This window comes from Lissotriton vulgaris, chromosome 10 (assembly GCF_964263255.1).
Source record: "Lissotriton vulgaris chromosome 10, aLisVul1.2, whole genome shotgun sequence".
Lineage (NCBI taxonomy): Eukaryota > Metazoa > Chordata > Amphibia > Caudata > Salamandridae > Lissotriton > Lissotriton vulgaris.
The window spans coordinates 757,300,257-757,588,614 of NC_141698.1; the positions used below are offsets into that span (position 1 = coordinate 757,300,257).

At 45.2% G+C, this 288,358-nt stretch overlaps 1 protein-coding gene across 1 annotated transcript; it reads left to right on the top strand.

Moving 5' to 3' along the window:
- The first annotated feature begins 2,395 nt into the window (after positions 1 to 2,395).
- Positions 2,396 to 215,247, top strand: PRTFDC1 (phosphoribosyl transferase domain containing 1). The gene is made up of 9 exons (XM_086941661.1): positions 2,396 to 2,588; positions 90,173 to 90,279; positions 124,836 to 125,019; positions 171,201 to 171,266; positions 173,606 to 173,623; positions 179,910 to 179,992; positions 180,107 to 180,153; positions 211,958 to 212,034; positions 214,288 to 215,247. The coding sequence occupies exons 1-9, from the start codon at positions 2,538 to 2,540 to the stop codon at positions 214,333 to 214,335; spliced, it is 681 nt and encodes a 226-aa protein (XP_086797787.1). The 5' UTR covers positions 2,396 to 2,537; the 3' UTR covers positions 214,336 to 215,247.
- Positions 215,248 to 288,358: the final 73,111 nt, after the last annotated feature.

Below are 288,358 nucleotides of genomic sequence, written 5' to 3' on the forward strand. Positions count from 1 at the left end.
GGAACTGTCGGAGTGCGGAAATGGGATAATAATGAGAGGCACTCGGATAGTAATGCCCCGGACACTGAGAAACAGAACAGTAGAACTGGCGCATGAATCGCACAGAGGAATTGTGGCAACAAAAAAAATGCTACGGGAAAAGGTGTGGTTTCCAGGACTAGACAACATGGTAGAAGAAATGGTGACGCGCTGTCACATTTGTCAAATAACAGGGCCCTCATCAAAGCCGGAACCGCTGCAAATGTCCCAACTACCAACGGAGGTGTGGACAAAGCTTGCTGCAGACTTTTATGGCCAATTAGAAACAGGAAGTTACCTACTGGTGATCATAGATGAATACTCAAGGTTCCCAATAGTGAGACCGGTAGCGTCCACATCAGCCAACGCAACGCTGCCAGTGCTAGATGATGTATTCGCAGGATGGGGCTCACCACAGACACTGAAAACAGACAATGGCCCGCCCTTCTCAGGTGAGGAGTTCAAAAAATTCATGGCATACCTGGGAATCAACCACAGAAGAATAACACCGCTGTGGCCACAGTCAAACGGCATGGCAGAACGGTTCATGGAAACCATCAAGAAGGCGATACAGAGGGCAAAACTGACGCAGATATCAACTGGGCAGGCCTTATGTCAGGTACTAAGAGATTATCGAAACACCCCTCATAACTCCACGGGAAAGTGCCCTGCAGAATTGGTACTAGGACGTTCAAGCAGAACGAGGCTGCCACAAATAAAGGAGGTGGAGAAGACAGAACAAAAGGATATCGCCGCAAGGGACAAAGATCAGAAAGCTAAGATGAAGGCCTATGCTGACCAGAGAAGACATGCAACAAACACAAAACTAAAAGAAGTAGACAGCGTGCTAGTAAAACAGAGACAAGTGAAGAAATCGGACAGCGTTTTTTCAAGAGAACCCTTGACGGTGACGGAATTAAAAGGGCCAATGATCACCGCCTCAGCCGGTCAATATCACATCAATAGGAATAGCTCGCATTTCAAGGAGCTGAAAACAAAAGAAGAGATGCCAAAGCACGAACTGGAGGAGGACAGACCACAAGTGGAATCACCAGCGGACCTACAAGAGCAGCGACCAAGAAGAGAATGCAAAAAGACAAAAAAGATTAATAGAGGAGATGTAAGGGGACAGAGGCTGTGGACACTCTCTATCTGCATATCTCTATCTCTCTCTCTCTCTCTCCCTCCCTCTCACACCATCATCAAACAGCAAGCCTAATGGAAAATAATGTTTTGTTCACAACACGGGGGGAGATGTCGTGCCCTGGACAATGGCACTAGGACCCTGGGGCATAGGGTCAAGGGACAAGGGGACACCACATCCGGTCAGGGGAGGGGACCTGAGGGATTCTGGGATCGGACCTCGAGGAGAGAGGTCGGGGAAACCTCGTGCCCTGTACAAAGTAATAAAGACATACTTGATTGCCCAGCTGTGTCCCGTGTGTTCCCTGGGATCGGGGACACGACTTTCACTTAAGCCAGAATGTTTTTTTCCTTATTCAGTACATACTTTAAACATTACATGCAAGAAGAAAACACTTTAGAACGTGTTCTACAGCATCCTTATTGACCCCCGACTGATAACTAAAGTAAACAATGACAGAAACGCTATGCTAAACATTAATACAGACGATTTTATATAAAGTTCTACTTAAGAATCATGCCCAGGCCTTTGAAAAAATATGAAAAGGTGATATAATGGCCGGTATTTGTCTCTCTGAAAGGTAGGAACCCTAGTGCCAAAACAGCCGTCGTGATGTGCATGTACTGTGCACCGTCAGCTCTTGAGCAAGGTACCCCCCAAAAACGTTTGCAGTTTGCGAGCCAGGGTGCTGCTGTGCGAGGCTTCATGCCAGGTTACCTCCGCACTCAGTGTACCGTGGCAGACTGGCCCAGTGAAATTAGACACCACACTCCCTAGGTGACGTGGGAGGCTGGGGTCTTTCCGCACCAAAACTGTACCACTTTGATGACGCACGAAGGTGATGAAAGAGATTAAACTGTAGCTGAGATGAAAAATCCGTAAAATGCTACCTATATCAAGTAGGGTTGGCAAGTACATATGTTGTACAAAATATATATATATATATGGAACTTCCTTAAAACTGTGAAAGTATTATGGAAAAAACACAAATGTTTGCAGATTAACAATTCCCTACTTTGTTTTTGATGACTAATGCGTTTTCTTAGAAGTGTAAGAGAAAAAAATATGTTTTTTTGTTTTTTACACATAGCCCTATAAACGTTCCGCACATGCAAACCAAGAACTTTTTTTTTTTAATTTCCCTTTTTTATTCATGGAGGATTTTAAGTGGGTGGTAAAAAGATACACAAAGAATGCCCTTCAGGCTGCCTGCAGCAAACGTTGCAGCGTGATAGGCTTGGGTTGGGAGCCGAGGAGGAGGAGTAGAGAGGCACGGAGCTCTTCTTTCGACTCGGCGAGCGCTCTGAGAACAGGACCCTCATTCTCTCTGGTCACCAGGGACGAGCCTCCTTTCTGCTTCCACCAGCGACCAGCGATGGGAGGGGCCGGCGCGGTAGAGCCCTGCGTCGAGAACAAACTTGTTGTGGTAAAAATTCAATTATACCTTTTCGCACTTCCCGCGCAGGCCATGTTTACAGTCAGCAGGCATCACCGAAATCGTTCTATAACTTGTCGGGGCGTCTTTGGTTTCATGTTTCCTGCGCCCATCCCTCCCTCGTAACTTTCCGGGAAACACTTCCGCCCGTTGCAGTTACGTAAGATGTGGGCAAAAGTATAAACTTGTCCTTGCAGCAGTACGTTCCATGCATTTGAGAAGCGCATACATTCCTTGTTCGTATTTTGTGCTGGGCAGGGACAGCATGTGGTGTTTTTATGTCGGCGGGTGTTGGATTCAGCCTGATGGCAACAGAGGATGTTGTGCCTGCAGCGGCCACGTTGTCTGGCTCACTGCCCTTCAAAGCCCTTTGACACGCTTCCATGCACTCGAGCTGCAGAATACACGTGCATTTATGATCTAAACACATCATGTTATCTAAATTCACCATGAAAACGTCTCTTTAAGAAACAAACAGATTTGATGGTGAAAATTAAGAGGGACTCTTGTCAAAGACTGATAACCAGTACAACTGGGTAGGGGATTTATGTGTTATGTTATGTGAATACTCTCTTCACAAGTCCTATCAATGGAAGGAATTAATTTGTTTGCACGAAAGAGTGAAAAAAAGGGAAGAGGGAAAGTTAGCGAAAACACATATGTTTTGACATTTTCAAAATTAAAAAAATGCAAAAACAGTTGATGGACAGAATGCAGAACAATGTCATATATTCACCCCAGTACTGAGATCTGGGCCTAAATCCATCGTTTTTTTGAACTCCACACCACCCCAGTTCAGACATGGCCATATGCAAATCAGCCTTGACCCTGTGCCTCATGGGGACATTTCAAAATTAGCATGTTTTCAGGGCTATTTCAGTGCTGTGTATATGCATGCTTAACACTGAGTTATAAGCTTCCAAATCAGAGATAAATTAAATATGTACGTATGCATACTTATGTTGTGCAAGAATTTCTTTTTAATTTTTACAAAGGACCATTGCGCTGTTCAAAGTTATTGTATTGTATTAGTTATATAGTGCTTACTACCCTCTATATGGGAAGCTGAAGCTCTGGCCTGCCTGGGTAGCGCACTGTGTGTCTGAAAGAAATGTTAAAAAATCCTATGTGAGAGGTGTTATTTTTCCTTGTCGTGCATGATTGTTAGAAATCGGGTCTCTAGTTGGCAGAGGTATGCACCCTGTCCAAGTAGGGGCCACAGTCCCAGTCAGGGTAAGTCGCAACACAATCTCAAATTATCCCATTCGCACCCCCTGGTATCTTGGCACAGAGCAGGCATGCTTAACTTAGGAGGCAATGTGTATGTGCAATAACTCATACCACACAGTAAATAGCCCACAAAAGATTCCACAACAGTTTAGTAAAATAGATAATAGTTATTTTAGTAAAACATGGCCAAAATGATCAAAACCCATTGAGTAGAAGTCGAGTTATTGAATATAGAAGAAATAAATGCACTAAAGTGCTTAGAAGCAGGTAGCGCTAAAAAAAGGTTACTTCAGTTCGCAAGGGGTCGGTGCAAATTCAAAGCTCCGGATGACCGTGATGGTGTGCAGGCTGGTTACAGGGACCCACTTGGCCTGCTGAGCATAGTACCTTGGATCCTGTAGTGCAGTCTGCACGGCAAGGCTTTGCATTGTCCAGCATTGGTTCCGAGAGGTTGTGCGGCGAGGCTTTGAGAGGCTTCTCGTTGTCAGGCATCGGTTCTGAGAGCTGTTAGCTGTGCGGCGAAACTTTGCGGGGCTCTGCGCTGCTTGGCGTTGGATTTGGCAGAAACTCAACAACATAACCCAATTATGATGCCCAGAAATTGGAGTAGGTACCTCTGGCAAAGGTAGCACTCACAGAAGGAAGAGTCCAGCAGCACCAACAGAACTGCAGGAAGTCTTTTATGTCCCAGAGACTTCGGAAACAGGAGGCAAGCTAACAAGCCCTTAGATATCACTTTGAAGGGAAGGCAGAGTCCAGCTCATCTTCCAGCAGAGTCAGAGAGCAGCATGCCACAGGACAACACGCAGAAATTAAGTCCTTCCAGGAAATCAATCCAGTTGAATCCTTCTGACAAAGATTTGGTGTGGGTACATAAGTGTGAGTTGGGAGGGTCATAGACACAGTACTTGTACTCAAATCTTGCTTTGATGTGGGGGAAACTTCAAAGAGTGGTTTTGAAGTGCACATGTACCACTTTCAAAACAGTGCTGTCTGCCAGGTTATCTATGGGGATCGCCAGCCATTTGTGTGGTGTGGTGAGGTGATTATTCTTTGAAGTCCCTGTGTGAGCCCCCTCCCTGTCTGCTCAGAACGGCTGTCGTAATGCAGATTGATGCCAATGGTAGCAGCCACCCCTGGTCTCCCTGTGGTTATGGCTGTCTGGGAGGAATGCACAAATGGGACCTGTCAACCTGTCCAGATGTGTTTTCGAGACAGGCTGCTGCATAGAGAGCAAAGTTAAGAACAAAAAATGCCCACTCGCTAAATGTCGAATTTCTGCACTAGTAGTGTTAAATCCAACCTTTTAGCAAAGCACATTTATCACTACTATTCCACTCATACCAAACATGAAAAACCTACTCCCCTGGGATCATGAATTATCACTTAGAAGCATGTAAGGGAATTACCAATGCGTAGTCTATGAGGGGAGTAGGCCACACAGTAGTGAAAAACAAAATAGGCTGCTTTTCACTCCCAGGGCAAGTAAAACATGAAAGTGCAGGTCCTACCTTTTACTTACATAGCGCCCTGCCCTTTGGGTTACCAAGGGCCTTCCTTAGGGGTTACCTCTTTGTGATACAAGCATTTACAATGCAATGGTCTCGTCTTTGTTAAAGTTAGAGCTATTGGCATTGCAAATGTTATTGTTTTGATTTTTTTTTTTTTAAACCAATAAATATATGGTATTGTCATTTACAATGGCACTAGGTAAGCATTAGAGAGTAGTAGAGAGCATTAGCAGTTATTAATAGTTAGTAGAGAGTGACTAGTTGATTAATAGAGAGTGTACTTGTATAGAGTAAGAGTGGGTTGTAGGCAATAGTAGATAGTGAGTAGTGTAGATTAGTGGTGAGTAGTATAGAGTGAGTAGTAGATAGTGTGTAGAGAGCGTGTAGGATTTAGTGAGTAGTAGAGACCGAGTAGTAGTGAGTAATGAAAAGTACTAGATAGAAATAGATGGAGTGTAGTGAGTTATGGAGTAGTATATCTATTTAGTAGAGTGAGTAGCGAATGACTTTTAAAATAGAGTATATATTAGAGAGCAGTAGTTAGTTAGTACTTTTTAGTATTAGAGTGTAGTAGAGTAGTAGAGAGTGAGTATACAATTGTGGATAGTGTAATTTATTGAGTTGTGAGGAGGGTGACTTGTATGCAGTACAGAGTAGAGGGTGTATTAGAGTGTGATTAGTTGAGTTAGTAGTAGAGTGTGAATTGAGAGTATGAGAGAGCAACGGCCTCGCCTTTGCAAAAGTTAGAGCTATTGGCATTGTAAATGACAACATTTTTAGGTTTCGCCTATTACCATTCGCTTGCGAATGTAATAGGCGAGAATTCAAGTGCTCCATCGACTCGTCAAACCACTGCGATTTTTTCACAGTGCATGTGAGTCACGTGACCACAAAAGCGGGTCACATGACCACACAAGCACGCGCATCTCCCTAATCCGCCTGCCACACTTCTCCTCCCCTCGCTCGCATTCCCGCCCCCTCACCAGGCTCTCCCGCCCCCATCCGGCTTCCCTCCGCGCATCTCCCTAATCCGCCTGCCACGCGTTTATCTTTAACAATGGCTGAGGCTCCTTTCATTTCTCTGGCTCGGCTTGTTTTTGTTTAAAAGGCACGCTTCCTATCACGGGTGCGCCACACAAAAAAACGTCTACAGTTAACAGTTACCAAATAGTTTTCTCTAGTTGCATAATGTGGTGCATGAAACTTTGGACTTTTACGTGTGAGCCATTCTGCCAGACAATGGGCGTACAAGTGGTTCATTATAAGAGCAACTGAAACTACCAGGAATCAATTAAAAAACACACAGACACAAAAGAGGTGTCACCAGAAACTAGTTCAGTCGTGTATGTGGACTATCAACACGGGTGAGCCTTGGACAGCCTAATGCATAAGATAAACTGATAAAGAACAACAGTGTTAGTCGTGAGCCCATGCCTTATTCCAAAAGTGCCGTGTGTGTAGCAGTTTCTGTCAGTTAGTTTATTGCCCGCTCGCTACCCGCCCTGCCCACACCTCCCGGATAGTGGCTGTTTACAGGGAGGAGGCGGGCCAGGCAGCAGCCCCATGGTTTGTTTACATGCTCAGCAGTGAGCACGGACGCTACAGCTGGAAGCCAACGCGACCGCAGGGCAGCCAAAGCGTCATGGAGCAACGCTCGCAAGCGGCCCTGTGCAAAACATGGACTCGTGCTAACTTCTGTGCAGCCCCTGAACACATCTGAGCTGGGGGGAGGGTCGTGTTCACAAGGTCAAAGCAAACACACATTCCAGTGGCAGAGATCTCACGGTCCACGGGTGCACAGGCGTGAGATGCAATGCTTTCAGAGCAACATGTTAGGAGACACAGGGGGGGAAAGACATTTGAGGTTTGGGGGACACTGCTCTATGTTTTTTTTTCTTCAATTTGGCGGTAGAGACTAAGTAAGAATTGATATTAAAAAACAGCATTTTGGGGTTAAAACGTGGAGAGTTGGAGTGCGTGCCAAAAGTTAGTGAAATAACCAGAAAATTATTCACTGCTTTGAGATTCATCGAGCGTAGGTTGGTTCATTGAAAATAGCCAAAGGTTAATAGAATTCCCCAAAGCGTGGTACTCGCGCCCAGTTGCAGTCGGGGCAGTTATTTTGGTACCCCAGTAACAATGAGGAAGATGATAGGGAGTCTGGGATTCAATTTCCATGCGTGATTCTACTGAAAATATGAGGCTCTGCTGTCAGAATCTTCCTAGAAAACATTTTGTACAATGCATTGTAACTTATACATGCATTTTCGATCATTTTGGGAACACATTAAATGTGACATCTTTACAACCCTTATTGTATTTCTGGCGCCCGGTGGCGTTTTCTGAATAAGAAACCACTGCCTCCCTTTTCTGATAAATATAATAACTCTCTTAATGCATGTCAGCGTATGCGTCATCTTGCAATTTTTTAGAGGAGTAGCCTCAAGTATATTCTTATATATTTCTTCGGGATTTACTTGTTTTCATGTTTCCCTCTGGTGAAAATGTCATTATCTAATGGACTTCGGAATAACCTTGAGAGCCCACTAATACGAGTACTGTACGTGAACAGGACGTGCGCTGAGCACTTCCACATGTGTCCTGTCATGTAGTTTTATTTATGTGCACCAGCACCACCCCCTGAAATCAACACGCCGCCACGTGCAAACAGCGCGCACTGTTTTGTGTCCAGTAAAAACGTATTTTCTTTTTATTCCTTCAAACGCAGGAAGTCAAATTGTCAGAGATGGTAATAACATTTCACTTCTAGCTGAAGAATCAGGAGCAGGGGAGAAAGAGCCTGTGAGGGATGCTGGAGAAGAAAAACAAGCACTGGCGTTGCCAATAGGTTTCGCATTTGGAAAGTTGGAGCTATTGGTTTTGTAAATGACATTTTATATTTATATATTGTTATTGACAATGCCAATAACGATATATAAATATAATAAATATAAAATGTCATTTACAAAACCAATAGCTCCAACTTTCCAAATGCAAAACCTATTGGCAACGCCAGTGCTTGTTATTTATGTATTGGTTTTGAAAACAGATAAATTGCATTGTCATTTACAATGCCAATAGCTTAATCTCTCGCAAATGCCACACACAAACGCACAGACTCACACAGAGCCCCACACACATACACACCTACAGAGCCACACACAGAGCCACACTCACACAGAGAGCCACACCCACACACACACACACACACACAGAGCCACACACAGCCACACAGACACACTCACACGCAGCCACACTCGCACGCAACCACACACACACACACACACACACACACAGCCACACACACACACCCACGCACACACACAGAGCCACACACACACACACACACAGAGCCTAATTCCAAGAGCCAAGCAGTCTACATCCATCCAGTCAACTAGTGGCTGACTCAATCTATGCATCCACCCACAGGCCAGCTCCATGGATCCACCTGTTGACTATATGCACCAACTGACTCTTTCACCCATCCATTGGCCAGCTCCATCTTCTATCCATTCACCCATCCACTTACCACATCCAGACAAACACCCACCTACTGAATTGTCCATCCAACATGCAAATCCACCCATCCACCCATCCAACACCTAACTCAATTCAACCATAACATTCCTTCCAGCCACCCAGTGACTCGTGCATTTCACTAACTCCATTAATGTAACCACCATTCAACTCCAACCACCCACTAACTCATGCATCCCCTGAACTCCTTCCACCCACTGACTCCATCCACCCAACCACCACTCAACTCCTTCCACCCACTGACTCCACCATCCACCCAACCACCTCTCAACTCCTTCCACCCACTGACTCCATCCACTCAACCACCACTCAACTGCGTACACCCACTGACTCCATCCACCCAACTACCACTCAACTGCGTGCAACCATGACTCATACATCCACCCACCCACTGATTCATACATCCACTGACTGTTAATTTCTCGATCACAAGCATTGCCTGCGGCAAACACAAACGCATGATGTCTCCTATATCTTGCAGATTTCACAATATCTACGCATCGCGTCTTTACATGTTCACAAGTGGCTTGGTTTGGCTATCTGGGGCTCTTTAGTCATCCGGTTCACTAATGGGGGCCACTTTGATTTTAGTGCCCGGGTCTATTTTTTCTCCTACTTTCACACTGCCCACACCCCCTTCACAACCCCCCTCCACGTCCCTTGCCCTCACGACTGAACTCTCCCCATCTAACAGTTTGAGCCCCTCAGTCACTTTGGGACACTCGCCGAGTCTCTGCCCCTCACTTTCCAAGCCCCCCGCCGCCTTCCTCGTACACACTCTCACATCACCGTCCTCAGCTGCCCACAGGTACCCGCCGGCCCTCCCTCCCTGAAGCGCCGCCAGAGCCCGGCTTACCGTGTGCTGCTTCCCCTTCACGCCCTGCACCTTGGAGGAGCCGGGCCCCAGCTCCTTGAAGCCCAGCGAGGAGGTGATGGCCGGAAAGGAGATGTCCTTGAAGAGCTGCCCCGCCTGTAGGCACTCGGCACGCAGCGCCTCGAAGTCCTGCCGCAAGTACTTGATGGTGCCCAGGCCATTGGCCAGAGCCTGCTCCTTGGCCAGCGCGGCCGCCACCCTGGTCATGGTGTGATCTTAGGCGGACAGAGGGGCTGCCAGGGAGGGCAATGCAGACAGCAGGCTGAGGGAGGATGCAGGAGCGGCTGGGACGGTAGAGGAAGCAGGAACCCGGCCCGCCAGCAGTATCAATAGCAGATGGGTGTTGCTCCGCTTACAGGCACAGGGCCAACCTCGAACACAATCCACCCCTGTCCTTCGCAATACAAGATCTTTACCAGCACCACCCCACCCCCGCCTCTGCCCTGAGATTGATACGCATCACTATTAAGACATGACAAGCGCTCTCCATTTTAACGAACTGTGGTTACAATGAAACTGAAGACGACTAAACAAGAAAAATGTTTATTTCTAAAAACTAATCTGGCCCTGCCACACATTTCCTCTCAGCCTTTACAATCAGTTTGCATCAGCAAGGGAACATCAGTGCGCCTTCTGGAGCAGCAGGTTGCAACTTGCAAGAGTGCCTCGAACTATGAAACGCTGACTGGCTTGGCTCGGTGAGCGGTGCGCACTGAAGAAAACTGCTGCCTGCAGGCCGCCTGGAATCGACACGAACTTACATTCCTCCTGCAGAAGGCAAGACCTGCCCTGGGAAGAGCCTGGCAGCATAGCGATCATTCCTGCCCCACAGCGGTGCCCTCCTGTGAAAGAGCTGCGGGTTCCCGCACCCTCCCGGACACGCATTTCTCCGATTCTCCGCTCTCGCCAGGTTGTAGCAAATGAGAACAGATAAAAACACCTAGCCTCTGGGCCCAGCCAGACATTCAGTGCTACAGAAAGGGGGTGGATTGGAAAAGTAAATTAGGAGGAAAAAACACAGTGGTGTAAGGGCTGATTGTGAATGACCGACCTCCAAAGAGTAACTTAGTCAGCCTTGGCTGGATTCACTTTCTGCTATGCGCACAAACAAATACTCTTTGCCGTTTTATACAGCGGGGACTTGGCCCCGGGGCTTTACAGCGCTTTACAGGTGAACCATTGTTAATGAAACCGTTCTGCATGAAGCCTTTACCCTGACCCACCGAACAACACTGACAGCTTGAGAGCATTCGTACATAGTATTTCTAAAGCAGCTATGACTCCGGTTATTAATAAAAATGTTTTCTTTTGCCTGTGTGTATAGCTTTGCTGAGGTGGTGCTAGCACGGACAGCCAGGTGCTGAAAGCAGTCTTCCCCAAACACAAGCGGCCTGGCCTTACCTCTTCGGGCAGACACAGAGCTTAGAGAGCACGTTTTCAGCAGTTCCCACCTTCCTTCCGTAGACAAGGGCGCCGCTCCCCCCTCTGTTCGACGTGCAGAGCACACATAAGCATCTGGACTCGGGTAGTGAAAAGCGCTCGCCATTTGTCACTAAGCCCCGTCCTTTTCAGACTGGGGGCGTGTTTTTCTTTCTCCCCTCTACTCCATTGGCTGGAATGTAAACAACGGGCGTGTTTTTGAGTTGTTGTTTATTATTCCAGCCAATGGAGAAGAGGGTAGAACAAACCTAAAAAACATTCCCCCAATCCGAAAAAGACGGGGCTTAGAGCGAGAGAATGACATAACTGAGACCTCTTCTCCAATGGCTGGCGGCCGTTTAGGAGGGATGTATGACGTTACAACGCATACCATTACAACTACCTACCATTACAACGCGACCATTACAACGCATACCATTACAACGCATAGCGCTTAGAGGTGCTGGATAGTGGTAAGTATAATTTACTATTCTAACTCCAGTCCCCGTGGACCCTAGGGAAGGTGTTGGATAGTAAATTATACTTATTCCCTATCCTAGAGCGCCCCCCAGCGCAATGCGTTGTAATGGTATGCGTTGTAAAAGTCGTGTTGTAATGGTAGTGCGGAGTAAAAGATGCGTTGTAACGGGTGTATACCGTTTAGGAGGCCAGACTATGGAGAAGACGGGCAGGGTTTACCCTCGCTACTCAGTCATTAATCTCGCCAACGAGACTGCGCATGTGCACAGCCTACGCTTGCCGAGACCAAAAATAGGGAGTTTAAGGATTGGCAAGTAGTTTTATGGTTTAAATCTTTTGATTGATTTAAAAAACAGAGAACAAAACAGAGCACATGGCCCCCGGCTCTCAGGATCAGTTAGATACAGACAACAAGTGACACGTTGGGCAATACTACTTCAGTAAATGCTTGGAGCGGGCCTAAGAGTAAACAGATCATAGTGCGGAGAGAAACAATATAATGACAACGAAACGAAAAAAAAACCCCCAACTAAACCCACCCACCCCACCTCCCCTCTACCACCAGGGTAAATACAGTTGGAAGGGAACTCAGAAAGTGCAAGACATGATGTGATTCATCGCAGTGTATGGGTCTTGCGTTTAGGATTCTCCTGTGGGATTGACGTGTCCACCAGACGCAGTAATCTTAGGTATCTAGGACAGGTCAGTTCCCTGAATTCTGTTATAAGCAGCGTTAGGAAAGGGCGCCATAATTCCGGGAACTCAGATCCCCATTGCCAGTATCACCCACAACCTCTGTAGTCATCCAGAATGCGGCGGAGGCTGGGGAGATCACCAGTGCGCAAGTATGTTCTGGGTAGCTGCCCCCAAGGCGATTGCGGACAGTCAACCTAGTCAAGACTTAGCCGGGTACATCAGTGGATTGGGTATGCCTAAAAGGACATAGGCTGGGAAGCCTGGAAGTTGCGTGTCTAGGTGAAAGTCAATTTCGTCTAACACTTGGCACCAGTACGGTTGGATATGTTTACAGCTCCACAAGAGATGTTCCGGCGTGCCCACATCCCCACAACCTCTCCAGCACAAAGCACTCTGATGGGGATCGAACTGATGGAGAAGCTCAGACGTGTAGTACCAATAAGTCACCACCTTAGTCAATGTCTCGGTGAGGCCTATGTGGTGTGCTGAATGTCGAGCCCTGTGATAGATACGGTCCCATTCTTTGTGAGTTAAGGTGTGGCCTACATCCCTTTCCCATCGTTCCTGCCCTGCATTGTGTGTGTAGACTGTGGTGAGCAGTAAGTGCTTGTAAAGATCCAAGATTAGTTTCTTGTCGTACGATCTGGTAACAAGCCATTTTTCATATGGAGTCAAGAACCTCTGAGCGCCAGGTTTGATTTGTGGTTGGAGGGCCCAATGTCTAAGCTGTAGGTAAGACAGCCGCTCTGTTTCCGGGATTCCGTAATCTGACCGAAGTCGTGGGAATGGAATGATTCCATCCAGGTCAAACAGGTGACCCAGCGCTCTACAAGGGGTGGAGCGCCAGTGTGTGAAGGCCTTGGGGGTTGTACTGGGGTGGAAGTCTGGGTTGTTATAGAGTGGTGTGAGTGGGGAGGGGAATGTCGTAAGTTCATGTGCCGTGGCAGTGCGATCCCAAGCCTCTACAGTGGTACTCCTGATGTAGGAGGCATAGAGGTTGGGTGGCCTATATGTTTGGTGGAGGAAGGGAAGACCCTGCAGGGGCACACCAGCCACCATCTGATCCTGGAATAACCAATGTTTCTCGGACTCAAGGCGACTCCACTTCACCAAGTAACGAAGTTGAGCAGCATAGAAGTATAGTTGTAAATCGGGGACCCCCCTCCCTTCCCCCCACTCAGGCGGCAAAATCGCGATGGCATGCTTGAATTGGGGTTTGCGGCCCTGCCAAATAAAACGGGCTAGATCTGATTGGGTGTGTTGGATTCAAACCGCCGGGGGACGCAAGGGGAGGGTATGGAAAAGGTATAGTCATCTTGATCGCAGCTATCCGACCTGTGAAAAGTTAGCCTGGCATATGATGTCCACTAGTTCGAGTGGGCACCTTGCACCAGTCTAATCGACCCTTATTGATGGTGGTTGTAAAGTCAACCTTATAGAAAGCTATCCTAGTGGTAGCATGAACCAGCAGTCTTCAGGCTAAGACTTCAGTAGGCGAGTTAAGCAAGTTGTTTTACCACTTATAATCCATTGGTTACCAAATGAAAGGACACCACACAAGGTATATATCAAATATATATGTATTTAATCTAAACACAACCCCTCTGCACTCTTTATGAGGTCAGAGGTCAAAATACAATACAAGTCACAAAGTTAATATACAATAAGTTGCACAGTATACGTTATGCCCTAGGGGCCTCACAAACCATATACTAAGAAAGTGGTATAAGTACCACAAGAGAATTAGAATCAGGCCTAGGGCCTGTGGAATCGCTGGGGCTACACTAATCGACCAAAGTTTAGGAAGTAGGAGACCCACAGGAGCCGCGTGCAGTGTCTAAACACAGGAGCGGGTTAGCATTGACTTTACATAAAGTTCGTAAAAGTTACAAATATGCAATTTAAGGACACTTCCGGATGGACTAGGATGGAATCCTTTTAAACTAGGACACTTCGAGAGTCTAGACTCATGGGAGCACCGGAGTACTCGTGTTACCTCATCCAGGGAAGCCGGGTGCTTAGGTGTCTTTTCATGTCAGGTTTTGTCGTCGTTTTCTATGGAGAGCTGCAAAGAAGTGCTGCAGTCGACCAGAGGAAAAGTGTCCGGATGGATCCAAGGGTGGATCGAAGATCTGAAGAACCTGGAAGCAGAAGGGACAGAGTCTAGGTCACTAGCCAGTGACCAGGAAGGTACCAGGAAGGAACCAGGTGATTTCAGGTGAAGTAGTCGAATTTGTCTCTTCAGCCACGAGGTCCAGGAGGCATCGACGATGACCAAGAGCTGGATTCGAGCTGTCCCACAATGGATCTAGATGACTGCGGTGTCGGTATCCGGATTGGACCCAACAAGCCTTGGCAACCGCAACCCACGCAGGATGTCGAGATTGGCTCTGTTGCAGACCAGCAAGGTGTGGGGCGCTTCTCCTTTTCAGGGAAGCTGGAGCAAGCCTGGAGTAACCAGGAAAGCAATTTAGATTCAAGATGGCGTCTTCAGGGGGCTCACTAGCCAACGGGCAAGTAACCGGGAAGTCGCGTCGAGCTCAAATGCAAAGGCGGGGACCACGGGACACTCGCGGAGTGTGGGGGCCTGGGCTTCGGTGCAAATAGTGCTCGGGGCTGGGGCTTCTGGTACCCCAATGCACAACTTACTGAGGCGTCAGGAAAGGAGTGCAGTTAGCAAAATGCAGGATGTTCAGGGTGTCCGGTCCCACGACTCTCGTGTCCGCCACGGGTCTCAGCTTTGCTGTGGATGTGGGTCTGAGTCAGAGAAGTCTGGAAGTCCAGTTCCTGTGTCGCAGATTCTTCGGGATCCGGTGGGAGCCTTGAAAATACAGACCGGCAAAGTTGCTGTTGGTGCCTGTTTGAACAAGGTGGTCACTCCTTGACCACAAGGGAGATATCTTCCGTCTTCCAGTCAGAATGGAACATCGAAGGAGAATGGAACATCGAAGGTCCAAGATATGTCTTTCAAAGATTCGTCCAGGGTAATCTAAAGTCCTAGGGACACAGCTCCTATACTTATACTAAGGATGGGGGCTGGACTACCTGGCTAGGTCCCTCCTATGGGTGGACCTGGGCAGGGAGTGCACCCCCTTCCCTTTGTCCAGTTTTGCGCCAGAGCTGGGGCTGAATGCCCCAGCAACTGGTTTGAACCGGGCTATGCATGGAGCACCTTGTGTTACTGACATAAAACCAATGAAATTCCACGTTATAGTTAGTTGGACTCACTATAACTTGCGCGCCTGCAATGCACTGCTGATGACGTCACATATTACATCACTCATGACATGGTCAGTGACATATATATATATATCAGGAACACTCCAAACTTCAGCATACAGGAAAGGCACTGACTGAATTTTGGATTCCAAATAAGTTTTATTCACTTATTGACTGTTTGACGCGTTTCGGCGGTAAGCACCCGCCTTGTTTATATATATATATATATATATATACTATATCTAAGGCTGTTTGAACAGACCTGTGGTGTCAGTTTGGGAGGCAAACCAGGGGTGGCACAATACATGCTGTAGCCCCTGGCAGGCCTAAGGTGCACCTATGCCCTGGGTACCTATGGTACACTATACAAGGGCTCACAAGGGTGACCCAGCAACCAATCTGGTATGTACCTAAAGTACATGGTATCAATTTAGAGTGAGAACAGCTGGGCTGTGGGTCTGATTAGCAGGCCCACAGCCACACTAAAGTCGAAAAACCAGAGAATCACAGCAAAAAGTGGGAGTGACCATAGGAAGCAGACCCTACTCTCCTACACGACCAAGCCAAGATAGAGTGTGATGTTTCCAGCAATCTAGTTCCGTACGGATGTGGGTACGAAGTCGGTCGTAGTTGGCTGCAATAGATGCAGGGATCGTGGCACCTAATTTGTACTCCTAAATATGGTATGGTAGAGGAGGACTATTGCATTGGATGTTCTTCCCGAATGTGGGCCAGCGTGTGTGGAGTGAGGGAGATGTCGAGGTCGGTGGACTTGTCCATATTAAACTTAAACCCCGAAGCCTGTGCGAAGCTATGCAATTCAATGAAGAGCGACCTCAACGTTTGAATGGGATCAGAGAGGGAAAGGAGAATATCGTCCGCATAGAGGCTGACTGTATGAGTGTCTCCACCGAACTAGATCCCAGAAATGAGGGGGTGTTGCCGTATGCGTTGTAATGTAATGTAACGTAAATTGCTTTTATATAGCGCATAAATCACCCGCAGGTTTCACAGCGCTTGCAATGACACCAACACCAGACAGAATAAAGCCAGACAGAAATAAAGGGCAAAGAAGTGGGACAGGGCTAGAACAGCCAGGTCTTCAGATTTTTTTCGGAATCTGAGGTAATTGGATTGGACGCTAATTGATAGGGGCAAAGAATTCCAAAGGTAAGGAGCTGATTTACTAAAAGACCTGTCACCGTTTCTGACCGTACATACTTTAGGGACCTTTAGGAGCTGCATGCCAGCTGACCTGAGAGCTCTCGTAGGTAGGTAGGGTTTAAGTTTACATTCTAAGTAAGCTGGTCCTTGTCCATGAACTGTCTTATGGACTAGGCAGCACACTTTAAATTGGATCCGTTTCTTGATGGGGAGCCAATGCAGGGTTTTGAGAGAGGGAGCAGATGGGGTACGAGGGGGAAGGTCTAATACCATTCTGGCTGCGGTGTTCTGCAGTACCTGCAGCTTAGACAAAAGATTTTCATTAATTGAAGTGAGGAGGGCATTCCCGTAGTCAATACGACTTATTATGAGGCCTTGGACTAGAGGCATGCGTGAAGAGAGAGGAAGCCAATTGAAGATTTTCCTCAGACTGCGCATCAAGCCATAGCAAGTCTGAGATGTTTTACTGATATGTTCTGACATGGACAGTCTGTTATCGATTGTCACCCCAAGGTTCCTGACCGTGGACCTGGGGAGTGGACAGGGTCCAAGGGTGGTGGGCCACCAGTCCCTGGTCCAGAATTTGTCTGCTGCTCCAAAGAGGAGAATTTCTGTTTTGCTGGCATTAAGTTTTAAAAAGTTGTTGGTCATCCAATTGTCTATCTCAATCTTGATTTAGTTTCAGTGGGGTCTGGGCCAATAGTAATCAACAGCTGAGTATCATCCGCATATGATACTGTGTCAAAGCCATGAGATTTAATAACTTGGGGGAAGGGCTTTTCTATTAGCCCGAAATGCATTGGGGAAGGAGTGATATTGGATTATGTTAAAGTTGAATACACAACTGGAAACCTATGCTTAAAGAAAAAATTTAATGAAAAATAAAATATTCTTTGGAACCCCACAATGAGGAAGAATTAATTTTGATGAACACTTAGAAAGACTTTCATGTCATAAGCAAAATGCTGTGCAACAGGGTGTCTCCTTCCAATGGGAGGAGCTGTGTATTAGTTTTGAGTTCACGCTGGTAGGTACAGACAGCGCCAGACCCTGTTTGCACGCCACAAAAGTTAATTGTTGAATACAAGGATTGAATAATCGCTGTGCAAGCCCTCCGTTCATAGTTTTATCAAACCTTTTTCTGTCCAAGGACTTGGCACGCCATTTGGTTTAAACATGAATTACGAAAACATCACTAGCATGACGGACTTAAAAGCAGACACCTTCGCCTTCACGGCTGGAGATGCAGATAAAATTTATAGCATGATCCAAGAGCAGGTTATAGCAGCTGCCAGCACCCGCAGCCCGGAAAGCAATCTGAAACAATTACTCTACCTGTTAAAAAAGGAATGCAACCAGAAATTACATGCATCCACGTTGGTGCGGTACCATCGCGCCCAGCGGATCCCGAGGGGCCTTCGGGTTCCCTTAAAACCCCTTTTGTGTAAAAACAATGCGAAGTTTGTTGAGAGATGGTTCGCTATCCTCAACAAATGCTCGCTGGATTTAATACTTTTGATAGTGGAGGAACTGTCCAAATCGCTTGAAGAATTAACCAAAGATATACAAACCATTAGGGCGGAATTGGACGAAGCCATGGATCCCACTGAATTGGCAACATTGTTGGAAGACGTTAACACTCAACTAGAGAAACATACACGTGAGACCCAAGAACGGAAACTACGTAAGTACAAGAGGGACACCATTGATTATAAGCTCGGCGAGGTGTACACTTGGGCAGAAGTGTACGCCCGCCGACGCCCCAATCGAGCTTATAATCCTTATTCGGAGAATGAGACATCCTCCTCAGATGGGGACAATAGAACGAGAACAACGAAGGCTACAACTGAGGCAACACCCACTGAGCAACCGGGCACTTCAACATCCACGGTTCATTTTTTAGAGGAGGGCCAAAATCAAACCACAGATCCAGGAGGGGAAAAACCCGCAGAGGTGGCAAAAGAACAGCCAAAAGTCAAGAAACCTTATCGTCGGAGATAAATGCTAATAACAATTTGGTGATAAACATCTCTTCCACACAGCTGTCACAGGAGGAACTACGAGTATTACAAAAAGGACAAACTTTTGTACCCACAACCAAAACCAACACGTTAGAGCTTGAGGTAAGCACGTTCAAATTGGTTAGAAACATCAGACTCCGACACTATTTCGAAAACATAGTTAACATAACAGACAAAGAGGATGATATGTTAAGAGGGCTTCGACCACGCAGTACATTCATGGCTCCAGTGAGTCACAAAATCATTGATGTATTCGAAAGCATGGTGAAAAAAGATCTGTCGAGATTGCCTTTTCAAACCAAAGCAAAACGTGAAAATTTGACAACTGCAGAAAGAAACACACTTCGAAAGATTGCCAACAATCCTGACATAGCATGTCAGACAGCAGATAAAGGTGGCGCGTTAGTCATCATGGATGCTAAATTCTATCAGGATGAAGTACTAGCTCACACGAGTGACAGTAATACTTATGCACCTTTGAGGGCTGATCCAACCAACGAGTTCTTGATGACATTACTGGATATCATCACTAAAGCTTTTGAGAAGGGTACCATTAATGATCGGACACGACGATACTTAACACCGGAGAATCCGAAACCTCCCACGCTATACATGTTGCCTAAGATGCACAAACATCCAACTAGACCACCATTTAGACCAATAGTGTCCACCAAGGGATCCATACATGAACACATCGGCAAATTCTTGGATAGATACTTGCAACCTTTTGTAGTAAACACCAGGTCTCATATCAGGGACACAACAGATTTTCTAGTGAAATTGGAAGAAGTGATCAATATGTCTCAAGATGAAGACTTGCTTATGTGTACAGTGGACGTATGTTCGCTCTACACATCTATACCTCATGAAATGGGTATAACCGCAATTGAACAGGAATTGGCTAATTCTGATCTGTATTCAGACATGAAAACACTGATTATGGAACTAATGATTTTTACACTCTTTCACAGTTATTTCACAGTGTTTGACCAATGGTTTCATCAACTAAATGGGACCGCCATGGGGAATTGTGCCGCGCCGTCCTACGCGAACATTGTGATGAAAGTATTTGAAGAAGAGCATATCCTCAAACATGACACTTGGTTAAGACATGGTAAAATCTTTTTGAGATTTATTGACGATATTTTCATTCTTTGGAGAGGTACAGAGTTGGAATTGACTGAATTTCTAAATACATGGAATGGTATCAATCAGCGTTTACAATTCACTTGGAACATGGACAGAAAATGTATACACTTTCTGGACGTGGAGATACAATGTGACAACAGAAAGTGGAACACCACAATTTTTCGTAAGCCTACTGACAGGAATTCACTTTTGCATCACCAGAGTTTTCATAGACCAGGGCTGAAACGTAACTTACCCTTATCCCAACTGATGCGAGTGAAAAGAATAGTATCTTCAGAAAACACGTGTCAACAAGAAATCACCAACATGGTGGAAAGATTCAAATCTCGAGGGTACCCACAACAAACTCTTGACATAGCAGTCAACCGAGTAGGAGACATGCAAAGACAGGAATTACTACAACCCACAGTTAAAACAGCAAACACCAGGATGGTAGTGGTTTCTAAATACAGCATCCTAAGTAACTGTTACAAGAACATCATACGTAAACATTGGGCGTTACTGAACTTTGAACCAGACTTCAGGGGCATTTTCGATCAACCACCCATGTTTGCATATACTAGGGGACGCAATTTGAAGGAAATTCTGAAAAAATCCACCAACGAAAGTGAATCTACCGCATACAGAGGCCTACGTCCATGTTACAATTGCAGCAATTGTAATAACTGCATTACAGGGAACACCATCAATCACCCAATGAAGGGCCACCCTGTGAAATTGAGAGTGAATGCCACCTGTAATTCAGCCAATTTAATCTACATGCTCAAGTGCCCATGTGGCAAATGTTATATTGGACACACGGAGAGGAAGATTAGAACCCGTTGTCAGATCCCCAACCGGCCCAAACACTGCAGGGACGTAGCATGCACCAGTCCCCTTCTCCTGCCCACTGGACACCCACAGGAACCACACTGTGGGTGCACCTATGGACTAGAAAAGAGGGTGGCTATATGAAGAAGACACCAAGTCTGCCACCCTTGACAGCACCAGGACACTGCTCCCACGATCTTTACGCTTCTGCACCTGCAGCACAAGTAGGGAAAAACAACACGTTGTACATACACTGGGCACTACTAATATCAACCCCCAATGACCATGCCTTGTCCACCAGTAGCCCCTCTCACCTTTGTATTATGCAGGCTTGGCCTCGCAAAGATGCTGTGTAACGTGAAAAAACAAACGTTGTAAGGTTCGGACTGCTGTATAGACTATAGCAGTATCAATGTGGGAGCATGGGGCATGACACTGGCGTAGTAAAAGTTAAACCGGGGAAAAAGGTCAGGGAAGGCAATCAGCCACTACCAAAAAAAACCCCGTTAGAGGACTTCCTGAATCCGAAGGGGCAGAAACAAGGGAACCCTCCGTGCGCTTTCCAAACAGCGCTTGTGTAGAACTGAACCGCCGCGGAGTGACCCGAAACGTCACTTCCGCAAACAAGGAGGCGGATAGCGCTGAGATGGGGACGCGCTAAAGAGTAGCGGCGGTTCTCAGCACTACCGCGAAACGCTGGCAGGCTCGCTAGAGCGACCGGGAGCCCCCGGTTCACTCAATCAAAAAAAAAACGGAAAGCAAAACTAAACCCCCCAGTGACGTGAAGAGAAAAGAAAAGGAAAAAGGGAGGGATACCAGGATACCTCTAAATACCTAACAGAGGAGAGAAAAGACGGGGAAGGGACGGGAACGAGGTAAAAAACAGGAATGACCCTCCTCACGAGCCCGTGAGAGGGTATAGCTCAGCAAACAAGGGAAAGGACCACAGAGAGGAAAAATCAGCTCTGCAGCCTCCAGCATCCAACAACCAGGAAGGGAATCCAAACACTGGCAATATCGAGCAATGAGCTAAAGGTAGGACTGACTATTTGTCTCCCTACTCCTGGTCACATGATAGCAAGGCATGGCCATTGAAACAGGACTGGCTCGATTCCTAACAGTACCCCCCCCCCGACAATCCTCCCCACCGGTCTGGGCTTAGAGGGGTGCGATCTATGGAATACTCGAACCAACCGCGGGGCGTGAACCTCCCCAGCAGGCTCCCAGGACCTGTCATCTTTAGTGTACCCCTTCCAGTCCACTAGATAGTACAAACGTCCCCTGACGCGCTTCGAATCAAGGATAGCCTGGACCTCATATTCCTCCTGTCCATCAATCATGACCGCAGGGGGGGGTGGTAGCACCTGATCAGTTGGCACATAGGGTTTGAGCAGTGAAGTGTGGAAAACAGGGTGCACCCTGTACTCCTGTGGTAACTCAAGCTTCATAGCCACCGGATTGATAACCTGGAGGATGGGATAAGGCCCCACAAACCTGGGCTGCAGTTTACGTGGTCCCTGTAACCTCAAGTTGCGGGAAGACAGCCACACTAGATCCCCTATCTTGTAGGTAGGCGCAGGGACTCGGTGCTTATCTGCTTGTGTCTTCATAGCCTCCTTTGCCTCCAAGAGACTATTTCGCGCCAAAGACCAGACTTCCCCCAATTGCCTGCATATACCGTCAATGGCTGGCACGCGACCCGTGGGTTGTATCGCCATAGCCCTTGGATGGTACCCCAGGGAACAGAAAAAAGGGGACATGCCCAAGGCGGAGTGCACACTGTTGTTATAGGCAAACTCTGCGATGGGCAATGCAGTGACCCAATCGCACGACAAGGACGTTATCAGACACCGTAAGTATTGCTCCATCGTCTGATTAGTGCGCTCAGTCTGACCGTCAGACTGGGGGTGGTATGCTGAAGAGAGACAGACCTTGGTCTTAAGCACCTGACATAACTCAGTCCAGAAGTGTGAAACGAACTGGGCCCCTCTATCAGATACAATCACCTCCGGTAGCCCATGCAAACGCACAATGGAGGACATAAACACCACTGCCATCTCCTTTGCGGTAGGAATCTTGGGAAACGGGATAAAGTGGGCCATCTTGGTAAATAAGTCTACCACCACCAATACAGTAGTAAGACCTGTGACCGTTGGTAGATCGGTTACGAAATCCATGCTCAAGGAATGCCATGGACCAGGTGGTACTGCCAAAGGCTGTAAAAGCCCCGAGGGTTTGCAATGCGAGGGCTTGCTCGTTACACACACTGGACACGCCCTTACATAACCCTGAACATCTCTTGACATGGACTCCCACCAAAACCACCTCATGCACAGGTCCTTCGTCTTTCGTATACCCGGGTGAGCTGCCAAGGTTGAAGAATGACACCACTCCAACACCTCATTCCTCAGTTCAGGGGGAATAAACAACTTGCCCTCCTTGTACAACAGACCATCCTTCATCTCCATTTGCGGCAAGGATAACCAAGGGGCCAGATCCAAGTGACTTAACTGGTCTTTCACTAGAGCAGGAAATTCTTCCAGTGTCAATGCCCCTACGATTCTCTCCGGCTCTATCATGGATCTACTGGCACTCAAAGATTCTTCTTCCTTCTTATCCACATGTATTCTAGAGAGCGCATCAGATTTCACTTGTTGGGCTGCAGGTCGATATGTTATAACGAAATCGAATTCATTAAAAAACAAAACCCATCTCATCTGACGCGGTGTTAATGCCCTTGCGGAACGAAAGAATTCTAAATTCTTATGATCGGTGTAGATGGTGATTACATGGCGAGCACCCCATAAGTAATGGCGCCATTCTTCAAACGCTAGTTTGACCGCCAGCAGTTCTCTCTCTGCCACCGTATAATTGCGTTCAGCTGGCAATAGAGTCTTGGAAAAGAACGCAATGGGATGCATATGGCCAGTGGCTTTGTCTCTCTGCGACAAAACACCTCCTACCGCGCACAAGGACGCATCTGTTTCAACAAAATACGGCAGGGCAGGATCAGGATGCACCAATACAGGGGCAGACACAAACTGTTTCAACAACATCCGAAAAGCCTCCTGAGTTTCACCAGTCCAAACAAAAGGAACGCCCTTTCTCAAGAGGCGAGTTATTGGGGCCACTATATCGGAGAAATGGAGAATGAATCGCCGATAAAAGTTAGCGAATCCTAGAAGCATCTGTATTTGTTTTACATTCGTCGGCACTGGCCAGGACACTATAGCCTGAATCTTCTTTGGATCCATACGAATGCCTGACGCAGAAATAACAAATCCCAAGAACTCCACTTCCGAAGCCCCAAACTGACATTTCTCTAACTTGGCGTACAAATGATGTTCCTGTAATGTCCTTAACACCTGTCTCACATGCTCTGTGTGATCAAGACCTTTTTCCGAATAAATGAGAATGTCATCCAAATACACTATAACGGTTTGGTCCAGATATTTACCAAGTACTTCATTTATGAAGAACTGAAACGCCGCGGGCGCGTTGCATAGACCAAACGGCATCACAGTGTATTCGAACAATCCGTACTTCGTCTTAAAAGCCGTCTTCCACTCATCCCCTGGCCGGACTCTGATAAGATGATATGCGCCCCGCAAGTCCAGTTTAGTGAATACTGTAGCCTTGCGGAGTTGGTCCAGCAACACGGAGATGAGCGGAAGAGGGTAACGATTTTTAACCGTTGCGGAATTCAAGGTGCGGTAGTCCACACAGGCCCTCAAGGACCCCTCTTTTTTGGGTATAAAAAAGATGGCCGATGACACGGGCGAAGAGGAAGGGCGTATGTACCCCAATGACAACATCTCATCTATATAGGTCTTCAGATGAGCCTCTTCTGGTTCAGATAATGCATAAACCCGACTACATGGCAATGGGGCACCCGGTATGAGGTCGATCTTACAATCGTATGATCTGTGGGGTGGGAGTCCTTGGGCACACTCTTTGTCAAACACCTCCTCATAGGCCTCATACTGTGGAGGGATTCTACACGTCTCGGTAGCCGCACAGGACAAAGGGTTAATCTGCTCCGCCGCCACTACATAGCAATTCTTTAAGCAGTGTACCGAGTCTAGGGTGACCAATCTTTGTACCCAGTCAATCCTGGGGTTGTGCGTTTGTAACCACGGGACCCCCAGAACCAAGCCAAACGAGGGGGCATCAATCAAATCGAAAACCACGGATTCCACATGCCCATTGTCACACACTAAACCTAAGGGCTCGGTCTGTCTGGTGATACACCCCGAAGTCAACTCGGTTCCATCAATGGCCCTTACTGGTTCCGGTTGTTCCTTTAGCTGACAAGGAACCTTCAATTTATCCGCCATTGATATATCCATGAAATTCCCGGTGGCCCCGGAATCAAGCAACACAGACACCGGAACACGGCTCTGCGCGGATATCAATAGCTGCGCGTTAATCACAAAATGCCTAGGGGCCTGATCAATCGCCCCCACCACTTCATATTGTAATGTCTTTTCCTTCTCCATTATCCTTTCTATTTGTATACATGCCACCTTTTTCCCAAACCCTGCTCCAGAAGGTTTCACGGGGCAATCACGTGCAAAATGCCCCCCTTGTCCGCAGTATAAGCACAAATTTTTCTCTCTCCTTCTCTTCTTTTCCTCTGATGTCAAAGGGCCTCGTACTCCACCTATCTCCATAGGCTCGGGTGTAGCTTTACTCTCACCTCCCGCCTTTACCTCTGGTCTCACATAACCACCTCTTGAGTACTGAAATCTGCTACGCTCACCTCGCCGTTCTGTCACCCTATGGTTAAGTTTCACTACCAAGTCTATGAATGCCGCACAGTCTTCTGGAGGATCCACCACTTGAGACACTATGTCCTTCAATTCTTCATTTAACCCTTGATAGAAAAGGGACGTCCTCTTTTCAGTCGGCCAATGCGTCTCGGAGACCAAGCGATTGAAGTTGGCGATATAAGACAACAAGTCCTGCCTGCCCTGCCGCAGTTTCAACAGCTCGGCGTCACTGGCCTGCATGAACGCATGTTTGGCAAATAGACTATGCATTAATACTTTAAACGCCTGGTAGTTGTACAACACCCGGTCGTTATTTTCCACTAACGGAATTGCCCATTGGGCCGCGTTACCAGCCAGATATGACAATATGAAAGCGATTTTAGCGGAGTCGTCAGGAAAGGCATTAGTTCTGCACATAAAGTGCAGTTGACACTGGTTCATGAAGGTGCCAAATTTGTCACTGTCTCCTGTGAATCTCTCAGGGGGGGCCAAGGGCACTGCCACAGGAGTGGAGACTGTTACCGCTATTGGTGAACCGCCGCTAGCTGTACTAGATCCCGCTCCTCCAGTATACTGGAAGGTAGCTGGCTGAATCACTGGTGTAGTGCCCCTCTGCTGTGACTGTTCTCGGGCTCTTACTGCTACTAACTCCTGCTTCAGCCCTACATTCTCCTGCTGCAACTCTTGCACCTGTGCCTGCAGGGTATGAACAGCTCCCATAATGTCCTGCATTGAGGGGCCCCCCGTACCTCCCCCCAGGGGATTCCCATCCTCATCCATGCTAGTCCGGGCAGTGTTATATTAACGTGGGCTCGATATTCTGTCAGATCCCCAACCGGCCCAAACACTGCAGGGACGTAGCATGCACCAGTCCCCTTCTCCTGCCCACTGGACACCCACAGGAACCACACTGTGGGTGCACCTATGGACTAGAAAAGAGGGTGGCTATATGAAGAAGACACCAAGTCTGCCACCCTTGACAGCACCAGGACACTGCTCCCACGATCTTTACGCTTCTGCACCTGCAGCACAAGTAGGGAAAAACAACACGTTGTACATACACTGGGCACTACTAATATCAACCCCCAATGACCATGCCTTGTCCACCAGTAGCCCCTCTCACCTTTGTATTATGCAGGCTTGGCCTCGCAAAGATGCTGTGTAACGTGAAAAAACAAACGTAAGGTTCGGACTGCTGTATAGACTATAGCAGTATCAATGTGGGAGCATGGGGCATGACACTGGCGTAGTAAAAGTTAAACCGGGGAAAAAGGTCAGGGAAGGCAATCAGCCACTACCAAAAAAAAACCCGTTAGAGGACTTCCTGAATCCGAAGGGGCAGAAACAAGGGAACCCTCCGTGCGCTTTCCAAACAGCGCTTGTGTAAAACTGAACCGCCGCGGAGTGACCCGAAACATCACTTCCGCAAACAAGGAGGCGGATAGCGCTGAGATGGGGACGCGCTAAAGAGTAGCGGCGGTTCTCAGCACTACCGCGAAACGCTGGCAGGCTCGCTAGAGCGACCGGGAGCCCCCGGTTCACTCAATCAAAAAAAAACGGAAAGCAAAACTAAACCCCCCAGTGACGTGAAGAGAAAAGAAAAGGAAAAAGGGAGGGATACCAGGATACCTCTAAATACCTAACAGAGGAGAGAAAAGACGGGGAAGGGACGGGAACGAGGTAAAAAACAGTAATGACCCTCCTCACGAGCCCGTGAGAGGGTATAGCTCAGCAAACAAGGGAAAGGACCACAGAGAGGAAAAAATCAGCTCTGCAGCCTCCAGCATCCAACAACCAGGAAGGGAATCCAAACACTGGCAATATCGAGCAATGAGCTAAAGGTAGGACTGACTATTTGTCTCCCTACCCCTGGTCACATGATAGCAAGGCATGGCCATTGAAACAGGACTGGCTCGATTCCTAACACCCGTTTACTTGAGCATAAAAGTAACATCAGAACTGGAAATTTGAAATCAACTGTGGCCGCACATTTTGTTGAACAAAAACACTCTATAGCTCAACTGAAATTTGTCATACTTGAACAGATTACCCCTACTCATAACAACAAGCAGACATTACTCAAAAGAGAGAACTTTTGGATTCGCTACATGGCATCGATGCAGCCACACGGTCTTAATGATCGAATGGAATTTTTGTGTTATTTGTAATCTATAACGTTTGATGTATCATATGTTTTTTGAATGTGCCTGAACCTGAATTGCAAATTCACTGATTTTCATATGTTCACATACTCAATATTGCACCCTTGTAACATGGCCGCCGCGTTTTTTGTCTAGATTCAGTTCACTCGCGTCACATAGTCCGTTTTCCCTTTCTATACTAACTCACAGGCCGGTAAAAACAACACTGAGTGAGAACACCTTCGGGGTTCCCGACTTCAATGCCGAAGCACGCCTCTAACCATAGCACTCAGTAAGTACTCGTTGCACGAGACCGCGTTAGTTTACACCCACGAGTTTAATATATTAAAGGTTGCCGTCTTTAACGCGCGCTGTTCCGTTACAGAAACAGCGTCACAGCTTAGATCTACGGACCGTGAGTATTCCGCTCACGTTAATGCATCCGTGATTATGTGTACCTTTTCTAAACACACTCTGTGGTGATTTGGTTATTGGGTTGTTTTAGCACGCATGGTCGTGATTCATTCTATCGATTTTTTTAACGGTTTTTCCGGTCACTCGGGATCAGACTCTTGGACACCTAGACATACGCATGGTTCCGCAATTTTCACTTAAACACTCGGGCACTTTCTGACTAACTTGACAGTATTGCTGCATGAACAGTGATGTTTGACAACGTATGTACAGCAAACAATACACATAGTGACACATTGTTATGTTCCTTTTTTCGTAGAGTTATCCCCTGAGGAAGGGCTTTTCTATTAGCCCGAAATGCATTGGGGAAGGAGTGATATTGGATTATGTTAAAGTTGAATACACAACTGGAAACCTATGCTTAAAGAAAAAATTTAATGAAAAATAAAATATTCTTTGGAACCCCACAATGAGGAAGAATTAATTTTGATGAACACTTAGAAAGACTTTCATGTCATAAGCAAAATGCTGTGCAACAGGGTGTCTCCTTCCAATGGGAGGAGCTGTGTATTAGATTTAATAACTTTCGCCAGGGGAGATACATATAAATTAAAAAGCGTTGGGCTTAGTAGTGAGCCCTGGGGGACCCCTTTGTCGTTGTCCTGGTAGCCTGAGTAATCCCTTCCGACCTGCACTTTCGAACGCCTGTTAGATAGGTAGCTTCTTATCTAGAGTAGTGCTAGGCCCTCGACACCAATCTCCACCAACCTCGCAAGGAGAATTTGGTGAGGGATGGTGTCGAAGGCAGCGGACAGATCGAGCAGGACCAGTATGGCTGATTGTCCTTTATCCAGCGTCATTCTGACATTGTCTACGATTTCCAGAAGAGCTGTCTCAGTGCTATGATAAGCCCTGAAGCCGGATTGGGAAGGATCCAAAAGTTTATTCTCCTCTAAAAAAGAGACAAGCTGCTTATTAATCAGGGATTCTAAAACTTTACCAAACAAAGGAAGGAGAGAAATGGGCCGATAGTTTACAAGGTGTTCAGGATCGGCTGAAGGTTTTTTGAGGATAGGTCTAATGAAGGCCTCCTTCCAGTGCGTGGTGACCAGGGCACGAGATAGTGACAAATTGAGAGTTTCTGTGAGGCTTATGATTAGGGCAGGAGCTATTTTTGCCAGGATCTGTGCCGATTTTGCTGGACTGTTCCCATGAGGCACAGGGTCAGACTGATTTGCATATAGCCATGTCTGAACTGGGGTGGCAGAGTGGGCTAAAGAAAGGTGATGGATTAAACCCAGATCTTTTGACTGGGTGTGAATGTTTGATTGATTCAAATGCTCCGTCCATCACCATCCCCTTTTGTACCACTTTTGGCCACCATAAGTGTGGCAGGGTATGCTCAGACGTGAGTCCCTTGCTCACTTTGCCACTGGATTCAAGCAAGCTGGGCTGAAGACGGCTGGGATGCCAGAAACCGGTCCTCGGTAGCTTGTTTCCGGTCCAGGGAAGACATGGCTCGGCAGTTCGGGCTGGACTGTTCCCATGAGGCACAGGGTCAGACTGATTTGCATATAGCCATGTCTGAACTGGGGTGGCAGAGTGGGCTAAAGAAAGGTGATGGATAAACCCAGATCTTTTGACAGGGTGTGAGTGTTTGATTGATTCTGATGCTCCGTCCATCACCACCCCCTTTTGTACCACTTTTGGCCACCATAAGTGTGGCAGGGTATGCTCAGACGTGAGTCCCATGCTCACTATGCCACTGGATTCAACCATACGGGCTGAAGACGGCTGGAATGCCAGAAACCGGTCCTCGGAAGCTTGTTTTCGGTCCAGGGAAGACATGGCTTGGCAGTTCGGGCTGGACTGTAGGGTCAGACTGATTTGCATATAGCCATGTCTGAACTGGGGTGGCAGAGAGGGCTAAAGAAAGGTGAAATCTCTAAAAACTAAGCTGGGAGGATTCATATTGGTAAGTACCTCATTAGCAGTGAGAGCCTGCGGCTTTAGAGGGATTGGTTGAGGAAAATCTTTATGTATTGCAGCTATTTTATCATGAAAATATGTAGAAACCGCGTTCGTCCAGTCTTGAGATTGAATAGGGGATGGCTGACGGGCAGTGGGATTAGTGAATTCTTTCACAATTCTATATAGCTCTTTATGCGAGTTCGCTGCCTGAGTTATTCTCGGCTCAAGATGGATTTTTTTGGCGTTCGCGATTTCGTTCATATATTCTCTATGCATCTTTATGTACTGTTTCCTATCAGAGGGAACTTTAGTGTGCCTCCATTTCCTTTCTACTGCCCTAACCTCCTGTTTGGTTTTTTGCAGATGGGGAGAGAACCATGGGGAGATTTTGGGCATGGATTTTGAGGCCTTTACTGGCGCAATTATATCCAGTGTCGCCGTGATGGCATGTTCCAATTCAATGGCTGCAGTATTAGGATCGATATTTACAAAAAGGGGTGGTGAGGGACAGAGTCTCTGAATTAAGCAGAAAGCTCTCACCCAGTCAAGAGATCAGGGCTAGATCCAACACCGTTTTTTAGCTCACTGCACCATCCCAGTTTCAGAACCTGGCTGTATGCAAATTAGTCTGTTCCTGTCCCAGTGCATGATGGGAACAGGGCAAACCAAACTACAAAAGCCAATTCTTACACTGGGAAGGAAACAAACTCCCGGGGACCGGTTTCTGGCATTACAGCCGTCTTCGGCCCGGTTTGCTTGAATCCTGATGGTGCAATGAGCAAGGGTCTCACATCTGAGAATACCCTTCCACGCTTAGGGTGGACAAAAATATTTACAAAAAGGGGTGGTGAGGGACAGAGTCTCTGAATTAAGCAGAAAGCTCTCACCCAGTCAAGAGATCAGGGCTAGATCCAACACCGTTTTTTAGCTCACTGCACCGTCCCAGTTTCAGAACCTGGCTGTATGCAAATTAGTCTGTTCCTGTCCCAGTGCATGATGGGAACAGGGCAAACCAAACTACAAAAGCCAATTCTTACACTGGGAAGGAAACAAGCTCCCGGGGACCGGTTTCTGGCATTACAGCCGTCTTCGGCCCGGTTTGCTTGAATCCTGATGGTGCAATGAGCAAGGGTCTCACATCTGAGAATACCCTTCCACGCTTGGGGTGGACAAAAATATTTACAAAAAGGGGTGGTGAGGGACAGAGTCTCTGAATTAAGCAGAAAGCTCTCACCCAGTCAAGAGATCAGGGCTAGATCCAACACCGTTTTTTAGCTCACTGCACCATCCCAGTTTCAGAACCTGGCTGTATGCAAATTAGTCTGTTCCTGTCCCAGTGCATGATGGGAACAGGGCAAACCAAACTACAAAAGCCAATTCTTACACTGGGAAGGAAACAAGCTCCCGGGGACCGGTTTCTGGCATTACAGCCGTCTTCGGCCCGGTTTGCTTGAATCCTGATGGTGCAATGAGCAAGGGTCTCACATCTGAGAATACCCTTCCACGCTTAGGATCGATGACGTCTGTGATCAGTGGGGGAGAGAAGTGAGTTGAGAACGAATCTAGATTTATCTTACTCCAAGATCTACATATAAGCAGCAAGTGGGCGGGACCGTGGCAGAGTGGTACAGTGTATGGAGCGCTAACCTTCAGGGAGGAGCAAGTGAGGGATTCCTAGTTTTGGCTGGTGCCAGCGGCTCCAAATAGAGTGCAAAGAGGAGGGGGGAAAGAGGACACCCCTGCCTCGTACCCCCTACTTATGGGGAAGCGGGACGACGTATGGCTGTTTACACAGACTGTGGCGTGCGGCGAGCAATAGCAATTCAATATGCGAGTGCGCATTTTGTCCCCGAAGCTGAACCTCGACAGGACCTGCTTAAGATAGGGCCAGTGCACCCTAACAAAAGCTTTTTCTGCATCAATGACCAGTAGCATGTATTCCCCTGCGGTGCGAGAGGTATTTTCAATAAGGTGCAGAACTCTCTTAGTATTATTGCTGGTCTGTCTTTGTGGTATGAACCCTGCTTGGTCTGGTTCAACTAGTTGGGGCAAAAACGGCGCTAGACGGGTCGCTAAAATGCTTGTGTAAAGCTTTATGTCAATATTCAAAAGAGAGATAGGCCTGTAGGCGCTGCAGAGGGTCTTGTCCTTATCAGGCTTGGGGATGACCACTATAGACGCCTCTAGCATTTCCCTAGGGATCGCTCCAGTGTGCGCAAAGGCTTTAAAGATGTCTTGCAGCAGGGGGGCAATTCGGCCACAAAAGATCTTATAGAACGCCGCAGAGTAGCCGTCTGGCCCCGGTGATTTCCAGAACCGGAGGCGTGCGATAGCGGCGATAACTTCCTCCGTTCGTATATCAATGTCTAGGTTGTCAGCTTGCGCTGGGGAGAGCGCTGGCAACGTCGTGGCGTCAAGGTAGTCAGTGCCATGTAGGGCATCAAGGGAATCACTCGAGTATAAGGTTGCATAGAAATCCCGAAAGGCCTCGGCTATGTCAGCATCCTCCGAGGTGAGCCCACCCCCGAATCTCGATTAGCCTGTACTCCCTGTTGCTTTCTTGCCTTCCTTTGTTTATGGGCCAGGAGGCGGCCGCATTTATTACCGCTGGTGTAATAAGGGTGGCGGAGAGCGGAGAACTCTGCCTTGTCCTCATCTAGTGCTGCGAGCTGTTTCCGTTCCACACAGAGTTAGCGCCAAGCCCTATTCGCCCCGTGCGCTGATGCATCTGTTTTAACTCTGCTACCCGTTTAGATAGTTCGGCTCGCTTTCGGCTGCCCTCAATATTCTCGGCCACGGATATGGCGATGAACTCCCCCCACAGGACGGCTTTAAGGGCAGACCATTGCGTCGCCAGGGATGTGTCAGGGTTAGCGTTTGTGGTCAGAAGGTTCTTGATAGCAGTACTAATTTGGGTAACTGTGGAATTCCGGTGCAATAGCGTGTCCCACAGGTGCCAGTGTCTCAGCGGTGGGCGAGTATGAGGCAAGTGAAAGGTGGCCATGACGGGAGAGTGGTCGGAAAGGAATGCGCTAAGGATCTCAGTGTCCGTTGCCATAGTTTGCAAAAGGGGGGAGCTACTCGAGCCTGGCATATGTTTTGTGTGCCCCTGAGTAATATGTGTAACCTCAGTTACGAGGGTGAAAGTGTCACCACATTTCTGTGAGGCCTAGCTCTCGCACACGATTTAGTTCAACCTGGGAAAGAGCTCCAACTTGTGAGGTGCGTTGACAGAAGCAGTCAGCGATGTTATCGAAGACTAAGTTTAAATCTCCCCCTAGTAGCAGACGCCGCTCAGAATTGGCTGTCGCCTCTGTGAGTGCCTTGTGGAAAAATTTCACCTGGCCCTCGTTAGGAGCATACACCGAGCCCACTATAAGGGACACCCTGCTACTAGAAACTCCTAACTAAGCAGGCGGCCCCTAATCTCAGCTACTCTTTGGAGAACCTTGCCCCTGTAGGAGCAGGATACTAGGATGGCGACTCCGGCTGATTTGGAAGAATTAGAGGAATAAAGTTGTGTGGGGAATGCGCTATATTTCATTCTGTGGTGGTCTCTGGGGATGAGATGGGTCTCTTGCAAGAGGCAAATATCAGCAGCTGACTGCTCTAGGTAGTGGAGAACCGCTCTACGTTTGATTGGATTATTAAGACCACGAACATTAAGAGTAAGTACCATAAGATGGCCGTTTGGCCATCGTGCGCTCTATAAATAATTTCATTCATTCATTCATTCATTCAAGTGGTTCCTGCGACATGTTACATAAGGGTGAAATAGGCAAAATCGGACCCTAGGTGAGTGTCTTGTGCGTCCAAGGCCTAGAGGGGAGAGGCAGAGGACATAAATGGTGAAATCTAGCACCCCGCAAGAGGGGGGAGGGGAGAAGGACGAGGGGGGCAACACCCAAGCGAAAAAAGGGGAAGAAAGGGGCAAACCCCAAAACCCCACACAGAAAAGTATCCAGCCCACCCTAACCCAAACGGAATGTAATCAACAACAGTCCCTGAGTAAAGTCCGTCGTCCCAAAACGACAGGAGTGACAACCACAAGGGGTCCATAGTTGGTCAATGAGGAGAGACTACCCCTCCCCAACACCCTCCCGAACCCGGCAAGGACGCAGCAGATGGGTCCCTAAATGGAAGCAGACACCAGGTCTTCATTTGGCCTCCGAGCCATCCCCGGCGAGGACCTCAGTGGCTCTGGCCAGCGCATCTAGCTGGCTCTGAGCGATTTCAGAAGCTAGTGGTCTCCGGGGGCGCCTCCTTGTCTGCCGCTGCCAGCATGATGGAGTGATAGCTGGCCCCCCACTCGGGCCCTCGGCGTCGTCCTCCTCTGTCGGAGGCGGCAGGCGTCCATCAGTGAGCGCATCTGGTGTAGTTTGTTGTTAAATCGGAAAATGAGGCGGAATGGATGGTCGGTCACTGGGCGGAACTGCCTAAGCCTTTGTAGGGTGATCAGTGCCAGATCCTGATATAGTACCGGGGAGTGGCCCTGGAATGAGATCGGGTGTAGGGATCTTGCCTTAGATAATATAGCTTCCTTAGTCTTGAAGTCCTGCACGCACACCTAGATATCTGCCGGTGGAGCCTGAGGGCCTCAGGGCGGTCCCACCCTGTGCGCTCTGTCTAGAACGTCTGCCGCGTGGGAGTCGCCAAGGACATGCTTAAAGAGGCCGGTGGAGAAGGCGAACAAGTCCTTTGTATCGTCAGAATTCCTCACTCCTCGGATACGGATGTTGTGTCTACGGGATACGTTCTCAATGTCCTCCATATGGAGCTGCATATCCATGTTCTGGTCCTGCAACCTGATGACCTCCTGCTGCAGCGTCGTCAATTCCGTAGATGTTGCATCAATACTCTCCTCGAGTGTGGCTACTCGCTCACCAATATTGACAACGTCCTGGCGCACCTCTTTCATTTCTGTGGCAAATTCGGCTTTTACCGATTGGATATCCTCCCTCAATGTGAGAAAGAGCGACTCCAGAAAGGTTTTCGTGATGGGCTCATCCCCAGAGGCCGTAGGCTGTTTTGGCATTGCGGGTTCCGGCGCTGCAGCTGCCATGTTCGGTGTGGATTGTGCGCGGCCAAAGATGTCCTTCAAGGGTTTCGCCTTGGCGTTCTGAGCTTTGGACATGCTTCCCAACTCCTACCAGCGACTGGCACAGCAGGGCCAGAGTCCCGAGGAGCCCAGGTCCGTCCGTAGGGGCCAGTCGTCAACAGGGGGTGCAGAGCAAGCGGTGGAGGGGCCAACAGGTATAAGGTCCAGAGAATGCTACTAAACGTTGGGCAGATGACCTTTGTTTCGAAGTCAATCCTTCTGCTCGCCACAAGCCGGGGATCTGCGCAACCCAGCCCGATGGCATAGGGAGCCGGGCCGCCAGCAGCACTCGATCTGCACTCAGTGGGGTGGGTGACCATCCCCTCGATCTTTAGAGCATACAGATACGTTTTTAAGGTAGTGCCATGGTCCAAGGGGGCAAAGGAATCTTCAGGTCAGTCTCAGTCTGCTCTGGTCGTACCTGTTTCTCCCCTGCGCCAGGTGCTAGGTTGTAGTAGGCGCCACCAAAACCAAACCGGGGATCTGCGCGGCCTGTCTCGATGACTCTGGAGAGCGGGCCGCAAGCAGCACTCAACCTGTGTTTGGTGGGGGGTGCAGTGGAGCCAGCCTGTCCGTATTGTGGGGTAGTCGCCTATGGCCCAAACAAGGATCTTCGCTATCAAGGTCCAGGGGGCACCCCAGTCCCTCCAACACCAGGGGTCGTCCCACCAGCAACCGCTGCAGTGCACAATAAAGGGTAGGCAGCAACGCGTTCAACTCCTCGCCGGAGCGGATGTCGGGCCCCTGGTTCCCAGTCCACTGTGGTGGAGGGCCCCTGCGATACAAACCGGCGGCACAGGGGGCCGAGCCTCAGGCAACTCTCAAGCCGCGTTCAGCGTGGGGCGTATCCAGGCCTCCGCCTCGCTCTCCTGGCCTTCAAAGATATGGGGGCCCCAATGCAGTGTAGGGCCCAAAGACCCTCAGCGATCCACCGCACAGCAGCGGGCAGCTGACCACGAGCGAGCACCGTCCAGCGCGGGCGGCAGCAGCACCAATGGCCTCCATTCGCCTCCTCCGGCCCCAGGCACCAGTCGCGATTTCCTCCCCGAGTGCCTCTCAGGTCGCAAAGCCGGTGGGCAGGATTGGGGTGGATAAGCTCCCCTGTGTACAGCTGGGCTCCCCACAGTCACCGCTCAGCGGGGGGTGCCAGTCCGCGTTGCTGCTAAGTCCGCACCACAGGCCTCAGCACTCGGGTAGTCCGCCGCCGTCTCCGGCACCCCTCCGTCCAGCTCGCCACCACTTGAGGCTGGTGATCGTCTTGGCCCTGCGCGCCCGCTAGGCCCAGGGTTCTTCACTGTGGCGTCGGGGCAGACGATGGTCGCAGCCACTCACCGGGTCATGGGCCAGATCGCAGGGGTCCCTGCTCCCGCCGACCCGAGAGATAGGGGGCCAGCAAGGAAGCCAGATAGAAGAGAAGCTGGCCTCGACGTTCCTATCCGGAGCGGCGCGTTGTTGGGCCGTGCTCGTGAGAGCGGGCGGGTCTGTCTTTCTGACCGCCGCCATCCCGGTTAAGAGCCAAGGTGCAGGCTCAAACTGGACCGGTAGACGTCCCTCAGTCTTGCAGGTCTGGTCCCACGCTGATCGGGCCCTCACGGAGCCGTGCTGTGGCATTTCGGGAGGATGACGGGCAGGAGTCTGAAAGTAAGCGTCCTACCACGCCGCCATCTTGACCACGCCCTGGCAAGTAGTTTTAAATGCCAAGTCGATGTGGCAGTAAACTGCACACACAGGCACTGCAGTGGCAGGAATGAGACATGGTTAGAGGGCTACTTATGTGGGTGGCACAAGCAGTGCTACAGACCCACTAGTAGCATTTAATTTACAAGCCCAGGGCACACGTAGTGCGCTATACTAGGGTCTTATAAGTAAATTAAATATGCCAATTGGGTATGAGCCAATGTTGATATCAACAAAAAGTGTACAGAGTTCCCCACATTGGGTAGATTAAAGTAACTCACAGAATCCTCTCTCTCTTGGAGTGTATGTGGCAGGGAATGTAATGATCCCTTAGCGGAATTAAGGATGCCTCACACAATTCAAAGGTTGGACGGCTGTTGCCATCCCACCCGATGATCGTACCGTGTCATCATTGGCTTCCTGCTCCTGCGGCAGGCTGGCGATGCAATGCCTGTCGGGTAGCACTAGGTGCTACGCTTTGGCGGAGTTCTTTTATTCCTTAGCCAATGGGTGCATGTGTGTGAGGGGCCTAAGAGAAAAGTGCAGTAGTGAGCGTGAGTGAAGTTAAAAGAGGTCAGTGGAGTCCATTAAGAAAACTTTAATAACATGGCTCACTGCCTAATTAAAATTTGTGAAGTGAGGGGTACTGAGGCGTAACAGTTAGGGTGATCTGGCCTCATTCAACCCTCAATCAAGGTGTGGTCGACATGTTTCATGCCTCTCGGGCAATTCATCAGGACCAAAGTGCTCATCAACTTGCTACAGATTCCCCCCAATTTAGAAGGAATCAAGTATACGACCTGTAATGTGTCGTTTGATCAAACCCTTCGTGGATTCCCACCCTAGGACTGGAAAAGGAAGGAAAGAAGGGCACAGTCAATAATATGTCTGTTCTGAGTATACATTTGCAGGTAATAATAACATGCTTACAGAGATGTGGCTATGATGATCACAACTCCGGTTAAGGGATAACGCTCGTGTCAGAGAGGATTCTTAAACTAGGTGAAAAAAGAAGGAAATTTTGTACTGCAACTACCATATGCGGTCAATAATGGGGATGCATTATTTCTGTATATACATGTGGTAAGCCACACCATGCTAGCTCATACGTGTGTGTCATGCAGTAAAAAGATGGTGTGCGCATTCACACACAATCAACATTGACGAAATTGCCATTTAGACAAACTTAATTACTTAAGAGCTGTGTATATCAAAGCTTGCACCCGTACTGCTTGGATTATCCTAATGTGAAGTATTTCGAACCGGATCAACCCGGGTAAGTGTCATCAAGAAGTTCTTACCCGTAGTCCCTGATCGGTAGTTCCACAGACTGTCCTCGTGGGGCCAGAGCTATGTGAAAGTCACCTAAAAGGAATCGGTAACACCGCCGGTTATGGTAGTGGTTAGAGGTACAGTTTGCGAGTGTTTAGGTACCAGCCGGTATAATACCATGGCGAATGTGGGCCGATGCCATTGGACAGATTCGCATCGGTACAGCGCACCTTACCTTGCTCGCTTCTGGCTTAGGGCACGTAAGCACCTACCCAGCCCACATCGGTAAACTTGCAGGACAGCCGGTCGATCCATTGTGAGACCCAGCAGCTTAAGTTACCGAATTACGCGGGCGCCGTGGTGGGCGTGTGCGGCGAGCGTTGCTATTTATTTATTTATTTATTTATTTATGGATTTTGTAAAGCGCACGGCTACCCCCAATGGGGGTGTCCCGGCGCTAAAAACTGATTGGCAGAAAAGAGAGGAAATAGACTACACAGATACAAAAAGCCAGGTCTTCAGGCGTCTGCGGAAAATCATTTCAGATGGGGCAAATCTAAGATCAATAGGTAGACTGTTCCAGTATTTGGCTGCAAGGACGGCAAAAGCTCTGCCACCCATTCTAGTGCGACGGAATCTAGGCACACACATGAGGCGCAAATTGTTGGAGCGGAGATCCCTGACCGAGTAGGACAACCTCAGTCTTTTTCTTAAATAGTCTGGGCCAGTTCCATTCAATGCTCGAAAGGCGAGCATGAGCGTTTTGAACTTAATTCGGTTAACTATAGGCAACCAATGAAGCTCTTTGCGAAACGCTGAGATCGAATGTCTGTAGGGAATGTTACCAATCAATCTTGCGGCCGCGTTCTGCACCACCTGGAGACGTTCAATTTGGTACAGAGGGGCCCCTACATATAGACTGTTCGCGTAATCCAGGTGGGAAGTAATTAAGGCCTGGGTGACAGTTCTGCGTGCCTCCATAGGTAAAAAAGGAAAAATCTTCCTCATCATTTTTAATTTACCAAAGCAAATCGACGTGACCTTATTGATTTGGGGGCTGCAAGATAGCGTATCATCGAATATGAACCCTAGGTTGCGGGCAGAGTGAACCGGGGTCGGAGGAGGGTTGAGAATCGTAGGCCACCATAAAGAAGGTGGAGTGGTCATTTTTTGGTTAAAAAACAAAACCTCCGTTTTGTCGGTGTTTAGTTGCAGATGGTTAGTGGACATCCAGGAGCAGATTTCGCCAAGACAGTGGCGAAAACTGGAGAGGCTGGAGTCAGAGTGATCGCTGAAAGAGAATATAAGCTGAGTATCATCAGCATACGAGATCACTCTGACTCCGCAAGCCTCTACTACCTTGGCCAACGGGGCTAGGTAAACATTGAAGAACAGGGGGCTTAACGCTGAGCCCTGTGGGACTCCGCGAACCAGAGGTTTGCATTCTGATTCAAAAGGTCTGAGAAGAACCCTCTGTGATCGTCCTTGGAGGAAGGAACCCAGCCATGATAAGGCAACGCCGCTCACTCCAATCTGCTTCATACGGTCAAGGAGGATTTTATGGGACACCGTATCGAAAGCGGCGGACAGGTCGAGGAGGACCAACATGGCCTCCTCGCCCTTGTCCACACACTCTGCTAGGCAACGTGATGCGGCATGGTGTAGAAAGGAATGATTACCACGAGTCAGTGGGTGTGTATGAGCAGGCGCCATCTTTGAACGGGGTTAAAGGAGAATACTTCAGTGTTTTTCGGTGAATGTTAACTCGGACAGGTTGGGGAAGTCCGAAGTTTGTTTATCTGGCTAGCATAGTCCAGGGCACAGCATCATTCAGGCCGAGTTCATCAGCATGCAGGCGATGTACCCATCTTTGTTCCATTCTGAAGAGGGCCTGTTGATTAATGGAGGGGTGGCATTCGAGGATAGTCCATAGCATATTCTCTGCCAAGTGATTTTGTTCTCTACAGTGATCATATAGTCTTGTGTGGGTCTTTTTACAGCGGATGTTGCTGTTGTGCTCCATGATGCGTTGTTTCACTGGCCGCATCGTCATCCCAATGTAGATCATCCTGCAGGGGCATATTAGTACATTAATGCACCTAGAGCTATTGCAGTTAGTGTGTTTGTTGATGTTCCAGGTAAAGTCCCTTGGCAGTTCTATAGTTTTACCTTGGATAGTTTGAGGGCAGACCACACAGGATCCACAGCGGTAATGTCCCGTAACTGGTGGTAGGTCCCATAAGGTATTGACTGGGCGGGTACTTGATTTTTTGGGGCGGGTGTGGATTAAAGTATCTTTAAGATTCGCTGTCCTCTTGAATGCAAACCGAGGGCGAGGCAGTTCCATGCCCGCTGTGTTGAGAATACCCCAATGTGAACTCACAGTCTTCTTTATGAATGTAGAATTCCTAGTATAGGACGTCACACACGTGATCGTGTCGTCTTTTTCTTTGGTGTGGACTTCAAGTAACGAGTCCCTGTTGTTGTTAAGGGCTCTTTTTAGTGATGTCTTTAGGAGACGTGTTGGGTATCCCCTGTCCTGGAGCTTGTGTTGCAGGATACTCGCTTCTTGTTTGTAGTCTTGTACTGAACTACAGTTTCTACGAAGCCGGAGAAATTGCCCAAATGGCAAGTTCACCCTAACTGTTACGCCTCAGTACCCCTCACTTCACAAATTTTAATTCGGCAGTGAGCCATGTTATTAAAGTTTTCTTAATGGACTCCACTGACCTCTTTTAACTTCACTCACGCTCACTACTGCACTTTTCTCTTAGGCCCCTCACACACATGCACCCATTGGCTAAGGAATAAAAGAACTCCGCCAAAGCGTAGCACCTAGTGCCTTCTCCTACCTGGCTGCCAAGACCTGGAACTCCCTCCCGACCGACCTGCGCCTGACCCAAGACCACTTCTCCTTCAGGAAGAAGCTGAAGACCTGGCTGTTCGAGCAGTAGCGGCACCCCCCCCCCCCCCCCCCCAGTGCCTTGAGACCCTACGGGTATGTAGCGCGCTTTACAAGTGTCATTGATTGATTGATTGATTGATTGATTACCCGACAGGCATTGCATCGCCAGCCTGCCGCAGGAGCAGGAAGCCAATGATGACACGGTACGATCATCGGGTGGGATGGCAACAGCCGTCCAACCTTTGAATTGTGTGAGGCATCCTTAATTCCGCTAAGGGATCATTACATTCCCTGCCACGTACACTCCAAGAGAGAGAGGATTCTGTGAGTTACTTTAATCTACCCAATGTGGGGAACTCTGTACACTTTTTGTTGATATCTACGTTACAGGACATGTACATTGGACCCCGATAAATATTGTCCGTTTTCTGTTCCCCCTTTTTTGTTACAATTCCTAGCGTGCACCCTGCACGGGAACTTTTGAGGTTACCAATGGTGAAGAATCTTCCACCATTTTGGTCCACCCTGAGTCAGTGACTACTGACTAGTAATTACTACCATACTCGTACTGCTCTGGCTGGCATAGTCCTTTGCGCCACATTCTCCCGTAGACCGCACATCCAGCTGCCAACATGGAGGATGTTCCTGGTCTCAGCTTCGATGAGAACACCATAGCCGAGGCATTAAGAACAACACCATCAATATTGACTAACCCTCCTGTCTCCACATCGGGTACATCTTCCGATGAATGGACAATCCTGACGGAGATGAAAAAAGAACTTATAAGGATTACGATCCACGGGATCATGATGACGGAATACCTGAGGAGCAACATAGCCCCACAAGGCCTTATTGTCAACATAATCCCTAGACTCTTCCTGGAAGACAAACGATTTAAAGTTGATTGGTGCCAGGTATCCTGGAAATGTACTAAAGATCTACTATTTTTGATCTCACAAACAGCGAAGCGCCTCTCTGACGCTTTGTTAGAAAAGATCTCAGCCCTAGAGGCTACAATGAAGAGCGCCATTTCTAAAAATAACAAAACGGCCTTCACCACAAAGTTAGCCGAGATCAATCAAGAGATGTCTGACCACCATGAGTTCTTACTAAAACAGAAGACAACAAAACTTGAAAAAGACATCACCAAGTTTGAGAAAGAGAAAGTCTACCCCTATCTCAAGGACGGCTTCAAAGGGAAAAAGAATAACTATTCTTCTGATGATAATTCAGATAGTAACAACAGGCGGGGTTCGACAAGCAGTGACTCCAGTGGTGGCTATCCCGCCAGGAATTCACGATCCCCACCACGCACTTGGCAACAAGGTTACCAACAAGGCCCAGTATTCCATGGCCCACCTCATATGACACCACTGTGGCAGTATCCATTTTTTCCACAAGGCCCCCCGCAATTTTACCCCCTCAATCCGCCACCTTTTCAAGGCAGAGGTTGGGGCAGAGGAAGAGGGCGAAAGCGAGGCGGGCAGAAAGGAGTACAATGGCAAGATCAGCCGCCAACGTCAACAACAATGGAGACCAGGAGCACAACATCCAGGGGGAGACGAGTCTGATCGTCAACCTGTCCAAGAAAACCCTCTCACCGACGGAGAAGAGTATTTTGGAAAAAGGTCTCGGGTTTGCCCCCACCCCGACCCCCGATAGTTTCCAAGAAATGATTGAGATGAAACAATTCTTCAGGAAAATACGTCTCCGAGCATTCTTCGATAATCAACCTGAGCCTACCAGTCCAGACACTGGTTTGAGAAAACCTTCTACTTTCACCCCAACGTATGGGATGGTTCCACCTGAAGTCTTAACTTTCGAGCGAGCAGTCTTGACGAGCCTGCGGAATAAACCAAACATCAAACCCTTCCACAACCTAACAGCTGCAGAAAAACAAGCGTCCATTGATCTGGGAAGGGATGATTCGATTGTCATCAAACAGGCAGACAAAGGGGGAGCCACGGTTATACAAGATTATGAGGACTACGACCGTGAATGCAGACGACAATTGTCGAATACCACACACTACAGACCACTCGTGGAGGATCCCACGAAACGGCTGACTACAACCATCACCAGCCTCATAATTGAAGCCGAGACTAACGAGTGGATCAGTAAGAAGGAAGCTGAGTTTCTGACCACAACGGACCCTATCATACCTTATTTCTACACCCTCCCCAAGATTCATAAGGGGACCACTCCAGCCCCGGGGAGACCTATTGTCTCTGGCATTGGGTCACTATTGGAGCCTCTGTCCCAATTTTGTGACGCCTTCTTCCAACCCTTGGTGAAGCAGATTCCCTCGTATTTACAAGACACCAGAGACGTCCTCCGTCTTATTAATGACATTGATGGGAGAGAAGACGTCGATCTACTCCTAACCCTAGACGTAGAGGCGTTGTATACCAACATTCCGCAACAAGCCACATTAGAAGCTGTGGACTCACTGATGCGACAGGAAGAATGGACCTCTCCAACCCGATAGCCTTCATCATGGAGCTAGCTCACACAGCCCTGACTGAAAACTTCTTTAGATACGAACTGCAACTGTATCACCAGGTCCGCGGAACCTCGATGGGTTCGACATTCGCACCGAGCCTGGCCTGTATTTATATGGCCACCTTTGAAAGGAATCATATCTATCTTCCGGAACAAAATCCCTTTCGAGACAACCTAACACTCTGGCGTCGATACATCGACGATATTCTGGTTTTCTGGAAAGGTGATCGCACTAGCTGCGAGGCCTTCTGCACGTGGATCAACCAGCAGGATCCATTCTTAAAGTTCACAGGTACAATCTCCGAAACCTCAATACCCTTCTTAGATCTGACTATTCAGCTAGATCCCTCAACGATCACCACAACCCTGTTCAAGAAGGAGACCGACAGGAACAGTCTACTCATGTATAATAGTCACCACACGAGATCCCTAAGGGAGAACTTGCCATTTGGGCAATTTCTCCGGCTTCGTAGAAACTGTAGTTCAGTACAAGACTACAAACAAGAAGCGAGTATCCTGCAACACAAGCTCCAGGACAGGGGATACCCAACACGTCTCCTAAAGACATCACTAAAAAGAGCCCTTAACAACAACAGGGACTCGTTACTTGAAGTCCACACCAAAGAAAAAGACGACACGATCACGTGTGTGACGTCCTATACTAGGAATTCTACATTCATAAAGAAGACTGTGAGTTCACATTGGGGTATTCTCAACACAGCGGGCATGGAACGGCCTCGCCCTCGGTTTGCATTCAAGAGGACAGCGAATCTTAAAGATACTTTAATCCACACCCGCCCCAAAAAATCAAGTACCCGTCCAGTCAATACCTTATGGGACCTACCACCAGTTACGGGACATTACCGCTGTGGATCCTGTGTGGTCTGCCCTCAACCTATCCAAGGTAAAACTATAGAACTGCCAAGGGACTTTACCTGGAACATCAACAAACACACTAACTGCAATAGCTCTAGGTGCATTTATGTACTAATATGCCCCTGCAGGATGATCTACATTGGGATGACGATGCGGCCAGTGAAACAACGCATCATGGAGCACAACAGCAACATCCGCTGTAAAAAGACCCACACAAGACTATATGATCACTGTAGAGAACAAAATCACTTGGCAGAGAATATGCTATGGACTATCCTCGAATGCCACCCCTCCATTAATCAACAGGCCCTCTTCAGAATGGAACAAAGATGGGTACATCGCCTGCATGCTGATGAACTCGGCCTGAATGATGCTGTGCCCTGGACTATGCTAGCCAGATAAACAAACTTCGGACTTCCCCAACCTGTCCGAGTTAACATTCACCGAAAACACTAAAGTATTCTCCTTTAACCCCGTTCAAAGATGGCGCCTGCTCATACACACCCACTGACTCGTGGTAATCATTCCTTTCTACACCATGCCGCATCACGTTGCCTAGCAACGCTCGCCGCACACGCCCACCACGGCGCCCGCGTAATTCGGTAACTTAAGCTGCTGGGTCGCACAATGGATCGACCGGCTGTCCTGCAAGTTTACCGATGTGGGCTGGGTAGGTGCTTACGTGCCCTAAGCCAGAAGCGAGCAAGGTAAGGTGCGCTGTACCGATGCGAATCTGTCCAATGGCATCGGCCCACGATCGCCATGGTATTATACCGGCTGGTACCTAAACACTCGCAAACTGTACCTCTAACCACTACCATAACCGGCGGTGTTACCGATTCCTTTTAGGTGACTTTCACATAGCTCTGGCCCCACGAGGACAGTCTGTGGAACTACCGATCAGGGACTACGGGTAAGAACTTCTTGATGACACTTACCCGGGTTGATCCGGTTCGAAATACTTCACATTAGGATAATCCAAGCAGTACGGGTGCAAGCTTTGATATACACAGCTCTTAAGTAATTACGTTTGTCTAAATGGCAATTTCGTCAATGTTGATTGTGTGTGAATGCGCACACCATCTTTTTACTGCTTGACACACACGTATGAGCTAGCATGGTGTGGCTTACCACATGTATATATAGAAATAATGCATCCCCATTATTGACCGCATATGGTAGTTGCAGTACAAAATTTCCTTCTTTTTTCACCTAGTTTAAGAATCCTCTCTGACACGAGCGTTATCCCTTAACCGGAGTTGTGATCATCATAGCCACATCTCTGTAAGCATGTTATTATTACCTGCAAATGTATACTCAGAACAGACATATTATTGACTGTGCCCTTCTTTCCTTCCTTTTCCACTCCTAGGGTGGGAATCCACGAAGGGTTTGATCAAACGACACATTACAGGTCGTATACTTGATTCCTTCTAAATTGGGGGGAATCTGTAGCAAGTTGATGAGCACTTTGGTCCTGATGAATTGCCCGAGAGGCATGAAACATGTCGACCACACCTTGATTGAGGGTTGAATGAGGCCAGATCACCCTAACTGTTACGCCTCAGTACCCCTCACTTCACAAATTTTAATTAGGCAGTGAGCCATGTTATTAAAGTTTTCTTAATGGACTCCACTGACCTCTTTTAACTTCACTCACGCTCACTACTGCACTTTTCTCTTAGGCCCCTCACACACATGCACCCATTGGCTAAGGAATAAAAGAACTCCGCCAAAGCGTAGCACCTAGTGCTACCCGACAGGCATTGCATCGCCAGCCTGCCGCAGGAGCAGGAAGCCAATGATGACACGGTACGATCATCGGGTGGGATGGCAACAGCCGTCCAACCTTTGACTTGTGTGAGGCATCCTTAATTCCGCTAAGGGATCATTACATTCCCTGCCACGTACACTCCAAGAGAGAGAGGATTCTGTGAGTTACTTTAATCTACCCAATGTGGGGAACTCTGTACACTTTTTGTTGATATCTACGTTACAGGACATGTACATTGGACCCCGATAAATATTGTCCGTTTTCTGTTCCCCCTTTTTTGTTACAATATGAGCCAATGTTACCATGTTTTAGGGTGAGAGCACATGCATCTTCTACCCTTAAAAATGTGTCTCCAAATGCCTGCAGCACTTCTGATGTGCTTATATAAGGTTAATAATCATGAAAAAGTAAGGTGTAGAGCCCATGGCAAAATGTGAATATGGCATAGCTAGTAAGTAGTCCTTGAACATTAATGTGAGTACAATATTACGACATAATATTCATCCATTGTGAACTCTCTATGCACATATTTATCCACTACGGTGACCCAGTAAGCAATGACCATGAACTAACCATACACCCATCATATGTTCATTGTACTCCCATCACGATCTTAATGAGCACCCGGCCTGCGGGTAGGGTGCTGTTGACAAGCACTTTCTATGCATTTAGCACTTGTGCTAAAGGATATACTTACAAAAAACTCATAAGCCATTGTCCCTGAGTTGAACTACACTATTATTTCTCCCCTTAACACAGTCACTGCTATTTTACCTCTAGTAAGCATTTACAAACCTGCACAAGTGTATACTTATTGTCCACCATGTAAAATCTCTTATCCCCACAATATACTTACTTTGCCCCTTCACCCACATCTGCCATACTTCGTTAAGTTTAAAGAGGCTCTCCAAAAGACTCACAAGGCAACTGTGAACATTTGTCTCCCCAGATTCTGTTAATCGTTCCCCTAAGTCTTTATTAAAAAAAGTGGGTGAGGAAATACATTTTAGCATCTTAGACATATCGCTCTAGCCAGTGCAATTGCTCAGGCGTTCAATAACTCGGTGTGGTGTCTCTGGTTTCATGTTTAGGGCGCCCTTCCCTCCCTCGTAACTTTTCGGGAAACACTTCCGCCGCGTTGCAGTTACGCCAGGTAAAGTGTGTGCAAAAGTATAAACTTGTCCTTGCAGCAGAACGTTCCATGCATTTGAGAAGAGCATTCCTTTTCGTATTTTGTGCTGGGGAGGGGAAGCATGTTGTGTGTATGTTAAAGCGCCTTTTTTAGGTCCAGCCTAGGCAGCACGCATTTGCTGCTCTAGGACATGACCTTTAGAAATCGGTCTGCTCCTTCTCAAGCACACTCGTGCTTGTGCTGGCATCCACCTTGCGGGAGCGAGCAGCGGTGTGCATGCTAATTGAAAACATAAGGCACTCGCGCCGCCACTGCTCGCTACCGCAAGGTGGATGCCAGTACAAGCGTGCTTGAAAAGGAGCTCAGCGTTTCTCTCGCTGTGGTGAGCACTAAGGATCTGTAAGCAAACACTTACTTTAAATGTGTTGTAGAAAAGGCCATGGTCTCAATGTCAAATTGCATATAGCCACGCTGTCGCTTTTCAAACAGAATCAAACTGATTATTTCTCATTTATTACACAGTAATGTATCGATATGTTCAGCCATGATACTGGGCTCACTCACCAACCTTTTAATTACATCTTCTGGCCTAAATTCTACAACACGAATCACCATTCCAGAGTTTCAGGAAATAAAACACATGTGCTGTGACCCTTAAATATGGCTGCTTATCCAGGACAGGTCACGTGGGCCCGTGTCCGCCTCTGCTCCCCGTTATCTATGGCTCTTCAGCCGTCAGCGCTGCTGGTGTGAAGCTTGGAGGAGCTTCGGTAATCGCTGCTTTGCGCCACCACAAAGGAAACTGCGCATGCTGTCAGTCTATACGACTTTCAAAACCCATGCTTATCAAAGGAATCATAAAAACCGCAACTTCTTTCTTACTTCAAGCTGAAGCATAAAATTCCCCAATCCAATCCTATGCTGTCGCTGCTTTTTGCGCATGCAAGATAATTAGTGATGAAGTTTTCCACAGCACGCAGTCATTTTAAAGCACTATTTTGGAACCATCTGAGAGAGTGTAGTTGGTGGGGCATCCAAATAACGGAACTGTGAAAAAGGGCTTCAAAAGTGTATACTTTCTTAACATTTTCTTTGTCTGTTCCAAATGCTCTTTCTCATCTAGTCGTGAAAATCTTACTGTTTATCGAAACGCACGAGCAGGCCTTCCTGCGGCTTCAGCTACGGCGGCATGCAAGCAACACCATACATACCAACGGGAGAGCTGGTTCTGTTCCAACTGCCGCTGCTAACGCAATGTGACATCAGCAGAGGATCCGGGGAGAGCCGGAATATGCAAAGAGGAGGAGTTATACATACAAATCTACATTGTCATCCAGGCTAGAATAGCAGACACCTACAAACCCAAGGAAAACGTTCATTTAACATAAACAAGCATTGGCATAGCCAATAGGTCTCGCCTTTTGGACCTTGTAAGTGTTTAGCCATGCAACAGTTAATGCTGTTGCACCAACGATATTGTGCTAGAAAAATAAACACTTCTAAGGTCCCAAAGGCGAGACCTATTGGCTATACCAATGCTTGTTTTCCACGGAGGTAGATGTCAGTCTTGGCTTTACAGGCCTTGCTTCTACAAGTCTACTTTGTTAGAGTCTAGTGTGATTTTTTAATTTTTTTTTTGTTCTTCAGAAACAAGCTTGTGACTATCACTGCATGACTTGCTCACTGACCCTAGTCTGAGAGCTAGAGAACCTGTGGGTTAACTAGGAAACCAGAATGAACTGCCCGAAGGCTAGAAATGTAAACAAATATTCATACAAGTTATCAAAGTTACAACACTTTTATCAACAAATCAAAGAGGTGCTAAGATACACAATTGATTAATCCAAACATACTCCTATTGTACACAATCAATGTCTTGAAATATGTCACTCAAGTGTTAATCCACACTTAAACATGGACAGTGTTGTTAATAGTAGATCGTTCTGACGTAGTTATAAACATGACCCAATGCATTTCAGGTGCATCCACCCTTCGTCAGGGGTAACTATAAATGAAAAAAAATCATAATCAACGTTTACTTCATAGTGTTACTGCTTTTACAATATACCAATGTCAGTTTTCAGGAACTGAACCAAACAATCGCCCAAAAGTATTAACCTAGCCAATTGCCACCAAACATTGTCCATTGTAACAACACAATATGGTGCTCCCGTGCAGGCAAGCCAGCATCTGCTGCTGTTTGAAGAAAAAAAGTAGAATGTGACCACAGAACTCTGTGATTTTTAGACAAAAGGCATGCATCTAACATAACAGAAGTCCATGTGACTACATTACCCAGTATGCATGGTGTTTTAAATGAAGTGCACATTGTACTTACACCACACACTTTTATTTAACGAGGAAACAGAAGAATGTGACCAGCCCTGTCTCAAATGCGTAAACCAAACATTGTCAGTAACTAACTTTAAATAATAAAACCCAAGATTGAATAAGCTGCCCCCCCCCCCCATGCTGCCCACTAAAACCACTCCACCAACATGTGCTGTGCAAAAAACAATACCTACTACTGTCATTCAAAACCCATTGAGGTAAAAAGCAACTCTCGTGGAGATCATATCACGAGCTGACCAGCGAAATGAGAGAACCATAAACCTAATAACCAATGCAGTATTACCAGATTGTCCGAAGCTGAAAGCCTATAAAATGAACATGTGCAAAGTGAATACATATTACCCAAATGCAATGTGGCCTGAAATTGAGGGCTGCTGCAACAGTATAAGCAATATGCTTGAATTTACGTCTGTGCTCAAATAAATGAGCCCACACCCATTTGAAATACGTCACTGTGATAAACATAAAATACAGACCCTGTATCCCCTAAGAAGCAAGGGCATTTCCATTCAATGTATGCAAAAGTAACATTGCAAATAGCAAGTTAAACATGAAGCAAATTAAATATCCGCTGTTAACATTAACCTTAAAACTCGCTTGGTAAGAAACCCGGTACAGTTGGTGGGCGGAGGTAGCCGCTTGAGCCGAGAGCTCCGACAATCCGCTGCACAATCTGCCTATAATAGCAGGTATGATGGGAGCCCCTCAAAAGGTTAAATGTGGCCAAGGAACAGAGGGGAAGAAAGACATCACTATGAAAGGGTAGTTCCAACACTGGCCATAATCTTCAAATACTAGTATGCATCCTTATTAATCTGAACTAGGCGACAGATATATACCAATCATATTTTATTTTGTAACTTATTTTATTTTCAATTTATCCACCATTTTATATTATTCCTTATTTTTTAAGATGTAAAAAACATTTCATCACAAATTCAATTTGTATATGCATTTTCAAAATTCATAACAAATACAAAAGAATATCATAGGATAATAAATATATACAAAGGAATAACACAATATACTTCAAGGAAACACCACCTGATATCATGCACACAAACTCAAAATACTACCACATTCACACCCATACTTCATTCAAACCACACCATCACAGGAAAAAGGAAGAACTGAGTCTAAGTTGGCAAGATCTTTACGCCAATTTGTGGGTCTCAAAACCAGTATGAGACCCCTGCACCAGGTCGACGCGCGTTTCGGCGGCTCTAGGCCACCTTCCTCAGGACCTCTTTCGTACAGTCTAATCCAAGATATCAGGGGACCTAAAAATATATATATAAAAAATATATACTGTCACCATATGATCTCTCATGAAAGTGAGAGAAAAAGTCTAAGTTTACACAGTAAGAAAACATTACTTAGATTAACACAGTAGCTCTTAACATGGCCACAGGTTGCAGGGAGAGAGCATGAGACTAAATTATCAAGCATACATGAGAAATTTAATGACTTATCGTGAAGACACCCAATATTCTACTAATCGGAGAGACAATATTTATAATAGTTCCCCCTTTCTACGGAGATTGCTACAGTACGTATATATATATATTTTTTTAAATGAAGGGAAATCCATTTCTGTGAAATTCCAACAAAGGGCATGAAACATAACATGTTATGAAAGAAAATGGGTCTACTTACGGTTAAAAACAAATTATTGTTCCTATTCCATGAATCATATTCTCATGTGAGACAACCAACTTGAATGATCAATCGTAAGAATTGTATACGAGACACCTAAGGAACAGAGAGAGATGTCCTACTCTAAGTAATCATAAAATAACATGGATTCATCCGAAGCCAACCTCTCTTTTACCAGCCTGTTCTTACCAGATCTGAAAGCAGCGAGGGGCCAGGTCTTAACGTCAAATCGATTCTTTATGATAACATATGTCTGATCTTCAAAAAGGCAATCCAGCTAAAACAAAAGTACGCCAATATTAGGATTATGTGACTTCATCACAAAGGCTTCACTATCCTGTATAGCTCAATGACATATAATTGGGAACACACCTTTTAGGCAAGCAGTGAATTCCATACTCCATTTCAGATTCGAGATAATGTTCAAAAATGTATTAGGTTGATAGAGATAAAGATGGCTTGCTCTGCCCGTCAGAAATCTAAAACGTGAAGACAAAATATATGTCATGAAGGACGAGAAAACGTGAAGTCAGGAGCGAGGATCGCACTAATCATTTTAGAAACATGTATAAATCCGGCTGAAAAATATAGTTCTAACTATCCGGTCTTATGCCGCGCAAAAGTGCTGCTTACCCAAATATCGTACGTATTTCAGTTTCGAGATAATATTCCAAAATGTATTAGGTTGATAGGGATAAAGATGGCTTGCTCTGCCCGTCAGGAATCTAAAACGTGAAGACAAAATAAATGTCATGAAGGGCGAGAAAACGTGAAAACAGGAGCGAGGATCGCACTAGTCATTTAGGTGCATGTCTAAATCCGGCAGGAAAGTGTAGTTCTAACTATCCGGTCTTATGCCGCGCAAGAGTACTGCTTACCAAAATATCGTACTTCGTGCAGATCAACAGTCTCCTCCGCCTGATATCCTCGTTACAAACGGCACTCTAGGTTGGGTCTCAGTTTTTTAAACCCTAGACGAAAGTGTGTATTAACGCGATACTACCTAGTTACCTAACGCAATCTTGAGCGTAAGAAAAAACTAAAAATAAATGAGGGACTACAGTTCGCCTCCATGTCGTCGCGAAAGTATCGGCAAATACGATATAATGTGCATCCATTAAGGGCAATGTCGATTATCATTAAAGAAAACAGCAAGATGATACATGAATGTCATAAATCACCTACTGACCGCTTCTAAGAAACCACAACGACCATGAATTGATAAAAAAAGAGTCTCAATATGCCATTGTTTATATAAGGCTGTATAATACGGGACTTACAGATCTAATGTGCACCCTAGAGAACGAAGTTTATTTTGAATACATTCGTATAATAATTAGTGTCCAGAAGAGCTACAAAACAGATGAGCCACTCTAACTATAAGAGTTGCAAAATAAGAATAAGGGGGAGATCAAGCTGTCAATCATATTAACATAGCTCAAAGAGAGCCAAAATGACTCATATAAGTACGAATTACAGATATTGGCTATGTATAAAGAGATGACCTCTACTTTGTAACGTACCAGGATATCTCCTCATTAAGGCCACGTTTAACACAATCAAGATGGTAAATCCAGAAGGTTTCACGTTTCTTCCGGATACTTTCAGTTGATTGGCCTGTTCTTGGTAGCACCTTTTCCAGAATAGACCACTTAATTTCTTGCTCATTGTGGTTCCTATCCAGACAATGTTGAACCAAGGGAGCCATCAGTTTCTAAGTTCTGATGACAGACTTGTGTTCACTGAATCGGAAACGAAATTCGCAGCCTGTTTCTCCCACATAGGCCAAACCACAACTGCAGAACAAAATGCAAATGATATTACTACTACGACAATTTGTCAAATGATGCAGTTTGATTACCTTATCATTACATTTGATGACCTCAGATATGATAGCTGAATCACAGGCGTGGCAAGAGCCACATCTGTGATTACCTTAGACAGCTGGTAAGCCCGTAATGGAACGCAAGCCATCTGATGGAGAACTTTTTACCTGCCGGGTATGTACCAGCATATCCCCGAGGTTCCTATTCCTTTTATAGGCTAGCAGGGGTAATGGCAAAGGGGGAGCATTTTCGTCAGAGTTCAGGATTCTCCAGTTTTTATTAATAATATTCCTAATTTTGAAATTCAAAGTAGAGTGATTGATCACACATGTTATCCGATTCTGGTTTGAACGTTTCGACCCCTGGAGTAGCGCAGTTCTGTCATAATATTTTGCTCTCTTATAGGCATGCCGTACGAGGCGATGGGGATAACCCCTCTTGAGAAGCCTATCTTTAAGTGCATCTCCATGTTTATGGAAGGCACTCATATCCGTGCAATTGCGACGGATTCGCACAAATTCCCCAAAGGGGATGGACTCCCTTTGGCAGTTGGGGTGGTAACTATCAAACTTAAGGATAGTATTCTTAGCTGTGCTCTTCCTAAAGAGACTCACTTCCAAATGACCGTCAATACCTTCAATGCTGATATCCAGAAAATCCACTTTATAGTTGTTAAAATTCACTGTGAACCTTAGGTTGGTATCACTGGCATTCAGCCAAAGAACAAAAGCCTGCAACAATTCAACTGGACCACTCCAAATAAAAAAAATGTCGTCTATGAAACGCTTCCAAACAGAGACATTTTCAAAGAATGGGGCCAGTTCATTATAGATATTCTTTAGCTCCCACTCTCCCATAAAGATTTGCCACACTGGGGGCACAAGAGGCCCCCATTGAAGTACCATTGATTTGTTTGAAGAGGCGGCCATCACATTCAAAGAAGTTGTTCAAAAGAACAACCTACAAGCATTGTAAAATAAAAACATCAGGGCGATCCTCTGGGTATCTCTGTAAAAGGGCTGAGACCGCCTGTAACGCTCGACACTGAGGGATATTGGTGTATAGCGCCTCAATGTCGAGCGTCACAAGGATGTCTGTATTTGGATTGAATGGCAAACCCTCTATCTTGTTGATTATATCACCGGTGTCAAGGATATAAGAAGCATACTTTTGTGTAAGAGGACACAAGAATTTATCAACGTATTTTGATAAGGGCTCCGTACAGGACTCAATGGTGATGTTATGGGTCGCATAGGTGGGTTTGTTTCCGACTTGTGTGTCTTTGGTAGCCCATAAAGAGCGGAAATTGTTGGGAAAGATTTATTTAAAAAAACATATTCATCTTCACAGATGAGCCCATCTGTGAACGCCTCTTGGGTTATTTCTTGAATATGCTTATGCAATCTTTCCAATTCTTTCCGTTGTGCTGATCTATAATGGTCTGTCACTGACAGCATCTCAGACATCTTTTCATCATAGGTGGTCCTGTCAAATAAAACAATCCCCCCAGCTAAGAATACTATCCTTAAGTTTGATAGTTACCACCCCAACTGCCAAAGGGAGTCCATCCCCTTTGGGGAATTTTTGCGAATCCGTCGTAGTTGCGCGGATATGAGTGCCTTCCATAAACATGGAGATGCACTTAAAGATAGGCTTCTCAAGAGGGGTTATCCCCATCACCTCGTACGGCATGCCTATAAGAGAGCAAAATATTATGACAGAACTGCGCTTCTCCAGGGGTCAAAACGTTCAAACCAGAATCGGATAACATGTGTGATCAATCACTCTACTTTGAATTTCAAAATTAGGAATATTATTAATAAAAACTGGAGAATCCTGAACTCTGACGAAAATGCTCCCCCTTTGCCATTACCCCTGCTAGCCCATAGAAGGAATAGGAACCTCAGGGATATGCTGGTACATACCCGGCAGGGAAAAAGTTCTCAATCAGATGGCTTGCGTTTCATTACGGGCTTACCAGCTGTCTTAGGTAATCTCAGATGTGGCTCTTGCCACGCCTGTGATTCAGCTATCATATCTGAGGTCATCAAATGTAATGATAAGGTAATCAAACTGCGTCATTTGACAAATTGTCGTAGTAGTAATATCATTTACATTTTGTTCTGCAGTTGTGGTTTGGCCTATGTGGGAGAAACAGGCCGCGAATTTCGTTTCCGATTCAGTGAACACAAGTCTGCCATCAGAACTAAGAAACTGATGGCACCCTTGGTTCAACATTGTCTGGATAGGAACCACAATGAGCAAGAAATTAAGTGGTCTATTCTGGAAAAGGTGCTACCAAGAACAATCAACTGAAAGTATCCGGAAGAAACGTGAAACCTTCTGGATTTACCATCTTGATTGTGTTAAACGTGGCCTTAAGGAGGAGATATCCTGGTACGTTACAAAGTAGAGGTCATCTCTTTATGCATAGCCAATATCTGTAATTTGAACTTATATGAGTCATTTTGGCTCTTTGAGCTATGTTAATATGATTGACAGCTTGATATCCCCCTTATTCTTATTTTGCACCTCTTATAGTTAGAGTGGCTCATCTGTTTTGTAGCTCTTCTGGACACTAATTATTATACGAATGTATTCAAAATAAACTTCGTTCTCTAGGGTGCGCATTAGATCTGTAAGTCCCGTATTATACAGCCTTATATAAACAATGGCATATTGAGACTCTTTTTTATCAATTCATGGTTGTTGTGGTTTCTTAGAAGCAGTCAGTAGGTGATTTATGACATTCATGTATCATCTTGCTGTTTTCTTTAATGATAATCGACATTGCCCTTAATGGATGCACATTATATCGTATCTGCCGATACTTTCGCGACGACATGGAGGCGAACTGTAGTCCCTCATTTATTTTTAGTTTTTTCTTATGCTCAAGATCGCTTAGGTAACTAGGTAGTATCGCGTTAATACACACTTTCGTCTAGGGTTTAAAAACCTGAGACCCAACCTTGAGTGCCGTTTGTAACGAGGATATCAGGCAGAGGAGAGTGTTGATCTGCACGACGTACGATATTTTGGTAAGCAGTACTCTTGCGCGGCATAAGACCGGATAGTTAGAACTATATTTTCCTGCCGGATTTAGACATGCTCCTAAATGACTAGTGCGATCCTCGCTCCTGGTTTCACGTTTTCTCGCCCTCATGACATATATTTTGTCTTCACGTTTTAGATTCCTGACGGGCAGAGCAAGCCATCTTTATCCCTATCAACCTAATACATTTTGGAATATTATCTCGAAACTGAAATACGTACGATATTTGGGTAAGCAGCACTTTTGCGCGGCATAAGACCGGATAGTTAGAACTATATTTTCCTGCCGGATTTAGACATGTTTCTTAAATGATTAGTGCGATCCTCGCTCCTGACTTCACGTTTTCTCGTCCTTCACGACATATATTTTGTCTTCACGTTTTAGATTTCTGACGGGTAGAGCAAGCCATCTTTATCTCTATCAACCTAATACATTTTGAACATTATCTCGAATCTGAAATGGAGCATGGAATTCACTGCTTGCCTAAAAGGTGTGTTCCCAATTATATGTCATTAAGCTATACAGGATAGTGAAGCTTTTGTGATGAACTCACATAATCCTAAATATTGGCGTACTTTTGTTTTAGCTGGATTGCCTTGTTGAAGATCAGACATATGTTATCATAAAGAATCGATTTGACGTTAAGACCTGGCCCCTCGCTGCTTTCAGATCTGGTAAGAACAGGCTGTAAAAAGAGAGGTTGGCTTCGGATGAATCAATGTTATTTTATGATTACTTAGAGTAGGACATCTCTCTCTGTTCCTTAGGTGTCTCGTATACAATTCTTACGATTGATCATTCAAGTTGGTTGTCTCACATGAGAATATGATTCATGGAATAGGAACAATAATTTGTTTTTAACCGTAAGTAGACCCATGTCCTTTCATAACATGTTATGTTTCATGCCCTTTGTTGGAATTTCACAGAAATGGATTTCCCTTCCTTTTTAAAAAAAAAAAAGATACGTACTGTAGCAATCTCCGTAGAAAGGGGGAACTATTATAAATATTGTCTCTCTGATTAGTAGAATATGGGGTGTCTTTACGATAAGTCATTAAATTTCTCATGTATGCTTGATAATTTTGTCTCATGCACTCTCCCTGCAACCTGCGGTCATGTGAAGAGCTACTGTGTTAATCTAAGTAATGTTTTCTTACTGTGTAAACTTAGACTTTTTTTATCTCGCTTTCATGAGAGATTATATGGTGACAGTATATATTTTTTAGGTTTCGCCTATTACCATTCGCTTGCGAATGGAATGGCGAAAATTCATGGGCTCGATCGAATAGTCAAACCACTGCGGTTTCTTTACAGTGCATGTGAGGTCACGTGACCACAAAAGCGGGTCACGTGACCACACACGCACGAGCATCTCCCTAATCCGCCTGCCCCCACCAGGCTCTCCCGCCCCCATCCGGCTTCCCTCCGCGCATCTGCCTATCACACTTCTCCCCTCGCACGCATTCCCGCCCCCCCACCAGGCTCTCCCGCCCCCATCCGGCCCATCTGCCACCAGGCTCTCCCGCCCCCATCCGGCCCATCTGCCTATCACACTTCTCCCCTCGCACGCATTCCCGCCCCCCCACCAGGCTCTCCCGCCCCCATCCGGCCATTTCCTTTTTCGAGCCGAGCATGGCGGAATAGTCTTGCTTTCCCGGTTTTTCATTTTATTTCTGGCATTTGAAACAGACGGAGCTACTTCGGCCCTCAAAAAGTAATTTACCTTCCAAACGTAATCAAGCTCTGTCTGGTCTTTACCAGCACTCAAGTTATTTCAGACTTTTGTATTTTAGTAATTTTTTTCTTTGATCTCCGCCGCACGTTCACACAGGCTCCTCTCTGCCCACGCATCTCTCCTCTTCAGTAAAATTGTATATCCTGGAGTGGGGTCACAGTTCAATGTAGTGAGAAGAATTATATCAATTATTCTTGCTTTTAGTTACCGTTTAGGTATAATGTGAACCATGAAATTACTCAGTAGTACTTGAAAGACTGTTTTCAAATGATCAAACATGGATGAATATTTAAGCCCAATATGATATAAATTCAGTAATGTGCAGTGGACCAGATCGCTTCACTCGGTGTAGGGAGCTTCTAATAATTGTTTATAATGTAACTCATGTTTAAAACCCCACAGACTAAACCGGTAGGTAAGCCAGAATACAAGTAGCCACTGCAGAGACTCCTAAGAGACGTCTTTTATACATGGCTTTTGCTGTCTTGTGACCATTCACCACATGATCTTTTTTTTTTTTGAAGTTCTGTTTATTGATTCATTTTTTTCTTTTCATTCCTCGGATGTTGCAGTCTTAGTGGGATGATTACACCAGTTCAGCAACAATCTTGTATGTGTGTAGACCTTCGGCAGATTTTTTCAGCATTATGCCTCGACATATGCATCTCTCTAGTTTCCAGTGCCAGGCGGAACAGCACACTCGGGGTTTGGGTGCTTCTTTAATTGAGCTGAACAGTATGAAGGGCTTCCATTTGCTACCACTGTTGCCACACGCATTGAACTCGCCAGGCAGCCCACCCCCTCCCTCTCCAGCGTGCGCCGCGCTCTCCCTTGGTTGCCACACGCATTCAACTCACCACCCCCCTTCCTCTCCATATGGGTGTTAGCGTTTTTCTTTGATCTCCGCCGCACGTTCACACAGGCTCCTCTCTGCCCACGCATCTCTCCTCTTCAGTAAAAATGTATATCCTGGAGTGGGGTCACAGTTCAATGTAGTGAGAAGAATTATATCAATTATTCTTGCTTTTAGTTACCGTTTAGGTATAATGTGAACCATGAAATTACTCAGTAGTACTTGAAAGACTGTTTTCAAATGATCAAACATGGATGAATATTTAAGCCCAATATGATATAAATTCAGTAATGTGCAGTGGACCAGATCGCTTCACTCGGTGTAGGGAGCTTCTAATAATTGTTTATAATGTAACTCATGTTTAAAACCCCACAGACTAAACCGGTAGGTAAGCCAGAATACAAGTAGCCACTGCATAGACTCCTAAGAGACGTCTTTTATACATGGCTTTTGCTGTCTTGTGACCATTCACCACATGATCTTTTTTTTTTTTAAAGTTCTGTTTATTGATTAATTTTTTTCTTTTCATTCCTCGGATGTTGCAGTCTTAGTGGGATGATTACACCAGTTCAGCAACAATCTTGTATGTGTGTAGACCTTCGGCAGGTTTTTTCAGCATTATGCCTCGACATATGCATCTCTCTAGTTTCCAGTGCCAGGCGGAACAGCACACTCGGGGTTTGGGTGCTTCTTTAATTGAGCTGAACAGTATGAAGGGCTTCCATTTGCTACCACTGTTGCCACACGCATTGAACTCGCCAGGCAGCCCACCCCCTCCCTCTCCAGCGTGCGCCGCGCTCTCCCTTGGTTGCCACACGCATTCAACTCACCACCCCCCTTCCTCTCCATATGGGTGTTAGCGTTTTTCTTTGATCTCCGCCGCACGTTCACACAGGCTCCTCTCTGCCCACGCATCTCTCCTCTTCAGTAAACAAGCACTGGCGTTGCCAATAGGTCTCGCAGTAGGAAAGTTGGAGCTATTGGTTTTGTAAATGACATTTTAGATTTATATATCGTTATTGGCATTGTCAATAACAATCTATAAATATAAAATGTCATTTACAAAACCAATAGCTCCAACTTTCCAAATGCGAAACCTATTGGCAACGCCAGTGCTTGTTATATATATTTTTAGGTCCCCTGATATCTTGGATTAGACTGTACGAAAGAGGTCCTGAGGAAGGTGGCCTAGAGCCGCCGAAACGCGCGTCGACCTGGTGCAGGGGTCTCATACTGGTTTTGAGACCCACAAATTGGCGTGAAGATCTTGCCAACTTAGACTCAGTTCTTCCTTTTTCCTGTGATGGTGTGGTTTGAATGAAGTATGGATGTGAATGTGGTAGTCTTTTCAGTTTGTGTGCATGATATCAGGTGGTGTTTCCTTGAAGTATATTGTGTTATTCCTTTGTATATATTTATTATCCTATGATATTCTTTTGTATTTGTTATGAATTTTGAAAATGCATATAAAAATTGAATTTGTGATGAAATGATTTTTACATCTTAAAAAATAAGGACTAATATAAAATGATGGATACATTGAAAATAAAATAAGTTACAAAATAAAATATGATTGGTATTTATCTGTCGCCTACTTCAGATTAATAATAAGGATGCATACTAGTATTTGAAGATTATGGCCAGTGTTCAATCTGCCTATAATCCTACAGCTGCACTATCTCTACACCTCTAACAGATGTCTGGTGAACTTCTGGGGTCCTGAGCCCCCTCACACCTGGAAACATACGTGGCCAGCCTGCTTCGGCATTGTTGGTGTCCAGGCTATACCGCACAGCGCTCTCCGCTAGGGACGGTGCATACACCAAACCAAGACTGGAATGGCAGCGGGACCTACAGGTAGAATTGTCTGATGACAAACAGCTGTAATGCTGCTCAAGTACCAAACGAATATCACTCAACGGACGTCATAGACTAGTCCACTTTAAGTTCCTAAACAGGGTGTACTACACACCGGAACGCTTACATCGAAATGGGCTCCGCGAGAGCCCGTAATGCGAAAGGTGCGTGACATTGGTCGCCGACTTTTCTCACGTGGCGTGGGATTGCCCGGGGATCACCGCCTTCTGGGGAGAAGTATTTGGTGAAGTTAACCGCATTACAGATATGGCGCTAACTCCAGACCCGCTTCTAGCTATTCAGGGCTATTCCAAACCTCTCCCTAAGGCACACAGACGTCTGGGGGACATAGCTTTCCTCTTAGCTAAGAGATGTGTTGCCCTCTGTTGGTTATTTAACCGACACCTACAATGACACCATGGTCTAGAGACATGTTTTATTGCTGCACACAGAGACTTACAGCGAGTTATTACCATCCTGTAACAGACCCAAAAACTTCTGGTCCCTGTATGTGTCCCGGAGGCCCACACAGACGACCCCTGACCGTGTTGACACTACTCCCGAGTGACAAGTGCTCCTGACGACTCGGGGTCTGACGCATAGACAGATCACCATTTTTTTTTCACCCTAATCATGATCGTCGCCCCCTTCCACACCTCCACCCATGAGGGGTGACGAAGATGACATAGGGATGAATCGCCTGAGTGCCTGCGGTGCTAGTTACTTTCAAGCTTTGATTTCGCAATGTTTATTCGCGAGGTGTAACTACGAAACGACTGTATGTAGATGATGTGTCTGGGGTCATGCTAATATCTTTGCACTGCTGTATTGTTTGGTTTTTGCACTTTTGCTGTGAAAATACCCGTTAGGAGTATTACTACCCTGCCCCCTAGGCATACCTGTCGATCTGGCCATTATCGTAATGGCTACGCGCTTGTGCATACAATTACTGACTACGTCGGCTGGTGTTCTGTACACACGTGGTTTCCTTTTCCTGGTGTCACTCTTCATAACTTATGTGCACAGCCAAAATTGGTTTACTGCGTTTCTCACCTAATTTTCCATTTGTTGTCAAGGTATTACTAAACACACGCTCCTACCCTTTGTGTTGTCATGCCCTTTAATTTTGCATGGACAGCCGATTTAGGTCCTTACTATCTTTTGGGTAATCTATACAACTCACTTTGAGTGGCATCTCTGTGGTCCTACAGTACAGATCTCATTGCTAGCACTTGATGGTCAAAATGTCATATATGTATCTAATCTTCTGGTTTTGTTTTGTTCCCCTTCCCCTTTTCTAACCTCTTTCTTAATTATGTATTTTGGCAATATAACCTCACAGTGTGGGCATTCTGTATATATATAATTGCTCGCCAATATTTTGTTGTCCTGAGGATGAACCTAGAATTAGAATAGGGTTTGAAACGTCGTCGACTTTTATACACTAAATGCCTATTTATCCTGTGATACTATTATTTGCAGAAGTGTATATTATCGATTGTCTGTGTATAATTTATGATATCCAGACTGCCTTAACTTGTGTTAGTTGGGCACCGGCTGGTGTCCCACTTGTATCACACCTAACTTTTATGCACTTTATATATTGAAAATTAAACTGTCCGGCTGGACATTGGATAAAGAACTATTGAGCCTATATTTATTGGAATTCACTGTTCTGTGGTCTAGGGACATTGTCCTTGTTAACCGGGTACAGTTACAGCGGGTTTTGATCATTTTATGTAAACCTGTAAACAACATTATACATTTACTATGAATGTGAATGGATGTTAAAACAGCTACTAGATAACACTGGATACCTGCTATAAACTTTTAAGAAACGCTTGTTAAAAAAAAAAAACATTTATGTGAAAAAGCCCTCAAACGAAAAACAAATGGAAATGCACCTAATTTAAGCGATTGATGGCAAAATGGACTTGTTGAACTTGAGTAGTGTATTACAATGTGTGTCTTGCAAATAATAAAAGCCATATGACCTGTTTTAAATTGAACAGTGATAGATGCCTGATACCACATTGAAAATGGGTACCATGTACCCTTCCATTATCATGTCCCCTCTGAATGAGCAATGGAATTCAAAACATAGCACTAGCTACTGATTGATGACCATGTCTGTCAATACGTACTGCCTGATAACAGTGCAAATGGTGCCGTGTATTGAGTCAAGAACATTATGTGAAACTGTAATGAGAGAGACTTTAGGAAACATATCATTTCTATCCTGACATTGAGCCTGTGAGGCAAAAGGCTGCCAAGATATTTAATCCAAAATATTTTCCTCTGGGAGATGGTTCTTTGTATGTATGTGCCTACGGTAACCTTAATATTTTCAAAAATTGTAAAACATATTTGTGGTATGGTGGGATTTTATTCCAACTAGTGTACTACCAGACTGGAGTTCCTGTTTTTGTGTGTAATCATGCTCTTATGTTCGGTAAACATATTTGACTTTCCTCTCCGTCTTTGCCACATATACCAAACCACATCCGCATTTGATTACGTATATCACATTGTGCGTGTTGCAATCTGACGAGTGCAGGAGAGTGAAAAGCTCGTGCTGTGAGTACAATGAGCACTTCGTTTAAAACAAGGTGCATGCTGGGTATTGTAGTCACATGGATATCTGTTATGTAAGACGCATGATTTTTGTCTACAACTCACAGGGTTCTTTGGTCACGTCCTCCTTTCGGTTTTTCAAACAGCAACAGATAATGGCTTGCATGCACGGAAGCACCATATGGTGTCCTTGCAATTGACAATGTCTGGTGACAACTTCCTTGATATTGACATCGGTATATTGCAAAAGCAGTAACACTATAATGCAAGTGTTGATTATGATGTTTTTCCCCTCATTTTTTGTTACCCTTGACACAGGCTGCATGCATCTGAAATGCATTGGGTCATGTGCATAACTACGCCAGACTGATCTACTATTTACAACATTGTCTATGTTTATGTGTGGATTAACACTTGAGTGACATATTATTTCAAGATGTTCATTGTGTACAATATGTGTATGTTTGGATTAATCATTTGTACATGTTAGCACCTCTTTGATTTGTTGATAAACGTTTTGTAACTTGGATAACTTGTATGAATATTTGTTTACATTTCTAGCCTTCGGTTAGATCGTTGTGTGTTCTGGTTTCCTAGTTAATCTACCGGTTCTTTAGCTCTCAGACTAGTATGCGTGAGCACAGGCAGGAGTTGCTCCAGGACTGCACACTTACATCGTTTAACTATTGGATGAATTGATTTACATTGGTAAATAGGTTTGAAGAGTGCACTACTAAGGGGCATGGCAAGCAACATGGCTGACAGGAGGTGGGCTCCTGGCCAGCCCGATTTTGAATACTGCATAATCCTAATAATTGCCTCCGTGAACTGCATATGAAGCGGTAATGGAAACCCAGTCGTCGGATTGAATCCTGGGTCTCAAGCGGCTGTGAACGCTGACTAGGAGGGCGGATGCCAAGGCCTTATTGGGCACTGAGTATTGCTGGGCTGAGAGTTTCAGGCGCATCCTCCAGCGGCAGCGGTGGATGACGGGCAATCGGCTTAGAGGGTTGCTGGGCACAGGGGGGAGAGCACACTGATCCAGATCGACCTGCCAGGGGTGCGATCCCTGGAAAGCAGCGGAGTGGTGGCTGGTGGCGTTGCAATGGGCCGGAATCGGCCAGAGGGCTGTTGAAGTGGCCTGACTGCATCAGTGGCTGTAAGAGGCTTGCACAACACTGGGGAGACCCATTATCGCCCTTAAGCAGGGAGTGGTTCAGGAAGTCGCTTGACGTAAGGAGGAGGCGGACTGGTCTGAATTGACCTGTCTTGCAAAGCCCTGCCCAGATCAAAGCAGCACCATTGCGGTGAAAGTGAGGAGACTGGGATCGGCCCGAAAGATGCTGGAGAAACAAGGCCGCTGCCTGGGTGATGGCAAGAGGCACAAGATACCCCAGAGAGGTGGAAGTTCATGCTGTGGGCAGAAGTGGGTTCGGAGAAGTGTGCTTAGCAGCTGGTACGAGGGAATGCCTGCAGAGAGAAGAAGGTCAAGTGAAGAATCTGTGCTAGTGGGCCCACAGCGAAGGGTCCTGGGCCCTCTGTTAGATGAGCAGTTGAGGGCAATGTGGGTGAAGTGCTTCTGTAGCGAGCACACCCAGGACGGCTCCGGGGACCCTTTGAGGCCACGTTGCACCCGCACAGCACGGAGCAGGGACTTGGCTCTGAAAGGTAGTATTCGCCCTGTGTAGGTTTGATTGAGTGACTCTGGCACCTGAGGAGCTCCCGGCACTGACAATATGCTTGCGGGGGCATCCCTGGTGCGAGCGCTTGGATGGAGGTGGTGAGCCTAGGGAGTGAGCAGTCTAGGGATGCCCGAATGACGCAGCTCACACCATGAGCGAGTGAGAATGGGAACTGTGGGGAGTGCAGTTGGAATTAGGAGTGATCGCAATACACGTTTCAAGTCCACAGTGCAGTGCTGCGCGATGTTGCCACTCAAGGAACTGGAGGGCCAAGAACGTACCGGCTGACTCGAGGTGAGCAGACCAGCGGAGTTCCCTGGTCTTGTGTGCGGCGATACATAACATTGTGGTGGACAGCCCATCTGGGAGCGGAAAGCCTTATATTAGTGGATAGGCGAGGCATTAGGGTGCTCCAGACCCCCCGGTTAGTGGAGATAGCAGCAGTCTAGTAGATAACCGAAGGACACTGGTGTGGGGCCCGAGGCGTGTTGGACAGGCGCACTAAGCCTAAGGCTGGCGAAACTCATATGGTAGGAAAGAGCCTGGGAAATACCATCACACAATACACAACCCCTCATCAACAGACGCAACGGATACCACAACAGAGCGGCCCTGGCGATACGGACAATGTGCCTGATGGGGACTTTGAGCTGAACTGCTCGCGGAAATAATGGGTTTCAGAACAGCCCTGGAACACAAGATAGAGACTTTATCCTTTGACATTAATCTCCTGTGTGCAGACCTGAGAAAAGGTGCAGACAAAGTCTCCACCACTGAGAGCAACATTGTGGAACTATAAGGGGATGTCCCAACTCTGAAGCACCTGTTTTTGACAGTGACGAGGGAACTGTAGTGCCGCCCCGAAGATGCAGAGGGTCAGGCTCATCGCAGTAATATCCTGGTCTTGGGGTTCCCTGAAAAAGTGGAGGGAGCTGCAACCGAAAACTTCCTGGAGGACTGGGTGGGCAACAAACTGAAGTCGAGAGGCCTGTCAGGGTTTTATTGTGTTTGAAGGGGCGCATAGAGCGCTGGTCCTTCCCCTGCTGATGGGGGCCCCACCTAGGGTTTTCATTGCAAAAATCCCTGGGTTCCATCCTGAGAGCCGCCAGGGAGCAGATGGTGCCTTGTTTTGGAAATTGTCAAATAGCCATATATCCGAGCTGTACACGAAAGGTGTAGGAACAACGCAAATCGTTTCTGAGTGTGAAACAAAAGCTGAGAGACTTACAAGTTCAATGCATGTTACTTTATCCTGCAAGACTGAAAGTCATATATCAAAGTAAATTACACTTCTTTGACTACCCAGAAGATGTTTCGGCGGGTTTGGAACTATGGGGTAAAATCCCAGCACTTGGACAGGGGAGTGGTGGTTGGCGCCATTATGAGACCCAACCTCGTGGAGTTGTGTATCAAAGCAATACTGGGACCGATTACCCTACTGTGTTGCTCCTGGAGATCCCAAGAATAACTGTGATGAAAGAACAATGCAACTGCTCAGATTGGGGGCACCCGACCAGGAAGCAGGCAATGGGAGTCAGCTGCACACGGAGGGAGCGGCGATGCGGGTTCCGGCCGGCTCTCAGTCATCATACAGGACACGCAGACAGTGGAGGAGAAGGAGTCCAACGAAGCCTAGACTCCGTCAACAAAGTGGTAAACTTAAGATTGAGGGATGGAAGAGTCCGGGGGCTTGATGCAACCAGGTGGGCCCGACGTCCTGTGATGTAACATGGTCTGAGGTACGGTGATTTTAAACATTTTTGATAAGCACTCAGTAATATTGGTATGCAATGGGAGGGATTTTGGGGCTGGTCGGGGACGGTGGGGGCAGAGTTGTAGCAGCCAGTCCCAGTTGGACAGGCAGGCATGCAGTGCAAGTCCTGGCACATGCAAAGGGTAGGTATCATTAGACACTTAGTTGAGCTCTGTTTGTTCGTGGGTGGGCAGTGTGAGTTTAGTTGGAAATGTTTATCTACGTTGATGGTTGGTCAGCAGGTGTGGGGAGGGTTGACATTCAAGAACATGGGTGGGCGCAAATATAACCCCACAGCTGAGATGGGGGGAGATTAGAAAATTCTAACATGGAATTTCACTGGTTTAGGCACCTACATCAGGACATCTAGAGTACTCTCCTTCCTGGAGAAGCATAAAATCAGTATGGCGTGCCAAAAGGAAACGCACCTAGATGATGCAGGAGCAGCATCACTGACCAAAAAAAAAAGAGTGGGGCAGGTATTTCACTTCTCATATTCGACAAACAGCAGGGGGAACACTGATTTGTATGGCCCCAGGCCTCCCATTCTCCCTAACAAATATGGAGGCAGATGTGGGTGGGCGATACGTCTCTTAATGCAAGGGGTGCTCGATGGGGAAAAACGTTATTAATTAATACTAATGCCGCTAACACAGACGATCCTGCCTTCTTTATCAATATGGAGGACTTGGTGATGCAGGATGTGGGATCTCCCCTCATATGGCTAGGATAAATCAATTGTGTTCTAGATGGCCACCTAGACAGATCACCACCTATGGTGGGCACAAAACCTCACATGACGGTGGCATTGGGTGGGGTTATGCGGAACCTGGGATTGATGGACATGTGGTGCTCAAGACACCCCTCTAAATCTTACACGTCACTCCTTGACACACTACACTCACAGTAGACTAGATTGAATATTAGTTGCTGGGTTTCAGAGAGTGGAGGATATAGGGGTGACACACTTGATGCGATTTCTTCCGGACCACTCGCTGGAAAGCTGCCTGATCCACTGGTGCAGCTCGGTGGACGGTGTGGATGCCTGGAGGATGCTGGTAGATCTCCTAACATACCAAGTCGGAAGGGAAACAATCTCACAGGCACTGACGGACTACATTTAAGATAACTGGGACTCTACAGCCCCTAGGGCCACGGTGTGGGAGGCCTTGAAAGCTGTGTTGAGAGGGACATCATGGAGCTGACTTGTGGGGTGCGACAACAACTACAGGCGGAGTTAGTAAGACAAGTATTCGCGCTGGCCGGCCTAGAGGGCAGTGGACCCATCCCCGCCCACAGCGAATAGAAGGGAACAGGATGTGCATAGGCGCATTAGTGACATTTAAGACGGTTTGGATTGGTATCTCTTGACGCAATACCGACAAAGATTACGTAGAGAGGGGACAAAGCGGGTAGGGTACTGACTTGGATTATTCGTAGGAAACACCCGCCTCTGCTCATGACGCACTTTGTGGCACGAGATGGCAACAGTGTCTCTACCAGAGCGGGTATAGTGGGAGCGTTCAGGGAGCACCTGCAGAGGGTGTACACTGCTTATGCAAATGTAAACCCAGACGGGTATGAATCGTTCTTAAGGAAGCAGAGATGACTAGGTTGAACCGGGTGGCGGTCAAGGAGCTGGATACCCCCAAAGAGCCAAAGGGATTGCGAACGGCATTGGGTATGCTGCCTCGAGCTAAGGCCCTAGTGGGTGATGTTTCCCCCATATAATTTTATCAACCCTTCCTGGCTGAAACCATACAATGCCTGCACAACATGCTGTTGGAGAACCAAGAGAAAGGGGTGCTCCTGCAGACCATGAGGGAGGGGATGTTACTTTTTTTTGTTGTTTTCTTTTTTAACCAGGAGGTGATGGCACTGCTCCTGCGGAGTATAGGACTATTACCATGATAAACACGGATGTAAAAATACTCTGCAAAGTACTGGCTAATAGACCGGCCCCACACTTGCCCTTATCGGTGCATGAGGATCAGTGCGGGTTTATTACGGGCAGTAACACGGTTATGAACCACAGGCGGTTGGTACATGGAGGTAGAAGGTTGGGATGAGGAGATGGCACGGGCCTCCACAGACTTGAAAAAAGTCTTTGGCACAGTGGATTGGGGATATCTTTTGGAGGTCTTTAGGGTTGATGGGTTTGGACGCCAGGTTCTTGGCTGTGTTGAACTACTCTACACGAGCCCGAAAGCTAGAATGAGGGTGGGCCGCTACCTGTCCGAAGCGTGGCTGTTGGGACACGTTAGGGCTCCTATTTGCTCTTGAGCTACTGTCGATCTGGGTACGCAGAGAGTTATGAAACTGGGGTTTATGCCTGGGGGATGTGCACCATGTTGTTTCACTCTAGGCAGATGATGCTCTCTTTTACCTCTCCTCCCCTTGTGTCCCTTTGCCGATCCTTCTGCACCTGTTGACCATGTTTGGAGGTATGTAAGACTATTGTGTCAATCGGGCCAAGTCCCTGCTCTTCCCTCTTGCGTCTTTGGTGGGGACACCGGCAGAAGCTGTGCCGGAAAATGGCCTGCATTGGGATTAACAACTTTTTGGTTACTTGGGAATTAGGTTAGCTCACCCTAAGACACAGCAGTTATGGCCTAATATGGGTGGGTTCTTGGATTTACTCAGCCTTGATAACTTTTTGGAACGCACTTCCCCTATCACTGATGGGTTGACTGGCCATCTCAAAGATACTTTTACTGCCTAGATGTCTATATGTGCTGCAAAACACATTATCTCCCCTCCGGGCATGGGTGTTCCATCAATTGAAATCGATTCTTGCCTGTTTACTGTGGGCGGACGGACACATTAGGGGGGCCCTGGTTATTCTCTAGAGGGTCCTTATGAAGAGGGAGGACTGGAGGTCCCTAGATTGGATCTGTATTATTATCCAGCGCGATTGCAGTATGCATCACGCTGGGTGGGCGAAGGAGATAACTGGAAAAAAAAGATGCTCACAGGAATGATGGAGGCGGACCATCTCCCCTTGGTGTTAATGGAGGGTGCGGGGCTTCGATGTCAGTGCCGAATGTAGTGCAACAGACAGCAAGAACATGGCTACGGTTCGTTACAGTGGTGCTTAAACATGCCCCATTTCATCGAGAACTGCTGATGTGGTTATTGATGCCAATTATGCACATGACTGCCAACATGTCCTTCCAGGCTTGGAGGGGAGGAAAGAGGGGAGGGGGCGGCTGTGCTCGGACCCGAGATTTGCATCCTGGAGAAAACTTCATCATATTTGATGAAGCTCATACAGAATTTCAACAAGGCCCGGGGATCTTCTTGGAACATTCAGGGCTAGCAGAAATGGCCCGGCAGACTTGGCACTCGTACCCCAAAGCGCCGAGCATGACACATACGCTGGAGATCCTTCTGTCCTGTGGGTCCTGCAGGCATTTGATCTCGCTACTTTATAGAACGATGAGGACGGATACGGCGGTTAAACGGCTGCAGACCCGTGCAGCTTGGGACAGGGATCTAGAAACTACTTTGGGAGGGAGGGGTGGGGGAGGGCGAGCAGACCACGAGACCAGATAGAGTGTGAAAAAGGCCGTTTTATTGAAACAGGTGCACATTTACACAATTTAAACAACAGGAGAGAAAGGGTCGAACGAACACTCTCATACCCCTTATAGAAACATATATCAATCAACAAAAGAGTGTCATTCAATAGCATTTAATGGTCGATTAGCAGAAACATGTTGACCATATTTTACCATTATTCTTTCTTGCACTACTAATAGGACTAACTGGTTCAAACTTACACAACCACTTAGCAGTCCTGAAAAAACTCTTTTTCACACTGGTTTTAACAGAGTTAGAGCTACCCTCTCATTAAAATAGTTTTGAGGAGTAGTCAATCCTCTTTTTAATGCACTTTTCACTTTCTCTGTAACTAACGGGGACCCAATGAAGACAACTGGCTACCAGCTTTCAGCTGGGGCCTGAGGGTTCTTTTTAGTTCTCTCTGAGCACGTGCACTCTATTTTCGTACTGTATTAACAGTTTCCTCTGATGCTTGAAATTCTATAATTTCTCTAAAAAAAATGTATTGTAGCATCTTATTCCTGCATTGAATGACACTCTTTTGTTGATTGATATATGCACATTTACACAACGCATAACCTCGGCAAATGCCTAACAATCTAAACCTTTTACCAAATGATTGTATTGTTTTTCAACCCCCCAAAAACCCGCCCCGCCCCTCACTCTTAATCAAACCCGCCCCCACCCGTACATACCCCATCACATATTAAAACATACAACAACCCCATTAAAACATTATAACTTCAACAGTCCCCAAAACCATATTTCCAAAACCCAATTACAACCCAAGCCTTAGGTTTAACCGCATTCCTCCAAATCCTCCTAGGAATCAGTTCTGTCCAAAGGACGTGACACCCAGCCCATTGTTGATGGAGCAGAGAAAGATCTTTCTTCATGCCTCTAATAAGCACGACCCCCTTAACCCCACACAAATCATTCTCCCCAAGATGAATAACCAGAACATCTGGACAAACCCCTCCCACTAACCAAGAATCAAGAGCAGGGATGAGATCCTTCCATAACATACCCCCCCTACCCTTCCAAACAACATTGAATAAACGTTTATTAAAACCAAGCTTAGTGCCAAAATAACTCAAACGAGCTTGAAGTTGAGCTCTTTTAACGAAGGAGTGCCCCACAATCCAGATAGTCAAGAATTCAGAACGAGGACCAGCCACGGAACCTGAAAGAAAAAGAAGCATCAGATAGGCAAAAACGAAGCAGACGCATGCGCATCGCCATCCTCCCGTCTAACATAGCGCTGAAAGCAGTTTGAAGTCCAGCGCCCTAGACGCATAATGTCCTCTTTCGACCAACCCCTATTAAAAGCTTCTGTAGCAGCTCCTATTCTAAAAGAATGCGTGCCATATAATGACTCATCAAGGCCAAGCTGATGCAGCGCTTTCCTCAGCACCATGCGCAATTGATAGTTAGTAACCACAGAACCATCCAGGTGTTGAAAAACATTATGTTCCAAAACCCCACCCGAAAATTCCCACCAGCGTCGCGCCCAACTCAAAGGGCAAGTCTCCGGAGGGGAAACAGCTTCCAACCAAATGCCTTTCCCAGAGCTCATCTGATCTGTCTTTGAATGAGATAGCCAAATATGTACACCTCTAACTGACAAATGAACATCCCCCCCACACAACACCTTTCCTAAACTTATTGCCCAACAACTCTGACACCCTAAAAGCCCCGAAAAACATCCAAACCATCAAAGTAGCAAAAAGACAAGCTTCTGATCCATCCCTGCAAACCCCCGGCAAAACTGCCACAATATTTGCCAACTTCTGCCACGACAAAGGAGACCTCACCGCCTGGAAAATCCCCCGCTCCCGGGCCCAACCCTCCAACATTCTCCTGCCCAATTCCCCAGCAGACGGAGAGTAACCCCAGAACAACTTTACCATAAAAGAAACACCCGCTAACTTCCCAGCAATAGTCACTCTAGATAAACCCTTATCCATTAGACACAGAATAAACTGAACCACATCCTCAGACCTCTGCCAATGTATCTCTCTCCTACTGGCTCCAGAAGACAAAAACTCTTTCCAAGCTAACTCATAAGCTGTTCTAGTAGAGGGAGCTAACGAACCTACCACCAGCTGAAAGACCCTGTGTTGCCTACCGTCCACAGGTGCTCTGGCATGGGAGTCGCCGTCTCGTCTGCCTCCAAAGCTAGCCCACGGAATCTCTCCCACTGTGAACGGGACAAAGCATCCGCAATGTCATTGTCCACACCAGGAATGTGCAGGGCTCTAAAGCAAATATCAAACTTGAGGCAACCCAACACAAAGACCCTGAGCAATTTCAGGACTTGCACGTCCCTAGCAGATTGTCTATTGATTACCTGCACCACAGCCAAATTATCAATCCTGAAAAGAACCTTCTTGTGAGCCAAATCCTGGCCCCACAAAGTAACTGCCACAACAACTGGAAACAATTCCAAAAATGCAATGCTCCTGCCACCCTTCTTCCAACTCTCAGGCCACTGTTGCGCACACCACTTTCCTTGCCAGTACACACCAAAACCATCGCTGCCAGCTGCATCAGAAAAAATCTGAACATCCCAAGTCCAATCAACCTCTCTGCACAAAGGAACGCCATTAAAAGAATGCAAAAAGATGACCCACATCCGCAAATCCTCCTTGACCCCCGCTGACAAGCGAACCCGATGATGTGGCAAGTAACGACCAGACAGAGCCCTGCCCAATCGCCTACAGAAAGTTCTGCCCGCCCTGACCACCCTGCATGCAAAGTTAAGGTGACCCAGCAAAACTTGAACCTCCCGCACCAAAACATTTTGTTTAGATAACATCATTTCCACCAATTCCAACATTTTCATTTTCTTATCAAGTGGCAAACGAGCTTGCATGGACTGTGAGTCAATCTCTATTCCTAAAAAAGACATGGTCGCGCAAGGACCCATGGTCTTCTCAGGAGCCAAAGTCACACCCAAATGATCCATTAGTTTTTGAAACGCAACCAAAGCCTTCTGGCAGTCCGAAGAATTTGCAGCACCCACAAAAAAGAAATCATCCAAATAGTGTGTGACCAACGTATGACCAGTTTTTTGTGTGAAAAACCATTGTAAAAACGTACTGAAGGTTTCAAACAATGCACATGACATGGAGCAGCCCATTGGCAATGCTTTGTCCACGTACCACCTCCCAAGGAAATGAATGCCCAGAAGATTCCAATCTTCAGGATGGACTGGAAGCAGTCTAAATGCCGATTTGATATCGCATTTTGCCATCAAAGCGGAAGGGCCCGCTGTTACCACCAATGACATGGCCACATCAACAGAAGAATAGGAAACAGAAGCAGCTTCATCGTCAATCAAAAGGACCTGCCATTCTGCCCTCACACACCTCTTTATTTAATTTCTCCTGGACCACAGCCTTATGTTCACCTGCCGATTTAAGATTTTTAGACCAACGCCGTAAACGGGGCCCTTCATAACCCAGATGAAAACCTTCCTGAAAACCGTACAACAAGAAATCTCTCAACTCAGCAGACCCATAACCATGCAAAGCGTCAGCCAAATGAAGTAAATTAACCGGTGTATGAGCCCTTGGGCCCAACACCCGACAAAGATTTCCCTCCCCTGGGAGCTTGAGATGGCTGTGTTGTGGTGTGAAGTCCCGAACTCTGCTGGGACCCCTGTTGCCCACCCGTAGGCCTAGGCCCCCAGCATCTTGACAAAGGGTGATTTTTTCTCCCGCATTGGGAACATTCATGTCGGAACTTACAAAACTCTCTATTGCATGCCCCTTTATTGAAATCCCAGCAGGTACCGAAACTAGACTGCGCTGATGCAGTAGGCCCCACCCCTCCACGGGTGGGCCGCGCTTGAAAGGGGCGATAAACCAAAGGAAAACCACTAGCTGTAAATATTGTTTTACCACTAGCCGGAGCACCCATAGTGTGTTGCCAAAGATCCGTGTCCAATTCCCCCCATTTTGCTTCAGGGTCCCAAGCCATGCGCGCCCCAAAACTCCTCATCATATTGCGCCCATGCAAAATCATTCCTTGTGATCTGTGCTTTCCTAATCACATCCATGTACTTAAACAATGAGACACAGCGCTCAGGGAACTTCTCACAATAAACGCTGGCATAAATCAAAAAGGCTGCTGTCCAATTTTCAATGTTCGACGGGACCTTGGGGCGCTTGGCCAGTTCATTTTCCTCCTCTTTGGAACCTTCTTTAGCACGGACCTCCCTATGTAATAGCTTTAAAAGCTCAACATACTCCCCTTTCCAAATCCTCTCCTTAGTGCTCAGCATTAAATGGGCCCCTAAAGGCTTAGTGACGCCCATATAGGGCAATTTCTTGATTTTTAGCTCTTTACTATGTAAAGCCTCTGACTCTGTCTCCACCCCAACTGTAGCAGACCCACTGTCCCCCTTGGCATCTGCCACACTATCAACCTCAGTAGTGCCCACGCCCTGGTCCTTCCCATAGCGACCCTTGTACAACTTACCATCAGCCCCCCCAGATACTACATCCTCCCCAATCCCAACAGACACCATTTTAGGCCTCGCCCGAGGATCAGCATTCTCACCTGGACGTAACAAAGGAGGCTGACTTGGCTCTGCTCTCCATGCCACCTCTGACACGTCCTCCACCCGCCGAGGAGCCCTCACTCTCGTGGTCTTGACAACGCCGCTCGAGGTTGCACCACCGGTGCCTGTAAAGAACTCCCCCCCCCCCCCCCCCCCCCCCCCCAGACACCACGTCACGTACTTCACCCTCCTCAGGGCTTTCCTCATCATAGTCAAGAATTAACGACTCATTTAACTGGGGAGGGGCAGGCAACACCACATCCTTTTGTACCTTTCCACAGGTATGTGAACGATCACGGGCCTTACCAACCCTTAACTGCGAGCGTGGCGGAGAAGCCGACTGAACTCGCCGGTACACACCATCACTTTTACCACTCAAAAAACCTTTTTCCACCAGCAAAACCACTTGTTGAAATTGAAGAGCCTGCGGAACAAGAGAGGTCGCGCCGAACCTGCTCTTTACAACTGTGCTGTAATCCCTCGATGGGGCCAGGGAGGTCGCGCTTGACCTGCTCACACTGACCGTGTTGAATTCCCTCGTTGGGGCCACCGAGGTCGCACCGAACCTGCTTCCACTGGCCACGATGGGATCCCTCGATGGTACGGGACGTGCCGCGCAAGGCTCCACCCTCTCTTCACCTTGGCGTAAAGGGGCTGCATTCCGCCCTACCAAGCCCGCTGCTCCAGACCGCTCCCTAACCTGCAAAGAAAAAGGCCGGACTGATATGCCGGGTCCCTTACTACAAAACTGACCAGAACCTGGAAACCCTTCTACCGCTACCCTACCCACATTCTGAACACTCCCTTGAAATTCAACCGAACAAACCGGATCCCTCCCCGCAGAAACGTTTCTCAATTGCGGGGGACGAGGGGAAGGCCCATACGCATCCTTGTCACTACTCCAGTCCAACATCGCCTGAACCATCGCAGACGCCGGACCCTGTACCTGAGAACCCAGACCCACACCCTCCTGATGCACCCTTTCCAAAGCACCTGACGCCCTACTCCGACCACCAACCTATAAACCTGGAAAATTCAACACACCAGACATTGCAACCTTTTCCCCCTGACCCTCACCTCTTCGAAACTTGTTGGCATCACTCAGTCCTTCAGCCCAAGAGGAAAAGATATCCAAACCCCCCCAAGAAAGAACCCTGGCCTCCGAAGGAGACCCACACAAATGCCCCACCACAGCAGAAGAACCCCCCCTCCCTTGTCCCCTGTCCCCGAAAAAGAAGGAAAATGGGAAACATCCAAAGACTCATCCTCTCGACCTGAATGTAAAAGAGAAGAACCTTCATGACCCCCCATCTGTGCCCACTCGCCCTCCCTCACAGAACCGCTGCACACAGAAATAATCTCACCCCGAACAGATACTTGAGGAGAAAACAATAATGGGCTAACAGGACCCACAGCCGAACCAAGTTCCCCAACCCCTTTTGCCTCAAAAACATCCTCCACAAAATGGCCGCCCCGGCCCGGCATGAAAACAGATGCCTCATGCTCCAAAAAGGCCTCCGCCCCTCCCCCGCCCATGACGTCACTAACCGTCACCGCGGAGGCCGAGGCCGAACGCCGCTTCCCCCCACGCTGCCGAGAGGTACGACGACCCCGCTGTAAAGGAGCAGAAACGGCTCTCTCACGCAAAGCTGTAACCGGTACATTAACCGGCGCAGCCTCCACTGCACCCGCACCCCCTGACCCGCCCGTAGCAAGTGCCCGGGTACATACATGTTCAGAAAGCCCCGAACCACTCCCCCGCCGTGACTTCCCACCCGAGACCGGTTTCCTAGTGCGAGAGCGGCCCCGTTCATTTACCGCTTCCTGTCGACGGTGAGACACACGCCGCCACCACAGCCGACACTCCTGCTGATGCCAAACGTTGAGGGCGCAAAGGCCCAACCTGCTCCCTCTCATCTATGACCAAATCTAAACGGCCCGCTTCACTAAGAAGACGAATCGCCTCCAGAACACGATAATCTTCCTCTGCCATATTAACACTAACAAACCACAATGAATCCTACCACAAAATACAAAAATGCCTGACCAAAGCTACCTGACAAAAGCTACCAGAAAAAACTCCCGGCCACCAGGTCACCTAAGCCTAAAATGGTGGCCGGAGGGAGGAGCCCAACCCATTTATAGCTTGGGCTCCGAACCCAACTAAAAATAGCCCAAAAACAGCCCAAAACACCAGGCTGCTCTAAAAGGAGCCACCCGCCCCTCCCAAACAGCCCGGGGGGGGGAACCTCCCAGGGGTCGGCCGCCCCCCCCCAACCCCCACTTGGGGTAAGAGGTGTGGACACAAGCATGTGCGCTTGCTAAACTAGCTTCCAGCAATGCCCGAATGAAGTTAGTGCATTATAATTTCCTGCACAGAAGGTATCTCACCGTAATGGATCTTAAATGTGTAACGCCGACCAGGATGGACAGATGTGCGAGATGTGGCATGGGTGATGTAGAGTTTCTCCACCTGGCTTGGGAATGTCTGACTGTTAAAAGCTTGTGGACGCAATTGGTGAAAGAACTGACGCAGGTTACACATCCCGAAATAGACCAAACACCACGCAGCTGTTTACTAGGTAACATTAGCTGTTTACTAGGTAACATTAAAAGACGAAAGGGCTTTAAGATGGCATACTAATTTGCTCCATTAACTGCAGTGCTTGCCAGGCGTAGGGTAGCGATCACATGGATTGGGCAGCGAGCCCCGGAGACATAACTGTGGCACAAGGACGTAGCGGAATGGTCTTTGACGGAGGAGATCTCTATAAAGCTTTGATGTGCAGACTTGAACTTAGACTATGCAGGAACATGTGTGATAGATTGCTAGACCCTTACAACACCTCAGACACTGAAAAGTTTAGCGATGACTCAGAAGATTCGAATGACATTACCCCCTAAAGAGTTGCATTCCCTAGCACGAATGCTGACAATGGCCAGTCACATTGTGGGAATGGGGGTTTTTGAGATGTCGAAGGACATTTTGTGTTGGGAGTTAATTGTATGTTTTACTACTGTGTGCTGCTTTGCTTACTCAGTGGATTGTGCTGTTCACCTTACCTATGCATTACCTGCTGAGTTAGATTTCATAACATTGAAAATACAGTTTAAAAAAACAAACATAAGTGCACTACAAACTCATATCTAGGTTTTTTCACTGACCCTACCATAGCAATATCTTAATTAGAATCTCTTTTCTGTAAATGAGGTAAATGCCAAAAGTGCTTGCTAGCCTGACTTCCGCACTGCCGACATTTCCACATAAGTATTATTTTGATTTCCTTGAGCACGTTAAACTGCATGACATGAGAGGTTTACATATATGCAAACAATCTTTCAACCTGCACCGAAAGCTCTAATTTTACTGTCAAACAAATAATTTAGTGAAAACAGACCTTCAACTCAGCAACTGCTATTACATGTTTTTGTATTTTGGACTGGCAAGATTTATCTGTAGAAAAGGGCCTGAATGTTCTCCCTCTTCTGCATAATGACACAAATAGTTATATCTCTTCAGTGGATTTTTACTGCTATTTGATGTCTATGCATTTTGGAGTGGCGAGATTTGCCTGTAGTAAAGGGCCTGAATGTTGCCCCCTCTTCTCCATAACTACATGGATGGTCATATCGCCGCAGTGGTTTTTACTAAACATCAAAGTTGAGTCCAAATCCATTATTTTAATTTATTGAATCATGAGGCTAAGTGGTGCATTGGAGTGATTACTATAATAACTGAATTGTTTTGTCCGTTGCGCTGAAATTACACAGGCGTGCCGCGCTGGTTAAAAAAAAAACTGTTGCTGGAGAGCGTGTCGTGCCTTCAACAGCAGGCAAGAGAAAGTCATTTAAGGAAATAGTGCTCAAAGTCGTTACTTAAAACATACAGAGTAACAACACTTGTAACAGGGGCAGTCTTCAAGGTAGGTTACAACAGGAGAATAGGAGTTACTAAGGAGGGACGACTAAGCCTATTTCCAAATCAAAACTCACCATTTACAAAGGACAGTAACGAGCCAATTGAACAGATAGGTAGAAAATGGGCAGAGCTTAAAGTCCATACCAGAATTCAGCATGTCTCAAAGAGACAGCGCAAGTGCTGCCTAGGCTAGACCTAAAAAGGGATATGACAGTTTAGTACTTTTATTCTATCTTTAGCCATGTGCACAGCAGCTGTGGTGCTGTACAACATGGCTAAAAGACAGCATTAAAGCCAATAGCTCTTGCGTAAGTGAAACCTATTGGCTTTATGAATGCATGTTTTGCATCCTGGTATCACTCTATCTTGTAACAGGAAACCAAGACTTTCATGTGGTGGCTCTCTAGAACGTTTTAGGTCTGGGGTTAGCCAAGACCTTTTGATTTTAATAAAATAATAGGTATAATGGTATAATGTACTTAATGGGGCTTTCAGCATCCTCTCTGATCCTATCTGTTGGTCTGTTGTTGTGTCATTCACATTTTTCTTCCACCTACTACAGCATATAGCATGGGACAGCCTACTTCAGCCACTGCCTAACTTCACTTTGAGTAACTGCATTTTACTCTCTCACAAGCTGCACATTCGCACACAAGGCAGTTCCCTTCAGTGCCATTGTTTTTTTTTACTTTATAATTATTTCTTCAGTGTTGTCTCCTGCCTGTTTATAGAGCCTGATGTGATAGCATGGCCTTATGAAAGTGAGCACAGGGCACATTCCTTCTTTCAGATGCCATCTCCTGCTAATGCCGTTGTAGATTCCTTTCGGTGTGGCCTTTTTAGGTAGAGCCTAGAGCAGCGCATGCCCTGCTTGCTCGACTTTTAGTCAGGGGCTTTTCAAAGTGCTACCCACAAGCTTTTCCTGGCCTAAACCTTGTGTGCATTTGCGTAGAACGCATGCAGCCGCCATCTGCCTTTCTTATCTCATTAAGCCTTTGCCCGCACTCCTCCCTTCTCGTCAGCTTTATTCAGGCTCCTCTGCTTGCACTACCCCCACCCTTCTCCCCCCGCCCTTCTTGCCACCTCTGCTTGTTTTTCTTTCAGCGCAGGTTTGTATAAATGATCTCCCCTGTCGGTTTGGTCTCCCCCTGCTCAGAGGGGAACTTACAAATACAGCTATAAGCTAACTAGATGCTCTCCCCCGTCAGTTTGGTCTTCCCCTACGGGGCTTATGTGAAGGGGGAACACCAGCATCAGGCCCGGACTGGCCATAGCGGGCACCGGGCAATCCCCCTGTGTGCCGCAATGGTGGGGGCCGATTTTTTTTCAGGGCCGTTTTTGCAGCATAGCTGCAAAATCGGCCCTGCAACAAAATCGGGCGAAAACCGGCCTTAGCAAAGCGCTCAGCGGCACCTCCAACCCCCCAGTGGGGAGGGGGGGCCGGCCGAGCACTTTGCCAGGGCCGGTTTTGGTTCCCAGTCCGGCCCTGACCAGCATACACTTGTTTGAAATCCCAGTGACCTTTTTATGACGGTGCAGTATAATTGACCTCTGTATCCACCATGTACAAAAATTGTCCATTCAGAAATATGTTTAATTTGTGTATTCTTCCTCCAAACCTGGCACTCCTTTGCTCTAATTCATCATAACTTTCTGTCTCTTTCAGTCTCCATTTTCTCAGGTGCAAATGTCCCCTCCCTGCTCTTTCACGTATTTCCACAGTGATCTCCCTCATCACTTTGGTGCGCTTTCATTCAGTCCTATGCTCAGTGTCTTTTTGTCTGCTCAGTTTCAGTGCACGTACTTTCTCGCCAAGCCAATCCAGATGCTGCTTCGGTATCATTACTAAGTGCTACTTCATGGATCCCATCTGCTCTTAACTTGAAGACGTTGTTAAGTGCCAGGAACTAGTATGGTAATGTGTGCTATGTGAAACAATACTTTTGCTTTCAGCCAATGTTATTTTTAAATCTCGGACGACCGTCAACCCCCCCCACCCAGTCCATCCAAAAATTGTTCTATGCAAACCTTAATGGTTACAAAATGGGCACTAACTGTAAACCAGCATTGCCATAGCCAATACGTCTCGCTTTTGGGACCTTATAAGTATTTAGTTATGCAGCACAATATCCTTGGTGCAACAACATCAACTGTTGCATGGCTAAACACTTATAAGGTCCAAAAGATGAGACCTGTTGGCTATGCCAATGCTTGTTTATTTATCTGGCTGCTGCTGTTTTACACCAGCTCACATAAACTCTGAATATAAGCTAATGATTGATCTATGTTGCCAACCCTGTCTTTCATTTCCTTTTTTCTTTATTTCTCTTGCCTTTCTTTCTTCTTTCCTTTCCTCTTTTCCTTTTGTCCTTCATTTTTTTCTCTTTTGCTTACATTTTTTCATACTTTTCTTTTTCTTGCTTTTCTGTCCTTCCTTTCATCTTTCCTTCCTCCTTCCTTCAGTACTTCATTTTTTATTCCTTTATTCTTTACTTCTCTTTCCTCCTTTCCTTCTTTCTTTCAGTTGCCTCTTTCTTGCTTGCTTGTCTTCTTGGTTACTTGCCTTCTTCCTTTTTAGGTCTCGCGCCTGCGTTGCAATGCACAGCATTGCTTGCGCAGCGAGAGACCTCTTGTACGGGGTTTGAAAATGGACCTAGGAATCGCACAAGCTCGTGCGCGGGCTTTTCCTTTTGGCCCATGCTATTGGCCTGTGCGTACGTATTTTTTTTAAAGACAGCACTCAGTTGGCCAAAGGCGGGCGCATTGCTCCGCCCATGGCCTATTGGTGTCTATTACGCGCACCGGCCGTCATGTGGTTTCAATTATTGTGCCCAGACACAGGCGCGATAATTGAAACCACATGCCTCGCTGTGGCACGCACGCACCTCTTTTTTTTGGATCCATTTCACAGGGAAGTAACTAAATGATATTTGCTTTAGAGCCTTACTCGTTCAACCTACAGAGGAGATTTATGCCCGTCTAGATGTGCACAATTTAATATTGTTTCTCCGAAATGTTTTCCGCCGTCACGTGCCTCGAGTGACGAGTGAAGCCCAGCACCGTGCCCGGACCATGAATGCTGACGCGCACGAAGTGCACATAGTGCTGCATCCTTCAAAGGTCCTTAAATAGCCAATAAGAAAAAGTCGCCAGGTTAAAAGTTGTCATGTTTTATTTCTTAACCACATCGCTGCTGGTCTTATTCCTCTCCTGTGCTGGGCCATAATGAAAATGGGTGTGGTCATGATGAGCTCAGCTCGTCATGAGCACCTGAGTGGTATTTGCCATGACGAGCTGAGCTCGTCATGAGCACCGAGGGGTTAAACGAATCACATCTTAGAAGAAAAGTATGACCAGAAAAAGTTAAGCAATTCCGTCAAAGTTGAAGAAAATTACGAGTCTTGTATGAACGAGTTTTACCAAATATTGCTGAATTATTTACAATCCGTTACAGTGGTACTCTGGGCTTTGCGTTCGTAATACCACGGTTACAGTTAGCTAAATCACTGTGCTTGCGAGGCATCACACCATAGGAATGGCAATGGCCACAGACTTTAGGGATCGCTAAGTAATCACTTATCTAACCGTGTGTCTGCTCATGACGTAAAAAGCAGAATACACCAGGGAGATTATACAAGAGGTATTAAACTTGCACTTCTCAACTATGTTGCTCCCTTTCCAGCCAGAAGCAGAAATAATAAGATCCATATGCTTTGATTGCAGGGCCGGGGGGGAGGGAAGCACGGAGAGACAGATGGATTGATACACCCTATTCTCCACTTCTGCCGGATCTATTTTTTTTGTACAAAAAGGATTTCAGTATCGCTCTGCTGACGACGGTTAACCTGCATGTACACAGCAGTATAATAACTTAAGGCACTTTGCGTTTAAGACACGTCACATGGTCTGTCTGTGGTTAACCTTGCATTGGGAGTACTGTGAGATTTGTGGCATTTCATTGCGATATCATCCCCACGCCACGCCAGAACTGACGGGTGCCAGCTCAGGGATACGTTTGGTGAGCAGCATGTGTTATGTCACAGGTCAGAAATCAGGGCCTGGGGTTGGATCACCAAGTAAAAGTCGTGTCAAGATAGGAGAGGCGTGGAACATCCCTCGAACATTCTCTCTCACAAGGGATGCTGTAATCTTATCTACCAACGTCCAGTGAAGAGGAAGTGTTCGGGATGTCACAGCTCTTTCCAGAACCCTGAGATTAGATAGGGGCAGTTCACACATTTGTAGCCGGACCACTTCTGTCAGAGGGAAAGGGGTCCGTGCCCTGTGTATTGTTTTTCAATTAGCATGAATGCACACACTCAGTCCTGTCGGTTATAATTCCCGGGCCAGGCCTGACAGGGCCCGATAGAGCGAACGGGCGCTGATAGATGCATCCCATGCCTGGGCAGGACGTTTGAACAAACCTTGCACGAATGCAGACGAGTTCACATGTTGACGAGGCCCGCCATGCACACCTCATTACGTTTACTCAAAGAGTGCGATGGAATATGTGCTGTGGCTTTGTTTGAGATCAAGTATTGGCCCCGGTTGGAATGCCTGTGCGCGCCGATGTCTCTGCGAGACCCGCTAATGAATGATGTCGAAGATAATTATCAGTCCCATGGGTCCGAGGCACTGCAGGCAGAAAGGTGGCTTTGTGTACTGCAGTCCAAAATCTCAGGACACCTCGAGGACTTCCGGTGCCCTCTGCTTCACCCATTCTGTACTGGTTCTGCTGAATCTTGCCCTCCCTTACCATCCCACTGATGTTTAGCTGATTACAGCTTTTTAAAATTACATAGGTGTGCAGAGAACCCTAATCGCACAGCTCTTCACTGAAGATTTTCAACTTCCATGATTTTGGATTTTACCTGTGCAGCGGAAGTCAAGCTGTATAGCTTCTGGCTCATTAAAAAGATATCACACTGGAAATAACCACAAAATCGAGGAGCTTGTCTTCTTGGATGCCCTGAAGAAGCCCAGTTATGGGCGAAACGCGTTGACTGTATTTTATTTCTCCAAAGAATATGAAATGAAGGATCAAAAATTCAAAGATAATCTGTCGCTTCATCTGTTTATGCTTGGCAATTTTGCCATTATTTCACTATAAGTTGATCTGGTTACCTCTCAGAGCTTTGTGATGTATACTTTCTGCTTGGGGCTGCTAAATAATTGCACTAGAACCCATGAAAACCTTTCTACCTCTGTGCTTAGAGGACCTTCTCTGAAATCCCAGCCTTGTACGACATGTATTTGTTTATTAGTCACATGCTCAACTTCAGGTCATTGACTTTGCATTTAGTCCTTATAGCATTGTGTTTTATCTCGGGATGGGGGAAAAACTATGGAATGATTGCTTGTTTTTATTTGCTCCGCAGTATGCCCTGTGAAAATGACTGCTTCCTTTTTTTTGAGGTGCAGAAGCACTTAAAGTCCCTGGAACAGGGGCAGCTCCTCTGGTGTGGCGGAGGAGGTCACCCCACTGCTTTTAAGCACTGCAAAGTGAAGGAAACATAAAATAATATTAACTTTGAGTTATCATTTTATATTTACTGTTGCTTTGCGGACCAGCGGGGCTGTTCTGCTCTCGGCGCAGGAAAGGAAGGAGTGGTTTGCCCACTCCTTAGTGTGAAATGACTGTTTGGCCGGCCACTTGGGCCGCCCAAACCAGTCATGCACACTTTCCCTCTTCTCCATGCATGCTGCATTACAGCCTGCGTGAAGAACAAGACCAGCCCCCTATTCCTTGGTTGAGCGTCGAACCAGGGCACTTAAAAACCAATCACAACGCTGCATTGCAGCGTTGTGACTGGTCAGTGGGAGCCTGGGTGCTTACCAAGCACAACGCTGCATTGCAGTGTTGTGATTGGTCAGGGGAGCCTTTTCTGTGCTTTCTGTGCCTCGGTCTGACTTGGAGAGCAGGAGCAGAGATGCGGGACCGATGCAGCAAGGTTTTTCTTTCATTATAATTTTTTTATCGTTCCCCTCAAAAACCCTCCTGCCGCACAAGTATATCTGAAGTTTAAGAAGCAGTCATACGTCTTCTCATGGTATACGATTATTTTTTCATTGTTGTGTTAACCTGGTGAAATAGTGGGTGAATGCACCTGCTATAGAGATGACTTTAACTCCATGATTGATGGGTGCCCCTGCTTTGTTATTTATGCGGTCGCAACTGAGGTCTTTGTTTTCAACCATCAGGTCACAGGTTCAACTGTCGGCAATTCTGCTTCTGCTTTTCATCCTTCTGAAGTCATTTCAATTGAGCCCCATTGACTTGGGAGATTATAACCGCTTTTATTTACATCACGTTACTGCTAGTAAGATTGTTGACGTGTTTGAGCCCTGGCCGGGCTGACTCGGCTTTTCATCATACGGAAGTTGGTGAAATGAGTACTGTATCACTTTTATTACAACACCTTAATACAGAATGGTTTTAGTGTTGTGTAAAAAGGACACGATCCTTTGGAAAACAAGCATTTGCAATGCAATAGATCTCGCATTACTGAGCTAGTGACGTTGCTTTATTACTTGCAACACCAATAGCTCGAAACCTTCAGTAATGCGAGTTATATTGCATTGCAAATGCTTGGTTTCTTTCCAGTCTTCTTTATTCTTGCCTTCTTTCTCAAAGGGACAGCGAATGTCAGACCAATTGGCTTTTTAAGCCTCTGTTATTTGCCAAGACATTTAGATTTTTCTAAAACCATGCGTATAGCATACTTACAGGGGTTTTCAGGCAGACATCATCCATTAGTCTGTTGATCCTTCATTCACTTTTTAGGTCTCGGCTGGCGAAAGCAGAGCGCATGCGCTGCTCTCGGATTTTTGAGAGCTTCTTGGAGTCAATACAGATTCCGAAGTTGTGTTTCTACACCACCTGCAGTTTTCATTCGTGCTCGTTGTTTGCCGTCACGAGTTATGCAAAAGCGGGTGCAATGATTGCACCGGAGGTATTTTAATCCCTCCTGGTTGCCACCCTGTCCACTTTTGGCCCCGCCCCTTGTACTGGATCTTTTACTGGCGCCTTAACACGGTGAGTTTTATAATCACCACCACGTCCACCAACACCACCACCACCACGGCCACCACCACGTTCACCACTACCACCATGTCCACCACCACCATGTCCGCCATCACCATGTCCTCCACCACGTCCACGACGACCACCACCACCACGTCCACCACCATTGTGTCCACCACGACCACCACATCCACCAACACCACCATGTCCACCACCACGTCCACCACCTCCACGTCCACCACCATGTCCACCACCACATCCACCACGTCTACCACCACATTCACCACTTCCTCACCACGTCCACCATCACCATGTCCACCACCACCACGCCCACCACCACCACGTCCACCACTACCACCACATCCATCACCACGTCCACCACCACCGTGTCCACCACCAAGTCTACCACCACCACATTCACCACATCCACCACCAACACGTCCACCACTACTATGTCCACCACCATGTCCCCCACCACCATGTCCCCCACCACCATGTCCACTACCACCATGTCCACCACCACCACGTCCACCACCACCACGTCTATCACCACGTCCACCACTTCCCCCACGTCCACCACCACACCAAGTCCCCCACCACCACCACGTACACCAACACCATGTCCACCAGGTCCACCACCACCAGGTCCACCACCACCATGTCCAACACCACCACGTCCACCACCACCACCACATCCACCATCACCACCAGGTCCACCACCACCATCATGTCCACCACGTCTACCACCACCCCACCTACCACCACCCCATCTACCACCACCCAGTCTACCACCACCACGTCCACCACCACCACGTCCACCACCAACACGTCCACCACCAACACGTCCACCACCAACACGTCCACCACCAACACGTCCACCACCAACACGTCCACCACCAATATGTCCACCACCACTTCCACCACCAACCACATCCACCACCACGTCCGCCACCACCACGTCTGACACCACCACGTCCACCACCCCACCATGTCCACCACCATAGCCACCACTACCACCACCACCATAGCCACCACCACCATGTCCACCAGCATGTCCACCACCATAGCCACCACCACCACATCCACCAGCACGTCCACCACCACGTCCACCACCATGTTCACGACTAGTTTTTAATACATTTTGAATAAAGGAAGATATTTAAAGAAAAATGTTATGGACATGGACCTGAAAATGTATGTGTCTGTTTTGTCTTCTTGTTAAGTGGTGCACCTTTGCTACTGGCACTGCAGGCCAGGAGTTTCCCCTCCTTCAAAGTTTGAGGGACAAAAAGGCAAAATCAATTACCCAATGCCTTGTGGACTCCTGTAAGCTTGCATTGAAGCTCAACAGCTGTGCAAGTCTCCCTCACATACTGAAAAGATCATCAACGGTACAAGCTGTGAGCAATGACAGCCTTCCTTATAAACACAAAACCGATTTAGCATGTCCATTAGCATTGCATTCTGCCCTCAGACAAACAGAACCAGTACTAGCTGCAGAAAAACAAACGTTCCTCACCAACAAAAACATATAGGACCATGTTTCCATAGGAAAAGCTTTTTTTTGTTTTCCTAATAACTCTAGCTCAGTTTGCGGAATTTTCAGAAAACTTCCCCAAACAACCAGATTCCACCTCAGCTGCTTCCTGGAAGGTTTCGGCGAATCTGCCAGCGGGTGCCCAGAAAAAAGGAAGGTTGTCAAAATACTTTTTTCCCATTAATTTTTTCCTAGTAACTTTAGACACATCTACAGCCCAAACCTCTGAATGGATTTACACCAAATTTGGCAGAAAGCTAGATCTAGGTCCAGAAAGAGTGGATTATGTTATTGGATGTAAATCAGTTCATTATTTTTGGAGCAGTTAATGCTCAAAAACTGTGTACATCTCATGCCATGGAGGATCCACCAACCAGATAATCTCTTAGAGAGATCTGAATGGCTGCTACCACATCAACAACTATGTCCCATCTGCATGTTACTAAAGCACACGCTTGTTTTGTGCCACATTGTATTTTCACGTATAGTTAGCACATAATCTTGTATTTTGTCTTTTTCCTCGGATTTGGTCTGCACAGCCTAGGCAAGGTCAAACAACACCGCTCTTTGTTATTCGCTGCTGTTTTCGAAAACACATGTTTTGTCATCTAACCCGGGATATGTTGTTCTAAACAAGCAGGGAGTGGAGACTGGCAGACAGCGCAAAGGTCCTGAGACAAGAGAGCTGTGTCAGCTGGAATGTAGAACAACTATCAATGAATGTTAAGGTATAGGGTCCTCTGCTCAGCCCCGAGATCTATAATCCTAAATAATTTAGCTTTTGTAGTGAGGGTGGGTTTAGGCAAATCTGTCAGATAATATGACAGGGCTTTTTATTGTCAGTGGTCTCATAGCCATTTTAATGACATTACTGACATGTATTTGTTTACTATTTGTGGCGCCACTTTTGCACATAAGAGCATTATAGTTTAAATGAATATTTTAAACTTTCTTTGTGTCTCTTCTATTTTTGGGGACAAATATCAGTGAGAGAACAAAGGGGGTTTACTTGCTACCGTGATCCTGATAGGTTCGGGAGGGTTGTGTTCTGGGGTGCAAAATCACTTGTCTCTCTGGAAAGGTAAGAAGGGCAAGTGAGGCACTATGAGCTCCTCGGATTTGGGTCCTTAGATGCTGATGAGGTATGGTGACTCAGTTCCTACATGCCGACGTTCTGTGTTCCCAGGCATAGTTCTGTTCCTGAACAGAATCCCTGCAACACAGCACTCAAAACAAGGCCAAATACAGCACAAGCAAAACAGATCAAGCACCTCCTAAATGCCTCAATCTTGATCTCTGGTTTTTACCATTCTCACTTGTGGAGCCCTCTCCAGAACCGTGTGTCTGCTACTGAAGTGGATAAACCTCAAAACTTAGTCGAGGAGGGATTAGGCATGCCTGGAGAACGTTCGTTCAGTGTCTGTTGAATAGGCCCTGTGTCCTGGGAGAATGTTTTGTGGACAGTACTTTCCGTTTAGGCCGCTAAAACTTGTTTAGAACTGCACACCTTTAGGGTATTCTGCTTTTCTAAATCTTGCATGCCCTGGTTGGCAGACAAACCCAAAATGAATCCGACTCTTCACGGCACAGTGAAAGCAGGGCATTGAAATTAATAATATCAGAGGCGTACCAAATCTTGCACTGAAATAGGGCCTTACCCATGAAACATTACACACCAAGGCAAAAGTAGAAAACAATAAATTCTTTAAATTTTTCATTGTATTGCCCCGTCAAAACTCCCTCCTTGTTGTTGCTGGCCTTTCTTTATCCCCCTATCTGATGTATAATTCATTGTAATGACCTCACGAGGCAGGAAGGGTGCAACAAGCAGTCTGGCCTTTAGCTGCTGGCCCACAGTGAAAGGAGTGGGACGCCATAAACCAGAACATCCAGGAGCTTAAAAGTGGCCAACCGCTCAGCGCCTCTCCCACTAAGGGAGAAGGAAGCCAATAGATGCCCATGTCACCCCAACACTAAGAGACCATGGGATCTTTGATCAACTGAAGGTGGAGATCGCAGGCTTAGTCGTACAACTGGGACGTACGACCTGGCTGACACTGCTTTAAAGACGAGAATATGTTGTTAGCAGCTGGACCATAGGGAGCGATCGCCACTCATGGGTGGATCCCCAAGGGGTGCTGATGGGTCTGGTAGAAGGGTTTCCTGCACTTGTGGGCCATGGCTCAATCTTTCTATGTGTATCTCACACTGATGACTCTGGTGGTAGGCTTATCAAGTAGAAGGGAGGCAGGCCCTGCCCACAGGAAGGGTTGCCATCTGGCTGTGTTTTTTGATGGCATGACCAGTATTTTAATGTCCTGGTCGGTACAAAAATTGGGAAAATCACATAAAGCCAGTGTTTTTTCCCCCTTATCAGTAAATACTTAAAACAGTAAACATAAGAAAGCACTTTAAAACGTGTCTTGGAGCTGCCTTAATGATCCCGGACTAATAATTAAAGTACACAAAGAAATAAAAAAAAAGTTTAAAAGTTAAAACAAACGACTTTATATAAAGGTCTATTTAAGTATCCCATCTGGGTCTTCTCGGGATCCTAAAATGTAAACAAATGGCCTTTATTCCACAGGCCTCAAAATCAGCTGGCTCCAGTTTATCAAGCAACCTGGCAGACAAATGTGCCCTAAAGCCAAAATCTAACCAGCACCCCAGAAATACAGCTGACCACTAATCCGCATCCTCTGCCCGAGCAGCAAAGATAGAGGAGGAGTCAAGGAGCGGATTTGAGGTTAATGCCTGGCAAGGGAGTTCATTGGTGGAAATGAATTATTGTTTTGCTTTCTTTAACTCCTGGTTTCATGGCAGTTGTAGTTTGAGTTAATGTTTCATATTATTTGCTACTATGTAAAGAATAGTCCTCCTGTCTAAATGTAGAATCACTGTTGTGTAATCTGAAACTGTATTTTTAGCAACCGTTCCATGACCTAAATTCAAGGTAATTAGTAGATGGTCTTTTTTTCAGATTCCTGATGACTGGCCTGGCTACAAGCTGGATTTGTTTGTATTACCACAACACTACTGTGAAGATTTAAAATGTGTATATATCCCGCATGGTGTTATAATGGATCGGTAAGTGGGCTTTTTTCATAACTGCTAATTTGCTACTTCACCTTTATTTTCTTTAAAAAACGAATTGCTAAAGACACACAAAATGCCCTGTTATGCTTCTGTGAATAGGGAGTTGTTGACCTATTATTTGCAATACCTTGCTCCTTCAGGAAGTGCAGGCTCTTTTTATTTTAATGCTCGTTTCCCCATCGATATATTCCAGGTCTCTGTTACCGCCATTGACCCTTGCCGTTGTACATCGATAACCGTTGGGTCATTTATCTTTAGGTTTAAAGTATTTTATTCAGCGTGACACACCAAAACAAGTACACAGCAGCATAGGATCGGCAGATGAAAGGGTGCATAAGTCTGGCATGACACAACTTTTTAATACAAACGCCACCCCCACCCCAACATGTAAGTGCCCAACCCCCCCCCCCCACCCCACCCCCACCCACCCACTGTCCAGTGCGCTATTGACAAACAGCCTATACCCCAAGGCCGTAGTTGATTAGAAAGGAGGGCTTCACCCCACTCGCTGATCTGGCGCCACCGGGCTCGTCAGCCGCAGGAGGCAGAGGTATCTCGGACAAGTGAGTTCCCTGAACTCTGTGAGCAGCAGAGAGTGAAATGTTTGCCACAGTTCATTAAATTGCGCTATATCCCCAGCCACCACCAAAGACATTTTCTCCATACCCAGCACATGCCACAGTCTATGGAGCCAGCCCGTGACCGTGGGCGTTGTGTCTGTGCGCCAGTATATCAAGATGTTCTGAACTGCAGAGCCAAGGGCGATGGCGATCTGTCTGCCTCTTCTAGCCCTGAGGGGATACATTAAATCGTTTGGGAGTCCTAGCAGGGTATACGCCGGGAAGCGCGGGAGCTCAATGCCAAAATGAGAGTCAATTTCATCCAGCACTTCCTTCCAGTAACCAGTTAAGAGTGGACACTCCCATAGGATATGTGTCAGCGTACCCCGATGTCCGCACCCCCGCCAGCATGTGTCTGTCTTACTATGGTCGAACTCATGGATCCGCTCAGGCGTGTAGTACCAGTAAGTGGACACTTTGGTGAATGTATCAGTGAGACCCATATGATATGCGGAGTGGCGCGCCCTATGAGAGATGTGGTCCCATTCCTTAGGGCTCAACGTCCTCCCAAGTTCCCGTTCCCATCTAGCCCTCCCGGGGTTTTGAAAGTGTGTTGAGGGCAGTTGTAAGAACTTATACAAGTCTGAGATTAGTTTTGAGTCTGACGTACGGGACAACAACCATCTCTCGCACGGCGAAAGCATCCTATCCGCCATGTCCCTCACCTTTGGCTGAAGAGCCCAATGCCGGGCCTACATATAATGGTGTCTCTCAGTTTCGGGGAGTGAGAACTCCTGTCGAAATTTTGTGAACGGGATGACCCCCTCAGGGCCATACAGGTGACATAGTGCTCTGCACCCAGCCTGCCGCCAATGTGTAAAGGTTCCTTTCTCCATTCCGGGAGTGAAAGCGGGGTTATCCACCAGCGGCGAGAGCGGCGAAGGGAATGTAGTGAGGTCATACCGAAGGTAAGTTGCGTCCCAAATCCGCAAAGGCACCCTAGTGATGAAAGAGGCGTAGAGGTTCTTAGGCCGATGGGTCCGGTGTAGGAACAGTATCTCCTGCAGAGGCCGCCCCGCCACCGCCTGGTCCTGGAAAAGCCAGTGCTTATCCGACTCCCATCTGCACCACTCGACCAAATACCTCAATTGCGTCGCCTGAAAGTATTTACGGAAGTCGGGAATGCCTAGACCCCCAGCGTCAGGTGACAAAAGGGAGAGGGCACTGCGCAACCTAGGCTTTTTCCCCTGCCAAATGAAACGGGCCACATCTGATTGTAGCTGTTGTATCCATCCTTTTGGTGGTTGAAGCGGCAGGGCCCTGAATAAGTAGAGCACCTGCGGCAAGACCGTCATCTTCACAGCAGCAATTCTACCCAACCAGGAGAGGATGCCGCGATTCCAACGGCCTAGTTCGTCCCTGATTTTAACTCCCAGGGCTAGGTAGTTAGCCGAGACCATGGCCGGCAACGTAGGAGCTATCTGAATCCCCAAATACGGTATCGCCTCTGAGGACCAAAGTAACAGGAACCTGTTCTGCAGATACGCCCTAGTGGCAGGTGCCAGGGAGATATCCAAAGCCACTGACTTCCCCATATTCACCTTAAAGCCCGAGGCCGAGCGCTGCCAGTTCTTCCATACAGGCCGGCAGTGCTATCCGGGGTGCAGCCAACGTGAAGATGACATCGTCAGCGTAGAGACTAATTGTGTGGACAAATCCACCCATCCGTATCCCTTCCACTGCTGGACGCGTCCGTACCCTTTGGGCGAACGGTTCCATGTACAGAGCAAAGAGCAAGGGTGAGAGCGGACAGCCTTGCCTAGTGCCTCTCTCAATGGTGAAGGCTGCAGAGGTGTGGCCGTTTACCCGGACCACTCCGAAGGTTCTCTGTAGCAATTGAGAATCATAGATCGAAACTTCTCCCCAATACCCGCCTTCACCAGTACCTGCTCTAAGAAAGGCCAATGTACGCGGTCAAACGCCTTCTCTGCGTCAACCGTGAGCATCATCCTTTCACCCGGGATCCGGGAAGCCTTTTCCAGCAGATGGACCACCCGCTTTGTATTATCCATTGTCTGCCGCTCTGGGACAAAACCCGCCTGATCTGGGTCGATAAGGCCGGGCAAATGGGGTGCCAAACGACTGGCCAGTATCCCAGTGTAAAGTTTCAAATCTACATTCAAGAGGGATATCGGTCTGTAGGACCCACAGTATTTAGGATCTTTCCCTGGTTTGGGGATGACCGTAATAGAGGCCCTCAGGAGGTCAGGCGGGATGGCGCCAGGTTCCGCAAAAGAGTTGAAAAGGCGAGCAAGGACCGGGGCCAACGACTTGCAGAACGTCTTATAGAAGAGGGCAGAATAGCCATCCGGGCCTGGTGCTTTGCCGTGTTTGAGTCTGGCAATGGCCGACACCACTTCCTCTATGCTAATATCCCTGTGCAGGTGGTCCGCCTGCAAAGGGTCCAAGGCAGGCAGGGTGACCGAGTCTAAATAGGAGGTCATAGCCGGCACATCCGATATGTCGCCGGCGTGAAGGTTTTCATAGAACCCTCGGAACACGGCCGAGATACGGGCGTCGTCCGTCACTGCAATGCCTGTGGGGTCAGAGAGTTCTTTCACTAACTGACTCTGCCTAGCAAGCCGGAGTCTATTGGCCAAAAGTTTGCCACAACGATCCCCCCAGTATAAAAGGCATGGCGCAGCTGCATATTCCGCTCGGTCCACATCCAAGGCGGCAAGAAGTTTCCTTGCTTCTTTAAGCTGCCGCCAAATTCTTGGCGCCCCTGTCCTGCGGTGAATCAACTCCAGCTCCCGGACTCTGTCAGTAAGCTCATCCCTCTTTATCCTGCGTTCCTTGTTTTCGGCCGCGGAAATCGACAGGAACTCCCCCCTGAGGACTGCCTTCAAAGCTGCCCACTGCGTGGCCCGGGTGATATCTGTGTTGTCGTTGTGAGACAAATATTCACGGAGCACCTGCTCAATACGGTCCGTCACCGTTTTCCTATGTAGCAGAGTATCCCTGAGGTGCCAAGTCCTCGCCGGAGAGGCAGAGGAGGGCAGGCAAAAGGAGGCCTCAACCGGGGCGTGATCCGACAGGGAAATTACCCCCATGTCCACGGCGGTCGCCAGAGTCTGCACTGGTGAGGTGACCAAAAGACGATCAAGCCTCGCGTATGTCTTATGCGCGTGGGAAAAGTACGAGTAGTCCCTGTCTGCGGGATGCATGTGACGCCAGAGGTCCAGGAGGTCCACCTCCGCAAGCCTGGCCCTACAACCAGCTGAGAATTCCCCGACTTGCGGGGAGCGCTGCGCCGATCTGTCTACGGCAGAATCAAAAACCATATTAAGGTCTCCCCCGAGTATAATATGCCTGTCCGGCGAGGCAGTGATCTCTTCTACCGCAGATTGTAAGAACCGCTCCTGTTTGTCGTTGGGACTATAAAGGGAACCTATCGTGAATGTAAGTCCCCCCACCTTGAACCTGTGCGCCAGCAGCCTCCCTTTTATTTCTGCGAATTTGTGAATGTGTTCCCCTCTAAAGTGTCGAGCCACGTGAATCGCCACCCCGGCTGTCTTGGTGGTACTGGAGGAAAAAAACTGCGTCGGGAATTTATGAGAGCGTAACCTATGTGTGTCCTGCGGTAATAAGTGTGTTTCTTGAAGGAGGCATATGTCCGCTCGGGCATTTTCTAACAGGGAGAGCACTGCCCGTCGCTTAATGGGATTGTTCAGGCCCCGAACATTCATGGTCACGACTTTAAAAGTGTGAGGAGGCATAATGGAAAGTGTATGTAAAGGCGTTGGCGTCCTGCGTGGGGGTCATAGCAGGTGGGTGCGCCCCGCCGAACTCAAGCAACAAAGCAATCAACCAAAAACAGTAAGCAAAGCTGCTCCCCTTTACGCCAAGCAACCTAGCACCAGCCATGAGCCCTAACTTTACCGTGCCTCCCCCCTATACCAGCCAGCTTCCCTCTCCACCCCCACACTCGCCTCCCTTCCTCCACTGATCAGAACTAGGTGGAGAAAAACTGACAAAGCAACAAGTCCCATCGCAGCGCACTGGACAACCCCTTCCCCCACTCCCAACTCCCACAACCCTCCCGTTCCCCAACACCCCAACAAAACCCCCTGTACCCCCAAAGCTCCGTCCCTGTCCACCCAAAAATGGAGTCAAAGGAACCATTGTCCAAGCCCGGCCCAGACGGGCAAGTCTATGGTAAGTCTCAAAAGTGGACGTCCAGCCACCACGCAACCCCCGCTCCCCCCCCCCCTCCGACCCCCCCCAAACCTGCAGCTCAGAAAATGCGATGTCGATCTCTCCCCGGAGGACTTCCTTAGGCGGTCAAAGCAACCTCTCCGGTCGCCGTTTCTCTAGCGACCCCTCTCACAGCACTATCCATTTCAGCCCGGATTGTAGGCGAGTCAGGTCTCACCGAGGAGGTCGAATGTCTACGGCCAGGGACCGTTTGCCAGCCATCCCTGGTGACTCGGCGGCGACGTGGAGCGGGGGCGTCTTCGTCGTTCGCTGTGATGCCCAGTACAGCACAGGTGTCCTGGAGAGAGTGCAGCTGATGCAATGTTCCGTTCCAGCGGAAGATGAGGCGGAAAGGGTGACCCCAAGAGTATTGCGTGTCATGTTCCTGCAAAAAGTCAGTCGCAATTTTGAAGGAGTTGCGTTTTTGTAGGGTGACCACTGAGAGGTCCTGAAAGAGGGCTACCCTATGGCTCCTGAACTCCAACGAGGACTTAGTGCGAGCCACCCGGAGGATTCTTTCTTTCAGGGTGTAATCCGGCAGATAGGCCAGGAGGTCGGGAGGGGGCGCCGGGGACCTGCGCCGCGGGCCCACTCTATGTGCCCTGTCAATTCTTATAGAAAAGTCAGTCAGTTCATCCAGGATATCTCTGAACAGATCCTGCAGGTAGCCTGCCGCATCCTCCCCTTCTTCTCCGAGAGGCACACCCTGGACCCGAATGTTGTTCCTCCGGGAACGGTTCTCCAAATCCTCCACGTGTGATTGTAGATCGATTTGTTGGTCTCTGAGCCTGATCACTTCCTGCTGAAGCTGCGCAAATTCCTCGTCCCGGGCATGGCCAGCCTCCTCCACGGAGGTCACCCGTTCACCCAAGCCATCAACCTCTCGCCTCACCTCTCGCACCTCTCCCGCCACCTCCTGCTTGAGTGCCTGAAAGTCCTCCCGGAGAGAGCTGAAGAGCGATTCAAGGAAGGACCTGGTGATTGGCGGCCCCTCCCGCTCGCTCCCTGGGAGCTGCTTGACTGTCCCGGGGAGTGCTGTCCGCGATCCTGCCGCGCGGTGCCCCTGCTCAGCATCTCCGGAAGGGTACGGTCCCCCTTCCTACTCCCTTTGTTACCATCCATTGGAAGGCGTTTCCCAGTCTTCACAAGTGAAATCCGCGTTGAGTGCGTGGCCGAGTCGCCAACCACTCGAACCGGTCCGGAAGTCCAAGCCGTCTACGCGTCGACCCCTCCGGGCGCCGTCCGCACCTTCCTGGGCTATACGTTCCCCCGGAACCCAGCCGAGTGCATCAATCCAAGTTCTGCCACAGCCACGAAAGTTAGTCAGGCCTCCCGAAGCAGGGCGCCCCTCACTCAGCGCGCAGGGCCGTCCCCGTATATCCCAATCGCCACCTGGGTCACCCACTCCTGTATGAACCAGCTTGAACCATGACCTCGCTATCGGCAACTGGATGTGGCCCCAGGACAGATTGGGTTCACCGCCGACCGCTGAAGAGGCCTGGCGTAGTCCTCCGGCAATTTGGGCCAATCAGCTCCTCGACCCTTCTAGGAACACCAAGGGAGACCACACAGAGTTGACCGCCCCTTCTCTGCCTGGCCTCGTCGCTCACTGGGCCCCCAGGCTCATCCACCGCTGCAGGGCGAAGCAAAGAGAGTCCCCCGCTGGCAGGCTACCCGGCTGGGGAGATGGGAGCATACCTCTCCGTCCCGACCTCTCACCACCGCATCTAGGCCCACGGTTCACCAGTCCCTGCAATCACCCAGGCGCACCCCAGGCAGCCGACCCCGGGGACAGCAACCGCCAGGGGGCACAGACTCTCGCCTGGATGGTTTCCACTCGGGCCTCTCGCGGCTCTTCCCAAGGTACAGGCACCGGTAGAACCCGGCCAGCACTCCTCCGGCCCTCCGCGGTGAAAGGCAAGGCTCTGCAGGGGTCAGCCGCGTCGCCAGCAGCCAGGTACACAGCCAGTCCCGAACGAGCTCCCCCCGCCGGGCACACCACCGCTTCTCACCAGTCTCCGCGGGGGGGGGTCGCCCTCGCACTCTGCTCCGGGCTGCTCAGGCCTACAGCCTCGTTCAGCGCCTCTCGCAGTGTCTTCTCGGCCGCGACTCGGCCTCACCACGCCTCCTGGCTCGGACCGGCACACCACGGTACACTCCCCAGGCTGCGCACCGTTTCCCACCGGATCGCGCTATAGAGGCGGCCCGACTAGTCAGGGCCCCACGCCGCGCCGAGCAGTCCAGGGCCTCCGGTCGGCACTCTGGGCGTAAGCAGTCCCACAGGGCGGGCCCAGCAGCACTTCCGGTCGAGGCTCCGACCTCTGCCGAATCCGGCCCTCTGCCAAATCGCGCTGCGGACACCGTCCAGCACACCGACTTCCCTCAGAAGCAGGCGATTAGGTCCCCCACTCCTTCCGCCGCCGGTAGATCGCAGCGGTGGGGGGAGATCATCGGCAGATAAGCTGTTTAGGGGCCTGGGTCGGAGGAGATCGCCGAAGTCGCGTCCTCCTACTCCGCCATCTTGGCCACGCCCCCGTCATTTATCTTTACAAAGATTCCATCCTCCCAACGTAAATGATCTTGGGTATAATCATTGGAACCACTTTCTCTCTCTCTCCACCACTGCCCGAAAGGCACACACCATCTTCTTTTCTTCTCTCTGCATCTTACTTTGCCCAGTCTATTTTTGTATCTTAAAAACTATACCCACTCATTTATCAGTGAAGGCTCAGCTTGCGTCCATCTTTTACAGATTTCCCTCTGTGGCATTAGCATCAAGTAAAAAATCAACTTTCTCTCATCTGAGACCATCTCCACCATTCCCAGGTAATCCACTTCAACACCAAAGAAGACTAGGGTAAAGCTTAACTTAATCTCACTCTTATGGATCAATAGCAATACTTTACCCACACCACTCCAAAATCCATTCAGGGTTGGACATTTGAAAAACATGTGGATGAAGTCCGCCGCCTCCCATCTACACCTTCTGCAGTTCGGCATCACGCCCTTCTTAAACTTGGACATCTTGTCCGGACTACAAAATAAACTGTAGAGGGTGTAAAGTTTATTCTGTTTAAGTGTAGCAGGCTTCACAACACTATCTAGCAAACTCAAGGATACTTGCCACAAGTCTCCCATCGCCACATGTGGCCCTTCACTCAGCTTTTATAGGCGTGTTTCATTATCCCTTCTCTAGCTGCCACTAACTGCCTGTACATCTGGAGACTTCTTTCTTTCTTTTTTCAGTGTGCTGTATATCCTGTTTCATTTGACCTATGCCACATTCTGTCCACTTTCGGCTCTTCATTCATGATATCAACTGCAGATACTTACATTTGGAGAAAGTGCTTTCGGTGGACTTTTCACCCAACACCTCCCCTGAGAAGGGCCTACCTTCCTTTACAAGGGTGCCCCTATGCACAATGTTATCTGTCTTAATTCTAATGCACAATCCTTCGTTTAAACAGTCTGGTTGCCCTGGTGAATCCTATACAGGGGCCAACATACTATAGAATGGTTTTCTCAAGACTAGTCCGCCCTGATACCATAACCTAGCTGCCGACTGCAGGACATGCAACCCTACTTTTAAAAAAAATGTTGGTGAGCCAAATTTATAAAAGAAACCCGTTACGGCTAAAATACTAGGCACACATTCCAATATACCCTCAATAACGCTTGCATCCTGCCTCTCAATCCGCATCCTCACATTTTTAAGCTGAAACGCCAAGCACTAGATCTGAAAATCTGGCGACGCTAAGTCTCCTCTGATCATACTTTTCCTTAACCTCTTCCAGGATACTCTCCCCGCCTTGCTGCCCCAGACAAAGCTTTTATTTCCCTGAAATCTTTTCACACTGTTCTTATCGAAAATAATGGTATATTATCAAACAGAAAGTTGAATTTCAGAAGGAGCATCACCTTCACTAAATTAACACGCTCTTATACAGACAATGAAAGATGGCACTACGCTTTCATTAATCCATTACTTTCTTTGATGACCTTCTTCAGATTAGCCTTCATCATCTCACTCAGGTCCCTTGTCACATAGACTCCCAAATATCTCAGATCCTATTTACTTTCTCCTTCTTCCAATGTACAATTCCATGTCATTACTATTGTTTGGCCACATGAACATTACACACCGAAAATGCTCTAAAAACCTTACCTTCCTTCTCAATTACTCCGATTGCATGAGTAATATTTGATGTACAGATCATGAGGTCATCCACATGTAGGGCCACTTTTTCCACGAACCCATTCCAAGAAAAAGGCACTATCTGTCCATTCAACCTAAGACTCTGCGCCAGCGGCGCAATGTACAAGATAAATAGGAGTGGTGATGGGGCCCAACCCAGACTTGTCCCTCTTTGGAAATCGACTTGCTCTGCCAACTTGGCATTTATCAAAATTCTCACTTTATGGGAACTGTAGATTAACTGGATCACCCTACAAAAAGTTATTTCCAGCCCCATATATGCGACCACTTCCATCAAGTACCTTCTGTTTTCTTGATCATTGGCCTTGGCATCCAGCGTAACCACTGCCAGTGGGGCTGAAAACGTTGTAGCCATATCTATTGCTCCCACACATTTGTATGTTTGCTCATGTATACATTTCCCCGTCATAAACCCCTTCTGATCTTTGTTTATTAACCCTCTCACTACCTTATCCAATCTCCTTGCTAAAATTGCGACAAAGATCTTGAAATCGCAATTCAAAAGTGAGAAATGTCTGTAGGATTTAAAAATCAAACTAATGGTTGCTTCATACCAAGTAGCAGGTAATTGGGCCTTCCCTTTCAGCATTTTATTGAATAAATCTCTTCAAATCAGTGTAATTGCATTTTTGAGAGTAATATACTGCTCCACTGGTATTCTATCCAGCGCCGGAGCCTTCCTTTTCTTGCTGGATTTTAATACTACATCAATCTCCTCTGTTATTTCCTGTATTAAACGCCACTGCTGTTCCTGACTCAGTTCACTCACTTTTCGTCCCCTTAACCTGTGCCTCAATCATACACTATCCAGGTTATTTCATTCTCAATCCATATTTCTAAAAAAGTCATAAAATGCATCACCAATATATCCCTTGTATCTCTCTGTTAGAAATGGCCCTTCCTAGGGTGCTTTACCTCCACTTTTTGCATTTCTCCTTTCCAGTTTTCCGCAGCTCTGGATGCTAGCCTTAGGACTTTGGATACGTTTGACACTGCCATTCAGTTCCAAAGATTGTGCTCGTCATATACATGATTGGCTGATTCTAGTTAGCTGTAATTCTCGTGTCGGGGGTTAAGACATATGCACTCAGGTCATGTATCTTGAATGCTCCTCCGTGGACTTGCAGTACTGGCTGTGCACTCACGGAGGTAGCTCATCGATTGTGCCACCGGTTTGCCCTAGTGGGGACTGTGTGCATAGGTTAATGTTATTCAGCAAAGACTGCGTGCCAAGGTTCTGCATGTGTCTTGCTATATCGGAGTTCTCCCTGGTGACAGGGTGTGGTGATGGGAAGAGGTTGGGAATGTGAGTGTATGCGTTACCAGCAAGGGTTGTGAATGGCACTGGGTGTTGTGTCGGGATGATGGGGGCCTGCTTCTCACATTGGATTAGCCGGAGAGGGTGTAGGGAATGGCTATCAAGCAGTATTTCCTACGGGCAGAATAGTAGCAGTGTAGCGTTTGGTATCGATGAATTTGTAAATGGCGAATCCTCTCCAGTAGTGCCAGACAGTTCGACATTATTGTGATGGAAATGTCACTTTGGGAAAGTGGGCATTTTGATTGTTGTGGCCTTTCAGCTGGCCTAATTCACAACTGGGTGCTAGGGGAACAGTCATATCTGTGCACTCTTGATAGATGACCATAGACTAGGAGCTCAGGGGAAACTGCAGACCTCTGACTCTTAGGAGCCTTTCTGGGATGGTTACTTGGGTGTGGAATTGGCACCTGCATTCCTAGGGACAGGGTCTTGGCCCCGACAAAAGATTTTGATCAAACCTCCTGGGGAAGGATGGCAGACAGGACAACATTTAGTGAGGGCCTATGCATTTCAAAGGTGGCCTTTTGAACTGATCGTATCTTCAAAGGCCATTTTGGGAATAACTAGTGGGGCTCTGGTCACCGAAATTGGAGACGCTTTTGATTTTGGGCCACACTACCCTGGTTCGACGTTTGGACATCGATGCAAGGAATCATTAGGGCAGGAGGAACTGCAACTGGACTTTCTGTAGACTTGTGGTGGCCTGGAGCTTGCACCACTCTAGGAAGGGGACTATAAGTTAATGGGGTTTGCCTGGCGTTGCTGGCCTGTAACTAAGTTCCAACTATCGTGGCCTTGGTCCTGAAGTACTCTCCGAGGGCCGATGAGCTGCCTTCTGTCCATAAGATCCCAGGATCTCACAATCTTCATGAGATCGTAAGGACCACACGGGGTGCGGCTGAGACAGGTTGAAGTAGTTGGGACAAGGATTGCCCTGACGTACACCATCATCGCGGTGTGCAGAGGAGTGTGCGGGTAAAGATCAGCAGCCACCTGGAGTGCCGGGATGTGAGAAGTTCGAGAGACCCGTGCCTGCAACCAGGGGACTTGTGCTAGCTTATGCTGCAGAGCATGTGGTGTTTGAGGGGTGCCGGAGGAACCTGAGCCAGAAGCTGAGACTTTCTTTCTCGCCTCCAGATCAGGAGGACGACAGTGCCTGACATTGCAGCCTCTGTCCGAGGTCGTTGGCTCCCTCTTCCTGGACCCACGCCACACGGTGCTTTGTTGTGGAGAACACCGTGACAAGGCAAGAGGGTCCGTTGTGTAGAACTGTAGAGTATTTTTATTCAATTTGTATCTTGTTTTGATTTCAGCGTGTGTAATACTAAGACAAGGGTTTTATACAGATGGTGTGTAGTCTTTTTGTGGCATACACAGTGTGTTGTAAGGATGGTGTTGTGCCAATACTCTACACTCGAGCCCGGAGGATAAGCCAGACTGCTCTGTGCCATGAACCATATGGTGAGCACAGGTTATCGGACACGTGTATCATACTCATCCTATTTGGAACGCTAAATTCTGACTGGCTTTGATTTGTCACAGCCAGCTTGAAACTACTGGGTCTAACACTCTGAGTGGTATCTCTTGTATTAGCCTTTATTTCTGTTATAGGATACCTGATTAATTCTGCCTTTGTTTTCCATATACTCTTTCAGGTCCTACTGTGAGGCCTTCAGTGAAGTTTCTACCTCTTGTCTTCTCCCAACCTCCAAATTGCCTGCAAAACCCTCTGCAGTTCTCCAAACCTCTGCTCCATACTAGTAATCTCAGCCCGCCTCTTCTTGTTCTGAAAATGTCACACAAGTAACCTGACCTCTGAGTAATACCTTGTAGGCATCCCACAGTATATGGGTACTAGTTGTGCCAATATTCACAGAAGAAGGAAAGTGACTGAAGGACCAGGATGGTGGTGCAGGAGTGGCAAGTGGGGAAGTGAATGATTCCCAGTACAAGCTAGGAGCTGGTGACGGTGTTGAGGTGGGATCCGCAGAAATTTGCAGAATACCGTTCGATACCGTCAGTCATGCGCTGCTACTGGAAAGGCTGAGTGACTTTGGCATCAAAGGCCGGGCTTTCGAGTGGTTGCAGTCCTTTCTGTCAGGAAGGACACAAAGAATACAACTCGGAGAAGAAATCTCCGCAGTGGGAGAAATAGAATGTGGGGTACCTCAGGGCTCAGCCCTATCCCCACTGCTGTTTAACCTATATCTGCAGCCTCTGATTGCCTCCCTGGCGAGTATGGGCTGCACAGTATATAACTACGCAGACGACACGCAGCAGCTGCTGAGTGTTGACAATACAAACACCGCCCAACTCCACACTCAGAATATCTTGAGACACACGGTCCAGTGGATGACAGGAAACCTCCTAAAAATCAATCCAGACAAGACTGAGGTCTTGGTTATTTCATCTACCACCTCACCATGGTGTGACCTCTACTGGCCCGCAGAGTTAGGTCCAGCCCCAAAACCCAGTTTGAACGTGAAGAGCCTGGGGATCAAACTGGATTGTGACCTCTCTATGGTCAGCCAAATCTCTTCAGTGGTGGGCAGCTGTACTAATATCATCCGACAGCTACTGAAATTAGTGCCTATCATTTCCCAATCTATGCTACGTTCCATCGTCGCAGCTACTGTGATTTCACGCATAGATTATGGAAATGCCCTCTACCTTGGCCTACCAAAAACCTTGATAAATAGGCTACAGGTGGTGATGAATGATGCCGCTCGTCTTATCTTCAGACAGCCAAGACACACTAAAGCATCCCCCCTGCTACAAAGCCTCCACTGGCTCCCTATTAAGGAGCGAGTGGAATTTAAAAATCTGTGCATCGCCCATAAAGCCATCTATGGCATGGCACCTGCTTACATCAAAGATCGCCTGGCAATGTATAGCCCAAAGAGAGCTCTTAGGTCCTCAGACTCTCAGCTATTAGTCTGCCCTCGGTACAAACTTGCCACCAAGGGCGGTAGAGCCTTTTCGGTGCTGGTTCCGCATTTATGGAACACACTACCTGAGCCACTACGAAAGGAAGGAAACCTCCTACGTTTCAGAAAGGGGCTGAAAACGCTGTTGTTCAGGAGAGCCCTGTGAGCCACGTAGGCTAGTGGATGCCCTCTGTACTGTCAAAGTTGTTGTTTACCATCGATTCCCGAGCGCTTAGAGGCCTGTAGGTGATTGAGCGCGCTACAAATCAAAAATAACAATAACAATAACAATAACAATATCTTCCTGGCGATGAAAAAGGGGCTTGAGGTCTTGGTAGCTAATCAGTTGGGGACACAGGAGACTTGTGTTGTACTTGAAAGAAAGTTGGATAGCCTGGCTCTGTGAACTGAGGCGCTAGAGAAAGAAGTTAAGGTGCTCATCTAGATAACCAAGGTGAAGTCTACAGAGATTGCAAGGTTGAATCAAACAGAGGTCCTAGAGAAGATGGAGAGTTTAGAGAACAATGCAAAGAGGAACAATACATATGAATCCTCAATGTAATGAAAGGTGTAGAAGGGGAAGATTTAAAAGCTTTTGTGGTGAATCTTTTAAAATGCACAGTGCTACGTGGGGATTCCGATATTGATCTCTCCCACCAAATTCAGAGCGTACATACGGACCCCTTTAAGTTGAGTGAAGGGCGAAGAAAAGCTAGGAAGATTTTGATGACTTTTCTTACCTAAAGGGTAAAGTAGAAGATACTGGGAGTGGGGCTCATGTCCAAAGCACTGCACTGGTAAGGTTGAAATGTTAATATACATTCTGACCTATCTAAACAGGCACAGGATAAGCAATGGGAACTGGGCAAACAAATATGTAATATGATGTTGAAATTTAATGAGGAACAAGTGGTATTTTGGGCCCCACAGGATAAAGGCTCGCAATGACAACAATTAGATAATGTCAAGTCAATTAGCGGGAGGGTCTCCTAAGGTGAGGGTGCACCAGGAGAAGTGAGGGGGTGGATGTAGGAGTGCCTAGGTGGGGAGCTTGAGGGTGGAAAAAGAAAAAAGGTCCTCAATTCACCATTCTGTGTGCCGTCAAATAGCCCATTGCAGATTTACGAGAAGATGTGGAGGCAGGAAAGGTTTTGATTAGAATTGGGGGGAAGGTTAGATGATAGGGTCATTTCACATCATTTCTAACCTGGCTTGACAATGGGCTAAGAACCTGGAAGATGCAGCGCCAAGTAGTTACGTATTTGTAAGAGTATGGTGCACGAAGGAGGAGTGTTTGGTGATTTTTAGCACAGAGTGATGGGTGATAAGTTAGTACCAACTGATTAGGGATGCTGCATGACAGGGGTTGTGATCTTGGAGAGGCAGAGGTCCGATATAGAAATCGAGGATAGTAGGGTAGATGGAAAGGGGAGATGTGTAGTGCAGAAATTGAAAGTGCAAGTTGTAAGGATAGTGTGTGCTTGTTTCTTTAGCCCAATTGTAGACGATCCCGACCATTAAAAGAGCTCTTCATGAATTTAGTGGACTATAGCTCCACTATAGCGATAGGGGGAGATTTTAATGTCCTGATGGCTAACAAATTAGACAGGTCAATGGCTCGTTCTCGGGTACACTCTCCAAAATGCCAATTGCTTCTATCCATTCTGATTAAAGAGCTGGAGTTGTGTGATGTCTGGAGACTGAGGTCAGGTGACACAAGCGGGTTTACTTTCCATTCCCAAAAATATGGGCTTTTCTCTAGATTAGATACATTTTATTGGATAGAAAGTAGGAAATGTACAGTGTGTAGAGAGCATTGACCTTTCCACATTTCAGATTGCAATAGTTACCTGGAATTAAAGGTAGCTAGACAGTGGCAAGGAAGGAGATGGACTGTGGATAGGAGGATACTCCATACGGAAGGTGCAATTCAAAGGCTGTAAAGCCGCTCTAAGGCTTTTAAATGTGAATATTGTCACAACTAGGAGGTGCAGTCTGTCTTGGCCAAGGTATACATGGAGAAGGTGCAGGCATCAAAAGAAGGTTGTGGTAGCTATTCCCTCTACTTTCTGGTGCCCAAGAAGGACAGAGGCCTTCATCCATCCTAGACCTGCACCTTCTAAACCTTTTCCTGAAAAAAGAGAAATTCATAATGCTCAGACTCGCACATGTCCTGTCTGCCTTGGACACAAGAGATGGTAGTGTTGTACTTGCAGGACGCATTTTTCCACATCCCCGTCCTGCCTGTCTGCAGACTTTACCTGTGGTTGACAGTGGGCCAAGATCACTTTGAGTTTGCCATGCTCCCCTTTGGCTTATCAGCGCCCCTCTGGTGTTCCCTACCTCGACAATTGGTTGTTGAAGGCTGACTCGCCCTTCCCACCTCCAGACTATGGTGAACCTCCTGCACTCGCTGAGGCTGACTATCAACATGTCGAAGTCACACTTGACTCCCACTCAGACGCTCCCCTCCATCGGACTTGTTCTGGACACTGCAGTTTCGGGTCTATCCTCCTGAGCAGCGAGTCCATTATATTCAAGATATGATACTGATGTTTTGGGCTCTATCCTGAATTCAGTGAGGCTGTTGGGCCTCATGGCCTCCTGCATTCTGCTTGTTACTCATGCCCGTTAGCATAGCCAGGCTCTGTAGTGGGACCTGAAGGCCCAGTGAGAGCAGCATCAGAGGAATCTGTCTGATATGGTCCTGATCTCGTAGGGAACTGCAAAAGATCTGCAGTGGTGGCTGACTAACTGGAACTGCAATTGGGTCAATGGCAGACCCCTTTCACTTCCCCAACTGGAGCAAACTGTAGTGGCAGATGCGTCACTCCAGGGCTTGGGTGACCACCTGGGAGAGCTGGATATCAGAGGGTTCTGGTCTCTGACGAAATCCAGGCTCCACATCAAACTGTTGGCGCTTTGGATGATCCATTTGGCATTGAAAGCCTTTCTTCCTTTAATCACGGGAAGGTAGTACAAGTGTTCATGGACAACACAACTGCCATATTGTATTGCTACACAGAGGGAGAGTGGGGTCATGGACTCTTTGTCAAGAGGCACTGCACCTCTAGATGTGGTTGGAAAACCAGGGCACATCCCTAGTGGTTCACATAAGGGCATACTAAATCAGCCATCAATGCCTAGCGAATCACGAATGGCATCTCCATCCGGAGGTGGTGCAAAACCTCTTTCAAGAGTGGGGAGAACCTTGGTTAGATATGTTAGCTACCGCAAAGAACGTGCAATGTCAATCACAATGTCGTCTCCATTTGGAGGTGGCCCAAGGCCTCTTTCAAGAGTGGGCAGAGCCTTGTTTAGATCTGTTAGCCACAGCAAAGAACGTGCAATGTCTGCAGTGTTGCCCGCCGAAGTTTCCAAGGAAGCTCATGCTCGAAGATGCTTTTCATCTCAAGTGGAGCTCTGGCCTCCTGTATGTCTTTTTGCCAATACTACTCTTGTCCATAGTTTTCAAGAAGATCGGAGGTGACTGGGCTCAAGTCATTCATGTGGCTTTGGATTGTGCATGGAGAGTCAGGTGTCCCAAGCTGTTGAGCATGAGTATCTGTCCTCCGATCAAACTGCCTCTTCAGGAGGATCTTCTGTTCTAGCAACTGGGCAGGGTTCTACACCCGAACCTGAAAATGCTTTGCTGCCATGCATGAAGTTTGAGCAGCAACAGTTGACAGCTTTCGACCTGCCGTCCAAAGTCTGCAACATTATTTTGGCAGGCAGGTTTCTCTCCACTAAGCCGGTATATGCCTGCCATTGGACCAAGTTCATGCCATGGTGTACAGACTGACCTGTTGATCCTCTGTCTGCGCTTCTTTGCCAAATTCTCCTCTTTAGTCTTTCCTTGGCCCAGCAGGGCTCTGCTTTGGGCACGCTGAAATTGTATCTTTCTGCCATCTCGGCATTTCTGCGGTTGCTTGACCAGCCATCCCTTTTCCAATCCTCTATTGTACATAGGCTGTTGAAGGTCACCAACATAGATTTTCACCAGCACCTGATAATATGCCCCAGTGGGACTTGAATTTTGTTCTTACGTTTCTAATGTGCGCTCCCTTTGAGCCACTCCACAACTGCCCACTCAGACTGCTAACCATTAAAACAACCTTTCTAGGGGCGATAACATCTGCCCAGAGGGTCAGTGAGTTACAGACAATGTCTGCAAATCTTCCATACCTTACCATCTAGCCAAACAGGCTGGTCCTTTGGACCTGAGCATCCTTTTTACCGAAGGTGGTAACTCCTTTCCAGGTAGGCCAGTCTATCACTCTGCCTCCCCTTGAGCATGGCCTCATTACTTTTGTCCTTCCACAGATTACATTTCAAGCACTACATTTTTCTTTTTGGTTAAGCATTCCATGAGAGTGCCTGTGTTTTCCAGCTGTCTCCTTTGTGTACTTCTCTTCTTCACTTGGGGACCTCTGTGTGGCCCTTTCCCTGTCCCAGGTTCTCCTCCACCCTCCTCTTGTGTGCTTCTCCCCCTGTTGCTTTCTCGCCACTGTGCTTCTCCTCAGAAGCTTAACATTGTTTTCTCTCATCCATGTGCTTCTCTCCCACTCCACCGCACTCCACGTTGTTCTCTCTATTTCTTTTGCTTCCCCTGACCTGTGCCTTCTGTGTTGCTTCCAACGCTCCACCATTCGTGTTTTTTTGGCCCCTCACTCCACCGCTCTCTGTGTTGCTTTGGCTTACCTCACACACTGTTGCTTCCGGCCTCCTCGTTGCTGACCCCACACCTGATTAAATTTAAAAAATACTTTTGCACTTTTTGCCATTGTTTTTTTTCTTTTTTTTACTGATTCAACTATGCTTGTTAAATAAAAAGAAAAAAAACACCAGCATCATTTCAAAGACACATTCACCACAGCTGGCTGCATCATTGGTTTTTCCCCCCTCTCCTTTAGCCATGCTGTGCAGCCAGTGGCGGTTCCTTTGTATGGGCGTTGGGGTGTCACCCCACTAATTATTTTGCCCCCATGGATCCACCAGCAGCAGCAGCACTCCTCTGTTGTTAAATTTCAGCCGCCCCCGGCACGGCAAAAGTCAGCTGTCACTCAGTCGCGGGCGTGAAGTCACTGGGGGGGGGGGTTGTTGGAGCTACTTGGCTTGCGGCATTCCTCAGCCGGTGCAGCACAAATGCGCATGTCGGGTTGGCCCGATGCCTTTCCATGGCCAGCCCGACATGCGCAGTCTTACTGCTCTTGCCACTCTTTCGCTGTAACAATTGAGGGGAGGGGGTGGGTCGAAGCCGCAGCCCTACGGCCTCCTAAGGAGCGGCGAGGTCTTCTGCCCCAGGCCAATCCAAGCGTTAGTGCTGCTTTAGCTGCGCAGCGCGCCTGGATTGGCTGCTTTAGTCACTGGGCAGCGTTGGGGCATGTCAGGAGCATGGATGCATATTATGACCAATCATTGCATGGCAGGCCGTGCAGTGATTGGTGGACTGGACATGAGTCATCATCATGACTCATCAGTGACAGTCCCGCTCTCTGCTCTGGGTGCGCTCCTCTGCCTCCCTCCCTTCCCACGTGCGTAGTCGTACTTGTTGGTGGAGCGATATGCACACAGAAGACGGAGTATGAGCGTGCAACTGAGTGAGAGAGAGCAAAGTGCTCCCCTGTTGCTGCTGCTGACTGGCTGCTGACAGTGGCGTAACGAACCTTGAGGGGGCCCCCTTGCAGGGTACGTGAAGGGGCTCCCTCCGGACTAAATCTAGAGCTCCCCAGCAGAAGTGCGGTGCTGACGGGCCCCCTGGAGGTTGAGGGCCCCCCTGCACCGCGGGGGCTGCAGGGGGCCCCCAGGAGGTTGAGGGACCCCCTGCACCGCGGGGGCTGCAGGGGCCTGTGTTACGCCCCTGGCTGCTGACTGAGCAGTGCGTGCGTGCCTGCCACTGCCTGCCATCACCATCGCATTATTTAATCGGTTCGAACCTGAGGCCCGTTTAACGACGTCAGTCAGGGTTGGATTGGGATTAAAAATCGGCCCGGGAACATTAAAAAAGTGGCCTACATTTGCATATTGCCTTTGCCGAAATTGTAATTAAAAAATGGGGGAAGGGGGTAAAAAAAAATGCACAGATTAGTTTACACTGGTGAAACACACCTAAAACAAGTGAAGCCACTTCTGCTCAGACCCCCTGCCCCGCTCAGTATACATACATGAATGGGCCGGCCCAGCGAGAGAAAGGGAATGACTCCGTGGCCGTTGATAAAAGGGAGGCAAAGGAAGCCCATCAAAGGTCACTGAGACACCCACTGGGCCGCTGGCTGTACCTGAACAACAGCGACACCACCCAAATTGGCCCCCAGACTGCTCAAAAAAGCAGCCCACAGCTGGAACTGGACACTGGCCCCTCGGGCATTGCCCGGGTGCCCGCGTTACCAATCCGGCGCTGAAGTCAGTCAATGACTCTGACTCGGCAGCGCCTGCTCGGCTCGGGGGAAAAGGATCGACGAGCCCACGGCGACACACAAGTACTGCTGTGACACACACTACTAGACAGTGTAGTGCAGTGAGTGAGTACCCTGTACGATGAGTCTACATGACGAGCCGATATTTTATTGCAAATACAATGCATATAATTTATAAATGTATTTGTTGTTGAAACTTGCGAGTGAATAATGTTGTTGTGGCTGGCTGACCTCAGTTTTGCCTTGTCCGTTATTATTATGGTGCCGGGCCAAGAATCTTATCAGATAAGATGACTGTGTGTGCTGCGTCACGTCACTGGTAGGCCCTGGGCTGCCCCTGGCCTCCTCCTGGCTTGGCTGGGCATGCAGGCCCAAGCAGGCCAGGGCCTACCAGTGACGTGACGCACCACACACTAGGACATGGCTTGCCCGCCCTGACACCTTGACCGCATCAGTTACCAGTACTTTGATGAGCCAACAATATTTTCCATCGCCGATTTTACCACCACTTGCCTGGGCAGAGAAACCAGACTGAGCTTAAGACATCGTTTCAGGTACTGGGGTTTCCTTAAAAAAAATCTCTAACAGTTGTAGAAGAAGAATGTCTAGACCACAAATCCCAGAATGCACTAGTTAGTTACATTACAGCGCTCTGTAGCTTTCCAGGTTCATGCGTGAGACCTCATCCAGGTCAGATGTTTTTTTTGTTAGTATTTTGGGAGTTGCAATCATGTTTTTATAATGGAATTGTGTGGAATACAAGTCTCAGAATGCAGACTATAAAAACTTGACTTGACCTATTCACGGATGAAAACCGGACACTCTACTGTGTATCCTGTTGCGAACCTGTTTTGTGGAAGACCTGCTCAGAGGTTTTAATGCTTCAGTCACAGGCTTGTGTGTTTTGTTGTCTGCTGACTATACAGGGTCATGCAGTGTCTAGAATCAGTGTGCATGTTTTGTAGTTTCACGTTCATGTTTTCTGTGTCGCAGCAATGAATAGGGTGAGGTTAATCTAACAAAACTGCTTTTCCAGCTGGTGTTTCATCCCACCCCTGAGATGATGTAATCCAGAAATATTCTCAGCCCGGGCCTCTTAGTAAATTACAAACATGCTGTTATTATCTTTTAGGCATTATAAAGGAAGTCCAAAGACTTTAACTGGTGCAAAAGGGGTCAGCGCGTGTTCTTTGGGGACTGTGGTAGGGTTACTTATGTATCGCAAAACTATATTTATCTTTCAAACTTCCTTATGTGAAAAGCCAGTGACATTTCATATTTATCTAATGAGAGCGGATGTTGAAGGTTACAGTGTGCCACCACGTGGTAGTTGCAATCTCAATATTAACTATTTGTAAGTATCACGCCCAACAACCTGGAGCTTTGTTTTATTAATGGGTAGGTTTTTGGAAGCCGACATAGTGGCACTGATGTTATCTTTCTCTGAAGGTTGAAAGACTGAATAGTGATAGCGCAGCACTTTTTCCATCCCTCACAGCGGGATGTATGTCGTTACAACGCATACTTTTACTCCGCATACCATTACAACGCGGTTTTTACAACGCATACCATTACAACGCATAGCGCTTTGAGGTGCTGGATAGTGGTAAGTATAATTTACTATTCTAACTCCAGTCCCCGTGGACCCTAGGGAAGGTGTTGGATAGTAAATTAAACTTACCTCTTATCCTAGAGCGCCCCCCAGCGCAATGCGTTGTAATGTCATGCGTTGTAATGCCTGCGTTGTAATGGTAGTGCGGAGTAAAAGTTGCGTTGTAACGGGTGTATACCCTCACAGCGATGAAAGGCGCAGGTTAGACTTGGCCCTGGAGTGATCGTTGAAGCAACTAAGCTGTTGTGGCATTGTAGCTCTTAATTGCATTGTGCAACAGTGCATTGCACTTGTTTTCTGCGACTTCTGTTGCATCTGTAGCGTTTATTAATTCCCCCATTAGAGCATGCATTTTAGACACTTCTGTTTTCGCTTTCTTAAAAGGGTAACACTTTGGTTGTTTTGAAAACGAGTGCCCCATTTTTCCAGCCCTATTAGCCTTCAGATGTTCTAGCTTAGCATTAGACTCTGTACCACAGTCACAGCCCTACCCTCCTCAATGAATAGGTACCTACTAGAACCTGGGGCCTTTGGAATGCATGCCAGAACACCCCAGCTTGTCAAAGTGTCTGCAGATCAAGTAATTCCACCCAGATCCTCATTATTGAGGTCATAACTACACTTTCACAATTGCTTGATTAATCTTCTTGCTTTTTCAAATTTGCCGGAAAATGAACCATTTGCCCACTTTATTTTCAAAATTTTGCACCAGGGACACTGCTCCAAACCGCTCTTATGGCATTCAGGCTCACTCGCTAAACTTGCTCGCCACAGGACACTCATCCCGCACTTTTCCGCCCCACCACTTTCAAATGTCACCAACCTCCACTGTGTGCAGCATTATGGATGCTATGTAGCATTGCAAAACAAAAATTGTCAAAAGACTATAGGCCCCAAAGGTGAGACCCTTTTTATTTACCAATGCTTATTTATATTGTAGCATGTAAAACGTGTAACGTTCCACTGAATTATAGCAACACAAAAAGATGATGGACGGAATGCTAAACATTGTCAAACATTTACCCCCAGTCACAGATCTAGGTTAAGGATGAGGACCACGGCGTGGCGGCTCGGGCTCGACTGTTCCCATGGGGGAGCCGGCTCAATTTTCATTTGACTGGGCCCAAACTGGAATGGCATAATGAGCAAAAAAACGATGGGTTTAGGACCAGATCTCTGTACTAGGGGTGAATGTTTGACAGTTTTCAGCATTCTTGCCATCATCTTCTTGTGTTGCCACTGTGTGTTATTACCGCAAACCCCACTGTATTTCGGAACAGATTGTATACTTGGTGAAATACAAAAAACTCAGTAAAGAATGGTTGTGAAAAAAGTAGGTAAATGCATCACATGCATTGCAGAGGCTTTTAAAACATTTCTACTGAAGCATTTATGGTACGCACACTACGATGTGCCTGGGCATGAACATTTCCCAAATGTATTCCCGTTTAGTAATCCATTAGCAACTAGTTGGAAATCCTAAGTGATAGAATTTCAAAAAGATCTTCCATTGCTTTTCTAATTAGCCTCGTGTTTTGATCCGTATGTTGGTTTAGACTAGCAGTGCCTGCTTGTCTTATTTGGTTCTGCTTTGAAATGCAATATTTTCTTCTAGCATCTCTACACGAGGATTTGAAAAACGTCATTATAGTGTGCAGTTGGTACTTTTGTGAGACGATCTCCGTGTGGCCGGATTGCTTCACTTAGTGAGGGCTTCCTTATCTATGTGACCTACTTGAATAAACATACATTTAAAGAATCAAAAGATTGTCTATAGAACTATACGGAGATTTTATTTTTTTATTTCAGTCTTTTCATGCTGTGAATTCTTAAGTATTTTTGAGGGCACAAGTATTGTCATTTGGTTTTCCTAAAAAAAAAAAAACACACAACAAATATGCTGAACTGCAGAGGTAAAAAAACAAACTTGTCAGTCGTAAACCGAAGCAAATGTGTGACATATCCTTAGGCAGAAGAGCTCTAGTGCTGATTTGTTCTGCAAATAATCAAAAAGAGGGTCTAATGGAGACTTTCAGCACACAAACTGTAGTCAAACTCAAGGGCAGAGGTCCCTCACCTTTTGTGAGGAGTGAGAAACAATTGGGTACCAATCATATTGGTGAGCATCATACGAACCACAACAGATGGGGTAATACGCCGCGCTATTCAAACCCTATTTGTTTGATTGATTGACTGAACAGACCTGCGTGGATGTGGGTGTAATACGACGCATGAATAATGTACGTATGTTTGCAGTAATGAACAGTATTTTGAGGGACATTTACATGTTTATTGCGTATTTAAAGGAGAATATTGTCAAGTGACCATCATTTGAATGAATTCAAAGACCAATTTACCATAAGTATGGGTTCTTTGCAAGGGATATTTAAAAAATAATGGCAGATTCCAAGCTTTCTGCTGGAAAATCAGGTCAATCCTGGAAGGATTTGACTATTTTCTAATAACGGTTTTTGCTAATTCAGTGACAAATGGTATATTTTGCACATTAATCCCCAAACTAGCAATTTAAAGGAAACTGAACACACGGTATTTTCTTACTAATAACATTTCAGACATTTAGTGCTAATTTAAATGCTTAACTCACATTATACCATCAACATTGGCTACGTTTTGGTAGAACTAAAAATCACTTAATTTGGACAGGGTTGGAGTTCTCCCCATTGACTGTCTCTAAACCCTAGATAAAAACATATTTTATTATTATTTCTATAGAGTAACATTTTACAAAACGTTGAGGGATGTAGAGTCAACTATTGGACAATAATCCAGTAACTTTATGGGTCTTTACTATTGTTAATTTTTTTAAAGTATTTTTATTGGCATTTTGTAATATTGGCAATTCAGGCTGGACTGTTCCCATGGGGCAGAGGGTCAAGATTGATTTGCATATGGCTTGGTTCAAACTGGAATGGCGTGGTGACCAAAAAAATGATGGATTTAGTCCCAGATCTCTGTACTGGGGTGAATGTATGACATTGTTCTGCTTTCTGTCCATCAACTGTTGTTTTTGCATTTGTCACCCCGAGTGGGACGTGTATGCTCAGACGTGAGTCCCGTGCTCTCTGTGCCACTGGAATCAAGATATCCTGGCTGATGAGGGCTGAAAGCCCGAAACCGGTCCTAGGATGCTTGTTTCCAGTCCAGGGAGGACCTGGCCTGGCAGTTCGGGCTGGACTGTTCCCATGGGGCACAGGGTCAAGACTGATATACATATGGCTGAGTTCAAACTGTAATGGCATGGTGAGCAAAAAAACAATGGATTTAGGCCCAGAACTTTGTACTGGGGTGAATGTATGACATTGTTCTGCATACTGTTCATCAACTGTTGTTTTTGCAATATTCCACATATGTGTCACATATGTGGAATATTGGTATACTGGCTCTAAACATTATGATTAGAGCCAGTATACCAATTGGCAGTTATATCACAACTTAAATGAACATAACTCGATGTCCAGAGGCGCAACCGAAAGCCAGTTTTGGCTGTTCATCTAGTAGTCTGGATACACAGTAGAGTACGTTTAAACAGTAGTCCATCATGTTACTAACAACTTCAGGTGATGACTATATTTTCTAGTACATGTTCCACTAAAGTTTGTTTACAATAACTCATAAGTGGGAGTTTCCACTACCGATCCCGAGTACATGCATAACATTCGTAATTATTAAATGCTACTTCATTTATTAAAAACAAACCTCATAACAAAAAGAGGAACAAAACGGAAAAAGAAGTAAATAAAACTTGTGTAGAGGGGTGAAGTAGATCATATCTGACAAATTACACTTGGGGGAAATCACAATATAAATGGACCTCCTGTTAGGTTGGAGGGCAGGGAGTGGGTCTCGTGGCTATTGTCAAAACTCCGTTGCCTGATCAGCAGGCCTCTGCCTATTAGTTCCCTACAGGCATCTACCACTTAGGTCAGCGCGCAGGGCCTTCTAAAGGCTGTGGAGGGTTATCACGTTGCGCCCTTTCAGGGCAAGACGCCTGGCCAGGATCTGAACTCGTCTCATCATTCTCAGCCAGCATCCTCCGGTTTTTCCCTTACTACCATCACCTCTCTCCATTGAGTGCTCTACCTTCTGCCCCAGCCCACATGGTAAAGTCTCGATTCCATGTCGCAAACTGAGGCCCCCTCGAAGACTTCCATTCCATTGCAATTCCATTGTTCTTAGCTTGGCCCAGTACAAGATCTATCAACCTGATTACAACTTTATGCTTTGGGGGCCTGGGAAAAGACCCAATAAGCAAGTCTGCACTGTGGGAGCCAGCACTCTGCCCGGCACCTCTTTGGGTTTGCCAAGCACAGCCTCCCAGAAAGAATGCAGGCTTTGACAGTTCCAGATCATATGGCCAAAGTCTGCATCTGGGTGCATGCATCTGGGGTATAGACGGACTCTTCCCCCCCCCCCTCCCCTCCCCCCACATAAGTCATATTAAGGCGGTGAGGTGTCATGTAAGGTGTGTGTAGTTGAATTGTATGTATTTTAAACCTGCATTGCGAGAACCTTTTAGGATAGTGCAGGGCCCTGCGCCACTCCACATCTGTAAGTTCTCTGCCCCCGATTTGATCCCATTTTGCCTGTTACACACTCAAGGGTCCTACTGACTCTGATTGCAGCGTAGCATATATCCATTTCACTAGGTGCCCCGCCGTCCCAAGGGTGAACAGGGCATGTAACACCGGGTGTGTCTCTGGTTCTTCCCTCCCTTTATTCCATAGTTGTGCATTTGTACGTGTCAAGGTCTCATATTGTAAGAACTGGCCTGAGGGAAGACCACAGTCCTCCATCAGGTTTTCAAACGGGGGCAGAGATTTGTCCAGGTAGCAATCCCCCACATTGTTCAACCCTGCCTCTGACCATCGGGCCAATTGCTCGCTCGTAAATAGAGTTTGGGGATCGCCATGCGGTAGTCCCACAAGAGGTAGCAGAGGAGTATACTTGGTGAGTTGCTGCTCCCTGCCCTAGCAACGCCTCCAAGCTTGGAAGGCCATGCACTGTAACAAAGAGCTATACGGGGTAGGCGTTGTTGGTATTAGTAATTCCGCCATCACTAGGTTAGGGCGGGATTCCGGAAGTGATAAACACGTACCCTCCTCGTTCACACCCTCAACCCATTGCGCCAGCCACTGTAATTGATCAGCGAGCATATAAAATTCAAAATTCGTTACTCCTAGCCCACCCTCAGACATAGGGCATTGTAGCGTTTTTAAGAGACACCCTAGGGCGCTCGTCTCCCCACACCAGGTCTTTTTAGTAGGGCATTCAAGGGGCGAAACCAGCTGCTGGGCCTGAAGACCGGGAGATTGACAAAGAAATACAATAAGCACGGAAGCATGACCATTTTAGATAGGGAGACCCGAGCCATGAAGGGTAGTTGCAATGTGCGCCAAAAAAGCTTGCAGCGCCCTGCGCAAGTTTCCTTCTTTCAAATCATCCAGTGAGTGAAATATGCTTATGCCCAAGTATTTAAACGTATAGTGAGCCCCTAATATGTCGGCCATCAGTGCCTCAGGCCTGTGTGGTGATCCTGCTACCGGGAACAGATATGTCTTCGTTTTATTGACTCGCAGGCCCGAAAGGTGTGCAAAATCATCCAGAGTTTGTATGGCCACGGAGGTGCCCACGACCGCTTCCGACAAGTATATCAGCAGGTCGTCTACGTAGAGGGAGACATGGTGTAGCCATCCTCCAATAGACAACCCAGTCCCATCCTATCCCTGGCGGATCCTCTCAGCGAGCGGCTCAATTGCTAGGGCAAACATTAGGGGAGAAAGGGGGCACCCTGTCTAGTCCAGCTGGATATCTTATACTGTCTGGAGATTGTTCTGCCCATTTTGACCCTTGCCGCATGGGCAGTTTATAAGAGTCGCATCCATTCCTCTTCCAGGCCCATACTCAGCATCACCTCGAATATGTACTCCCTCCCAACCTTGTCGAAAGCCTTTTCTAGATCGACTGAAAGCACTGCTGCTTGGTGTTTGGTTGGGGCCTCGACATAATAGAGAATGGAGTAGATCCTGTGGAGGTTATAAGAGGTGTTACGAGAGGGAATAAACCCGTTCTGGTCAGGGTGGACTGGTGTCTTAATATGTGGGATTAACCTTCCGGCCAACACCTTACTTAAGATCTTAAAGTCCAAGTTAAACATGGAGAGGGGCTGATCATCTTTATCACCCGCCTCTGTCTTATTAGATTTTGGAAGAGGGATCACCTGGGCTGTCTGAGTGGAGCAGGGCAACTCCCCAGATTCATACGCATCATCATCTTCTAACGCACAGAGAGGCAGAGGTTCCAGAAACTCTTATATTCAGCCGGGAAGACACAGTCTGGGCCGTGTATAATGGCTCATAGTATGTTAAAAAGGAATCATTGATGGCATCCGGGTCGTACACCACATCCCCGGTATCTAAGCTAAGTTGGGTAATTGGAGATCCCCCTAGTTCGGGTCTTATTAACATTGCTAATAGTCGGCCCGCCCTTCCCATCCTTTCTCTGCACTCTATCTAAGCAATCCTTTTGATTATAACAGCCGCCCGAGTGCATCATTATATTTTGCACGCGTGGTCTGTCATGCCACTTGAGCAGCATTGTCTGTGCCCTGAACATATCTAAGCTGCGGATGCTCCCCTCCAGGTCCAGCATTCCCTGACAGAGCTCTCTATGGGCCCCTGTCGACTGTCCCATACAGTGGCCCCATACGACTACCTTAAACGCCTCCCACTCCAGTTGAGAGGAGGATGCTGTGTTGACGTTAATGGGGACGTATGTGTCTAGGAGTGTATGCAATGATGGGCGAAAAGGAGCATCCTCAAGCATTGCTGGGTTTAATTTCCAGGTAGGGATCGGAGGTCGCCTTCCCGGGGGCTGATGTGTCATTATCAGTGGGCTATGATCCGATAATGTGCACCCTAGATATTCGGTATGTATAATAGAGCTATTAAAGGCAGGGGAGCAAAAGAAAGTATCAAGCCTTGTGTGCACCTGATGGACCAGCGAAAAGAAGGAGAAATCCCTGTCTCTGTTTTGATGTAATCTCCAAGTGTCTTCAAGGCCCCAATGGGATATCCATGTGCGGAACCCCATAGCCCTGCGGCGTGGCTGAGACCTCATCAAGGGATGGTGCAAACAGTCAGTAATCACATCCGCAACACAATTAAAGTCCCCCTGCCAAGTATCAAGTTACCATTTAATTTATTGGCCATACAGCAGAGAAGGATTCCAGAGAGCCAATCTGGTCCCAGTTAGGCGCGTAAATATTGCCAGTGTAACTTCCTGACCCGCCAGTCTCCCTGTGACCTGAGCGTACCGGCCTTCTGCATCCAACCACGAACGCTCAGGAGCAAAAGGGACCCCTAGCTTACTCCATATCAGTACCCCTCTGGCAAAAGCAGAGTAGGTGGCCGCAAAGACCTGGCCTCTCCATCGTTGTTTCGACTTCCCAACTTCCTCACTGTTCAAGTGTGTGTCCTGAAGGAATGCTATGTGTATGTCCCTGCTCCTCAGGTATGAATAAATATTATGACTCTTTGCAATAGACCTCATTCCTCTATTGTTCCATGTTAGGAACCGTATAACGCTACGAGCATCGGCCATTTGTGCTGGGGATCATCAAGCGCCTCACGGGGGGAAGCCCTCCCCCACCTCCGGCTTCGATACTTGCACAACCCCCCTACTCCCCACCCTCTGCAAACGTCAAAATTCAATAACCAAACAAAAGGACCTTTATGATGGTCAAACCCCCCGACTCCAGGGCAGTCCGACAACAGTCGGCCGCCCAAACATCGTGTGAAACAGTTGGTACTAGATGAGGCCCTACCCTAGTACGGCACTCAGTGGGGGTTAGCCAAAAAAGCTTAGATCAGGACGCTCCCACCAACCAGAGCGCACTGTCAACTGCGGTATCCATAACCATATGGGTAACACAGTCACCTTAACTTACCAACTGCCTCCGATAATATCGTCTGCAGCGTTAGACGTCACCACTGGTAGCTTCACACTGATGCTGCAGGAAGTATCGGACTCATTTTCTTCAGTCTCTTCCCAAGAGCCAGCATCAACCTCTGGGCCGGGACCCCGGCTCTGCATAAGTCCCGCCACAGCCTGCAACAGTTCAGCTCTCTTCATCTCTGTCTGTGATGAGGTCTGTTTCTTCGCGGTCCCCCTACGAGGTCGTCGTCTTGGGCATTTTCCAAGCTCCGTGGCCTTCCACATGGCAGATCCAGAGCCCTTGTCTCACGGGGTCTCACTCTTCTAAGCCTCTAACCAGTCCCAGTCCTCTTTAGGGCTGTCAAAGTAGTGAGTGTTCCCCTCCAGAATAACACCCAGCTGGACTGGGAACATCAGAGAGTACTGGAGATCTTCCTCTCGCAATGCCTACTTGAGCTCTAAGTACGAGGCCCGCTTCCTCTGCACCTCTAACGTATAGTCCGGGAAGAGGGAGATTCTACTGTTATCCATATTGAAGGGGCCCTCCGCTCTTGCCTTCTGCAACGGAGATCTCTGTTTCGGAAATGGAGCAATTGGACCACCACAGGCTGTGGAGGCCTCCCAGGGGCCAGTGGCTTGGCCGGTACTCTCTGGGCCCTTTCCAGCGTATAAAAAGTGGACAGATCCTCTTATGCTACAGGGCTCGACAAATTCACTCGACCGCTCGCATTTGCGAGTGAGATTGATAAAGGACGAGCTATTTTTAGGTCCTACTCGCCCTTTCTGGCGAGTGGGAATACAAACTTGACACTTGACCTCTGCCTCTGAAAGCAGAGGAAATGTGACAAGATAGGAAGATTTAAAGGCATCTTTATTGCACACAAAGTAAATGAGCAATAAAAATGCTTTTAAATCTTGTTAACTTGTCACATTTGCTCAGTTTTCAGAGTTTGAGGTCAAGTTCATTTAAGTTAGGTCGAGCAGATTTTGTAGTTTACTAGACCTGCAGGTCTAGAGCATTTTTTATGATTTTTCGAGCCCTGTGCTACCACACTTCTGAGCTAAGGCTCCAAGAAGGACACCATTTTGCTGCCCTCTGGCCCCTTCCGGCAGGCCTAGGACCCTGATGTTGTTCCTCCTATTGCGCCCCTTGGCATCCTTCGCTCTAGTAAACACTCTGTCTGTAAGGGCCCCCATCTGCTGCTCCAGTGCCTTCTGTTGCCGCGCTAGCTCCGCAACATAAGATTCAGTCTCTTTTACCCTCTCCGACAATTTATTATGTTCCTCCCGCAGTAGGCCGAGCCCCATCACAACCATGCTAATATCTTGAAGGAGGGTGGCCTTCGTGTCCGCTATGGCCTCTAGTATTTTGTTCAATTGTTGTTGCACAAGGTCCTCTGTGGTAGATTGCGACTGCTCCTGGGCACTGTCTTCCAGATCTTCGAGGGTCCCTGTCTGGCGGCCTCTTGGTTTGCCCATTGCGCCGGGAACTCCTTAGGCCTAATTGTCGCACACTGCTGATGATTCTTATTAATTATAAAACTTGCTACAATTGGAGTACAGCAATGATCATGGATTGCCCAACCTCGTTCAGAGCTGCACTGCACCTTGACAGAGTGTTCCGTCTCTGCCTTCTTCCCCCTTTGCTGGTAGTCCTTGCTGCGCCCGGCGGGTCCCTTATGCTGCACCTCCTTAGGACCGGCAGTGCCGCTTGGACTGCACTGGATTGTCCTCTGCTCACTTGAGCTGTGTTGTGTTTAGCCCGCCAGACTACGGTCACGCCTATCACACTCTTAGGCCTCCCAGCATAAGTATGGTGCCTTGCCCATTTAGGCATCGCAGGGTCCCTAGCTGCAACACTCAATGCGCCTTCCCGCGTGATGAAGTCCACGCTGTCCCACAGTTACAGTATCTTCCCGGAATTCTTGCCGCTATACAGCCCAGCACAGTTCCTCCTCTGGTCTGTTTCCACCTCCTCCAGGTGACCCCAGCAAAGCCCTACAATATGCCCAGGTTCACCTCCATCAGTGCCCTTTCCTGTCCGCCTAGCTATGGCCCGACTCCTTGCGGGCTCTGTTCTGCGTTTGTCCAATGCCAGGTTAACGGGGCCGCCAGGTCTGTGTCACCTGCTTCTTAGGCCTCACTGGTGAACACCAAATTGCTGCTCCTGCCGATTTCGCCCAGTTTTCTAGTGCACCTGCCGCTGTACACGTCAGCGATTGTCTTCTAGGGCAGGGGGGGCCGCTACAATTTCCAGCACCATGTCCAGGCCCATCCCCGGAGGCCCAGCCAGTCTCCGCGTCACTTAGACCCATGGGGAACACCCCATATGTCGGTTCGCCGTCCACGGCCTGAGCCCTATGCTCTGCAGGTTCCCTCCCGGAGCACCCAGCCACTATCTTAGCCCTGGACAGCGATCCGGTGTTTTCCAAGGCGCCTCAGCTTCAAGGCACAGACTGGTCGTTCACTGGTCGTGCTGCTTTCCCAACAGTTGGGCTCGTCGGGGAGGCCTGCCTCTGTCTCTCTTGTAGTTCTCGGGCTCACCTCTGAGCCGCTGCCGCTATCCGGTACACTGGGTCCACCACCGTGACTCCCGCTGTTGTGCCTCGAGCTATGCCCTAGTGCAGAGGGTCAGCAGCAGTTATCCGCTCAAGTGTCGAATCTGCTCACGGAGCACTCCCCAACACCTCGTCTCTCTTCTTGGCCGCCGCCACTCCAGCAGCGCGCTCCATGCATCAGATCGCCACGTCCAGCTGGAACTTCTAGCAGTCCCCAAACGCCTCCAGGGCTCACCCTCGGCTCGCGGACCTCGGAGGGACAGTTTGAAAACTTTTCAACCCGTCCTGGCTGCCAGTTCCTTTAGAATAAAACACGGGCTGGTGCGGTGCTCTCGGCTCAATCGTCTGCCATGATCCTCAGTTAGGCCCCGCCCCGTCTTCATGGGTATTTACTATGACGTAAAACCAATGTATTCCAGCGTATTCGCACATTATCAAAGTTTCACAATTCCCGTGCCATTCTAATTCCATAATGGCTCTGCTAGGATATCCACTGGCAGGTGCCACCATTTCTAAAATCCAAATTAAGAAGCAAACTACACTTATTCTTATGAGTGAGCAAATCTGTCAAGAGACATTCACCTTGAATTATGAACAAAACCTCCTGTTCTGCATTTTCGTTTCTAATCCAGGTGCAACAACCAGTTTGGACTATGTTCCCTTTGATGCCGTAAAAGAAATTTAAGTCTTCATAACACAGGTTTGGATACTGAAATCTTTGTCTTTCTATCAGCCAAACAAAAAGGAACAAGTGGAAGTGGAGTAGCTGAAGAGAACCAATCGTTCTCCTAAGTAGCTCCTTCAAAAGCAATTAAATGCTTGCTCTATATGGCAGACAAGAACATAGATGTAGTGACCTAGTGAGCAACACATTATAGTACTGTGAGTAACTTGATAGCGCGCGCTGGATTACCAGCTCAGTTTACCATACTCACCTGGGCCCATAAACATTCACACTTTGAACCGGTAAACCTGACTTAACTTCCTGCCTATCAGAATTGTATTCACTTTAGGACTTATACCTGTACACTTTGACTTACCAATCCTTGTCACCTGTACTTAAAGTCCTAGGGGATCAAAGGGAGTTGGCATAGTAGGTAGAAAATAACGTTCTTATGAAAATAACCACTGACTCTGGAGAAAGTTTAAAACACTTTATGCAATATTTTGTAAAGCATGAACCATACAAATTAGATTAAAAGTAGGAAAATAATTATTAAAGCAATAGTTCTGCGACTTTAGGGATGAACCTTTAGACATTGGTACCTGGGAAGGGTGAGAAAGGGAACCGGCACAAGGACATACCCACACAGATTATATTTACCTAGAATGGTGTGAAGACCAACCCTGGCCACGGGCTGAGACAAAAGAGAAATAGGGCTCCCAACAATCAGGTGCCAACAGGACAGGTGCAGGTCAGGACAGGTACCCTCAGCTAAGTGCAACACCAGCGTTACACCCCTCTCTGCGGCTAACACTCGGACCCCTACTGGGTCATCGATCTTCTCCCTCAGCAAACTCCTGATTCTTCTGACGGAGTGCTCGACTAGCAACCTGCTCTCGATTCTCCTTCAGCATACGTTGGGTCAGTGACAGGTCTGTGACAAGTCGGACAATCTAACTGACTAAGCCTACCTTAGTTATACTATTCTCTAGGGCAATGTACCACCCCCCCGTGTTACAAATTCATGGATTCCCTTCATTTGATTGGTCAGAAAGGCGAGGTGAGGTCATCACACCATACCAGTATGAAATAATTTTCCATCAAAAAAGTTGATCAATGTTCCCGCCCATAATTTACTTTCCCAGCCACTTTTATTCCACCCAGCAATAATTGTTTCAATATTGTGTACAATGTATTTGATCAGTTCATATTTTCTTCCTCTTGTGGGGTCAGACGGTCATCTTCCCATGAATATTGCAAGTAAGTCAGGACTTGGCTGCTTGTCAATGTCAGCGTCTTCAAGGTTTTCTGTATTCGATTGCGCAGGTGCAGCCGTTTCAAAATGGAGTTTGAAAGCACCCTTCAGGTCCAAATACGAGCTAATAAAGTCAAAGAGAAACATATTTAGAATGCAAAAATAAATGAATGCACTGTATACCACTTATCACTACTCTATCCCCATTACTTTATTTATACTATAGCATTAATAGTTAAGCAGAACAAACAAAGTTTGTCAAGCAGTAGCAGGTGCATTAGTGTGTGAAACATGAAGCGGCCATCTTGGCACTATTAAGCAGCTGCAAGGATTTCCCACCAAGGTACAAATACGTCACATCATGTGGATGTGGCAGACGCATGCGCAGATAAGATCCTGCGTTTTCGATGGCCATATTAAGTCACTCGAGTTACTGTTAGTAAAACACATAGAAAAGCTTTCCCTAGATACTGAAAATGTCGTGTGGTGCAATTATTAGTAATACAAAACATGTTGATTAATAAGTTACATGTTATTTTGAGAGGGCTGAGTCCAAGCAAGTTTCTTTACGTATGAAACCTTGCTCCATCAAGCATGTTCCTCATGAGCCACATGTCGGGGACCACTGCTATAGGCCATTAAGGGCTTTTGCATTCCTAATTCCAATTTACTTTGTATTCATAACATTTTAGTATAGTAAAAGTAATGGAGTATGACACACTGTATGACAACATGTAAGTACGCTGTGGCAGGTGTATGGTGTGCAGTATTACGTTAACTGTTATTCCAATCTACAATTTCTTTAAAGGACTGAGAGACTGGCAAAAAATATCATGAACGACCTTGGAGATAACCATATTACCGTTCTGTGTGTGCTCAAAGGTGGATACAAATTTTGTGCAGACCTTGTGGAGAGCATAAAGAATCTCAGCCGGAATTCAGAAAGGTTCATCTCCATGAGAGTTGAATTCGTCAGACTTAGAAGTTATCGTGTAAGTAGCAGTTTATTTACTTTCCTTCTTGTTTATTAAATAGTGGCACATTCACAGCTTTCCTGAATTGTGTACTGCTGTGGATATTGCATCAAGTTTGTGGTTAACAACTGCCATTACCCGTTATTTAATTCTGCTAAACTGGACAGAAAAGTACATTAAAAAGGTAGTGGCCCTTTTGGAAACCATTTGTGGGTCTCCCCTAGAGACCGCCTCAATCCAAAAATGCATAAATAAATAAATGAATACATGATACATTTATAGAGGGGCTTTGGATAGCCCTCTCCATCCATTGGTCTATTCAGCTACCGTTCACATTGTGCTTCCTTCCCCTACAGCATACATCATTGGGCACAAATTGATCACATTGGAGCCTTTGGTTCTCTAGTACTAGGAGTGATGGCATATTCCCTCCTCACAAGTGCCCATTTTCCAAACAAGAAGCTCTCTTTAGTGGAGGCTAGTTGGCCGATACTTACATTTGCTAATGCATTTATTCCCCATTCTTTATCAAATTTTGTCCTACTGGTATCTTAAGAGTAATTGACAGCTAATAGCACACATTCCCACTCCAATAATAATCACATTTTTCTTTGAGGTCTATTAAAACGATATAGGGTTTCTATACTTGTTCCAAGTACATCTGCACACCGAAAGCAGGCATATTGTTTTTTTAAAATTATATCTGATGGTTAGTTTTGTTTTGATGTTTAAAATGTTTATTGTAACCAGTTAAATGCCATGTGTTGGCAGAATGATTTCTTTTTTTTTTCTTCTTCGTTTTTTTTGTTTTGTGGTATGGGCATGCAGTAACAAATAATAAAAATAAAATCACACTAACTACCCAAAGATAGAACTATTGGCTTTGCCTTTGTCTATTAAGAGATAATGATTAGGTTTGCGTTTGCAAAACAATTTCCAAATAAAACAACTGGTAAATATATAAGGCACCACTGTTAAACTATAATTTCCCAAAAAATGTTGATTAGTTAAAGGGACTCGGTGGGAATTAACATTTATGAAATGTATACTCCAGCTCTGAAATATATGCAAAGGAGTGTGTTAAGTTTTGTATGTGCAGAAGTATACTAAACGTGTATCAATAATAATAAAAACTCTGACTCCGTAGGAATTTACAATTAGTTTCCTGATGTGAATTTATATTTACTGATTATATGAGGGTCTACTTTTATTATATACTAGCAGCCCGTCCCAACGTTGTCCGGAAGCAATTAGGCTTCAGGGCCCCCGCCCGCCTCGACATTGTCCGTGGGTCCCCCGGAGCCTTCCTCTATATATTGCAGTATTATACCTCTATGTTTACTTTGTACGCTTTTGTAGCAGCCCGTCCCGACGTTGTCCGGGAGCAATTAGGCTTCAGGGCCCCCGCCAGCCCCAACGCTGTCCGTGGGTCCCCCAGGGCCTTCCTCCATATATTGCAGTATTATACCTCTATGTTTACGTTGTACGCTTTTGTAATCTGCACACGTAACTTTTTCCTCCTGTAATGCACCGTTTGGCTCACTTTTGTAATGCTCCATTTGCTTCCTCTTGCTCACGATGTACGCTTTTGTAACCTGCACACGTAACTTTTTCCTCCAGTAATGCACCATTTGGCTCACTTTTGTAATGCTCCGTTTGCTTCCTCTTGCTCACTATTATCTTTTGTAGCTTCATTTTTCCACCGCTCACCGCTCCTAAATAAATAAATAAATAACCTACCCCATCCGCCGCTCACTGCTCCTCCCCCCCTGTCCGCAGCTCCTCACCGCCTGTCCACCGCTCCTCACCGCTCCTACCCGTGCCATGTCCGCCGGTCCTCCTCGCGCTCCTGGATGTCGCTCCTCCCCACGCTTCTCACGTCGGGCACGCAGATCGCGGCCGGCGCTTCTTCCAAGGGACTACTTTTTTTTCAGTAAATTTTTTAAATAACGTATATTTATTACGTTTTTATAGCCTATGTCTATCTGCACACCCTGACGATTACAACGATGTATTGGGTGTGTGGATTGGCGCTGTGGTTCCCGAGTTTACCCGCCTCAAACGTTCAACGTTCTTCCTTTATAATAGTAGTATAGATAATGCATATGAATAATAGTTTCCTTCTGGGAAGAAGGAAAAATATACAACAACCTCCTACGATGACACACATTTTTAAGGATTTTCTTCACGATTTTCATCCTGGTACATGCAATAAATGCCCTTTTTGGGGAACTGTTCATTGTCCAGGACATTTCTGTTCTATGAACATTTTTTTTACTGACACAGGGTGTGAGTCTTAAAGCGAATTCAGCAATTCTGTATGTAGATGTCATCCCATCGGATTGCTGTATTTGACGTATGAAGCACTGCCAAGGGTGTATTATTTTCTTACAGCCTTGTTCTTTGCTTCATATTCAACATGGCAAGTGAATTACCCCTGACTGATTGTTGTGGCAGTTTACTCACTGTAGTTGTACTTACTTGTACAAATAGTATCAAAAGATCATTATTCTTATTTAACAAATCATCGTTTCCATAATGTTAAGCATATCTAGACAAGTGGAGGCACAGTAGGTGATTCTTTTATGTCAATTAGTTTAATGAGGTAACACTATCGGTCTCTGTTAAGGCTTTCTGTTGACTTTTATACCCTACCGCTTCACCAGACTTCCTTTTTCACAGCTGAGCTATCAGGCAGAGACATTTGCTTCTTTAAGCAAGATGGAGGAGAAATCACCAAACGATAACAAGACACACCTATACACAGGTATCCTGAATATAAGGGCTGCTCTTAGCCAGTTGTTCAACAAGGATACTTTAACATTTTTCTGGAGCTCTAGGCAGCGTAGTTTGACAAACTTTACAAGTGTTATGTTATGTTGATTTTTGTAGCTCTGAGTGGGTGTGTAAGTGTGTGGCCCACAAGATGCTTATATGAAGAGCCAGGTATTTTGCTTCTTGTGGAACTCAAGCAGTGAGGAGGAGGCTCTGATGTGTTGACGGAGGTCATTCCATGTCTTAAGTGCGATATGGGAGAATGACCGACCTCCAATTTTGCTTTTGCGGATCCAGGGGATCTGTGTGAATGGAAAGCCAGTGAAGCTTCCTGAGGTGTCTGTGGTGGGGAGGTTGAGTATGAGTCTTGCGGCGGTGTTCTGGATGGTTTTGAGTTATTTGGACATTTGGCGTATAGAATGTTGCCGTAGTCCCGCCTGCTGTTGATGAGTACTTGCGTGACAGGCCATCTGGTGTTTTGAGGAGCACCAGTACTTTCATCTTGTCGGAGTTGAGCTTCAGGCAGCTGGTTCGCATTCAGTCTGCTACCATTGTCATCTAATTGGTGAAGTTGATTTTGGTGGTGGTTGTCTTTTCAGTCAAGAGAAGGATGAGTTGGGTGACATCAGTGTTGGAGATGACTGTGGTGTCTTGTGATTGGATGATGTTGGGATGTTGGGAAGCAGTGACATGTATGTTGAAAAGGATCGGGCTGAGGGACGATCCCTGTGGAACTTTGCATGTCGGCTTCTTGGTGTCTGATGTGAAGGGTAGCAGCCTGACCCTGTGGCTTTTTCCTGTGAGGATGTTATGGAAGACAGTGTTGAAGGGTGTGGAGCGGTCCAGGAGGATGAGTACCACTGTTTCTCCTTGTCTATCATGATTCGAATGCCATTGGTGGCTGCGATGAGAACTGCTTTGGTTCTTTCTGAATCCTTATTAAGCGTTGTCTAGAAGATGATGAAGTTCGAGGTGGGTTGCAAGTTGCTTGTTGATGGCCTTCTCAGTCACTGTGGCTGGATAGGGGAGCAGGAAGATTGCTCAGTTGATTCGGGTTGGCTGTGGGCTTGTTGAGGAGTGCGTTGGTGTTGGCAAGTTTCCATTCATCCGGGAAAGTGGCGGACTTGGAGGTGTTGATGATATGTGTCAGGGTGGTGTTGATTGCTGATGCTCCCTGTTTGTAGATGTGGTGGGGGCATGGGTTAGTTGGGGTCCCATGAGGGGATGGTCCACATTCCAGACGCTGTGTTGTTTCTAGTGAGGGTTATCCTTTTGGTCATGTGGCCATCTTGGTTGATGGTGGGTAGGTTTGGCAGTGAGTTCTCTGGGGTTCGCTGGTGTGCGAAGTTGCTGTAGATGTTTGCGATTTTGCTATGGAAAAAGTTAGATAGGTTGTCACCGAGCTGTTGGGAGGCAGTGATGCCGAAGATGCGTAAGGGCGAGGTAAAATCCTTAACGATGGAAAAAAAATTCCTTGCAGCTGTTGGATCTTCCGACAATGCAGTCCACTAGTGCTTTTTAGGTCTCGCCTGAGCGAACGCATGCGCTGCTCTTTGAGACATTTAGTAGTGGGCTTTGAAAAGTCCTATCACATGCTTTTTGCTGGCATGGAGCGTGTGGTTACGCGCACATGCACGAGCGGAGGTGCCATCGGGCGCGCACCACTCGCGTCCTTTTTTTTTCTTTTAGCACGCGCACACACAACTCCCGCTTCTCCCCCTCCCCCACCACATATCTCGTCTCACGGCCGCTCGCGCGCGTGCGGCCATTGCTTGTTGATGTTACTTTCTGTTCAGGAACTTTTTATTTTTATTTGAATGAGCATTTCCCTGGCTCAGCGTGGCGCCTGCTTTATGAGCCCCGGACTTTATCTTTTACAGACACTCATGTCCGTTATGGTATTTCCAGGAAGTGGTGGCATTCTTGGGGCCGTTTATGAAATGCTTTATAATTCAATCTCTAGTTTTACTTTCGCTCTTATAATGCATTTAAGTAACCCACCAGCTATAACAAAATTAACTGCCCAGACTGCTACAACTGTGGTAATGCACGACGGTCGGTCCCACCCCCGGTACCCCGGCCTTGTTGTGGACGCTTTCAATTTCAAACACAAGTTAAACTAAAGAGTAAAGACTGCTGCAAACAGGTTTGTAACTCTGGGGACATCGATGCTGCTGCTTACTGCCATGTGTCCTACACAAAATCTACTGTTTTAATGTGGCCACCCCTCGTTGAACACCTTTCCACCACTCCTCTTACAAGACCCTCTTGTAGTGCCAGTATCTCGCCCTAAGTTTGTCTTTTAACATGTCTGACGCTTTTGGTGTCTCCTCCCTCTGCCCTGACTGCAGTTCCTCCTCTCTGTTGGAGGCTAATGCGCCACTCACGGACCTCAGCACACTGCCCAACTAGGAAGGCTGCACAGCAGTTCAGGATTCCGCTGTCTTCCTTGCTGCACTGGCGTCCTTCGTTGCAACCTTCATTACATACTCTCCTCTGTGTCCTGCCCGACTATGAAGGCTACACGAGAGTCCGGGGTTCCTCTGCCAACCTCGCTGCACCAGTGCCCTTCGTGGCGACCTTCCTCGCATGCCTTCCACGGAGACCTTCCATGTCTGTTTCTCTCAAAGCCCTGCTCTGTTTCCTGCTGCCCTGCCTTAGTCATCTTGAGTCCTTCACTGAGAGCCCACTACTGCCAACCATCACTCAAGTGATCTTCGTGCACCAACCCCACCCCATTGACAAAGCCAGTAGATCTCCTATTGGTGAGACTTCCATTGTCAATGCTTGTGATTGATTAGCAAGCCCTACTTTTAACCTGTGCAGTACAGTAAATTGTTACCTATCTGCTGCAGTTTTAAAAAGGGATAAAACAAGACACAAATGTGTATTTTTTAAATGAAATGGCCTAATGTTTTGGCAATGTGCTTTTATGTAAACTTTAATTTGTCTTTTAATTATATTCTTAAACAGGCTTTTTTATGTACTTGTGCAATAGCCAGTAATCCACTACCCATTCAGCATGTATATCCTCTCATCTACATTCTATGAGTGGCACTAACGAAAATTAGTCTGTTTGTCCCACATAGACACTGCCATCTCTCACCTCCATACCCACTTCCCCTCATCTCTCTCTCAGACTCCCACTATCATCTCGCAATACCACTGCCCTCTCTCATCCCTCCCACTACCTAGCTCCTCTCTATACTGCCTACTCACACATGCTACCTTCCTCTACCTCCTCATGATGTACACCAGTGCACCTCTCGCCTGCCCCCGGTGCCCCATCCACTTGTCCCTCTATCTCTCTGTCTCGTACTCTTTCTCACCCACCTCTCTCTCTCTCTCTCATGCACTATTCGTCCCTCTCTCATATGGTTCACTTAAGGGCTTCAAACACAGTATCTATCCCGTAACTTTTCAAAGTTTCCATCCCCCAAACCCACACTCTCCTTCTCTTCTTAGGGTGTCTTTCGTGTATACACAGAACCAACCCTCTTTATGCATCTAAGCCCTGCTCTCCCTGTCTTTCTGTCTTTCTCACAAACATATGTCTGCTCCTGTCCCAAGTTCAATAATGCCTTCCTACACAAACTACCTATCCGTGTCATCCATCCGTTGTCTATTCTCTGCATCTCTCGCCACCATCTATTCACCATGCCTCATAATTCCACAACACAAATACACTACATTGTTTGTATGTTTACTGTAAAAGTGGTCATTGTTATATTTATCCCATATACTTGTGCCTGCTTATATCGTGTGTGCGGTTGTAATTTAAGGACAAAACACACTCAGAAATGGGATTGTTTTTTAACAATCGGCATTCTAGTAACATTTGTTTTATTGAATATGCGTGTACAAAGTGCCAGGTTTCTGCTGGAAACAGAAGGGTTCATGGCATCTAACACAAGCCACTGACTGCATTTTAAGTCTTGAAGTGAGGGTCGTTCCTGGGTGCAGATCATTAGCCAGGAGCGCTGCTCGGAAGCGCAGAAGTGCCTTGTAATGCCTTCTCCCTTTCTCTGATGGTGTTGCAGCAGCATTGCAACTTCTGTTCAACGGCCTCACTAAATATGTGTATGAAACACGTGTCAAACAAGCATTTGCAATGCAATAGGTCTCGCATTAGGAAAGTTTGAGCTTTTGGTATTGTAAATGACAAATTTTGTATTTGCGTTGGTTTTGAAAATAGCGAAATTAATAGCTTTGTCATTTACAATGCCAATAGTTTTAACTTTCGCAAATGTGACACCTATAGCATTTGTAATGCAATATGTGTTGTATTGACGTGACTTAGAAGTATTGATATTACAAATAACAATGGCTTTACATTTTTAATTCTTAAATTAAAGCTATTGTAATTGATAATGGCAATAGCTTAAACTTTTGTGAATAACTTTTGTGAAGATTATGTTCAGTGTATTTTATTGTGACGAAAATCCAAGAACAGAAGTGAAATATTAACATCTTTTTGTTACATTTGTAATAAAGCTTGAAACATTTAGAGAACATATTTAAAACCAGGTGTTGTTGAATGGTTGCACAGATTGATGCTGAGGTTGAGCTGAGTGATGATGTGATGGCGAACGAGTGATGCTGTGGCGTTCAGTGATGCTGTGGTAGCAGATAGGGATGTTGTGGTGCCCCTGAGTGATGCTGTGGTGGTGCGGAGTGATGCTGTATGCTATGCTATGTTTTGTTTTGTTATCCTATGTTTTTTTATGTTATGCTATGCTATGTTTTGCTATCCTATCCTTTGATTTGTTATGTTCTACTATGCTATGTTTTGTTTTGCTATGCTTTGTTATATTGTGCTATGTTTTGTTGTGTTTTGTTATGCTATGCTACGCTTTGTTGTGTTTTGCTATGCTATGGTTTGTTTTGTTATGCTATGTTTTGTTTTGATATCCTATGCTTTGTTTTGCTATGCTATGTTTTGTTATGCTATGCTGGTGAGTGTGAGGGTGAGTGAGGGTGAGGGGGTGTAAGGGTGAGGCGGTGTGAGAGTGAGGGGTGTGAGGGTGAGGGTGTGAGGGTGAGGGGTGTGAGGGTGTGTGAGGGTGAGGGGGTGTGTGAGTGAGGGTGATGGGGGTGTGAGGGTGAGGGGGGCGAGGGTGTGTCAGGGTGAGAGGGTAAGCGTGAGGGTGAGTGAGAGGGTGAGGGGGTGTGAGGGTGAGTGAGGGTGAGGGATTAACAGAGACAAGAGAGACGACTGAGAGAGATAAGGCGCAAAAGAAGGTTAACTACTGAGAAAGAAGTGAGAGAATGAGAAATGCAAGAAAGGAAAGAGAAGTGGAACTAAGAGCGAGCTGTGGGAGGGAGAAGAGAAGAATGTGTGAGGCAAACAGCAAGTACGAAAGAGAAGTGGAAGAGGAGAGTGAGACTAGAAAGGAGAGAAGAGCTAGTGGGAGCAGAAAGGAGAGAAGAGATAGTGTGAAGAAAATAAACGGAGCAAGAGAGAGAAGTGAAACCAGAGGATGGAAACTCGTGCTTTGCTTCTCTAAGTGTCCAATCATTTGGTGTGGGTGGCAGAGAATGAGAATAGACGTGGCAGCAAGCAAGGCAGTAATAATTGTGGCGAGGAAGCTTGTTGTGGCATATGCTGGTATCTTGTTTTCTAAATACCGCTTGCAGCCAGAGCAGTCTTGCGTCTTTGTAGGATTGTAAGTTACTGGTGTTTCTTTTGCTTTGCTCAGTGCTTAGCAATGCAGCAGTTACTAGTTGAGAGACGTGCTTATAGCGAAAAGGTATAATGTTAGAAGTCAGAGTAAGGCAAGCAGTACCTGAAATGGGAATAGAGAAGTGCAGGTGCTCACAATCCCACAGTAACTGTTTTCTACTGAGAAGTCCTGGTAATCTCCTATTTTACATATTTCATATCTGTTGATAAGTGCAGGTCCGCTCATAAATTACAGAAGTGCAGCTAATCGCTAGCTGACAGCACGTGCCCATTGAAAGCACTGGTGGTAGGAGGGGGATGATCACCAACACCCGTTGTTTCCTGTGGTCGGACCTCAAGACCCGTGCTCTGCTAGATATTTGGGGTGAAGTAGACGTGCAAACTGCTCTCGATGGAAATTTCCACAACAGCTATGTGTATCGGGATGTTACATGTCGACTTGCAGACACGGGCTTTGAACGGACCTCAGAGCAATGCCGAATCCGCATCAAAGGCCTGAAGCGACAGTATTAACAGGCAAGGGAAGGCATGAAGAACAAGAAACTTAGAAGGACAAGCTCTCGGCATTGCGTGGCGGGGCGGGGGAGCTGGGGAGCGGCGTTCCTTTGAAGTTGGAAGGGTGGGAGGGAACAAGCATATGGGGTGTGAGCGATAACAAAGTAAGTGAGGCCGAGCGTGCACTGTCGAAGCTTCGCGCTTGAATGCCTCGCATGCACTGGGCATAATCCGCACTCCAAAACCCTCTTGGTAGGATTTGCTGGTGGCCCTCTATATCTCTTTCCAGCAATGCGCTAGCGCATTGGCAGGTGAGACCTAAAAATATATATATATGCCATCTGCACTACACCAAACCTCATTGGCGGGAGAGCTATTGTCTGCTGCAAGGGTAGGGAATTTGATGTGAGCTCTCCATGGGATTGACCGGACGTCCTTCCTGCACCTCCTTGCAAGGTTGCAAGGGTCCCCTTCCCTTCAGTGCTTGTGTAAACTGGAAGTACTTTACGTTTAGGAGTGAATGTCTCGGACACAGGGCCGGACTGAGAACCAAAGAACTGGCAACTGAGAACATGGCAAAGTGCTCGGCCGGCCCCCTGGGGGTGCGACCGAGCTCTTTGTCGGGCCGGTTTTCGGCCGATTTTGTTACAGGGCCGCTTTTGCAGCTATGCTGCAAAAACGGCCCTGTAACAAAAAGCATTTACAATGCAATAGGTCTCACATTAGGAAAGTTTGAGCTATTGGTATTGTAAATGACACATTTTTTATTTATGTTTTGTTTTTGAAAATAGCAAAATTATAGCTTTGTCATTTACAAAGCCAATAGTTTTAACTTTCGCAAATGTGACACCTATAGCATTTGTAAGCAATATGTGTTGTATGTACGTGACTTGCATGTATTGATATTACAAATAACAATGGCTTATAATTTTTTTAAATAATTAATACTTAAATAAAAGTCATAGTAATTTATAATGGCAATAGCTTAAACTTTAGTAAATAACTTTTGTGAAGATTATGTTAAGTGTATTTTATTGTGACGAAAATCCAAGAACAGAAGTGAAATATTAACATCTTTTTGTTATATTTGTAATAACGCTTGAAACTGTGAGAGAACATATTTGAACCAGGTGTTGTTGAATGGTTGCACAGATTGATGCTGAGGTTGAGCTGAGTGATGATGTGATGGCGAACAAGTGATGCAGTGGCGTTCAGTGATGCTGTGGTAGCGCATAGTGATGTTGTGGTGCCCCTGAGTGATGCTGTGGTGGTGCTGAGTGATGCTGTATGCTATGTTATGTTATGTTTTGTTTTGCTATCCTATGTTTTGTTTTGTTATGCTATGCTTTGTTTTGCTATCCTATGCTTTGATTTGTTATGCTATGCTGTGTTTTGTTATGCTATGTTTTGCTATGCTATGCTATGTTTTGCTATGTTTTGCTATGCTATGCTATTTTGCTATGTTTTGTTATGATATGCTATGTTTTGCTATGATATGCTATGTTTTGTTTTGTTATGCTATGCTATGTTTTGTTTTGTTTGGTATGCTATGCTATGTTTTGCTATGCTATTATATGTTTTGTTTTGCTATGCTATGTTTTGTTGTGTTTTGCTATGCTTTGTTATGCTTTGTGCTGTTATGCAATGTTTTGTTATGCTATGCTTTGTTGTGTTTTGCTATGTATTGTTGTGTTATGCTATGTTTTGTTATGCTTTGTTTTGTTATGCTATGCTATGTTTTGCTATCCTATGCTTGTTTTTGTTATGTTATGCTATGCTATGCTGTGTTTTGTTATGCTATGCTATGTTTTGTTATGCTATGATGGTGAGGGTGGGTGTGTGAGGGAGGGTGAGGGGATGTGAGTGTGAGGGTGTGTAAGGGTGGGTGAGGTGGTGTGAGGGTGAGGGGGTGTGAGGGTGAAGGGATGTGAGGGTGAAGGGATGTGAGGGTGAAGGGATGTGAGGGGGTGTGAGGGTGTGTGTGTGAGGGTGTGTGAGGGTGAGGGTGAGGGGGTGTGAGGGTGTGTGTGTGGGATGTGAGGGTAAGGGGATGTGAGGGTGAGGGTGTGTGAGGGTGAGGGTGTGTGAGGGTGAGGGTGGGTGAGGGGGTGTGGGGGTGTGAGGGTGTGTGTGGGTGTGTTAGGGTGAGGGGATGTGAGAGTGAGCAGGTGTGAGGGTGTGTGGGGGTGAGGGGGTGTGGGGGGCGAGGGGGTGTGAGGGTGTTTGGAGGTAGGGGGTGTGTGGGGGTGAGGGTGTGTGAGGGGGTGTGAGGGTGAGGGTGAGGGTGTGTGAGGGTGAGTGGGTGTGAGGGTGTGTGAGGGTGAGTGGGTGTGATGGTGAGGGGGTGTGGGGGTGAGGTGGTGTGTGGGTGTGTGTGTGTGAGGGGGTGTGTGAGGGGGTGTGAGGGGTTGTGGGGGTGAGAGGGTGAGGGGGTCTAAGGGTGAGTGGGTGTGAGGGTGAGGGTGAGGCACGTACTTGTGCTGGCTTTCTTCCGGGTTTAAGCCTCTCTTCATTCAGATGCTGCCTGTGAGCCTGCTTTCAGCCTTGCCTAACTGGAGGGGCCTTGCTGTGTCTGAAGGTGACAATGGTAGTTCTTGAACCCTCAGGAACCCTGTGGGTTCCGACGCCAACATAATTCAGCACTCGGACCTTTCACCTCACAGACCCCACGCCAGACGCATGCTGTTTTTTAAACAACTCCAGCTAGATGCCCTCCTAGTTCAGTGCCTTAATGCAGGACGAGTTTGTCTTATGTTCGAAATAGACCCTCTCTTGTGCAGAATAACCGCTCACGCTTCTTTAACAAGCGGGGGTTGGTGTGATTCCTTCCTGTAATCACGGGCTGTCATTGAAAATTGGGTAACTCCCATACAGACAGAACTCGGCAAAGATAACAAGAACCAGCCACTAAAGTGTCTACATTCTGAAACGGCCCACTTCTCACTTGGTATACAGCTACAGCAGAGAAAGCATTGTTAACAAGCTCTTGGCATTTCTGTGGGGAGGAGGTGGGGAGGAGTAATGCGAGACAAAGTACGGCCGGCCGTGGGCAGCAACAGCAGGGGTGACTAATTAGGGGGAGGAGAAATGCCTGAGCAAATGGCAAGCTCGTGCACGGGCACATAAAAACAATGGCCTTGGGTAGTTTAGCTGAGACCAAACGAAAGGATGTACGCAACGCCTTCTCCTAAATGCCCCTGACAGTACATCTCGCCCTCAAAGGGCAGCAAAGTGAAATCAAAACACACGTATTGAAACTGCTCTAGAGTTTCGCCACCACAACAACATCAGTAAAAATAAGCACTCTCACGTGACGCTAGGGCTCAGCATTCCAAAAGTTGTCATGATAATGTTTAAATAACGTCTTTATTTGATGGAGGTCTCTTCACAGCTTGCTTACACAATGCAACCAAACATGCAGAACGAAAAAGGTACTATAGAGTTTGAGTTCACATAACCCGCCAGACAAGATGTGATCGCTCTTCAGTTAAAACCACATCAGATAGGCATGTGCAACCCAATCCATCACTATGACGAACGACCACGTGCATTTAAAGTACGCACACGGATACAATTCATCCCCAAAAATACAGCAGGACACAATTCCCACATGAGATCTCTTTCCACGCGAACAGCCCTGCCTTCTAATTCATCCAGCAGTTCAGTTGAGCCAATAACAAACTCCAGGTGAGGACTGCTATCTAAACCAGGGGCAACGTGTTCCAGCAACAGAGTCTGAAAAGGTTTGTTTTTCATCAGCCAAGACAAGGTAAAGAGGTCGCTTCTCAGTAAAAGCACAGGGCTGGAGCAGCATTCCAGAATGTCTTCTAGAAGCAGGAGTCCATCACAGCTCAGTAAGAAGTCAGCATGTAAGTCATATTTTCTGCTGCACGAGGAGTCTGCCTTTTTAAATACATGCTTCTGATGTTTTCCACATGATCAGCGTTTCCATACTTTTAAAGCTCCAGTTGAGACAGCTCTTCTTTTGAAGATCCGTGAACAGAAGCAAGCAAGGAATCTGTCTAGGAAAGTCTGGACGTTATCCCTTGAGTGACGCAGGGAAGGTAGCCGGCTGGACACAGCCAGAAAGGTAGAAATACTAAAACATCAGCCCGTACATTTCAGTGAGTTGCAGCCTCCTGTGTGTAGAACAGTGTGAGCAGCGCTCAGGCTTTGGTGCAGTTCACCAAAACTTCCACTGAGACTAACTCTGTTGACGAGGGGTAACTATTACCAACTACAAAACTGCTGCCATTTACACCTTTAGTATTTAACCATAAAAAAGAGCAGGCGATGCGAAGGGCCGTACATTTTATTTGGTTTACGGCTCATGAATGTTTTTAAAGTCACCTGATCATGAAAAGCTAAGCAGTACTGTACAATGGGCAAATAAGTTAAAAAGTTGAAACTGCATTCTTACTTTAGAGGTTTTGATTCGTTTATGCTGGAAGCAAGGAGCCCGGCGAGCAGGGAGGGGCTGGAGAGGTGAGGGCACAGAGAAAAAAAATGCGAGTCACGGCCTGGCGGCCGTGAAGTGTGAAGCAGTGGGCGGGGAAGCAGGAGCAAATGGTAAGGGGAGCATTGAAGAGCAAGGCAGGGGGATAGAAGCGCGTTCACGAGCACGTGCACTTCTACAAATCCTCAGCTTTCTGGTTTGACTGCAATAGGTCTCTCTACGAGACCTAAAAACAGCCCCCTGGGCCCAAAACCGGCCCCCACCCTTGCGGCGCACCGGGGGTTTGCCCGGAGCCCGCAACGGACTGTCCGGGCCTGCTCGGACAATGCTCTCATAAAATAAACATTAAATGTTATCTACGTTCGTGGGCCAATAATCAAAGTTCAGTAACTTTGCCTTTACTAGTACTTTCATTATGTTGGCTGACATCCGTGTGTAGGCACATTTGCTTTTTTCCATGGAAGACTGTTAGAAGCTCCTTAACAAAGGAGTTTTATTGCCCCATTAATCAAACCGGTGGTTTAATCAGTGTTATCTAAAAGGAATGCAAACATTCCCCTGCTCTGTTCACATAAGGAAGGCACAGAAACACTTTTATAACAGCAAGTGGTTTCAAGCTATGCCAGAGCGGGAACTCGGGAGCAGCTCAGTGGGTTGATGTGAAAATTATTGTATGGGAATGCTGAATGGAACGAGGCAGTTACCAGTTCATCTGAACTTCTAAGTATTTGCTGTCTGTTCTTTAATGCTGGTTTTGCTCCCCTAAGCCCCCATGCCCTTGTATTATCGACAGCTTTCCAAGTGTACTGAAGACAGGGAAATATATATTCATAATGATTTTTGTTGTATTTTTATCTCGTGGTCATTAATTTAAGGTATTACGTCTGCAGACCATGACTATTCTTTAGAAACGATACTGCAAGGGGTATGACTTATATTTTCATAAAACATGCTTATTTATTACAAAGGATACTTCATTGTCATCACCCAGCATGGAGAGTAGGGGTAGTGATGCATGCTCCGTTTTTTGTAACATTTATCAAGGAAGCCGCTTCAAGATGGCAACATACCGAATGTTACAGTGCTGTTGACTTGCAACAAGCCACTTGTTTTTCTGCCATGGCGTTAAAAAGCCTTGGAATGTGTTCAAAAGTGTTTACTATGGCAAGCTTATGTTCCTAACTCGGACTGCATGACCTAGTGTGTGGCTATTGTGTAGCTCTTCAATCCCTGGTGGCACAGCATCGAGGATAATGTGCTGCATGGCTAAAGACGAGACCTATTGGCTATGCCAATGCTTGTTCTTTCATTTTGTCACTTTGGCAGTGTCTTTGTGAAAATACTGTGAATTGCGGCTGTGGCTTCCGTTACTTAATTTTTTGTTGCAGTTTTATATAGAGTGATCTCGACCCAAAGGTATTGGAGCGCCCTACATGAGCACCAGTTACACTACACTAGGTCACTGTGCTATTTTAAAGGCACAGGGAGATTACTGGAATTGCCCAGAACCACAGGATGTTGAGCCAGCGCCGAGACTCGAACCCGGATCCCTAGTTGCGAAGTGGGCAGCTATGGAGTAACCACGTCCTCTCCGCATAGCTTTTCAGGTTATGCTTTTCTCATGCGCGAGGCATTACTGCAGCAGAACGTTTTAGAGCTAAATGAGAACAATAAAGAACTAAGTGACCTCAAAAATGCCAGGAACATCACATAAATCATTTCATATGTGTAAGAAAAACTCAAACACGTCACTGAGGCTGTGAATTCGGTGGACACGTTAAACACAGTGACACTTTTATGGTGTTGAGTTTGGCAAACCTGTAATGGGCATCCCAACCCTGACCGCCATGTCCTTCCTGGCTGCTGCGCTCACTTCCGTCTCTAGCAGGAACTTGCTCGGGCCTCTGGATGGAGTCTGACGGTGAGGGCTGGGGCTCGGGCGCCCCTTTTCACTGTGCTCAGTGCACCATCACTCAGGTTGAGTGGGTACAAGCTGCCGGCATGAGCAAATATAGACATGGGGTGGCGAAAAGGTCTCAAACAATCATCCAGCAAACTCTGCAATAAAAAAAGTAACAACCAGTTTGATCTATGCTTTCCTTTTCTACTGCTTGTGGCTTGCTGCTGAAACCACGGATCTCTAGAGTATCCCCAAGGGTTACAATGGCCAAGTCGAGGGTCGTAGTTGCTCTCCCGGCACCTCCTAAATTACATCATTAATGTGGGCCGTTCGTACGCTCATAGTACTGCACCGGCTCTAATAAACTGCTCCTAAATGTGGCTTGGCCTATGCTTAGGCCCAATATTTCTGCAAAATTTGTCTCAAGGTTTGATATACCGTCATACTGGATCCGTATTCGCTTTCAGATCACATATTCAGTAGCTACATCTGGGTTTCATTGGAGGTAGATACGCAGCCAAATGTATTGGCCATGGTAACAGTTGCACAATTCAGCTACAAAATTAAATGCGTGATTTGCAAAAAGCTTAATCAGGGCGATTGTTTTTAGTATAGGGTATCTCTGAATCCATAATACAACTTAATCCCCTTTCCTTGTACTGTTTGTTCTCAGGTCAGTCTTAGCAGCTGATAAAAGTACTTTGAAGTGTAGTTTACAGTCTTTTGACCCGCCCTTATGTTTATTAATGATTCTGGTTTTACCAGCTTAGAACCTTTGATAATCCCAAGGATGGATTGAAATATATGACCCGTAAATGTCGTCCACGGATCCTTCTGACCTTCTATGTTTGTTGTTAGGAGAGACTGGATTAAATGAAAGTTTAGGGCTTTTCTTCCTCCGTTTGGAGTTGGGCGGCCTTGCACTGTATTTTTATGTCCTTACTCGACTGCTTCAATCTCACATTGCTCCAAACTTTTTGCCCTTTGCTAAATTCATAAAACTTTTGCTTATACTCTGAACTGGCTGCTGTTCATTACTCATGCATGTCTGTCTTTTATCAATTTATAGTGTAGATGCATTGAGTTTTCCTATACGGGCATGTGTTGTATTTGTGTATCTTTATATAATCTGCGGCGTTCAGACCTAGATTAGGTAGCAACATACACATTGAACGTTTCAGGACAAGTGGGCTATTATCACAGGCTTCTGTTAGGTAGTTCCAAACCAGTAGGCTGACGGGATTTGCATTTCAAGTAGCAAATTAAGTCAAATCCTGATTACAAGATGGAAGATCAATAAATACTTAAAAGATGAATGTTAACTTTTTCTGACTAGGTCCAAATGCCAGAAGTGACAAAAGACACGCTAGAACTAAATATAATAATCTCAATTCCTGTAATTTTCGATGATCAGAATGCATATGTTCAGAATTACGTTTTGGTTTCCACCAAGCTGTTTTGTGCCTGCAGGTTTACTTAGCTGACACTAGTCAAGGCAGCTCTTGCCGTGTCACCTTCAACATGTTTCCATGGTTTGTCTTTATGGTCTGCATTCTGCAATTCAGCAAAACTCTTCTGATCGCGTTATTGGCTAACTACACCCTTGTGTATTATGACAAATTGAATTCTCCGTCCTCGAGTAGCCACATCTATTGGATTCTGTAAATAATGGCTGCACACGGTTACAACTTTAAGATGACCTACAACAAAGTCCAATCCAAATAGCAAAAGAAATGCAAAAAGAACAGCAAGCTTTTTTGTTTTTTGATAGAGTGGAACAATGAAAGAATATTTACCGCAGGACTCACAAAAAAACCAGTAACCTAACAAGCCATAGGGTTACACCCTAGATTTTCGTAAAGGTACCAATTTTAAGGAATTCACAAAATCCCTTCCCTTTATCACTGAATTCTCGGAAATGTGTAGATTAACATTCGTATGCCTAAGGTTGACTTATGCAAAGTTTGAGTAATAATAGTAAGGGAGGAATTCTCTCTGAAACAAGGGGAATCATAATATGACTAGAGAATTAGTATGAAGCCAGCCATGATCCTTTGGCTGTTGTCTGCTAGAATTTATTCAGTCCAGTTTTGGTCACAGCCAGCAGCTGAGACCAATGATTAACAGTGTTTTAAAAGATGCTAAAACGTTCAACACCACACTAAAGTCTGAAATCTCTGTTGTGCCTACTGGGCAAATACTGAATACAATTCCAACTGATCACATTATACATTCTGTGTCCCAAACTTAGAAAAACTATAAAACAGTTAGTTACGCACTATGCGATATACATTAATATACTTAAAAGTATACCATCACAATAACAAGAGATATTTAAATATCATCAGTTTAAATCTTTGCATTAACTCAAATGCATGAATTTTAAAAAGTGCCCAGTTAATTTATTTATTTATTTTGAAAGTTTTATATAGCGCGAACAAGATCTTTGCAGATATCAGAGCGCTTTACAAAAACAAGGGGTAAGGAAAACAAGAGGGTGATTGAACATACTTTTGAGTACAAAATAGTTGTAGGTAATACGTGAGTAGCAAAATAGGGTAGGCACATGAAGGAGCACAGTCAATCAGATAAACAAATAGTACAAATAGACAATCAGATAAACAAATAGTACAAAATAGGTGCAGAGTCTTCGATAGATCCAAAGTAAGAGTTCAAGTGAATTTAGCCATGAGGATAGCTTTTACTTCTTTCTTAAAAAATGCAGTGGAGGAGATAAGCCTGGTTTCGGGAGGGAGTGCATTCCAGATCCTGGGTGCCATTCCTGAAAAGGAGCGTTTACACGTTTTTTTTTTCCGGAATCTTCGAGGTTTCAGAAGGAAATTCTTTGAAGTTCTAGTAGTTCTTGAGCCCCCTGATATTGTCAGCTTTTGAGTGAGGTAGCTGGGTGAGTTGTGGTGTACAGCCATGTGTGTCATGCAGGCAATTTTCAGATGTATTCTGGCTTCAAAAGGCAGCCAGTTCAGGGATTTTAAGTCCGGGGAAATATGCAAGTGTTTTTTTGAACCAGTGATGAGTTTCGCTGCAGCGTTCAAAGAGGCTCTTAGGGGTGCGGTTGTTGATAGGGGGAGTCCGCAGAGAGTGACGCTTCCGTAGTCTATGCGAGGGATGACTAGGGCTTGTACTGCAGTTTGGAAGTCCTTAGCTGGAAAGAAGGGTTTAAGTTTCCTCAAAGTATTGATTTGGAAATTAGCTCCCTTAGCTGCCTTGCTGATATGCTGCTTCATGTTGAGATTGGCGTCAAGTGTTATGCCTAAGGATTTCGCGGAGTCCACGATGGTGGGATGGACATTGAGTGCAGTTAGGTGCTTAAGCCAAGTTTGAGTGGTGGAGATTTTCGCAGGAGGTGAGATCAGAAGGAACTCAGTTTTCAAAGCATTGAGTTTGAGGTGATTATCGGCCAGCCATGATTGGGTGTTTCTGAGCGTTGAGTTCAGAAGTTTGATGTCTTCAGGTGATTGTAATTTGAGATAGAGTTGGGTGTCGTCGGCGTACATGTGAAAGTGTACATTAGATGCTTGTAACTTGGTGGTGAGTGGCTCCATGACTAGGTTGAACAATGTTGGGGATAGGGAAGATCCTTGTGGGACGCCTAATGTTACAGGCACAGGTGGGGACATCACGTTGTTGCTCTTGAACTTCTGAGACCGGTTATGCAGAAAGGAAGTGAACAATCCCAGATAGACCCATTCTGGTGTTTAACAGCTGAAGTAGGTTCTCGTGTTTGACGGTGTCAAATGCTGAGAGATCAAGTAGGATGAGGAGGCAGGTATCATTTTGATCTAGGATTTGGAGGGCGTCATCAATTATGTGTGTCATAGCAGTTTCCGTACTGTGTCCTGCTCGGAAGCCTGATTGATGAGGGTTGAGGAGGTCAAACTGATCAATGTATTTTGTCAATTGGAGTTGTACGCATTTTTCCTACAGTTTGACCATGGTGGGGATGTTGGTAATAGGACGATAATTGTTTAGGTCAGTAGGGTCAGCTGTTGGTTCTTGGAGTATAGGCGTGACTTGTCCCACTTTGAGGGAGTCGGGGATGATTCCTTGTTGAAGTGAACTGTTAATGATTTTGGTCCAAAGTGGGAGGAGCAATGGGATGAAGTCTTTTACAGCGTTAGCAGGAAGGGGGTCTGTGAGGTGATTAGAGGGTTTCAAGGTGCCGAGCAGTTTGTCAATTGTTTCTTCTGAGTAGGTGTCAAAGGACAACCATGCTGCATTGTTTTTTGGTTCAGTGGGTGTTATGCTGTGGGGGCTGGAGTAGAGGCTTACGTCATTGAGGAGATCGCTTCTTATGTTATCAGTCTTTAGATCTGCACATTTCCAAATCCCCAGATTTGTTAAATCTGGATTGTCTACAAAAAGCAGACTAAACCTGTCAGGTGCACATTACACAGGGGTTGACGATGCGCTGATGTCTAGTCTACACATGACGAACCTATAGTGTAATTATTATACAGTTCTATAGTCACAGTGACTGCAATTGCGTTATGAGTCTCACATGTGATTGTTAATTATTCTATATTTCCACTTGGCCACCTGTACCTATCCCTTGTGTGGATATAAGGACAAGGCAGAAGTTAATTCTTTTTGGCCTCAGTTAAATCTTTGCAGTAACTGCTTTCCTAACTTACCTTTACTTTATTGTGTGTATAACGTTGTGATGAATAGATTTAAACCTGTACCAATTACAGTCAACATTTTAAATCATAGAAGTGAGGATGAAGGACACACTTAACTTAAAACCTAATGATTCTCCCTCTTTTTACCCCTTTGTAACTAAGTGGTGTGAAAAAGAAAGGACGCCCTCTTAAGATTCTATGTTTGTACATGTTAAGGCACATTTAACATTCATCTAGTCCTCACCAAGTTCTAACATTGCAAATATCTACCCGTATATGACCAATAAAATGTGTAGATTGCGCAGTCATTGTTTGTTAAACAAATAAACAGCCAACGCTCAGTAGCCTTTTGTGGAAAGGGCACCCAATGATTCAACCACAAGTGTAATACCTTTTTTCTGCACGAACGTGATGTAAACATTTGCTGTAAGATATTGATCAGTCTCTTGCATTACCTGGGACTAATTCCGTACCCCTCCTCTTTTCAAAACTAATTAAGATCTGGAATGTGTAAGGGTATTTGTTTATGCACAGTTCTTTTCAGTCGCTGCCACATCATTTCTACAGGGTTTATATTTGCACATCTACTCGGCCATTCCAAAGTCCTGATTCTTTTCTTTTTCAGGCTTTCAGTCGTAGATTTACTGGTGTGTTGTGAAGCATTACCTTGTTGCTGTTGGGCACATGTTCTCATATTTTCTTCTTGAATGTGCTTGAGAGAGTTCATTGTGGACTCATTGGTTGTGAGCCGTCAAGGTCCTACAGCTTCAAACCAGGCTGAAACCATCATCAATTGTGCACCACTTTACTTGATGGGTGGTATGAGGCTTTTGTGTGTGGCAGGGAGCTGGAGAGTCGTTCCAGGACTCCCAAGATGGCCACCAAAAATCATAAGGGAGTGAGCAGTTTACAGGCGGACTAGGAGGAACCGGTCCGAGGAAGAGGCAGGCACTTCCAGAACATGGGAGGAGAAGGGGACCAAAGGGTAAAGTGGGGCTCGGGGGGAAGGAAACGACGGGAAGCCCAAGACGGATGCCACAGAGTGAGATACAGAATCGGAAGGACCAACGCCAAAGTGTTTATTGGGCTGATGGGAAACCGGGGAGAGAGAGAGAGAGAGAGAGACAGAAGGAACCTTGAAAGGAGCAAAAACCAATTCACTCACAAACTGATATACAGTCACCCATCCACTCACAGGAGATATGTTAGAAATGGATGACTAATTACTGGTCTAGAAAGAATAGTTATTGAACTTATGCTGTAGCTTAGTAAATATATCTTTTAGTCTCAGAAATATTCACGAAACACAGTCATAGGATGATGTCATCAGTGATGTCATTTGAGATGCCATCAATGTCACTGACCATGTCATGAGTGATTTAATATGTGAGGTCATAAGCAGTGCATTACAGGAGTGTAAGTTATAGTTAGCTCAGGTAACTGTAACTGCTGAATTTCTATGGTTTTGTATGAGTGAAATCTGAGCCGAACTAGAACGTCCCTGTGACCTTTGTATTTTTCCAGTACATTTCTAAGGTTTTTTAAATTCTATTTCCCAACTAGTGGAGAAAGGGGGAGGGCCTCAGATGAGGTGTCAGCAATCCCTCTGTGTGGGACTACTGGAGGTAGTAGGAGGGGTACTTGGCCCCCAGGGACCCTCCGCAGCCAAAAGGACTTCTTCCTCCAACCAATTGTGCGCTAGGTGGCCCTTTTACAGAGTGGTTGTGAAAGGGGTCTGGGCCTCTTGACAACTTTCCATGGGGCGAGCCTTTGTTTTAAAATGTATTGTATATTGGGAGGGGGCCGCGGGCCCCCTCTCCCCAGGCCTATTTCGCCCCAGGGACCCCATCCCTCAGGGCCCAGCCTTTTTTTTTTCTTTCAAATTTATTTTTATTAGGGGAGGGCAGCCATATGGCCCAACTCTCCAGACTGTTCCCTGGGGCCAATACAGTATGGGGAGGGAAGGCCACAAGGCCCCCCATGCTGGGCGGATTTTGGACCCAGTGACCCCATCCCTTGGGGCCTAGTCTCTTTATTGTGGGTGCCCCCAGGGCACCCAGTGACCTCCGTTGGGGACCGCAGGGGTGGGCCTCAAGGCTCCTGCAGGAGCCAACAGTGCTCTGACAGATAGGGGCCTGCTGAAAGGCAGATCCCTGTCTGACAGAACAAAGGTTTTCATCTGTTTCCCTGCACACATATTTGCATGTAGGGAAACAGATGACAATTCAGCTTTCTGCAAGTGCAGAAAGCGGAGTTATATTTGCTTTTGCTTAGTGGGAGCGGTCTGCTTCCACCAAGCAAAAGCAAACGGTTACCTCTCAAAGGTGGGCACCTCGTCAAGTAGCAGGAGCCGGCACTGGGGGGTGGCATTTCCCAGGACCATCCATGGCTCAACGAGGGGGGCTACGCCGCCCCCTCCATTGTACAATTTAGTCCTGGGGAGGTGGTGGTCCCCGGTGCTCGGCGACAGACTCCCTACATTAATTTATTTCAGCCCTGGAGAAGTGGCGGTCCCCGGGTGTGCGAGGGCCTTTCCCCCCCCTTTATTTTGAATAATTTTGCCCGAGCTGGTGGTGGTCTCCAGGACTGCAGAGGAGCCGCCGGGCCTCCTGCATTATTTGAACATAATTTTTCCCTAGGAAGGTGGTGGTCCTTGGGGTGGAAGGGGACCCAAACATCCACTTTTTTAACTGTCCCAAAATGTGTTTTCCTCCTGCAGTTTCCCATAGGGATCATAGACACAGTTACAGCCCGAACTGCTGAATGGAATTACACCAAATTTGGCAAAAAGATAGATCTTGGTCCAGAAAGAGTGCTTTGTGTTACTAAAGAAAAAAGATTTATGTATTTCTAGAGACTCAGAACCACATCGGTGGACTTGTGGATCCACGTGCCAACAGCAATGGTGTGATTGGCTGACTGCAAACTGTGAGAAAAAATGTGGCCGCCATTTTTTCAATCGGGACACAGTTCTGAGGGGTGATTAAGTGTAAATAGGATATGAGAGGTCAGGATAGAGGTATCCTGACCTTATGGGACTGGTAGATATGTCAGTGAGGGACCCCTCATGGGCAAGAATTTTTGCGAAAACATTTTTGGGGGGCGCAGGAGGATCTGCGGATCCAGATCCCAAGTTTTCAAAAAAATACACACACCCACACAACCACTCACACTCACTCATACAGCCGCTCACACACCCATTTCGAGACTCAGAACACCACTCACACATCGATACAGCCTCTCACATACCCACTAAGAGAACCACTCAGAGACCCACAAAACCATTCACACACCCACACAGCCTGTCTCACCCACACACTCAGACACCCACTCAAACAACCATACAGCCACTCGCACACCCACTCAGAGACTCAGAAAACCACTCACACACCAATAGAGCCACTCGCACACCCATACAGACACTGAGACCCACACAGCCATTCACAGACCCATTCACAGACCTATAGAGCTTGTCACACATGCGCTGACATACCCCACACACTCACTCGCCCACTCACACAGCCGGGTTACAGGGACGTTATAGTAAGGAAGTATATTACAAAGACTTTATAGTTAGGAAATACATGTTTTAAAACCTTGGAAATTCACAAGAAAATGTTAGAGGGACGTTATGGCTCAGATTTTACACACAAAAAAAATTAAATGTATCAGTTCTAGTTATCTCAAGTAACTATAACTTATGCCCCCACCATGCACCACTAATTACCCCACATATTACATTACTCATGACATCTTCAATGAGATTATTGATAATAGCACGTATTATAGTTACCTTAGGGCAAGAGTCTCCTGAGCACAAACAACCAGCATGAGGATTTGTTCTCATGTGAGGTGAAATGATACTTGTAACTCCCCAAGGTCATCAGACCACAAACCTAAAGAACTGTAAGAAATGGCTCACTCTTTCACTAATAACTGATTTCTGGTGTATTCTTTTTACAATTTGCTTTGTGCTGCGAGATGTGTTGTTGGCTTACTGTGGGTTTAGACCCAGCCCATTGTTGACTTCATAGTCACCCTTATTTGCAGCTTCTTATTCTTATGTGTGGGCGTTTGTCCCTCCCCTGGATCATGGATGAATTAATTGTGTCCTTCCACAGCTTCCGTTTCAGTTTCTATTGTTTTCTTTTTGTTTAAGCACTCTACAGGAGTGCATGTGTTTTTAGTTGTTTCCCTCATATACTTCTTCCCCGCGCTCAGATATGTTGCTTTTCCGCTCCATGTGTACATCTCTCAGCCTTTCTCTGTGATATCCCCGTGTGCTTATTCACCCTTGTTGCTTTTTTGCTTTTTGTGCCTCTTCATGAGCTCTACATTGCACTTTCTTCCTCTTGTCCGTTTGCTCGCCTCCCCACTTTTGTGTCTTTCAGGTTGCTTCCACCACCTTCACCTTCAGAGTTCTTTCTGCGCACCTTCTCCTTTCTTGTTGCTTAAAATCATATTGCTTCGCCCCCGCCCTCCTATTGCTTTGCTTCCCCTGCCCTCCATGATTCCGTCCGCCTCCATATCTGCACATTTTTCCTTTTTGTGTGCCTGTCCAATTCGGGCCAGCAAACAAAAAGGAAAAAAAGAACACTCATTTGCAATGCAATAGGTCTCACATTGTTAAAGATTGAGATACTGGCATTGCTAATAATAATGCAACACCAATAGCTACTGAATCACATTTTTGCACGAGCGCTGCTACAGGCTCGACCTAAAAATTAGCTAAAACACTGGCCAGGAGAGAGGGTGAAGAGAGAATAGAAGGCATTTTAGTGACGAGGCAGAGGGGATACAGAAAAAAGAATTGTGCAAGGACGAGAGAGAGCGAATGGCAGTTGAGAGGAGGCTCGAAAACGAAATTGTAGTGAGACAGCTGCAGTATAAAGAGTAGAGTGAGAGAGAGAAGGAAGGATAGAAATGAGGCAAGGCCAAAAATATGTGTAAGGAAACATACATCTGGAATTTGGTGGAATAGGGGTAAGAAATACAGAGATAAGTGAAGGGAGCAACAGCGGAAAGATTGGCGGTGGGACGGTCAAACCAAGAAATATTGGACAGCCAGATTGACAGACCGAAGATAGATAGATAGATAGATAGATAGATAGATAGATAGATAGATATGGTGAGAGGTACCAGAACAAAATATGGCGGTGAGAGCTCCAGAACAAGAATTAGTCTGGAGGCGAGATAGTGAAAGAGAAAAAGTGCAGCAGAAAGAGAGGGCCAACAATCAATACTGCAGTAACAAAATGACATCAGATGATAGAGAGTGGACAGAAGAAAAATATTGAGGAGGCGATGACAAGGACAGAGTGATAGGAATGGGAAGAGGCAGTATAAGACAGCAGAGAGAAAGTGGAGCACAGACACGGGCAAGTGCGACAAAGCTAAAAATACAAGAGAGAAGGACAACACCATAACTAATTTAGGGAAGGGCAGAAAAAGAGCAAATTGCAGAATAAATATATTAGCGAGGAGGGGAAAGCCGGACTGGAGAGAGGGCTAAACAGTAAATGTAGAAGAAGAACAGAAAAATACATATTAGAAAGTTTTGATAGACATTGTGCAAGACGAAAGAGCAGGAGAAAGTGATATACAAAGGGAGCAAATAAGGGTGCACGAGGACGAGAGAGAACGAGACATTGAGGAGAGAAATTGAGGTTGGGAGAAGAAGAGAGAGCGAGTGCTCAACCCAGAGCAGATATATAAAAAAAAATAAGTGAAGGAGAAATCTATTCACACTGTGCATGTTGTCTAATTACATGTACAACACACTGCAGGGAAGGGCATAATAAAAATATTTTATAAAAACCTGAAAGAGCTCCTATTGCGTAAAGTACTACCCCTTACCAACAGCTCCCTCAGCACTTTCAGGAATAACCCGAAGGAGAGGGGTCGGGGAAGGGGGGCGGAATGCCTGCAGCATCCAGCCTGTTACAGAAGCCAATTCCAGGCTGGAGGTCCAGCTGGGACTTCCATCATGGGCCATTTTTCTCGCTGGGAAGGCAAAGAAATAAGTACACACATTATCCCCCCCCCCCCCCCTGCTATCATGCAACTAACTCCCCCCTCCTCTCTACGGTACTTGGAGGAAAGCTTTGAATGTGAATGGTGCTACTCCAACGGCACAGTGAGTGGGGCTGTCCCGGAAATCAGGATGAGGTGAGACGGACAGTGCTACTGCCACAGCGAGGATGGTCAGATGAGCTGTGCGACGGTTTCTTTTGCCAACCTGTCTACTTTGGTGCATTGCTGCACACAGGCAACATTAACCAGAACAGTGACTGTACCTCCGGCCAATGTGCATGTCCGTTTAAGTCTGCAAATTAAAAAATGAAAGTCCCTGTGTCAGAGAAAGGAAACAAAAGCTACCCATAAACAAGTTAAAAATGAAAGTGCTGTCCTCGTACTCACATGAGGAGGCACGGTATCTTATGTCGCGTTGGGAGGCGAGTTAGTAAACAACCCAACAGCATCCCCATAGACAGGGCTTCCCCGCATCAAACACAGACAATCAAGAGGGTCAGGAGTGGCAATAGCGGCAGGCACGCGAGTGGTGCGCGCGCACCACAGCGAGCCATGTGTTTTGCATTATCGTGCACACGTCTGGGCTCGATAATGCAAACCAGATGTTACCCTGTGAGCGTAACAGACACCAATGGGAAGTGGGCAGAGCAACGGCGGGACATGCGACCGCCTTTGCCCAATTGCGCACACAAAAGCCAATTGCAGCCGACAAAAAACAAAAGCACACGCACAAGCGTGTGGTCTGCTTTCTGAAGCCCCTACATGAGGTCTCTTGCTGTGCGACAGGTCTGCGCACTGCAACGCTAGGCGCGAGACCTAAAAATCTCTTACTTCGTTTTGCAGACACGCACATGCTTGGTACATGCCCTCAAGGCCAGTCGTGTCGTAGGCTTTTTTTACTTTTATAGAAGAGATGCTGAACAGCACCAGGAATGTTGAACGGCATAGCTAGAACCATTCACAGAGTCAATAGGGTCCAAGTTAGAGACCTGTTGGCTTTGTCAGTGCTTGTTCTATAAGATAGTTTATTCTTGAGCCTGAGCACCATGCAGTATTGAGGGCTCGATTGTTCTACGTTCACTAGATGGAATTATGTCACTACAGTAGAACTTTGGGAGATGTTTCACACACTTACTCACCAACGTGGAATAATAGTTCTTTTTTTCATAAATATATTCCACAATCTCATTCCTAAAACATGTGATAATAGCCTGTTGTTTCAGGTTATTCCATTTGCTTGGAACAAAGACAATGGCTACTGTGTCCTCGAAAAAAAGCTTGTTGATATCACCAGGGACGTTAAGTACGTGCCAGATATTTCCCAGTTTCATAATGATGTCCATGTGAGATAAATGTCCTGATTTAGACCCTGTCAGGCTGTACTCCGTTCTTCCGTGGCAGCGGAGGGATGAACTCCGCTGCCCTGGCAGAGGACAGCTTGCTACATTTGAGATCTGCTGCCTGGCACAGATCTCTGTGCCTTCAGAGAATGCCATTGCCCCAGGCTCTTTAGCTGCTGCTGTGTGGGTTCAATATTCAATGTGCCCTCACAACAGACATTTTTGTTTTACAAATACAAACTCCAAAAGTTGCAATTTGTTTTTTTTAACAAATGTCCCTGACCCAGTGGGAGTTTTCTCCTATTGTGTTAGAGGGGTGTACATTTTCTCTTGTTCTGGACCGCTAGGTTTTTCATTGTGATCCTGAACAGGAAAAAAAATATGTCAGAACATCTACCTCAAATAGGGCGGACTGCCTGAAGTACTTAGACTGCTAGCTAGATATCTATGGGGCAAGTGGAAGAGGCTCCTCCTGCAGAACCATGCTAGTTAGCCTGACTTTAAATAGTGTTGAATAGAGGGTTTGACATATTGGGTACTGTCACGTTTAGGCCCCCAAACTCTAAATAAGCTCCATAGTCTGGTATGAAAACCAATTTTCAGGACCAGTATGAGCTGGCTTGAGGGTTTTGTTCAGGCTTTGTTACCCAAGGTTGCCTGGCCAGTGGCCTCAAAGCTATTTGCGTTACAAAGTTAAAATTGGTCATGGAGTTTTCATGTGTATTATCTGACTTTTTTTTACAGTTCATGCACTGCCTAAATATTCAACACGCTGCCTTTGACTGGTCTTATTCCTGTGTCACGTTACCAGAAATTGAGCACAAGATTATTTTATTTATTTGTGAGACATCTAGCAGCTAGTGTCCTTATCCTTGGACACTTGTCAAGGCCAAATAATAATCTAGGTTTCGATATTGGTGTTCAGTAGTGGGAGCCACACTTGTGTTTTTGCAGTGCTGTGCAGCTTTAAAACCCCCAAAAAATTCCTATGCTGATTTTAGAGACTTCGACTTTATAATGGACTTTTGATTACGAATTGCATGATTTGTTATCATTTTTATTTAATTTTTACATTAAATTGGCATTTAGATTTTGAATTGCATAATTTTTTTTAACCTTTTTCTAAACTTCATTTTTTGGTACAATTTTGCACTTTTTTCCTTGGTGAACATAGACGTTGATCTGATAAACCTGGCTGGGCTTGCTGTGGGAGAGATGACGTCCATATTAATGGAGGGGGAGCTAAAGCTGAGCCACAAGGAGTAACTATCTGAAAGTCTTCTAGGTTTGGGAAGAGGCTGGCAAGCACAAACCACTTCAACAGGGAATTAAGAAGTGAATGAAAATGCTTCAGAAGATGAGGAGACAACCTGCTCCAACATGAAATCACTAGTGCATATTCCAAGACTGGAAGCAGGGTGAGCTCCCCCAAAACTGTGAGCCTTTCAAAGCTGGCACTCCGCCAGCTGGAGTTCTAGGCCAAGCGGGCAGAAAGAGAGCATAAGGCCTACCTGGAGAGGGAGGGGTTCTCCTTTGTAAATAAAGGAGAACTTTGTCTTTACTCTTGAAGTAGAAGCTGTCATGACCATGTAGAAAGAATGACTGACCATGGCCTTGGAAGAAAGGAAGGTAGCACTGGGGATGGCCTGGCAGCAGCAAAAGGCCAGTCTAGGACCTGCATAGTCCAAAGGAGAAAGTGAGGTGAGGAGTAGGCAGGTCTGGAACCCCTCATTTACACAAAGATGTGGCTCTTACCTATGTGGCCGGGGACGACATTAAAAAGTGATTCCTTTCTTACTAGAAGATTTTAGAGGTGTGCAAGATAGAGCAATAGCACTTGGGAGCACTGTTGTGGGAGCTGATACCTACAGAAGTGAGGAATAACTTTCTTGGTATGGCTGAAGAAGCACAAACACATAAAAGGCGCTTTAGTGCATGGGTTTAGTCTGAAACCTGATCATTTGCAGGCAGAAATTCTGGGCCATGAGCAAAAATCCACAACAAAGATGAGGGCATTTTGCTGACACTTCACTGAAAGCACTGGCAGGCTGGTTGAAGGGCAGTAATGCGAGTTCTTGTGATGGGCTACAAGAGCGCACATCCTGAGTAATTGTCCTTTAAAGTTGCTATATACGAAGCTGTGGTGGGGCAGTTGATGAGTGGGTAAGCACAAGGCTGTCTAAAACATTTTTGAAGATGGACGAGTCCAAACCTTCCCAGGGAAAGGTGGGGAGTTATAAAAATAAAAATAAAATTCTCTAGAGTGTTCCAAAAGTTTGAGAGGGGATTCCCAGCCCCCTTTTACTAAGAAGAACAGTGGTGGGTACAAGAGAAGCAAGCTCCAGGACCCATCGATGGGCGTGGTGTGCCTAGAATTGCAGAAGCCTGGGCACAATAAGGGGGTCTCTATTTATTCCAAGAACTAAGCCCCACCCCCACACTGGTATGCAGTGCCAGGGGATTGCTAGTATGGGGACTGAGTAGGAAGTAGGAGCTGGGGAAACTAGGGTTTACACAGAAGCTACTATAGTGTCCCTCGGTAGGGTGGATGTTGAAGCCCTGGCTGACATACAACCAGTCATCAGGAAATCTAGGGAGTAGCCTGTCATTAGTGGGCCCATTTTGAGGCTTTAAGGGACACTATGGCCACTCCTACAATAGTTATTACCCTCGAGCAGATGAATTCAGATACTTTCCATGAGATACACACATTTACAATGGGGTGAGCGACCGTCCCATGGTGAGAGTGGGGAGGGGTTACTGCCCTTTAAAGTTGTTAGTCCTGCCATGCTAGTTGATCCTCTGTTAGAATGTGACCTTGAAACATCTACCTGGTCAGAGGTAGAAATTAGGACTTGTGCTGAAATTTCGGGTCTGCCTGATTGGGGATGTGTGGCTATAAAGGCCCAGACAGCCCAACTGAGAAGTCATGGGGACTAGGAGCCTGAAATAGTGGCCTTAGTTCGCGCCTTCAAGAGGAGTGACAAAGAACGAGGGAAACCAGCTCCAAAACCTCCCATCGCCCAAGAAACATGTGACCCACATAGGTAGGACTAAGGGACTAAAGGGGAAAAACAGACCCTCATAGGTGATCTGCCTAAAATCTCAAGTATCCAGGGGGTGAGATGACCCTCTGTGGAGGAATAATGCAAAGCGCAGAGATCGTTATGAAACCTTGAAGTCCTTTGGCACCAAGTAGAAGTCTAAGAGCAAGCGAATACCAGTGCTCCCCACACTATCTAATAGGAAGATGGTGTCCGATAGTGAGGCTAGGGACCCTAAAGAGGGAGCAACCAGAAGGTTGGTAGTTTCAAAGTTCTGTAGGGCCTTCTCCGTAGAGTTAGGCCATGCCATCCTATTAGCTGGGCATCTGGGGCAGAAAAAGAAATGGAAAAGACTTCAGCCATTTCTACTGGCTCCTCATGCACAAATTGGTTCAGGAGTTCTATCGCTTCAGTGTTACTTGTCAATTATAACACCAAGACAGGAAGGCAGCCCATAACTCCCCTAATGCTACTTCCAGTGATGAGGACACCTTTTGAGATGGTGGGGATTAACATTGTCGGTCCCCTGCCTGGACCCCAAGACTGCTTCATGAAGAGGTTATTCTTGGTTGTGGTACACCTTGCCTCTAGGTACCTTGAGACATACCTCTGAGAATGGTAACTGCAGCAGTGGGGGCCTTGCTTGGTACCTTTTCCAAAGTAGAGTTTCCCAAAAATGTGATTTAAAATCAGGGCACAAACTTCCTGTCTGTGTACTTGAAGGCTATGTGGGAAGGGGTTGGGTAACTTATAGGTTTACCACCCCTTATCACCCCAAACCAATGGTCTAGTTGAGAGATTCAACACAACCTTTAAAGGCCTGATCATGGGCTTGGATGCGAAGGTCATAGGGCGTTTGGACATATTTCTGCCATTCCTGTTGTTTCCCTAAAGGGTGGTACCGCCGCAGGGAGTGCCCTTCAGCCCCCTTAAGCTTCTATAGGTGCATTCTGTGAGGAATCCAGTCAGTGTGATTCAAGAAGGTTGGGAGGAGCCTTTAAAGGAAACAAAACATGGCATTATGGATTATGTGCTAGGTTTCCAGTCACAAATGGCAGAGTACACGGAGAAATCCAACAAAAATTTGGAGGCTAGCCTCAAACTGGTAAAACATGAGTATGACCAGAAGTAAGCCTGATTAAGTGCCCACCTGGTCAGAAAGTGTGGGTGGATGAGCCTGCGCCTCTCTGGTACTTCCTAGACAAGTGGACTAGCCCCTATCCCATACTTGAAAGGGTGGTAGAGGTCAACCACTTAGTAGACCTGGGCACCCCAACCCCCCATGGGTTGATTTATGTCAACCGACTGAAGCCCCACTGTGACCGGACTGACATTACCGCGTTGGTGCTGACTGATTGAGATGCGGAAGACGAGAACAAGCCCCTTCTAGATTTCTGTCCCACTTCACCAATGATGGCTCCATAGAGCGAGTAGTGCTCTCCCATATTCTGACAGACCAACAGCCTAAGGACGTTTGCCAGTTACTCCAGAAAACTACAAAGGGATGGCTCTAATCAGTATGGCTGAGCCGGTATCTAGAACAACAAAATGAGGATGCCAGTACTGATACAAATGAATAATTAACAATTATTAAAACACTAAACCTGAAGTAAGATTCAAGGCTTGGAGCTGCTTAGTAGCTTTTATTATTTGCTCAATGTTATCAAAAACCAGTTGGTTCAAAAGTAAACAATATTACATGCTAGGTACAAAAATAAGGGGAGAAAAAATCTTTCATTATATCAGACATATCACAAGCATACAACAATCAACCATTCAGGGACAATGGGGAGAATAAGAGGTAATGTATTTACAGTGAACGATATTTACAGTGAAGAAACGAACACTAAGATGCTGGAAAAGGCCACAGTCTGCAGAGTATTTCGAAAAGTTTGACTGAAAATTATTTACATAAAATGTACATTCCTAATGAAAATTCGAATAATCACAGTTTTTTGGTGGGGAAAAGTGAAAAAATGAACACGGTAATGTACAACAACGGGTGATAAGCAGCGAAGCAATTCAGATGAACTTATCACCCAAGCAGACTTGAGAGTGGTGATGGGCCTACGCGTTTCGAATCCTGCTGGTCTAAGAGGATTCTCATCAGGGCCTTTGATTCTGCGGAAGGAGAGACGGTGGCAGAGTCTCCCCGTTCCGCTGTTCTTCAGCTGTGACTGTACCAGCGCTCCGGCGCCTCCTACTAACCGGTACCTGTTGTTGTGCGAAGGCTCTCGCTTTTAGCCAGACTGATTGTGATTTTAATTGCTGAATTATACTTTTAAAAATCTCCTGAACACTTACTGCTAGTACTGTGCTGACTTTGGGCTTGCGCTCGTTTCTTCCCCTGCCCCGCCCCGGTCCGACACGGCAGCCAGTGCCGCTTGAGCGGAGGGCGGGACAGGAAGAGCCAGTGACCCCACCCACACTCTCGCGCTGTTAGCGCTCTAGCTGATCCCTTCAGGCAGGGATTTAAGCCCTCTCGTCGCCTAGCGCGCAGCGGTTGCGCGCAGGGGGGCGCCTTAGTCGCGCCTGAGACGAGCCAGAGAGGAGCCCGTCTGTGCCCGTCCGTGTCCGACCGGGGCCAGGGGCCATGACCCCTACATCTATTGCCTCCACCTGTATAGTAGTGGACAGACAACATTACTCCTCTAACGATTTACGTAATCTGTGGCATCCCCCGCCTAAAGGCTGTGCTCAGGGTCCCGGCTTCTGTCCCGGGGGCCCGTTTTCTTGCAAATATTGCCATTTTCAATCACTCCTAGGCCCTCCCTTCACAGACACGCCAAAGCCTGTAGACCCCAACCCTCTGCTCCCCAGGGCTAATAGCATACTATGCAATGTGAGATCTCTCTCTAAACATCATTCGGAAGTTTGGGACTTAATACACTCAAACTCCCCCGACTACTGTTTTTGCACTGAGACCTGGCTTAAACCTCACCTGGTCCCCGCTATCACCTTGGGGGTCCCTTCGGGGTATAAGATCCTTAGGCTAGACCGCCCTGTCAAAACTGGCGGCGGGGTCGCGGTAATCTACAAGGATACTCTCACTGTCACTCTTCTAGACCAATGCTGCACTGACGACATTGAGATACTGGTCTTCAAAATTGGTCTCTCGCCCCAATCTCATTGGAAGGGAGCGTTAGTGTACCGCCCTCCGGGCCCCTACACTGATGCTTCATCTATCCTCCTGGAGACTCTAGCCCCCCATATTAAATCTGGAGCTAATTTTGTTCTCCTAGGGGACTTCAATGTTCACAGTGAATTACCTGACAACGTTGATACTCGCAACTTGTTGACCGACCTATCTGCCCTAGGCTTCAAACAGTGTAACCGGGGCCCAACTCATCAGGCCGGTCATACACTTGACTTAATCCTATCGAACTCTCACCCCTTGCCCTGTCACTCCCCTCTACAGGTGGAATGGACCGACCACTTTATAATCCACTTCCTCCTCCCTAAGCTCTTGGAGGAACGCCCCAACCCTACTCCCCTGCCACTATGGCGTAGACAGTGGCACAAGGTGTCCGGTGATTCTTTTAGAAATGTTTTTATTCCTCCAGATCTTCTTCCCTCAGACTCCCCCAACTTGGCCCTATTCAAACTCAATAATGCTTTGAGCACAGCGATCAACGTGATTGCCCCCCTAAGACGCTGTAATCAGCGGTCGGACCGCAAACAAGAACTATGGTACTCAGACCTATTGCGCGCGGAGAAAAGAGCTTGCAGAAAGCTGGAGAAATCTTGGAGACTCTCGCGCAGCACTGTCGATAGAGATAGGTACAGCTCAGCAATGAGACTCTATCATAAAAACATCAGAGCTGCCCGTAAGTCCCATATTATCTCCCAACTCTCTGGGGCCGGTCACGACCCTAAAATGCTGTATCAGGTGCTATGCACATTTACCAAGCCTGCCGCCTGTGATAGTACAGAAGTGCTAACACAAAAACTGTGTGATGACACGGCTGGTTTCTTCTCGGATAAAATTGATGCCATATACCAAAAAATCTCTCAATCTAGTACATCCACGGATGATAATGTTCCCCCTCCAAGCTCTCAGCCTGTAACAGTCGGTGTTGCCCATGCCTCACTATCATCTATCCCTGAGATCACCTCAGACCAGGTCAACTCTCTGATTGGGTCCATTAAGTCAGGCAGCCCAGTAGACCTCGTACCTGCCCGGGTTATGCACCTCATTGGAAGTGTTCTCAGCCCCTCCATTCGGACGGTGATCAACCGCTCTCTATCTGAGGGGCTGGTCCCCCGGATGTGGAAGGAGGCCATAGTTAAGCCTATCAGGAAGAACACCGCTATCCCTTGGTCAGACATGACCAACCTGAGGCCGATCTCCCTTCTGCCATTCATCGGCAAAGTGACGGAGAAACATGTCAATCACCATCTCTCCGCCTTCATTGAACAGACTGGTAGTTTAGACCATTCACAGTCCGGGTTCAGGCCTAGGCACGGTACTGAGACCGCCCTCCTCTCCGTGACGGATACCATACGCATGTCACTGGATAGAGGGCTGTCTGTGGTGTTGGTGCTGCTGGACTTGTCCGCAGCATTCGACACCATATCCCATGCCATTCTCCTTACCAGATTAAAGGAGACAGGCATTGACAAATCTGCCCTGGCATGGTTTTCCAGCTTTCTTTCTGAGCGGACACAGACGGTGAACATGGGCTCCTTTAGTTCCAACTCGGCCAACATCATCAGAGGAGTCCCTCAGGGCTCGTGTCTTAGTCCTACGTTGTTTAACGTATATGTTTCCTCCCTGGCCAACTTGACTAGGTCCTTTGGGTTCATGCCTATCTCCTACGCTGACGACACGCAGCTGCTGTTCACCTTTAAGACCTTGACTCCCGAGATCAGGCAAGCTTTTTCTAACGGCATGACTGCAATCGCCAGCTGGATGGCCAAAAACTTCCTACAGTGTAATGTGGGAAAGTCTGAGGTCATGTTATTTGGAGAGGCGAAAATCCTCTGGACCCCAGACTGGTGGCCTCCAAGCTTGGGACAGGCTCCGCCTCCCAAACAGATAGTCAAGAACCTGGGAGTACGTCTAGACCAGGACCTCACCCTTTCTCATCATGCCAGCACCACTGCAGGGTCCTGCTTCCACATCATCGGCCTCCTTCGAAAGGTGTTTCCCCTTCTACCGGACGACACCCGGAAGACCCTGGTCCAGGCCCTCGTTTTGAGCCGCCTGGACTATTGCAATGGCTTACTTCTGGCTGCCAATGAGGGAGTGCTCAATAGACTGCAGGTGGTGCAGAACACCGCAGCACGGCTGGTGACCAACACCCCCCCCAGAACACCGTCCCTCCCCCTTCTTAGGGCCCTCCACTGGCTTCCTATCCGGAAACGGATAGAATTCAAGATCAGCTGTGTGATACACAAATGCTTATACAATCTAGGACCACATTACCTGACAGACAAATTTGTTTTTCACCGTCCGTCCCGTATCCTCAGGTCCTCTAATCAACAGCTGCTTCAGGTCCCTAGACATTACAAGACTAGACAGGGAGGCCGTGCCCTATCTATCATGGGTCCTCGTCTATGGAACAGTCTCCCCCTCTCCCTCAGAGAATGCCAGAGCCACACAGCTTTCAGGAAACGACTAAAAACTGTACTATTCTAGGAGGAGTCTCTGATCTGTTCACCTCACAGCACCGCGCGGAGATACACCTTCGGGTGTGATGCCGGCGCGTAACAAACCCATAAATAAAAATAAATAAATAAAAAATAAAGAAAGAAAAGAAAAGTAGTGAGAAAAAAGTAGTTTTACCAAATGTGCATTTGACGGATCAACATCAGAATCTAGACTCAGTTAACACCCCCTCCTACACAGCTTACCAAGAAAAGGTGCAAGTACATCCAAATATAACTTTTCACAGCATCAAGGCTGGGGGATTTTTTTGTACCTGAAAATGACCGAAGCAGACCTAAATTACATACAGGGCTTTGATCAAGGTGGCTGAGAAAACTGGGACAAGAACTTTTAATATTACCTGCTGAGATACACACAGACGATGCTTTACCAGAGGCGGTGATCGCTTGGAGGGGCAATGGTGATACCTAAAAGGTTGTGGACATGCAAGACATTAGGGCAGGTTTCTTGCAGCTACTGCACGAGAAAGAAATGGAACGGCAGCAAATAGCCTTACCTAATATTCTAGAGCCTATATTTTAGGTCGCTGTCGCCATTAGAGTGGAAGTAGATTAAGTCCGAGCCCTAACAAACAAGAGTGAGCACGGTTTTCAGTTGTATGCGGTTGCCTCAGACTTTTAGCGTGATAGAAAACTGCTTGAATAGCTTACCAAAAAGGGTAAACACGTAGTGTGGCAATATGATTTGACCGACACTAGACTTTGAAGTACCTACAAAAAAGCCAACAAGGCGCTTGTCAGTACGATTCGAAATCTTGCTGGCCGTTAATTGCGTGCAAGTTAGAGAATACGCAGCGGCTTACCGTGATTTAGTGACGAAGGGCGTAGTCCGCCAAACGCGGCTACCAGCGTTCAAACAGTTCGACGGTCCTGCAGTAATATAACATGACAAATTGTCAGCGGACCGTTTGTGACAGGTTTAGCAAATACGATTTTTTTAAAAAAAGTGGATTTTACCGTCAACGCTGCAAAGCACGCTGCGGGGGGGTAATTAGTTACTGCGACAAAAGCAGGAGAATAGAAATTAGTTATACAACCATAGACTTTAACGAGCTGCTAACGCAGGGCAAGCATTGTAGGAGTACTCACTTTAGAAGCTTCAATCAGGGAACTTTGGCGACAGCGAAACAAAGCGGTTGTACTCAGGTGGGAGCGCCTTAGCTGAATGGGCTGCCATACAAACCCCCTTATATACAGGTCATTGATGAGTCCACGCCCACCAAGTATCCTGGCCGGTTTTGAAAAAGAGAACAGGAAAACCAGGGCCGGAGTGGGTGGTCCATGGTAACTTGCAAGGGTTTATAATATGCCCGGATTCAGCAGGCATTGAGGGTCAGGATGAGAATGATTATAACTTGAATATCTCACTTAATTCATTCAAGCCTGACACCGCAGTGTCGAATTTCACTATTAAAAGAGCTTCTCGTTTTGACAAGGCTAGGTTCTGATCGCCACCTCGTGGATTTTTTTCCACTTTAGAAATTACAGTCCATTTCAGGTCACTTACAGAGTGTTGCATCCGCGTCCAGTGGAGCACCAAAGGGGCATTTTCAACCTTCCTTTTGATTCTCGATTTATGCTGAGAGATCCGTTGCCGGATTTCTTGATTTGTTTTGCCTATGTACAATAGGCGACAAGGGCATATGATACCGTAGACAACAAACTTGCTCTTGCAGTTGCTGAACGATTCATGTTTCCAGAAAATTCCGTTATGCTGAAACAGTGAGCCCTCAATCGAGGATTCACAACAGAGGCATGTGCCACATTTGTGATGTCCAAGGATGGGGGGCATCCCCATCATTTGGCGCAACGTAGCAGGTTTAGATGTTGGCATGGCAGCCCGAACTAAATAGTTCGCAATGTTATTTTCCTTTTTGAAGGCAAATAAGGGGATGTCTGCTAGGCTATTATCCAAATCTTTCACTAGATGCCAGTTCTGTTTTATGACTTTCTTCAGATGGTTGGCATTGGGGCAATATGTTGTAACACAAACCTGTCTTTTTAATTCAGGTTTAATCTTACGTTCTAGGGTGGTCTCACGTGGTGTCCATTGTGCTCTCCTCATACAGCTCTTCACGAGTTTCTTAGGATAACCTCTCTCGCACAATTTGGATGTCAATTTGGCTGAGTGATTTTGAAAGTCCTCTTTAAATGTGCAGTTCCTACGGACTCGCAGGAACTGCCCATATGGGAGGTTTTCTTTGAGGTTCCTAGGATGGTTACTTGAAAACATGAGCGACTTGTTTCTATCAGTGGGCTTGCTGTATAGGGTCGTTGCCAGTTTCCCCTCAGAAGGGAAGACTTCCACGTCTAGAAACGCAATCCTTGCGGTTGAGCTGGAAATGCTGAACTTTATGTCAGCAGTTCTATCATTCAACCATTGATAGAACTGGTCAAGGGTGTTACTATCACCCGTCCACGTCATAAAAACGTCATCAATAAACCGGAGCCACGCTCCGATGTATTGAATGAAAGGGTTGTTACGATAGATGTACGCCTCTTCATACATTGCCATAAATAGTACCGCCAATTCAGGCGCAAAGGGGCAGCCCATGGCTACTCCTTTGGTCTGGTAGTAGTAATCTCCATTAAAGCAGAAATAATTCTTCTTTAAGGCGAATGCTGCTAAGTCGACAATGAATTTGGTGCGATAGCAGTTCTGACACACTACCTTGATTCCCGACCAAGACCCATGCAGGTGCCCACCAAATTCATTGTCGACTTAGCAGCATTCGCCTTAAAGAAGAATTATTTCTGCTTTAATGGAGATTACTACTACCAGACCAAAGGAGTAGCCATGGGCTGCCCCTTTGCGCCTGAATTGGCGGTACTATTTATGGCAATGTATGAAGAGGCGTACATCTATCGTAACAACCCTTTCATTCAATACATCGGAGCGTGGCTCCGGTTTATTGATGACGTTTTTATGACGTGGACGGGTGATAGTAACACCCTTGACCAGTTCTATCAATGGTTGAATGATAGAACTGCTGACATAAAGTTAAGCATTTCCAGCTCAACCGCAAGGATTGCGTTTCTAGACGTGGAAGTCTTCCCTTCTGAGGGGAAACTGGCAACGACCCTATACAGCAAGCCCACTGATAGAAACAAGTCGCTCATGTTTTCAAGTAACCATCCTAGGAACCTCAAAGAAAACCTCCCATATGGGCAGTTCCTGCGAGTCCGTAGGAACTGCACATTTAAAGAGGACTTTCAAAATCACTCAGCCAAATTGACATCCAAATTGTGCGAGAGAGGTTATCCTAAGAAACTCGTGAAGAGCTGTATGAGGAGAGCACAATGGACACCACGTGAGACCACCCTAGAACGTAAGATTAAACCTGAATTAAAAAGACAGGTTTGTGTTACAACATATTGCCCCAATGCCAACCATCTGAAGAAAGTCATAAAACAGAACTGGCATCTAGTGAAAGATTTGGATAATAGCCTAGCAGACATCCCCTTATTTGCCTTCAAAAAGGAAAATAACATTGCGAACTATTTAGTTCGGGCTGCCATGCCAACATCTAAACCTGCTACGTTGCGCCAAATGATGGGGATGCCCCCCATCCTTGGACATCACAAATGTGGCACATGCCTCTGTTGTGAATCCTCGATTGAGGGCTCACTGTTTCAGCATAACGGAATTTTCTGGAAACATGAATCGTTCAGCAACTGCAAGAGCAAGTTTGTTGTCTACGGTATCATATGCCCTTGTCGCCTATTGTACATAGGCAAAACAAATCAAGAAATCCGGCAACGGATCTCTCAGCATAAATCGAGAATCAAAAGGAAGGTTGAAAATGCCCCTTTGGTGCTCCACTGGACGCGGATGCAACACTCTGTAAGTGACCTGAAATGGACTGTAATTTCTAAAGTGGAAAAAAATCCACGAGGTGGCGATCAGAACCTAGCCTTGTCAAAACGAGAAGCTCTTTTAATAGTGAAATTCGACACTGCGATGTCAGGCTTGAATGAATTAAGTGAGATATTCAAGTTATAATCATTCTCATCCTGACCCTCAATGCCTGCTGAATCCGGGCATATTATAAACCCTTGCAAGTTACCATGGACCACCCACTCCGGCCCTGGTTTTCCTGTTCTCTTTTTCAAAACCGGCCAGGATACTTGGTGGGCGTGGACTCATCAATGACCTGTATATAAGGGCGTTTGTATGGCAGCCCATTCAGCTAAGGCGCTCCCACCTGAGTACAACCGCTTTGTTTCGCTGTCGCCAAAGTTCCCTGATTGAAGCTTCTAAAGTGAGTACTCCTACAATGCTTGCCCTGCGTTAGCAGCTCGTTAAAGTCTATGGTTGTATAACTAATTTCTATTCTCCTGCTTTTGTCGCAGTAACTAATTACCCCCCCGCAGCGTGCTTTGCAGCGTTGACGGTAAAATCCACTTTTTTAAAAAAATCGTATTTGCTAAACCTGTCACAAACGGACCGCTGACAATTTGTCATGTTATATTACTGCAGGACCGTCGAACTGTTTGAACGCTGGTAGCCGCGTTTGGCGGACTACGCCCTTCGTCACTAAATCACGGTAAGCCGCTGCGTATTCTCTAACTTGCACGCAATCAACGGCCAGCAAGATTTCGAATCGTACTGACAAGCGCCTTGTTGGCTTTTTTGTAGGTACTTCAAAGTCTAGTGTCGGTCAAATCATATTGCCACACTACGTGTTTACCCTTTTTGGTAAGCTATTCAAGCAGTTTTCTATCACGCTAAAAGTCTGAGGCAACCGCATACAACTGAAAACCGTGCTCACTCTTGTTTGTTAGGGCTCGGACTTAATCTACTTCCACTCTAATGGCGACAGCGACCTAAAATATAGGCTCTAGAATATTAGGTAAGGCTATTTGCTGCCGTTCCATTTCTTTCTCGTGCAGTAGCTGCAAGAAACCTGCCCTAATGTCTTGCATGTCCACAACCTTTTAGGTATCACCATTGCCCCTCCAAGCGATCACCGCCTCTGGTAAAGCATCGTCTGTGTGTATCTCAGCAGGTAATATTAAAAGTTCTTGTCCCAGTTTTCTCAGCCACCTTGATCAAAGCCCTGTATGTAATTTAGGTCTGCTTCGGTCATTTTCAGGTACAAAAAAATCCCCCAGCCTTGATGCTGTGAAAAGTTATATTTGGATGTACTTGCACCTTTTCTTGGTAAGCTGTGTAAGAGGGGGTGTTAACTGAGTCTAGATTCTGATGTTGATCCGTCAAATGCACATTTGGTAAAACTACTTTTTTCTCACTACTTTTCTTTTCTTTCTTTAGAATCAAAGACCCTGATGAGAATCCTCTTAGACCAGCAGGATTCGAAACGCGTAGGCCCATCACCACTCTCAAGTCTGCTTGGGTGATAAGTTCATCTGAATTGCTTCGCTGCTTATCACCCGTTGTTGTACATTACCGTGTTCATTTTTTCACTTTTCCCCACCAAAAAACTGTGATTATTCGAATTTTCATTAGGAATGTACATTTTATGTAAATAATTTTCAGTCAAACTTTTCGAAATACTCTGCAGACTGTGGCCTTTTCCAGCATCTTAGTGTTCGTTTCTTCACTGTAAATATTGTTCACTGTAAATACATTACCTCTTATTCTCCCCATTGTCCCTGAATGGTTGGTTGTTGTATGCTTGTGATATGTCTGATATAATGAAAGATTTTTTCTCCCCTTATTTTTGTACCTAGCATGTAATATTGTTTACTTTTGAACCAACTGGTTTTTGATAACATTGAGCAAATAATAAAAGCTACTAAGCAGCTCCAAGCCTTGAATCTTACTTCAGGTTTAGTGTTTTAATAATTGTTAATTATTCATTTGTATCAGTACTGGCATCCTCAGTTTGCCAGTTACTGGCACAGTTTGCTGAGCTGTTTTCTTTGGGTTAGCTCAGTGGTGTGTCCTTAACATAGACACATGTGACAGCTTACCTGTCAAGTACAATCTACAGCCTCTCTGATAAGTGAGGTCACGCATGAATGTTGAGGTTTGCAAGATGCTGTCCCTGGGGGTGTTCCAGCAGCCCATTAGCCAGTTATGTGGTGCTGGTTCCCAAAGCCACTCCACAGTGTGGGACCACAAAAATGAAGGTTTGTGTGGATCCAAATGGTTCACTGGTGTCATGGACTAACCTACACCTCATCCCCAGAGCAGACCTTTGACTTGACATCGGGGTACCAGCAGATTGCCCAAACTTAGTGGGCTAAGGAGAGGTCTGATTCTCCATGCCGGAGATCCACTTTCAGTTCCCCTTGATACACTTTGACTTAAATAAAGCACCTGTAACCTTCCAAAGGTTGGTCAACCCTGTCCCGTAAGGTTTGGATAGCTTTAGGGCAACTTATCTCGATGATATTGCTTTCTCTAGCTCCATGTGGCAGGACCACCTGACTCACCTATGTAAAGGCAGCAGGCAGGGCTGACAATCAGGGCAAGGTTCTATTGTGTATACCTCAGTCACCAAGTTGGGTGTGGACATGTGCAGCCCCCAGCCCAAAATCAAAACTGTTAATGCCCTTGAGCCTCCTAAAACCCCTGAGTCATGTGAGAACTTATTTGGCCCTACAGGATACTTTAGGAGGTTTGTCAAAGGGCTTTACTCCACAGTGGGACCCTCCCCCACTCACCCCCCCCAACCCCACAGCCCCTCCCCCACAGCGCAAACTTCAAAAAGGTCACATAAACCACAGAATGTCCAAAGGGCTGAAAGAGTCACTGTGCACAGAACCAGTGTTCAAGACACCAGATTTCAGCAAAAGTAATAGATGCTTTAAAACATGGCATAGGGTTATGCTGTCGCAGCTAAATCCAAGATGGTTAGGACCAACCAGTCTCAATTATCAGGGGACATCTGATTTCCAGAGAGCAGCATTAGAGTGCCATTGAGAGGGATGCATTTGGCCATTAAACAAACTGAAGCCCTACTTGTTTGGGACTCATTTAGATGTTCAGACTAACCTCGACCTCTGAGGTGGCTAATGCAGATGAGGGAAAAGACCCTAAAATGTTTGAGGTAGTCCATTTCCCTTCAGGTAATGGACTGCAGAGTGGAACACAGAACTGGGAATAGCCATGCCAATGTAGATGTCCTTTGCAGATTTTTCTCTTAGATAAGAACTGTTGGGTGGTTGGCTAGCAGCCACTCACCTTTAATCTAGAGGTCACCGCATTTCCTTTATTGTTTGGCTATCCATCTTGAACTTTAAACTCTGGAGCACTGCTACCTATTGCCTGGTGTATGTGTTCTGACTCCTAAACATGTCGACATGGTCTTGAAACCTGATTGGCACATTTAACATTCCTATAATGCCATGGTATATGATGCAGAAATTCACCCATGGCAGGGATAGTTAAATACCACTTGTACACTGCAGCACCTGTTGTGTTGTCCACTACAGTGGCAATGAAAACATGGTTCCAGGCCTACCCTGTAGCCCACAAGGCAGCATAGTACTTAAAAGTGGTACTTCTAGAAAATCAATGTTTCCATGACCTTACAGGCACATGGTCTCGTACACTATTTTCACTGTGGCAGGCCTGGGTGTCCTATGTAGAAGACCAGAGTACATAATAAAATAGCTGCACTGCTATCTTCGGGACAGGGCCAGATAGAAAAATAATAAACCTACTATTTTTTAATTGCTATTAAAATCCTAATTTGATGGTTAAGTCGGATTTTTCATAAATATTAAACAGCATTTACTTTTAGACAGATATTTTCCCTAGCTGAGCCTTTAGGTGAGCATTCGCTTCTGACATCTGGCCAGCCTGTACTTGGCCTGAATGAGGAGTGACTGAGGTTCGAGCTCCCACCGACCAGGAGCTACACCATAGGTTAGTTTGATTGACAGGTCGATCGTAATGAACAGGGATGAATTCTCTAAGCTAAGCTGAATATTCAGGATTAAGCCTATGCCTGTGGGCACAAGTGTCAAATCCTGTCTTAGGCACTTGCAAAACTTTTGTTCTCTTGAAAGGGATCAAAAAGGACCAGTTAGAAAATATTGTGAATCACTTGTCTGGTCACTGAGGGAGCCTGCTTTATTTTACTAGATGTCTCTCTTCTGTGTTTGTTGGGGACCCAGGGTCTTTTTCAAACAAGATTTTAGTGTTCGTTGTAGGAGGACATTGATGATTTACCCATGACAATCCCATACACATTCACTGTACTCGGAGCCCTAGTTTACTCTGGCTGAAATCTTTGGCCATCTTGGATTTGCCCGGACACATTGCATTGTGCCCCTATTTCCATTTGGGCAAACAGGAATTGCTGAAAAGAGGTAGGCCAGGACTTAGGAACATGTACTCCATTGTTCAGAGAGACTATACGTTTCTTTGGATGTTCCCACCCACAGGCTGGTGAACCCTAGAAATCTGGGCGATCACCTAGCTTTCACCAGCACATTTCCTGCACCTAAGGAAGATCCAAAGAGGACTGGACCCTCGGTCTTTGACCTGAGAAGACTGGACCTGCTCCTTCTTGTGACCAGGACAAAGAATTGGACTCCAATGGTCAGTTTGCTGACCTCCTGTATGACTGCAGGAACACAACAGCTGGAAGAGGGGTTTTCCCAAAAAATCCCCAGCTGACCAGTTGTAACTGGACATGGGCCGGACTTTGCTGTTGTCCTCTGCCTTAAACACTAAGCGCCGCCCACTCAGGTCCTGGGGGACTTAGAAGTGTACTCCTGTGGTTTGTTTGGGAACTAGAAGAAAGTTTGGAAACTTTTGTAAACATTTCTTCCAGATATTCTGTAGGAAAAAGAAACCGACCAACAGTTCCACAGTGTTGGATTGAATTTCAGCTTTGTCCTGCTCATGGCTCTCAGCACCTATGAAAAAACCATTAGGTCCCATTCTGAGACAAAGCTCCAGCGAGACCAACCTGCTTCATGTACTAGTCTTAGGTTCCATGGTGATGGCTACAATTTTAGCAGCAGTCCACTCAAGGAGGATTTTTTTTCTCAAAAAGTGACACTGTTGCTACCTGCGTTGGCATTTAAAAGAAAGTTCAATACTTTTAACAAAGTGACCAATTCTTTTTCTAAAGTGGAACTTTGAAATTTTTTCAAACTTTTTGACTTTCAGACTTTTCTCCAGACCAATTCCCTTGGTCTATCCAACAAGGGCTTCATTGCAGTCTGCCTCAGATAATGCCTAGGTCTTGGTCTACTGCGACCACTGACTATCATTAATGCTTTGAGCTACTTAAAACTTTAAAAATCCATATCTCTGATTCACTTTATTTTCAAAATGACTGTTGAGTTTTTATTGTGTGATGTGAGACTTTTCTTACTGTGTATGCACTGCTTAAATACTTTACACATGCCATGTAAATGAAGCCTGTCTGCTTTGTGTCATACTACCAGGGACTGAACACAGGTTTATTGTATTTATTTTGTGTGATATTTAGCAGGCAGTGGTCTTATCCTTTGAGGTGGACACTTATCCACCCCTCATAATATTGTACTTTCCTACAGTTAGCATATAGGACGATGTGTACATTACATGGAGTTCCTTGAGTGTTTTGCAAATGACCCCCGTTCTTTGAATAGTCAAGATGAAATGAGTGTTCAATGTTAAAAAGCTTGCAAACACACGATAATTAGAACATGATTACATTCTACTGAGCAATGTATGGTATACACATCCCCCTTACTTTTCATTATCAAGGAATGACATCTACCCAGAAAGCCCAGAAAGGAGAGAGGAGTTGGCCTAAAGGCTAGGGCGGTCGACCTCGAATCTGGGGAACTGAGTTCGTGTCTCGGCAATGATGCTGAACATTCTGTGGTTCTGGGCAAAGCACTTAATCTCCCCGTGCCTAAAAAAAAAAAATGTGTCCTCATGTATTGCAACTGGTGCTATGTAAAGCACTCTGATCCCCGATTTGGGTCAAGTTTGCGCTATATAAAACTCTGTAAAAAAACAAAAAAAAAGCCAAGGCACAAGGAATAAACTTTTGTCCAGCAATAAAAATATGCATATGTGCCTCTATTCAGTGGTTCTGTGGTAAAATCCCCTAGGAAGGGGATACATTTGTATGAATAATCCTGTACAAATTGTCTTTTCTCTGTTTTCTAAATGTGAATATCGTCTTATTTAGTATAAATGTCTAAACCTAATGAAATATTTGATTTCTAATCCTTTGTTCTAGAATGACCAGTCTACAAATGAAATGCAAAACCTTGGAGGAGAGGATCTGTCAAAATTAGCTGGACGGGTATGTGAATAATTAACATATCACTTGAATAGTGTCACACAAGTGCCCATCAATGTTCTGTTTGGTTTAAAAACGTGGTTTAAATGAATCCCATTTTATGCATCTATGATTGTGTCTCGACAAATCAAAGGATAAAAAACAAGATTGACATAATTTGAGAAAAGAGGCTGGGGTGGCTCCATTGTTATCCATCTACCAACTCTGTTAGGTTATTTATTTTGGTCGCTGATATTTACCCCTCTAGCTTTCATCTGTGGAGTTCTATCACTTGCTCTCTTTACTCTACTCCATTGTCTTGTTCTGATCACTGTACATGGTATATTCATTCATGCAGTCCTCACTGTCCATGTTCACTTCTCAAATACTGATTACTGTTATGTTTTTTTCCTTGTCTACCTTTAACCGACGAAGGGAGCATCAGCACTTATATTATTTGGCTCTCTCCCACCGTTGTCCAGACTAATGCTTAAAAATTGATCTTAGTTTCATTAAGTAACAAACTAAGTGCTGCATGTCTTTTAGGTTTTTGGGTGATCCAGGGTCTGCTTTGTGTTCCTCAGTGAAGGAAAACAAGTTTGCTGGAATTAAGTCTCCGTGGCCGCTTGCATAGTTTTTCACATCACAAATATCTCCCCCAATTTGTCTCTTTCATCCTGTGTTTGAAGCAGTTCCTCCAGTCTTATTCCTAAGCTGCAGAGACAGTCTTGCAAATGTCTGTCTACTTGTTTAGTCTCATGGACATTCACCTTCACCCTTCATTGGGATGGTCCATAACAAATTACTGCTGTTCCAGAGAGTGTCAGCTTCACAAACATCTAAGGACTTTGCACTTTAACATATGTCAGCCTACATCCTCTCTGTCCACAGTTCATCATACGCATGGTACAGTTGTGCACATTTTCTCCACTCTGCTTCGAGTGAGACGCCAGTGATGCAGAATATTTGAGTTGTGCTAAATTAACCTTTGGAGCCAACCTTTGATCGCTCCACCATTCTCTTGTGTAGATTATTCTGTAAACTTTGTGAGAGTTCCTGAAAGTCTTTCTCCCACTGACCCTGTTAGCCTAGCTTGCTCTAATCCTGGGCATGATGCGACTACGAATCAGAGAAGTCACTGATCAGCTTAATGTATATCTAGGTGTGAGTAAAAAAGTGCAATGTGGTGTGGGGTAGCAGTAAAGGGTTGTGAAGCTTGAGCTGAAAGTAGCTCCTGGATGCGAACACTTTTGCTCTTTCCTAGAACCACTTTTGATAGGATCTTTGTGGCTGCGGTGATCAAAGCTTCAAGGGATGGAACAACGGCTCAACTCCAGATCCATGGACCCCAGCAATTAATTTGATCCTGTGGTTGCCGGTGGGGCCAACAACACTCATTTTTGAGCACCTGCCCTTATTTTTCAGCATCAGACGTTTACAGCGAGCAAGAGAGAGGGAAAAACAAATGGGAAATATGGAGGAAGAGAAGGACGGAAAAACTGTCATAAATGGAGAAAGGAGGAACCTGAAAAAGTGGGATAAAGGGACAGGGAGTGTCTGGTAGTGGCATAAAGAGACATTAGGTGGATTCTAGACATAAAGGGGCAGGGAGTGTCTGGTAGTGGCATAAAGAGACATTAGGTGGATTCTAGACTAGGCAACCTTAGTATTTGGCGCACTGACATTTATTTGCACCAGCTGCGAGCTTCCGAACAGAGCAAGAAGGCCCGCCCTCTGTGAGATGTCAGTCAAGGCAGGGGTTCGGCTGATGCAGTTCAAACTCCTGCATCACACTTATTTTACTAGAAAGAAACTTTTTCAGTCGGATATACACACAATCAAACCACTGATTAAGAGGTGTGTGACTGACTGACACTTTCCCCCACCCATGGTAGGAATGCAGTGCGAGATAAACACCCTGGAGTGTGGGTAGGAATTTAATAACAACACAGCATAAGGCAGGGTCCCGATTTAGACCATGGAGTAAATAACACCATAGATACCAATATAACGTGGAGGTGGACAAGGGAGAATATTGATGCTCTTAGCCTAATGATCCCACGAGTTACTGTAAGAAGAGAAGATGATGGTGTCCGATGTAGCACATTATACTTATGTACAGATGTGCTGTTAACTAATATGATTTTCTCTCAGCTTTAGTAATTGTAACTTGTTTTGTAAGCTATGTTTTCGTTGGAAGGGAATACAAATGATTTAGAGAACAACCATTAACCATTCTTGCAGTATTGACAAAGCTCATAATGGTGTTTAACTGAAGCTGTAACTTTATTTGATAATGCTTTTGTGTACATAGTTTGTATATTGTACTGGTACTGTAACAGATGTGTCTGGTTTTCTTTCAGAACGTGCTTATTGTCGAGGTAAGATCACTCATGATGTATTTTCCAGAACTGCTTTTGTGTTGGTTTATAAGATGTAAAGTGTGAAAACACTGTAGATTGAACCAAAACAACCATAACTATATGGAAGTAGCGGAGTTGAAGATATTGAAGTGTAGCATCACGGAAAACCAAAAAGTATGAAAAGTGTTCACCCTGACTCGTGCAATACTCCTACCACTGCTTCGTCCCCGCTGGCAAGCAACAGGTACAGATCAGGGACTATGGGAAAGTTGAAAGCCATCAACAGCAGCAAGAGGGGTAATGTGCTCTCTTAAAACGATGAACAATTATCATAAATGAAACATAAATGAGATCTTTCAAAGCAGAGTCAGTGATTTATGTCTGATAGAAGAAACAAGATATGTGCAGTTACATAAAAATTAGTGTCTTTTTGAAATGAATCCTGGTTTCTCAAGTTTGTATTCGTCTTAGTTCTGGAGTCCCATTAAACCGAACATTTTCCACACAGGCAACAGTTGTTTGTGTGTACACATCCACATTTCAGCATCGCCGCAAACAGTGCAAGGTTCATGCATACGACATGTAAAACTTCACAACTTGACCTAGTCAACATGAGCATTTAAGAAGTCAGTCTGTGTTTGTATAAGGGGTTGGGTAGTGTTAATGGCAGAACGAGGGGGGGTCTCCGTGGGCAAATGTTGTTGTACAGCAGTTGTTGCATCATGGAGGGGAAAACAAAAGTAGGAAAGCGCTGGTGAAAATGCTTTTTAACCCTGCATTCATGTTCATAATTTGGTTTTCAACTGTTGTGTGTTTTGGGAGGATAATTGGATTATGTATTCTCAACTTCACCAAAACCATTTTTATGCTACAAGAAGGACACTGAAATCCCTCTAATTTGCTATTTAGCATTTATTTGGATAAAGCACAAGCAGTGTACCAACTTTAAACTAGTATGCATTGCTCCTTAGTACACACCAGTGAATGCACACGTTGCGTACCCCGTACATGAAGTTTCTTGTAAGACCAATTCCAAGTCCCACTCTAAACTTGACAGCTATAAGTTGAGGATGGACATGTAACCGCTCCTTACCCTAGCGGTGCATTACATTCTTTTGCTTTTAGCTCAGCTGCACCTTAGAGTGATCATCATGAGCAAAATAACTTTATTCGCTCTAACAAGACCATAAAAGTACATAGAACGTCATCGCATACATCAATCAATCAATAAAAGCAAAATACTTAAGATAAAGTCAATAAAAACAGATAAACTTGATTCATTCTTATGAGTTGACTTGGCATTTTTGACCTGTACATTAACGGGGGAACGTGATATACAAGGTGGGGAAATATGATAGTTGTTTGAATCAACCAGGCCTAAAGCAATATCTACATTTGCAGCCCCCTAAAATGATAATAAAAGAGCATCGATCACAACAATAGTACATTACATTTATATCCAGCTAAATGCCCATCAAGTAGACATATTGTGCAAATTAGGCAAATGAGTAAAAACGACCAAATGATTCAAAGCCATGATAATACATACTTGGTAGCACACCAGAGAGCAGTAGGTCGTAATAAAGTGCAATATATACAGAACTGAAAAACCCTCATAACACATAAAACTTTCAATTGGAATCTCCTGGGCCAGATCAAACGTCTTCCGCAGCCTCAACGATGAGGCCAGAAAGCAGGCAGCAGCATAAGTTGTAACTGTATCCGGTAGATAACTGTAAGTACATGAAAGTGAGCTTGACAAAATGCAGAGATTTCTGCAATGACAATAAAAATGTTCTTCAGGGGAAATTATAGAAACCACAGGAAAAAAACATAATGCACAAGGTACTGAGTAGAAAAATTATCACATGTACAGGACCAACTTCGTATTCCAGACGCTAGGCATAGGAAGGGCCAACGTCATATGGAACTGGCTAAAATGACCATTAACCCCTTCGATGCTGATGACGAGCTCAGCTCGTCATCAGCTATGGCGCTCGTAAGCTGATGACGAGCTGAGCTCGTCATCTAACGCAGGTTTTTGAAAAACCCAGCACACAGCGGGAAAACCGCTAGCGCGCAAGGGGTTAAACACACTAACCAGATAATGTTCAACAGCTAGCCCTGTTACAATCAGTGCATGACTGCGGTCCAAGGTTTTCTGTATTTCTATACCTTCTCTGTTTTCTGCCAAAGTAAAAAAAATATCCCGGGTCGAGGGAATAGCTGGCTTTACGATAATCGATGAGGAGTCAAACATTGTGGGTCTACCTCATTTAATGAAAGTATCTCCTATGTGTACTAACCATTTGGCCGACCTCCGCCCATGTAGTTGCATACAGGGGATAGGAGTTGGCCTAACGACTAAGGGCGGTCAACTTCGAATCTGGGGAACTGGGTTCGAGTCTCGCCAACGATGCTGAACATCCTGTGATTCTGGGCAAATCACTTAATCTCCCCGTGCCTAACACAAAAAAAATGAATGTGTCCTCATGTAAAGCAACTGGTGCTATGTAAAGCGCTCTGATACCCGATACCTTCTGGTCAAGTTCGCGCTATACGAAACCCTGTAAATTAAAAAATACAATCCATAAGTATTTACCTGTTTTGACGATTCTCCGGTCATACTCAAATGGTGAGCCATCTAATCAGGAGGCGCAGGCCAATATGGTCCGATAAATATGGCAACCCTAGCTCCTCATGAACCACAAAAGCAGGGGTAGATTCAAATATTATCCAAATGCTAAATCTTCTTGTCCACAATGCAAGGACAGCCCAGCTGGAACTGCAAAGTCATGTTGCTGGTGAATAAAAATATAAGCAACTTCAATGCATATTTTGGCTGTGTTAGGCCTCTTTGATGAGGTGTAGCTTATTCACCAGGTGTCTGTAAAGAAGGGTGGCTACTGCACATTCAGTAGCTACGCTACACCGGTAGTTCTATAGCATAAAGATTTTCGGCATCATGTATGCTTTCCAAGAGCTCTATTACTGGCGGCGTCACTCACAGTGGGTCTTGAGAGTTCTTCACTCAATTCAGGAGCAAACCGGCTGCCAGTGACCACCAGCCCTAGAATTTAGCAAACCTACAATATGCACCTGCGGTCAAAGTTCTCCTTCCTTCCCAGGCATTTAAAGATGGTGGGAGCGATGTCCATACCACACTTGAAGAAACTTGGCACTACATGAGAATCCAATTGAGTGAAAGTTTAGAGGTAACACACAGCAAAACTTCCTGGACTACCTAAACACTTCTTATAATTATCTACCCACTAAAACAAATTAAAATGTGGTTACTGTGTGGCATGCAATAAAATAATAGACTATCAACCTGGAAATGTTTATATTCAGTTGCAAAGTCTAATCTACCATTCAAAAAACGTACGATATTTTTAAAGTGGCTTTATGATAGTGTTTTTATCTATATTTTGTGTTAGCATGGAGAAGAGATTAAGAGGGTGTAACTCAAAATGATATGCGCGACTACATTTTTATTATCTGTTTCAGTCCATTTGACTGGAAAGAAAGTGATACTGCCCATTTTATTTTGGAAAGTCCTATAGTTAAAATTATAGATTTAGTTCAGTTCACTCATATTTGGGGATCCCAGTGCATCAGCCTTATCCTTTACTGCTCTTAGAGCCTCCTCAGAGGATGCGAGGCTCCTACTGTTATTATATGGAAGGATTCCCAGTCTCAAAACCCCACAACCTAATTCTGCAGGCAAAGACTTCAATAAAAAAAGTGAACAGGATCAAAGAGAGAGAGAAAGCGAATCTCTCTACTTTGTAGCTCAAGTGAAACCAGGAGAAATATACTTCTCTGCCACAGGATCACACTATAACATTCTAATAACTTGAGGATACCATTGATTAACATGGTATCCCCTTTCTAACTTTGGTTGAAAGAAATAAGCGTAAATAGTGAACTCTCAAGTCCCATTGTTACACAATATCCAGCTTAACTAAAAGGTTCTCTGTGCATTAGGGACACAGAATTAAATGACACTTTCAAAATGTTAAAACACTATAACCTAGTGAATCTGGGTACAGTTTGATAGTTCAGGCACAATGATGAAAAACTCATCCCAGGTGTGTTTGATATCGAGCTCCAATGTATTTCCGTTCATGGCTTGGATGTAAGTGAGACAGGAGTACATTTATGAGGACCCCATGCCTTTGGAGTCTGAGCAGTATGTGAGACGTCTGGTAGAGTTTGAACTTGAGAGGGGCATGCTCCAACTGATTATGCATGCACCAACCCATGCGATATCAGAACAAAGAACGGACACCAGTTGTTCCTAACACAATACCAGAAAAGGTTGATGGCAAGGCCAAACCAGCATATATGACAAGAGGCATCCTAGAGAGGTATTGATGCTAGAATGTACCCTGTGTGAACCTGAAGAATAAACTTCTCTGAGGTATCCATCTTGAAACTGAAAGTTGTCACAAAGCAGTCGATTGCCTTCGAGCCTATCCATGACCATGCAAAAGGACCCTGATGATTTTATGACGAGGATCACTATTAAATGCAACCACAGATTGAAGTCTGCCACTGAATAAGATCTCTCTTGCTTTCTTCCAAGGCTAACCTTCGGTGTTAGTCTTGTGGCCAAAGGTTTTAGGGAGACTGGAGCTTGGAAGCGACTTCGAGAAATGGATTGTATAGCTCTGTTCTAGAATCTCCAGAACCCTGGTTTCTTGGACATGTGATTCTCAGTATAGATAGGAATACTGATTTTTTTTGTCTTATTGAAGATGAACGAGTCCCTCCAAAACCTCTTGCCATAAATCTAAATCATGGGGAGACGGGCATATATCTGGGTCGGTCTTAAGGTTTCTTGTCACATTTTGAAAATTTAGAAGACGGATCGAAAAGACTGAGCTGATTTTTAATTTGTAATTGATTTGCACGGGCCTTCTTCCAACTAAAAATAGATGATGACCCAAGAAAAGCATTCCTAGTAGGCCAGTTTTGAGCACCATTTCCTTCCATTCGTGGAGATGTTGGTGCCTACAAGCTGCTTCGTTCCACCTGCAGCCATTGCAGAGGAATTTAAATTATCAAAAGGAATTTTTGACAAAAATGTTCTTAGATTCGATATAAGCCAGTAGTTATGAACAATCTTTCCTGCCAAAATTGCCATGGATATTGCCTTGAAGTTTTTGTTGTACCAACCACTGAGGTGCCTAGAGCTCACAAACCCCTCCTTTCTATGCCAAATTACCTTTGCAAAGCTACTGTTGCCTTCTTGTCTACTAGATAAGAGAACATCTCTCGGTTAACATTGCTGTCTGTTCTGTTAACCAGCATTGGGTCCCACGTGAGGGATCTAGGGTGGTCACACGCGGGGGATGGAGCTTGCTCATAGCTCCTTCCACCCACAAAGCAGTAGATCTTGTACAGCTGCATTCACAGAAAGCGTGGGTAATGATAGTCGGTGAAACTGCTCTAACCATTCTTAACTTACGCCTGCGCTTTGTACATATTTTCCTGGTGGAGTAGAGTCCATTTCTACGATTGCTTCAACTTCATCATCAGATACTGCAGTGGACCAAGAAGAAAGGGGGGACAAAAAAAAGAGTATGATGGATCTGCAGAGAGAGGTCTATGTTGTAGGCTTTAACTTGTACTGCTTCTGTCAAGGAGTGTAGGAGGTTCTGTAACTGCTCCTGGTGGTAGAGTACAGAACCCCTTAACTTTCTTCCTAAAAGTACCTTGACTGCAAATGGCTACATTGCCGAATGAATTATATTATCAACATTTCCCAGGATTATTTACTTGTCAGTGCATACACAATTTACTTTTTGAAAATCGCGTTGACGTTTGCTTAAATGCCACTTTGAAAGAAAGCTGTTCTACCTAGGGAGCAATCCTGCAATTCATTATTTTCCTTGCAGGGCCTTGCTAGTGTACAAATATGCATGTTTATGCACTTCTTCCAACTATATCATAGTCCTGTCACCTGGTATTGTTGATCTACACAGCACAGACACGTATATATTCGCTAGTAGGATTAATTTATTTGCTGCTGGGAGGACTATCATGGAGTGGTGGCAATGAAGTGTTAAAATAAAATGTTATACTTCACAAGCATGAAGTATGTTTAAGAAATGTCCTTGCTGCATTTAGACCCATCATTTGTGATCCTTCCAAAAATATTTGCATAGGTGTATGTATTTGTTTGTACGTATTATGATGCACATTAACAATTCGTACATAAATTGCACACGTTCAGTTTTGTAATCACATTTTAGTCCAGTTTTTTTATAGGCATTGATATTCTTATTTTAATACTTAGGACATTATTAGCACTGGAAGAACTATGAAGTCCCTGCTCGACCAATTAGAAAAATACAATCCAAAAATGATCAAGGTGGCAAGGTAAACAATGTATTCACAAAGCTATTACCAATGATTTAAATAAGTAAGAAAGTAGAAGAATTCTTGGCTGTGTGAAACATTTATTCTTTTTACATCTTTGTGTTTTTTCGATAGTTTGTTGGTGAAAAGAACACCCCTAAGTGACGGATACAAACCAGATTGTAAGTACATATTTACAATGTTTATTCAACATTATGTTGCTGCAGAAAAAATGCCATCCTATGTGTTTTAACTTAAAACAAACTATATGGAATGAAATGCAGTGTTTTTATTTTAAACATGGCTATAGTTCTAATGTTTAGGTCTATCTAGTGATGATAGCCCCACCCTAAATAGGGTTGGGCCCTGATCACTATAACCTGGCGGCCCTGCGGCATTGGCTAGCAGACTGTCCGGTCAAGTGATTCTGACGGCAGAGCCAGCTGTAGCTCAGCTGACAGAAACCCTGCATTCTTCACACTTCTGAATGGGATAAGCGCACTGTAAGTTTGGCGGACCAGGTATCTGATGTTTTCGTTTTTTGTCATAATCCACCTAAACTCCAAATGACCTTCTAAGTCAATCAATCAATCAGGGGAATTGTAAGCGGGCTACTCACCCGTGAGGGTCTCAAGGCGCTGAGGGGGGAAGAGTCCTCAGGTCTGTTAGTGAGAGAGCCAGGTCTTGAGGGTCTTCCTGAAGGTGTTCAGGGAGGGGGCGCGTCTGATGTCTGCTGGTAGCTCGTTCCAGGTCTTGGCTGCAATGTGAGAGAAGGATCTTCCACCTGCTCTGGCTCTGAAAATGTGTAGGGTTTTGGCCAGTGTGAGGTTAGAGGATCTGAGGTTTCTTTTGGGTACGTGGAAGTTGATTCTGTTGTTGAGGTATTTGGATCCGTTGTTGTGTGGACATTTGTAGGTGTGAGTGAGGATTTTGAAGATGACTCGTTTCTACACGGAGCCAGTGGAGTCTTCGTAGTTGTTGGCTGATTTGTTCGTGCCGGGGGATGCAGAGGACGAGTCTGGCGGCGGTTTTCTGTATTTAAATAGGTAAAGGAAAGAGAGAAGACTCCACCAGTTCCAGGGAACAGGGTACTGCAGACAATTAAAGTCAAAGGAATATCCCTGGATTAGCTTCAAGGACAGTAATATTCACTCTATTCTATCTTGTACCACATCACCTTCACACAGTCTGCTAGATTGGTAGGCTCATTCAACATCAGTCACAGACTAAAATGTAACGTTTACACTCTTTTATTTAAGAAATAAAAAATATTTTCCTTTGTAATAAAGGGCAGAATATTTGTTAAAATTTCAGAAAAAAAAATATTTTCTGAAAACATTTCACATTGAAACATTTCATACAGTTAATTTTTTTTTATTAAAAACAGTTAATATTTCATCAAAATTCAATTATTTGAATATGTACTGTCATTTTTATTTTATGATTAGATTATGGTATAGTTGCTTCTTTCTGACATATTTGTTGTGCAATTTTGATGAAATATTAACTGTTTTTAATTAAAAAAAAATTAAACTGTATGAAATGTTTCAATGTGAAATGTTTTCAGAAAATATTTTTTTTTCTGAAATAAAAGAGTGTAAACATTACATTTTAGTCTGTGACTGATGTTGAATGAGCATACCAATCTAGCAGACTGTGTGAAGGTGATATGGTACAAGATAGAATAAAGTGAATATTACTGTCCTTGAAGCTAATCCAGGGATATTCCATTGACTTTAATTAGGCGGTTTTCTGTATTGTCTGGAGTTTGTGGAGTGTGGACTTGTTGATGCCGGTGTAGAGTGCGTTTCCATAGTCCAGTCTGCTGGTGATGAGTGGGTGGGTGACCATCTTTCTTGACTCGGGGGGGATCCATTTGAAGGTTTTGCGGAGGGTGTTGAAGCAACTGGAGGTGACAGCGTTGACCTGTAGGTTCATGGTAAGTGATGAGTCGATCATGATGCTGAGGTTTTTTGCGTGGTCTGAATGGGTAGGTGGGCGTCTGAGGGCTGTCGGCCACCAGGTGTTGTCCCATGCTGAAGGGGTGGTTCCAAGGATGAGGACTTCTGTCTTCTCATCGTTGAGCTTCAGGCAGCTGTTGGTCATCCAGACTGCGACGTCTTGCATTCATTTCTGGAAGTTGAGTTTGGCTGTGGAGGGGTCTTTGGTGAGGGAGAGGATAAGCTGGGTGTTGTTTGCTTACTTGAAATCCCAATTGCAGTAACAGAATAGAGCTTGAAGACTGAAATGAAACCTATATCCGAACAGAGCTCTGAAGCATCTCAAGCATTAATTAAAAACTGCACCAAAATCATGGGAAAAAAGCCAGGACCAAGACCTTCAGAACTCTATAGCCAAAATGAAAAGCAGCAAGCCAGTGAGTGGGTGGATCATATGGGAACTTGAAGGACTCGTTGGTTTGTCTTCGTCTGAGAGTTAGAAAATTGTTGGACTTATATGTTTTGCCGTACGTGTAGTCAGGATGTTATGGCAATTCTAATCATCTGCCTGCATTAGGACCAATAAAAAAGGCTAGGAGTAGTGTTTTTGTGTCTGTTTGGGGCAGTTCGACTGGACTCTGATAAAGGAGTTGTCAACTCAGTAGGCCGGGCCACAGACTGATCCAGACTTTCATGTCACTGTTGCCTAAATCACATTCATCACAACAGTATTGCCAGATGCCAGTCCGATAATAAATTTACAACAAAGTGATTGCATCTGGTGTTTTTGTAAAACCTGTTCCGTATTGTTGACAATGATATGATTTGGGGACAGTCCTCTTTCTCTGTTGATTATTTTGAGCAGTCAGGCTTTATTCAGGAAAGGAACCATAGCACATAATAGAGCCTATGGTAGTCCGAGTCCACTGCAGTATTTTAATTCATTAGGCAATTAAATCTTTCAGGCTACACCGAATAATTTGGTAAGCCGAAGATAGATCAATTGGGCCTGTTTTTTCCCCCCTTACCATGACTAAACAGTGGCTATGCTGATCCTTTAATCTCAATTTGGCCTGCAGAGAATGGACAACTTGGCTAATTTAAAATATATATATATATATATATATATATATATATATATATATATATATATATATATATATATATATATATATTGTGTGTACCTCAAATTACCACACACAAGCTACTTATGTGAGATTTAACCTGGCAAATCTCCCTGCAGATTGTTAAGAGCCTGGCCCTTCCCTATCATCCTCTGGGTAAGATTCCACATTTCATGAGCTATGGCCTGTCTTCTTGCAGACCATGGCTTTAGTGCATGATTTACAGTGTGTGTTCATAGTAAAAAAGTATGATGGAAGCATTGTGTGCTACATGAGGGCCAAAGCGATTGTCAAGCCTTGTTTATGCAGATTGGTGACTCATTTTGGCATGACTGTATCGCAGAACAGTGCAATGTGCTATTCAAGTGATTTTTGTTGTTTGCAAATGACTGCAGATGTGGGCAATGTATTTTTAACATTTTGGAAGGTTTCTTTGGACGACATCATATTGGTATTTACCACTCAATGATTTTATATTATATTTAGGTCGAAAGGCCAATATTTCATTATATAATGTTCATATGAAAGTGGAAGTCTGGCAGCAGTGTTCCGCATCCTCTGTAGACTACTTCTGAGGAAAGTTGGCCCCAAGGATATATGTGTCCTCAGCATAGTTGATGCAGGAGAATCTGCTGATGTCTGGGAATGGGACAGGCGCCAATGCCCATTGGACTCAAAGGGCTGCAGCCTCCCCCGTCGTGTGTGGCAGCCCGGGATGAGACAGCTTCCTGGGCAAACACACGGCCGCACCCAAGTACTTCACAGGTCTTTAAAAGACCTTTTGCTTGTTAATGAGGCTTTGATGTTTTCCACCCCTTCTTAGAGCCCCTGCAGATCCACTCTGCCTTTTGCTTGAAGAATCAGCCCCCCCCTTCCCCACCATCTATTTTTTTTCTGCTACTGTGCTGAAACGCTTGGATAAGATGGAATGTATTCTCAAGCAAGTTGCCATTAAGAACGAGGATTTAGAGGCTAGGTCCCGTAGGAACAACATCTGCATCTCCAGTATTACGGAAACGCCAATATGGTGAAACCAGAGGTATTTGTAGAGCAGCTCTTACCAAACTTTTTGACTGCACCAGCTTTGCATCCACCTTTGCAGTGGAGCACGCGCATTGCTCCCTTGGCCTCCTGAGGGCCCCCCATCTCGCTTTCTCATAGCGCATCTCTTCAGTTATAAGGATTGCGACAAAGCCCTCCGTCTGGCCTGAGAGCTGGGCCCCCTCCGCTACCAAGGTGCCACCATCTCACTCTTTCCCGATTTTACTGTCAATGTACAGAAGCCCCTTTGAAAATTCAATGACCTCAAGAACTCCCGCAGCAAATTAGGCCTCAAGTATGCCGTGCTCTACCCTGCACGCCTATGAGTTGAACTCGATGGAAAGACTCACATCTTTGGCTCTCCAGCAGAGGTGACCGCTTTCTAAAAAAAAGTTACCCTCCAAACCTTCTTCACTTCGGCAGGAGTCACCAGAACATGCTAGATTTTCCACTTCTCCACAGATAACTCCTCCAGATTGAGCTGGCCTGACACACTGGACCCGTCCTTCACCTGTGAGCTGTGCCCACATGACATTAATACTATGTCTTTGATATTGTGCACCATTATCTTCTCATATTTTCTGTGCATATCAATATTGTATACATGCGGTTGATTCTTCTTTACTTTTCAGATACCTTTTTATCAGTTGGCCACGCCACGCTGAGCTGTTGCCTATCTCCCATGGTGAACGCCGCCCTCAAGTTGTTGGGATTGTTTTGTCTTGCGTTTCTCTTTTTGGGGGATTCACTGGATGTATTTCTATCTGGTGAGGGTGGGGGTTTTGGAGACCTCTTTCTGGTATTTCTTAAATATATGCTGTGTTTGTTTTTCACAGCACATCATACACTCTTTGCACAACTGGTTGAAAATAAGCCGTATTCCATATCCTCCACCTTTTCATGCTGCCACACTCTGGGACGAAAAGGGCGCTTGATATCTCCCTTATCACATGAACATACGTGGAATTAACATTCCACCTAGGGGTAAACAGGGATGGTCTTACTTAAACAGACACCGGGCCAAAATAAACTTTACTCTGTAGACACCTCTCTCACCCAATGATGATCCTTCATATGCAGGGGTATGAGGAGCAGATCGCTACTTTTCCTGCTATAGTTCATATTCCTGCTGTGTTTGCATTCTCATACATAAGAGTCCCTTTCTCTCTCCAAAACTGGCACTGTGATCTGAATGGTTGTTACAGTTTTCTACAGGGTATCCTTTTGTCTTACTGATAAGTATATGTGCCCCAAACGTCGATGATCCAGAATTTTTTCAGGATCTCTCTGCTCACATGGAAGGCCTACATATCAACTATGTGATACTGGGTGGAAACCTCAATATGGCACACCACCCTCACCTTGATTTCACCAGCACATTGCCTAGTAGCAAACCTCGAGCAAGGGATTTGCTGTGACACATCATAAATCTGTATACGCTACAGGATGTTGGGGGTACCCAATACCTGTTTGTCCCTTGCTTTACTTTTTACTCAACTCCCCATGACATCTGGACAAGGTTAGACTACTGGTTTCTCTCCGGAAATTTCTATCTTTGGGCCTCACAGATCACATTATTGCTGCGGGCCTTATCTGACCATATTCCTATTATTCTTGAACTTCAGATCCCCTCTGGGTGTGGTTCAGATCGCACTTGGAGGTTTCACGGCGAAGCCCTTCATGACTCAGTGTTCTGTAGTGACATACTTGACTCTATAGTTGAATACTTCACATTGAATACAGGAACAGTTTCGACACAGGCCACCGTATGGGAACATTGTATTGCAAAAAATGTGCAGGGTGTGCATTTCTAAACACATCGGTATCCTCCACGACATCCACTTCCGATTACAATGTAATGAAACAGCCTTGTAGGATATAGACCAGGCTGCCGCTTCTGGTGGGGACCCTCTGTTGCTTCACTGCTCAGTCTTACTGACTAAGTTCCATGACCTCGCAAACCGGGAGAATGTGTATTTGGGGAAGCATGCAAGGGGCCGTTTTTTTAACCAGGAGGAATGCCTTGGCCGTACCCCGCATAGTTACTTTACCCCAATCAGTTAAAAAGCTATGTTACAGAATTACGTGCAGACTCTGGTTCGCTGATACTCGGTGGTAAGAATGTCCTGGCAGAGTTCCAACGTTACTATGAACGTCTCTATACCTCTTGTGTGCCTGATGCCCCACTGGAGATTTTGTCCTATCTCAAGGTGGGTTCGGATGGTTTGGCTTACGGATGTCCAGCAACAGTTTCTTAGTGAATCGATTGCTCAAGAGGAGATCATTCAGACAATTGATACTCTGGATGGGTCCAAAGCAACTGGCCTTGATGGCTTAACAGGGGCCTTTTAATAAAGCGTCCCAACAACAACTCCCAGCCCTTCCTCCCCCCAACTTTTAACGCTATGTGGGGAGTCTCTATCTGCTGGTATATTGCCACCTACGCTGCGTGAAGCAGTTCTTCCATTTCTGTTGAAACCTGGCAAGGATCCCCAGCTCTGCCCTTCCTATCGACCTCTTTCCCTTTTAAACCTGGATAATAATATTCTAACTGAATTCCTCATTACCAGATTGTCTCATTTAATGGAACAGATTATATCCCCTGTCCAGTTCAGTTTGTTTCCCATAGAGCCACTTCCCTCAACTTAAGCACCAGTTTTACAGTTCTTAATAGGAGCTCCACGTTAACACCTGCGGTGGATGCTTTGTTGGATGCCAAAAAGGCATTGACTCCATGTAGTGGCCCTTCTAAAGGAAGTTCTGCGCAAACTAGGCATCCCTGCCACTTTCGGCTCCCTAATCATACTTTTATATTCCAACCCGATAGCTTGTCGGCTGGCCAGTAGCTTATTAACCAATTTTTTTTTTTATCATGAGAGGGACTGGGCAGGGATATGACCCGGTCACCCTCCCCCTCCTCTTTATCATTGCAATGGAACCACTGCTCCGTTATTATCATGAATTCCATTCCCATTGTGGCCTTCAACGTACACATGGATCCCCTTCTCAACTCCTTATACGCAGATGTTGTTTTATTATTATTTATCCGTTACACATCAGAAAGCCTTCCTCCACTTATGCAGGAAATATTTGTTTTGGCAATCTAGCTAGGCTTCAGATGAATTGGACCGAATCTGAGATATTCTCCTTTACGGGTGCAGCTCAACCTGCCCCTGCAGGCTTTCCTTTAAGATGAGCTGCAGATAGCACTAAATATTTAGGCATCGGAATCCATAGAGACAGAGACCAGATATTGCAGCTCAATTATGGCTCTGCATTTCCTGATCTTACAACTCATATATTTAGGCATCAGACTCCATAGAGACAAAGACCAGATATTAGAGCTCAATTATGGCTCTGCATTTCCTGATCTTACAACTCATTAAATTGCCACTCTCCCTGGCGGGGCGAGTGGCGATTTTCAGAATGGTTGTATTCCTATTCCCACTCCACAGACCTTTTTAGCACTCTGCTTAGCTTTTTCATGCGCCTTATCTGGGCTGGGGGCTGCCTTTGTGTTCGCTAGGACACTCTCAACCTCCTCCATGGATTTGAGGATCCAGATCTATATTATCTTGCGGGCCAATGCGCACATCGGTGGTACCACCCGGACTCCCGTATCCCATATCTGAAGCCTGAGCGGGACTAGTTGGGAGATCTCTTCCACTCTTCGATCCTACCGATGGACATCTTAGTACATGCCAGTAACATTCAGACTGTATCCACAACCTGTTGGGCATAGAGGAGGCTTAGGCCGACATTGGGTGGTGGAACTCTTTATTCCCCCGCTCTCCCACTACTAGATAATCCCTGGCTACCACTCATTTTTTTTTTAACATCATTTTTATTGCATCACCAATATAAGTGTACAGACAAGACAATCAGCAATATACATTCACAGTGTACAAGAGTGGCGATATTCAGTTCTGCATTATCCGGGGGGCCCGCCTTTTCCTCTGGTGCGGGTGGCCTTGTCCATAAATGTCTCTCGTAACACCTTACAATGTCTGACAGTAGTAGTAGTCAAGTATTGCTGGGTTGCTTTTGTGATTTTCACCCCTCCCCCTCCCCTAATTTCGGTGCCCCAACAGCTCGCCAATTCCGACTTCCTTTGCCCCCCCCCCCCCCCGTGGTCGCTCTGCGTCGAATCTGCAGTGTAAGAGTGTCTGGCGCGTTGTAGGAGGAACAAACATTCGCTAAGGTGTGCTCTCCTGCAAAGTGACAGGGCCTGCCCCATCTAGCTCATCCTCACCCTCTAGCTCCTCAGCTTCCATATCTCGGAGCGCCTGCACCATCATTTCCCATGCAGTAGCCCTCTCCAGAGCCTTCTCGTCATTCATCCTCCAGGCCACCTGGTACCTCAGGGTGCTTTCACATGCGGCCCACCTCAGGCATTCCCCATACCATCTCTTATACGTGGGCCCCACTCTCGACTTCCAGTTCCTCGTTATCTCCCGCTTGGCCAGAATAAGTCCCAAGTCTATAAATTTGCTAGTGGTCTTGTTTCTAGGCGTGTGTGGGAACCAGTGGAGAATGCCAACCGCTTTCGTATACTGGATGTCTCTGTCCGTCGCGCTGTTAAGGGCCCGCCCCACTTCCCCCCAATAGTCTCCCAGAGCGGGGCAATCCCATAGCATGTGACCCAGATCCGCCCGACCGTATTACACCTAGGGCAAGCAGCGTTGTCTACCCCAAAATACTGTTGTATTTTCCCCGGTGTGAGGTATGCCCTGTGGATGACATAGAAGTGGATTAGTTGAAACCTGGCGTTTCTCGAGCTCTTCCTTGCCCGCCTCAGTAACTGGCCCCAGGTCGCATCAGGTATTTCCACTTGAAGGTCTAGCTCCCACTTGGCCTTTAGGGCCGTCAATGGTTGCAAGGCCTCCCTCTGCATCCTGGAGTACAAGCAAGTGACAGCCTTAAAGGACCCCGCAGCCATCATCGTGTACTGACAGGCCATGGAGGTGCCCGGCTCCTGCAAGCCTTCCCCCCAGTGGGCCTGCATTGCACCCGTGACCGCTGCATGCAACAAGTAGTCGCCTCTCGGCAGGTCGAAACGCTCTTGCAAAGCTTGAAACGGCAGCAGTACTCCATCCTCGTATAGATCACCCAGCATTTGTATCCCCGCCTCCTCCCAACCTAGCAGGCGCGACCAGTCACCTCCATGCGGGAGGGCCGTGATCATACCCAGCGGGATTTCAGGGGCATACATAAGGCGGACTCTTGCCCGCTTACGGGCCCGGTCCCAGCAGAGTCGGAACGTCTGCTCCTCGACCGTCAAATCTCCCACCCGGAGCTTCTGGTGCAGCGAGATGTACGCCAGAACATGCCGCGGGGTGCCTTCTACTCTCGCGTCCTCAGGGCCTCTATATACTCTCGCAACCTCCTGAGTAAAGATCTGCAGCTGTGCAGCCAGGTAATACCCTTCAAAATCCGGCACCGCCATTCCTCCTTCATCCTTGGGGCGCAGCAAGGTATCGAGCGCTATGCGTCTTCTGCCCGTGCCCCATAAAAACGCTATAACCAGAGACCTCAGGCGTTTAAAAATAGAGCTCGGGACCCACACCGGGAGTGTCCTAAAATAATACAGAAGCCTGGGTAGGGCCACCATTTTGAGCAGGGAAATCCTACCAGCCAGGGATAACGGCAGGGTCGACCAGAAGTCCATGGACCCCCGTAGGGCAGTAATACAGCGGGTGATGTTGCCTTCCAGCAAATCAGCCGGGGTGTGATAAATATAGACCCCCAAATAATGCAGGCAGCGCGGCTCCCACCGAAGTTCTTGCGCGGTGAGTGGACACGGTTCTCCTGGTCTCAGGGGGAACAGGCAGGATTTAGGCCAGTTGACCCTCAGGCCCGACAACCGGCCGAACCGCCCCAGTAGCCGCCGTGCCCCCTCGAGCTCGGGGCCCGCGTCGGCCAGAAACATCAGCAGGTCATCTGCGTACAAGGAAATTAGATGCGGCCTGCCCCTAAACGATAAACCGGCATAGTGGCGGCCCAGCCTGGCCTCCACAGCGAAGGGTTCCATAGCCAACGCAAACAGGAGCGGAGAAAGGGAACATCCCTGTCTGGTACCACGCCTGACCGGGTATTGCCTCGAGATCAGAGTACCCACTCGGACCCTCGCTACCGCATCAGTATAAAGGACCTTGGTCCAGTTTATGTATCCGTCCCCCAATCCGAAGCGTCGCATCACCTCATACAGGTATCCCCACTCAAGGCTGTCAAATGCCTTCTCTATGTCAATGGAGAGGACAAATGGGGAAACAGCGCTCGGCCAGTCCGCACACATCAGTCTCGTAAGCCTACGGATATTATGGGTAGTGTTGCGCGTCGGAATAAAACCGCACTGGTCCTTGTGAACAAGGCCCGTCATGCGCACCAGCAGTCTGTTGGCAAGAATTTTACTCAGGATCTTGTAGTCCGTCGTCAACATGGACAACGGACGGTACGAGGACAAAGCCGCACCCTCTCTGCCCGGTTTTAAGAGCGGTATCATGAGGGCCTCACTCATGGAGCCCGGGAGCCGGCCCTTCGTTTGCGCTTCATTGTACACCTCACACAGCCGAGGAGCAAGGTACTCTAGATATTTACTGTAGAATTCGATCGGGAGTCCGTCAAGTCCCGGGGTCTTGTTTCTGGCCATTTGCTTTACTGCACACCCTATCTCCCCAAGAGTGATGGGCCGACCCAGCTCTTCTGCCTCCGATTCCTCCACTCTCGGCAGTTGGAGGCCGTCCAAGAACTCCCCTAGCTCATCCGCCCCTCCTGTTTCACCACTCTCATAGAGCCCCTCGTAATAAGTACGAAACTTATTCAGGATCCCGGGTTGAGTATGGCAGGCCTCCTCCCCTATCTCTTGGATCATCATGATCGGCATGCCCCTCCTGACTGGGTTAGCAAGCCATGCCAACATAGACCCCGCCTTATCGCCTTCCGCATGCGCCCTCGTCATGTACGCCTTATGGTCAAAGCTGCGCAGCCGTTCCAACTCTACAGCCAGCCCCTCCCGTGCCCCACTAAGCCCCTCCTGCAACTCAGGGTGATTCGGGCGCCTTTTCTCCATTTCCCTCAGCCGCGTTTCAGCCGTATCCAAGTCGTCCAGCAAAGTCTTGCGGGCCCCAGCTGTGTGCCCAATACAGTGTCCTCGCACCACCACCTTAAACGCATCCCACTCTACCGCCCTCGTGGAGGCCGTGCCACTGTTCTCCTCAAAGTAACTCTCAATACGTTCCCCCAGAGCCTCCCTGAACAACAGGTTATCCAGGGTGTCGGGTTGTAGGCGCCATGTTGGCACGCTGTTAGCAGTCACCATCCAGTTCAGGGATATCAACAGCGGGTTGTGGTCCGATATCGTCTTGGCCAAGTATTCCGCCCCTCCCACCGCAGGGAGCACGCATGGCGAACAAAGAAATGCATCTAGCCGCATGTGTAGGTCATGCAAGTGTGAGTGAAAGGAGTAGTCCCTAGTAGTTGGGTGTAACGCCCTCCATGCATCTGTGAGGGCCCAGCTCTCTTGCCATTCCAACCTGCGCTTGGCGACTCTATTCACTGGGGACGCGCGCAGTGGGGGATGGGATCTATCCAATAACACATCCTCGACCGAGTTGAAATCTCCCCCCAATAGGACCGGCCCTGCCAAATAACCCGCCAGTTTGCCCGAGATTGTAGATAAAAATGCGGGCAGATCCACATTAGGAGCGTACACATTGCAAAGAGATATCACCCTGCCCCTCAGCCTCCCCTCCACCGCCACATACCTGCCCTCCGGGTCCACCAACGTTTTTGTTACCTGGAAGGGGACCCCCGCCCGTACCCAAATCAGTGTCCCCCTCGCAAAGGCCGAGAACGTCGTGTGAAACAGCCGCCCCCTCCAGCGTCTCTGCAGAGCAGCCCCCTCTTGCTTATTAAGATGCGTTTCTTGCAAGAACGCTATATGGATCCCCCTACGCTTGAGGTATGCCTGAACTTTATGCCTGCGTGTCATGGACTGCATACCCCGCACATTCCAGGAAACACATTTCAATGCCCCGGTACTAGCCATCCCCCCCCACACAACCGGACCAGACGATAAAGAACAATGTCCTCATGTGCTCCGCGACCACGGGCCAACCCACCCTCCCTCTCCCAACAGGAAGCCAAACCCCGCCAACAACAACTGCCCCCCGAGCAACCCCAACTGCTCGCAACACCCACCCCCCCAGGACAGGCCCCCCCGCAATTGGAAGTACCCCCATCCAAACTAACACTCCCAACCACCCCTCAAAGAAAGGCAGAAATGGCCGCAGTCTCCACTGCGGTGACCTTAGGGGCCAGTAAGGCGTGGCTCGATGCAATAGATTTTCAAAGCAAATCCACCCCGCGCACTCCACCCCACAATCCCCACATTATAGCGCCCCAAAACCTCAAATCACAGCGTTCCACTGCCCCGGGCCCAGTGCCCCGGTGTCCAACCAGCGAGTCCATTCCACTAGTCCAGGTCAGCACGCCTCGAGTATCTCCTCCGAAGTCTGCGGTGTCACAATAGGGCCCCGGGCCCCGCCAAATTCCGATTGACCCGTCTCCGAGCCCGTGTCCGGGCCCTCTGAGTCCGTGCCCTTCCCGGACTGACTTCTGGTGGTCCTGGATAAGTCCGCTACCGCCTGTAGAGCCGCCTGCCTCTCCGCCTCCGTCTGCGACACCGAAGGTTTGCCGGTTCTCCTGCGGTTCCTTCTAATCCGTTGGGATTTCCTGACCGGTTGTGCCACCTTAGCCTCCTCCTCCCTGGCCTTAGCACCGTCCGTTCCCGCTTTATAAGTGTCCCACCAGGTCCAAGCGTCCGCAGAGGACGTGAAGAAAAGTGATTGTTCATCCACCACCACTCTCAGCTTCGCCGGGAACAACAGGGAGTGCTTGATGCCTTCAGCACGGAGCTCCCGCTTAAGGGACAGAAAGTTCGCTCTGAGCCGCTGCGTTTCAAAGGTGTAATCCGGGAACATAGTGACCCTGCTATTGTCCACTTGAAAGGGCCCTGCCTCTCTCGCCCTCTGCAAAAGCCAGTCTCTGTCCCGGTAATGGAGCAATTTGAACACCACTGGGCCAGGAGGGAGACCTGAGGCCGGTGGGCGCGCCGGAACCCTATGCGCTCGCTCCAGGGAGAAGAAGGGGGACAGTCCCTCCGGTGCCACCTCCGTTCGCAACCAGTTATCGAGGTAGCCCACCATATCGTCGCCTTCGATTTTTTCCGGCAGGCCCACAAGGCGTACGTTGTTGCGCCTATTCCGGTTTTCCGCATCTTCGGCCCTCCGTTCCAGCACCTTCAAGCGGTCCATCACCTCCGACATCTGCGCCTTCACCGATACGATCCTGCATCCGCAGTGCCGATTGGTCTCGATCCGCTCCTTCCGCGGCCTCTGTATCAGTCGCACCATCTCCCTTCCCTTTTGGCTTCCCCATCTGGGCCGGCACGAGCGATGGCCTCCAACTCTGTCCTTGCTCTCTCTCCGCACGTTGCCGGGCTTCGTCCTCAGGGAGGTCCCCTGCAGCTGCAGCGGGAAGACCTGTCCCTTCCGTGCCTTGGGCGCCGCTCAGGGCTCCGGATCCAAGGTTGTCTCTAGGGAGCAGAGTCTCCGATCAGCCGCTAGACCGGATGGCGCCAGTCGTGCTCAGAGGCCCAGGGCCATCAACACAGGGCCATAGCCATGCTGTCGCTTCCACTACCAAGGGGCGGATCCCAGCCACCGCCCGAGGTGCGCCCGAGGTCCACTCCACCACCCAGGGAGGGGTGCGATGCAACCGCGAACACCTCCTAACTGTAGAGGCAGCAGCTCTCGATGGGGCTCCGGTCCGGCGACTCCGTCGTCTCCGTGTCTCATGCCACCGCCGCCATCTTAGGTCGAAGACTTCGCGCCTGAGTCCAACTTTCGAAGTCGAATAACGGGTCAGGAATGGCCCGACGTCGTCCTCCGTGGGCACCGGACCCTCCGTGGTATCTTCCAGTGTCGGATGATATCAATTACGTCGGGGTCCGATCAGATTTTCAGGATATTTTCCGGGATCGGGCGCGGAGCTCCGAGCTCACGCTGCCTACCTCCTCGGCATCCAAGCCACGCCCCCCCCCTGGCTACCACTCATGCATGTAAAGCTAGTACAGCGTACACTTAGCCACCTCAACCTGCTCACTCTAGGGGACCTTTTCCCCAATGGACATCTTGCAATACTCTTACAATCCCTGCTTCCATAATGTTTTGTACATGGACCGTTTTGTATTCCAGCGAATATATGACACCTTACGATCTCTCCTACCGTCCTACCCCTTGGCCCCAGAGGATTTCTCACCTTAACGCTCATTGTATTAGACTGTGATGATGACTGGATGATCCCCAGAATATACTGCCTCTGCATTGCCATGAGACCTAATACCACTACACACGTACGGGGGAGGCCTGAGCAGTGGATCTGGGATTCCTCCTCTCAGATAAAATATGATCTTACTGTTGCTCACAGACCCAACGCATATCAGTTAAACACAGACACAAGCTGTTACATTTCAAATTCCTACATCTCGCCTCTCTCTTTCCCTCTGATATTGCCAGATTTGATCCCACACGGTCTGACCATTGTTTCAAATGCCTGGCTCCGTAAGCTTATTTCGTTCATCTGACATGCACCTGCCCGATGATATCTGTGTATTGGGCAACTGTTTTCACCCATGTCTCAGCCCTGGCCGGTGCATTGATCACACTAGATCCTCTTTTAGAACGCTCTATGTATATACCAAGCTCCACGCACCAATTGGTCTCAATAGTATTTCTGTTGGCCTAGCATGATATTGTGGTCCACTGGGGCAGTAACAGGGTTACTACCCCTTCAGACTGACTTAAACCTATGACATTGTGATAGCTTTAGCGAGGAGTATGCACCCCAACTACCCCTCACATCTCGTCCTAGAGACTTTTGGCAACCCCTACGAGATTATCTATGTACCCTTGAACACAATTCTACAGATTGAATTGGGCTCCCCTGCTCCTGCCACTCTCTGGCCCCTTCCCATCCCAGTGTAACATTTGCCTTATCTATGCACTACGGCTCTGTTTTCTTCTTTTTATGTTTCAATAAGCGCAATGATCATGTTGATTTGCGATATTTTTCCTTATGGTAACTTATGATAGTGCTCTCTACTCGTCAATATATCTTGGATATATCCCTATGATGTGCTTCTTTGATACCTTGTTGTTGTCATCTTGACTTTTTAAAAAAAAAAATAATCCATAAAGATACTGTGCTGAAACGCTTGGATAAGATGGAATGTATTCTCAAGCAAGTTGCCATTAAGAACGTGGATTTAGAGGCTAGGTCCCGTAGGAACAACATCTGCATCTCCAGTATTACGGAAACGCCAATATGGGGAAACCAGAGGTATTTGTAGAGCAGCTCTTACCAAACTTTTTGACTGCACCAGCTTTGCATCCACCTTTGCAGTGGAGCACGCGCATTACTCCCTTGGCCTCCTGAGGGCACCCCATCTCGCTTTCTCATAGCTCATCTCCTCAATTATAAGGAGTGGGACAAAGCCCTCCTACTGTGGCCAAGAGGTCAAATAAGAGTGTATCTACCCCATTTTTAGGTCTCGCCTAGGCCGCGCATATGCGCTGCTCTAGGAGGGCCTTTAGCCATCAGTCTGCTCACTTTCAAGCACACACTCGTGCTTGTAGGGGCATCCACCTTGCGGGAGCAAGCAGCAGCGCGCATGCTAATTGGCAGTTGCTCGCTCCCGCAACGTGGATGGCATCACAAGCACGAGTGTGCTTGAAAACAGCTGCTGCGGGTCGCAAAAACAGCTGCTGCTTGTTTGCTTTCACTTTTGCCGCCACTTGGCCGCACGCACACCACTCATGGGACGCTTCTACTGTACTGTCTTTAGTGTTGAGTGTCTTGAGTTGAAATTCATCACTTTAAAGAGTGAATCTCACTCTCCAGTTAGAGGTAGATTAAACCATTGAGTTTTTAGCCTGTTCAGCTTTCCGCCATTTTCCTGGTTTACATTTTTTTTTGCATCTTATTGTTGAATCTTCGAGTGGGGTACCCATGCATAATGCTGGAAAGTCATTCTGCTAAGTGGTCAGTGATAGGGGTGCCCCTTGTGCTATTTCAACACTAAAGTTACAAATTGTGCTATCTGCAGCCTCCTCGAGATACAGGATACATAAAAAACTTGAAAATGTACATTCATACCGAGCTTGGAAATCAAGACTGTGACTGCATTTAACCAATTCGTCATCGTAAAGTCCACATCTAATTTACTCTCAGTAGTTCAGGTGTGCTTATTTTTTGTCTAAATTATTTTATTATCAAGAGGGACATTTATTATTATATTCTCATAGTGATTTAGTTTGATTCAGCGCAGGCTGCAGAAGGATAAAGCCAATTACAAATGTTCCACTGTGTGCTGTCCGCTATTTGTTGTATTTATTAATGTAAGGGAATTCTGGTGTCGCTGGTAATGATGAAGTGGCAATAATACACAGAGGTATGGTTTCTTAATAGTTGTTCCAGTTTCCTCCTGTTTCTTTCATGAGTGGAGAGACCTCTTTTACCAATCACATATATGCAGTAGTCGAAGTGCATTTTAAAAAGTGTGGTAATTGTGATGCTGGGCCAATGGGGGTGGGGCGAGTGGGCGTGATCAAAGGCGTGCCTAAAAAAAGCGCTAACTATTCTGTCACTTTTTTCGGTCTTTCACCTTTAGGTAACTAGATATAAAATAACACACAGTTTAAATGAAAACTAAATGAAGTTATGTTAGTCAGTCCACTTTTGCGCCCACTTGGCCGTCCCCGCACCACTCGCGGGACGCTTCTACTGTACTGTCTTCAGTATCTTTTTTTTTTTTACTCTGATCCATTGTCTCCTCTCTCTTTGATGCTGATTTTCATCATGCCTGAGCTCAAGATGCTGTAAATGTGGCCCGTGTTTTTTTCCCTCCCACTGTATTGCTACCTGTCATCACTTCTCTTCTGCTCGCGTTCTTTTGCTTGTGACTTTTTCTTAACCCCTTCGCAGCGGGGGTAATTCCCCCGCTGTGCGGGGGGAGGGGCCGCGTGCGGCGCAGCGGGGCTCATGACGAGTCCAGCTCCTCATGCTGCCCAGTGGAGCTGGGTTCATGACGAGCTGGACTTGTCATGACTCCGCCCACTCCAATAGAACGCCCGCACGGGTGGTGAATTCGCCCCACGGGGGAGTGGTGCAGCCGTTATGACGAGCCCAGCTCGTCATGAGCACAGCTCCACTGTGCTTCATGACGAGCTGGGCTCGTCATAAGCATCCATGGAGTTAATTTACAACGGGGCGCTTCTGTGGGTGCGTGTGGGGCTGTGCCTTTAATCCGCTTTTCTCCCCGTGTCTGCTCATCATGTTCACGGTGGTGCGTCGGGGTCCCAGGAAGCAGCTTTGGGGTGAGTCCTCGATGTGGCCACTTCCTCCCTTGGAGGCTGCCTCACAATAGCGTCTTCCACTGCGGACCCACGTGGATGTGCTCCCATAAAGTTATGTGGGGTATACCTTGCTGCTGCTTTCCGCACCGCGGAAGAAGTTTAAAGGCAGCACCAGTGAGGGTAGAGGGCCTATAATTAGAGAAGCCAAGGCTCCTCCATGCTCTCACTCTTGCTCAACTCTGTTTATTGAAAAGAGTAGAGTGCAAACTGCGAGTCACATAATATGCAATACTGGCCTCCATGCTGTTTTAAAAAAACAGCTGTATCATACTTAACTTTAATATGTATAAGACTAATTTTATGGATGAACCCAAACCTACCCCAGAACCCTAAAATACCCCTGTACCCAAAACCCAAACCTAGCCCTGAACCCTTAAAATACCCCTGTGCCCCAAAACCCAAACCTAGCCCTGAACCCTTAAAATACCCCTCTACCCCTAAATCCAAACCTACCCCTGAACCCTAAAAATACCCCTATACCCCTATACCCCAAAACCCAAACCTAGCCCTGAACCCTAAAAATACCCCTGTACTCAAAACCCATACCTATCCCTAAACCCTAAAACTACCCCTGTACCCCATAACCCAAAACTATATCTGAACCCTTAAATTACCCAAACACCCCAAAACATATACTTCAGTACCCCAAAACATATTCCCCTATACCCATACTTACCTTATCCAAACATTTTTAAAAAAACATGCTTTTACCATTCATGCATCTACAACGAATTTCGCTGTTAATGTATGCGTGGAAAAGCATATAAAATGTAATGCCATGCGTTATAATGGCATTATGGAGTCATGGTACTTTCGTAATGAAAGTTGCAGAATAATGGGTGTTTACCCTCCCCCGGTAAGTACATTGGTGTCATAGCGGCCCACATCTCCAGCAACATACTCATATTTTTTCACCACCCATTTGAAAAATGCACAGGTCTCTCTCATTGATAGCCAGCACCGACATACACTTTTAGACACACCTCCCGCCACAAGTTCTAGAATTGCGAACTTAGAGCTGGGGAGCTACGTTCGAATCTTGGCAAGAGCTCAACATCCTGTGATTCCAGGCAAATCGCTTTGTCTTCCCGTGCCTACTACAAATGAATGTCTTCTTCTGTAATGTAAATTGTGCTCATGCCATGTTGAGTTCGCGCTATATAATATTGCAAGGAAAAATAAAGTAGGGAAACTAGAGTTCACACACTACTGAACGCGCACTCTTAAGTACATCAGCAGTGCACTGTGAATCGGAGCGTTTGACAGGCCTGTCACAGATAAGAAATGCTATCAAAACGAAATCCTACAAAACAATATACTACTGTCCGGCAGCAATTCATACCCGGACAACGTCGGGATGGCCTGCTAGTACTTAATAAAGGGGTCTACATTACGTTAACCTCTCCACACCCTCTGCTCTTAGTAGGTGCTTTAAATGGAATTATCTCTTTACAGTAAACGTCACTGAACGAGAGAACAAATGGGGCTGTGAGTCTGACCCTCACTTTCCCTCCTCCCATGTCTGTCTTTGTGCCTATCCCTCTGACTCTGTATGTGTGTATCACTCTGCCCATATGTCTGTCTTTCCTTATATATCTATGTCCCTCTTCCATCTTTTTGCCTGTTTCTCTCCCTGGGTCTGTTCTTCTGTGTTGTCCCAGTCCTGTCAATCTGACTACCTATGCCCCTGTTTTTCTCCTGGCCCCTACCTGCCTGTGCCTTTATCTCCATGGCACCCTCTACTTCTGCCTGTCTGTCCCACTTTGGCTCAGAGCATATTTCTCTCTTTCACATCGTGGTTTGGTTGACCTCTTTCCTACTACCTGTTTCTGATCCTCCACCTGTCTTGATTTTGCAGGCTCTTTCCATAGAACTGTCTCTGTGACACAGTGTGTATCCCCATCTCGATTTCCGTTCCACCTCGTTTCACCCAGGATACTGAGCTGCATGGCTAAATACTTATAAGGTCCCAAAGGTGAGACCTATTGGCTATGCCAATGCTTGTTGTCTATAGTTATGTATCATCAGCCTTTGTCACGGTCAGTAAATCTTTGAGTCTTCACTATGGCAATCCCAGTTTGAGACTCTGATAGTGTGCTTTTCCCTATGATGACTGAAAGCTGCCTGAAGCACTTCCACCACAGGCAGCCTGCCCAGGAGTCATCTTTTTGGGACTGGATGAAGTGCTGTTTAATTGGTATAGGGTTTGAAGTGGAAGGGCTTCTGGTAGGAGAACCACAACGAGAGATGAATTCTAATGTAGAAAGTATTATGTCCTAGAAAAGCAATGTCCGCAGGAGAGCCTAACCTGCTGCATGATTGTCTGCATATTCAGTGGATAACCTGAACAGGACATTCAGCCTCTATGTCCAGTCTTACTTTCATGATACTCGGTCATAGTTACAAGCACAGTAACAGTGGCTAATTTAAGAACTTGAACTGAAGTCTCTAAGACACTGTAGGTTGTTCCAAAGAATTTCCATCAGGTGCTTGGTAGGCTCTTGAACTTTGCAAACATTTTGTATGAGAAGATGTCAAGGAAAAAAAAATGGGGAACCTTCAAAATGCTGGAGCTTGGCTGGCCATATGGCTGCGTTAAAGAGATCCTGTTTTTCAAAAACACAACCCTCACTGCCTCCAGATACCCCTTCAGATCTTTCTGCCTCATGTATAGGGCAGTTCAGGCCGCATGGCAAACAACCTACAAAATAAACACATCAGGCTACAGATGTCTTATTATTATTATTATTAGGTAATTTTGTATAGCGCGCAGCTGCCTCAGCGAAGAAGTGTCCCGGCGCTTGCAGCAGTGTCAGTATAGAGCTAGGGCTATACCGTGGGGAATAAGTTTTGATGGCCTTACGGAAGGGTAACAGGCGATCTAGCCGGCGAATCTGGACACGGAGAGAGTTCCACAGTTTGGCGGCAAGCAAGATACCAAAAGGACTCGGTCAAAGACAACAAAGACCCATATGGACTATTTTTCTAGGACGAGCACATCTTTTAGCGTTTTTGTAACTGTGGACGGGGTTTCCCATTGGAAGACACATTGAATGTCTACCTTCCCTTTCACAATTCACACCTCCCAGAGTTTAATGAACATCTAAGGCACGTGGCTTGCATTGCACTCTGTGTGATATTATTGAGGAACTGAATGAAGCTTGTTTTGTTTCAGATTGTCTTTACAAAACAGCATACTATTTGAATAAAATTAAAATATGTGCATTTGCCCAGAATTAAAATGCCTTTTTGATTAAATAGTTTCCTTGCCATGCACAATATACTACTATGTAATTTCAAAAAGTAGGATTTGCTGAAGTCCAGGTTTCATTGCAACGTAATACATCTGAGTGAAAATCTAAGAAAAATAAGTATATTGTTTGTTTTCAAAGCTGTAGAGTGTGAATTGAGAAGGACATATTAAGCATCGTGGTCCGAGTGAGTAGAACATGGTATGTTTACTTGGGTCAGGGGCTGTGCGAAATGGTAAACTGGGAAACAGGCGGAGCCTTGCAAAGCTGGTAGTTTTGCTGTCAGGATTAAGTTTAATCGTCCCCAAAGATGGGTTTTGTGCGTGAAGGAGAAAAAAAGGTTCAAATATGTGTAGGAGAGATATTGTTTTTGCGTTGCAAAAGGTTATATTCTCGTTACATTGCTATACAAATTGCCACTGGTTGTGGAGCTGTGCACTGGAGCCTTGCAACAACAGAAGGTCTTTCGGTCTGCTATGATAAACTGGCATTACATGTTTGCGGCGATGAAACCACTAAACTGTGGCTCCAATTTTGTAACCTTAATCCAGTAATTAGCCTCTAATTCCCAGGTGAGAGTAGGCTCTTAAGCTCAGAAATCTCGCTCTTTTGATCTCTTACAAAGACGGTCAGGTGGTGTTAAATCTATAATTTACTCTCTGGCAGACCTCTAAACATACACCAGGGAATATACAGTGCACCGGAAACATACCTGAAATGATATGGCTCTTTACGTGATATCGGAGCGTGCCCCAGGTCCTGGTCTCCTGCAGTCTAGCCTATGTGTAGCAGCTTTCTTTTGTAGACGTAACCATTTCCCTGTTTCACTAGTCAATGGGGGTTAGAGTCTCAAAAAAGGTTAATGTTCACTCTAGTTGGCTTTGATCTGAGTAGATTTCTGTATGGAATTCTGAATAATGTTCTTCCTTCTGTAAACATTTACAAAAAAATTCAGTGTACATTTAGGCATGCAACTGTAATGCACAAACGGCTATGCATTTACTAACTTTGTCTTTAGTTTCTCCATGGGAATATTTTTCAAGCTGGAGAAAAAAAAACCTTCCTGTATGCACCTCACACATTTTGCACAAGTTCTCGTCCCATTTCCCACCGTGATGGCTATTTAGGGCTCCCCTTGACATGTGTAATGCCCCACTGCATCTGGGGTTGGAAGGTGGTTACAGAATGGTTGTGGATACCCACAAGCTTACAGGTTTTTCGGCTCCCTGAGCTGGGATGGCCCCAGTCCGCTCACATGTATAAGCAGATCTAATGTAAAGTAACACCATACAGGCAGGGACAAGTTAAGGATTATGAAGGCCCAATCGTATTTTGGGGGTCCCTTTTCCGAACAGGCTTGCATTTATGATCCAGTTTCCGCTCTTTCATGCCCTCTTTGGCTACGTCACAGACCGTTCACAGGCCCACTGGTCCAAATTCTAAATGTGTTTACATCTAATATTATGGGGTAGCGATTTGTGTTTTCAATATTGTAACAGAGCAGCAGCTCACTAATATTAGTACAACTAATCTCTGTGACATCCTCCCATTTCTCATATATGAGATCCTGATTTGAGCTAAAAGAAACTTTTTTAATGGACTTTGCATGAAACCGAACCCCATTTCTCTGCAAAATGTCTGTAATAGACTCCCACACATCACCCACATAAAAAAAGATTTAAAGGATAACGGTATCTAAAACACCTATTTAATAATTATTCAGGCCATCGGGGAGAGATTCTCTGCAGAACAGAGCTGGTTCTATCAGCCCCCCCCCCCCCCCCCCCCCCCCCCCCCACCTAAAAAAAAGACTGGGCCAGCGCACACTTTGCCCATGCCTTAAAACGCCTCCACTGATGGGTATGATTTTACTAGCCAAGTAAATCCATTTACAAGTGTAAATGCACATTTTCTGTGATAAGGCACCCACGATCTTGCCCGTAAATCCCATTGGAGCTTAGTAGGTGTTAACTAGAGACACGTGAGGAAGGTAACAAGTCCATGCAGTCTAGTTGCTGGGATACAGACAGCGGAATGAAAAACCTGGGTTCCTCGCCTGTCTTTGGTGCTTTTGAAAAAGTCAACAGGTCATTGTGCTCCTAACACGATCACAGTTTCGTGCGGCAGTCCACCACACTCATGCTGGTTTCTGTAATTCTGTTTCGAATATGAGAGTTTTTTTCCACAGGTTCACGATACTCCTTATAAGGGCAACAGCCTCTCTCTTCCTCTGTACAGTGAGTAAATGTAGGAATCGCTGCATGTTGATGCTGATGATGCTGGGCTTTTGCTATCCAGCATTAGTGTTTTCTGTGCAGTTGTTGAGTTTGCTGCATCAGGAGTGCAGGGCTGAATCATTTTTGTGGCATTTAAAAACCCAAGTCACGTCTTCCAAATGATTTAGCATTGAACCTTAGCTCTGGTAATCCAAAGCTAATGTGAATTTCTCGGCCTACACATACATCTATCTATCTATCTATCTATCTATCTATCTATCTATCTATCTATCTATCTATCTATCTATCTATCTATCTATCTATCTATCTCCCCCTATCTATCTACCTATCTATCTATAAATTCACCAGTTATAGGTATCTCAAGTTACTGTAACTTGAGCCCTTCCAGGTAATGCTGTCATTAAAGTCATGCCAGATCTTGCAGTGATGTTCTCAATGATGTCAAGGAACATGTCATGACCAATGTAATAAATGAGGCATGGCGAGTGTGCAAGCCCCAAGCTGCATCCTTTCAGCCGTCATTGCTCCCTCTCCACGAGAGCAGTATTTCCCTACTTACAAGTGTGTCGGGCAGGGAGAAACGTATGCGTGGGCAGGGAATCTACAGTGTCCCAGGGGTTGGATTCCCTGGGACTGTGCAACAGAGGTGGTTGGTGGATGGGGTCCCTTGTGCGATGAGGTGGCTCGGGGATGGCGCCCCACACACTCCTTCCCTCAATTTGAAGGTTAACCCTGGGGGATGGGATTGAATGTTTAGCCCAGGGATGGGGTTCCGGGGCCCTGTTGAAGTCTCAGGGAGAGGAGCGGCATGCCCCCTCCCCATGTTTACATATCCAGGCACCACAGCAGAGCCATCCCTAGAGGATGGGGTCCCTTGGGGCTATACAGTAGCTCGGGGAGGTGGGCCAAGTATCCCCTATTTACACATCTGCCCTGGGGAAGGAGGTCCTGAAAGGCTCAGGGAGGTGGCTGCCTGCTCTCCTCCCTAAAAACATACATTGAGCTGCCCCAGCACTTGCCCACCTCGGTGGGGGGAATTAATGCATGAGACCCCACCCGTTTTTAAAAATAGTCAACCTAGTTTCTGTTTCTGGGACCCTCCCCCACAAGGCGTAGGAGGGCAAGGTATCCCTACCCTGCCCCCTTATATGTTTTCTTTTAACCTTATTTTCAGGACAAGGTACTGAATCATGATTTCTAAATGGCTACCCTCATATCTTTGTTGATACAGTGGTATCCAATCAGATCTTATCGCTAGTGCTGTCCGGTTCGCAGATCCTTCACAGCATTACATTGTCTATGTTTTTGAGCCTTAATTATGGAAAAACTACTGTACGGCTTTACACCAAATAGAAAAAAACACGATTTCGGGACCAAGATCTAGCTTCCTCATAAATCTGGTGTAATTCTGCTCAGCCATTTGGGCTGTAGCTGTATCTAATTTTCATATGGAAAAATGAATGGGGATAACGCATTTAGCCCTCTCTTGACATATAATCCCTAAACGTTTTAGGAAGGAGCCGGGTAGAAGAATAATTTTTGGGGGGGGGGAATTGTGTGAAGATTCAAGTGGCACCCAAGTTATAAAATATATATATATATATATATTCTCGCCACATAATGGAATACCATAACAATGACATCCAATGTCTTAAATATTTTGTGATTGACGCATACCCAAACTTGAGTGGGGGCAATCGGGAACGATTACTCAAGCAAACGGAATCTAGGTACATTGCCAGTGGTTACCAAAGCACCTAATGGGTTGAATTTAGGGAAAGAATTGTATACTTTTTTTAAAGTGGCGTTAACGGCTACTTCCTTTAGTTTTCTTAGACACATTTGGTGGAGATTTGTGACATGATCAGTAAAGGCAAAGACATTAAATAGTTACAGGGTTTGTTATAAGTTTTCTTTAACTCATTACTTTACTATGCAATAGGTAGACGTTGGGATGATGAGATGCATATTATTGAATTATGTATAGTATCATGTACATTTCCACTACAATTTTTTGTGTACCTATTTGTACTTTGTTTATAACTGGAGTTGTGCGTGGTTATTGGTTAATTTTGTTGGTAGGCGAGGCATTCACCCACATGGGCCTAATTCCATAGCTGCTATTGAATTTTTCTATCTCCGGCCAGTGTAAAGAACCAATCCGGTGAATTCCGCCAGTTTAAGGAAATGCAATAATATTGGACTGCGTCCAAATGTGGAACAGCAGGTTGGAGTGTTAGGCGCGAAAATGTCTGGCCAGGGCCGATATACTCATTCAGTACAAGAGCACAAAAGAATGTGTTAAGTCTCTTGAATAAGAAGGAAGACATTTGCTAAACGCCTAAAAACCTTATTATGAGGATGACATAAATTGTGGTTGAATACATTTAACCTTCTTGGGTTAATATCGTTTTTTGTTCTAGTCTATTGCATATGCAGTTATTTTTCTCAATTCAATTTCTTAGGACATTGTTAACATTGTGCAGCTTTTCTGTGACTAGTAGAACCCCCGTGCATTTTTATTTTACTGCACCTTTCATTTGCAAATGTTTCCCAGCGTCTTCCCTTAGTCTTGTGCTCCTTTTTGTGCCAAAAACCACGGCACTCAAATGATTATGTCTCCAAAAACTGACTCCCTTCAAGTCCTGGGTTTGGTTGTTAGGCCATAGTTACAGTATAAACCCATAAGTAGATATTTGCAACTTAATTTCAATACGAGCAGGAATGCGTGCTTCCTTGGAATTTCATAACATTATGGCTCTACAGCAGAGCGTATGTACAAACCTTTAGTCACGGACAGAGACCAAGAAATGTTTTTCTCATTTGCAGCATGCAAAGTGACTCCACTCTTTTTAATAGTTCCCAAGGTGCTCTTAGTTCTTGCAAAGTGAATAACAATGTAAATCCCAGTCTTCCGAACAACCAGTCATGCTGAGGTACACCTCGCTAGAATTAATATCTGATCATTTTGCCATACAGGCTCGCTGCATTTTCAATCTGTAACATAGAAAGGTCATTCCACAGAATATGCAGATAACGTTTTGTGATAGTGTGCACCAATTACCTTAAGTATGCAAAACAAGCATTGGTAAAGCCAATCGGTCTAGCCTATGCAAGACTGATTGGCCTTGGCAATGTGTTTTAGCCATGTTGTACACCAGTGTGGTTGCTCTTCAGCATGACTAAAAGTTAGTGGGGTGGGTGGAGTTGGGAAGATTGGAATGAGGTAGAGTGGGGTAGAATGGAGTTGCTTGGGGAGTTTGCATTAGGGTGCAGTTGGGTAGATTTGAGTAGAGTGGGTTAGATTGGAGTGCAGTGGGGTACATTGGAGTGGATTGGGGTGAATTGGAGTGGAGTAGGGTGGATTGGGGTAGATTTAAGTGGAGTATGTTATATTGGAGTGGATGAGGGTAGATTAGAGCGGATTGGGTTGGGTTGGATTGGAACGGATTGGTCTAGATTGGAGTGGGGTAGAGGATTGCAGTGCTGTAGATTGGGTGGTTTGAGTGTTGTAGATTGGAATGTAGTGGGTTAGATTGAGGTCGATCTGAGTTGAGTGGTGTAGATGGGAGTGGCATAGATTGGAGTGGGGTAGATTGTAGTGAAGAAGAATGGGGTAGATTGGAGTGGGGTATCGTGGCTTTGATTGGAGTGGGGTATATTGGAGTAGATTGAAGTTGCATGGGGTAGATTTGAGTGGCGTGAGGTAGATTGAATTGGGTAGATTAGAGTGGGGGAGTAGGGTAGACTGGAGTGGAGTGGGTTAGATTGAAAATTATAAATCAAACAAATGTGTGTGCCAAACAATTTCTGTTGGAGCATGGAGGCACTCTAGGGCCTCATTCTAGGGCACACCAGTGGACTCCTACTTCACTTGAGGAATGAAATGGGGTAGATTTGAGTGGGTTATAGTGGACGGTTGTGGGTTGAGGTACATTACGATAGATCGGGGTATATTTGAGTGGAGTGGGGTAGATTGGGTGGATTGGACCGTGGTAGATTGGAATGGAATGGGTTAGGCTGGGGTCTATTTGAGTACAATGGAGTGGAGTGAAGTAGATGGAGCAGTGTGGGTTAGATTGGGGTGGGGCGGTGTAGATTGGAGTAAAGTGGGGTAGATTGGGTAGAGTGGAGTGGGGTAGATTGGAATGGAGTGGGGTAGACTGGACTGGAGTGGAGTGGGGTAGGCTGGAGTAGTGTAGTTTGGATTGTGGTGGATTGGGGCAGAGTGAAGTGGGGTAGATTGGAGCAGAGTGGGTTAGATTGAAAGGGGTTGAGTGGATTAGATTGGTTTGGGGTTGATTGGGATTGAGTAGAGTGTGGTATATTGGGGGTGTGATAGATTGGAGTGGAGTGGGGTTGATTGGGATTGAGTAGAGTGGGGTAGATGGGTTAGATTGAGTGGAGTGTGGTAGATTGGAATGGAGCTGAGTGGAATGGGCGGAAAGGAGTGGCGTAGGTTGGGATAGATTGTAGTGAAGTGGAGTGGGGTAGATTGGAGTAGATTAGATTGGAGTGGAGTGGAGTAGATTGGGTGTAGAGTGGAGGGGTGTTACAATGATCGAGGAGGATCGAGTGGCGGGGCGCAGAGCGGAGAGGTGTGGCGTCTTAACGTGGAGTGCCATGTTGAGGAGTTACGTGGAGTGTAATAGAATAGAGTAAGATTTTGTAAAGTGGAGTGTTGTAGAGTGAAGTGGCATGGGGTAGAGTAGAGAGGCATAGAGCGGAGTAAGGTGTTGTGTAGTGGTGTAAAATAGAGTGGCATACTATGGAGTATGCAGGGTGTGGGAGGGCATTGCCATTACAGATAGCTCATTTTCAATTGAAATTACATTTACAGTTGCACTGACATACAGTTTTATTGCGCACAAATGATAAATTGTGGAAATATCAGTTAGTGTATTGATGTGTTTTAAGCATATTCAAATATTTGTTTCCCCCTCACTTAAGAATCACAAACACATTTACTTAATTTCTACTTTCCTTATTCTGATGTATCAGCACAGTTCTCTTTTGTTGTGTGCTACAAAAAAGCCTTTCATTTCACAGGAAGATTATCAAAAACAATCTCTCACTTTGAAGTCTGAGAAAGAAAAGTAAACACCATGCTCCCTCGTAAAACGGAGCCTGTAATTTGACCTTTGTCTGTGAATGCACAGCAAATGTAACAAGATTGATTTAAAGGCCTGTTTACAAAAAACGATCACTCGGATGGATACAATAAACAAGCGATGCTCCACTGGATAGAACAACTCAAGCTGGACAGCCCAAAAGAAATAAAGCCAGCAAATAGAAAGCACGTTACAAAGGTAGGGTCAACCCAAAGGAAGTCACTGGGACCTGGATGTACAGTATTATAGTAAGAGGGGTCCCAGAAGTCAATGACTGGCGTGTTAGATGAAAAAAAATTATTGGCTGGATTTTGAAGTAAATGATTAATATAATCCTCTGTGTAAGAAAGCAATTCACTGTCCACCATTGTGGGAAATACAAATTAATCGAATAGAAGGAAAAGAAAGACCTCGCAGGCCAGCGCCTGCTCGAAGTGCGTTACAAAGGTAGGGTCACCCAAAGGAAGTCACTGGGACCTGGGTATACAGTATTATAGTAAGAGGGGTCCCAGAACGGGAGGACAGATCAAACACAAGTCAAAAGAGATTCAGAGATATCCATAAAGTTAGGAGTACAATGTTATTTATTCACAGAGTACTCAACTACACATTGGTATACATTGCATGAAAATTATCAATTGGTAAATAGTTGTGCCCAAAAGGGGGAGGGATGGGATGGAAGAGGTGAAGTGGTAGGAAGTGGTGTAGGATGGGGAATGTGGTGCAGGTCAAGCATACTTATTTACAGACAGACAAAGATATTATTGGCTTCCCACACAAGCCAAACATGAGTACCACAAATGTTCATAGATTTTGCTCCTACCCCTAGCAAGAATTACACTGCTGACCTCAGAAGCTTGGCTGTTTGCAAAATCTATGTGTGTGTGTGTGTATAAGCCCTGGAGTAGCAAGAGGGTTTTCAAAGCCCTCCAATTTTTTCACTGAGGCAATCTTAAAACAGGTTGCACTTAAATACCGAAGGTTGCTATGTTCTTGTCTACCAAGCTGTCTACTGACCATGTAGGCATCCGAGTCTCACACTTTCATCATCACTGGTATAATGCCAAAGAATACCCCAGGGCCGGCTCTAGGCTCATGGTGGCCCTGGGCAGGGAGCGTAGGTAGGGGGCCCGGAAGAGGGGGTCCGGGCGGGGCGGAGCGCGCAGGCCAGTAAAGAGGGGAGGGGGTCAGGGAGTTTAGAATTGGGACAGAGCCAGAGGCCGCCAAATCCCTGCCAGGGGCCACCACGCAAATATGTATCCATCCTCAGAGGATTAATATATTAAGGATATATATTGGCGTGGTGGCCCCTGGGGTTTGGTGGCCCTGTGCAGGTGCACAGCTTGCACATGCCTAGAGCCGGCCCTGAATACCCTCTGCTGCTACACAACAGCACTCCAAGGCTCATTGTGTATGTTTATTTTGAACTTCATGGTACCTAAGGCACTGAGGTAGACCAAAGGACAAACCTAGGCCAGGGCGTGTCAGGTCTTGCTATACCATCATGCCAGAGAGGACAACCCTATCCTGGTTCTTTCTATGGCTATCTCATTTGTCTTCACCTGGGGTTGTGATGTATCTTAACGCTTCTGTTTGATTCACCAGGGAACTCCTATGCAAACATTAGGGAACACCGAAGACCGGGAATTAAAGAGGCGAAAATCAGGGAAATGTTATTTCACGATTAACTTGCATTAGAGGGGATGAAGTGAGAGAAGGACTAAATAACACAATTTGTTGTTCACAACTCTTCTGCCTAAATCGGGAGTGTTGGTGTGCATGGGATGCATTTTGCTTAGCTGAGCTGCAGGATTCCTGCTTCTGTTATCAGATGTGCAGTGACTGTTGTACCTTTTTTTATTTTTTTGATGGAAGGGGGTCCAGCATTTTCTGTAAAAACATAACATTTTGGATAGCTTGCAACTCGCGTAGCATTTGCAGAGTCCTATCCGTGGTGGAAGCGTATTTGTTCTAACACAGTAGGGTGGGTACCATATTACAGTTTCTTGTCTATTGTTTCTGGGTAATTCTGGTAACTTGTGCTGCCTGCAGAGCTTCACTAACCAGCCAAAATCACAAATGCAAGCTACTTAGAATCTATAGTTCATAGGGGATGTTGTGTTCAGAGAAATGTATCGGTCTAAAAAACAAACAAAAAACTATTTGCCAGGCTATGCACCCGGTTATTTTGGCTTTTCGAACATCTGAATTCCTTACCTTTGTTGGAACCTACGGTCTGTGAAGTAATTTCATTAGAAACATAATTGTGAGAGTTATGTTTTATTCCACAACTACATCGCATGTGCTAGGCCAAGTCATTGTATGGGTAGAAATCTGACTATAAAATTCAGAAGGCCCTTCCCTGGAGATGTCTGCTTCCTGAGCACAATAGCCTTCCCACCACAAGAGGGCGCTTTATGGCCGAGTGCCAAGCTCAGCTGTGGACTTTCTGGAAGGAGATAGGTTTGAAGTACCTTTGCATCCGCTTTGTGTTTCAGGGATTCCATCCACTCTCTGATACCCCAGTCTGGGGAAGGGGGCGAGAGGAGTGGTGCCCACAGCCAGCGGCACCCCCCTCACGGTTAGTATTGCACCGCGGTATCGTGGTCTAACTATCAGCCTACTTTTATATCCTGACAACAATCATAGCATCTCTGCAATATTGTCACAGCAGAGTTAATTATGGTAATTAATTGTATACTTACCTTGACGATTTTGAAGTCCATATCATGGTCACAATATATGTGAAGGTCAATATTTCAACTGCAACAAGGTAAACTACAACCTCCCTGTTTGCTCTCATGTGAGGTGAAAAAGACTGACCTGAGGCGTACTATTTGCGCTCCCGGCGGGGTCTCTCCCATTGTCGGAGTGAGAGGAATTAGCCAGTGAATATATGTTTTTGCCTGAAGTCCGCTCTCACGGCCCTTTGCGGTGGTGGCTCATGAATTTTTAGGAGTAAGATATGCTTATTCTTGGACCTGATTTAGAAACATTTTTCTCTTTGACAAAAATATGCCTTACTCCTGAAACGTCATGAGAAGGAGTAAGTCTCACCCTCGTCCGCGTAAGGCTAAATTCACAGAAAATACACCGAGCTGGGTCTGAATATTAGTAGAGTAATTCTGGCCTAGTTCTGGAGTAAGAGACAACTATTTACAGAAAGCTTTGTTGAAATGTTCCTGACTCTCAGGAACATACTAGCCATGTAGAAGGGGGGCCTCCCACGTTCACCCTCCTCCGTGTTCTGCAGCAGCACCGAGGGGCTCCTTACGTGTCCTTTGGGGTTCCAGGTGGGCAGGAGAACCCAGGACAGAGTTCTAGACTGGGTGCAGCATCTTAAAGATTGTCCTAACCAGTACTTAAAACGAACATGTAGTTACATGTGCAAGCTTATTCTATTACTGTTCTTTTATGGACAGACTAAACCGAGCGATCTGATCTTGCATTGCAAAACATATTATGATGTGGAGTCAGAGTGGAGTTTCTTATGTCTTTTTTTATTTCATGTTATGTGACGCAATGAGGGCATTTTGGGATTCATCATTGTGTTTAAAGTAATGAGTAAATATCACTTTCAGCGATGCACCACTGCGTTATAGAAATAAAAACGTGCTGCACCTTGCCACAGTTGCTTTTTGTGTAACATGAAAGAGCAACACGACGCCTATAGGCACATAATTATGCAGGCCAGGAGATATGCACGCGGAAGTTGTAGTTTAGCATTTTACTGTTTAACATCCACAGATTAGGTAGTTTATATTTTCTGTTCCACAGTTTGGCAAGTAATGTTTGTATTCTGTTCAGATGCAGGATTCGAAATCCCAAATTTGTTTGCAGTTGGCTACGCATTGGACTACAACGAGCACTTCCGGGACCTCAACGTAAGTACCGTCTTCTCTGGTGTGTGTTTAACATGCAATAAAAGTAAAACATGATCGCGCTTGACCCTAGTTCGGCTTTCAAGGGCGAGCAAACACTGTAAAGGAACTAAAATAAGAGAATGTCTACAGAAAAAGAACAATGGATACAGTGTTCGTCGGACATGATGTGGCAAACATGTTGTGACGTCAACAACTTGGGATTGAGCCTTCACTGGAAAGAATGTCACATTTTAAGGCTCTGCTGTGGACCGCTGCCAATGGATTTGCTTACAGTATCAACTGTTTTAATCTATAATAGGCTTTTAGATATTTTAAACTATAATAAGTTTTTAGATATCTAAACTGCAAGTGAGAAAACATATTTATTTATACAAAGTTAGTAATAATGTCCTTTCAAGCATCTCACTTATTTTCACAAATGTAATTATTGTATACAACCGTGCAGCACGAGCAGTGTACAACATTGTGAATATATTATGTATTTGTTATGTATCACAAGGGTATTTTATGAGTTGCAACATGTTCAGGCAGAGTTTTACTGATTCTATTGTAAATATGTAAGTATGTATGTTGCATTTGTATAGTGTGAACCTAGCCGAATGGCAGCGGGTACAGGGTCAAATGCCAGGAGTCAAAGATTCAGTCCGCATTGATTGGAGGGGTAGCTATGATGTGATATTCTTAAAGGGATGTGTTTTCTGCTCTTTCATAAATTGTAGCCGATTTGTGACAGTTTTGATGGATATGGGATGGTGTTCCAAAACCTGGTTGCATAGATGGAAGAAGGCTTGATGCCTTGTTTTGTGGCACTTCATCTTCAGTCCAGTGGTATTCAGGATGCTGGTGTGCGTGAGCCGCCTGAGTTGGTAAGGTTGTTGGCCAGGTAGCCAAGAGCACAAGTCTTGCTAGCTTTTGTCACGCTGTTGGTTTTGAAGATGGTACAAGTGGCAAGATGAGCCAGCAAAATTCCATCTTGGAGGGACTGATATCATATTTCTTCAGGCTCTTGATATGGTTTGATACAAAGTGTTGGATACCCTTAATGGGTCATTGTAGGCACTGGAAGGCCAAGGAGCTGAGCATTGCCCCATTGAGGTGCAAAAGAGGGCTTGAACTGCAGTTCTGAAGTGCCTTTCTGGAGGAATGGTTTCTCTGTATTTACTAGAGCAAGCTGATACAGGCCTTCTTGGTTTTCTTGGTAACGTGTTCCTTGCGACTAAGGTCAGTGTCCAGCATGACTCCGATTGACTTGGCATTGGGTGAAAGTGTGGGTTCTTATCCATTCTGGTCATGTCATTGAGCAAGGTTTGGACTAGTTGTTTCGTGTTCTTGGTAGATAGCAGGAGTTCTGTTTCTGTGGGGTTAGCTCCAGTCAGGTTTTGGATATCCAGGCATGAATGAGGTGCAGGTACTATTTGAAGCATTGGGTGTCTGGTTCAAAAGAGACCTTCAAATGGTGGTATGAGATTGGCAAGTTATTGAACTTTGATACTGTTGTCTGTGAGTAGTCTCGGGGCCCTTCATGTATAGGTTTAAGATGATGGGGATCATCAGACCGGCCTATTTATGGTGGATAGAGCAATAGCTTCACAAAAGCCCTGCAGTCTTCCAAATCCTCTTAGTTTGTCTCCACTCTGAACGTTTTGCCTGAATAATCTTCCACCACTGGCCACTGTCTCATGTCCTCTACCGATTCCGTCACGCATGGGGCCTCAGTACTCAACCATTCTGATTTTAGTTATATGTTGTCCAGAATGACTCTAATTATGAATTTGCCATCCATAGGCCAAGCCTTCTGTATAGGGTTCTTAGTTATTCTTCTTTGGCTACAACCCTTTTAGGCTGTCTCTAAGAGAATTTAATGGGCCACACCCAGGTTGCCCTTTTGAGACACCCATTAGACCATACATAAGTTACAATGTGGGGATTTTCACTGTACCTGCCTGATATTCCTTTCAGAACATGTTTGGTGAGAATGAGTTGGGAAACTCAATTGCGTGAAATTGCATTAGTCATGGTCCATCACATTTAGTTCAAAGCTACCCTTCCAGTTTCTGTTATGCCATATGGGGTAGATTGTAGTTTTTTTTACATCAAACATTGTTGAAATTGATCTAGTGGTCAGAGACTTAATGTGGGTGATTTTAAAGTGTATAATGTATTTTTTCATATTCACTGCATCATTTTATTTAAAAAATGCTACATGGTTGTTCATAATTGCCCACACTGACACAAGTGCTTTCCATTTTTTAGCATATATGCATTATCAATGAAACTGGCAAAGAAAAATACAAAGTCTGAAATCTGTGACCTGGAGGGTGCCTGCCTACCACCGAAGATTCCCATACCCCATGAAGCATCTTGTCAGAGGCTCGCTGAAAAAAAACGTCTCTACTTTTACATGGGTGACCGCATCCAGCATTTTCACTGTTAAGATTACGGGAACAAAATCACAGTGTCGGCAACAAACCGGAAAGTACAGGCTTTTGCCTTCAGGCTTTCTGCGGTATCATGAAACTACGTGCAATGTTGTTTTTTAAAAAAAAACGATTCCTCCCAAAAAACTGCCAGGTGGAAAGGTTGTGAAATGTTTTGTGTAATTCCGTGATATTTGAAGTGTAGACGTGAGGTACTGTTGATTGTATCTTTCTTCCATGATATGCCAAAGACAGAATACAGTAAACTCCTGTGCACATTATTATAGTGATACACTTTCTCTATTTTCATTCTATTTCTAATAAGGTCAAATACATCATGAATTACGAGGCCATTTCTGGGCTCTGTCTTGAAATGTGTCATTTCATGGCTCCTGTCTGCTCCAGGAGGCATTGCAATAAAATACGAGGACAGCGATTGTCTTCACTGGGCAGTCGATTCTAATCAAATGGTGTATTCCGCCAGGCGAATGCTACAGTCTACAGTCTTAGAATTTACTGTGACCCGTGTCCAAATAGCTTCTTATCTTATGTAAAAGTAACTTTTTTTAAAGTCTGTGCTAGAAGTAGTCTCTTCTAAACATGGGGTACTGTCGTGTGCAATTTTCCACATTTATATTGCAATATTTCTTCATGCTTTTTGATATTACTACAAATATACACTAATTTAAAATGCCCAAGATATATTGTCCTGTAATGTAGCATTTTTCTAAGTATGTTATTTTCCTTACCAGAAGTTGTACAAATTAAAATAAAAATAAAAAAAGTGTGAACGAGACTTGAGCGTATATCTTTGGTTTATAAAAAGAAGGATTTGGGGGCTGAATAGCAAACTCGGAATTAGATTTGTTTGGTAGGAGGTCACAGACTCAATATTGTTCAGAGGGTGGAGTTGCGTGCTAGAGTCAATGTCAAGTAGTGGTGTCCGGGTACTATGCAACAGTCCAACTAAAATCTGGCTGGCATCTGTCTGTCTGCTGTCATCAGTGAAGGAGACCTTGCAACTCAGAAGAGGCTGACAGGAGCTGGAGTGCACTTTTTGAAGTCTGGAACGAGGTGTGCGGATCGTCCAACAGCCCCACTAGCCTCACAGCTCATGAGGACTACGATTGCTGACTTTAGTTTTAAAATCATGATTTTTACAACCTCACTCTGAAGATCGGCCCAGCCTGCTTGAATCCTGATTTATCCTCATTCAGGAGGGGAACTGGGGTATCCAAAACAGAATCCGCATAAAAACGTGAGTCAAGAACTTTACGTTTCATGCTAGCGCGAGGATGCAAAGCTTGTCAACCGTATGGCGACTTTTATAGCTGTCTACACAATGACTACTCTTTGTAACGATGCATGTAAAATAAAGCATGTAATATCCTCAAATCAGCTATGACGTTCCATACGACGAATGAACCAGTGATGTGTATACCCTACATTGTTAGACATATCTGTGTGCCACACTTAATTCTGTACGCGTACAGCCAAGATACTTGTATAGATTTACACCTCATTTAGACCTTTTGTGACTGATCAATAGTCCAGTAACACAAGTAATTACTTCAAGTGCCAATGCACAACCAAATATATATTTATATTCATTCCTTGCAGTTTTATAAGTTTGCGGCCAAGACCCTAAAGGCCATATTGAGAAAAGTGCATAATAAATCAAGTCTTGCAAGAAAGGAATATATCCAGATAACCTTTGTGATTGCAAGGCTATTGGAATGTTGTTTCTGCTCTTCCTTGTGACACAACGGAGCTTCTTCATTAAACGCTTTTGATAGCACAATGTTTATTCTAGCATCTTAGTCGTTGCATCTGACAGGTGTCTACTGACAGCAATTTGGCGATGAGGATGGGATCTGAACAAGAAGATGCCTTTGTTAAAAATTGAGATTTCATTGTGTTTGCCCCTTCACTTAAAGCTTTTGATTCACATTCTAAGTGTAATGTCATGGTTGATGCCAGTGCAACTGGCTTTGGGGCACTACACAAAGACACAACAATAAGGAACGCGCTGTGGGTTTCATTTTTCCTGTGCTTGAAGGGGTGGAACAACATTATTGTACCATAGAGCATAAGGCTCTAGCTTGTGTGTGGTCTATTGAGACATTAGGAGATATATATTTAATTTTATATCTTAACTGACCATTAATCTTTAATTTATCTCATGAATGGAAATGGTACAGGCAAGGCTTCAGCCAGGTTCAAGTCAAGTCAAGTTTGAATTTGTATAGCGAACTACTCACCCAGAGGGTCTCAAGGCGCTTGAGGGAGGGGGGAGCTTACTTATCAAATAACCAAGTTTTAAGTTGTTTTCTGAAGGAGAGGTGGTTCTGTGTGAGGCGGAGGTGGGTGGGGAGGGAATTCCATGTCTTGGCTGCTAAGTAGGAGAAGGATCTTCCTCCCATGGTGGATCTCTGGATGCGTGGAATTGTGGCGAGGGCCTGATTGGACGAACGAAGTTGGCGGGTGGGGGTGTAGAACAGGCGCGTGTTGAGGTATTCGGGTTGGTACATCTTATCCCGAGACTGCAAGAGTATTCTTTCTAAATTAAGTATATTCCAGGGGGTAAGAGTATAAGAGCAGACTGTTTATCATGAATGCCAATGTCTGACTGTTGTGTGATTGCTGTTGTCGATGCTTGACAATTTCTGAGGAGGAATGGTTGTTGGAGAGTAAAAAGATTCTCAACTTAGTGAAGTGAAATAAATGTATTATTCCAGGATGTTAAACGTTGGGAGAAATCTACGGTAACGTTTCAAAAAGTCATATCAGAGTTGTCTGGAGAAAATGGTATGTTAACCAGACAGGGATGTTTTATTCCTCCGTTAGCATTTAGCGAAATACTGTTAAAGATTGCTCATAAAGGGCATCCTAGTATGACTGCCACTCAAAGGTTACTTGAAATGTTTTATTTGTTGCTGTCATTGGACAGTCATGTTGATTTTTTGTGCCAGCAGTGCGTATTGACCGATAAGCATTGAAAAGTGTCAAAAGAAGGTGTGAGCTTTAATAACTTACCTTTCTGGGCCTCACAGAAGGTTGCCGTTGGCTTTGCAGGTCCATATTTAAGTTTTCCATTGTAGATGAGATACTTATAGCATTAAATGATTAGTTTTCTAGGAGGGTCACTTAATGATTTGTAGAAATTCCCAACACAGATAGTATCATTGAGTTTTTAAAGAGTGTTTTTGTTTACTAATGAAGGGATGCTTAAAATTTAGTTTGAAAATTGCACTCAATTTGTATCAGACAAGATGAGTATGCTTCTGAACAATCATGGTATCATGCAGGAGAATGACGTAAATAATTAATTTACTCTCTTAATTTCTATGCAGATAAGTACTTAATCAATAATAACTCAATCAGAATGAAAAAAGACAGAGTCCGTGGTGTTAGAGTTTCTAAGGGTTTTATTCCTCATAAAGGAATGGTCTGATCAGGATATCATGTTCTGACCACCACAGGGGTGTCAGAAGGGATAGAGCGCTCTCGTTTATTGACAATACATAGCTTATATACTTGATTTATACCATAAGAATCAATGTAAGAGGCGTAACAGCTGAGAGAAGACAAGATAACAGTATACACGTGTTACTAGTACGTGATCAAGAGGCGTAAACTAGGCGTGAATCAGAGGTGTGTGCTAGAAACGTCACTGATAGGTGACGCAAGTGGGTGGCACCAAGGGGTGGTGCTAACAGAATTGTTGCAGTGTCAGCAGAAATCGGAAGCTTGGATGCGCGCGCAGCTGCATGACGTGTGATTGACGGGGTGCAGGGGTCTTGACATTTACACTGACGGAAAGAGACAGAAGTCTGGCATGTCAGATCAACTTGTACTTCTATCATATCTGATATCTGATGTTTAGGAACTATACTATCTGGGCGGAAAGGTCTCTAGGGCAGAAGCTATTCTATGCTAACTGTGGATGCGTGTATAAGCGCCTAAGTGTCTACATGTGAAGCGTGGGGCATGGGGCCTTCCATGGAAGCATGGCAACAGAGGCTATGAATTACTTGCATTGAGACAGGTCGGCCCTTTGGCTCTGCAGCTGGAGAGGATGTTTACAGGATCTAGTAGGCAGGAATGCATTCTCGAGGAGCGGAACAGATAACTCGAAGGTTATAGTCAGTCTTGGCAGAAAGCAGGCTTGAGCTGAACGCGAGGGGCCGCGCTGAAAGTAAGTCAGAGTTCACGGGTACAGAGGTAGCCTGGGCAGAGGCTGCCAGAGTCAGGAGCCACAAAAGAGGCTCGATGGCAGAAATTCAGGGCCTACTCTGAAAAGTGTACTACAAAGAGACGGTGGCATAGCATACTTAGGAACGGACTACATAATCCATTCAGGGTGGATCTGAAAAAGGACATGTTAACGGTGGACGCAAATGTATTTGCGTCTTCATAGCTGGCACAGGAGGGAAGTTACATGCACTTTAAGCTGGTACATGGAGTCGGTGGGGTACGCGCTAGGGAACATAACATGACCAAAAATTTAATTTTCCTCATTCCCTCCTTGTTCCCTACGGACCCTTCATGAAATATCGATCCTCATGAATCGATCAGTCTGTTCTTGTAACATCATTTGTTCTTCTTTCTTTCGGTTACGGTTTGAGAGAAAACTGGAGTGTTCAATACAGGAAGTGGCACACAGTCCACAAATCGCTGGCCCACACTGTAGGCACAGGCAGCAACTGAATACTAGGACTAGGCCGATGCCTAGGAAGGATAGGATCTTCCATCCCCAAGCTGTTAACGTTGTCCAGAACCAACCGGACCAAGTCCAGGTGCCTGGATTCTGATGTATCTGATTTGCAATGTTATGAAGACGGGTGATAGCTTGATATACAGATGGTGCGTTTTGTGGTATGAAAACACAGCAACTTGACCCGATGACCTTACAGGCTCCACCTCTATCTGCCAAGATGACGTCAATAACAAGACGGTTCTGAAGGACAACAACCCGCATGGCGGACTGCTCTTCCGTTAAGTTACCTAAGGCGGAGGCAGTTTCATTCACTACTGCTTCAAGTGTTCTAGTTAATCTGCGTATTAATTTACTATTCTGGACAGGTCCTAAAAAGAAAAAGAATCCCTTATTAAAATCGGTGTACTGTTCCCATGCCGTTTCTGTGTAGTCGACAAGTGGGATGTCTCTTCTGGGTCTATTCTTTACTAGATTGGTATTTCTATGGTAATCAGGAGGAGCTAGAAAAACAGGTGGCAGAAGGAATGCAATGTAACAGGTACCATCCCAATCTGGAGGTAGACGAATGTATGCGGTATGACCACAAACAAAGTATGAGTGACTGATAGCTTTAAAAGACGATTTTCCATGATCACTGAATTCGACCACAGTAGTGCATTTACTATGACCTAAGTGTACTGAACCTTTCTTTTTGATGCATAATTCACCAGTGACTGGCAGTACTGACATAACGGGTAGAACTGGTGTGGCTTCGGATTCGACAGTGAGAATCATAAGGCTAATTGTATAATTACCTAATCCATACACTTCATTTTCTAGATCAGTTCCTATTCTGGTGGGGAGTCCCTCCTTATCTGGGTAACAGACGTCTAGCAGGACCAAGTTCAGATTTCCCCAAACCCAGCCCCCATTGAAAACAGCAATGTCGGGATCTAAAGAATTAATTATTTTAAACCATGCTCCGCAGGAGCCATTGTGAGTGAACGGATATGGAAAGAGAGACAGAGCTCCCTTGTAATTCTGGTAGGGAGGGAGTCGGCCACATATCCAGCAATTTGTAGCATTGTTAGTTTGATGGGAATGATGTAACATACTAATGAATGTGTTGTTGCGCAGCGCAAGTCTGTAGGAAAGCTCGTGAGGAGGTAACTCACTAAAAGTGTGTTCAGCAGATACATTGTAAGCAGATTGTTCACGCTTGAAAATAGGGTAATAGATAGGCAATAGGATGCTAGTAATGATAATTAAAACACTGAGAATAAACATGATTATGAGTGTCACTATGCAGTGACTACGAAGTGATTTACAATATGTACGTTTCTTTGCTTCTCTCTCTCTATCTCTATCTCGATCTAGGGGATACATGTCAGAAACTATTTAACCGATTCACCTAGGGGAGGACTTAAACAATTAAACTGTCTGACTTGCTAGATCGTAATGTCATGCGATAATTTTCTTGAGGAGTCTTTTCTCGTTCAGATTCTGTAAAGTCTTTCTGTTTGACACAGTCTTTGGTGGGGGTGGACGAGTCTTGCTCAGGTTTCAGTCCGGAAATTTTTTTTATATGACTCGTATGGACCCACCCCTTTCTTCCCTCGATTTTCACTGCCGTCCTTGTTGTTAGAAGAACGGTCTTCGGAGACTTCCAGCGGGGCTCCAGCGGACTTTTCCTGTCAAAATTTCGGACGAGTACAGTATCACCAGGACGGACGTCGTGTGGCTTTACATCAGTGTTGTCAGGGAAGGCTGCGGCAACCTGTGAACGACATGATTGGAGTGCAGACATCAAGGAGGCAAGGTAATCTGTCAACATGTTAGAATCAACATCAGTAATCTTTTTTGGAATGGGCGTCCCCCACATATTCGGTGGTCTTCCAAAGACCACCTCGTACGGAGATAGCCCTGATCTCGAATGGGCAACCATTCTCATATAGAATAGTGCCACTGGCAGGGCGACTATCCAGTCGACCCCTTTCTCCTGACATATTTTGGCAAGGCGGATCTTTAGTGTCTGGTTATGCCTCTCAACAAGGCCTGCGGCTTCTGGATGTCGGACACAATGGAACTTCCACTGGTATCCCAGTAATAAGGAAACTTCTTTCATTAATGCAGATGAGAATGGCTGACCGTTATCTGAGTACACGACACGAGGCAGGCCGTATCGTGGGAAGAATTCACGAACCAACTGCTTGGCAGTGGTCGGAGCAGTGTAATCTGGGACTGGATATGCTTCGGTCCAGCGGGACAGAGCACAGACAACTACGAGAACATATTTAAATCCTCGACAACGGTCCATCTGGATATAATCCATCTGGAGGACTTCAAAAGGGTGATCAGGAGGATGAAATCCACCTTGCTCTACAGGGACGCTTTTACCTGGATTGAACTGACAACAGATCATGCAAGTACGCACTTTCTGTTTTGCGACTGCTCGTAAGTGTTTATTGTTCCAGATATTTTGCAAACTGTCTAGCATTGCTTTCTCTCCTAGATGTGCAGGACTATGTGCTGTATTTATCATAACTTGAACCATAGAGTCAGGGAGAAACCATGTAGATTTTCCCTTTGTCATCCAACCTTGATCTGTCTGTATCCCTCCTAGTTCGATCCATTTCTTTATTTCTTCTGTAGTAGCATGTGTCTGAATGTCAATAACATCTAGTGTGGGATCCCTGACTGTCATACAGTTTGTCGGATCTGTTGTCTTTGTCGTATCAGTTGTCTGAGTGTGAGTCAATGCTGTATGTTTTGCTGTCTGGTCTGCCAGGTCGTTACCCTGGGAAACCGAATCTGTGACTTTAGTATGTGCTTTACACTTCATGACGGATATGGCTGAAGGCAGATGTATTGCTTCTAACAGTGCTTGAATAAGAGGACCGTGTTGTATCTTGGCACCATGAGAGGTCAGAAAACCTCGTTCTTGCCACAGCATGCCGAAGTCGTGTACGACTCCGAACGCATAACGGGAATCTGTGTATATGTTGACATTTCTGTTCTTGGCTAGAATACAGGCTCGGGTCAGAGCGATGAGCTCTGCCGCTTGAGCAGACAGTGTATCAATACGATGTGTTTCTTTAACTTCAGTTTCAGTTGTCACTGCATATGCGGCCACTAACTCTCCTGTACTTGTTTTCATACATGAACCATCTACATAAAGTGTCAGATCTGGGTTTGTCAATGGAACATCGGTTAAATCTCGTCGGGGTTTTGTTACTGCATTAATGATCTCTATACAATCATGCGGAGCTGGATCTGTCATAACTGTAGGTAACAGTGTTGCTGGGTTCAGGATACTGCAGCGTCTGATTTCTATGTGTGGCTGGAATAATGTCAACTCGTAACCTGTCAGTCGTGCTATAGTCAAGTGTTGAGTCTGGGTTCTGTTTAACAGAACCTCTACAGAATGTGGAACTTGTACTGTTAACTGGTGACCTAGAACAATTGAATCGCTTTGTCTGATTGCTAACGCTGTTGCTGCTACTGACTTTAAGCACGCAGGGAGTGCCTGGGCCACGGAATCCAATGTACTTGAAAAATAAGCGCAAGGCTTATATGAACCTGCTTGATCCTGAGTGAGGACAGACAATGCTGTACCGTCACGTTCTGTAACAAAAAGTGTAAATGGTTTGCTGTAACATGGTGTCGCTAAAACTGGTGCTTGGCATAAAGCTTTCTTTAATTCCTCAAAGGCTTGTGTGTGTTCCTGAGTCCAAGGGAGGACAATGGAAGTTGCTACCTCCTGCTTCGTTAACTGGATGAGTGGTTTAGCTAGAAATGCATATTGAGGAATCCATTGTCTGCAGTACGAGGTGAGGCCTATGAAGGCCCGCACTTCCTTTTGTGTCTGTGGTCGTGGCATATTTACAATTAACTGAATGCGATCGGGAGTGAGCTGTCTCCCCACTTTGGACAGCAAGTGACCCAAGTACACAACTTGCTGAACACAGAATTGTAGCTTCGAAGGAGACACCTTGTGTCCCTTGTCGGCCAGGAAATGCAAAACTGTCAGTGATGCTTGTTCACATTCGGGCTCACTTCGTGCGGTGATCAGTAGATCATCGACGTATTGCAGTAAAGCGGTGTTAACTGGCATTTGAATACATTCTAGTTGTCTTTTCAGTGCTTGACTATAGATGCTGGGGCTTTCTGTAAATCCTTGAGGTGCGCGGGAAAATTTGAAACTTCGTCCATTTAAACTGAATCCGAAGAGATATTGGCTCTCCGGATCAATAGGTACACTGAAGAAAGCGTTTTTGAGATCTATTACAGTAAAGAACATCGCTTCTGAATCAATAGCAGTCAATAGGGAAGAGATATCGGGGACCACAGGATACTGTGGTACAATACATTTGTTCAGCTCTCGAAGATCAATCACCAGCCGATATACTGGCGGTGCATTGCGGTCTGTACGTTTAAGAATTGGAATGATGGGTGAATTACAGATATTGGAGTCGGTCTCTACGACCACCCCCTGGGCAATAAGCTCTTCAATGATTTTCAGTAAAGCCACTACAGCATCGGGTGGTAACTTGTATTGTCTGATTCTGGGTAGAACAACTCCTGTCTTGAGTGTAACACGATATGGAGTGATATGCATACAACCTACATCAGCTGGGCCTTTTGCCCATAAGTGATCTGGTACATTTTTCAATCTGACATCAAAATTACGTAAAACATAATGACCCTTGAAATCCCGTAGAAAGAGTCTGACTCCCTCCGGGGAACAGCATATTATAGCTCCTAGAGCCTTCAGTGTTTTAATTCCTAACAGATTTTCTGGACATGATTTCGTAAGTAATAAATCTGTAACTCGGGATAATGGACCCACAGCTAATGGTACTGGTTCTGATACTTCGTTTACAATAGGCTGTCCTGAAAAACCAAGGGAAACATTCTGTGAGCCTGAGAGGGGTGCCCCTGGGACTTCATTGTGACTGATTGTAGTGCGACTTGCCCCTGTGTCAATTAAAAACTTTCTGTCTTTTCCCAATACGTGACTATGTACATAAGGACCTTCTTGATCTACAGGAATTTCAATAAGAGGCAAACCACCTTCCCTCCCTAGGCTGTTTCATGTGTATCGGGGGTAATCTGGATATGCAGATTGGGCATACTGGTACATCTGTTGTGAGACTTGCTGAGTCGCGGCAATGGGCTGTGGCTGTGGTACTGCTACTGTCTGTGCTGTGTGAGGTGGAGCATGCATAGGCTGTGTACTCTGCATTGGCTGTTCGTTCTGTGAGGTCTGTTGATGACCATGTTCATGTCTAGGCGGATGCGGTCTTTCTTTAGTTTTACCTGTGGGTCAGAGAGGGACCTGTCGCGATGTTGTGTTTCAGGACTGGACATTCATGTACGTAATGACCTGGCTGCTTGCAGTAATTACATGTCCCTTTAACGGGAGCTGCAGAATGATTGGTCTGGGCCCCACCTTTTCTTTGACCGTCGGCTGGGACCGTCTGAGCTACTAACATTTTCATTTTCGTGTCTTTCATACGTTTCTGTTCCTGATCTTGTTCTTCCCTAATTCTGTTCTGGTGATATTGTAACATTTGTAACATCTGGGATGGCGTATTTGCCTGCCAAGTACTTTCAACTTTGTACACTCTATTTTTGACTAATGGTAGGGAATTCTCGACTAATTTTGATACAAAAAGGTGTGGATATGACTCGCTACTAGGCTGTAGGCCACTATTTATAATGAAACATTTCTCGAATCTGGAATAGAAGTCACTAGTATCTTCATCTTGTTTCTGTTTACAGGACGAGATTGCGTCCCAATCTTCCTTTCTAGTTGTCAATAATCTTGGCAAAACCTGTACTATCAAACCTGGTAATGCTTTAGTCCTATCCCCAAGGCCTAACCCTGGGATCCGTTTACTTTCTTCGTCTTCTATTTCTGCCCATGCTATTTTAGACTCTCCCACCTCCCAATCTTTTTCCTTTAATTTCTCGTAAATGCCCGTGGGCAACAGTACTTTTAACATTTTCATAATATCATCATACGTGTAATCTCCCATCAGTAACATGTCTTTGAGCTCTCTGTGAAAACCTGCAGGGTCTTTATCATGACACGGAACTAATTTCTTCATTTCTAACAGTTCTAACTTAGTCAGTGGTGTGTGAACATACACACGTTTCAGGACGTTATCCGTACCCATAACTGGGTGTACTTCTCGTAAGGGATTCTGACTTTCAATGCCACTACCGCATTGCATGTAATACGTTTTCCTCTCTGGAGGCGGCGGGGGAACATATTCAGAGCTTATGAAGGTGTTATACTTACGTTGTTGTTCTAGAATTATTTGTATTAACTTGGTACTGAAACCTCTCCATCTATCCATGAGTAGTGCTTCTAATGTTTCGTGTAAGGGACCTGGATCAGAATGATGGTTTCTGAACTTGATGAGGAGGTGCTGAATCATGTATACACCCGCTATTTTCTGCTCTTCTGGGGAAAGGTTCAAGAATGTCTGCACTAACGTATCACCATTATATATGTCTGGGTTTTCGGCCCATAACACGGCTGACCGGGCTAGTTCCTGTTCATCCATAGAATTGAGTACATGGTACCCCACTCGGTCTCGAAGCCTTTTATCAGTTTCCTGGAACTGATGTTCAGAAGAATTCGGGTTTGTTAAAGCAGAGAAAAGAACTCTCTTGCTTTCCGGACGAATACCTTTCCTAAGGTAGTTTCCCTTACCTACATACGCTATAGTATCTGTAGACCTTCCTGGTGCTTCATGTTCTTCTTCCTCCTCGGAGGAAGCTTTATCATTCCCTTCCTGGTGTGCAGTTAATACTGCCTTTCTAATTTTCTGGGACATACTGGCTATGCAAGTCCCTTTATCATGTTTTCCATCGGCTATATTTTGACCCCACTTGTTTAATGCGTCTAATTCACTTTGATCTGTCTCGGGCCTGTCTCGTTCTCTTATTACACAATTTATGAAAAATCGTAATATCTGTGCTTGAATGTCAACTTTCTGTTTATGCATGGCATCTTTGACACTGTCAGGGTCTTTCCCTGTCTGTATAAACTCATATAGTCTGTCGAGACGTTCCTTCATTCCTACATAGCATAGCAAGCTATCAGTGGCAGATCTTAACCGTAGGGATGCTAATATCATTAGATCGTTTCTTCCGGGTACTGGATCATATCTGCAAACTGACATCTTTTCTTTGAATGCGTCAAGACGCGCCGAGTGGGGAGACTGGAAAGGATTCTGCGTGTCCCTTAAATGGAATCTGTGTGTTGGTGGCGGGGTCTGAGGACCCACAGTCGCACCTCCTGAGGCGGATGCTTGGGCATTATCTCTCCGCGGAGTCTGTATCTGAACTTGAATTTGTCGTTTAGTAAGATCAGGTAGGACTTGTTTCGGTAGGTCAGTCTTGAGTGCGGGAAGTGGCGGAGCTGGCGGAACAGGGGAGGTCTGTCGCGGTACCGGCGGAACATGATCTGGGGGCGTAATGCCACCCCCATCCCTGTCAGTAGGCAGGGCACGAACAGGCAGATTGGTGTAAGCTGGTGCTACATCCTCTAAATATGAATTTAGGAATATGTCTTTAGTAGTTTTATGCATTACTTTAGTTGGAACTAATGGTGTCGGTAAGTTTTTCGGTATTTCTGATAGGGCTTCAGATATGCCATCTGCTGCAAGATACATACCGTTTACAAGGTTATTTCGGGCACGGTCTATTTGTTCTGTTTTTACTCGGATCCCTTCAGTAACTAATTCGTTTTCTTGGTCTTTCTCTGATTCTTTAAGTCTGTCTTCTCTACGGAGTGCTTTGTCAGCACGCTTACGTGATTCCTTACGCCAAAATTCTATGGCGTCCTTCTGAGATTGTCTAGCTTTCTTTTTCCATAATGCTTCTTCTACCCTCATGATGCACTCGGCATCCCATGTTCCGGTAACAGGCCATCTGTGTCTTTCGTCTAGGTGTTTGGTGTAATCGGCCCATAAATCGAGATATAATATGGCATCTATGCCATGCTTCTGGTACATAAAATTGCCAGGAGTGTCCCTAGGGGGAATAGGAATTTCTTCCTCCAGTATCCCTTTCCTAGTTCCTATCTGCTTTAATTTGTTGAAAAACGGCATTTTGCTTACTTATTACTGAGTGCTCGATCCTTACTACTTAATACTGGTTACAACTTGATTGATACAAGAAACACAATAATGCACATTAAACGGTCACATTCATACCACGACATTAATCACATGAAAGCATTTAAGACATAGATGACTACCCCCCTATACTGGATGTACTGCTCAACAGTACAGATACACTGGTGTAACAGTGCAAAAATTCGGAATACTAGATATACTGCTAAACAGTACAGATACACTGCCTAAAAACAGTGCAGACCGGACTTGCGTACCCAAACCCGTCTAGATACAACCCGGCAATGGTACTCACCGGGAAGCACGGAAACAGAAGGCCTCGGAAAACTTCGACTGGACTCGACTCGGTACTTCGGAATACTTCGGAAAACTTCGGAAACCTGGTGGGCCTCTTAACACCTCGGACCTTGCTTCTTTCGGCTAGGCTCTGGTCGGGATCCTCCGCACTCCTCACCGCCTCGTCTGGGCACTGATCGCAGTCTTCGTCACCTCCGTGGGTCAGAGGGAGATGCAGGAAATCCTGCCAGTACGCGTAGGTTCCTTCTAACTGATGGCAGGGGACATAGCTTGCAACGCACCAACCGGCGCGTGAGGTGGGGGAGGGGTCCCTATTCGGGCGCCAAAATGACGTAAATAATTAATTTACTCTCTTAATTTCTATGCAGATAAGTACTTAATCAATAATAACTCAATCAGAATGAAAAAAGACAGAGTCCGTGGTGTTAGAGTTTCTAAGGGTTTTATTCCTCATAAAGGAATGGTCTGATCAGGATATCATGTTCTGACCACCACAGGGGTGTCAGAAGGGATAGAGCGCTCTCGTTTATTGACAATACATAGCTTATATACTTGATTTATACCATAAGAATCAATGTAAGAGGCGTAACAGCTGAGAGAAGACAAGATAACAGTATACACGTGTTACTAGTACGTGATCAAGAGGCGTAAACTAGGCGTGAATCAGAGGTGTGTGCTAGAAACGTCACTGATAGGTGACGCAAGTGGGTGGCACCAAGGGGTGGTGCTAACAGAATTGTTGCAGTGTCAGCAGAAATCGGAAGCTTGGATGCGCGCGCAGCTGCATGACGTGTGATTGACGGGGTGCAGGGGTCTTGACATTTACACTGACGGAAAGAGACAGAAGTCTGGCATGTCAGATCAACTTGTACTTCTATCATATCTGATGTTTAGGAACTATACTATCTGGGCGGAAAGGTCTCTAGGGCAGAAGCTATTCTATGCTAACTGTGGATGCGTGTATAAGCGCCTAAGTGTCTACATGTGAAGCGTGGGGCATGGGGCCTTCCATGGAAGCATGGCAACAGAGGCTATGAATTACTTGCATTGAGACAGGTCGGCCCTTTGGCTCTGCAGCTGGAGAGGATGTTTACAGGCTCTAGTAGGCAGGAATGCATTCTCGAGGAGCGGAACAGATAACTCGAAGGTTATAGTCAGTCTTGGCAGAAAGCAGGCTTGAGCTGAGCGCGAGGGGCCGCGCTGAAAGTAAGTCAGAGTTCACGGGTACAGAGGTAGCCTGGGCAGAGGCTGCCAGAGTCAGGAGCCACAAAAGAGGCTCGATGGCAGAAATTCAGGGCCTACTCTGAAAAGTGTACTACAAAGAGACGGTGGCATAGCATACTTAGGAACGGACTACATAATCCATTCAGGGTGGATCTGAAAAAGGACATGTTAACGGTGGACGCAAATGTATTTGCGTCTTCATAGCTGGCACAGGAGGGAAGTTACATGCACTTTAAGCTGGTACATGGAGTCGGTGGGGTACGCGCTAGGGAACATAACATGACCAAAAATTTAATTTTCCTCAAGAAGCCTCCTTTTGCGTGCCTTTCTGTGCATGGCTTAGTAGAACAGTGTATTATATTCTTAAAGAGAACATTGAAAGTGCCCTGGCAGCAAAATTGGATCTCAAAGATTATCTTAAAGAAAAGGTCTGGTCCTATGTTTGTACACCTTTTTTCATTTTAAGAGGCAGAGAACCTATTGCAATCTTAACGCCTAGTTGGTTTAATGGTTCCACAATTTGTGCTGAATCTTTTAGAACAATGCAGGAACATATTTCAAAAGCTCGAAAAGTTCAAGACTGGACTTTGATAGGGAGAAAGGGGTGCGTGGATAAGTTCTTGGAGGTTAATAATTGGGTACTTAACAAAAAACCCTTTAAGGTGGAAAAAGGAAATTCTTTGTTTACTGAACCATATCAAATGTCACATGTTGGCAAAAGTTCAGTTTTGATAAAAGGAATAGTGTGATGGCATTAAAGGTCATTAGTAAAACTGAAACTAGGTCACAAATATATTATCGTGAAAAACAAGGAAAGTGATGATAGTCAAGTTTGGTTGGGCATTCTTTCAAACAGTGATCAATCAATCAATCAATCATAACACTTGTATAGCGTACTACTCACCCGGAAGGGTCTCAAGGCGCTTGGGGGAAGGGGTCTGCTACTGCTCGAACAGCCAGGTCTTGAGTTGTCTCCTGAAGGTGAGGTGGTCCTCGGTCAGCCGAAGGTGGATGGGGAGGGAGTTCCATGTCTTGGCCGCCAGGTAGGAGAAGGATCTGCCTCCGGCGGTGGCTCTTCGGATGCGTGGTGCGGCGAGGGCGAGGCTGGTAGACTGTAGCTGGCGGGTGGGCGTGTAGAAGGTCAGGCAGTCGTTGAGGTACTTGGGGCCCAGGTCGTGGAGAGACTTGTGTGCGTGGGTGAGGAGCCTGAACGTGATCCTCTTGTTGACGGGGAGCCAGTGCAGGTCCGTCAGGTGGCTGGAAATGTGGCTGCGTCGGGGGATGTCCAGGATGAGTCGGGCGGAGGTGTTCTGGATGCGTTGGAGTCTTTTCTGTAGCTTGGCTGTGGTTCCGGCGTAGAGGGTGTTTCCGTAGTCCAGTCGGCTGCTGACGAGGGCCTGGGTGACCGTCTTCCTGGTTTCGGTCGGGATCCATCGGAAGATCTTGCGAAGCATGCGAAGGGTGTGAAAGCATGATGAGGAGACGGCGTTGACTTGTCTGGTCATCGAGAGGGAGGAGTCCAATATGAAGCCCAGGTTGCGTGCGTGGTCTGTTGGCTTGGGAGCGGTGCCCAGGGCTGGGGGCCACCAGGAGTCGTCCCAGGCGGAGGGTGATGGTCCCAGGATGAGGACAGTGCAGTCTCAAATCAGTATTAGTAATGGCAGACCTGGGAAATAATCAGAGGCGTGCAAAGCTTCTCACAGAACTTAAAGTGGTGTTAGCGGATACTATGGCTGTGGACAACAGTGATGCATGCGATACATGTGCAAGTCGTAATGCTCAATCAAACTTCTATAGATAGTATGAAATCTCATTCATCGAAAGGAATTGTAAAAAACCTGTTACCTTTCATGATTTTCTTTATTGACTTTTATTTCTTCTCTTTTTCATCTTCCTTACGCTTCAAGAGTATTTCAAGTTTACATTTGTATTACTTACCATCTGAAAGAGACACGTTAGTGATAGATTCCTTACCTTAGAATATCCCCAGGCTTCAGACAGGATCCAGAAAGTTTTTCGTCGTGCGGCTCCTCGTCCGTCGCTGGCGTCATAGGCACTGAGATGACATCACAGACCCTAATTAGGTGCTATCCATGCACGCTGACGTCCGTTATTTCTTTTTCTGCGTCAGCAAGCGCAGATCCGGTTAGAGCACGTACCTTATTCACTTTGTGACTGACGTTTTGAGACTTTTTGTCTCCACTTTTTTGATTCTTTGACTCCTGGTGCCACGTAGGGATGCCTGGGTTTAAATCCTATTGGGCCTGTCGCCGTATGAGGTCGGTGGCCGACCCCAATGGAGTCTGTCTACTGTCTGGAGCCCGGCCATGACTCCCGGTCATGTTCCGACTGTCTGGCTATGTCTCCGAAGGCCTTGCGGGAGCGGTCGTGTAAGCTGCTGGAGGCCCGGCAGGCGTCTTCGTGCCCTTCGAGGTCCAGGGGTCAATCGAGGGAATAACCGCAGAGCCATCATCATCGCTCCTCGGGGTCGAAGTCTTCACACTCGGAATCGGGTAAGAGATGTCATTAGAAGAAGTCGAAGAAACGCTTACGCTCTCTGACATCCCCCGACAGTCTCCAGATGCGGATAGGGGCCATGGGTACCTCCCCCTCGTCTCCGTTGGAGCCTGTGAGTACCGCAGCCTACCCACCTTATCCGGGTCCATCAGCGACTCCTGACCGGGTGCAAGATTTTCTTGCTGCCATGGACTGCCTTTCCAGGCCTCAGGCTCCTGCTGGCCCACCTTCGGGCCCGAGGTCCCAGCTGCGGGCCCTCCCTTGCCACCGGCTCCAGCGCCACAAGGTTCTCCGCCGGCGCCTCCCGCGGCTCCGTTCCCGGCACCGCAATGGGTTCCGTTCATCCCACCTCCGCCCTTGCCCGGGTTTCCGGACAATTTTTCTCCGGGTTGGGACTCTAATTGGGATATTGAGCCGGACTGGCGCCGTCCCCGGCCCGGTTGCACCATTTATATTCTCCTGTCCCTCCCCCACTGCCGCAGCCTGTGCCAGGGGCAGTGAAGGAAGGGGACGACTGGGAAGGGTCTGAGGACCCTCTTGCATGGCAGTACGAGTCGGAACAGGAATGGACAGAAGAGTTGGAGGATGCAGGTGGCTTTGACCTCTTCCTCTGAACCTGGTTTTCTTTCTCCTCCTGCTGTGGCCAGGGAGGAGGGCGCAACATACACTGTGGTGCTCCTAGAGCAGCTGAGGCCCTTGACCTGCCTGCGGTGATCCTCAATACTAACCTCCTCACTGAAGTCCTTCAGCCGGCGGCAAGCTCTATGGAGCCCCTGCTTCCGTTAAATGAGGCGTTAACTGATGTGTTAATGGGCACCTGGTCTCGACCAGCCATGGGGATTCCTGTGGATAAAAATGTGGCCAGTCGTCATTGCCCGGTCCTGGGTGACCCTGCCTTTTTGACAACCCATCCAACTCCGGAGTCCCTGATCATCCAGTCCTCCACATCCCAAAGCGCATTCCCTACCGCCCCGCCGGATAAGGAATCTAAGAAGCTGGAACAATTTGGCAAGAAACTGTTTATCTCTGCCAGCTTGGGGCTGTGGTCAGTGAATACCTCATGCCTCTTGGGCCGCTATTCTCACGCTGTGTGGGACACGGTTGTGCAGACGCTGCCTCAGTGTCCGGAGGAGGTTCGGGCATTGCTTTCCCAAGCTGTTGCTGAGGGGAAAGATGTAGCTAAGTTTGCCATCAGGTGTGGACTGGACACCGCAGACTCACTGAGTAGGGCAATTTCCACGACAGTGGCCCTCCGTTGCCACGCCTAGTTGCGGTCTACTGGGTTTTCAGGGGATGCTCAAAGTTCTCTTATGGACATGCCCTTTGATGGTACTCGCCTGCTTGGCGATAAGGCAGATAGGGCGCTGGAGCGTTTTAAGGAGTCCTTGGGTCTTTCCACCACGCGCCCGGCCACGTCTGCTTTTCATTCCTTTCGTGGCCATGGAAAGGGCGCCCCAACACGTTAGTTCAACCAGATGCCTGCGCAGGACCAACCTCTGCGCGGACGTGGTTCCCGCCCAGATGGGACAGGGGGCCAGTGTGCAGGTCAGTCCACCTCCGATCCCACAGCATCCGCCTCAAAGCCTTCCTAGTTTGAGCTTTGGGGTGCACCCCATGCCGGTGGGTGTCAGGATTCGCCATCATCTGCCCCACTGGCGTTCTGTCACCTCGGACAGGTGAATGCTGCAAATCGTCCAAAGGGGCTACTCCCTCCCCTTCAAGTCTGCCCCGCCAGCCATGCCACCTCAGTTCCACTGCATGTCGGGGGATACCTTTGCGCTTCTCCAACAGGAAGTCACAGCCCTCGTGGCCAAGGGGGCCATCAAACGGATTCCTGGGTCAGAAGTAGGACGTTGTTGTTATTCCCACTAGTTTCTGGTCCCCAAAAAGGAGAAAGGGGGCATGCCCCCTATCTTATACCTCAGGAACGTTAATCTCTTCTTCCAGAGGAAGAAGTTCAAGATGTTGCCTCTGGCTAAGGTCTTGGCTGCCCTCGACCCTGGAGACTGGATGATAGCGTTGGACTTGCAGGACGCATATTTTCATATCTCCGTCCTGCCAAATCACTGGCGTTACCTGCAATTCACGGTAGGCCAAGAGCACTTTCAGATTGCCGTGCTCCCCTTCGGCCTTACAAGTGCCCCTCGATGTTCACGAAAGTCATGCCAGTGGTTGCAGCTCATTAGTGCAGATCAGGGGTTCCAGTCTTCCCCTATCTCGACGACTGGTTGTTAAAGGCGGGCTCGCCCCAGGCAGTCGCCTCCAACCTCCAGACTACGGCCGACCTCCTGCATTTGCTGGGGTTCTCCATAAATGTGCCTAAGTCGCACCTGAGTCCGTCTCAGAAGCTCCCCTTCATCGGAGCAGTTCTGGCTTCATCCTCCTGAGCAGCGAGTCTGGGATATTCAGACTATGATTCCGATCTTTCAGCCTCTTTCCCGGGTTTCAGTCAGGATGACCCTCTGGCTCCTGGGCCTGTTGGCCTCCTGCATTCTGCTAGTGCAACATGCCAGATGGCATATGCGGGCTCCGCAGTGGGACCTGAAGTTCCAGTGGGCACAGCATCAGGGCAACCTGTCCGATCCTGTCCAGATTTCGGAGGGCACTGCACGACAGTTGCAGTGGTGTCTCACGAATCGCGATTGGGTCAATGTCAGATCCCTCTCCCTTCCCCAACCGGAGCACACTGTGGTGACGGATGCGTCCCTCCTGGGATAGGGCGGCCACTCGGGAGAGGTGGAGATCAGAGGCCTCTGGTCTCCGGCGGAGTCCTGGCTCCATATCAATCTTTTGGAGCTTCGGGCGATCCGACTTGCACTGAAAGCGTTCCTTCCCTCTGTCCGGGGAAGTGTAGTATCCAGGCTCCATATCAATCTTTTGTGCTTCGGGCGATCCGACTTGCACTGAAAGCGTTTCTTCCCTCTGTCCGGGGAAGTGTAGTGCAAGTGTTCACGGACAACACCATCGCCATGTGGTACTGCAACAAACAGGGCGGGGTGGGGTCATGGACCCCATGTCATGAGGCTCTGCGCCTCTGGACATGACTGGAACATCAAGGCATTACCTTGGTGGTTCAACACCTAGCAGGTTCTCTGAACGCCAGGGCAGACAAACTCAGCCGCCAGTGCATGATGGATCACGATTGGCGTCTGAACTCGGACGTGGCGCAAGGTCTCTTTCTGCAGTGGGGAGAGCCTTGGTTAGATCTATTTGCCACCAAAGAGAAAGCGCAATGTCATCAGTTCTGCACGTTGGAATTTTCAAGGCGGCACTCGTTCTGCAACGCTTTTCATAGCGAGTGGAGCTGCGGTTTGTTGTACGCTTTTCCGCCTATACCACTTCTGCCCAGAGTACTGAAGAAGATTCGGCGCGACCAGGCCCAAGTCATCCTTGTGGCTCCAGATTGGGCATGAAGATACTGGTATCCCGAGCTACTCAGCATGACGATCGATCCCCCAATCCGACTCCTTCGGGAGAATCTTCTGTCACAGCTGCAGGGGAAAGTCCTCCACCCGAACCTGTCCAGCCTCCACCTCCATGCATAGAGATTGAGCGGTGGCAGTTGACAGCTTTCGACCTTCCTCCCAAAGTCTGTGATGTCATTCCGGCAGGCAGGCGTCCATCCACTAAAATGGTATACGCCTGTAGGTGGAACAAATTTGTGGCATGGTGCACAGCAAAGGCTGTGGATCCCTTTTCTGCCCCTCTTTCCGAGGTCCTTCTGTTCCTTCTCTCTTTGGCCCAGAAGGGCTCTGCTCTGGGCACTATCAAAGGTTATCTTTCGGCCATCTCCGCCTTTCTATGGCTTCCAGATCAGCCTTCTCTTTTTAAGTGCCCGGTCGTGAATCGCTTTCTCAAAGACATTACACACACGTTTCTTCCTGTGCCTTTCATAATGCCTCAATGGGACTTAAACCTTGTTTTGACCTATCTTATGTGCGATCCCTTTGAGCCCCTTCATAACTGTCCCTTATGTCTTCTCACTCTCGAGATGGCTCTCCTGGTAGCTATCACCTCTCCCAGAAGAGTGAGTGAGCTCCAGGCTCATTCTTCTAAACCTCCTTTTCTTTCTGTTCACCCAGACAAGGTGGTTTTGAGGACTCGTCCTTCTTTCTTGCCAAAGGTTGTCACGCCCTTCCACATCGGGCAGACCATCACTTTGCCCACCTTCTATCCACTCCGCATCCTTCAAAAGTGGAAGAGTCCATCTGGACCCAAAACAAACCATCTCTTGGTGGGTCGTTCTGTGCATAAAAGCATGTTACTCGTTGGCTAAGAAGGAGCCTCCTGTGGGGCTGTGTGCCCATTCTACCAGAGCAACAGCAGCCACTACTTCGTTGGGGTGCGGCGTTCCCTTGCAGGACATTTGTCTGGCAGCTACGTGGGCCTCACTGCACATGTTTACCAAGCATTATTGCCTTGACAGTCCAGTCCGGAGAGACGGCTTCTTTGGCCGTTCTGTTCTCTGTGACTTTCTGGTGTAATCTTGTTCGAGACCACCACTGGGGTTGGTATTGCTGGGGTATTTATTCTAAAGCAAGGAATCTATCACTAACATGTCTCTTTTAGATGCACAAGCTTCTACTTATGTAACAATATATCTGTAAGAGGAATTAGTTAGTGATAGATTTCTCACCACCCCACCCATCCTCCCTGTTCTGCGAACTTATTTCTAGGGTTAGGGTCATCCCTTTCAGGGACCTATTTTCATGGCACCAGTGGTCAGTTTCTTGCATGGTTCTGCATTCCTGGCGCGGAAAGGTGTGTGCAGAACTGACGTCAGTCCGCATGGGTGGCGCCTAAGTAGTCTCTGTACAAAAGACAGAGCCACCCAGTTATCCCTGGAGGACTGGGTATATTAATGATAAATCTACATAAATGTCCCCAAAGGAATTGTTTTTCAGTTATTTGCTATTCATGAATAGTGACATAGAGTGAACATTTATTGACCAAAAACATGGGATATATCTCGATTCTTGTTTATTTAGATCAAGATTTTAGTATGGCAACAACAATACTACTGACATTACAAATCCTCGTGTGAGTAGTATATAACACCTTGTGCTTTTTGCATGGACAAACAATATACCATACATCATAACATTTTCATTCAACATATGACTGTTATCAAGCTGACACAGAGGTTCACTTTCTAAAGCAAATCGATGTTAAGAGCGTCGACGTTTCGGTCCGATAATGGTGAAAACATTCCCCAGGACCATCCTCAGGACGAAAAGATGTTGCACATTCCTAATTACAATGTAAAATAAACAAACAAAATCAATTGATAAATATTCTTATCCCTGTGTAAAGTATCGTCTGCTCACCACAAAAGACACCCATAAGGTGAACCCAAAACCGGGAATTAACCCTGTGTCACCGTGCGAGTCAAAACAGAAAGTGCTAATCCAGCATGTGACTGAGAGTTTATCAGAGAAGATCAAAAGTGATCGAAAACTAATCAAAGCCTGGGCAAAAACTCAATCTGTACAGGCCAATCAATAATTGGTTAAAGGCTTACCTAATACTTCCAGCCTGAAGTGTTTTTTTGTCAAACGGACCACAATGTCCAAACAATCTAAAAACTGATTAAAAGGAAAAAGCCACCTATCAATTATAGCTGAGCTCTCTCACACGTAAAAAATGGTAAAGCTCAACCACCTTAGTACTATACTCACTCAGAGCTGATGTCCACAATAGTTGAACCTGTACAAAAAGACCACAGAAAAAACGAGAAACCAAATTTATACCCTGCTCTAACTTTGATCATATCACAAAAGCAGTTAGGAAGAGGCAGAACTTACGCGCTCAAAACGGATATTTCACTCTGTGAAGGTAAAATGGCATATCATTACTAATAGTATTCCAACGTGTATCCCATGTCAGCGTATCAGCGTAACCAAAACAAACACAAATAACTTACTCTTAGTGACTCTGTGTCTTTACTGTGCACCTGAGAACAAGGGAAGCGTGTTAGTTATCTTTAACCAAGGAAAGCCATCTAAAACGCTTTTTTGATTAACACGGGGAAGGAACTTACTCGAGTAAGGCAGTAACACCGCCGTCATAGATCAGCCGACAATCCTCGTCTGAATCGGGTCCGGTGAACACCGTTGGTAAAGGTGTCATAAACTGACGTCAGATCACGCACTAGAAACGCGGCCATCTTAGAGTGGTGAAAGTCTATAACAATGTGTGCACCCTTACATTAGAAAAACCTTTGTATGCTTTAATTAAAAAAAAGAAAAGCCGAAATACACAATGGAATTCTAAAGATCCACGGAACAATAATAAACACTCTGCATAGTAAAGCCCAGAATAGAATTTAAGTCATGAAGGTATAGAGGTGCCATGGGCGCTCATGAATAGAGTCGCGGCCATCTTGGAAAAGGCTTTAACAATGTGTGTATGTTTTCATTAGAAACGAAAGACTCATAGGAATTTAAAATCGATGTTAAGAGCGTCGACGTTTCGGTCCGATAATGGTGAAAACATTCCCCAGGACCATCCTCAGGACGAAAAGATGTTGCACATTCCTAATTACAATGTAAAATTAACAAACAAAATCAATTGATAAATATTCTTATCCCTGTGTAAAGTATCGTCTGCTCACCACAAAAAACACCCATAAGGTGAACCCAAACCGGGAATTAACCCTGTGTCACCGTGCGAGTCAAAACAGAAAGTGCTAATCCAGCATGTGACTGAGAGTTTATCAAAGAAGATCAAAAGTGATCGAAAACTAATCAAAGCCTGGGCAACAACTCAGTCTGTACAGGCCAATCAATAATTGGTTAAAGGCGTACCTAATACTTTCAGCCGGAACTGTTTTTTTGTCAAACGGACCACAATGTCCAAACAATCTAAAAACTGATTAAAAGGAAAAAGCCACCTCTCAATTATAGCTGAGCTCTCTCACACGTAAAAAATGGTAAAGCTCAACCACCTTAGTACTATACTCACTCAGAGCTGATGTCCACAATAGTTGAACCTGCACAAAAAGACTACAGAAAAAACGAGAAACCAAATTTATACCCTGCTCTAACTTTGATCATATCACATAAGCAGTTAGGAAGAGGCAGAACTTATGCGCTCAAAACGGATATTTCACTCTGTGAAGGTAAAATGGCATATCATTACTATTAGTATTCCAACGTGTATCCCATGTCAGCGTATCAGCGTAACCAAAACAAACACAAATAACTTACTCTTAGTGACTCTGTGTCTTTACTGTGCACCTGAGAACAAGGGAAGCGTGTTAGCTACCTTTAACCAAGGAAAGCCATCTAAAACACTCTTTTGATTAACACGGGGAAGGAACTTACTCGAGTAAGGAAGTAACAACGCCGTCATAGATCAGCCGACAATCCTCGTCTGAATCGGGTCTGGTGAACACCGTTGTTAAAGGTGTCATAAACTGACGTCAGATCACGCACTAGAAACGCGGCCATCTTAGAGTGGCGAAAGTCTATAACAATGTGTGCACCCTTACATTAGAAAAACCTTTGTATGCTTTAATAAAAAAAAAAAAAAAAGCCGAAATACACAATGGAATTCTAAAGAGCCACGGAACAATAATAAACACTCTGCATAGTAAAGCCCAGAATAGAATTTAAGTCATGAAGGTATAGAGGTGCTATGGGCGCTCATGAATAGGGTCGCAGCCATCTTGGAAAAGGCTTTAACAATGTGTGTATGTTTTCATTAGAAACGAAAGACTCATAGGAATTCAAAAGATGTAATATACCAAGGAGCAATAATAATAATAGGCGATGGACACCACAAAGTGACGCCCCAATGGTGTTTCTAATCATATAGGAGATACTCTAGAGACGTTCCTGAATCAGTGGACTCATACCACATAGGAGGATAAATGGAAGCATAGGCTAATATATGTATTCAGATTACAAAGTTGCCAAAGTATGCCACTCGATGAGAGAATTTAACCCCTTCGCTACGGTGTCACAGGACCAAATCCACCTATTTTCTTTTAAGGTGAGCAGCCGGTGATCGATTGCGAAGGCTATATCCAATTCCACACCTTCGCAATCGATCACTTGTGTGATGACATTTGGATCTGAATCGAATCAAATTAAAAATATTATAAGACACAATTGGCATTTGATTAATAAGATGGAACCTTTTTTGGCCCAACCGCGTTTTGCATTCAAGAGAGGGAGGAACTTGAGAGACTGTCTAGTCAAAGCCTATAAAGAACCTCCATCTAGTACCATTCAGACACAATGGGGTTTAGCCCCTATCACTGGCCATTATCCCTGTGGGAATTGTGCTGCTTGTGCTACGACATGTATAACAAAAGAGTGTGTTGTGAATGGCAAAAGAATCAAATTATATCATCACTCAAATTGTCACACCAAAAATTTTGCTTACGGTCTTTGTTGTCCATGTGGATTGTATTACATTGGTAAAACCACACAGGAGGTTAAGAAACGCATTTTGCAGCACCAATCCCGCATAAGATACAATGTAATCACTGCTCCGTTGGTAGAACATTATCAACTAAAGTCACATCTACCTACTGATATGCAATGGATTGTCCTAGATAAAGTCGCTAGTACTAAACGATATCATAACGTGGACCGGCTGCTCACCTTAAAAGAAAATAGGTGGATTTGGTCCTGTGACACCGTAGCGAAGGGTTTAAATTCTCTCATCGAGTGGCATACTTTGGCAACTTTGTAATCTGAATACATATATTAGCCTATGCCTCCATTTATCCCCCTATGTGGTATGAGTCCACTGATTCAGGAACGTCTCTATAGTATCTCCTATATGATTAGAAACGCCATTGGGGCGTCACTTTGTGGTGTCCATCGCCTATTATTATTATTGCTCCTTGGTATATTACATCTTTTGAATTCCGATGAGTCTTTCGTTTCTAATGAAAACATACACACATTGTTAAAGCCTTTTCCAAGATGGCCGCGACTCTATTCATGAGCGCCCATGGCACCTCTATACCTTCATGACTTAAATTCTATTCTGGGCTTTACTATGCAGAGTGTTTATTATTGTTCCGTGGCTCTTTAGAATTCCATTGTGTATTTCGGCTTTTCTTTTTTTTAATTAAAGCATACAAAGGTTTTTCTAATGTAAGGGTGCACACATTGTTATAGACTTTCACCACTCTAAGATGGCCGCGTTTCTAGTGCGTGATCTGACGTCAGTTTATGACACCTTTAACAACGGTGTTCACCGGACCCGATTCAGACGAGGATTGTCGGCTGATCTATGACGGCGGTGTTACTTCCTTACTCGAGTAAGTTCCTTCCCCGTGTTAATCAAAAAAGCGTTTTAGATGGCTTTCCTTGGTTAAAGATAGCTAACACGCTTCCCTTGTTCTCAGGTGCACAGTAAAGACACAGAGTCACTAAGAGTAAGTTATTTGTGTTTGTTTTGGTTACGCTGATACGCTGACATGGGATACACGTTGGAATACTATTAGTAATGATATGCCATTTTACCTTCACAGAGTGAAATATCCGTTTTGAGCGCGTAAGTTCTGCCTCTTCCTAACTGCTTTTGTGATATGATCAAAGTTAGAGCAGGGTATAAATTTGGTTTCTCGTTTTTTCTGTGGTCTTTTTGTACAGGTTCAACTATTGTGGACATCAGCTCTGAGTGAGTATAGTACTAAGGTGGTTGAGCTTTACCATTTTTTACGTGTGAGAGAGCTCAGCTATAATTGATAGGTGGCTTTTTCCTTTTAATCAGTTTTTAGATTGTTTGGACATTGTGGTCCGTTTGACAAAAAAACACTTCAGGCTGGAAGTATTAGGTAAGCCTTTAACCAATTATTGATTGGCCTGTACAGATTGAGTTTTTGCCCAGGCTTTGATTAGTTTTCGATCACTTTTGATCTTCTCTGATAAACTCTCAGTCACATGCTGGATTAGCACTTTCTGTTTTGACTCGCACGGTGACACAGGGTTAATTCCCGGTTTTGGGTTCACCTTATGGGTGTCTTTTGTGGTGAGCAGGCGATACTTTACACAGGGATAAGAATATTTATCAATTGATTTTGTTTGTTTATTTTACATTGTAATTAGGAATGTGCAACATCTTTTCGTCCTGAGGATGGTCCTGGGGAATGTTTTCACCATTATCGGACCGAAACGTCGACGCTCTTAACATCGATTTGCTTTAGAAAATGAACCTCTGTGTCAGCTTGATAACAGTCATATGTTGGATGAAAATGTTATGATGTATGGTATATTGTTTGTCCATGCAAAAAGCAAAAGGTGTTATATACTACTCACACGAGGATTTGTAATGTCAGTAGTATTGTTGTTGCCATACTAAAATCTTGATCTAAATAAACAAGAATCAAGATATGTCCCATGTTTTTGGTCAATAAATGTTCACTCTATGTGACTATTCATGAATAGCAAATAACTGAAAAACAATTCCTTTGGGGACATTTATGTAGATTTATCATAAGTAGTCTCTGTGACATCATCTCGGCACCTACGACGCCAGAGACAGACGCAGAACCGAACGACGCCACCTTACGACGCGCAGGGGTACTGCTGACGAAAACTTACCGGATCCAGTCTGAGGCCTAGGGATATTCTAAGGTAAAGAATCTATCACTAACTAATGTCTCTTACAGATATATTGTTACACAAGTAGTAACTTGTGCTTTTGTGTGGTATATTTACATCTTCTTTTGCTTAAAACACCTATACTTTATTTTGGTGAAGGGAGAAGTGTTGTATTTGTCTTTGTATATTACTTTCCTTTTATGGATTTTGGAACTTCCCTATGATCCATTTGAGTTTGAAATGTAAAGAGTCATTACATTCCACACTGCAGTGGAAGAAGGTTGTTTCTGCTCCATCTTGTGGGCCAACTAAGCGTCTTCCTTACATTCTTCAGGAAGAAATGTTTAAGTCAATATACAACATAACCCACAGAATACACAGCGGGATCTCACATTAATAGTCCTGAGATTAGGGTGATTAATATGACAATGGATGGGAGGAAGATGCTACCAGAGAAGAGGTTAATTAATTTGTACACTGTAGAGAAACAAAGAAGTGTGCTGAAGATTCACAGCATGGCTGTCCTGAAGGCCACAATTTCTGCAACATCGCTGACTGACCTAGAAGGTCGGAGTGAATCAAGACCAGACTTTGAATTGCCTCCTCAGGAGGTCGGGTGTGAGACTACGTGGCATATCAACACCCATGCACCTTCTTTGGAAATCAAGAATAACTGGAAGGGTCTGATTCACGCTTGTACCTGGTAGGTTTTCTTCTTTGTCTTTCCAGAAAACTCTTACCACAACGAAGATCTGTTGAAGTATCAACTTTGGGAGCGAGAATTGGACCTTGCTCTCAACTTTGATCGGTCATGGAATGAAGTCTTGTGATGTACTGTGATGTAGAGCTTTTGCTTCACGATCCCATGTAGCTTTCGGGTTCATGTGGGTGCACTTGTCGCAGGTTTTGGAGCTGTGTTCTCTGACTCCCAAGCTCCAGAAAGATTCCTGGTGGGGTTGTAGCACAGACTGTGTTTGTTGAGACAGTCCCTACATGGTGTAAACCCTTTCGTTTTAGGAGGGGACATTTCCATTAAACACTGGTAAAATATTGAGGAAAAAATTGACAAAAAGATCAAATCACCGACGAAAGAAGTAGAGCTCAGGGTCTGTGTCTGAAGGCGCATAAAGAAAGAAACTGGCATAAGTTCCCTTGGGTGGCGCTTGTATGTGGCGCTGTTTATCATTTCCAAGGAAGGAGACATTTTTCTTTGCTTTCGTTAGGGCCCATGTCCCACTTGCTTTGCCACTCACATACTTTAAATGCACCCTGAAAATATATCGGTATCTAAATGCATAAAATGCCAATATGCACTAACCATCTATTACCATAATACTAACCTTAGTCACCAGACTTCTAAACTGAGATCCTTATGTGCATTCTGTTTATGCTGTATATTGACTTAAACATTATTGTTCGACTTCCTGCAATCATAAAGCTTATGTTGATGTATTCCTGTGTTGCAAGGCTTGATTTGTTATGTACCTTTCTCAAAATGGCATTTCAGGACACCTGCAGAGAATTGTATATGGCATAAAGATGAACAAGTTACCTTTGGCAACACTCTTTCTGATGGATAATTTAGAGTTCAAATATACAAGATATGCATTTAATCTGCTGGTTTGTAGTAAGATCGTGCCTTAGGAGTCATGCAGTGGCCATCATTTCTTTTGTTGGACTCTAACCACGCAGCAGGGTGTAGGACTGCATTTAGTACTGTAAAACATTCCTGGGCAGACCAGTTAGTAATACATTACCACAATCCATGCAGGCAGGTGCCTGCGATTGAACGAGTGTTTTGAAATCATTGTTGAGCAAAGAGTGTTCAATGTAGAAGACATTTCCTTGGCCAATGACTCGTTTGACAAGGTGCATGCACTTCAAGGGTTGCTTTCTCCCAAAGTGTGAACCCCAGTGATTTAGCTGAGCCGATCGTGGTGTGAAATTTAGCTTCCTGGAGGAAGCCATGGGTCATTTAGATACAAGTTTATATTTGTTGAGCGAATAAGAAATACATTTTTAGTTATTTTGGTTTGAGATGTCTACTATTCTTCCAGTATTGTAGTGGTGAAGAAGGAGGTACTTCAGTTTGCACTCATTGGTCTCTGTTTGCGAAATAAGATTTAAACCAGTCCTTTCATTTCTCATCTAGCTCTGCAAAGGAAGAGTATGTCCTCATCAGCCCTAATGAGCGTGTAGGGTATTGGTGATTATAAATTCTGTATATGTGGCTTTTAGATTCGTGTTTTTATTAAATTGTGCTTTTATGGTTGTTTCTGTATGAATAACCGAATAAAGATTTTGACTATGACTATGTGTAGGGTAGGTACAGTTTTTATTTTGATCAAACATTCTGAGGATGTTGTCAATATTTTTCTCACAAATACTTCAGTGCTCTTTTTCCAAATAGAAACCTGATGGGCAATCACCTAATAAATGGCCAAATTCAGATATTCCTTGACATATGTGCCTACAAATCTTTCCATAAATCTGCATCATTATCTGGTAAGTAAGCAAGAGCTGATGTCTTCTTTAGGGGGTTACCTCTCCACTATTTAGGGAGTTTAGCATCAAACCATGTTCAAGTGAGGAGCTAATGACCGACAGCCAGTGTGGTGTGACCCATGCGTTTTTTGTTACGGTGGGTGAAGGGTCCCCTTAATAGTTGTATAGCTTTCAATGGTGTAGGATTCAAATAGATGCTAGTTCTTGCTTAGTGGATGTAATCTTCTGGTGGAAGAATTTAGCAAATGTATCACTTCTGGAGAATTTCAGTCTCAATGTTTTGATTGGATGGCATGTTTCCCTCTACTGCTGATGTCAGCCATTGCAGTGCATGTGAGGGACAATTTTCTCTACCTCTCTCTTTTCTTCTCTGCTGCCTCGCCCTCCATAACCCCCTCTTTATTAACACCCTACTTCCCAATCCATCAGCAACTTGCTTCTTCAACCACTCACATTTTGACTGCCACCCACCATACTATCATAGATGGCACAGGGTAGTGTTAATACAGCATCACCACCTAGCTGTTCCTCTAAGCTTAGCTCTAACATACTGTGACCTCAAGGGAATAGTAGGTCCATCGAATCTTGAGAGGTCATGGAAAACCATAAAGTCCACTTTGTGGCTAGAATCCGCTATGTCTCTGCTCCCTGTTACTCCAAATTGACATTTACGGGGAACATACTGAAGGCGTGAATTAACCAATTGTTTATGCATGATGGCAGTAAAGGATTTAATGGGATTATAGCTAAATGGTGTATTGGATTTCTTTACCCATATTTTATTTCATTTTTTTAAATTTTTTTTTAAGGCCGGATGATTCAATGTATGGATTTCGTGGGAGCTGTTTCGTCATTAAAGGCGAGGTCATAGGCGCACATAATGTTCCTAATCAGAAGGGGCAATTACAATTTGTGGTGTTTATAGTAATGTATGTCATATAAAGCTTTACTAATTTGTACCAAGTAGGGCACCATACTGGCTATTTGTGTGAGGTCATAGAATCCTGTGTGCGGATTCTAAGGCTGGGGATGAGCGGAGAAAGTTGTACTTTTCAGCTCTCCGCTATTACATATTTGAGTACCAGGATTACTACAGTAAAACTTTGGAAATTATTGGAGTACAGGCTCATCTTTACGAATTTGGCATTGAGATACTGTTACTAAGAACCTACGTATACATGTGAGCAGAGGAAGCATATGCTCCATAAGAAGTCGTTATTGGAAGGAAGTGCTCGCAGATTTGTTGAATCATATGCAAGTCTGCTTGATTTAAAAACTGAAGGAGACTTTGACATAAATAATTATATACTTGTGATCCAGTGCGGCTCCAGAAATTACCTGTAAAACCATCACCATACTCCTACGGAGCTATTCTCACATTACTCATCACTGGGGCCCATAACACTGCGAGTCATTTATACACACATTCACCCTGCTCCAAGGATTGATGAAGACTAGAGTAGAGCTGCTGGATTTTTAGCAGAGTGTCTTATTTCATACTAAAATGTATGCATTATTTACATCTGCAGTTTTATCGAACTTACCATGGTTTTAATTTCAAGAAGCATAAAACACCCCACCATTATTGTCAATGGATCTGCAAGTTAAAGTTAACTAATGGACAACAAGACCAGCTTAATTCTCCATTCATTAAATTTTTATTTTAGAGATAAAATCTCCTAGCATGACCTTACTTTTATTCACTCTATTTCAATATTTATTTAAAGCATTAATAACATAAATAGGAAGAAAAGTGAAATTCAAAACATTTATATTTATTAGCATAACAGTTCAGGAAAGTAAACAAAATTATATTACCAAGATTTCATGACATGGACATCAACATAAGGACAGAACAGTTCCCAAAAACCACCTCTTTATTCTTTCTTTATGTTCACCTCTTATAAGGACTCCGCACACATTCGAAAAGTTAAAGTCCAGAAACATTTCAAAGTCCTCTCACCATAAAATTCAACAATCTGACAGCATGTTGTGGTGCAAAATAAAATCGAAAAGCAAGCTTTTTTCTTACTTCCAAACGTTCTCTTTTATACCCTTTTTCCCTAACTTATCTATCTAAAACTTGTAACTTTTGGGGTCTTTCTTTATTCTGATTGGTTAGTCCAAGGGGTGGATGAGCATAACCTCATCACCTTATTGTTCGTATTTCCGCAAAGTCATAGTTATAATTAAAAAAAATAATTCTCTATTGTCTCTTAGTAGTCCTTTCCGCTTGTGTCCTTTAATTTGCAATTTCTTCAAACTTTCCTATGCTCACGATGAAGACATTCAAATTTGTTGGTACGAATCGAGCATCCAGGCCACACCGTCATTGACCCACGCTGTACAGGCACAGGCTGCTTGCACATCTCTCGAGTTCTGTCGCGCATGCGTACATCATCTCAAACTCAGAGTCGCGGAAAACTCCCACTTTGGATTAGGCCGCATAGGCCACAATGGGAACTATTATAGAAACAAACACAATCAAACATTAATTTTCAAAATATAGCCCTTCTGTTTACCTCCCCCCGTTCTAAGGTAACCCAGTTAGTTATTACCTAGCAGATATAGTAACAAATAAGCATGGTTTACTCACCATTCTCCATCATTTATGCCACAATTAGACATACTGTAAGCATATACATACAGATTTTGGTTAGAATATGACATTTACGCACAAGATTTGTAGGAAAACTTCACTTAATTAGTAAATTATGGTTCGCAACATAAGCAAATTAGTATCCCACGTGTATTTGTGTGTGCACTCTATTCTATGTTGGTTATTTTCAAAACCACACGATTAATACACGTTACTGTTATGGAGAAGTGACTTCACGAGGGGTAAACAACAATTTTTGTTTCCATCCTCGCTCCATCAACTCCCTCCTTTGGTGATTTATCACCAAACAACACCCACATTTTTGTAAATTTTATCTCAACATGTTTCAAATTCTTTCAATTAGTATGAGTTATACTCCAGTTTCTTCTTGTTTCTTTCTGCGTTGATAAAGGTTCTCTTTGAACTCTTCCATCTCAATATTGCCTTTTTCACGTTCCCTTTCTTGTCTTTCTTCAAATTCTTTCGTTATAGACTTTTTAATATTTCTTTTCTTTTTGAGTTTACAACTTAATCTTAACATCAAAATTACTACTGTTAATATTGTTACTGGAATTAGTACCTTCCCTATTATGGATCTACCTATTTCATAGAAGCAATTTTTAACTGCTGAAAAACTTCTACCAAGTTTTTCAAGAACACCATCAACCTCCAGTGGTTCAACTTTCTTATGCAACTCTGTAAGATTTGTAATATATCTTTCAATGTTTTGACTTTTGTCTGGAATGGAAGTACAACAGTGTTGTACGTTTAAAATTTCACAAACTCCTCCTTCTTTTGCCAAAATTATGTCAAGAGCAAGTCGGTTTTGCATTACCATAGCTCTCATAGCAACCATTTCAGTAATTACCATTAACAATCCTCCTGCTGTATCTGTTGACACACGATCTACTATTGTTGACAATTTCCGAATTCTGTTTGCATTAAAGAATATACCCACTGCTGGTATCAGTGCTCCAAAACATCACCTATTATTTCTATCACACTTTCTCTTCTTCTACGACTTAAAGGTTTACCTATTTCATGAATTCCATTAGTTCCTCTAGCTACATGGAAAATTTTAGGAAAGACCAGGCCTACATACATGTCCCATACCAGTGATCGGGCAATCTATAATAAGCTTTGTTCCCACAAAGAAAGTAAATCCCAGGAAAAACAGGGTCATCACTACCTTTAAATCCCCAAACCCCTTTTATAATGTTTGTATCCTCATATTGACTTGCTCCCACAAAGTAATTATCATACAAAGTGTTATCTCTCCGAATACATTGTTTCCCTAATAACGGTGTACCTATATTTATAGCTACATTCACATTATGTCCTTCTATATTATCATCCTCAAATGTCCACATTGTAGATTTAGTTTGTTTTACTTTTTCTTTTCTCTTATGTTGAATTCTCCTTTCTTCAACCATATTCAAAAAGGCTTTTTCCTAATTTCTCATTTTACAAGTCAAATTATGTTTAAACGCATAATCATGGGTCAACTCTTGTGTTTCCCAAAAATATTCTCCCAAAAATTTTGCAGGTTTGTTTTGATTCAACTCAGTTACAATTTTCAATTTTGCAAAAACATCATCAGAATTTGAATAATAATACTCTAATTTTCCTGTTCCATAAAACAAACTAGAATCCCCACTCTACTCTTCGCGGATGACACCATACTGATCTCCAAATCCCCGGTGGGACTTCAAAGGCTCCTACTCCGATTCAGCACCTTTTGTACAGATAGAGGACTCACCATTAATACCTCGAAAACTAAGCTCATGGCTCTTTCACCCTCCAAAAGATTTAGAAATAACTTTACGCTCAATGGGGCATCCTTGGAGTTGGTAGATTCATTTGACTATTTGGGGGTGCGGGTAAATAGTCGGATGAATTGGAAGGACCAGCTGGCTAAAATGTTACTCAGCCATAAAAGAGTGTCAGGGGTGACTCTGAGAGAGCATCGGGAGTCAACGAGTAAACCTGTGGCACCGGTCATGGCAATCTATGAGGGTCAGATCCTCCCGGCTGCACTGTATGGCTCAGAGCTGTGGGGGTTCGAAAATGTTGTAGAGCTAGTTGCAGCGGAAAACAAGTTTCTGAGGGACTTGGTGGCTCTTCCTGTTTCTACCCCGCTAATTCCTTTGCGGCTAGATCTGGGCAGGCGATCCTTTAAAGATCTAGTGCGGCTGCGCCCCCTACTGTTTTGGGTTTGGCTGCGAAGGACCAGGGAGCTCGCCAACTATGCTGCCGTGCTGGATGAACTAATTTTGCTGGACATCGGTAATAAGATCGGGTGGTTGAACAATGTGAGGCAGCTGGTGGTGCAATTGGGCCTGAGGGATGCGTGGGCGAGTCAAATGCCACCTCCCAAACCAATGATTAAGAAGTTATACTGGGACTGGGTTCAGGCAGAGGCAACACGCAGTGGGTATGGGGGTTTACTCACAGAGCGGTTCTTAGAGTTTAAATATTCTAGGAAGTTGGAACCCTTCCTCGATCTCATAGCCAAGCCCCTGGATAGAGCCCTTTATTTAAAACTCAGGTATGGGACCCTTCCGGTGCACGAGTTCACCTCGGGGTGGTCTAATGCTGGTGGCTCTCCGTGCTCCTGCCCCGGGTGCGCGGCTCCAAAGGAGTCTGTGGCGCATTTACTTTTTGCCTGCCCCGCTTATAAAGTTGCTAGGAAGGTTTGAGAAAAAAACAGTATGTATGGGGTTGGGTTTGAGGTGCTATAGAATGGCCTTACGAGTTCTCACCACTGACCCGTCTTCCTCTGCCATGGTATGCGGGGTGGCCAAATTTCTGAGCAGTGCATGGTTGACTCGTATTAGGAGGATGAAGCAACACTCTCCCCCGCCAAACAGTTAGCTGGCCCTATTGGGTGGACGATATGTTGAGATTAGTACGGCTTTTGAAGTCATTCCAACCATTATGCAACAGTGTACTGATGAGAATGCTTGGTTGGGGCCTCATAGAAATCACCCAATGTACTGTATAATGTGCAGGTTTCACTTTTAATAAGGGAATTTTATTGTGCTAGGTTTTATCTAATGTTCTTCATTTCCCTTTTTCTTTTAACTAAAAGTAATGTATAATTGTATAAAATGTATTCTTTTATGGTGACATTTTTTACAGAATAAAGATTTATACTACAAAGTTAATACACTACAAGTAACTCCACATGTTAATGGAAGGTGGTGGTAGGTCACACCCTCTGATACAGATGCTGGTAATTTCACACAGACGTAACAGTCACTAGCATCCATCGTTCTCACATATTCAGACAATAATCTTGAAAATAAATTATGGGAATAGTCACTAATTGAGTTATCTTGATGTACTTCAGGTCTATATACATGTAATTTTCACCTTTTGATTCATAATTCTTTTCTTTCACACTCTCATTTACTTTTGCTTTTTCAAAATCCAGCCTAAAAGGGATAATAATAGCTAAAATCAACCATACTAACATTAATAATCCAGTACATATTAACCATATTCTACACCATTTTCTAAAGATAGTACACTTCAATTTAGTTACATCATTAGTAGATATTTTTTTTCTTTTTATTACACAGCGCTTTCCACAATCTTTTCTGCCCTTATATTGTCTCTTTTAAAACCCTTTCTTTGCACTTAAAGTGTCCTTGCCACCAAAAAGTTCAAAATTATTGTTCCTTTCTTCTTTTCTCTGTCACAATTTCTCAGTTTAGTTACTTCTTTTCTTTCTTCTGATTCACAGTTCACTCACTTTCTTTTTGTTCACTTTTGCAACTCAAATTTTCTTGGCTGCTATTTACTTCATTTATTGGAGGCAAGACCATATACATCCACTCAGGTGACTTGTATTTTTGATTTGGTACTCTTACTCTCTTTGGCCTTTGCACAATCCCTATTTTCCTTCCCTAACAACTCTTTTTGACTGGTTATCTAATTTACTCAATCTTCTGGTACTTTTGCTTTGTTAACCAGTATAAATTTGAGTCCATCAGTTTCTTTAGGCCAATTATCTCCTTTGCAAGCTTTTTGTTTCAGGTCCGACAGTGTTACTTTCCACTCTCCAAGCTCTTTTTCTTGAACTTCTTCTCAATTGAGTTTCGTTTTCACTGTCATCAGTTTCAGATCTCTACAGTTTTATTTATGATGAACTTTATAATGTCTGTTTCTTTCTCTGAACTTTTCTCTTTGGTCAGTTCTTTCACTCTGTTAGGAACTGCTCCATAGCTGGTACTTGGAAACTCATCCTCATTGTGAGTTATTTCCTTTTCACAAGTTTCGAGATTTCGGTTCATGCTTCAGAGCTTTCAGACTGTTCTTCAGCAATTTCCTGACTACCAGTTTTATCTTCACTTTGCTCAGTGTCCTTACTGGTATCACTTCCTACCAAATCTCGACTTTTAGGTTGATCTTCAGAATTCGGTACTTCAATAACTTCAATTTCTTTTTCAGATGCAGAACTAGCATCTGAAATCTCCAGATGTCGACTAACAGGTCGAGCTTCAGTATCTGGATCTTTCTCTGGTTCACCTTCAGAATCTGAATCAGTTGTGCTTTCTCCTTCGTCTTGTGGATTTTCAGGCTCAGGCACACGGATGGTGTGACTTGCATGGACCCATCTCTTCACTCCAGCTCATTTGAATGCAATCGTGCTGACCAAAATGACTTGTGTGGTCCTCTGCCAACTAGGGACTAAGCAATTTCTTCTCCCGTGTACCTTTATCCGAACCCAATCTCCAGGGACTAGATCATGAGCTGGATGTTTTCCTTTCGAGTTTGCCTTGCGTCTGACGCCAGAGACAGACGCAGAACCGAACGACGCCACCTTACGACGCGCAGGGGTACTGCTGACGAAAACTTACCGGATCCAGTCTGAGGCCTAGGGATATTCTAAGGTAAAGAATCTATCACTAACTAATGTCTCTTACAGATATATTGTTACACAAGTAGTAACTTGTGCTTTTGTGTGGTATATTTACATCTTCTTTTGCTTAAAACACCTATACTTTATTTTGGTGAAGGGAGAAGTGTTGTATTTGTCTTTGTATATTACTTTCCTTTTATGGATTTTGGAACTTCCCTATGATCCATTTGAGTTTGAAATGTAAAGAGTCATTACATTCCACACTGCAGTGGAAGAAGGTTGTTTCTGCTCCATCTTGTGGGCCAACTAAGCATCTTCCTTACATTCTTCAGGAAGAAATGTTTAAGTCAATATACAACATAACCCACAGAATACACAGCGGGATCTCACATTAATAGTCCTGAGATTAGGGTGATTAATATGACAATGGATGGGAGGAAGATGCTACCAGAGAAGAGGTTAATTAATTTGTACACTGTAGAGAAACAAAGAAGTGTGCTGAAGATTCACAGCATGGCTGTCCTGAAGGCCACAATTTCTGCAACATCGCTGACTGACCTAGAAGGTCGGAGTGAATCAAGACCAGACTTTGAATTGCCTCCTCAGGAGGTCGGGTGTGAGACTACGTGGCATATCAACACCCATGCACCTTCTTTGGAAATCAAGAATAACTGGAAGGGTCTGATTCACGCTTGTACCTGGTAGGTTTTCTTCTTTGTCTTTCCAGAAAACTCTTACCACAACGAAGATCTGTTGAAGTATCAACTTTGGGAGCGAGAATTGGACCTTGCTCTCAACTTTGATCGGTCATGGAATGAAGTCTTGTGATGTACTGTGATGTAGAGCTTTTGCTTCACGATCCCATGTAGCTTTCGGGTTCATGTGGGTGCACTTGTCGCAGGTTTTGGAGCTGTGTTCTCTGACTCCCAAGCTCCAGAAAGATTCCTGGTGGGGTTGTAGCACAGACTGTGTTTGTTGAGACAGTCCCTACATGGTGTAAACCCTTTCGTTTTAGGAGGGGACATTTCCATTAAACACTGGTAAAATATTGAGGAAAAAATTGACAAAAAGATCAAATCACCAACGAAAGAAGTAGAGCTCAGGGTCTGTGTCTGAAGGCGCATAAAGAAAGAAACTGGCATAAGTTCCCTTGGGTGGCGCTTGTATGTGGCGCTGTTTATCATTTCCAAGGAAGGAGACATTTTTCTTTGCTTTCGTTAGGGCCCATGTCCCACTTGCTTTGCCACTCACATACTTTAAATGCACCCTGAAAATATATCTGTATCTAAATGCATAAAATGCCAATATGCACTAACCATCTATTACCATAATACTAACCTTAGTCACCAGACTTCTAAACTGAGATCCTTATGTGCATTCTGTTTATGCTGTATATTGACTTAAACATTATTGTTCGACTTCCTGCAATCATAAAGCTTATGTTGATGTATTCCTGTGTTGCAAGGCTTGATTTGTTATGTACCTTTCTCAAAATGGCATTTCAGGACACCTGCAGAGAATTGTATATGGCATAAAGATGAACAAGTTACCTTTGGCAACACTCTTTCTGATGGATAATTTAGAGTTCAAATATACAAGATATGCATTTAATCTGCTGGTTTGTAGTAAGATCGTGCCTTAGGAGTCATGCAGTGGCCATCATTTCTTTTGTTGGACTCTAACCACGCAGCAGGGTGTAGGACTGCATTTAGTACTGTAAAACATTCCTGGGCAGACCAGTTAGTAATACATTACCACAATCCATGCAGGCAGGTGCCTGCGATTGAACGAGTGTTTTGAAATCATTGTTGAGCAAAGAGTGTTCAATGTAGAAGACATTTCCTTGGCCAATGACTCGTTTGACAAGGTGCATGCACTTCAAGGGTTGCTTTCTCCCAAAGTGTGAACCCCAGTGATTTAGCTGAGCCGATCGTGGTGTGAAATTTAGCTTCCTGGAGGAAGCCATGGGTCATTTAGATACAAGTTTATATTTGTTGAGCGAAAAAGAAATACATTTTTAGTTATTTTGGTTTGAGATGTCTACTATTCTTCCAGTATTGTAGTGGTGAAGAAGGAGGTACTTCAGTTTGCACTCATTGGTCTCTGTTTGCGAAATAAGATTTAAACCAGTCCTTTCATTTCTCATCTAGCTCTGCAAAGGAAGAGTATGTCCTCATCAGCCCTAATGAGCGTGTAGGGTATTGGTGATTATAAATTCTGTATATGTGGCTTTTAGATTCGTGTTTTTATTAAATTGTGCTTTTATGGTTGTTTCTGTATGAATAACCGAATAAAGATTTTGACTATGACTATGTGTAGGGTAGGTACAGTTTTTATTTTGATCAAACATTCTGAGGATGTTGTCAATATTTTTCTCACAAATACTTCAGTGCTCTTTTTCCAAATAGAAACCTGATGGGCAATCACCTAATAAATGGCCAAATTCAGATATTCCTTGACATATGTGCCTACAAATCTTTCCATAAATCTGCATCATTATCTGGTAAGTAAGCAAGAGCTGATGTCTTCTTTAGGGGGTTACCTCTCCACTATTTAGGGAGTTTAGCATCAAACCATGTAACCATGTAATCTTCTGGTGGAAGAATTTAGCAAATGTATCACTTCTGGAGAATTTCAGTCTCAATGTTTTGATTGGATGGCATGTTTCCCTCTACTGCTGATGTCAGCCATTGCAGTGCATGTGAGGGACAATTTTCTCTACCTCTCTCTTTTCTTCTCTGCTGCCTCGCCCTCCATAACCCCCTCTTTATTAACACCCTACTTCCCAATCCATCAGCAACTTGCTTCTTCAACCACTCACATTTTGACTGCCACCCACCATACTATCATAGATGGCACAGGGTAGTGTTAATACAGCATCACCACCTAGCTGTTCCTCTAAGCTTAGCTCTAACATACTGTGACCTCAAGGGAATAGTAGGTCCATCGAATCTTGAGAGGTCATGGAAAACCATAAAGTCCACTTTGTGGCTAGAATCCGCTATGTCTCTGCTCCCTGTTACTCCAAGTTGACATTTACGGGGAACATACTGAAGGCGTGAATTAACCAATTGTTTATGCATGATGGCAGTAAAGGATTTAATGGGATTATAGCTAAATGGTGTATTGGATTTCTTTACCCATATTTTATTTCATTTTTTTTAATTTTTTTTTAAGGCCGGATGATTCAATGTATGGATTTCGTGGGAGCTGTTTCGTCATTAAAGGCGAGGTCATAGGCGCACATAATGTTCCTAATCAGAAGGGGCAATTACAATTTGTGGTGTTTATAGTAATGTATGTCATATAAAGCTTTACTAATTTGTACCAAGTAGGGCACCATACTGGCTATTTGTGTGAGGTCATAGAATCCTGTGTGCGGATTCTAAGGCTGGGGATGAGCGGAGAAAGTTGTACTTTTCAGCTCTCCGCTATTACATATTTGAGAACCAGGATTACTACAGTAAAACTTTGGAAATTATTGGAGTACAGGCTCATCTTTACGAATTTGGCATTGAGATACTGTTACTAAGAACCTACGTATACATGTGAGCAGAGGAAGCATATGCTCCATAAGAAGTCGTTATTGGAAGGAAGTGCTCGCAGATTTGTTGAATCATATGCAAGTCTGCTTGATTTAAAAACTGAAGGAGACTTTGACATAAATAATTATATACTTGTGATCCAGCGCGGCTCCAGAAATTACCTGTAAAACCATCACCATACTCCTACGGAGCTATTCTCACATTACTCATCACTGGGGCCCATAACACTGCGAGTCATTTATACACACATTCACCCTGCTCCAAGGATTGATGAAGACTAGAGGAGAGCTGCTGGATTTTTAGCAGAGTGTCTTATTTCATACTAAAATGTATGCATTATTTACATCTGCAGTTTTATCGAACTTACCATGGTTTTAATTTCAAGAAGCATAAAACACCCCACCATTATTGTCAATGGATCTGCAAGTTAAAGTTAACTAATGGACAACAAGACCAGCTTAATTCTCCATTCATTAAATTTTTATTTTAGAGATAAAATCTCCTAGCATGACCTTACTTTTATTCACTCTATTTCAATATTTATTTAAAGCATTAATAACATAAATAGGAAGAAAAGTGAAATTCAAAACATTTATATTTATTAGCATAACAGTTCAGGAAAGTAAACAAAATTATATTACCAAGATTTCATGACATGGACATCAACATAAGGACAGAACAGTTCCCAAAAACCACCTCTTTATTCTTTCTTTATGTTCACCTCTTATAAGGACTCCGCACACATTCGAAAAGTTAAAGTCCAGAAACATTTCAAAGTCCTCTCACCATAAAATTCAACAATCTGACAGCATGTTGTGGTGCAAAATAAAATCGAAAAGCAAGCTTTTTTCTTACTTCCAAACGTTCTCTTTTATACCCTTTTTCCCTAACTTATCTATCTAAAACTTGTAACTTTTGGGGTCTTTCTTTATTCTGATTGGTTAGTCCAAGGGGTGGATGAGCATAACCTCATCACCTTATTGTTCGTATTTCCGCAAAGTCATAGTTATAATTAAAAAAAATAATTCTCTATTGTCTCTTAGTAGTCCTTTCCGCTTGTGTCCTTTAATTTGCAATTTCTTCAAACTTTCCTATGCTCACGATGAAGACATTCAAATTTGTTGGTACGAATCGAGCATCCAGGCCACACCGTCATTGACCCACGCTGTACAGGCACAGGCTGCTTGCACATCTCTCGAGTTCTGTCGCGCATGCGTACATCATCTCAAACTCAGAGTCGCGGAAAACTCCCACTTTGGATTAGGCCGCATAGGCCACAATGGGAACTATTATAGAAACAAACACAATCAAACATTAATTTTCAAAATATAGCCCTTCTGTTTACCTCCCCCCGTTCTAAGGTAACCCAGTTAGTTATTACCTAGCAGATATAGTAACAAATAAGCATGGTTTACTCACCATTCTCCATCATTTATGCCACAATTAGACATACTGTAAGCATATACATACAGATTTTGGTTAGAATATGACATTTACGCACAAGATTTGTAGGAAAACTTCACTTAATTAGTAAATTATGGTTCGCAACATAAGCAAATTAGTATCCCACGTGTATTTGTGTGTGCACTCTATTCTATGTTGGTTATTTTCAAAACCACACGATTAATACACGTTACTGTTATGGAGAAGTGACTTCACGAGGGGTAAACAACAATTTTTGTTTCCATCCTCGCTCCATCAACTCCCTCCTTTGGTGATTTATCACCAAACAACACCCACATTTTTGTAAATTTTATCTCAACATGTTTCAAATTCTTTCAATTAGTATGAGTTATACTCCAGTTTCTTCTTGTTTCTTTCTGCGTTGATAAAGGTTCTCTTTGAACTCTTCCATCTCAATATTGCCTTTTTCACGTTCCCTTTCTTGTCTTTCTTCGAATTCTTTCGTTATAGACTTTTTAATATTTCTTTTCTTTTTGAGTTTACAACTTAATCTTAACATCAAAATTACTACTGTTAATATTGTTACTGGAATTAGTACCTTCCCTATTATGGATCTACCTATTTCATAGAAGCAATTTTTAACTGCTGAAAAACTTCTACCAAGTTTTTCAAGAACACCATCAACCTCCAGTGGTTCAACTTTCTTATGCAACTCTGTAAGATTTGTAATATATCTTTCAATGTTTTGACTTTTGTCTGGAATGGAAGTACAACAGTGTTGTACCTTTAAAATTTCACAAACTCCTCCTTCTTTTGCCAAAATTATGTCAAGAGCAAGTCGGTTTTGCATTACCATAGCTCTCATAGCAACCATTTCAGTAATTACCATTAACAATCCTCCTGCTGTATCTGTTGACACACGATCTACTATTGTTGACAATTTCCGAATTCTGTTTGCATTAAAGAATATACCCACTGCTGGTATCAGTGCTCCAAAACATCACCTATTATTTCTATCACACTTTCTCTTCTTCTACGACTTAAAGGTTTACCTATTTCATGAATTCCATTAGTTCCTCTAGCTACATGGAAAATTTTAGGAAAGACCAGGCCTACATACATGTCCCATACCAGTGATCGGGCAATCTATAATAAGCTTTGTTCCCACAAAGAAAGTAAATCCCAGGAAAAACAGGGTCATCACTACCTTTAAATCCCCAAACCCCTTTTATAATGTTTGTATCCTCATATTGACTTGCTCCCACAAAGTAATTATCATACAAAGTGTTATCTCTCCGAATACATTGTTTCCCTAATAACGGTGTACCTATATTTATAGCTACATTCACATTATGTCCTTCTATATTATCATCCTCAAATCTCCACATTGTAGATTTAGTTTGTTTTACTTTTTCTTTTCTCTTATGTTGAATTCTCCTTTCTTCAACCATATTCAAAAAGGCTTTTTCCTAATTTCTCATTTTACAAGTCAAATTATGTTTAAACGCATAATCATGGGTCAACTCTTGTGTTTCCCAAAAATATTCTCCCAAAAATTTTGCAGGTTTGTTTTGATTCAACTCAGTTACAATTTTCAATTTTGCAAAAACATCATCAGAATTTGAATAATAATACTCTAATTTTCCTGTTCCATAAAACAAACTAGAATCCCCACTCTACTCTTCGCGGATGACACCATACTGATCTCCAAATCCCCGGTGGGACTTCAAAGGCTCCTACTCCGATTCAGCACCTTTTGTACAGATAGAGGACTCACCATTAATACCTCGAAAACTAAGCTCATGGCTCTTTCACCCTCCAAAAGATTTAGAAATAACTTTACGCTCAATGGGGCATCCTTGGAGTTGGTAGATTCATTTGACTATTTGGGGGTGCGGGTAAATAGTCGGATGAATTGGAAGGACCAGCTGGCTAAAATGTTACTCAGCCATAAAAGAGTGTCAGGGGTGACTCTGAGAGAGCATCGGGAGTCAACGAGTAAACCTGTGGCACCGGTCATGGCAATCTATGAGGGTCAGATCCTCCCGGCTGCACTGTATGGCTCAGAGCTGTGGGGGTTCGAAAATGTTGTAGAGCTAGTTGCAGCGGAAAACAAGTTTCTGAGGGACTTGGTGGCTCTTCCTGTTTCTACCCCGCTAATTCCTTTGCGGCTAGATCTGGGCAGGCGATCCTTTAAAGATCTAGTGCGGCTGCGCCCCCTACTGTTTTGGGTTTGGCTGCGAAGGACCAGGGAGCTCGCCAACTATGCTGCCGTGCTGGATGAACTAATTTTGTTGGACATCGGTAATAAGATCGGGTGGTTGAACAATGTGAGGCAGCTGGTGGTGCAATTGGGCCTGAGGGATGCGTGGGCGAGTCAAATGCCACCTCCCAAACCAATGATTAAGAAGTTATACTGGGACTGGGTTCAGGCAGAGGCAACATGCAGTGGGTATGGGGGTTTACTCACAGAGCGGTTCTTAGAGTTTAAATATTCTAGGAAGTTGGAACCCTTCCTCGATCTCATAGCCAAGCCCCTGGATAGAGCCCTTTATTTAAAACTCAGGTATGGGACCCTTCCGGTGCACGAGTTCACCTCGGGGTGGTCTAATGCTGGTGGCTCTCTGTGCTCCTGCCCCGGGTGCGCGGCTCCAAAGGAGTCTGTGGCGCATTTACTTTTTGCCTGCCCCGCTTATAAAGTTGCTAGGAAGGTTTGAGAAAAAAACAGTATGTATGGGGTTGGGTTTGAGGTGCTATAGAATGGCCTTACGAGTTCTCACCACTGACCCGTCTTCCTCTGCCATGGTATGCGGGGTGGCCAAATTTCTGAGCAGTGCATGGTTGACTCGTATTAGGAGGATGAAGCAACACTCTCCCCCGCCAAACAGTTAGCTGGCCCTATTGGGTGGACGATATGTTGAGATTAGTACGGCTTTTGAAGTCATTCCAACCATTATGCAACAGTGTACTGATGAGAATGCTTGGTTGGGGCCTCATAGAAATCACCCAATGTACTGTATAATGTGCAGGTTTCACTTTTAATAAGGGAATTTTATTGTGCTAGGTTTTATCTAATGTTCTTCATTTCCCTTTTTCTTTTAACTAAAAGTAATGTATAATTGTATAAAATGTATTCTTTTATGGTGAAATTTTTTACAGAATAAAGATTTATACTACAAAGTTAATACACTACAAGTAACTCCACATGTTAATGGAAGGTGGTGGTAGGTCACACCCTCTGATACAGATGCTGGTAATTTCACACAGACGTAACAGTCACTAGCATCCATCGTTCTCACATATTCAGACAATAATCTTGAAAATAAATTATGGGAATAGTCACTAATTGAGTTATCTTGATGTACTTCAGGTCTATATACATGTAATTTTCACCTTTTGATTCATAATTCTTTTCTTTCACACTCTCATTTACTTTTGCTTTTTCAAAATCCAGCCTAAAAGGGATAATAATAGCTAAAATCAACCATACTAACATTAATAATCCAGTACATATTAACCATATTCTACACCATTTTCTAAAGATAGTACACTTCAATTTAGTTACATCATTAGTAGATTTTTTTTTTCTTTTTTTTACACAGCGCTTTCCACAATCTTTTCTGCCCTTATATTGTCTCTTTTAAAACCCTTTCTTTGCACTTAAAGTGTCCTTGCCACCAAAAAGTTCAAAATTATTGTTCCTTTCTTCTTTTCTCTGTCACAATTTCTCAGTTTAGTTACTTCTTTTCTTTCTTCTGATTCACAGTTCACTCACTTTCTTTTTGTTCACTTTTGCAACTCAAATTTTCTTGGCTGCTATTTACTTCATTTATTGGAGGCAAGACCATATACATCCACTCAGGTGACTTGTATTTTTGATTTGGTACTCTTACTCTCTTTGGCCTTTGCACAATCCCTATTTTCCTTCCCTAACAACTCTTTTTGACTGGTTATCTAATTTACTCAATCTTCTGGTACTTTTGCTTTGTTAACCAGTATAAATTTGAGTCCATCAGTTTCTTTAGGCCAATTATCTCCTTTGCAAGCTTTTTGTTTCAGGTCCGACAGTGTTACTTTCCACTCTCCAAGCTCTTTTTCTTGAACTTCTTCTCAATTGAGTTTCGTTTTCACTGTCATCAGTTTCAGTTTCAGATCTCTACAGTTTTATTTATGATGAACTTTATAATGTCTGTTTCTTTCTCTGAACTTTTCTCTTTGGTCAGTTCTTTCACTCTGTTAGGAACTGCTCCATAGCTGGTACTTGGAAACTCATCCTCATTGTGAGTTATTTCCTTTTCACCAGTTTCGAGATTTCGGTTCATGCTTCAGAGCTTTCAGACTGTTCTTCAGCAATTTCCTGACTACCAGTTTTATCTTCACTTTGCTCAGTGTCCTTACTGGTATCACTTCCTACCAAATCTCGACTTTTAGGTTGATCTTCAGAATTCGGTACTTCAATAACTTCAATTTCTTTTTCAGATGCAGAACTAGCATCTGAAATCTCCAGATGTCGACTAACAGGTCGAGCTTCAGTATCTGGATCTTTCTCTGGTTCACCTTCAGAATCTGAATCAGTTGTGCTTTCTCCTTCGTCTTGTGGATTTTCAGGCTCAGGCACACGGATGGTGTGACTTGCATGGACCCATCTCTTCACTCCAGCTCATTTGAATGCAATCGTGCTGACCAAAATGACTTGTGTGGTCCTCTGCCAACTAGGGACTAAGCAATTTCTTCTCCCGTGTACCTTTATCCGAACCCAATCTCCAGGGACTAGATCATGAGCTGGATGTTTTCCTTTCGAGTTTGCCTCAGTTCCCACCCGATGGAACACAGAAGTTACCATGTCAGACAGATTTTTGCAGTAATCCAGTATGATATCATCATTAATAGTCAACAGTTTATCAACTGGCACAGATGCTTGTCTCATCACTCTTCCCATCAGAATCTCATGTGGACTTAATCCTGTCTTTTTGTCAGGTATGCTACTTAGTGTGATCATAACAAGTGGCAAAGCATCAGGCCATTTCAGTCCAGTGGCCAAACACATTTTTGCAATTCTGTTTTTATTGTTCCATTTACTTGCTCAACTACCCCAGACGCCTCTGGTCTGTAAGCACAATGCAATTTCTGACAAATGTCCAGTGCTTCACAAATCATATGCATTAGTTCGTTGTGAAAACGTGTTCCACGATCTGTCTCAATGGTTACTGGGAAACCGTAGCGTGGGATAATTTCACGCAATGACAGTTTTGCAACAGTCACTCCATCCTTCCTCCTTGTAGGAAAAGCCTCCACCCAGCGAGAAAACAAGCAAATGATCACAAGTACATATCGAAGTCTGTTACAAGGTGGTAGCTCAATAAAGTCTAACTGCATTCGTGTGAATGGACCTCCCTCCCATCCTTTGGTTCCCAAGCTCACAACTGTTTTTCTCCTTGGGTTCAATTGTTGACAAACAAGACATCTCTGACATAGGCTCTCAGCAATCATCCTGAACTTAGGATTATACCATGTCTGTCTGAACATACGTATCCTAGCGTCCTTACCAATATGGCCTTGACCATGGTACATTCGGGCCATGTTTGAAATCATGTTATCAGGCATTACTGGTCTTTCATCTTTGTAAACCCAAATGTTATCCTCTTCTCTCTGTCTACATCCTGATTTTAATCAGATGTCTTTCTGTTCCTCACTTGCTTCCTGCATTTGTCTCACTTCCTGCCAAGTCTCAACTACTGTGGTTAGCATTAAAGGACTTGAAACATGTTCAGCTTTTCTGTCCCGATTTATAGATGCAAGATTTTTAGCACAGTATTTTGCAATTGAATCAACATAACGGTTACCTCTGGTGACATAGTCATCTCCTTTCTTGTGAGCTGCACATTTCACAACAGCAATTTTATCAGGTAATTGAATTGCATCAATCAACAATTTCACAAATCCAGCATTTCTAATGGGGGATCCTGCAGAAGTCAAATATCCTCTTTGGGACCATAGTTGATCATAATCATGGACAACCCCGAAGCCATATTGACTGTCAGTCACTATGGTGGCCCCTATCTCTTTTTCTAGTTCACATGCTTGTATCAAAGCAATCAATTCTGCTATTTGAGCAGAACGAATTACTTTCAGACAAGATGCTTCCAGGACTTCTGCCACTGTGCATACAGCATAAGCAGCACTCGGAACACCTTCATCTGTTCTCAGGCATGAACCATCAACAAACATTACGTAATCAGATTCAGGCAACGGTTCATCTTTGATGTCAGGCCTTGGCTTGGTACAGTATTCAAGAACATCCAAACACTTGCGATCAACATCATTTCTCACCTCAACATCCATAACATCAGGTAGCAATGTAGATGGATTTACATTCACACATCGTGAAATTGTCACGTTATCTGCACCTAGAATTTACTTCTCATATTTTGTCATTCTGTTATTGGTGAGGAACTGTGTTTTTGTTCTAGTGAGGAGAATCTCCACTGAATAAGGTACATATACCCTGAAAGGAAATCCCATCACTATACCTTCACTTTGTTCTAAACTCACACTTGTAGCAGCTACTGCTTTTAAACATCCTGGCAATGCTCTTGCAACTGGATCCAAAACAGCTGAGAAATATCCAATTGGCTTTCTCAGTTTTCCATGTCTCTGAATTAGGACTGACAATGTACATCCTTCTCGTTCACTGCAATACAGTTCAGACTCTTTTTCATAATCAGGCATTCCTAATGCGGGTGCTTCACATAGACTGGTTTTTAGTGTCTCAAAAGCTTCCATTTCAGTTTTTTTCAACACTATAGGATCTTTCACATCTGCTCTTGTCAATCTCTGTAAAGTTTTGGGTGTTAGTGAAAATCCACTATTCCATTGTCGACAGTAACCTACCATTCCTAGAAACATTCTCACTTGTCTCTGTGTTTTTGGAGGCTGCATTCCTTGTTTCATTTCGATTCTCTCTATAGTGACTTGTCTAATTCCTTTAGCAATCTTGTGACCTAGGTATTGTACTTCTTTCTTACAAAACTGTAGCTTTGATGGGGACACCTTATGTCCTTCTTCTGCCAAATGGTTCAGTAATGCAACGGTGTCTGAAACACATGCATCTTTTGTCTTTGATGCCACCAACAGGTCATCAATATATTGAACCAGTACGGATTCTCCAGGCATGCTTAGACCCGCTAATGATTTCGTTAACAATTGATTAAAGATGGATGGACTCTCAGTATACCCCTGAGGAATTTGGCACCATGCCAAGATATGGTCTCCAAACCGGAAAGCAAATATTTGCTGGCTATCAGGATGTAATGGAACAGTAAAGAACGCATTACATAGATCAATAACTGTATACCATTTTGCATCATGTGGAATTTGGTATAGGATTACTGCTCGGTTTGGCACAGTTGTACAACATGGGACAACAGTTTTATTGACCTTTCTCAAATCCTGCACTATTCTGTACGTTCCATTAGGCCTTTTCAATCCCATTATAGGGGAATTACAAGGACTGCTTTCTATTTCTCTCAAAATTCCTTGTTCAATCATTTTGTTTACCACTGGAGTTATTCCTACAATTATCTTTGCTGTCATTTTGTACGGGGGAATGTTTGGGTTACTCACTCCTTCTTTCACTTAAATTTTCACATTATCTACATCTTTCATTAATCCAATATCTCCTCCTGTGAAATCCCACACTTGTTCTTTGACTAACTCTTTCAGTTCAACAGGTATCTTTTCTCGATCATATACACGAAACATGCCATTCTTTTCTGATTCTATCAGTGACATAGTCATTTTATACAAGCTATCTTCATCTGGGGTTTGAAGCTCAATCTGGTGAACAGTAAATGGCACAATGCATATTGCACAGAAAGTCCCTATCAAGAAGGTTAACTGGACTACTGTCACACACTACAAATCGATGCATGTCTTTGAAATTTCCAATTTCTACTTCAACTGGTCTTGTTAGGGATGTTTTGATCTGCCTATTTGCTACACCTACAACTTGGATGCTGTCACTAGAGAGAGGAAGATTTTGAACTTCTACTGATCTGACAGTAGAACGGATAGCACCTGTGTCCACTAGGAAAGTCACTTTCACATCATTCACCTTTCGATTCACAAAAAGACCAGATTGATATACCTCTAGAGTGGCGCCAAGTACGCACTCTTCTCCCTCTCTCAGGCACCGTAAGAAGCTGTCATCCGACTCGCTCCCATCTTCTTTCAACCAATACTGCAAACTCACATTCACTCTAGGTGATCTTATTACCTGTTCTCCTCCGCAGAATCCTGTCTCTGCACTGTATTTCTGTAGATTTACACTGTGTGGAAGTGGAGGTTGTGGCACCTGACTCTGTTGAGTAACTACCTGCTGCTGTGGTGATGGCTAATGAATTAACTCATTCTGCACCTGCGGATTCAATTATGTATTTTCGGGATTAACTCTTGGTGGGTACTTACACTCTTTCTTCCAATGTCCTAACCTGCCGCAATTATGACAAGGAAACTTTTTCTTAGCTTCATCCAGATTTCCCATTACTTTTGTTTTGTTAAAATTTCCCTTCATTCTTCCTTGTCCTCCTTCTGTGTTTTTATTCTCTAATTGAGCTACTTGGTGTTCAGCTACTTTTACTTGTGCCCACATGGCTTTCTCTTTAAGCTTTATTTGCTTAACCTCAATCTCATCACTGCAGTATTTTGCATGTCTCAAAACTTCGTCTACCGAGCATGATTGCCATCCCATCAAATTATGCTTCATCATGTCTCCTATCTCTGGTCTTAATCCAAACACAAAACGATACGCAAAATGACTCGTCCTTTTCATTCAATTCCTCATATCCACTATAATGTTTGAACACTAACAACAATCTCTCATAAAATGCATGTACTGACTCTTTTGGTTCTTGCAATGGCCTGTCAATCTTTACCCAATCTGTCTCTTTTAGTGGGACTTTATTTTTCAGAAACACTATTACTTGTTCATTCTTTCGCATTACCTCAGGTCCAGGAGCACCTGTTTTTGTATCTCGTGGATATTCACTTCTCAGCCAGTCCACTGAAATTTTACACTCAGACCATAGATTCGCTGGTACTACTATGTCAAACAATCCATCTAAATCCTCCCATAGTACCTTTGAAACTTTTACAAATCGATCCACCTGTCGATACCATTCCACTGGCTTTTCTCTCAATCTGGGGAGATCATTTGTGAACGACAATATATCCTGTCTGGTCCACAGAACATGTACATACCCTCCTACCGGTATTTCTCTCATAGGGAATTCATTCACTACCGGCTCCTTTTCTCTTACTGGGAACACTAACGTTGTTTTATCACTGCTCTCTTCTTTTTTCTTTGCCCATATAGCTTTCCACTTATCCACATCTCCCCATTTTCTCAGCAACACAATTAGATCTTTTATTTGGGTTAATCTGTTAGCAGTATTCATGTTGTCAATGTCTTTTTCAGTAAAATCTACTCTGTAAGGTTTCTGTAACACTTTATGCTTTGCAAAATCTACATTTAATTCACTTGCCAATCCTTCTAATCGATCATGCATAGTTTTCGCTCTCCAAATAATGCTTTAACACATAAACATTAATTCATCATCTTGGTATGCTTTTAATCTATCTGTTCCAATTATTCCAATTATGAATTCTTCCATGTCGATTTTCAGTCTAACCACATCTAATACTTTAGGTTCTTGGTCCTTTACCTTTAACGTTTTAAGCCTCAATCCCTTAATTCCTGCTCGGTTGGTACTACTGGAGTTTGTGACAAATCTATTTTCTCTATACTTTTCTCAGGAGTCACAGAATATGATTCCGCACCAGTTGTTAACTTATACGGAAGACTGTGGTTAAAAGTCAAATCAGGTGATGTCATATGGCTAATTCGCCTAACCTCAGACAAATCTGGATAAATCTTTTCTCTTACTTTTTGTAAACTTTGATTCAAAGGGATTGTTAATGACGGTTCTTTTATTTTCTGGTTTTCAAACACTGGAATCACAGGACCTATTGTTACTGGGACTGTTACAGCTTCTATATTTTTAGTGAGTTCCTGTATATTTTCAGTTAATTCATTTGTAGAGCGTATATATTCAGGAGGGATCTATGACAGAATTTCGACTACAAAAATATCGACCTACAAGAATATCGAGTCAACAATATCGAGGGCAAAAATATCGACATCCTATCTACAACATGGTAAGTACAAAAATATCGAAAAAATAATATCGTTGTAAAAAATATCGATGTTAAAAATATCGATTTTTTTTTTAATATATATAAATGTAAAAGTAAGTATATAACACTAATAAATAAAATATACATATTTAAAAGTATCTAATAATGTTTAAAATTAATAAATAAAACATATATATTAATAATACATTAATTAAATATATACAGTAAAGATATAATATATATGTACTGAACAATAAGTATTAATAATTAATTTACAAATTTCTAAATTAATGAAATATATTCTAATTTACTAATACATGTACAAACATAAAACAATAACATACATAAAATGTAAGTAATATAAAAAATAAAATAAACATGTGATATTTTAACAATTAATTATATAAAACGTTGGATAGCGTAAGGGTAAAAATTACTATTCCTACTCCAGAGAGTGGAACAGTAGGGAAAGCGTTTGATAGCGTAGGGATAAAATTACTATTCCCACTCCAGAGAGTGCAACAGTCGAGAAAACTGACCCTGAACCCAAAAATCACCCCTTTACCCACGAACTGAAAACTGACCCTGAACCCTAAAAATACCCCTTTACCCAAAAACTGAAAACTGACCCTGAACCCTAAAAATACCCCTTTACCCAAGAACTGAAAACTGACCCTGAACCCTAAAAATACCCCTTTACCCAAGAACTGAAAACTGACCCTGAACCCTAAAAATACCCCTTTACCCAAAAACTGAAAACTGACCCTGAACCCTAAAAATACCCCTTTACCCGAAAACTGAAAACTGACCCTGAACCCTAAAAATACCCCTTTACCCATGAACTGAAAACTGACCCTGAACCCTAAAAATACCCCTTTACCCATGAACTGAAAACTGACCCTGAACCCTATAAATACCCCTTTACCCATGAACTGAAAACTGACCCTGAACCCTAAAAATACCCCTTTACCCATGAACTGAAAACTGACCCTGAACACTAAAAATACCCCTTTACCCATGAACTGAAAACTGACCCTGAACCCTAAAAATACCACTTTACCCATGAACTGAAAACTGACCCTGAACACTAAAAATACCCCTTTACCCATGAACTGAAAACTGACCCTGAACCCTAAAAATACCCCTTGACCCAAAAACTGAAAACTGACCCTGAACCCTAAAAATACCCCTTTACCCAAAAACTGAAAACTGACCCTAAACACTCAAAATACCCCTTTACCCAAAAACCCAAAAATGACCCTGAACCCTAAAAATACTCCTTAACCCAAAGTTAAATAATATTATTTAATTAGCAATTAATAATTAATTAACAATAACAATAAAGTAAATATATTAGCACATAAGCTGTAATTAATATAATTTAATAATTAATATCATTTCCCCCCAATTAATTAATTAACAGTAACTAAAAATTATATATATAAATAAATTACTCTAATAATGTAATTAACTAACTAATATTATTTAATTACCAATTAATTACTAATTTAAAATATGTACAAAATTATATTAATTAATTAACTAATTAATATTAATTATTTGCCAATTAATTAGTTATAAATATTTAAAAACATATATTAATTAATTATTATTAAATTACTCCCCACCCTATTCCCCTATAAACCCACATCCCGCTACAGAAAATATATATCAATTAATCAATTAATTATTTCCCAATTAATCAATATTAATTAGCAAATAATTATAATTAATTAATTAATCCTACTAATTATTAATCAACTTACCATAATTAAATTACTTCCCACCCTATTCCCCTATAAACCCACAACCCACTCCGGTACTAAAACATCAAATTTCCTTATAAATTTCTATATTATTATAGAAAATGTATACACATATAATAGTAATTATTTTAAATACTTAAATTAAACATATAACACATACATAATAAAAAACTATAAAATAATACAAATATCGATATTAGTGTCATCGAAATTATTAACATCGATATATATGCTATCGATATTACTAACTTCGATATTACTTACATCGATATTAAGTATTTCGATATTACTTACCTTGGGTCGATATTCTGTCCTACGATATTCTTGCCTTCGATATTATGCTCCTTCGATATTTCAGACTCGATATTATGGTAGGTCGATATTTCCAACTCGATATTTTGACTGTCTACCATTCAGGAGTACTTGATTGTTCTTCAATTTGCCTTTCTGCTCTAGCTACGTTTCCTCTAGTTTCATCATTTTGTTTGGGTGTACCAGTAAGTCTGGTTTCTATTAGTGGGGCTTTAGAATCCTATCTCATTTCTACCCTTTCCGGAAGATCTCTGAAATTAGAGAATTGCCTCGGGTATCAGTAAACCTGTCTTCTATCGGTGGAGCATTTGGAGTTACAATTACAGAACTCTGTTGGTATGGAGGTGGTCTTCTATTTAATATCTCCTCCAGCACTACATCCTCTGATTCACAATCCTCATACCCTTTCCTTTCTGTCTCCACATTATTTATTTTCTCCATACATTTCAGTCCTACCCCTTCATCAACTGTTCTTACCGGATACATTCCATCACACATATCAGCATTTCTCCATCTCAGCATTCTACTCTCATGAGTTTCTTTCCATAAGCCTCGCAATCTGCCTCTTGGTCCTCTGAAATCTTCAAACCTTTCTCGCTCCAATTCATGCATCTCATCTTACAACTCAACTAATGCTTCAAATAGAGTCGGTTTAGGTCTTCGTTCAAGTTTTTTCATCTTTTCTCTCAAATTTCGCAGTACTGCAAGACTAAAGGAACCTACTTCTGGAAATACTAATGCACCATCTTGGTATATCTAGCCCGATTTTCCAACCATATACATGTATGGTAGCCATATTTTGTCATCATATACGATGCAGGCGTTGTAGGTGGAGGAAGCAATTGTCTCTCTCTTGTCACTATTGCCTTATCCTTTTTAAACACAATCTTCAACTTTTTAAACCATGTAGGTTTTTCTTTTTCCTCTCCATAATAAAACTTAATTTTTCTGACGATTTCCTAACTTTCAAAACAATTGCGAACTCTTACCCAAACTGCTTCGCTACACCGACCTATCACAGCGCGGTCCACACTAACGCACCAATCAGAACACGAAACGTTTCACTTGCGCACAACCAATGATTTTACAGTCTTGGCTATTGCACCAATCAGCACCTACTCCGTCCTAGTCACGCGACCAATCCCAGCGCGACACCTTTGACGTCAGCCCTGCTCCGGCTTCTGCAGCTTCGACTGACCCCTCCTTTAAAAAATGTATCGGCACATTGTATTTACACCTTTATACAACTGAAATCAGTTAGTAACAACATAAAACATCTCCATTCGTCTGTTTCACTAAAACCAAAGTGATAGTTTCCTCAATCACACAAGTATTCTGTATTTCTAGTAGAAAGCGCTTACCTCTTCTCTACCACAGAATTTTAGTTTTGTCGATAAAGTAGCACATACCTCAACCTTACCCTTCTCTCAAGCTTAGGTTAAACTCTATTACTCTTTCAGGGATAAGTTTTAAGACGGAATACGCAATGATTCCTTTGCTCAAGCCCAACATTTTATAGGTTGCCTTCGCTATACATTCACCACTTTTACACGTAAAGGTCCCTAACTTGTAACATACGACGATGTCACCACTTTGAAACAGACTATGTGATGTGTGACTTACATGTCACACTTGTGCGACTTACATACCATACGTTCCTCTTCCTAGGCAGAGTAACCAGCTTCCTCCTTCCCAGAAGCCTTAATTCCGGACTACATGTAACGCAATACAGACTCAACATATAATGTTAGTCATAAATTCTGTACATCAAAACCATGTATACATCGCCCTATACATTACATATCCTAGTTAACCTATAGCAACCTATGCTGTGCTACCAAGAAATAACTGATCCAGCGCGGCTCCAGAATCTACCTGTAAAACCATCACCATACTCCTAAGGAGCTATTCTCACATTACTCCTCAGTGGGGCCCATAACACTGCGAGTCATTTATACACACATTCACCCTGCTCCACGGATTGGTGAAGACTAGAGGAGATCTGCTGAATTTTTAGCGGTGTCTTATTTCATACTAAAATTTATACACTATTTACATCTGCAGTTTTTTTTCGATATTACCATGGTTTTAATTTCAAGAAGCATAAAACACCCCACCATTATTGTCAATGGATCTGCTAGTAAAAGTTAACTAATAGACAACAAGATCATCTTAATTCTCCATTCATTTAATTTTTATTTTAGAGATAAAATCTCCTAGCATGACCTTACTTTTATTCACTGTATTTCAATAATTGTTTAAAACATTAATAACCTAAAGAGAAAGAAAAGTTAAATTCAAAACATTTATATCTATTAGCATAACAGTTCAGGAAAGTAAACAAAATTATATTACCAGGATTTCAGGACATGGACATCAGCATAAGGATGGAACAGTTCCCAAAAACCACCTCTCTATTCTTTCTTGGTGTTCACCTCCCAACAGGACTCCGCACCCATTCGAAAAGTTGAAGTCCAGAAAAATGTCAAAGTCCTTGCACCATAAAATTCAGCAAACCGACAGTCGTCGTGGTGCAAAATAAAATCGAAAAGCAAGCTTTTTTCTTACTTCCTCTTTTATACCTTTTTTCCCTAACTTACCTATCTAAAACTTGTAACTTTTGGGGTCTTTCTTTATTCTGATTGGTTGGTCCAAGGGGTGGATGAGCATACCCTCATCACCTTATTGTTCGTATTTCCGCAACGTCATCGTTATAGTTAAAAAAATAAAGTCTCTATTGTCTCTTAGTAGTCCTTTCCGCTTGTGTACTTTAATTTGCAATTTCTTCAAACTTTCCCATGCTCACGTTGCGGACATTCAAATTTGTTGGTACGAATCGAGCATCCAGGCCACACTGTCCTTGACCCACGCTGTACAGGTACAGGCTGCTTGCACTTCTCCAGAGTTCTGTCGCGCATGCGTACATCATCTCAAACTCGGAGATGCGGAAAACTTCCATTTTGAACTAGGCCACAATGGGAACTATTATGGAAACAAACACAATTAAACTGTAATTTTTGAAATATAGCCCTTCTGTTTACCTCCCCCTGTTCTAAGGTAACCCAGTTAGTTATTACCTAGCAGATATAGCAACAAATAAGCATGGTTTACTCACCAATTTCCATCAATTATGCCACAATTATACATACAGTAAGCATATACATACAGATTTTGGTTAGAATATGGCATTTGCGCACAAGATTAGTAAATTATGGTTCGCAACATAAACAAATTAGTATCCCACGTGTATTTGTGTGTGCACTCTATTTTATGTTGGTTACTTTCAAAACCACACAATTAATACGTGTTACTGTTATGAAGAAGTGACTTCACGAGGGGTATACAAAAATGTTTGTTTCCATCCTCGCTCCATCACTTGCAAGCGTACCGGTGTATACCATGTACAGCATCCAAGCTTACCAGCTGAAGAGCGGTTGCCTTCTTTTTGGCTCTACATGCATAAGCATCATTATGCTCCGGACGCAAAGGCATCCACAGGCGCGTCAGTGCCTGTATTATCGTGTCATTGCACCATGCTGCATTTTAACTAAGATTTACATTATTTCCTCTAATTTCCAGACCCCGCTAGAAACATTATGCTCACCCTGTGAGGAGAACTTGGTTAGCGCGTTGAAGATACACTCACGGTCACGCATTATTGCGGTCAGAATAGTTAATTAAACTGGCTCTGTTAGTGTCTCCTTAATTGGTGAATGTATGGCTTCAGGTAATGTAGGGCATCTTTCCCCAAGTGTTTTTACAAGCAGCAGGAGAACTACTAATGAAATGGAAGGAGTAGAGGAAATATTTTGTGAATTGCATATCCACTTTTGAGGATGATGAAGTCCTTACACTTGGGAAAAAAAAGAAAATTCTATTTTGTCTGGAAACCAGAATGGAATTGGAGTAAAAGCTATAATCAGGCAGAGAAAGACAAATACAGTGTATAGCAGATTACAAAATCATGTTAGAGGAAGAAAAGTCCCAGTAGTTTCCCCAGTAAATCCATTCAGCCCAAAATTCAGTGAAAGTATTGTTTCAGACATTTGTGAAGCTTTCTAATGTTTCCTGCAATAATACGACCGAAAGTAATACATTTTTCTGTAACTCCTTGGCTACTTTTTTACAAAATAAAGTTGAACAGATTTATAACAGGTTCTCCTCTAATTCTACACCCACTTTAGAGGAAAGGAGGCCTGTTTCCCTTATTACAGGGACCAATAAGCTCACCAAATTCACTATTTTTAATAAGGAACGGGCAATGGGGCTTATCAAAGCCACTAAATCGGCTTCCCCCAACAATCCGTGTTCCGCTTCCATTGTTTAATTGCCCCTGCAATCATCACCAACCATCTGTCGGAAATCTTTAATAAAATGTAAACAATGAAAAAAAAATCATCAATACTTCCATTGCTAAAAAAAATTCAACCCTGATCCTATGGACCCTGACAGCTATTGGCCAGTTTCTAGGCTTCGCTTTCCTGCTAAAATTGCAGAAAAAGCCCTGATTCAGCATTTGGCTACCTTTATTCAGAAGCATCAGTTCCCAGACCAGACCCAATTCGGGTTTAGGAGCAGCCAAAGTACGGAAACGGTGCTGATAGTGGCCACTGAGGAAATCAGGGCTACTCTGTCTTGATAGGGGTGGGAGAGCAGCACTCATCCTATTAGATCTATCAGCTGCATTTGATATGGTCAACCATGGATTGTTGATTGACTGTCTCTACATCTTCAGGATTAAAGGAACTGCATTGGCGCTGCTGAGATATTTTCTCAGTGAGAGAGAGCAAACAGTAGCTTTAAAGGAGTTTGAATCAGAAATCTTCCCTGCCTTGCGGAGTCCCTCAGGGGTCCTCAATGAGCCCGACACTGTTTAACGTATTTGTAACGGCTGTCATCTGCCTGATCAAATCATTTGCTTATTCACTTACATCCTATGTGGTTGATACCCAGATCATATTTTCCCTCTTGAATACTGATGACAACACCAGTAATAGATTCCATACTGTTTGGCAAGGAGGTTTTCTTTTGGTCACCATGCTGGTGGTCTCAAGAAATAGGAGGTCTCCCTTTGTCTGTTAGGAAGGTATAAAATGTAGGTGTCTTAATGGATAAAAAGCTCGCCTTTGGTGATCAAGTAATTGCCACTATCTCTGCCTCCTTCTGCACATTTAAGATAGTGAAGCAAATCCCCCCCTATATCCCACCAGTCCTGCAAAAAATAGTTGTGACAGACCTAGTCTTCTCAAAATTAAACTATTGTAATAGGCTACATTTGAACATGCAACTGAAGTATGTAAATAAGCTTCAATTCCTTCAGAACAGAGCAGCAAGTTTTCTGATGGGGATGCCTGAATTTCAATCAGCAAAACTTGCGTTGCGGAAGCTTCATTAGTTACCGATTAAACAAAGAATTAGTTTTAAAGCTGTGTGTATCACTTACAAGGCACTGCATGATACAGGCCAGAGATAATTCAAAGACCCCTTTTAGTGCTATCGCCCCAACAGGTTACTACGCTCTAGGGCTTCCAAAAACATTGTTGTCCCTAAATTTGAACGCTCTTCATGCGGCTGGAGGAGTTTTGTGGTATGCGCCTCTAAACTGTGAAACAACTTCCCCCTGCATATGAAATTCATGCCTGATCTCCTCTCATGCAGGTAGGCTCTAAAAACATGGCTTTTTGACAACTAGTTGGGCTCCGAATCTCTGTATCAATGATAGCTCCTTGACACCTCCAAGTATTTGTTGTGCTTTAGAAATATTTTGTATCAAAAAACAATGTCCCACTAGGTATCAATAACAAAGACAATTCAGATTTTTGCATACAGTACGTATTGCAAGAAAGGAACACCAGGGAGTCTCAATACATTTTGTGAAAAGGTTGTTAATCACCAATTGCATTAAACACGGGAAGCACAGTTAAAGACAGCACTGTACATGAAGAACATCATGAAGCAACCCAAATAGCACTTGGTGGAAATGTGATGACGCAGTGATAGTGACGACGCAAGTGAAAGTGAAAGACAGCGTGGTCGGCGCAAAATAATAAAAACAATCAATTAAAGGCTTTCACATTAAATATATACAAGTGGACAAGTTCAATTTGAGATGGTGATAAGCCTATTGGTAGTGCGCCGTGAAATCGCGCTGTTGTTGTCGACGGCGTTTCGATCCTCTATGATTCGGGATCCTCTTCAGGACAGGGTTGGTGTTGATTTAGGGTGCTGGAAATTAGGTACACTAACTGGATCCAGGGGTCAGTCATTCACCAGGTAGTGGGTCCGATGCCTCGTATGCATTTGACCAGTGTAGTTTTAGGTAACTGCAGGGCGTCTGAATCGCTGGAGGCTGGGAGTTGCGAGTCCAGGGATCTCGCTGGGCGGTAAATAATCCCTCCGTTTAAATGGAGTGCCTGCGTTAGTCAGGCAGCGGCTGTACAGAAATTGAACTTGTCCACTTGTATATATTTAATGTGAAAGCCTTTAATTGATTGTTTTTATTATTTTGCGCCGACCACGCTGTCTTTCACTTTCACTTGCGTCGTCACTATCACTGCGTCATCACATTTCCACCAAGTGCTATTTGGGTTGCTTCATGATGTTCTTCATGTACAGTGCTGTCTTTAACTGTGCTTCCCGTGTTTAATGCAATTGGTGATTAACAACCTTTTCACAAAATGTATTGAGACTCCCTGGTGTTCCTTTCTTGCAATACGTACTGTATGCAAAAATCTGAATTGTCTTTGTTATTGATACCTAGTGGGACATTGTTTTTTGATATAATTTACGCACCCAGTCCCATTTTGGTCTATGGGTTATACTCCTGTCTCCTTCACTCATTAGAAATATTTTGAACATAACATTATGCTGCCTGGGGCATTAAAGGTTTAGAGTCACATACAAAAGAAAACTAGACCTCCAGAACAGGGAGACGTTTTTAAAATGTGTTGAAGGATTTAGACACTTATTACAATCTAACAGTGTGTTTTGCAGTGGACCAATTACATTTTTTTCCCAGAAATGAAAAACCCATAGAAATTTACGTTGCAGTACTTAAAAACTTGGTTTTAACGTGTAGGTTTGCTAATGTCCACAACAATGTAAAAGTTCAGGCTTACTTTACATAAGGGTTAAGGAGATACCTTAAGCAGTAAGATATCGGGCGGAGTATTAGGCAAGGCACTCCATTCCATATGAGGGTCAAGAAATTTCAATGAGGTCTGGTCTGGTCATAATGGTCATTCTTTGATGTAGGCTTCTTTTGGCTACTGAATGTAATTCTGTCTGCGTCTCTTTGAAGCTAATCACAAGACTCTGGGCCTCGTGCTAAAAAGATTCTGCAGTCACAAACCAGTGCATCCACCTTTGTGAATGCAAATCCTGAATTCGTAATGTGCAGAAGTGCATTGCAATTCATAATGGACATTATAAAGTGCCTTGCAAGCATTGCGATGTCTTGAAGATCGCAATGCACGCGGTGGCCACGGTGGATATGGGAAAGGCCTTGGACACACTAAATTGGCAGATCCGATTCACCGTTTTAGATAAAATGGGATTTTAGGGCTGCAATAGTCAAAATTGTATGGCAAGACCGGAGGCTCCTATTATGCTTTCTAATCTTGCATTTAATTACACAGCAGCCAAGATAAGCAAACAACTACAGTTCCCAGAGGGCCAGAGAACAAACTGGACCATGGGAATGAGAAAAAACGAGAGTGAAGTAACCAATCACAGAGGACCTACTAGATAAAGACCCTAACTGACTGCGCAGCTTCCTCTTTTCTTGCTGCTCGCAGTCAGATAAGTGTCTTTATCTATGCTCACAGTATTATAATTGTTATTTTAAAGGCTTTTTTGCACGTTTTCATGTTATTTGCTGCATATTTGTAAAGCGCAACCTCGCGCTACTGCTTTCACGCTCTACGCGTGTTTCTGTTGGGCTCCGGTGTTTTTTCCCTCGCTTCCCCCCCTCCCCTTTCGGGCTCGCTTGGTAGCTTCCTAACGCGCGCTGCTTCGCGCGTCTTTCCCGGCCTTCTATCACCTCACGAAGGCTTCTCCGGTCCCCGGCTCCTCAGCGCAACGCTTCCTGCTCTTAGTCTCTGCTTCCGTGTGTGAAGCCGGCTGACGCTCGTTGCTCGGCCCGCCTCCAGAACACGCCCCTGCCCTTCAATTTAACCCTCGCCTACCTCCTACCTTTTTCTGTTGTTCCTGCTGTCACAGCCTGATTATGGAACTCGATAGTTCCTCTGAAGAGGTCCCTGCTCAGGACTCTCAAACATTCAAGAAGGACTTGAGTAAATTTATCAATAATTCCGTTAAAACAGCTGTGGAAATTTCCATGAAAAGAATGTCCAAGAATATGGAGAACTCCATGTTAAGCATCATGTCCAAAGTATTGGCCCAATCTGCGGGGGAAAGCAGAAAGAGAAAGGTGGACCACTCTGCTGAAACTCGTGTCTCTAAAAAAGCGTCATTGACTGGCGAGTCTTCCTCGCTCTTGACTGAGGACTCAGTTCCTCCCAGGCCTCCTACTAAGGAGGGGTTTGTTGGCTCCGAGGGCAAGCGCAAACAAAAAGACAAACATGCAGAGTCTCCTAGGAGAAAATTGGTAATTTCCACCATATTGGACACAGATGATGATGATGATGCTAATTTTGATGACGCTGATCAATTAATTGACCTTTTTGACACGGCTGACCCTTCCACCCCCCCTCCTAAATCATCTAAGTTGGATTCCTTTTCTTTTGAGCCAATTTTTGATTCCGAAGGTTTTCCCATGTTTGATCCTTCTACTATTCGACACCCAAATTCTACCGAATGGCTTCCTTCTCACCATGTCGGAGAATATATCTCAGCCAGATTACGTCTCCCTCTGGAGGCCCCGGTAAGAGCCAGGCTCAAATCTGAATGCCCTAAACCCGCTCTTCCCGACAAAATCACTTTGGTTCCTTCCATAGACCAACCTCTCCTCACCTTCTTTTCCAAGTTTGGCAAGGACCCCCGCAGAGGGGTGGACAAGGCTTGGTCCACTTGCCAGGACAAATTGTTGGATATTGTAGGCCCTCTGGCCCGTATTTTTGATTTGGCGGAATCCTCCCGCTTAGAAGGTACTGAACTTTCTGCTGAGGAAGTCTCCATGTGGGCCCAACGTGCCTTCTGTCTTCTAGGAAATGCGAATTCCGCAATTACTCATGAACGTCGCAAGGGTCTTCTGATTAAATTGGATCCTAAACTCTCAAATCTAGCACCCATGGATCCTGGCCCCAAGGCGAATGGTCTCCTGTTCGGGGAAAATTTGGTTTGTGACCTCAGTAGATTTGTTTCTACTTTTGCTTCATTGGACAAAGCTCAGCAAACAGTAAAAAAGGTTTTCGCCCCTCTGGTTTTTGGACGGGCCGGCAGAGGCAGGGGCCGCTCTTCCGGCCGTCCCTACAACCAAGGCTCCATAGGTTCGTCCAGTAACAACCAGGACTACAAGCCCCAATTTTACCCCCAACGTGGCCGTGGCTTCAGAGGGAAAGGTCAACGAAACTATCGTCAAAACTCCAACCAGCAAGGTAAGCCTTTCTTTTTCCCCTCCTGTGGGGGGGTCGCTTAAAACTGTTCCTTCAAAAATGGTGCACTCTCAGTTCAGACCCTTGGGTCTTAAGCACAGTGCAAGGCTACCTAATCGAATTTATTTCCCCTCCCGTTCAGACTTCTTTCCCCCCCCCCACCCCCCCCTCGTCTTTTCAACTCTCATGGCACCTCAGATTTCAAACGAAATCGAGGCTCTACTCCAAAAAAAAGCTATTCAAATTTTTCCCTTCGACTCCTCAGGCTTTCTAAGCTCCATTTTTCTAGTTCAAAAGAAAAACAAGAAGCTCCGCACTGTCATCAATCTGAAGTGGTTCAACCAGTTTGTGGTTTACCGCCATTTCAAAATGGAAACCATTTTGCATCTGAGAGACACTCTTCGCCCCAACGACTGGATGGTCCGTTTGGATCTTCAGGATGCTTACCTCACGGTTCCCATTCATCACTCTCAATAGAGGTTTCTCCAGTTCCAATGGGCAGGTGTCAACTATTGCTTCACCTCTCTTCCCTTTGGCTTATCATCCGCGCCCTGGTGCTTCACAAAACTCTTAAAACCAGTGGTCGCCTATCTTCGATCTCTTGGCATAAGACTAATTATTTACTTGGACGATATCCTCCTCATGAATTCCGACAAACAGTCTCTTCTCTCCGACCTGCTCTTGACTCAGTCTCTTCTTTTGGACCTGGGTTTTCTCATCAATACGGACAAGTCATCTCTGATTCCGTCCCAGAACACAGAATTCTTGGGTTTTCAGGTGGACTCTGCTGCAGCGTCCCTTCGCCTTCCTCTCTCCAAAGTTTCCAAGATCAAAGTGGAGATTATGTCCGTTCTTCAGTCCTCTCTTTTGTCCCTCCGATCCCTAGCGAGGATCGTCGGTCTCCTCTCCTCCTCCATTCAGGGCATCTTTCCTGGCCCTCTCCATTATCGCGCTCTTCAGCGCCTAAAGATACGACACCTACGACAAGGCCTCGCTTATTCGGATCTTGTGGCCCTAGATCCCGAGTCCTGCACCGAGCTTCAATGGTGGATAGACCATTTAGATGCGTGGAACGGACGCACTATCTTCGCCACTGCCCCAGATCTTGTCTTAGAATCCGATGCAAGCCTGTCGGGCTGGGGCGCCCGATGTGGACCAATCTCGACTGAAGGTTCATGGTCCGCCGAGGAGTCCAAGTTGCACATCAACTGTTTAGAGATGCTTTCAGGTTCCTTTGCGATCAAAAGCCTTTCAAAACACAGGATTCACTGTTCTATCCTCCTTCGTATGGACAATGTTTCTGCGGTCCGCTACATCAACCATCTCGGCGGAACAAGGTCCAAGCCCCTGGCGGACTTAGCAAAGAGTCTGTGGGAATTCTGTCTCGCCCATCACATTTCTTTGACAGCAGAGTATCTCCCTGGAGATCTCAACAGCGTGGCGGATTGGCACTCGAGATTTCTTCGAGATTCCAGCGATTGGAAGCTCTGTCCATCCGTCTTCCTTTCTCTTTCCCATCTTTGGGGCCCTTTCTCTATCGATCTTTTTGCATCCCGGCTCAATTCCCAGTTGCCCAGGTTCTACAGTTGGCGCCCGGATCCCCTGGCCTTGGCGACAGACGCTTTCCTGCAGGATTGGTCTCGTCATCTACATTATGCCTTCCCTCCTTTTCTGATGATCAACAGGGTTCTTTCTCAGGTTCGCCGCCAGTCTTCGTCTCTGGTTCTTGTAGCCCCTTTCTGGCAGGCGCAGGTGTGGTTTCCGACTCTTCTCGAGATGGCAGTGGACTTCCCTGTCCTTCTTCCCTCCTTCGGGGATCTTCTACTCAATCCCCTGGGCGAACAACACAGTCTCATTCTCGACTCCTCCCTGACGCTCTCGGCCTGGAAAGTTTCCGGCCTTCCACTTCTGACGTCCTCATTTCACAAGAGGCTTTGATCTTTATCAGCCAGGCCTGGGCCCCTGGAACCTCCAAGGCATACAAATCCGCCTGGTCTCTTTGGACAAGCTGGTGTTTGGAAAGGGACCTCGATCCCGTTTCAGCCTCTCTGAATTTCATAATTAATTTCCTTGGTTCACAGGCCAGCGCAAGTAAGGCCTATCGCACTGTCAATCTCTATCGTTCAGCCATTTCTCTCTACCATTCCCAAATTGATGGTAAACCGGTTGGTGCTCACCCTCTGATTTGTCGTCTCTTGAAAGGTGTTCGATGTGCGAAACCACCGTTGGCTAAGTATACTTCTTTATGGGATGTTACAGTGGTTTTTAAATTGTTTACAAATTGGCCAGACAATTCTGTTCTTTCACTCAAGATGCTATCTGCTAAACTTACCATGTTGCTGTGTCTAATTTCCATTAAGAGAGTTTCTGATGTTAAGGCTCTAGATGTCTCTGCTCGCCAATTTTCTCCTACAGGTGTTCTATTTCAGATACGCAGACGTACTAAGACTCATTTGGATTCAGTGTTTTATCCTTATTTTCCAGCTCATCCCAAATTGTGCGTTGGACAATGTTTAAAAGTGTACGAACAACGGACTGCTGCTCTCAGAACGCCCTCTCATTCTCAACTCCTTATTTCCTTTCGTAAACCCCATCTTCCTGTCTCCTCTCCTACCCTTGCCCGTTGGGTCCGTTGGGTCATGTCTCTTGCCGGAATTGATGTCTCAGTTTTCGGGGCTCATTCGGCCAGGGGAGCCATGGCTTCTACAGCCTTTTGGTCTGGCTCTCGTTTGGAAGACATTCTGAGATCAGCAGATTGGTCCAATGACAGTATTTTTCGCATGTTCTATTGTAAACCTGTTCATACTGTGGCTTCTGATGTTGTTAATATGCTTTAAACAAGCATAATAGGAGCCTCGGGTCTTGCCATAAAATGTAGATTTTTCTAGTATTCATGACGGAAAATCTTAATTTTATTAAAGACACGGAGGCGAGTATTATCCCGCCGCAACATTACTAACATTTGTTCTCCCTCCCTACAGCGAATCCAGCCCTGCCACCGGCTTCATCTTAGGAGATCTACCCTTCGGCTCCTACGGTCCTCACCTCCAAGTTCTCCAACTCCTGTGCTCCTGGATCCTCCTTCTGGAATCCTGTTTGGTCTTCTTCCTTGGATTCCTCTGATACAAGACTTATGTTCCTGGACTTTGGCTATATCCTTAATTTTATTCATTTTCCCTTTGTTTAATGACTATTCATGATCTGCTCACCAGCAAAAAGAGGAAGCTGCACAGTCAGTTAGGGTCTTTATCTAGTAGGTCCTCTGTGATTGGTTACTTCACTCTCGTTTTTTCTCATTCCCATGGCCCAGTTTGTTCTCTGGCCCTCTGGGAACTGTAGTTTTTTGCTTATCTTGGCTGCTGTGTAATTAAATGCAAGATTAGAAAGCATAATACTCGCCTCCGTGTCTTTAATAAAATTAAGATTTTCCATCATGAATACTAGAAAAATCTACATTGCCTGCATTGTGATAGAGGAAGTACAGATTTCATGCACATGTTTTGGTCTTGTTCAGAGCTGTCTGAATTCTGGAGGATCGTCACAAAGCTTATTTCAGAAACAGCGGGTAAGCATAACTGACTCTGCCCGAAATCATGGCTGCTGGGCCAAATAACAAGATCCGACAAGCATTGGTAAATGCAATAGGTTGCGCCTATGTGATTAATATTAAGCTGTTTTTTGTTGTAAGTTGTAGCTTGGTGAGCAGTTGTGCAATATAAGTTACTGAAGTGCCTTTTAAGATTTATAATAAGTGTGAGGCTACCTAATGGAAAGCTTGGAGCAAATAGTGTCCAGAGTCTCCCAAGGGAGCTCCCCGCAGCCATGCAAGAATCGAGGGACTTTGCCAGCTGGGAGGGGGTTGCTGAACAATTTTCATAGTTTTCAGTGATGATGAGACTAGCCTCGATGATTAAGACATGCTGCCACATAATAGTCCCTTTTTTCTTGATTTTTTATACAACTTAATTCAGCAAAACTGAATTATAGATCACCGATGATTGTATTGACGTAGAAAACTTAAGGTCTACACTGAACCAAACCCCTAAGTTCTTAACAGGGTTGCCGACAGAGTTGGGCGGGGGGTATTCTGAAGGCCAGTTCACTTCCCTAAAAAGCGAGGGAAAGGATCCGTACAGGAGAACCTCTGACTTGTCTTAATTGCACTTCAGCTGCGCCAGTGCGAGCCATTTAAAAATAGCAGAAAGACAGTTTTTCCCTTTGCCCGGGGTCAGGTCATTTTTCTTCCAGGAGAAGAGGAGCTGGGTATCGTCGGCATAAGCTATGATCTTTGCTCCCAGCCCCTCTGCTAGATAGATCAGGGTGGTAACATATATGTTAAAAAGCAGGAGACTCAAAGTAGACCCCTGCGGTACTCCCGTAGTCACCTGCCTGGAAGCCAAGAAAAACGGGGGCTGCTATGCCTGTTGGGTCCTGTCCTCTACAAAGGATTTGAGCCACTCCCAGGCCTGGCCAGAGATCCCAATACTTGAGAGGCGCGCAAGTAATTGGTGATGGGGCACCGTGTCAAAGGCGGCAGAGAGGTCTAATAAAATCAGAGCCGCTCTTCCGCCTGCATCCGAGCATTCCCTTATTGCCTCAGATATTTCAACTAAGGCCGTCTCCGTGCTATAAGATGCCCTGAATCCAGATTAAGCTGGGTAGAGGGCGCCAGATGCCTCAACAAAAGTGGATAGCTGTTTAAAAACTGCTTTCTTGCATACCTTTGCCATGGCGGGCAGGAGAGATATAGGTCTATAGCTAGCAAGTGTGTTGGGGTCAAGGGAGAGCTTTCTTTAAAAGCGGTAGCAGTTTAGCCTGCTTCCAATCCAGAGGGACTGTGGCAGTATGGAGGGATACATTTATGATGGTATTCACCTCAGTGTTAACCATCTCCGCTGCCTCGGAAAGTAGGAAACTGCATAAAGAGCAGCAAGCAAGCGCAGGGTATCGAAAAGCACACAAGCAAACATAATACAGAAAAAGATAAACAAACAGGGAAAATTAGACGTGGAAAAATCCGAAGGAAACAAGGGAATCCATTGAGACGCATTCACATACTGCTGCTATTATTTAGTGGTAACATGTCTACCGCTCCTCTGTGAATTGTGGACAGAAAAGTAAACATTTTGAGTGGGGCTAAAAACCACAGTAAACAAAAGAAGGTTCATAGTAGTTTGATGTTACCTTGTCCTGACTTTCTGAGTAACTTGGGAAACAGTAGACATTCTAGCTTGATGCATTACACCATAAAGCAAGTTGGTCCTCTAGCCATGTGGCACCAGCCCAGTTGCAAACACCATTACCCCCTCATATGGCCTCCTCGTCCAAGTCCTTACACCTGTAGCAATCTTGCCTCACTTGTGTAAGGCCTGGGCAGAGGAGGAACTTAATCGGGGTAATGAAGATTACAGGTAAGTAACGACACGTTACCTGTCTTTCCATCAGCTATACCCCAATTCTCTCCACCTTAAACCATTCTGCTGAGCCTGCCTCCCCCCATGCAGCCAATGCTGAGAGCTACCAAGGTGTGGAAGAGGGTCCTCGAGAGAATCATGAGGTGCAGCTTGCAGACCACTGAAAGTGATTGTTTTTGTGATTAAAAAGCATGGAATAATTAGCCCTTGTCCACGGGGCAATACAAGAAGTCCTCTGCAACCAGCCTCTTCTTTCCATCAGACTTTGTGATTTTATATCATTACTGTGTGTGATTTGTTTGTAAGTACTGGTATTGGCATGGGTACTGATCGAAAAGGGTTGTTCTGTTGTGGGAGAATTGTGTCTGATTGGGATATGTTTTCAAGTAAGGCCTGTTGATTAGGATTTGATTAGTGATTATTTGCTTCACACGCGATCAGTTTATTCATCCGATTGAACAATTTTTCACATATTTGCACAGTCATTTGTGGAGAAAAACGTGACGTTTTCCATCTGTGATTCTAGGATTTTCCCACAATAACAAGTACAGATCTGGGAGGCAGTTTTGTCAAAAGATTTCATTTGTTTTATGACTAGGCGAGTGAACTGTTAGTTTTTTCTGTCTGAAGCACATTTCGCAAGTAGCCTAATTGTAGTAACATTGATGTGTTTCTATTCTCCAGTTTGTCTATGTCAGAAGGCATTGGTGTTGAGATGCATTGGCTCAGGCATCTCCACAGGGACAGCTTTCACCGAGTGATTCAGACATAGAGCGCAAACGTGTGTGCTGCATGTCTTTACCATTCACTCCTAGGTGTGTTAGTACAGAGGAAAACTATATAATGCCACTGGGTTATAGACTCGATATAGGGACTCCCTGGGAGATATCAGGATATTGAAGATCTGAAAGGATGGGCCCACCTTGTGAGGTATCCAGGGGTGGGCAATCTGAACTATGATTTTGTGTGGTGTTTAAACCGGTTTCTGTGGAAGACAAGGCGGCTTTAGGACGTGCGACCAGTGCAGCAGCATCTGGCGCTGACATCAGAGGGGTGCTGTGTGTGGAAATAATGTATGCATTTGAAAGCTCCTGCTGCAGAGTTCCTTGAGTATCCAGCAGTTTTCAGGAATAGTAAAATTGTCAAGAGAGATTGGAGTTTTGTCCAGGGGCAGTTTTGACTCCTCATAAGCAGAGGGTTAATACCTCTGCTGCAAGGATCGTGTGTGCCACGTAGATCACAAAACTGTATTTTATGTGACCAGCACAGTGGGTTACTACTTTTGTCTTAGACATTATTTTGTTACTTCAAGTTCATAAATTGCCATCCTAATATACCACCGTGACAGACAAACTGTCATCAAAGAGCTGCATGCAAACTGCATGGTATAGGTTAGAACATTATGTTTTTTAAACGCACTTTCTTTATCTTTTCTTGTTGCTAAAACGGGATAGTTTGGATAGAAATACATTCTTATTAGTAAAGCCGACCCAACCACTGTAGTATGTTTTAAATCCAGAGTTTGTGCTTCTCCAGACTAAACTCTCTTAACCCCTTCGATGCTGATGACGACCTCAGCTCGTCATCACCCACGGGTGGCGTGTGCAGATGACGAGCTGAGCTCGTCATGTAACGCGGTAATTAGAAAATAGCCGCACAGCGCAAAAATCGCCGCAGCGGCGATGCGGTTAAAATATGCTGCCTGCTCGCAGAGATGATGAGTTTCGTACACCTTGTAACACTCATTGCCATATGTAACATTTTCTATAGACTTATTTACACATGTATGAATCTTTGTCTCAGTATAATGTGTGTGTGATGTAAAGTGCTCCAACACCCTACACTGGCCATGGGTGTTGATTCACGAAAAGGCATGGGGTAGCAAAAGTGACATCACATACTTTTTTACCTTAATGACATCACAGAAAGTGGTATCATATGACCTGTGACCCCGATTGTTTTCCAGGAGGCGTCATGTGACCCTAACATCACACTCTCACTCTCTTACACCGCCTTACTTTGTTTATTATTCATGCTCACTCACTAGCATTCACTCTTAATCTCACTCATAATTACTGACCCTTTAGCCCAGGTTTAGTAACACTTTGCACCATGTTTCTGTCACTTTTGTGTTAGGGCGAGATTTACTATCCAGCACAAATCCTCATCCAAAAGGTAATGCTGATGCATGGCTGCCAAAAGGGGACACATGCACAGGCAGAGAAGCAATGCATCATATCTTAGTACATATGGTGCATTTTTTCTCTTTCTCTTTGACGCAATACAGCGCTGCATGTTTGGTGCAGGGTTTCCATGCGTCACAGAATAGAAAATCAGGGCCACAATCTCACTCTCTACATGTCGCTGACTCTCACTCACGTTCAGTCACACAATACACACACACACCTGTTTACGTATTCAGACACATGCTCGCACATACACACACTCTCACTCACATATACTCTCACCCGCAAGCACACACTCAACATACATTTATAAAAATGTGTACTTACCACAGCTGCCTCCAAAAGACCCGTTCCAACTAAGTGTGCTCCTTTTTAAATTACATTAATAGTGAATAATAAAGTTGTATTCACTATTAGTATATTGCAAAATGAGCTGAAAATAAGGGATGCGGAGTTGACCCTGTTTTCTTGGTACTGATTTTGCCATCTCTGAGGCCAGAGGTCGTAAAGGCAGTAACAGGGGTGGGCAAGGGACAACCCAGGGCGCGCTGCTGCGACCCCTGGTGAGCCCTAATTGACGCCCATGACACTGGTATGAGTAGCGCTACAAGACAAAGGAAATGCATGTGAAAGAGTGGCTATGGAGAGATGAGGGGCACTATTGTAGGGTGGTAGAGAGGGAATACGTGGAGAGGGAGGTCATTGAAGTAGGGGGCGCCAAAAAAGATTCTTGCACCTGGCACCGCAATCACTAAAGGCGAGCCTGGTGGGAGGGAAAGAGTTATAGTGAAATAACAGAGGATGAGGGGGGAGATATTAAGGATTTTGATGCACCACTTGCTTCAGCTTTGAGAGAATGACAGAAAGTTTAAACCATCTCCCTTAAACAATACTGCACCATTATTGTAGAGACTAATTGATAGTCTAATTATTCTCCATGTGGTTATTTTGGTACCATGTGATATTTTGGACTCTATTTTGGAGAACGTCACAAAAAGTCAGACAAGGGTGTTAGTGGTGTGAAAGAACAGACCGGCCTTTATTTCCATTAGTGAAATGAAAGTACTGTCTCCTCGGGCCTCAAGTTTGAAATTCATGGTAATGATTTTAGAAAAACTGGCAGGAAAAATGATTACACATGAAAATCTATTTGGCTGCCATAACTCCGAGGAAGCCATTCTATCTTATGTCCCCTTGGCAGACACGTGAACTGTTTGCATAAATAAGCGATTGATGATGTCCATTATTATCATACTATGCAACATTACCAGTGACATTTTCAGCACCGTTATTAGTAATTTGAATATATAATAAATAAGAGTATGTTAGAAATAAGCCTCATGTATTTATATTACTTATGACTGAAGCATACATTATGATAAGTAAACAAGGGCGAGTTAAAACACAGGTGTCATGCAATCACTTACGCAAATCATCATTACAAGATAATAAGCAGTCATATAAAGAGAAACATCTGTGAGTCAAATGTGCATGTTACTGAACAGAGTATTCTGGTGCAATCAATTTATGTAATTTACATAACATTATGTAAAATGAAAAGGTGTCAAGGGAAGAACCAATTTGGACTCTGTGTCTAACATTAAAAAATGGCAATGGATGATCAAAAATACGAGTAAAACATAAGCAAGTAATAAACTGCTGTCATTACAATAGACTATTACACATACATTCCGGTGAGGTTAAATTATCTAACGGAAATTGTAATAATTGGATTCTTAGAGGGATTGTTGTGGTGAAGTGGTTTTAAACTCTGTGTGTATTCAGCTTTACTAAATTGGAACAGGGTTGTGGTGGTCCCGATGCCTCCAAGAATGTTGATCCAGGAATGTCGGGCCACATCCTGCGTACAAGTAGTCCAAACAGCTGTGTAATATCCAAGTTTCGTGTGGATATGACGGTTGAATCAACGTTAATATCGAAAATAGTTCTAGAGCCAGACTTAAGATACTCTGACTATAAAAATCTGTCATTGATTGCTCATACTAACTCTAAGTTTAATATCAAAAGGGGTGCTCACACATAGTTTTGAGTTGAAAACAACAGGTGAGTGGTGGTTCACAGTACTATACGTGCATAGCATTAACTAAG

What these genes read in the sequence shown, in the direction of transcription:
- PRTFDC1 (XM_086941661.1), top strand. Translation starts at nt 2,538, where the DNA reads ATGGGAGGGGCCGGCGCGGTAGAGCCCTGCGTCGAGAACAAACTTGTT. An exon ending in CATGGTGTTATAATGGATCG is followed by an intron (nt 90,280 to 124,835) that starts GTAAGTGGGCTT and finishes ATTTCTTTAAAG; the next exon opens with GACTGAGAGACTGGCAAAAA. An exon ending in TGACGGATACAAACCAGATT is followed by an intron (nt 180,154 to 211,957) that starts GTAAGTACATAT and finishes TATTCTGTTCAG; the next exon opens with ATGCAGGATTCGAAATCCCA.